Here is a 270050-nt window from a genome sequence, read left to right on the forward strand (position 1 = left end):
GGCAGTTTGTTAATCTCTTTGCAGATGTCTGTGGGTGTAAGAACATATTGTGAGTTAAGTCATGTCCGCATAGATTCAGAGGTCACTGCTCTGTAGTCTGTTTCTATTACTCCTCCTTGGTTCATCCGAACAGAGGGTTTAGACCGAAGAGAAACAAACTGAACTGCTGCTGTATTCGTTGATTGGAAGTGCACGGGCGTCCCTAAAATATTCATGATTGTAGTTGGGGATTTCTCTTGGTTAATGTTTGATATTCCCTATAATCAAACAACCATACGCCCAGTGCTTTGCTATTTGAGCAGCTATTGAAGATGTCATTGTCATGTCAAAATTATTGGTATCCAGAATATCAAATATCAAGAATATTTTATTCTGTCAGGTACACAAGGACCCTTCAGTGGGCTCTCCTGTACTTTGTTGAAGTCATTAAAAAGAAACAGGTACATGGACTAAACAACAGTTAGAGTCCTGGAGGACAAAGTTTTCCTTCTGAAAGATTGACAAAATAACAAAAAGAAAAAACAAAGAGAAATAAATCAGGGTTTAGTCTTTCTGCTATGTGCTGCCTGCAAATCCTAAAATGGATAGGAAAAACAAAAAGTGATCTCTGTTAGGGTTCGACACACTGTTGAAAGCACAACTGCTAATGTGTCACAAATGGCTATTTGAGCATCTGGAGTAGATGGAAATAAGGCACTGAGCTGAAAATGGGAATTTTGTGTATTATCTCTGCTTTTCATATTTGTATGACCCTAACCCTTTTTTTTTTCAAGGAGCACCCACAAAAGCTGTTTACTTAAATGTAATTTGTGTTTCTGTGTTTTCACACATACCTGTTGAACAGATCATTGCGTTTTATAAATTAACATTTGAAATAGAGTACATAACAAACAGATTTTCTGTACTGTGAGAATAACAGATAAACATGAATGCACATATGGATGAAGATGTATTTATATTTCCAGCTTTAAGGGGACTGACATGCAAGTGCTCCACCACTGAATGGAATAATTCATGCCTCATATAATATTTACATTGTCACAGAGTAAAGGCAAAAGTGAAATTATTCCAACTATATAATTATGGATGTTCAGTGTTTCTCTTAAATGAATTTGATTTTCTGTCTTAAGAGCATTTGCATGTGGATTGCATGTGTGATATTACTGTATGTAAAGCCATTGTGTCATTGTAATTTATGAATAGAGTGCATTATTTTTGTTCGGTATGTTAATGAAATGATCCACAATGCCATATAAACTTTATGTGTACCTAGCCAAGATAATGGTTTATGAACGTAAGTAACCTTTTGTGTTTATCTGTGCTCGTCTTTGTCTAAAAAAATGTGATTTGTAATATTTTTCCTTTGTGATTGTTTTCCTCCATTACACCTCTTATCTTCCACAGATAAGACATATCAAATAAATTCAAGTAAGAGTGATAACAAGTAGTTCAGACCTTATTTTTGCAACAATCAAAGGTTGTTACAGCAAAAAAATGAGCTCAACCCATCAGGGAAAAAGGAAGTTTCAGTAGATGTCTGTGGTTCAATTCAAACATCCTTTGAAAAGAACAGTGTCTGCGAGAGCCGCTGCTGCTGCTATCTTTGAATAAGATCAGCAGGGCTAGAACAGGTTGGACCTCACCATGCCTGCTTTTACCCGCAAAAATCAGATCCAGCCAATATAACTGCCCCAATATAATCACATCATTCTGATTTAATAAATATATTTAACCCCCCCAATGGTAGACCCCTGTTGTCTCCCCAAAAGGCTACTTCTACCCTTGCAGTCATTGTCACAGTCGAGGAAGCTGTCACTGCAAAGCCTCCGGCTCATTGCTGTCGTTGCTCCTAAATGTCTCAGTGAAAAATGTAAAGGTGTTACAGTCATGGTTGATCAGACGTCTGTTCAGGTTGTTCAGGCTGTCAGCTGCTGTTAAATTGATACCTGTATATTCACGCACACGTACATTTAGCACTATCAGACACTGGAACTTACATGCAGCTAATCATCACTTAATATCGGCACTATTTAGTCTATGTGAACTACCCGAAGTACTGTAAGGACCCGCTCACTTTCTCCCTCCATATCATGTGGTCGCAGCTTTGCGTTTGGTCAGGCCATACAACAATCTTGCAAACACACACAGGGTTTCTCACACCTGGATATAATTAGATTGCAAGCCTTGGCTCAGGAGAACTTCAACATTTAATCACCTTTGATACGGTAATTTTATTAGAGTTATGATATATAGTTATTGAATTGTTATTAAATCAATTTTAAAAATCTGTCACCTTTAATTTGCCATCTGAAATATTCACTATTCTCCCAATCTGACAAACTCTTATCACAGTTTGTCAGATTTCTGTACATTGGCAGTTATTATTTCACACAAATATACAATAACTACCTATATTCAACGCAGGCAACATAAGCAGGATTCAGCCTGACAACATACATACATACAATACATGGAACAGTAACTTTTCACCTTTAGTAGGTAGGTGTGTTTAATGAAACACTAATCTAAGGAAAAAAAAGCACTAATGCCACGTTGTAGTTGGTTTTATTTTGGAGAATGTCAATAAGACACTATGTTGTCTAATTTGAAGATTGCAAGAAGGATGTATACAGACAGCGAGTCCCCAAGGACTGGGCCTAATCTTTTCCAGGAGCCCTTTTGAATCATGCATGCATTTTTCAAGCATTCTTACCGCATGTTTGTTCAGGATTTAACACTAATCTCACAAATACAGAGCTGGATAGTGGCCCAATGTTAGCACGTGTATCGCTCTAGGAATTTAAATGTCAGACCACCAAATTGGTCCACACTGAAACTCAACTTTTAGGCAGATTGATGTGAAGTGTTGCACATATAATTATGACCCCCAGACAATCAATCTCACAGACTATGGCAGGCTTCGGTATTGACATCATTAAGTGGATGTTTGTGCACAGAAATGTTGTGCCAACTACAGAATAAACTGAAATGGAGCACTTTGACAGTGTGTAAGATATTATTATTTAAGGCAATCCCTCCTTTTTTTTTTTTTTACTTAACACATCTGTGGATGTGAAACATTGTGAGAAGAGTAATTATCACTTTTAGTTATTGACTGTGATAATGATTGAATTGGCAGGCAGGAGATATTCGCATTCATTCATTCATTCATTCATTCACATTCACAATGCTAAAGAACGTGATTAAACCACCAATGGATAATGCCAGAAAGGGAAGTCCAGTGTGAGCACAATGGAATTTGAAGAACATCCTTTGTGCAGGAGGCCATAATGAAAATGATAATGGATCTCAGAAAAGGAGCATTACTCTGGGGAGCGGTATAAAATCAAAAAGCAAAAAGAAAGGATATGTTCCTAATGGAGGAGGAGAAGAAAAGCTCTGGAACAACTTACTCAAAGAATCAAAGTGCAATCATGCTGCCTTTATCTTCAACCCCTTCAAGTTCATCAAGGATTTGTTGGGGCAGAAGCACAGTGGTAACCTTTTTTGTTTGACATGTTTGACATGTCAGAGCTGCAGATAAAAGAAGTCAGGGAGGTTGTCCGTAAAACAAGGGCAAGCTCCACTCCAGGACCGAGTGGCACTTCATCCAAAGTGTATAAGAACAGTTTCAAACTCCTGCTGTGTCTGAGAAGAGGGAGGATCCCAGATCAATGGAGAGTAGCTGAAGGGGTTTGGATCCCAAACGAGGAAAACTCCATCCAACTAGACCAGTTCTGCATCATCTCCCTGCTGTGTGTCGAGGAAAATATCTTGTTCAGCACTGTTTCCAAACGGCTGTGAACCTGGAACAGAACACCTACATCGGCACATCTGTCCAGAAGAGCCAGGCTGTCTGGTGACACAGCTGATTAGGGAGGAGAGAGAGAACTGCACATGTCGGTTCAGCTCACACTGACAAACCTTCATGTCCCTAGCAAGTGTAGAGACCTCATTGCTGATTACTACACCAACTGCAGGATGAGGGGCTCTTCGGGAGCAAGAACTTCACGGTGGCACAAGGAGGAGATTGGTGTCATCACAGGGTGCACTATCTCTGTGACACTGTTCTCCCTAGCCATGTACGTGCTCACCAAGTCTGCTGAGCCAGAGTGCAGAGGGCCCCTATCGAAATCTGCACAACGGCAACCCCTCATCAGGGCAATCGGGGATGACCTCACAGACATGACAGAATCAGTCCCAGGCTGCTGGTGGATTCTGAAGGGACTCAAAAAGCTGATGGAGTGGGCACAGAAGATTCAAACCAGCCAAATGCTGAGGAAAGGGAAGGTGGAAGACAAATTCTGCTTTAACATCACAGACACAGCCATCCCAACCATCACAGAGAAGCCATTCAAGAGCATGGGCAAGGTTTTCGACACAGAGAGACAACATCTATCCAGTCGACCTGCACTGTGTTGGACGACAAGTCAGGCCCACCCGGAAAGTTCAACGCCTGAGTATACCAAGACGACATTCTTACCAGGATCCTGTGGCCCTTCCTCGTCTATGCAGTCTCCATCTCAACAGTGGAGACCTTAGAGAGAAGGGTAAACTGCCACCTACGGAGCTGGCTTAGAAGCCTCACACTCTGCAGGAACACAAATAAACTGCAGTCAGGCAATATCACTTACGGCACTCATCTCCGAGTCAAGGAATAATGTATAAAAGCCTTTATTTAGAACACTGGGGTAAACATAAAAAATACGAAGGCTCTGTATTGAGTGATGGTGCTTCTCAGTGTTGAGGATGATGAAGTTGCCAATTATATTTGCTTAAGTCTCTATAATCTACATTGATTACTTGTCCCCAATACACTGGTTTATGTTTCTTTATATTAGGAATGATGCTGCTTACTTTTATATCATTATACAGAACAGGCCAAAAGTTTGGACACATTCTCTTTCAAATGAATAGGAAAGTGTGTCCAAACTTTTGGCCTGTACTGTATAATGTTAACTTAAATTGGGTATGCGGTCTTCTGGTGCCCCGCTATACTAGATAATGACAAGATATGAACTATATTGACTGTTTGTAGTTGATATTTTGTATCTGTATGCCTCTCTTGCGCTGAGAACGTTGAGCGCACTTGAGCTGTGTACCAAATTAGATTTTTTTTTCTGTGGTAGTTAGACCTCACAGGTGAAATTTGTCAGATCGTGTGACCTTTTCTATGTATTCATATGTATTTCTATGTATTTACTGGTGTTACTAAGATACCTGACATGGCTGAAACCGGTCAGCGTTTTATTTGTTTGCTTGTTTGTTTGTTTTTTATGTTTACCCCAGTGTTCTAAATAAAGAGCTTTTATGCATTATTCTTTGGTGGAGGTGAGTGCCTTAAGTGATATTGCCTGACTGAAGCTGCCTATAGGCAGGATAACTCTAAGTGCACCCCTCTACCTGGAAAATTCAGAGCACTCCATTACTTTTGTTTATTTGTTGATCACAAATACACTGCAACTGCAATTGCAGAGGAAGAGTTTAAGGTTACAAGAGGCAACAGGGAGCTTGGACAAGATGGGAGAACACGGTTGAGAGAAAAGTGACCTGGACTGAATTGTGACTAGCCGAGCCTCACCACATTAAATTCCTCATCCAGGAAGTGTACAACGTACTTCCAAGCCCATTAAACCTGCAGACATGGGGCATAGCTGAGACACCAGCATGTCCACTGTGTTCCAAGCGAGGAACCCTAGAACAGATGGGCAGTACTGCTGCAGGTTCTGAAGACCATTGCTGAAGTCATCAGCCAAGGACTCGTGTGGGCGAAACGGTTCTGGCCCTCCAAGAAAACCATCGCCTTTGTCAGAGCTGGGGAGCAGCCAACTCCTGCCAGAAGAACATCTGCAGGAATCCTAACCTCTGCAAAAGCTGATTGTGGATCTTGAACAGCAGCTAAAGTTCCTCAGCCACATTGCGGTCATCACCCTGCGACCAGACATTGTCCTTGTGTCTGAGTCCAGCAGGTGAGTAGTGCTGCTGGAGCTGACCATCACATGAGAAGACTGCCTGGAGGAGGCCTTGGAGAAGAAGCTCTCCAAGTACGCGGGACTGGTCAGTGACAGGCTGCTTGGAGAGCAAGGTGTCTCCCAGTGGAAGCTGGACGCAGGGGTTTTGCAGCCCTCAACACAACTTATCAACTTAGCCCAACGGACGTGAGGAGATTTCACTGCACACACGCTGAAACAGCGTGTCACTTTTTGAGCACCGGCCGTATACGGCTGGGTCGTGTCACCTGGCTGTGCCATCGCCGCCATTTTGTGACAGCTTCTTTTTTTTCTGACATTTTGAAGCCCCTTTATTGGTGACATGTTACTACAGCAACAAAGTGACGTCAGGAATGTGGTGTCAGAACGTAAGAAAAACGTAGGCCGCTCTCACGTCTATCACGGGATTCCGTTAGTAGTGATTTTGGCTCCTCAGATTTTTTTTTGTTACAAAAATAATGTAAAATTATGTGGAAAATGAATTGCTTATGTAAAAAGATACATTATATCAATATCATATATTGTTTTGAAGGTTTTATTTATATGTCAATAAACTGAACTTGGAGCATAATGCTCCAAATAAAAAATTATAAAATACAAAAACCCAAGGACAAAGGTCTAATCTCTGATTGAAACGTTTTCGTTACTAGAAACTAGAAACATCGTAAGTCAAGGACACCCGGAGAAGTCCTGTGGAGCAGACACATGACAAAAGACCAATGAGAGTTTTTGTTCTGATGATTTTTGTATATATGTATATGTATATTTTGTATAAATTTAGAGTTAACTTCCCACCTTTTTGCAGAAGGGTCTGATGCCACGGACCAAAGCGGCTGTGAATTGTCCTTTAGATACAAGGTTTTCCACGATGGATGCATGGATGGTTTTATTCAATAATAAAGAGATACAGGTTTCTCCCTCTGACCTTTCCTCTCCTTTTGTTTGATCAAAATTAAACAAAACTCAGCACCAGCAAAACGATTTTACCCAGACTGCTGAGCACAAACAAGATGTTTTCATGTCGCGTTCATGGGGAATCTGACAGGAAGAGAACTGCTTGGTGTTTATAAAAGCAGCCTGTCACAAGTTGGCCCAATGTTACTGCTTTCATCTCGTGTCCCTGCATAGAAATGTATATTTCTCCCTGTCCATTATTCAGATTGCTTACCTTCAACCTTCCTATCTATTGCCACTTGTAAACCAGTAGGATCAACAAGTCTGGTAACTGAAGCCAACCATACCAGCCATACCAGGACAGTAATGCCAGATGTTCTTGTCCTCGTAGAGTCCGAACATCAACATCACAATCTGTCAGTCTGGGATCCCTGGAAGAAACAGATGCTGGTGATCTTTTACATTTGATTTGATTTTCAACTGCTTGCTAATAGATAAAAACTATTTATTTTTTACTGCACTGGACTGTATTACTTGGGAAAATTATGTGTGTAGATTATATATTTTACATTTGACTGGTCTGAAATAAACTGAGAACAAACAGAACTGAGAATAAACAGAACTCACAAAGCCTTTTGGATGAGAGGCCAGATGGGAAGTTGTTTAGCACTGAACACTCCAAGACGAAGATGGCCTGGATGACTGAGAACCTTGACAGACAAATGTCTAAATACATTTTTCAATGAATTCATCACCTTCAGTAATAATACCTCTTGGTCGCTCAGTGACAACCAGCAAGTGAAATAAGCATGCGAAATGTGAACGAATGACGGACCTGGAAGGCAAGCTCTTATGGGTTGACTTGAGGAAAAAAATCATAATCACCCTTGAACACACTAGTCAAATTAAATGAATACAGTTAATTTGTATTCATGACACAATTGTCTTTTGTCCAAATGTGCTCCTGCTTCACGGCAAAAAGACTGTGTTCGTCTGTGACCTTCTGTCATATGCCGAGGCCGAGGTCTGTGCACTCAACAGATTGTTTCACCGACGTGAACAAGACTCACACTTCCCACCTCTGTGAAATACATTGTAATCATTCTCAAATGTGTTTTCCACACAGCAAGAGACATCACTGAAGTTCAATTTAATGTGCCATTAAAGTTGTGATGTTCAGTGTACGCAGAGTCCAACCCTCCCTAGATTCAGCATCCTTACAGCATGTCTTATTTGTCTACAATAATTGCCTCCAATGAGTTTCCCACATCTTTCCCACCCTGCTCCCTTCACCTAACTCCTTCAACCTCCCTGCTTCTTTGCAGTTAAGCCTGCAGGATCATGGACTCTAGTAGCTAACGTCATATTAAACCTCTACAGTGAAGATGTATATGAAGAAATGCTTTTGAAGATTTTTCTAATGTATTATATTCAGATCAGAATTATATATTTTTTCAATTATTATTTCCGGACAACTAGGTAAACTTGACAGCTGTTTTATCAAACATGAATGCCTGCTGTGCATGAGATGGCCATACACAAAACTCTTAAGAGAGGCATGAAGAAATATACCCATTTGAAATGTCACCTAATATGAGTGAGACTATTAGTGAGTGAAGCAGACATGATGATGTATGAGTCACAGCTCAACTGGCTGTACATCTGTTTTTTTGTTGAGGAGCACTTGTCACCTACAGAAACAAAAATAAGGCTGTGGTGACCATTTAAACTGGACATTTATATTTACACTCTATATGTGTGTGGTGTTGGAAAACAATAATACTTTCTGGTAAACTGAAAATAATCAGATGTGAAGCTAATCTTTCATAGTGATGTACAAAATGTCATGAACGAAGAATTGGGTTGTAGTTGGACATCTCAAGGGCCAAAGATTTTGGAATTAATTAATTATAGCAAAAGGTATTGAGAAAAGTAGATGTCCTTGAATATGTTTTAATATGTCCTGAAATGCATAATTGTTTATTCTTATAAGCACATTTGCTGGTTATATCAGAATTTACGTTGTAAAATACCAAATATATGTTAAAAATATTACCGTGTGCGATAGTATACAACGTAATTTTTATTTTGCTCTTAGAGAAGCTCTAAAGTGAACTCCTCAATGTGGGATATTGTATTTCTGAGTCATTGCAGTTTACTTAGCAGTCAAGCATCTGAGATGTCTGTGACCATGGTGATGAGTTGAATGCATGTCTGCTATTAATAAAAATCGAGACAAATAAATGCAAAAGTATCTCTGAATAAAATATACTGTCCTTCAGTCTATCAGCTAGTGCATGATGTAGCTAAGCATTAACCTAGTGGGATAAATGACAATTATTATGCGCTGTCTACTACATTCTGTTCTGTACATTCTGCAGCTATTACTTAAAATGTGAATAGGCACACTTATGCAACATTATACATATCAGATTTACCAGGGGAGGGTTCTCTTCTTTCTTAAATAAAGACATGTCACATTGCCCTTTTGGATTAAAAAAAAGAAAACTAATAGGTAGATAACATAACATAAAACATATTTATCAGACATTTGAGAACCGCACCTTTGTAATAAATGGAAACCTTTAAGTCAAAAAAAGGAGGTGGGGAATATACCAAAGTTTCGAGTTCCATTTTGGTACAGCTAAAAGGACTGGGTGATTCTCAATGGATAATTTTTACAGCAAATTGAAACTGGCTCATTTATGGAACAGTGCATGCTACAATGTGGGGTCAAACAAGAAACACTCTGCTCTGTCTCATTTCTTCTATTTGTATGTTGTTTCAGTCAGGGGAATGATATTTGAAGAAAAAAAAAAACACCCTTTCAGAAATCACCTCAACAAAACTTGTGAGTGGAACCTTCTCTTTCTGCCTCTGCTTCATAATCCCTCCTGTGTCCGAGATAAAATGTGGAATCAGTGTCCATGCTGAAAGTAATTGGATGTTAGCTGAATTATGATTAAAATTTTAATTATTTTGATTAACAGTGAGAACAAAGACAACTGCCACTTCCTTGCTTCCATCTCTATCCAGCAGCTCAGAAGGTGGTTATGATAATGAGTAAAGCAGCAGATACCACTAATCACGTAGACAGTGAACTGTTTTACAACATAAACTAACTGCTCATGAGTACACAGTTATGTTCCACCTTTGGAGCTGCACCTGAAGCAGCAGTAACAAACTAAATGCAGGGAAGATGAATCCAAACCCCATTTTACCATTATGATTTATGGAGGACAAAAGAAAATCTTGCAGCAGTAAGTCACCCAGCGCAAAGTGGGTAACTGCAAATTAACAACGTTAAAAGCACATTTCAACTTTTTTTTAATCTTATCTGTAATGAAAATGAAAATGCGAGGGCTGTGTTAATAACACAAGAAGCTTGTCTAGACTGGTAGAAGAAGTGCTGCTCTTTTCATAACACCTCTGTTTCATTGTGTTCCTTCATTTAAACACACGAAAAATAAAAAGTATGACGTGACAGCAGTGGGTGTTGGAGCAAGTCCCATCTGACAGTTGGTGGGGTTCAGAATGAGCTGGTGTGTATGTGTATGTCAGCCCTGACCATTGGGGTGATTGGTGACTACGAACTGTTCACAAATGTAAATGGTCTTCGATGTCCATATCCAGTCCATGTTTTTGGACACAAGGCCAAAGACACAGGGAGAACCTGTTCAGAGGTCCAGTAGGGTTCAGACTAGTGATGTGTCGGTGGCGAAATGAACGACGGGAACCGGATCCTGCCTGGCTCGGACTCGCTTCATTTTTTTCTGTTCAAGCCCCACATGATTGGTCAGCTACATGAGCACTGAGCGGAAGGGGGAGGGGCTACACACAGCTCAGAGAGACGCACACGCTGGAAACAGGTGGGAATTGAAAATGAGTGGCAGGAAGAGAAGCAAAAATTTTGATGCATTTCAGTTTCATTGATCAAGCAAAGGCAGAATCTGTCCCCTCTGAGCGAACCGTCTTTACAGAGGGAGGAACAGAAGCAGCCCCTCAAAGCTGAGTCTAAAACTGTTACCTGCTTTTCTTTTTGTTTTACACATTTTTTTATTTATTGTTATTGTTCTTATTTTGTTCTTTTTGTATTTATTGTTGTCTCACACTAAATATTTAAAAGTTGATGAATAAATAACTGGTAAATAAGGGTCTTTGTTTTTGTACTTATACATATTTATTTTTTGTAGCACTCTGCTCCATGTTGAGTATAATAAGATATATGAATAATGAACATTTGATATAATGTACGTTTTTTACATTTAGTAATTAATTTTACATATAATTGTACATTATTTATGGTAATAAATTTATTTAAGCAACAAAAAATCTGAGGAGCCACTTGAGAACTGAATGAGTCAACTCTTTTTACTGAAATGTGCCAAAAGAACCGGTTCTCTAAACAGAGCTGGAATTCTCATCACTAGTTTAGATCACACAGGGGTCCAGGGTTTTGACCCTATAGGGGTCCAGGGTTTAGCCCCTATAGGGGTCCAGGGTTCTGACCCTGTTGGGGTCCAGGGTTTAGACCCTATAGGGGACCAGGGTTTAGACCCTATAGGGGTCCAGGGTTCTGGCCCTATAAGGGTCCGGGGTTCTGACCCTATAGGGGACCAGGGTTTAGACCTTATAGGGGTCCAGGGTTCTGGCCCTATAAGGGTCTGGGGTTCTGACCCTATAGGGGTCCAGGGTTTAGACCCTGTTGGGGTCCAGGGTTTAGACCCTATAGGGGACCAGGGTTTAGACCCTATAGGGGTCCAGGGTTCTGGCCCTATAAGGGTCCAGGGTTTAGACCCTATAGGGGTCCAGGGTTCTGGCCCTATAAGGGTCCAGGGTTCTGACCCTATAGGGGTCCAGGGTTCTGGCCCTATAAGGGTCCAGGGTTTAGACCCTATAGGGGACCAGGGTTTAGACCCTGTTGGGGTCCAGGGTTTAGACCCAGTAAGGGTCCAGGGTTCTGTCCCTATAAAGGTCCAGGGTTCTGACCCTATAGGGGTCCAGGGTTTAGACCCTATAGGGGTCCAGGGTTCTGTCCCTATAACAGACCAGGGTTTAGACCCTATAGGGGACCAGGGTTTAGACCCTATAGGGGTCCAGGGTTCTGTCCCTATAAGGGTCCAGGGTTCTGACCCCATAAGGGTCCAGGGTTCTGTCCCTATAAGGGCCCAGGGTTCTGTCCCTATAAGGGTCCAGGGTTCTGACCCTATAGGGGTCCAGGGTTCTGTCCCTATAAGGGTCCAGGGTTCTGACCCTATAACAGACCAGGGTTCTGACCCTATAGGGGTCCAGGGTTCTGTCCCTATAGGGGACCAGGGTTCTGACCCTGTTGGGGTCCAGGGTTTAGACCCTATAGGGGACCAGGGTTCTGACCCTGTTGGGGTCCAGGGTTCTGACCCTATAAGGGTCCAGGGTTCTGACCCTATAGGGGTCCAGGGTTTAGACCCTATAGGGGACCAGGGTTCTGACCCTGTTGGGGTCCAGGGTTTAGACCCTATAGGGGACCAGGGTTCTGACCCTATAAGGGTCCAGGGTTCTGTCCCTATAAGGGTCCAGGGTTTAGCCCCTATAGGGGACCAGGGTTTAGACCCTATAAGGGTCCAGGGTTCTGTCCCTATAGGGGTCCAGGGTTCGGTCTCCACAGGTTGGATGAAACTCGTTGGAGTTTCTTTCTGTTTGTTGCTGTGGCTTTTCCATGTGACGACACGGTTTGTAGCCCACGTCATAGGTTGCTCCATCAGCCAATCACATCGCTCTAGAAGTAAAAAAAAAAAAAAAGGAAAAAAAAAGGGTACTACTCTACTGCGCAGACTCACACGCTGTGGAAGCGTCAGTACTCGCGTCCACAGAGGATTACAACTCTCCTTAAAAAGGTGAGAAAATGCCGCTCTTTTGAATCACCTGTAATGTTCTCACTGGTCGTAGGTGTAGATAACCTCTCTATGTGTCGCCCGGTGTTTGCAGAATGTCACGGCTGCTTTTCGATGGGCTTTTCTTCACTGTACTCTTCGTGTTATGCTAACCGGCGGCTGTTAGCTAACCTCGCTAACGTTACCAGGTAATAGTTAGCCCGGCTCCTTCCTCCGAAGCTAAAGGCGGCTTTTGTGCCGTGAAGCACCTCCGACTCTCTCCGTCCCTCCTTCATCCGCCCTCCGAGAGCTGCTCGATTCCCGAAACCAACCACACAAAACCCACGTGTAGTTCCAGGGTCTGTTCGATTTTGACACATTTATAGGCTGCCTTTCAAAAAACCTAAAGGTTTTATTCGGAAAAAGTAATAACAGGTCTCTGCCTAATGGAATCAACGCGATCTTGGGGAGCACTTATAGTTTGTGTTGTGTTGTGTTGTTTTGCCAGAGTTATTTTTAGGTTAGACGTGTTGTGCTTTTTCCGCAAACCATTGTTTACAACTGTGGTGTTAATCTGAGTTAATCAGCTCCAACCAGTCCGGACATTTCCTACTTAAAACTGCATGCAGATTGAATGAAAACATTCATGTGTTCATTGATGTCCACAGACACACAGCAGCCCCCCCCCCCCCCCCAAAAAAAAAAATACATGAACCACACGCGTTAATTCTCTGTGCTTTGTGAAAAGTCAAATAATGGATCTGTACCTGAATGGAAATCTGAAACATTCAGCAAGGTGCCAATAATGAAGACAAAGTTGGGTGCATTCAGCAACGTCTTTTTAACGCGTTCTCAGAAAATACATCGACAGACTGGCCCTTGGTCCTGAGGACTCCGCTACCTCTTTGAGTTCTAGTTTTTCCTGCAGTGGCACACTTGAGGAAAAAGCCTGAATGCTTGATGGTGAATACTCACTGTAGTGAAAATTGCTCCTTGTAGCTCCCTTTTAGTTAATCCGAGGATGAATAGAAACGTGAAGCTCTCCTTTCCTCTTCCTTAGCTCTTAGGAGCTCATCACCAACAGTAAAACTGTATAAGCACCGGGTTGACGGGACCGAAGGAAGTGGCGCGTCGTATAGGGAGCTGCCTGCTGACCTCGCCATGAGTTACAAACCCATTGCTCCTGCGCCATCCGGCTCCAACCACACTCCTCCAGGTAGAAATTATGCTATTCCTCAGTGATTTTAAATGCCTAGTCAATGTTGGAGTCCCAGTAGCTGATAAAACAACCTGAATGCTAAGTAGATGATACTTATCAAATTAACTGATAATAAGGTATGATCTTCCTTCTGTGTATTCTCTGTGGTAACCTGCCATCATAAATAAGTGGTAATGCTGTCTGGGTTGTCTTCATTGTAAACCTATTCTTCTCTCCTGCCCAGGCTCCTCTGTGCCCTCTCCTTCGCTCCCTTCGTCATCCAACTTTAGGCCAGCTTTCAGTGACTTTGGGCCACCCTCTATGGGCTTTGTTCAGGTATGTCTGCGGGACAGTTATCCATTCTGTCCTGGCAATACCACAAACATGCAGATGGGTGACAAAATAGGGAAAACCGAGGGGCTTTTTAAGTTTTGTAGAGTGCTGTGTGGTAGTGCAGCAAGAACATTCTGGGTTTGAACACTGAATGTAATGCCTATTTGGGTTCCCTCCAAGCACTCTGTCTTCCTCCCACAGTCAAAAACATGTTTGTGTGTGAATATGAGCGTCACTGGTTGTTTGTCTCTGTGTGACAGACCCTGGCTTTCTATTACTGAGCTACACTGACAGTGGACATTACACTACATTCTATGGGAGGCTACAGCAGTTCTCATTCATTCTCTTCACCAGTGCTCTAACAAATGTTAATGGATTTTTAATTTATTTATTTTTGCTTTCCCACTTTTTTTTTTTTAATAGCCCGTAAAAGTGTCACAAGGTTCCACTTACAGTGAACTTCTGTCCGTCATTGAGGAGATGAGCCGTGAGATTAGGCCTACATATGCTGGAAGCAAGAGTGCTATGGAGAGGCTAAAGAGAGGTATGTTTCACTTGGCAGGTCAAATGTCTTCAGCATATCATCTTGATTTCTTGACTTGTGTTGCGAACAGTTGATTTACATGCAGTTGGTTAGAAATATATTTATACGGTATTCTATGTGCCTTTTACTGCATGGTTTAAGATTGTGAAATTATTTTACTTGTAGGTTAAAAATTGTGAATTTTAAATAATTTCAAATCAAGCATTCTGTAAGGGGGGGGGTCACCTGCCTGTTTGTGTACATCTATATATGCAGTAAACCTCAATGTCATTGTCTTAACAGCTCATCCCTTCTGTTTGTCTCATTCAGGTATAATCCATGCTCGTGCACTGGTCAGGGAATGTCTTGCAGAGACGGAAAGAAGTGCCCGCACATAACCTTTTGGACAGATCCCTTCATTTCCACACTCTTTCCCTCTAGAAGCCTTCCTCCAATGTCTGTTTTACAGCCTTTTTCTTTTCTTTTCTTTTTTTTTTAATATATCTCCACCAACCTTTGTCCTTTTCCCTGCTGGCTTTTTTATAGGCGCATTACATTATGACCCTCTTCTCTCCACTGTTGCATTCAACAGCCATTTTGTTATAGACAAACTTTCTGTGATGTGTGGGGTGTGTGCAACATGCAGTTTTGTATCTATTTTAAGATAAGTGTAGAGAATTCTAATGCATTTTTAAGTACAATTGTGGGTAAAAACCTTGAATAGGAATGTTCAACTATTTGCTCAGTAAGAGCAGCGGACATAGAATATTGGCTTTTTTTAAACAGTGAAATCAATCATTAAACTGCACTTGTTCTCAAGTTTCAATTCCAAACATTGTTTAACAAACACTTCATGTCTTTTGAGTCTTGAACTTACCCAGCCTTCATTCGCCCCTGCTTTGTTTGATGATTTTGTAGTGTTAAACACACATTAGATGTTTCTCAATCCGAAGAACTCTGTACATCTCAAGTCAATTTGTTTGTACGGAAATTTTGTAAACCAGATTTTTGCAGTTCAGTATGTATATCTTAATTAAATAACAGGAAAATAACTTTCTTTCTTGCTTTCTTGTTGATCGTAGAAATGGTCTCTTAACAGATGCTTAGCATTAAGCCCATATACTGTACCTTGTCTAGGGAATTCAAATTCATAAAGCTTATTCTGTCTGGAGGGAAACTGGTTTAATATAAAAACACTCGGTTAAGATTCAGCCCCAAATGATCAAAATAGAAGAGCTCGCTTACAGGTAAGAGTAATTGTACCCTGAGAATTCAGAATTGTTTTATTTTATTCATATTTTGAAAACTTCACTTAAGAAAACTTGGTTTCCGTGCAAGACAGCACTGATTTAGCAGAAGCCTTGTAGGTTACCTGTGATAGTCAAATATGTTAAAAGGCTAAATTGGGGATAAACCATTTATTTTCAGTTACTTAATCACAACCTCGATAGCATCTCAGTTCAGACAGGTTAGGCTGATGCCCCCACTGCTTCACATGTAGAGATACTTACAGTTTTACTGAGTACATCTTGACAAAAATAGATAGTGGTGCTATTTCTTACATATATGAAATAGGTATACAGGAAAAAGCAAAGAAACAATACACACAATTCATGTGTGTTACACAACGATTGCCACAGACAGCTTGGTTTCTTTGGAGATGATCTCCTGCTTATTCCAGTGCTTATACTGTGACCAAGATTGAAAGCATGGTCTGACAGTGCAAGGCCTAGGTGTGTGTCTGTGTTAAATGCGCAATTTTCCTTGTGCAAAAACAATTGATTTTCTGAAGGGAGAGCATTAGTGTCTGAAATTCATTTGAAATTCTCCTTGCTGGGTTACAGGCTCATATTTCTGACATTATCCAACAGCTCTGCACATGTTTCAGAGAAAGCAATACAACACTAAATGCGGAAGCTAGTTGTTGATAATATATTGCAGGATTGACATTTGCCATATAAATTGCTATATAATTTTACACATGATTAAATTGTAAAAGAAAAAAACTCCTCAATGAATGCTGTGAAAACTGCCGCCTAGGGTGTCATTCTGCATGTAGCCCTTTACTAATAGCACGTTATTCACCAGGTGTTGACATTTCTGAAACCATAACAGACTAGTTCATGCATATTTAAGACCACAATTCGCTGGATTAACAGTACCGCTGACCAGTGCAAACTTAACGTTACTATTGGATTTGGAACTTTTGTTTGAGTCAGCACTGTCCTCTAAAACAATGTTCACAATTAAATTGAGGGAGTTTAGAGGAAAGAGGCAGGAATGCACATCACACCTGTGTCATTTGTGGGTGCAGTTGTGTGTCGCAGCCTGACAGTGTCTGAGAATGTTTACGTGTGTACCATGGAGGGCTGGGTGGCAAAGTGTTTGGTTCGGGTGCATCATGGGTAAAACTAAAACACCAGCGGTGAACTGTTTTCTCCCTCCCCTGCATCTTGAAATTCACAGGCATCCTCTTGTTACCATCGTAGAAGAAATTCAACCCTGGGAGACAGAGGAAGACATCAGATGCTTAAGATGACATCTCATTTTTAAAAGGGATAAACGCAATCAGCAAAGAAAAACAAAAAGGACTGACTGTTGTGGCAGTGGCTGGTGGTGCGTTGTAGTTGAATAGGCCTTTGTAACGACCCTTATCTTCCTTGTCCTTAGAGCGGATCCTCTCCTCCATGGCCCTCACCTCTTTGGCTACAGACGGTCCCAGAGAGGGGTCCAGCGCCAATACCTTATCAAAGTCTGCTCGTGCTTCTTGCTCGTTCCACACTGCAGCATGGGCCTTAGCCCGTTTGTAGTAGGCCTTCACATTACCTGTTAGAAAGGAGAGGCCATAAATGATATGTACTGCATTTGGTACCAAGACCAACAACATGGTCACATGCAAACAGTACACAGAATGAGATAGTGTTGTTTTTTTCTATAGGCAACATTGTGCAATCAGCACATTACTATACCTTTTTTTTTTTTTTTTTTTAGCAGTCTAATGAACAGTGACAGAACCTGAGAGTGTTAAGAGTATAGTCTTTGCCAATCCCCATGCAGACTTTCTTTTCTTGCATCTAATTTGTTTATATTAGTTTTTTTTTTTTACCTTTGTGCAGCACTTTGGTTGACTGCTGTTTTTAACATCCTCTATAAATAAATTTGACCTTGACCTTGATCTGTAGTAGCAACAGCACTCTTTTGTCTTAGTGACTTGTTAGGCACCACGAAAAGCAAAGCTTTACCTTCATATTTGAAGATCAATGATGAGCAGTGTTCAATGACTTCGTAGTACTGGCCCAGCATTAACTTGCACTGGCAGTAGTTGAGGAGCAGTGGAGTGACCATGTGGTCCAACTTCACCCATGTTTCATCTCCAGGATGCTCCTAAAACAAAAGGTCCACCCAGGCAGACAAGTTGGAGACACATGAATGTGACTGAAGGGCAATAATAACCGCAACTCTCCACTTCCTGTACCTGATTTTACACAAGAAATGCAAATAAAATTTGAAAGTTGACCATCTGTGTCATGTTTACTACAACAAAGGATTAGCTGTGGCCTTACCTTCATTTGTAGGTTTTTGAGACAGGCGATACCATTGTAGTACTTTTCTGAGGCCTCTTTTATCTTGCCTTGTTTGAAGAGCAGGTTGCCTTCCTCGTGGATCTGAGGAACAAACTCTAATTTTTCTTTGTCTGTCATAGCCCACACATCCAACTGGAAGGACCCTGGGGGCAGGACCTGAGCCAACAGACTGGAGATTAGTGGCAGTCTAGCCGTCAGTGTAGCTCTCCCATTCAAAGCTATCAGCAAACACTGGTGTCTTAACTTTGGGCATGTTTGTAATCTTGAACATTTAATAAAAAAAAATAAAAAATAAAGAATTACTAAAAACACCTGCATCAAATCCATCCTTATTTTATTTAGGCAATATATAAATATGTTGTACAGCTCCCTTCACCCCTTTTTTTTTTTTTGCTTGCTCACCTCAAGAAGTTCGATGGTGAAGACTAGAGGCTCTGGACTGGCTTGAAGCTGATCGAGGTCTTTGTGCCCCAAAGAGTGGTGGGAATGAATTTGGGCAATGCCGCAGCAGTGTCTCTGGCCCTCCAGGGGATCTTTGCCAGCGCTGATGTTTCTCAGGGACTGTGACACAAGTGGGTACAGGGCTGTATGCTGAGGGGTGAGGAGAGACAAAAAGGAAAGGTCACTACTGAGGAGGAACAACATGTCTACCCCTTTCACACTGAACCTCACTAACCTTGGTGTCACAGGTGAATTCTGAAACTTCGCCTGTTCTCATGGTTATGATCACTCTCTCCCAAGCAGCCAGCTTGAATTTCTTGCCCAAGATGAGCTCCATGGGTTTGCTGCGGCCCCCCATGGTCCTGGAGTCATCCAGCACTGTGCCATCACACAGGCTGGTGCGGTAATGGAAGACCACCTGTGAAAACCAAACCAGCGATCAGACTCAGGAGTCAGCAGGGCCGTTCACAGACACATCGATCTTTTTGTTTACAGGTAAACAGAAGAACAACGAACACGCTCATCGGGCCTCGGAGCATGAACGCCATCACAACCACGCTTTTGATTGACGTGCCAAACCGACGAATGGGCGACCAGAGACAGACGCCATTTGGGTCCGCCCCCCTATGTTTCCATCCGATGAAAATAAATAAATAATTTAAAAAAATGTAGGAAAACGTAATCCGGTTTAAGAAGCTGTCTTGATCAAACCTAACCCGAGGTCAGCACGAAGCTAGCAGAGCCCGGTGTGGGAACAAACGGGCCTCTTTCACCGCGACACGAACGGATCTGACAGACGTCGTTAGCCCACACAGCTCCGGTGTTAGCATTAGCTAACGTGCTCGGTGGTTTGTCAGAAACGGCGCTAAAAACAGGAGCGGATCCTCTGAGTCCGTCGGGCCCGGCTCTTACCTTGGTGCCATCGGGGAAGGTGGACAGCTCGCCTTTACCCGGACTGATCAGCTTCTTTCTTATTCCTTCTTCGAGAAGCTTCCGTACCTCTTCCTCCATCCTTTACCGAGTGCCAGCTCACGACGGCCGGCGGAAATTGCCGAAGCTGTACGTCACTTCGGGCCGCAGGACGCCGAGCAGCGTGAACACCGGAAAGGCGGCTGAAGGCGACCGTCGTTTCACAAAGAATAATAAGAAATAATAAGAAACGAAATGACAACATTCATGTAAGATCAGAAACTATCCACAGGCTGTAATCGCCTGGAGGGCTGGCAGTTTGGTTTGATACGGCCTGTTTTGGAAATTCATTAACTGGTAACCACAAACCAAGACAGAACCATGAAAAGTCCAGTTGGAGATATTTTTGCTTTTTAAATTCAAGTGTGAGTGTTTAGTTCCCAGAAAGAAAGGAATTGAATGTTGTGCAAATACAACGTACTGCCAGACGTAATAAATATACACATATCATCTATGGAGCCCACATTAACTCTATTGACCTCCTCAGTTCTGCAGCCTGAGAAAAGTTTATTTGGAAAACATTTTTCAAATCATGAAAATGTAAATGTACAAAAGGTTTATTGTAATTTCACAGTCATTATTCACACACAGACAACACAGGTGAGAGCAAGCTCCTTCTATTTCATATACATGTACAGCAATGTGAGTTCATGTAGTGGAAACATACTGAAGGCACTGAGTGGTTAAATTAGTAGTGGTCATTACAATGACAAGAAAACACAATGTGAGACATGTGACACTATGTTTCTCTTACAAGTGATGAAATACAATTCATTTTAAGAGTAAAAAAAAAAATTGTGTGTGATAAAATGTCATTTTTCAAAATATGGTAGGTAGAAAAGTTTGAAGCCTCTTCTTCCTCGGACAGCACAGCTGATGTATATCACATGATACACTGCAGGAAATACAGAGAATGACACTGTTACTGTCAAGACAAAGCATGCATTTATTGGTGTAGCCAAGAGCCATGCTAAAGAAGTCCCAGAAGTAAATGATAAATTTACCTCCAGGGATAAAAAGAAGAAATCCAGGAACAAAGAAAATAGCACTTGAAACCCCTGTAGGGAAAGTGTCATTAGCTAAAAACACATTCGACAACACTAATCAATGCATGCATGTGGTAAAATAATACATGAACATTTTCAGAAAACACGTTTTTTCACATCTTGCTGGGAGTTACATGAGAAAAATCAATATCACTCTGTACAATAAATGTGACGATACAGCCAAGAGATCTTTGCTTGTGTTGGAATAAAGTTGGAAACAGGAGTAAACAAGAGAGCCTGTCCCTGTCCAATGTTAACTATACCCACCAACCCTGGCCTGGAAAATGTCCTGAGCAGTAGTTCATTTCTCAGTTGTTTTTTTTTTTTTACTTTTTTCAAATAAAACATTCAACCTAATCATACTAATACAATCAACAAAAATCACACATAAACTGCTACAGTTTAAAGCTATTTGTAAACAACAATATTTTCTTCCTATTTGTTTGTGTTATTTGATTTGAAAATGCCGACTTCCTAATTTTTTTCTGCTTCTCTGCATTTTCTTCAACTACTTTTTTTTATATATGACATGACGCTTTAAATATGTGTATGTGTGTAAATATGTCGCCCAACAATATGTCTTTTTTTACCTGCATTTGGATTGAGCTGTATGACAACACCTGTGAAAACAAGAGCTTCAAAGAAACAACACAAAACTGCATTAGTGTACACAAGAGACCGCAACTGAGAGAGTGATTTTTGGAGCCCACTGTGTATAAATCTATAAATATCTTTCAACTATATATATATATATAATTTTTATTATTTATTATTATTTTTTTTTACTCTTTCTGTTAACTCTGACAAACATTTGTTATGCACAAAGACGCAGCATAAACAAGAGGACAAAGTTCACTGTACAAAATGTCAGACCTGGCAGAACACTGAACAAACTAGCTGATAGGAAATTGGAAAATGATCAGAATCATTATGTTTACATTAAAATAATGGTGCATGTTTTGAGCCAATTATGTAAAAGTCTCTCTGTGCTTTTGAGTCATTTAATCTTACGTGTTTTAACACAAATTGCTAAACTGTTTTCATTTTGTCCAGCTCGTACATAGTTGTTGAAGAGCCATTTACAGTCAGACATTATTATTGTCAACAGTAAAGAAAAAAAATAAAGGCACGTCAAAAGCATGAGCAGAGGAAATTGATGAGTCAAATCCGTTCTCATCCAAGAACTGGTATAAACACATCAGAATATCCAGGTTAGATCCTTTCCGGTGATTAATGAGAAACACTTCAAACAAAGACTCACCAACTCCAGTGATGAGGAGAAGGAATGAAGCGAGAACAACTCGTCTGTTTTTCTTCACCAGTGGATGGGACACCCACCTACACAGTTCGTTTTTTTGTAAAGTAACTTTGTTTGTTATGGATTCTGCATGCGAGTGTTTGTGTGTGTGTCTCTGTAATTTGAACTCACCCACAGCAGTGTGCTGAAAGCTGCGTGACGGAACTCAGGGTGCTGAAGGACCACTGAGAGCTGCAGTAACTCAGAGTTGCTGGGTCACTGCGGAGAGAAGAGAAACAGGCCTCATCTCTCGCTCAAACGGCAAACAGTGAGAGGAAGAAAGAGGAAAAAGATAATCAATTACTGGTCCTTCTTGGAGGACCCACCTGATTTTGAAGAAGTTATTGAAAGAGGAATTGACATTGCTGCCCAAAGCGTCTTCATTTTCCAGATTCTAAAGAAACAGCAGATGAAATAAAAGTCGGAGTTTGGAGAAAACAACATTCTCATGTTGAGTTTGTTTCGAGGTGCACGTGTACCTGATATTTCAGGTTGCTGTGCTCAGGAGAGCCGGCGGCAGCAGGGGAGGGATGAGTCTGAGGTTTAGAGAAAGTGAGGGGACCAAATGTCATCTCTCCTGCTTCCCTGTCCTTGTCTCTGCCCCTCCACCCCTCCGCCTCTCTGTCTGATACAGCTCCATCGTCATCTCCCTCCAGCACAAAGGCATCGTCGATACTAAATTGCGTTGACATGGTGATTTGCCTCTTACACCCTGAGGATCTGTAGCTTGATGTTCACTGTAGGCACAGAGCAGGCAAAACAAAACAAGTGTTACTCACAATGCATTGGCCTCGAGCTGGGGAGGAGAAAGATCTAACATGTTGATAATGGCTGCAGACATCAGCTACGAAATGAGGTGAACTATTGGATTTTTGGAGCTGATGAGAAGTTTGATTGCAGCATTCTCCTCAAGTGTGTTCAGGTTTTGGGCCATCCAATATATATATAAACCATCCAATGCAGCGAGGAACTCAAACACACAATGAAGTGAGAAAACACCCACCAAAGTGCGTCAGATCTGCAGACATACAAGAACAATAACGCAGTTTAAGAAAACTGTCTCAATTTGAGTTTCTTTTTTTTTTTTTTTTTTTAGTTTTTACAACTGTCGTGGGCAGAGTTTACCTGGAGGCGATCCCACACGTTTAATGTCCTTTTTCATGAAAATACTTTTATTTCCAACACGTAGAGCTTTTAGCTTTCACTTCGGACACATTGCATGTCTGTGGAGCTGTGTTGGAGAAGTTGGATGGCTCTGATGTTTCTCTGCTATTGTTTGGTTTCTTTCCGCTCGTCGGTCAGATGACCAAAAACTTACTGTCTCCGTTAAATGTTTCCTCCTTCGGGGACAAACTCGACTTCACGTCGTCCAGAATCGGCTCACATTTTTTGGGGGGGGCAACTTTTCCTGCGATGGTTCGGTTTGTTTTTCTTATTTTTTTTTTAATGTGTAGCTAAAAATTGGCCTCTGAGAAAGTTTCAATCTTCTTCCTCTCGGCTCTCGATTGATCACGCCTCATTCCGCCCAGCGGCCTCCCCGCGGGTCAGGTAGCTCAATCGATCGTCGAAATGCCGATCCATGCACTTATTTTGCCCAAAACAAGGCGCTTGTTTTGGATGTTTTTGGGGGAAAGGTGGTACTAAATGCTTCAGACGTCCTGTGCAGTTTTAATATTCAACATAATCTAAATCAGAAGGTGACTGTTGTGAATCACCTGTTGTGAAATTGAACCTAATTCGTTTACACTGCAGTTACTGATAAAATATATCTGCTGGAGCTCTACTACTGAACTTCCAGCACATTTCGATTGGAAATGTTCTATTTTGCATTGAACGAACGCATTTACATTTAGATGATTTGGCTGCTTTCATCCAAAGCTTTAATGCAGCAGGTGACCGGTTTTCTCCCCACAACCACCAAAACACAGATGTTTTGTTTTGTTTTTTAAAGTAAGTGACCTACTGTTTGTAACGTATTACATTCACAATTATTTCATCAAACCATGCTCTCCTCATTGAACCTTCCTTTCAGCTTGTTTGTCTTTTCAGCAACTCTAAAAAACCCTCAATGTAATATTTCCATTAAATGACAACTCTGTTGCTCTGATATTTATGGCCTCACTGGCCTCCAAAGCAGGAAAACTGTTTTCTGTCAATTTCCAGAAAACTCATCCCATCCACGTCTGTGTTTATTATCCCTCGCCCTGTGATGAAAAACACTTCGGGCTTAATTTGTCGCGCTAATTGAAAATCTGCCAAAAATAATAACAAGATAAAAATGTGTGAAACTGCTAATCAGTCCCAACGAGTCATAACCGCTTTCCACATTTCCACAGCTAGGTTTACCTGGTGATATCAACAGAAAATTAGCATTTAAATGCTCGATAATACAATTGTGCAATGCTTGAAATGACAGCAAAGTAGCCAGAGGAATATAAATCATCCCACTTAATACCTGTTGCCAACATTTGAAATCATGTGGTTTCCAGAAAGTCAGAAGACCTGCGCTATGCAAGCATAAACATCTCTAAACCAACAGTCCGAGATTAGTCATTGCTGACTGCAGTTTAGCAGACAGTCAGAGGAGACAGATCAACTGAATTGTGGCTGGATGTGGCCAAAACCTTACTGGTAAAAGCTCGTGCAGTTATTGAATTCGGAAACATTTGGAAATTGAAGAGATGTAAGTTGTTGAATGTTTTTTTTTTTTTTTGGTCTGTACACGCTGAATTGAGGAAATGTAATTTATATGGTATTTATTAACATGATTGTAGACAACTTCTGAGGTTTGTAGAGGAGGAAAATGACAGATGTATTTATTGCTAATGAAAGTCGTGGCTGAATGCAGACAGTTTTCAAAAGGCTCAGAGTTCGGAGAATATCAGACTTTTACAGGCTGCGCCACACATTGATCGTTTTTTCGGCTTGGTGCCATATTCATTTTGAAATCTTCACTTACGAAACAGCTCCATCAATTTGCATGTCAGACTTTATCCCTGTGCTCTGTACTCTGCTCTGCCCCAGATGAGACTGCACATCGCATTCTGCCTCTTGCTGCAGCTCATGTTTGAGGTAAATGTCAGATTGCCAATATTTAGCCACTATTGAGGCAGAATTCAAACCTGAACCTTCTTGGATTTCCTCAGATGTTTGACATATTGTTTCTGTTTAGCTTTCATCATGCTCACATGTAGTGGTATCTTCTGGTTACACTGTGGAGCTGCCATGTGCTTCGCCTCAACCGCACTCCATCGGATCTACCATCACCTGGCAATTCAATGGTCTTTTTACACTTATTTCCCCACCATTTTCACTGTGAGGATACATGCTACATATCTTTTTTCTTTTCTTTATACAGATGTGGACATAAATGAGCAGCTCCTTGACGGGGTAAGAGTTATAAAAGATGGCCGTTTTCTCTTAATATCTCCTGTAACTTCTGCCAACCAAGGCCTGTATGTGTGTTTGGTGAGAGAGAACAACACAGAGACCAAGATGACACATAAACTCACAGTTGCTGGTGAGCCAAGCTCTTTATCTTGCATACACACATTGGTATTTTTGGCTAGATTTGAAATTAACACATGTTGTGTCTCTCTCTGCAGCGTTACTTGACATTACCATTAAGGTAAACGAAGGCTCCGAGGTGTTCCTCCCATGCCATCTGTCATCGAGCAGCCAAGTCACAGCTAACGCACGCTGGTTCAAACAGACAGTTGATGGACACAGACACGAGCTGGATCCTGTAGATAATACAGATTCTAATAACAGATTAACCCTGCTTTACCCGTTTGACAATGATCAGACCCTCCTGATCAAAGACACTGTCATGGAAGATGCTGGAATGTACTTTTGTGAATCTGCAGAAGGGCTGAACCTCAGCAGCATACACATTATTGTTGACGGTAAGTTTTGTGGCCTTTTCTATATCCGAATATGCCACAGCAAAGTCTGCAAATTTGGAACAGTTGATATTCAGAGTAACTGCCAAATGAACCAAGTTTGAGATGTGTATGAACTTTCAGAGAAAATAGCCTGAATATACAGGAAAAGGCTTGAGGTGTCATTGTAAACAGTAAGTAGAATATTTACGTGTGATTTGTTTAACTATTTTTTCCCAGTTCTTCCCACCCAACCTCCTTTCTCCTGCGACAACTTCCCCAGAGCGTGGGAGCCCTGCCAGCAGGAGGACAGTCGTACAGGGGAGCCCGTACTGCAGGAGTCCCTGACAGAGTTTTCCATGAAGACCTTTTCTTATCTGCGACAGCTATATCCTTCGAAAAACTTGCTTTTTTCTCCCATCAGCATCAGTGGAGCCCTCTCACATTTGTTGTTAGGTATGAAAAGGGGACCAAGTTCCTTGTTTGCATATAAACTTTTACAACTCAGGTGTGGTGACCTCCCACTTTTTTTAGATCAGAAACTATATCCATAATCCCCCAAAAATGAAATTTAAATGCATATTCACAATGAAAATGAGCCCTCAGTTTCCCTCGATTTGATTCTACATACACGTCTGGTCACCTCTGATGTTTTTCTGTAAATACTGACCAAGGCAGAAAATACTGAATGAAAACAGCCTTGGCCTTTGAGATTTGTTCTCTTTCATGTTTACTAAAAAATCTTTTTCCATTTGACAATGTCACAACTGTTTTCCTCTTGTTAGAGGAACCTTGCAGCTTTCTACAAAGTTTATTGTTTCTGTTGTTACATTCAGGTGCAAGAAATATCACCCGTAAAGCCATTGAGAGCGCCCTCTGTGTGCCACATGACTTCCACTGTGTTCACTTCCAGATGAAGAAGCTGAGAGAAAAATTGTCTGGTTCTTTAGAGATGGCTTCTCAGATCTACTACAACCCACGTATTGAATTACTCTCATATTCTGAAGTGCACACAACAGCCCCTCTCTTTAGAGAAGTGCAATCAAGGAGATTCTGAGTGCATTCAAAAGCTAAATGGATGTTTTTTTTGTTTTTTTTTTTTGCTCATTGTGATTTCTCTTTTCCTTTTCTTAGAAACCGATCTGACCGAGTCCTTCACTAACCAGTCCATCCAGTACTATGACGCTGAGCCGACCAGGTTTCTGGAAACCAGCGAGGAAAACACACACATGATCAATACCTGGGTGGCAAACAAAACCAGAAATAAAATCCCCCATTTGGTTGACTCTGTTCCGCCCAGTACACAGCTGCTACTGCTCAATGCTGTCTCCTTCAATGGTCAGTGAAACATATGTGCGCAGAAAGCAAGTATGTGCATGTGACGGCAATGGAAAGTAAAAAATGTGTGTGTGTGTGTGTGTCAGGCGAATGGAAGATCAAGTTCAATCAGAAACCAAAGAAGGGTCTTTTCACGAAACTGGACGGTGATCTGGTGACGGTGCCTCTTCTCTATCATCAGAAATACATGGCTGCTATGACACACATAACTGAGCTAAAGGCGCAGGTAATTAAACTCCCAGCATGCCATCCTACCTCGTCATTCACAACATACCTTCTGACAGCTGCAGTTTACCTTTGGATTTTACACATTTGTATTCCTTCTCATATATACAACTGTTTCTGTGTGATTTACAGTTTCTGAGGAAATCAGAACCTCCAATGTCCATCTTTTTTAGATGTCAACAAGCATAGAAGTTGCTTCTCCCAACTCCTGAATTCAGCAGAGTTATCGTGTTTTTAGATTTTCTAAAGTGTCATACAGATACAGTGATACTGTAGATAGATGTTGATCCATAGTTGCACCTCAAACAGATTCAAACGGACCACTCTGAATGCAAATGTACAACTTTATATTAGAGAATGATGCTGGAGTTAATCGTACAATTATATTTACTGTTCCAAAATAATGATGGACTTAGATCATAGTTATCATAAGTTAGCACCTGATTGATAGAATCCATTGATATCAACTTTTGTTCATGTTGTCATCATTTTTTTTTTTTTTTTTAACATCTTACACAATGTTGAAAAATTCTAGACTTTAACTACACTTGTCATTTTTTGTCGTTGTTGTTGTTGCCAAAAGGTGGCGAGATTTAGCCTCACCGGTGGCAACAGTTTCTACATCCTGCTGCCTCGCTCCCACAAAGCAGCTGACCTGCAGCAAATGGAGGTGAGGATGACGGACGCTGTGGTGCGTCAAATGATAGAGGAAATGCAAATGACAACTCCTCAGTATATCGAGGTTACTCTGCCCCAGATCAAGCTGAATGACCAGCCGGACTTGAACTTCTTAATGAAGAAATTAGGTTTGCTCATCTTTCACATGCTTATTAATATCACAACGTGAGCACCACTCTTGCTTTCAGCTCACACATTTACCCAGCTGCCATTTTTTGAAATATGTCCCCTCATCTGCTCTTTGATTTCCCTGTAATCTAATCCATTTACTTTAATTTCCATCATCTCTGTTTTTTTTTTCCTCCTCCTTTCTCCAAGCAGGACTTTCATCCCTCTTAGAGCGGCCCAACCTGTGTGGCCTCAACTCTCAGAACATGCTAGCTGTGGATGAGGTCAAACACAAGGCCCTTCTTGCACTCACTGAAAAAGGAGTGGAGGCCAGCGCCGTCACCACCGTATCGTTCTCTCGCTCCTTCACTTCTTTCACGGCCTTGAGGCCTTTCGTCATGCTGCTGTGGAACGACCAGGCCAACGTACCGCTCTTTATCGGCAGAGTGACTGATCCCTGAGAGAGAGGGAGCGGAAATGCAAACAAAGTCAAGGAGCAGGAAAGAAACCAGGATATGGTAAAAATATAATCAGCTACCCGATTTAAGTGAAATACAAGTTATTGATGGATGGCTGTCAGCAATGATGAATAAACACATGTGCAGTTTGCTTTACTTTATTGGAGATGTGTAAAATTCAAAGGAAGACAGACAAGCACTGAAACAACTTCAATTTATCTCGTTTATTTTGAAGTAGTTACACAAACCCACCACGGGATGGCAGCCATACTGTGTGATTGACATTGACAGTGACTACAAAGGGACTGCAGCAGTGAATTCCCATTTCCCTCGCATCTCAGTCCTCCTGCATCATCACCATTGATATCAATTTAAGGAAGACAAAATCTGCGACAGTAGGTTTTGTTTTGCTTTTTAAAGTAATAGCTCGCTTGGTAGAGCACAGCAACTGAGCAAAAAAAAAAAAAAATACCCTGAATCATCTTATGCACGAACAAAAACACATGATGGTAAAAGACTGAACAGACAGCACTGACTGTCGACACATCAGCATCCAGAATGGATCAACGAGTTGCACACTATTATACAAGCTGATGGGCATTGCTAAACATGCAGCCGTATTGCAGATAAAATTACATAAGCTAAGCAGGATCAATGGACCAGAATCAGATAATTTAGTGACTGTAAACAAAGCCAACAGATCCCGTTAGAAATGTGAACTCTTAGGTCACTTTCACCCAGCCCAGCTTGGATAACATGATCGTGCTGTTGTTTTGGTTTGATTATCTCACTGCTGATGTGCTGGGAGTTTTAATGTGCATAGAAAAAGTGCAGAATAAAACCCACTTGTCTTACTCAACATCCTCCCATTAAAGGTTGAACAGAAAAAGCGTTTAAGCCAACTGTTATTATAAGTACTCTAGTCCCAAGCTTTTATAACGCCCAAGCCCTTTTTTTTTTTATTCTAAACTTAATTCACCACTGAAGTATTATTTTTTTTTGCAGTCAACAATGAGACATTCACAAGGTTGTCGAAGGACACCAAGAATATGAGCAGCCAGATCGATTCAACAGTTAGAAAAGTCCCGGAGGCCACTGACTGACTGTGGGTATGTTTCTGTGAACCAGTGTATGGCCAGGACAGGAGCGATAGGTGAACCGGGGGAATTTGATATCCTGGTGAGCATTTATAAAACTCTGCAACAAGCCAGCCCATATATTGCATCGATATGCAGATCTGTGCTACAAGGCACATAGCGCACATATGTAGGTGTTTATATCTCAGCTCCTGATCTTCGACTACGCAGCTTCTTGCCAATTGAAAATGTGTTTCTCCGCTCAGGCTTTCATCTCATTTTATCGCCTGTGTTTAAACCATGTAGGAGCTCATTTCTTCCTGCCTGCGTTCCTACATGGTTTATCTCAGCACTGGCATGGCTACAGTAGCTCCACTAGTCCCGTCTCATGTTTAAATAATAAACATATGCCTCTAAAGACAAGATATAAATCAGACGAAACAGGATGAATGAGCGCAGAAATAACTCCCTCTGATGGTGATGTAGATTAAACCCAGCTTTTTTTCCAGACACACACGCACGCACACACACACACACAGCTTTTGGGGGTGTGTAAGGGTGGATTACTGGTGGTTGATAACAGGACTAACCTAATGCCTGAATTTTCAAATTCATACTTTACTGGTGTACTATTGCCCTGAAAGAAGAAAACGTTGCATCATCTGTGATTCTGCAGGAGTAGAATTTAAGTTTGAGGTAAACACACTTAGATCCTGTTGAAATCTGGTTCCTAAAGCTGGAGCAGAACAAATATACAAACAGCACCTCCCAAAGCAGTATCTGCTCTGACTTCGTCTTTTCATCAGAAACAGATGTGGTCAAAGGTTATTTATCACCACTTATTCTGTTTGTCAACCTACTCTGACTGCCTGGCAATGTGAGAGAGAGACGGAGACGGTAAAGGTCTGGCACACACCACTGACACTTTGTCAGCGTCCTCCAGCCAGGCCTGTGGTGGCGGCGGAGGATTTCTCTCTGGTATGTGTCTTTCTTGTCCTTTGATGCTATTTCGTCACACATCTATGCTTCTGATGTTGGACGCACACATGTGGAGTCTTGATGTGAATACAGATAGACGCACTGCACAGACAGTGGATGTAGGCACTCATATTCTCATAGCCCTCACACACATACACACATACTGTACGCCGACACGCACGTAGAGAGCCACTGTCACAGAAAGTCAATGAAAAGACATTAGAACAAGAACACTGAAACAGTAAAGGTACAAATCCACCAAATGGATCATTTTGTGCTTTATAATACGGACTGTTGTTTTGCATCAGACCAACAACCACTAAAATAGAGACTTGTTAGAACATCGTGGCTCCTGTAACTAAATACCACATTATGAGTCACTACGGTGCACTTTGTGTTGGCCCCTTTCAGTGAATGAATTTTGAGTAGATTAATCTCAAATTTCCTCATTCACTGTAGATTTCAATGACGGATTATGAGGAACTTCCACAATACAAGAAGGTCAAAAGCACATTTTTTGTGAATATTGTTTTGTTACGTCAACACTTTAATGAGCACATTGTCACAATTTGGTTCACCTTTAAAAAATTTATTCAGATTACACCGTATTACCATCACTAATATTAGTATTAATCTCATATACTAATACTTGGTGCTGTAATTATTGGCATTATTATGGATTTCATCTTCAACATTATTATTATTGCATGTTTTATCCTTTGCTCTCGCTACTGCAAGACTTGGTCTCCAATTCCAACCATTACTCAGACAGTTGTGTGTGTGTGTGTGTGTGTGTACACGTGTACAGGTGTAGGTGTATGAATGTGTTATGCATTCTAGTCCGGTTTGTCACTGCTCGGGGCTCCTTGCTGTGTGAGCGTATGCCAATACTCCACTTTCTTCCCTTTGTTTTTGAGGCATTCAAACCAGTGTCTGAGTCTCTGACCGCTTGCATTGATGCCCAGCTCCACTCCACCTGCAGGCAGAGAGACAACAGAGAAACACTGAGGTCTAAGTAAGACTACCAATAAGTCAACATAGAACTACTTGACAGAAATACATAGCGTGTAATAGATATTATTACATATTATGTTTTCGAACTGACGTGCCAGGTCTCATGTAAAAGCTGTGACCGTTACAGCTGAACAAAGTGAAGTTATTCTAACTACTTTTTCCACAGTTCAGTAGTATACCAAAGTGCCAAAGTACCAAGTTGCGAAATGATAAGAAGAAGAAAAAATTCATTTTTGCTTCATAACTTCACTGCTTTTTAGACTTTTTCAGCCATACGCTGCAGAGCAGATAATGCAGATTACATTATCTGCTACTACTACTTCTTTTTTTTTCAGACAGCAATTTATCTCAGAGTAGCCTGAAATGCAACAAGGAATCCCAAGTGAATACTACAAGTGCATGCACTGACTACATGCTGTTATTAGTTTTCCATGAAAAGCGGACATTTTGTATTCTTGTTAAATTAATAATGCAATATTGAGCTTTAGCATTAATGTAGTTTAACATTCACATCAGTGAAGATTATTTGGGACATGGGGACAACAAAGGAAATGTACAAAAACTGAAGACAAAATTCCTCCAAACTGAGAGAAAATAAAATATAGGCAGCTAGTTTGGGAATTACAGGAGAGAGGGACACTTGGACAGCAAAGGATTTGTTGAAAGATCATGGCTGCTGAATATAAGGGAGCGAGACAGGAAATGACTCCGGTGAAAGTGGATGGAGGTGGCTGAGGTGTTGTCGGAGAGGCAGGCTGGAAGACAGACTGCCAGACGAAGGCAGTGGTTTGCACTGAGGTTACTACAAAGCCGTACTCCTGGCTGTGATTGCACAGTTCACGGAGCGTGAAGTTTTACATTTTGGCAATGCTGGATTCTAACAAGACATTTAAAAACGATGGCCACAAACAAACAAGGTCAGATTGTAGATCTGCAGCTCATCTGAGTTTTCCTGAGACGTTGCTGCTGGGAAGACAGGAGCATCCTCACAGCCTGAATCCCGTCTCTCTCTGCTGTCTCACACAGAGGGCAGGTTTGAACCTGTCTGAAGCTGAGTTTTGATATGATAATCACGCATGGCACTTTGCCCCCTCTTCCCCCACAGCCATTCCTGCACCTCCACAAAGAGATCGATGGAGTATATACCCTGAGGGTCACGAGTGACAAACGAACAGCCAGCCATGGTGACATGCTATGAGGCGAAGGTAAAACGATGAGGAACTGGAGCCAGAGCAGGTGACCCAGGCAGAAACTCAAGCAGATGTGCAGCAACACCAGCGCAGCTTCTCCGTCTTCTGATTTTACACAAAATCCTCTCATCCACCCCAGCAACAGGTACACAAGTTGTCGTGACTCATGCATCCAGCAGCATTTTTCAGGTGACGGAAGAGCATCCTCCACACTACTGTCCTTCATGTTAGGGGTCTACTCCTGACAACTTTTGCAACTTTCCAAGACCAACTGTTCGACAAATATGCCCACATACTGCAGCAATATGCCAGATGTGCGTAGGCAGAACGTTTTCAGGGATTGTAACTGAAAGTGTTTTCATTTTTTCACTGAGGACTATTTCCTACACATTTTGTGTTGTTTTGAGGAGAAGATTGCGAATACGTCTGAATATCTCAAAACATGCACCATCTCCGAATATTAGCTTTTTGCCAAACTTTCAAATGTGACCAGGGACCCAGCCCTGCAGACCAGAGTTACTTTCACCAAAATGTTTGCAGACAAATGACGAAAACTAAGTGGCTAAAACTAAATAAAATGTAAATGAAATTTTTGTCAATGAATAAAAATTAGATGATGAGTTGTAAAGAGAGCAAATCTGTGTTTTTTCATTTTCATCCGCCAAAAAGAGGAAATCTCTTGTTGACAGGGCTTCAAACGATTTCCTCCTGGGGATTAAACAGCAGCTATTCTCTTGAAAAAATATCTTCGTGGCCATTGATAGCAAAACTCGTAAGAGACAAGCAAGCGTCTGATTTTGAGTTTTATTTTTTGTACTTGCTTTTAAGATGTGCCTGAGGAAAGGCTTGTTTCGCGTCGAACACTTGCGACGCCGTTGGCACAGTGGATAGAGCAAGCGCCTCAGATGCTGGTTCAGATACAGTTGGTGCCATTCCCTGTTCTCTCCTCATAAAGCCATAAAAAAAAGAGAGTGAGTTTTGAGTTCTTGATGCTTTAACCTCAACATTATTCCTTTCTAGCTCCCATAGAATCATTTCAAATAATGCATTGCACTCAAACTAAACCTTTTAGATTTTAGTCGACTAAATCTACCGTAGATTTTGTCAGACTATTAAGGTATTTTATTGACTGAAAGCCCTTCACATGACTAAAATATGACTTAAACTCAATGGCATTTTTGTCAACAGACTAAAAACTGCATGCTGAAAAGGTTTGAATGCAGCCTCTTCAAACTTTTATTATAGTGACTGAAAGTCAGACAGAATTTATAGTAATTGTGATTCATCTTGAGGAACCTGAGAATTATTTTTATGGGACTCTTGACGCAGGGGATTTGACACAGCTGACTCATTTGACATGAGGCTGTGTCACTTGGCTTAAGACTTGATGTTTGCCCCCAAAACAAATACAGCTCCATCCACACAACTACGGCTGCGGAATGAGTCTGGTTCTCATGAAAAGTACCATGCAGTTAGGTGAAGAGATTTCTGGACCAGCGACTGCTGTACAACTAAAAGCTGAAGGAGCACCCTATTGTGACCAAATTAATTTAATTAAATTATATCCAGCTGTATCTGATTGTAGCTGATTTCTGCAATGACATTGATGAAGAAGCAATTACTGAGGATCAATCCCAGCATTGTCAATACCCGATTTGTTTATTAAGATAAGTTCTGGTGCCAATACTGAGACAGCATTTATGGTCTACAACATGGTGTTGCTGTCTCTAGCAGTCACTCTTCTATGTAGTATTTTTATTTGATTTGATTGCTCTTTGACTGTCTTCCTATTTGTGTTTTGTTCCTTATTCGACATTCCCCTGGTGCTGCCGTCTAATCAATCACCCTTATCTCAGCAGCTGTATGATATGTGCTTTCTGTAAGATTGAATGATGCTTCCCTAATGATGTAAAACACACTAAATCAAATTTTGGGCATTTGATTGCTGCCCCAAATTATCCATTTGATTTACTGCCTGGGTTTTCTTGTGTGCTGTTGCCTTTTCTTTTTGTCATCTCATTGTTCCATTTTTTTGTTCTCCATGTGTCTCTGACAACTCACCTTTTACCGCTTGACATCCTCTATATCCTCTGTGAAGCCGATTGGCCCACTTATTATTGCTCACGCTCACTCTCACGCTCAAACACAGGCCTTGAGCTCTCTCCGCCCTTTTTATCAACTCCTTTGCTCCGATCTTTGTCTCTGTGTCATTTTTCTCCCAGTTTAAATTAGCATGACTGGGAGGTTGCTGTAGCCGAACCTACAATGATGATAGTCAGGGGAGGCTGTTATCTGGAGCTGTATGTTAGACATGGCCTTTTCTCCCAGCAGGGCTAATAACCCACTGGGTTTATCTGAACACTGGGAATCTCCCACTAACCCGCACACATACGAGCACTGCGCACACACGTTAGAAAGCAAAACCCCTTGATCTGAAGGTCTCCAGGCTCAGAGGGGGGTAATCCATTCTCACTGTGCATCTCCATTGGTTACTCATCACTCCCTAAGCTCCCTTTGCCTTGATATACTCAGCAGGCCATAGCAGAGCTGTTTAGGAGCCTGATGAAGTAGCAGCAGTTTGATGTGCAAGGAGCCCGAAGAATGAGGATGCAGACCAAGTGTCTTCCTTCTTTTAATATGTAAGCCCTTTCCATTTGACGTTCAATCGCTCTTCTCAAGCCTCATAATTACCCCTCATCTCTTTGCATCTTCTTTTAAACTCCTCTTTCCGCCCACATTTGCCCTGATTTTTTTGTTTTCAGCTATTGCATCACTTTCATTCAAACTCTGGTATCTAGTCATCTACTTTGATGGTGATGCTGCTTCCCTCATCTACTCTTCTTCAGCAAATCACATTTTCTAGCAGCCTACCTATGAAGTCGTTACTCATTCCCAAGTCATAGTCCCACACAGAGATCTCCAGGGTTTTCTTCGCCAGCTGGTCTAGAGATACTTCGTATGAAAACTCCTATGCAGGTGGCACACACAAGAGCACATTTATATCAATGATTCATAAACACAAGGGTTGAAAGGAAAGAGATTGGTGCATTTTTCAGTAGAATCGTGGAGATTGATGCTCAGGACACGTTGACAAATTTAAAAAGTATGGTTTGAAAAGGCAATTACCCTGCTCTACACGAGAGGAAGTCATTTAGAGCTCAGCAGACAAAATTAATAAGCCTCCTGGTGTCTTGTGGTTATTTGCTGTTCACGAGGCACACTTACCTCATTGAATTCAGGATTGAGAGTCTTTTTCTTCACTGAAGTCTTGTACTTAGACTTCTTTCCCATATCTGGTTGTAAGATGCTGAGAAAGAGAGCATAAAGGAGAGGGATTAGGAACTACGCTGTTGTGTGTGATATGTCTAACACCAGGACAATAGTTTCAATTTATTTTAATAGTTTGTTAAATAGTCTCATAATTTTTTTTTTCCTGAGAGCTAGATGTAAAAAAATGCTACATCTCTCAAATCTCCCCAACATCAATTAAAAGAATACACTTTGCATGTGCAATTAGCCTATCAGAGCATAGTAAAATGATCACAATAGCTTATTACTGTATATTTACTATATGATGCTTCAATGGGGACCACTGCTTTAATCAAAAAAACTTAGTGTGTTGTTTCTGATTTCAGTCCAGTGATAGATCAGGGATTCACTTCTGTAAGGAAATGGAGCAATTTCTATGGAGGGACAACTGTAAAAACAAAGTTTTTAAATAGATATCCTCAAATACATTTCACCTCTCAAAGTGGGTCAGAACAGTCATTATTTCTGAGATCAAAGTAATTAATCCATGAATTCATTATCTTCTGCCCTGCTGCAACGATAATGCTTGCTGAGTAGTAGAAACAAAAGGGAGACAGAAAGTTTGCAAAATCTTTTGTTTGAGATAACTGTGACCCTGAAGTCTTTCAAACGTGGGCGGGGACAGTGAGCAGTGAAAAAGAAAAGAGAGCAAGAGAGAGAGAGAAGAGCACATCAGATCATAATCATGCCAATGTTGAAGGAGTACACGCTCGGAAGAAAAGGCAACGGAAGGATTGCTTGAGGGCAAAGAGAGTCATCATCAGCATAAATTCCAAGTCAAGGTATTCAGGCGGTAAGATATCTAACTTTTCTAGGCTCCCCCCTCCAACACTGGTGACAAATCCCAGCCCGACAGCTGATGCGTGACATGGGCTTGGGGCTGTCACCGTAGAGCCGGAATCAGAGCAAGTGATGGATGGAGGTGGAGAAGGAACAGGATGGGGAAGACGAGTTCATAGAAAATGATCACCACCTCTCTTTCATAGAAAATTCAAAGCTTGCCATCAAACGCTTCCTCCAGGCAGAGGCGCATAAAGATCAGAGTGTTTCACCATTTACAGTCTTAGTTGGTATTCTACAGTCGTAGCGAAGACAAAAGAAACAGTTCTCGGAGGATGCAAGATGAATTTTTGTAAGCCAAAGTGTCCTTTCGTCATGAAATATTTGGCTGGACAGCTCAATACTCAACACGAGTGCGATCAATCTTTTATTTTAAGGTTACACCAGTCAGAAAGATTGAGATTCAGTCAAGTTAATATACAAAGATATTGTCTCATTTTGTGCCTGATCTGCTTTTATGACGGTTAGTTAAACCTGCATCGATTCATTTTTTTCTTGGCCACTGTAATGAGCTGTATCATCGTACGATGAAGATGTTATGGGTGAATGTGTTACCAAACTGTTTGCTATTCACACATTCAGCAGACATTGAGAATAATTATTATTCATTTGGAGTAAATTTTTTGGATGAATATACATCCAATTTTCATTCTTTTGTTTTGCTCTTCACCAACCCGTGAGTAAAATATCTGGTGTTTTACAGCCTCTTTTTGCGGGGCAGAGGAGAGACATTGTGTCAAAAAGTAAATGTGTTTAGAAAAATACTAAAATATGCTGCAGACCTGAGGGAAACTGCAGTGAAGACGTATTGGAGACACATTTAAGATCCAACTCGGACTTCATTTATGTTAGATCTGGGCCACATCTAATGACATTCTGTTCGAGGCATGAATCGATCCTGAAACACAATGAATGGCTGCCTAGTCTACTGACATCCTTCACATCATTTTACTATTTCAGACAACCCATCTGCTGTACAGGGAATAATGCTCGTGTGCGTATTTGCTCTGAAAGCAGGTAAGTGAGATGATCACTTGAGACACATGCAGAGATGCATTTTAAAGCCAGGCACAAACAAGACAATTTGATGAAGATGCATGAAAATGCCACGTCTGGACAGAGCCACAGAAAGGATCCTCTCCTCTTTCCAGGACATACTTTTTTTTATTGAATCTAAGCATCTCAAAAATGATCAAAAAGTAAAAAAAAAAAGAAAAAAGAAAAAAGAAAAGTGTTTTATCAGTTTATCTCATGAAATGTTACTAAATGTCTTGTCACCAGTCACAGGCTCAACTCAATGTTTAGCGCATTTTTAAAGGTCATTTTCTCCATGAGATTTATCTTCCAAAATACCTGGCCTGCCTTGTCTTCACAGAAAAAAGGTAGACTGGATGAAAAAGAGGAATCAATTGAGAGAAGCAGCCAAACAAAGCTGCTATTTGACCAGCAGCATGAGAGAGGGTGAGGTGAAAGCCTGAGAGACGCCTCAGTTTGAGCTGTGCCAAATTGCATTTTACATACTGCTCCAGGCTGGCTCTGACGGGGGAATTCCCATTTTCATTGTAACAAAAACAATTTGACAGCAACATTTGTAACAATGATAGCATAAATGAAAATATATTCTACAGCAGCAGCTGAACTATGTTCAAATTACCATGTAAAATTAAAAGTAAAAAATTATTCATAACATGGGAGGCTGGCGAGACGAGGGGATTATCAGCTGTCCCCTAAAAAAGTAGGTTTTTCTCTGGAGAACAAAGTAAGCTAAACGTAGATTTCTGTGCTATATTATTCTCCTGTTTTAGCTCTGTATCACAGATTTTGATATCATATGAAGAATGACACATTTTGAATAAGTAATATAATGAAATAAGCTGTGTTTTTAATATTATTGGATTGGAAAAGGTCTTGTTATCATTTGGGCTGATTTTAATCAGACTTTGTTCCAAGAGTTGACGTTATATCACATTACTTCTAATTTTCATGTTGGTTACTATTTTTCTTGATCTTGTTTGTATTTATTATATGTGCCCCTCCATTTCTTCTTTACATCCTTTAAAATAATAGTTTCAGATGTTAGAAGCATATCTTGCCACTGTTCTGCTCGAGGTTTCTGCCTCTTAAAGGAAGTTTTTCCTTGCCACTGTTGCCAAGTGCTTGCTCATCGGGGGATCTGTTGGGTCTCTTTAAATAAATTTATAAAGAGTTTGGTCTAGACCTGCTCTGTATGTAAAGTGCCTTGATGTAACTTTGTTATGATTTGGCGCTATACAAATAAATCTGATTTGATTTGATTTGATTTGATTTGATTTGATTTGATTTGATCATGTACATACTGGGAATGAAGCTCTCTCTCTTTAGCAGGCAAGTCCAGACACCTGGACAACTATCCCAATATGAAGTTCTTGTTACATTAAGTTCTTGTTTGTTTAACAATCCCTTCACTGCAGTGGTGCTTCAATGCTAAATGATATACTGAAAAGGCACTTTGGCCTTATTATCAGAGAGCGCAAGATTTTAGGAAATATTCTTATTCACTCTCATGGTTTGAGATGGATGAGAAAATCAATGTTCACTGAGATGTTTTGTGACCTTTGGGCTGAGCCAGACCAGCTGTTTTCTATGTTTTCAGTCTTGATGCTGTGTTAAGCTAACTGGCTGCAGGCTGTAGCTTCACATTTACGGTACTGTGGCATTGATCTTCTCATCCAACTCTACAAAATGAATAAGCATTCGCTGAAATGTCAAACTCCTCTATAGGAACGTGTTCAGATGAAATGGCTTGTAATTATTATTTGAGTTGCTTATTGAGTTGTTTATATTCTTCTGATGACTTGTTCTTTTTTCATTGCTTATTTATTCTATCTTTTCTTTCTTTGCCATCACACAACATTCAACATTTTTTCAGCTTCCTTTCCGAAAATGAACATTTGAGTCATGAAAACCAGATTGCACAGTCACATTTGCTCTTCATTTGGTTGAGCCATGAAAGTGTGCTGCTGAACAGCATCCTGACTGCAAACCCAGGTCAGGAGAAACAATGCAAGAACAAGAGCATCCCTGTAAATGCAAAAATAACCCTGAGACAAAAACGCTGAGAAGTGACAGGTAGAATGAGCTGAGGGGAACCATTGATAATAAAAACTGTCACCACACCAACAGAAATGTATAAATAAAAACAAATGTGATCGAGAAGATAAGTGACAACTGAAAAAGATGAGCTAAATATATTCCTGCTGCAGAGAGGAATTATGACTTCACACACATATAATCTAAAGCGTGGAAGTGTGCTTTGTCAGCAGGAAATATCTGACACGTTTTGCACTTTTTTCTGCCTTCACATGCCTTTTTCCAATGTGTGTGTGTGTGTGTGTGTGTGTAGACATACATTTTAATAATAAATTTTACATAAGGTGTGACAAGCAACTCTGGAATAATGCAGCCCCTCCTCAAGGAAGCAAACTAATTTAGTCTTTAAAAATGCTAATTTGTCCTTTTGAATAGAAAACAAATTAGTGCAGAGATCGTTCTGACCTTGTGTCACTCATATTGCTTTTGAAGGTTCATTGAGAGTCACAGAGTGAAAAAGGCCGATTGGAAAAACGCTTCTGGTCAGTTGAAGCAATACGCACGTCACAACATGGACAAAGAACAGCTGGCATCAGCTCAGCTTGAATTACAGATTCCTCTACAGGGTTGCTGGTGTAAAGTGCAGGACATCACCAGACTGACTGTAAAGTAAGAAAGTAAAAAAGCTTGCTAACCAAATGAATTCCCATGTCATCTAAAATGCTCAGTGTACTTTTGGGATGTAATCCACCTTGGCCTGGAATGCCTTCACCTCCTGTCATGCCTGTCTCGAGAGCCCAGTTTATGTTAACGTTTGTCCGGCCACTTCCTGTTTTATTTTGGTAGTTTCCTGTCCAGTAAATGCACTTACTGCTTCCCTTTTTTTTCCCTTGCTTGTTTGATCACCTGTCTGCACCCTAATGTGTTACACCTTTGTCCCATAGCCTCCTGCCCTCGTGTATATACGTGCCGTGTCTTCAGTTGTTTGTTGCCAGTTCGTTGTGTGACTTATCAGTGTGTCTAGTGTGTGTCTTCCTGGTGTTCTTGGAGTTTGCCTCTTCCCTGTCGGTACCTCTGCCTGTGAGTTTGATGATTCTGATAGAGGACTTGGACTGTGTCTTTACCTCAAGATTGCCTTCGCCCTGTTTTTTTATTAATTTTTTTAATTGCCTGATTTTGAACTTTGCATGTCTGACCTTGTGAACTGCCTGATCCTCATATTTGCCTCTGCCTGAAAAAGTAAAGACTTTGTTGGAACTGCTACTGAGTCTCTGTCGGGCGTTTGGGTCCTATCTTTGTACCAGTCTGACACCTCCATTCTTTTGTTCTATTAAGTTCAATCAAAATAACTATTGATTTTGTAAGAGCTATTGTAGAGACCGCAGGAGGATGATAGTGGCCCATCCAATGACGTGAAAATACTGAAGGGAACAAACAAAAACTCTGGCAAAAAAGTCCAAAAAGTCCAAATCACTAAAGTGGCAGGAATAGGAATTGGCACAGAACTTGAACAAATCATGTAAACTGAAGGAGTGCGGCTAAAAACAAAAGAGCCAGTTCAGGGATTCAAAACAAACACAACAAATTAAAATAAAATGCAACAAAGTTTGGTGGGGAAAAGAATGATTTTAGGAGAATGTGATAGATACTCTGCAGGCATTTGTTGCATTTTCAAGCATGTTCAAAACCACTGCGAATCACAACAGGCCAGTAAAGCACAAGATGTCACGTCTAAAACAAATCAATACCTTAAAGAGGAAGGAGAAAAACACAAATGAAGAGAACTCTGTGTCTGAGTGAGAGAAAAAAGTTCTTTCAGCTCTTTGCTTTTGTCTCTCTTGATAGAATTCAGAAGACCATCGATATCCCACCATTGTGGGTGTGTATTGATTTGTTCTTGTCCTCTTGTACAACCCACTAAAAGCAACGTCATTTCAAAATGTTTTTCAATCAAGTAATTCTTGCTTTACTTTCCACTTCCATCCTTCAGACTTGGCTGAAAAGTCTGCGTCGGTCACCAAGCCATTCATGTGAGTCTGGACATTCCTGAACCTGTGTAGGATCACAAGGGAGCTGCCATGCATTGCACAGTGTGGCAATGTGTGTCAAAAAGGTAGACTAGTTGTTTTCATTTCCTGTCAGGTGGCAGCTTTACAAAAGAAAAGAAAATGAATATTAAGGTCACGTTAACATTTCCTGCATGGTTTACCATCACCCTAAGGCCCTAAAGCATCATCTTGATTTCAAAATCAACCTTACGACTACATTTCAAATACACTATTTTGTGTTACTGTCCAAGCCACTCCAAATACTTTAATATATTCCTTTAGCGTCTTTAAAACTTACTTTAAATGCGCTACAGCCTGGAGCTCCTTCTACATTGAAGCCTCCCACTGCTGGAGGTGGCGTTGGTTACAGGACTGCTTGTCCTGTGTGGGAGTGCTTACACCTTGTAATATCAGTATTTAAGTGCGGCAGGCAGATTGGAGATTGAGCTGTGTGGGTTTCATCTGTCATCACCCATGCCTTCCAGGCACAGTGTTGGGCACTTTGCTTCTTCTTGGTTATGTGTTTTTGACTTTGAGGAGACCTGCACTGGCTGACAGAATCTGGAAATATCAGAGTCACTGAATGGAATGAAGTCCTGGGTTGCAGTCATTTTCAGGGATGGCCTATAAGACATCCTCCTTGTGTCTCAGAGTTTATCACTGAATCATGACGCTTCAGTTTAAAAAGGCTGTTCAGTGGAAGAACTGCTTGCTGCCTGTTATGCTGTTTCATGTCAGTCAAACTTCTGTTGACTTCCCAAATGTGTCCCGAATGCAGTAAGGTCCTGGCTTGTGACGCGTGAATGTGCATTTTTCTCTGAATGTTCGTGGGTGTTGTGTCAGAATGGGGCATCTGGCTACTCCCCCTCAGGCCTGTCAGTTGCTCAAATGGCAAAGCCTGAGTAGGAGATTGTACACTGCAGCTCTGACTTCTTTGCTTCTCAGAGCTCTCTCACCTCACCTGTGTGAATCTATTCACCACCGTGAGTGAATTAAGTGCGCTAGTTAATGTCACTGTTTATATCCAGTGGTCTTCCACTGTGATCCCTTGCCATAGCAGCTGCTTTATAAGAATAGCTAATATTGAGTTACCTCAGTTCTTGCTGAATCTTTTTTTAATAATTATAACATCAGAAAACACGGACTGCCCCTATTAGCCAACACATTACATTGGCACTGTAATGGGTTATTACATCCTACATTTGTATGATACTTTCAAAACGAGACTCTTCTTCTGACACTGACACATTACCAATGTAGAATAGTTCTGTTCGACTATAATTTGTAGAATAGCCGGTTAGTTCATGAAAACTGATGCAACTTACATTTTAACAAAGGGGTCAGAATAGCCGTTGGAGTCCATGGCTGCCAGATGGGCACAACGTATGATACCGACCACCAGGCAGCCCTTCTCTGTGTTATAGCACAGTGACACCAGGATACGGCCACGCTGGGGACACAGTAGACAGTGATATCAGACACAGCACCTCTTTCCACCTCCGTCTTCAGTGGATACATGCAGCGAGGTCAGCCAAGCTTATCAAAACACTTCACTTCAGAAAACAAAAATAAAATGGAGGTACCAAATTATTTGAAGTGATGACTGCGAATAAATCTGTTGTACATTGTACTATCTAGGATGCATGTTTGTGTAGGCAGGCAGTAATTAAAGGTCTGCTCCTGGGACAATAAACTGAGCCTCATCAGAGACCAAAAGCTTTCAGCCTCTAACAGACTGGTTAACAAACTGGGTCCATGTGAATAGCTTCCCTTCACACTAATGCGTTAAAGCTCATGTTGCAGACATATATACATGTGATTAAAACCCTTAATTAAAACTATTTATCTCCTTTGTGATGGTGGAATTAGAAGTCAGATTGGAATTGTTGAAAAGATAAGAAAATGAATTGGCCATAAAGGTGACATGTTTTAGTTGAAAATGGTAATAATAAGATCAGTAATGATAAAGCTGATGGTAAAATTACCTCCTCCTCTGCCACAACCGCTCCCTGCTCCACCATTTGATTGTTAGTTTCTTTATTCTGAATGCAAAAGAGAGCGAGAGAGACAGATCATGGTTATATCCAACAGAGCCTCCAGGTAAACATCTATTACTCTGTATAATGTAGCACTTGAAATGGATGTCTGATATGCTGCAGGCAAGCATACACAAGCGGCCAGTCACATTTTGAAATATATGTCCAGAGAAAGCCATTTGGTGTGTGAGCGCCATCCATTCTCACACACTCAAACACACGCACACACACACACACACACACACACACACACACACGCTAACATGTATAATGTGTGTACCTGTGCAATTCTCTCCAGCCCCATATTGTAGCGTTTGTTGTCACCCTCTTTCAGTTTCTTCAGAGCCACTCTCACCTCTCCAATGAATTCATTTCGTCCAAGCCTGTCCATGTCACATACACACAGCCTTGATACACAATATAAACACACACACACACACACACAGACAGACACAAAGTTATAAATATAGATTGGAGAACAGAAGAGAGTCAGTAAGGGATTACAGATGAACCTTGCCACTGCTTCGCTGTGGTCATGAGACTGAGGCAAGTGAAGAAGGTGCCAAATACATTCAAGGAAAAATCAATCAGCAGCCTGATGAATTATGAGAAGCTGTTCGGTTGCAAAGGATTTCAAGAGGGACTCAGTTCTTGGATGTTCACACACTAATTTGTCATAATGGAAACACAACAGATAAGCATTCAGTTTCTTTCAGTTGTCCTAGCTCTCTCTCTCTCTCTGGATTATATGGTGGTGATGAAAGAGATAAACTCAGTCAATGATAAAAGTCAGTAGAAGTCATTGCCTGTATGTCTGTGTAACATTAATCTAAACCTCACAAATGTTGAGTAAGTGAACTGCTTTCAGAGCCTGTTACCTCATTAAACTGCACTAGCTTAAGTCATATTTGATTTGCTTGATTTGATCTGTGTCAAGAGACACAGAGAACTATATCAAAAGAAAATCTTACATCTTTTACAGAAATGGCATTTCAATAACTAGGCATTTACAAAGTTCACCAGTGTCTCCTGAGCTTATTTAAAAGCAAAAGTGGTTAATGAATTTAATCCTTTATGGAGTAATGTGTTCTTCTTGTAATTTCCTTCCAGTAAATATACCTTGAATGTGTCAACCAAACAAAAATCCTTTTTGTATTATGTATCTTAAAGGAGGCAGCTGAGTGAATATCCTGTGCTGTAGCACTAAAGTTCTGTAAAATGATTTCTTCCACAGTGCACTTATTCTAACTGATGGTGGTGTTTGATGGAGGGTGAATACTCAATAAGCTATGAAAGAGTCTTCACAGCGCATCACCTGTTACAATATTCCCTTTGTGCTCAGATATTCCCAGATGGTTTGTTGCTCCTCTTGATTTCTTCCTTGCTCGTAACTTTCTCTCCTCAAGCTCTCGCTTGCTCTTCACAGACCACTACACGAACAAACACACACAGACCTTCCACCTCCTCCTGTTCTCCTCCTGTCCTTTTAACATTTGGACATTTGACATGCTGGTTTCAGCCTTTGAGTCATAACTGATGAGCATCTCTTGCAGAAGCTTCAGAATAGCTCTGACTCATGACCACAGCTGTCACATGATTTATGATCCTCTCCTCTCTCACACATGTAGGATGCTTGTGAGGAGATGGAGGTTGTCATGAAATGTGACACCAGTTTTCTCATCCAAACTATTGGCTTCCCAATCCATTTCTTTGCAGCATCTCCCACAATTTTCCAGTTTTAGCTTTCCTCTAAAAACCAGACAGATGCTCATGGAATCTGTTCAAGCAATGGTGCCAAATTTAGTGTGGCGCTGCTAAGAAAATCTGTCTTCTGAGGTACACTAAATTAGCAGGGTGTTTTAGCACAACCACATGGTGTCTGTACTTGGAAAGTACCACTCTAATAGTTTCACAGAAGTAGGAAGTGTTTCAACAAAAACTGACGTGGATGACCTTCACTGTGGCAGTTAAAAAAAAAAAAAAATCATTGGATCATTCAAACTTTTTTTTTAAAACTTGGGTAATTCCCATAAGCCCACCATATTTCATTCCATGTTAAAAGGATTTGTGTGATTAAAAGCTTACCCATATTTTGGGATTACTTCATGTTCCCAAATATTAATTGAAATGTTGTCAATGAGAATGACACAGTATGTTATATGCCAGATAAAATGTTTAAGATTTTAATACTATACAGATAAATTCCATGACACTTAAAATCCTACTCCGTGTTAATAATTTGGCGAAAAATTCCAGCAATAAATACATTTCAAGTGAATAAAAATGCAGCTTTCCTCAATGCCAGACCATATGTTCAGAAAATCCACAGCTTTAGCTAATATCTTATGATGAAAACGTCTGCAGGTACGGGTTAGGGTTAGGGTTAGGGCAACCACGTGAGGTATTATTTACAGACAGAGGGGTCCCTCTAGACTCCTCCTCTGGGGATCATACATGACCACACAAAATTCTATGGCAATCCATTCTTGAGCTATTTCAGTCTGGACCAAAGTGATGGGCACTGACTGACTGCCGTGCATCATTTGACCAGACTAAAACCAAATCTAACCCTTAATTAAAGTATTTTTTTCTCTCTGATATCAGTCCTCAACTGTAAATCACACCTGAGGAGTCCAGTAACCACTCTCAGCCTCGCTCTCTATCCAAGACCAAATCAAGTCTCCCATTTGTCCCCGTCTACCCACAGCCGAGGACAGTGCAAGTCTATTACAAACCCGACAAAGGGATGGAGAGATAGAGGGAAGAAACTGAGAGGAGAGAAGCCAGAACTGCACAGACATAATTCTTGCAGTCCTTCAACACCCAGGATCACTGTGACACCTACCTCTCATCACAACACCTCAATATGCTTCATCTCTTCTCCTCTAACTGGCAGTATGATAATCATTTTAGTGATAAGTAAGCATAAGTGATAAGTATGAGATTTTCCCAAAGGTGTGCATTCATGTAAGGTAACTAAAGTAAGATAGCCTTTATTGCCACCGCAAGTGCAATTCACCTCAGTTTTTTTGCACATGAAAGGGTTGTGTCATTAAAATGAGGGGAAGGATTGGGGCTCCTTATTATTGTCAGTGCTTGCAAAATCATTTTAAATTTGCCCAAAAGCAGAGACAGGCTGCAGCCACTGATAGGGAAATTTAGACCTAATCTCAAAATCGTGTCAGTTTCACTGCCAGTTTCTGAGGAGCTAAGTTTGTCTCATATTCAGACATCAAAGGATACTGATGAATGTACTTGCTGCAGGTTCTTTGTGTCAGATATTTTTCTGAAGCTTGTGAGGGTGGCTCAAAACAAACAACCTGACTCGTGGGAGATAAGTAAAATGGGTATTTCTTTCAAATGCTTTAACATAATTATGATTGTAAGATTTAATAATAGAGTCTAATTTGCCATAATAGAGATTTTTGCATTGTATTATAATTCAGTTTACTTTTAACTCAGGACCTGAGCACCTCAGGCAGCACCGCTGCACCAATTAAAGGATTAGCCTGCATGAGACCAACCATGACGTCTGGATTGGGGACAGCATTCATTAGTTTACTCAGCTAACCCTAACCCTTCATTCTTCATAATAGATTGGACCTCTTGAGGGGTGTTGGAGATAGAGTCTACACACAGGGGAATAGAAATGTTGAATGCAGAATGAGAAATAAATGCCATGACAACCTTCCTCTAAGTAATTTGATAACCGACAGTTTGCGTTGAGGTGTATTTTTCCACAGCATGATGGGCTTATATAATTGTTGTCAATGGGAGAATGATGGCAAAATGAATGATCACATCCAGTCTTTCACTGTGTGCTACATAACTCATTTTACAGGTAGGTTGTTGACACCAAAGACATTTTAATGACTCAAAAAGTCTTCTAAAGTCTTCTAAATTTTTTCTCCATCTTTCTTCTTAAATGTATGAACAAAAACACTGCTCATAAATATTCCTTCTTTTGACATGAAAGCTCCTTTAAAGTTGAATTTGATTGGTCTGACCCAGTTTAACAATGAACTTTGCACTATACAGCCCTTTAGGCAGGTTTACAACAGCAGAGTCCTCCTGCTCATCATGAAGATCAAAAAGTGCAGCATCTCCTCATCAGATCCCTGCTGGGACCAGGGGAAAGGGATGCAGCAGGGCGCAACCCGAAGAGCTGTTTCTATATCTCACTGCTTTTTGTGTAATGAGAACAAAGTCTGTCTGCTGGCTGAGGTATCTGGTTGGCACCTAAACTCGCCCTGAGAGAGTTGGAGCAGGTTTTTCTTTGGTTCTCCGTCTGTCGCTTGCTCTCCCTCAATACTTCCACACACTAAGTCATCGCTTGATTCACTTCCTCTTGTTCTCTGTCACATATTTCTAACTGTCCTCATGCCTTAGGGTGTTTTTTTGGCTGCCTTTAAGTATACGTCTGCCCATCACTTAACTCATTCATCGTTACACCCATCTCACTACTCTTTCTGAGCTACCCTCTCCACGCAGTCTATCTTTTGAACACCTCTTGGATTCTCTCTTTTTGGCCCCTCTAGTTTCCTCTTCCTCAGCCCTCTATCTGTCACTTGACATCATCCACACTTTTTCTCCTGCTCTCTTTCTCTCGCCGTCTCTTGCTTGACAGTCGTCATACTCCTCCTCCCCCTCTTGTTCCTTGTTTTGGCTGCCCAGAGCCCCCCTGCTGCTTTGTGTCTGTGAGCCATGTCCTTGAACAGAGGTCAGGTGGTTTCCTCTAATGTGAGGGGTCTCTCCTCAAGCTGCTGCTGTGTGTGTGTGTAATTGGGGAGAGACAGTAAATGTTTTTTCTGAATGTGTGCGTGTGTAAAAGCTCAAGGATGCATGTTGTTTGCATATATATGCCTGTGTGTATGTGTGTATCTTTTTCTGTGTGTAGCAGAGAGGCCATGCATGTTCATATCCGTCAACTCTCACCCTCGAGAGACACACAAGAGTGTAAACACCTGACTCTCTACACTTGTGTGTGCAGTGCAGATAGGATTGTGTGTTTGTGTGGGTGCATTGTTGTGCTTGCTTCCTCAGGATAAACAATGCCATCCAACCCTATTATGAATCTGCTGAGCAAACTGACAGAGATTGTATGCAGCACCCACATTCACAAACATGCACATGACAAAAATGCGTCAATCTTTTTGGGCCAAGATGGCGGCACTTGACCTCAATCACTCCATATGGAGAGCACAATGGGGAGGAAGGGGCGGTGACTCGCCTCACAGCAAACACCTGAACGGTTACTGCAGCACCAGCAAGTGGAACAGTTGGCTAGCATCGCTTGGCTGCAATAATGAATTACCTGGAAAAGCCAACTGGGAAGCTCAGACAGCTGCTGGCGGTCCGCTTGCTAAAATAAACTGGTCACTTTATCGTCTGGGGAAAAGTGCTAATTGCTGGCAAGCTTAGCACATACCTGAGTGTTTTGGTGGTCATGTCAGCTGCTGTGATGCCATGGTACACTAGTGTTTCGTTCCACACAGGGTTTAGCGTGTTCTTCAGGGTTTTTGTGCGTAGCTTGTTTGCCTGAGGAGGAAAAGCAGAAGATATGAAAAGAAGAAAGAGGAATTAAAAAGAATGAGAAAAAATTGTTTGATGGTTGATGCGCCAAACTCGTTAGATCAAAACTAAATAAAAAACATAAAAAGTAAAAACACAAATAAATAAATAAAAAGTAAAGTGGAAGTAAAATGGAGGGACAGTAAAAGATTGAGAAAAGAGGAGAGGAAAAAAAGAGTGGAGGACATGGTTTATCTCTGTCCCTCAGGAAATCACAGACATCTGCTGCCTACTTTTTCAGAGGAGAGTGAGAGGACGCAAGGTTTCCCCTGCCTCACCTGTCCGTCTGTCTCCTCCCTGACAGGCAGTGCATTAGTACTGGCCAGACCTCCAAAACAAGCACTGCTCCTCACACGTAACACAACAAAGCAGCCAATTAAAGTGCACAACACAATAAGGGTGAAAAATTGAGGCTTTCCAAAGGAGGAAATGCCCACGAGTCCCAAACAGCTTTACTACCCATAAATAAAGCTTTCAGTCACTTGCTGCTTCATTTCCCACAGTTGCCTCAAGGATATCTTTATCTTGTTTTTATTGCATATTTCTCTTTGTATTTATTTTAATGTTAGTAAACCCTTCAAGATATTTGGCCTGCATACCAAAAAATAAAATGTTGCACTATTAAGATGAATGTTTTCTGTATCTAAGTTACAGTCAGGGTTGGGGTTGTATATTCACTACAGAACCCAAATTGTGTTGCACCACATTTGAAAATAGTCCCAGGTATCGCATTTTCACGCTCAGCTCCTCACGTACAGTAATTACCAACCCATGTGTCACTCCTGTGTCCTGTGCCCTTTCGTGAATTTTTACAATGTGTAGAGGTCACATATGTTTTTGTACTGAATGCAGAAAGTACATTGTTTATCATCAGAAACTCCAGCTGGCAGAGAATGTGAGTAGTCTATTCTCCAACATATTCCTGTCTGAAGCTTCACTGATAAAAAAAATCCAAAAATGTACCCCCGCTCCCCTTCTGCTCGAGTCAGCCTGTTGTTACAACGCCTTGGGCCAGATGCTGAAACCTCCCTTCCATCTTCTCTCCCCTCATTTGTTTTTGTCCCCGCATCCCTTTGTTGTGTCGCCCACTGTGCCAGCCTTCCTCCTTATTCTTTTCCTCATACCTCTTTCTCATTCACTATTCACTGGAAACTTTTGGTTTATCCATGAGGGTCGGCCCTTCAGAGCTTGATCCGTGCTTTCGATTCACGTCGTTTGTAGGATTCATTAATGTGCAGGAGGACTTGTGCTCAGGCAGCAGCAGAGTCACGACTCACTGTGATGTAGCACAGTCGTGTATGTGCCAGCACAACTCAACACAAGCAATAATTCACACACAATCATCACTCCTTATTGACTGAACTGGGTTGGTTTTCTGAGCCATCTTACCACACATACCATCCACAAACGTCTAAATCTGCAGCTCCTTCTTTCTCCCCTCTGTCACTCTCTGCCTCAATTTTCTCTCTACAATAGTGCATTGACATCAGTTTCAAAATATTTTATCTCTAGCCCTCCGTCTGTCCATCACACTCTCCTGTCTTTCTCTCCATTTGTCTGTCCATGAGTCTGTTTACTTATTTCCTGCTCTCTCTCTCTCTCTCTCTCGATTTCCCATGGCTAAGAGTGAACTAAGTCTGCCAGTGAGGGAATTTTATTTGTACCTTGATTAAGAATGGGCAGAAAATACCAGTTAAAACCACGTAGGTGCCAAAAGCTATTGCGTATTTGCATGTTTTAGTGAGAAAGAGGAGGACAGCGATAGAGAAGGAGGCAGGAATGAAGGGAGCATCTCAGTGTGACTGTGACTAAAGCCTGAGCATGTGTCTCCACATATCCACAGATCATGCACTGCATGTGTTGCAGCATGTGTTGTGACACAGAAAGACAGCCAGCCTGACTGTACACTGGAGGACGTCAGAGTCAGAAAGGGGGACAATGCGTGGGGACGGTGGGCGCGTGTGCGTCTGTTCTCAGTTCTCCACATAAACTGAAAGCTTTTGTGCTGGGGATTATTCATTGTAACGCTCACACTCACAGTCTGAATGTGGACATTGGTAGGTGTGTGAGTCTGTCATCCTCAATTCTTGTTCTGCGGGCTCTCACTTTTCAAGGGACGCCCCCCCCCACCCACCCTTCTGTCTGCTTGGTATCGAGCAGACTGAGGGTCATGGGTACTTACTTACTCATTGCCGCTTTCTCTGTGGCCCCCCATTCCCACTCCCAGCGCACACAGACACACACCACCACTGCCACTGCCACCTCCTCCACCTCTCTCCCCCCATCAACACTTGGCTGCTGACGTGAGCTGTGTAACAATCCTCCCTGTTTCCATGACAACCACCTGCTGCTGTCCTCCCCTCATCCGTCTCTCCTTCCCTTCTCCATCCCCATGCACCCCCACCCGCCTCCCCCTTTCCTCACTCTCAGTTGCCTCCCTTATTTCCACACACTGTTGATATTTCAAGGTCAAAGAGGGTCTCAGCCAGATCGTGAGAGGGAGACAGAGAGAGGGGTGAGAAGTGGGTGAAGGACACAGATAACAATGGGAGAGAAGGCACACTGAGGACAAACATCCCCCAGACATTGTTATTGTTCACACCTAAGACCTCAGACAGCGGCCTCATTCAACTTATCTTGGCTCAGCAACCCCCCACACTTATCATAACTTCAATTTGTGTCAACCTTGAGCCAAAATGGCCGACAACAGGTTGCATTCTGTACAAGCTGGGGGGGCTGCTGTTGCGGTGAGCGTTATCTTGCCTGCTGCTTGAGCTGAAAACAAGATGAGAACGGTGCAGCAGACCGGAACGTGTTTGTGCTCGATAAAGCAGCGCATTGGATGAGCCACATTGAGTAGTAACCAACCGAAAAGCTCCCTGCGACGGACTAAATTACTCTGCTTCCACGTTACATTTCCTGCAAGAGCACTTTGACCTTTTTATGGTGTCTGATCAAGAAGAATCAACAACGGAGGCTATTGTTTGCAATAAGTACAATCAGTTTTTGTTTCTATGGTTAAAAGCCATGCAAAATGCTTCTTATGCTCTCGTGTTTTCAATAAAAGGATCACCAGCAGGAGATTACCAGCAGGTTCTATGCAACGTGGAACCTCATTAGAAAGTGTCATGTCTGGGACGGCCCAGTGTGGTAGCATGTTACATTAACTGCCAATGAGGAAAGGTTGGAGCGGTGACCTTGCTAGCTCCTGGGAGAAGATGAAGCTTGACGTATGGATCGGCCAACCCATTGGAGTCCATGGCTTTCAGTCCCTGTGGACACACACACACACACACACACACACAAACACACACAGACACACACATATATGTACTATAGTCTCAACAGTGACATCACCATGCCCTCAAACACTTTACACAACTGACAGAGTCAGAAAAGACAGTGAATATGACAGAGCTCCTCTGCTGTAGATATATCTCCACATCACCTCTGGGTGTTTCTTTCCATGCCACTATTTTCTGTCCTCAGTTCTATTGTGCTGTCTTTAAGGGAGCCACTCAGCAAGATTTACATAATTAACATCAAGACACAATGTGTGATACAAGGCTTGTGCCCTTGTATGATAGCTATGCTAAATTTGTCTGCCACTGCAATAGAGCAACATTTGTACTGTCTGAAAATGATCTTGCCTTGCACTGACAGGCTGCGTCTGGTGTGGTGGGGGTGAGTGGTGAACATGCTGCTTTATCAAGAAGTTGAGAGAAAGCTGTTTGACGTCTTGTGCAAACATAAAAGCATTACGGTGGAACTGTTTTCATTAGGACGTCAATGGGGATTATGTAACCTCACGCACTACGCACACACACACACACACACACACACACACACACACAGGCCTGCTTATAAGAAAGAGAGACTGAAATTGTATACCTTTGCCTTGTGAATAGTACAATGAAGACAGTTGTTCTCCTGATCAAAGAGCAGGCTGAACTCCAGTGTTCCCAGGTAGGCTGAAAACAACAAACCACCGCAATTACTGCCAGTAGAGAGGCAGACACACTCAGTCACACATACAAACTCAAAAGCTCTGAGTCATATTTGAAGCAGATGGCCTGACACTGCCAAATACGAATTGATCTGTTTTGTTTGATTACTTTTTGGAGGAGAGCAGAAACTTGCAGGCTGAGTCCCACCATTGCAATGTTGTCTAATAAATCATCACAGGCGCCGTGTCACATAAAAGTGGGATTGACAAACAATTTTTAAAAAATGCTTACTCCCAATATTACTCTACTTCAGGGGAAAATGCAAAAACTCACTTTGGGTGTTTCTGCTGTATTGACGCAATTTTCACATGAATAAACATGCTGAAACCAAATACTCTATACTCAAGCAACTGTTCAACCACAAAACTTTGTATATCCCACAAAAAAACTCACTGTCATCATCATCAGAGTCAAACACCTCCTCCCTGTCTCCGTCGTTGTCCCCCCTCCTCTCCCCATCCTTGAATCCCCCACCCGTCTCCCCATTAAAGTTTTCCTCTCTCAAGATCTTTTTCTCCCTTGGAGGCGGTGGCGTGCAGGGGAAGTCGTGGAAACGGGGGAAGAAGTCGGAGATCTGTGGGATGGGGAGGATGGGGCCCGGGCACACATTGATGGCGAAGTGCTCCTGCATAGAGATCTTGACTGGCGAGGGAGGGGGGGGAATGGTGGAGTGGGGCGTTGCCAAGGGGGAGGAGGCGGTTGAGGAAGGGGTGGATGTGGAGGAGGGGGGAATGTTCAGGTGAGTGGTGGAGGCGGGCGGTGGGGGTTTGGAGACGCTCATGTGTACTGTCGAACGGGACTGGCAGTGTGTCGATGAGAGGATGAGAGAGAAGAGAGAAAGACAAGAATGCGTTGACAGCAACAGAGAATTTACAAGCTGGGCTCATTGCTGGGGCTCAAAGGCTAGAAGAACAAAGCCATGTCCTTCCAGCTCCTCTGAATTTCCAACAGCAGCCGGGGATCAATTCTATTCCAGGCAATTCAACACCGACAATGTGTTGAAATTCACAACACATCTGAAACTTCCTGGAGAAGTCAAAAATATGTTCCCGATCTCATCCATTGATGCAATCCTGATTTCTCTAAGGCTAAAATAGAAATTTTCAGAATTTTTTTTTACACTTCAGGTGTGACTCACACAATGTGTCAGCAGCCGAAGTCTGTGCTCAGAATAAATATTCAAATGCAATGATAACTAGACTTAACTGTAATCTTTCCCTTATCGCTCTCCTTCATTTCTCTCTCACTGCAAGCTGCCAGAAAAATATTTACATCATAATATTTGAAGCTGTTCTCAAACCTTGGCATATTTGTCACTAAATGTATTGTAACACCTGTCACAAAACATCACTCTAAATAAGCCAAATGCTATCATTTCCTATTTTCCTCGCAGTGATTAAGAGATTGTGGAGACGTGGTTCCTCTGACAAACGCCCCCAAATGTGCTGCCTTGTCCTTGTAATTTCAAAAATGTATTTGGTTCTAATGATCACAGGGACATAACAACGGTCCCCGTGTTAAGTGGTGCCTGCCCAGATTAAACTTCTAAAGAAAATCAATTCAATTTAAAGGTGTTTAAATTTAAATTTCAGTGAGAATTGGATGAAAGAACTACAATATTAAAAAGTCAATAAAGACTCCATTCATAACATAGGCTGGTGGACAAAATGACCACTTTTATGAGCAAGCACTGTCACAGTGTGAGAATCATCAACCATTCAACCAACCATATAGAGAGGCAAGTCATCTGAGGATACACATGCCTTGCCCTCCCCCTATATATAGCATATGTCCTTCACGTTGCTGCTGATCAGTGTAATAGTGCAGCTTCTGCTCCTTTATGTCTGCAGTTTGTCTGCTGTGTTTTCAAGAATATTTTTCTCCAAATGAAACAATTGATCTCTTTCAGTTTTTGACTAATACGGTCTGTTAGCTGTGTTATTATGTCGCGTGCTGCTTTGAAAGACTCATCAAAGTGGTGACTGTGGATAAAAAATAACAATTTAATCAGAAGTTAATCTTTTCCTTTTTTGTGTGTGTGCATGTATGCGTTTTGATGAATTAATGCAGAAAAATGTCTGGCTTGTGTCTTGAACTGACCAACTGAGTGAAAAGCCACAGAGATTTAGATTTACAGTAACATTAAAGGGAGGAAAAACTGGGAAGTTGGAAAGACAGAATGATTTGCATTTTCCCAAAACAGTTGTTGATGCTAAGGTAAATTAACAGATTTACTGTCAACTGACAAATCAGCATAAAAGTCATGTCTGGCTTCCTTTTAAGATATTTATGTGCCTGTATGATCTGCCTTTGTAACACTGTTATTCCAGTAAAGTTGTGTTTAAAATTTGCAGAAAGATATTTTCAAATGATTTGATTACTTTCGTATTGTTGCAACTCATCTCAGGTGCATCATGTAACAGATTCTTTTTTACATAAACTCACGCCCATGCCTATAAGCTACATCAGTAAGATTTTAGCCAATTTCACATCCATCTCCAAACTTAACTCAACTGGAAACTTACATTCTCTAAAACACATCCCTGCTTTTTCTCCGTGTGGGGGGAGAATACTTAAAGCAGACTCTCTCGCATGCACAGATACACACATTCCTTAAGATCCTTCACAGATAAAGACACAAATTGCCTTTTCCCATACATTCATACCTACAATCAGTCAGTCTGTGAAACCGATCTTACATAACAGCACCCAAACGGCTGGATCCACACATACGAATGATCACTGGCCGCATGTTGCTTACAAACTCATTCACTCTCACACATCTTTAATACAGAGAGTACATGCAAGTTCATACTGACATAACACAAACACACACACACAACTGCAGCGGTCCACAAATACATACCAAGGGACAGTCTTCATCTGTGCCAACACTCCATCTCGCCTGCTCTCACATCCTCTGTCCCTCACACACTGAGGAGCATGTACACCAGCTCTGAGTCAATATATCTCTCTGTACTCTCTCTCTCTTTCTCTGTCTCTTTTCATCATTTGCGCTCCTCCTCTCCTCTCCTCTCCCCTCTATCCCTCCCTCTCCCCCTTCAGTTGTGACGTATCCAGTTAAAATCCCCATCAGCCGTTCACAGACTGTGCATATACTACTGTCACTCACTTTCTCAACAGTGGGGAGATTCAAGGAAACCCAGGAAAAACTGATTTGTGTGCGTGTGCGTGCGTGTTTGCTTTGTTGGTGGATGGGGTGTGTCTACCAGCTGGAGAGGGTGGAAGTATGAGACAAACAGATCAAGACAGAGAGGGAGACGAGGAGACAGACAGACAAAAACTAAGCAACATCAGCCAACGCAAACACACAGAGAAGCAAGCGTTGTACTATTTGTGGATGGAAACCAAAATGTGTTTGAAAAATGCAGACAGGGAAATATTGCTCAGGGGCTGAAGCTGAAGGACAGAGAAAGGAAATGAAATTCAACATGTTGACTGAGCTGAACAAAATACACTGCCAGATTAGTTTGTGTTGGCCATGGCCAATATCAGCCGAGTACATGCTTTGTACTACCGCTGTGTCTGCATGCATCCAACTGTCGCAGACCTCATACTAACACTCACTCACCACAGTAATAAAATGAGTCAAAAAAACAGTGCATCAAAAACAGAGGAACTGTGCAGGGTGTCGCTGCAGCAAATCAAAGAATTAAGAAAACAGAAAGCAACTGAGACACCACACGATTAAGGCACGGTAGCTAAAATTCAGTGATTATTTGTCTTCATTACTATGATTATTATTACTGCTATCCATTAGGCGGTTTATTTTTTTAGACCACAAGGATTCATCTGGTGAATTTAAAAAGAACAATATATTTCCAAAGATTTGAAGTGGATGTAAAAACTCTAGAAAAAGAGTTATATCACATTTCCTTAGTCAAATAAAAGGGGAGAGCTCCTTTCATCTCAGCACATAGGAGAAAGTATAAGAGTGAATGAATGAATGAATGAATGTTTGGAAAAGTGCCTTGCCTCAATGAAATTAATGGTCAGCTAGAGGGAATATGGTGAATATGTGTGAATTCATATGTTTGCCTTCTTGTGCAGGATTCGATTTACTTAGTGCATTTCATTAATATTAACACAACCTCATCAGTGTCAGGTTAACAGACCATAACCTTGTATATCCATTCATTTGCAGAACATGAGGTTACATTTTTTTAAATGGCACAAGTGCCCGGTCTAATGATGCTAAACTGTTTATCTATAAATAGGTGTTGAAGACATGGCTCACATGCTTCCAGCGGAAAAAAAAAAAAATAAAATTACGGCCAGTATGTTGGGAGAGAAGTAAAGGCCTTATTTCATGTCTTCATTGATGATTGGCAAAACAAGAACCCATTACATTTGGGTACAGATCAGGTTATAAAGGGGTAAATCACATTGATAACATTTTTTGTAAATGTGTTTTCTGGAATAAAATTTGGATCTCGTTTTTTCCCTAATCTATTTATGGTCTTTAGATCTATAACTCTGGATTTGCTAAACATCCAGATGACAATGTGGATCTAGTGGAGGAGAATGTAGATTCGGGATCTGCGTGTCTTGGTTTTTAATGCGTTGGGGTTTACTGTTTATGGTTTAAACCTTTTACAACTTTTTTGAGGTGATTTTTTTTTGTTTTTGTTTTTGTTTTTTGTGTTTGTGTAACCACAGGTCATACATGAGGCTGAGGGTAACACCCGCAGAAGCAGGGAAAGGAGACTGCATCAAAAGAAGACATGTTATTAAAAAGCTGAATATTAGGAGCATTGTTAAAGTGTTCCTGCACTTCCACCCTACTCACGGGAAATAATTCTAAAATTAAATTGACAAAGTGACAGAGGTTAGTTTTTTAAACAAGGTAATAAGTAGCCTATATTTGACAAGCACAGGCTTAATTGACACTGTTCTCCAATCGAACTGACACCAACCACATGGATTTATTTAGTTTTACCATGTCCAGGCTCGTTCAGTGGAAGGAATGCAATCAATTGTGCTTGAAGAATGAAGTCTGGGCGGTGGCGCTGTGGTATCGATCTTTCTCTGAGGTAAACATTAGGCAGCCTGTCAGATGGATATTTAACACAGTGGCATTGTCCATAAGCTACCTCAGTTAAAGAGTAATCAGTGCCATCTACGTGGCATATATGTCTCTTCGCATTCCACCACCATTAAAGTATCTGGACCCCATGTGTGTCCTGTATATTCTAATTCAAATAATAAACATCGAGAGCGTGAGAGAGATGGTGATTGGTTGGAAGGAGGGAGAGGGAAGGAGCGATTTGTGGTGGAGCATTCATCTAGTCCTTCTGCATTTCAAGATAATCTCCTCCCATTACAACAACACAAAGCGCTGCGGGTTTTCCATTAAGCATACAACTATAGCCTCCCTCGCCTCTCAGCCAGCCATTAACTCTGTGATTACTAAGCAAACCCCTTATTTACATGATGTAGCACTAGTGAATGCAGATACTTTCAACATTTGGCACCATGAAGGAAGAAGAAATGCATACATTTTCTGGTAAGAATCAAAGGAACTGCTCCTCGTGTACTGCCCTTGCACTCTGCTTTTATATCAGCTTTGTTGTAATGCTGAGTGTGTGTGCTATAAGAGAGCCTTTATGCTGAATCTTTTTATTAGGAGCACCCACAGACTGCATCTGAAATTATCCAACCAATTAATCTTGTCGCAGGACATATGTCAGCAGAGTGTAAAATCAAAACATCAAGTTGATAAATATCAAGAGCTTCATGTTCACGTAAAACAGGATGTGTGAGACCAAACTTTTAATGTAAAGTTTCAAAAATCTTGTAGCTTTAACAGTCAGTATATGCATAGCTGTGTGAATAATACACACACACACACATATATACTTATATGTCATTGGTATTTGTTTAGAAAAGTAAAATGTGTTGTTCTAAAAAAAAAAAAAAAAAAAACAGAAAAGAAGGAAATAAAGTTTCTCTTTTCACCACATTATTGTTCTCATCAAAATTTGGTTAATATCTGTCGTGGTCAGCACCAGAAACAGTCAGCAATATCACTTCAGTTCAAATGGATAAATGGAGTGTTGCAGACCAATTTATTTTTAAAAGTAAATTTTTTTAAAGCATGTTGAGAAACAAGTCCAGCAGTATGGTAGACCAGGTTTTGCCACTGGAGCAGCAGCAAGTTCAGTCAACCAATCATGAAGCAGTTGGAAACATAAAGCAGATATAAATGGGCACACCAACATGTTTCCATCTATGTGTTTTTAATTTTCACTTTGCACATACAACACTAATACTGCGTAACCAACAGTATGTTATTGTTGCTCCTGTATCGATGCTAACAGGCTTTACGGTGCTTTGCTGGAGCAAATATTAGCTTGTGGTCATATTGGATGAAACAGACAGTAACAGTCAATCTCCCATGTGTTTTCTAGGTGTGTTTTGTTGATTGAGAATCAAATTTTTCTTTTGTGACAGGGAGAATAAACTTTAACCCAAAAGTTAAATATTCAACTGTAGAATGAGTAGCTCAAGTCAAGTGAGCTGATTTGGCTCATTGGTGTATAATGAGTCCAGCGTGTTTATTACATTTCCTTTTTTTTCCCCAAAACATCGTAACCATTTTACAAAAGCAATATTTCACTTCAGTCTGTGAAAGGAGCTTATCATATCACAGTGGGGGGTCATTGGCCGAAGCAAACAATGCCCTTTATCTGTGATATAATTAATCTGTTCCAAAGCCAAAGTAACTTTCTGTATAAACGATGGAGCAAATGTTTCCTGATGGTGGTAATATGTAAATAACACTAATTGTCCATGAATTGACAATAAACTGTTTGAATGAACTTTGAAGACACAGCATTACATTGCAAAGCCGAGTCAATCTCATGACAGGTATTGAATTTCACGAGCAGTGTGATGTAGGTGAGTGCATGTTTTTAAAAGCTGGCTGGTTGCTGATGTTCCCCCAGGGTGGCAGTTGGTGTCACAGGTGTTGCTCTCACTCCACATCACTCTGCTTCAGGGAGAATCATTGGTAGTGTTGGCAGAGAGTGCTGTTCTGTCAAGGTGCATTATTCTTTTCACCACACGTCCTTTGCCATCCTTATCCCTGCATGGCTCCCGGTCTTGCACAAGACCCAGCTCCTCATGTCTCCATACCTTTTTCTCCCAGCCTTTGCTCTCATCCGCCACAGCTGTCATATTGTGCAATCGCTTTTCCATCATTTTTATCGTCTTTCTTCCTGTCACTCTTTCTTTCTCTCTCTGAAGGCTGTTCTGACACAGACAGAGGCCATTAACCCTACCTGTGATTCTCCCCAAACTGTGACAAGCAGGGACGCACACAGAAAGAAAAGGTGAGGGGCTTTTTAATAGAGATTCATTGACACTGTCATGCAACAAGTTTCCTTTTTCAAATGTTTTCTGACAGGCCCAGCCAGCAACACAAAAGAAAGAATGACCCCGTCAAATAAAATGACACATTGTCAGATTGACATTCCCTCAAGTGAAATGCGTTCTTTCATTATTTGTTTGCTTTACACTTCTCTTGCTCATTTGTTGAGTTTATGCATCCTCTTGGAGAAAACGGGTCTCTCCGGCATTCAGGTGACGTTTCGGACCCAACTTATTGCATCGTTTTCAGCTGAATTTGAGAAGTGTACCTTGAGGTCGCTCTGGGGATTCAAGGTGTCTTATGTCTTGGTTTATCGCTGAGTTCTGTGAGACTGAATAACTTTTGAGCTGATTCTGATCTTGAACCAGCCTGCTGTTCCAACAGCAAAGTGAAGCACAGCACAACCACAATCGCATTATTTGCCATTGACCCAATTTAGCTTCTACATAGACCCTGCTAAATTTCTCTGTCTTTCTCCCTCAGTCAGCCCTTCCTTAGTTTTTTTTAATCTGCTCCTTTTGATGAATGACTATGGTTTTTAGGACAAATGACATCTCTGTGATTAATTGTGCACGCTTTTTCACTCTTCTGTCCTCTCACATTGTTCGATTTCTTTTTCTTACCCTGTACCTGCAAAAAAAAAAGTCTATCTTTACCAGGGTATGGTCCATCAGCATATTCCCATATATAAAAGGGAGAGATGTTGAGGTGGAGTGGACGTGGAGGGAGATAAGTGTGGCCCAGAGGCTGGGCATTGGGCATGTGCAAAATGGAGGGGTGAAAGGATGGAGAGGGAAGGAGAGAGACGAGCTCAGTGCTCCAGAGTGTGAAGGTGACTGCAGCAAATGAGACAAATATAGAGAATAAAATGTTAAAAAAAAAAAATAATAATGATAAATAAATGAATAAGAAAAAAGTCTGAAATTGAGACGAAAATTGACATGACTGAGGACAGTGGAGGATGTCTGAACAATTTCCACAGCAAGAAATGAAATCTGTGGACAGACCTTGAGATTCCCATGTGCTTTCACAATTTGAAGAAAACCTCCTTTCTCCTGAATCAAGAAATAAATGGAGCATAAATGCAGTACATGGCAGGAGAAGGAACAGCAAAGTAGGAGACGGAGTGAAGCGTAGACATATTGAGATAGCAGTGACTGTAGCAAGGTGTGCAGTCAGTGCCCCGTGGCAGGACGTCATGCTGTGTTTAATGAGGCAACAGTGAAGGCAATTAGTTCCTCATGTGACATTATCAGTCACCAATAAGTGAACACACCATTTACCAAAGACCCCGGAGATCCCTCAACATCTCTTGCTGACATATAAATAGCTCATGTATGTGTGTTTAAGTATGGAGTGCTTTTCATCAAATTATTTATGTTCTCAATCGTTTTGCCTCGATAAATGTTTTGGGTTTTTTTTGTAACAGATTATTTTCCCAGCCAGCACTTTTTGAATCAGTGAAGTGCGATATTTATGCATCACAGTGAAAGACTGTGGTTGAGATGCAACCAATGGGTGCAAAATGACACCAGATGGTTTAATACACTGAACCATCTGTGAAGGTTTTGTTGTGACCAGTTTTGAAAGAAACAGTTGTTTTCAGAAAAAAAAACTTTGTAGTTTATTGAATAAATAATATTTCCATCATGACATAGCAGGAGAGGATCAAAGAAGGAGCACAACACACAATTGCTGAGTATCGATGTATCTGACGTGCCAGATCCATAAATTTCCTGGTCGACAGTACACTGAGTATTTCCTTCAAAACATTTAGAGCATGATTGATAAATGGCTTTTCATACCGCTGACATGAATGACAACGCCTGTCTTTCATTCATCCGTTCAGACAGAAGTGTGGTTCTGGTAAGTAACTGTGATTAAGTGTCTTGCCCAGCCACACCATTGCATGGCACCATCAAGCCACCAGCTCTCTGAATTGTGTTATCTACCTTGACTTCATTCTCACACACACTCATGTGTTCAAAACCTATAAAATACGTAAAATAAAACATTCTGTTCTTGCTTTATTGTCAGAATTGAATACGTTTTATCCTATAAAACATAAACTGAGCACAGTATTTCCCTAACCTTCACCAAAGAGCTCTTGTTGCCTAAAGCTAAGTTTTGTATATTGCACTCTGTAGTGTCAGTGTCATCCGAAAGGTTGTTGGCAAATCTAATGAGAAAAACTATCATTTCAGGGCTGAGAAACAAATGAAAATGTTTTTATGGCAGTGCATCTGCACAGCAAATTGCCCTAAAAGCTGCATTTCCCAGATTTTGCTTCATGCTGATCAGAACTGCACCCCTTCTACAATAGTCAAGGCCAACAAAGGTGATTTCGAAAGTCAACGATTCAGAGGTCTTCACTCCATTGGGAGCTGACTGGTGCATGTAATACACAAGACTATTGAAGGTAAGGGGTAAAATAAGTTAGTGCTTCAAAAAAAAGAAAGAAAAGCTAAGTGCTAAATAAGGGCTTTGGATGGATGCACTAAGCATATTTGAGCGTGGCGAGGGTCTGATCACACAGGGGAATAGGTTCCCTCGCAGTTTCCCAGAGCAGCGCTGCTTCACTGGGCAAAAAAGGGAGGGGGAGGGAAGTGAAAGAAACAGAGGGAGAGAGCATAAATAAATAGATCAGGCCTTACATGCAGTTTTTGTTTTTACCTGAGCACTACTTAGTGGACTCTCATATTTGATTAAAAGAAAGCATTGTTTTTGAATAGGTCTGCTGGTGATGCATCTGCAAAATTACCTCATATCATCCAGTGAAATGACAACGCAGAGAAGATTTGGCAACTTTAAAGTGAGATGTAACATTTATTTGTGTGTTGATGTGAGGCAGAGTTCAGGCACGGACCAGAGCAAAGTTAAATCCAAGCAAAGGGACAACACAGGACCTGTACGGAGAGTCATACACCTTTTGAAGGTCAAATATCTTTGTCATTTATGTTACATTTACTTAAAGGTCACTGATTTCCACACAGACAGCTGGACCAAAGGAAAGGTTCTAACCTTATTCTCAGGTTAAATTTAAAGTGTCCTTTCAGTAAGAATACTGCAGCGTTTGGAACGAGTCAGCAGTCAGTGAACCCCTCTAAACCCCTTAGCTTGATTTAACTAACAAACCAGTCAATCAACTTAGCCAACTCTCAACACAAGCAGGGCTGGACAGTACAGTGAGGAAAGGATTATCAGCCAAGCTATGCATACACACAAAGGCACACAGACACACACTTACCTGACACCGCACAGACAGCCTTACAAAGTGTCCTTAGCTTAAACCAAGTCCACTGTCATTATACTGGTGACATTTAACATCCCCTGTGTGACTGTGAGGACTCGTCCCTTCAGACTAAAATGGACGTCTACATCCTTTTCAGCAGTGAGATAATTAACTTTTGAAATTTCTTTAACTGTCCCCCTGGATATCATCATCATTTGCTTATACTTCCTCCTGTTCATTCCAATGCTGCAATTACCAGCCGGTGAGCATCCCACATGGCTTAATGGCTGCAACATCAGGAAATACTTTCAATGGACACAAATATTTCCTGATGTCTAATGCATAATTTCAAATAAATATCCATCAGCGTCCCCAGATAAGCAGATGAAGAAGGTCCAGAGGGCGAGCCGTGTTTCCCTAAACCATTCCATTCACCGGATGACAAATAAAACTGACAACAATTCCTGTTTTCATTTTAAGTTGCACTGATGTAATTTTCTTTCTGTACATTTAAGTCGTACATTATTTGTTTATAGCTGGAATAGACCTTGGAGAGAACCCTTTGCTTTGTTTTGTTTTTTGCACAGTTAATTTAATGAATTGTCTAGAATCCAGTGTTTACTTCTAACAACGCGTCACACAAAGATTTGTTCTTGAGTGGTACATTGAGAAGGCTTTTAAGTTTTCTTTTACTCAGTTTCAAAATTCACGATTGGGAAAAACTTATCTGCTTCCAAAATAGCCCCGACCCACTGAGTCACAAACTCTACTAGATCCCTGATGTGCACCACCAAGACATTGGCAGGAAGTCCCTTAAGTCGTGTGAGTCGCCTGGTGGAGCCTCTGTGGATTGTACTTGCTTGTCCAGTAAAGCCCACAGATGCGTGATGAAATTGATTTCTGGGGAATTTGCAGACACGTGGTGCTTCGTGTGCATCGTTTTCTTCTGCTGTTCTGGTTGTTCCCCCTTCACCTTGACCTCTCTCACCTGCGCATCGTTGGGAATCAACCCACATGCCCACCATCAAGCTACTTTAAGAGCCCTGCACTGACAGTCAGTATCTGCTGGGTCCCTGTTTCATCTATGATTTTTTTCGATGTGCTGCACCTCCAGCATTGCAAATGTACTATTTGGGCCTGCTTTGTTTGTTTGCCTGCCTGCCAGCCTTATCTTATATGCAGCCTGCATGTCTTCATGTCCACCTACCTCACCGGTCCACCAAGCCTGCCAAAGTCTACCCTCTGTCAATTCACCTCCTGCTTTGCTCCGTCTCAGCCACCAGCCGCAACTATCCCCCATCCCATAATTACTTTCTGCAATGAACATAAAAGAAAAGCATCTACATTTGGATTCAGCCTTGAGCCACGGTAGAAACTTTCAAATATGTTGACAAGAATTTGAAATAAACTTATGCGTAATGGCTCCACAATTTGTTCAGTAATAATGTTGCATCAAAGTGGATTTAAATGGAACATTAATTAATCCAGCTGCCTCCACAGCATATCTGCACTAAGACAACAGCATTGCCCTTTTTGTTCTTGAAGACAGAGGCAGACGATTACGTTTATAATCCCGACACGTTTAGCAGGATAATCACCTTTCATTATATAATCCTTGGGGTAGGGTAGGCTTCATACAGGTACACCTCATTTGCAATTGTCATCCAAGACAAACAAGAACAGCAGTCTGATTAAATCAAGTCAACAGTGAAGAAAAACCATCTATTTCTTCCCCTTTTGTTGCTGACTCCTAAAGGTAAGCTTGTGATTTGCTGTGTTTTGCTGCGCTCATGATTTATGGTCCAGTGTCAACTATCAACTCTGAAATGCTTAATAATTCAGAACGACTGGAGCCAGCTTTGGGTCATTTCCAGTGAGCAAGTCTTGAACAGAGCATGTTTGAGGCAGCCCACTCACATGCAAATGAGACTGGAAGGCGTCCCTTTTCTGCTTTTGACGATTTGATAGATCTAGATCTCAAGTTTATTTTGCTGTAGAACCAAACAGATGGCTCGTCTGTGTTTGTATTTGTTTTGGTTAAATATTTGTCTCACTTTTGCTAGCTACAATGCAATCACATCAACAGACTGATTCAAACAAAATCCACTGTGTGATTATGAAGCTGCCCTGTACAAATACAAAGAGCAAGAGGTTGTAATTCGGCAAAAATTATACAAAGCAAAAACTGATTTCCTCAAATTAACTGACAGTAAAAGACATCTTTCTCACCGTCTGTTCCTCCCTATCTGCACCAATACTGAAGCTGACAGTCTAATTTCAAAGCCGTGACACGAAATCGGTGCTGGAAGGGGAGTGGGGTGCGGCGGAAGAAGGGGTGGAGACATGTTGGAATAGGTGAGGATAAGATGGAGTACCAGGCCAGATTGCATTACTATTGGTTGTTTATGGATCAGACACAGGCTGGTTGGGGCCTTTGGGATTGATTGTCTTCTGACTTGCCATCAGGCCAAGGAAAACACAAAAAGGAAATAGAGGAAGAATAAAAAGAACGGTAAAGCCATCTGAACTACACAAATAGACAATCTGAGCAGGGCAACAGGCATTTTTTTTTTTTTTTGTGGCGTGTTTTGAAAAGTATGTGATATTTGTTCTTCAAGGTTGCCTAACTATCAATTAGAAGAACATCTATAAATCCACCAACATAATTTTCAGCAAGTGGCTAAAGACGGGAAAAGGGATGCATAAAACATAAAAGGCTTACAAGGAATACTTGAGGCAACGTTAAATACCAGAAGTTTGAAATGAAACTAAACATCTGCAGCCTGGTCCTCATCTCTGCTTGAGGCTTTGAAGCTGTGTCCTTCAACTGCATTGGCACCAAGTATGAACCTGTTTGATTTAAACAGTCTGTCATCAGTCCAACAATTTAATTGCAGTGCAATGTTAACTCATTCAAGTGCTCTAGTAATTGATTACTAGGCAATATAAGTCATGATTTATTTGAAATGGTAATTTTTGCTGAAAAATATATCAAATTGACGATGTGGGGGGTTGTTGGTTTGTTTTTTGTTTTTTTTTTTTGCTTTTGGGTTAGGGTTTGTTTTTGATCCTCTGCAGAATATGAATATTATTATTTTTATATTTAGATTCAGCCCCAACTTTATCTGTGACCATGAGTGTGAGTCATTTATATTGTACATCTCATCTTTGTTGAAAACTGTTACTGAATCAGGGTATTCTCCAGAAAACATGATGCCAATCTCTCTGTATTTTGATGCAAGTTCATCCAGATGCAGAAAATGTTTGGGAGTTTTTATTTTTTATTCTTTTTTAGCCTTTTCATTCCATCTGAACATCCTTAAAATAACACATGAAAAGGATGGTGCAGTCTTGGTGTAGTAATCACCTCCCAAGTGTTTTCTATTTTCTGCATGCTCTGTGTTGCTCTGTTTATGTGCGTGCGCTGCATGCGGTCTTATTTGTATGACATACAATGAATCTCAGTCCCCTTCACTGCAATGGCTCTTGTGAAATATATTTAGAATTCCTTTTTAGTGTTTAACCCCTAATACTACTGCATGCTCTCCACCATCAGCTGTGTTTGTTTTAGCTCCCTCCACCTGGCCCTCCATTTCATTACTTCAATTATTGTGATTAGGATCCAAAATTGCTTGTGTTGACTCGATGATTGACAGCAATTGGCCACTTAGGGAGGAGGCACACAAAGTTCTGCTCAGTGGCTTGTGTGGTGAAACGTGCATGTGTACGGTCTTTACACGTGAGCCTGTGTATGTTTGTTTACTCTGATGGGAGTCGTGCTCACTGAAGATGAGAGCAATTCTTCGGGCAAACATGAAGAATCGTTTTAGTTAGTCCACATTTCTTGCTTTTTTCCACATTTGCTATGTGCATGTCTTGGAGAGTGGAAGAGACATGCGTGTGTCCGTGTGTTTACTTAAGAACTATCATAGATTGCATGTTTAGATGAACTATTGCTGCACATTGACAGAAACAACAGACTGACATGATGAATGCTGTACCGTTTGAAACACGTTCCATGTCTGTAATCATATCGCATGTGGACATGAAGATTTTAGGTTTAACATGCATGTTACAATCAGCATGCATCACATAGTCGCTGACTGTGTGAAAGCGTGGCAGACAGGCAATCACTACTCAGTCATGGCATGCTTCATTCAGCCCAGTGGGAATTGAGAATGCAGCTCGTTTGGCGGAGGCATAATTTAGTGGACTGGCTGGTCTTCATGTCTCCTCTCATTACAGCACTTGTGGTTTACATGCTCCTAAATAGTGACCACTAGTGCAGTTCTTCAGTATCTATCTCTCTTTGTAACATCTTTGTGGCATACGGTGGAATGAGGCATTATGTTTATAGCACATACGGTGCCACGGTGCCAACTATGGCTGTTCATCATGAGGCGCCAATAGCCAGAACAGCAGAGGTCCATGACAGAAGATTAATCTGCCTCTGAAGCAGACTGCCATAAACCTCTCCCTTCTCTTTTCTAAAGACCAACACAGCCTCTGTCTTTATTGTTCTCTTGTCCATTTTCTTTTATTTTTCAAGCTTTTCTTCTTCTCTCCACCTTGTACCTAATTTATCCTGACTGCCTTGAACTTTTTTGTGTGTATCATTATAATTCTGTTGTCTGGGAGTGTGTCTTTCTCCCTCAGATTCACTTCATTAAGCTGAATTCTGTGTCCATGTTCCTTGTTTTCAAAATTGTAAAAGCTGTCGAAATTTGCACTTGAGTTAGTCATCACAAATGACCCCATTTACATTATTCAGATGATTAAAGAATCACACAATGCTGCAGCTCCACTGCTCATGCAGCATTTTAGCATCTTAAAGAGCATTATCTTGGTTTATGACCCATAATCGTACTGTGCCGGTTCACGCTCATGGTTCGCTTCAGTATAGTGTCCAACCACAGCAAGAAACCTTTTTAAACAAACCTCTGCAATTCCACTGTATACATAAAAGGCATCAAATTTCGCTATGTTAGCAACTAGGTGGCGATCACCGTGGAATATTTATCAGCTGTAAGTGGATAGGGCTAAAATGACAACAGCAGGATTTACTACAGGTCTACAATATGTTCACCATCTCTAACTCTTTATTTTTGCCTTCCTGTGACTTGCCTGTTTCGTCTTCACCTTTATGTCTCTGTCAACCAGGATGTCTTTGAAAAGTACAAAGGGAGGATCAGACAGTAGACCGTCATCTGCCGCCAGGTCAGTGACAGCAAACGGAAAATTGTGGAGAAAATTGTTTGTGAATCGACACAAAGTTTCAAGTGAACGAAAAGCTTAGTGGTGGATTGTTTGCAAACACATTTTTGTAAAATCAAAAGTTATGGACTGTAACATAATCAATAGATCAGTCGCTGCATTTATCTTCTTGTAAAATAGAAAGCTGCCAAACTATATAAAAAAAGACCAACTGACTGCAGGTGGTCTACTCGCTTTGGAAATATTTTGTACCATTTCACATTTTCTGTTTCTGGATGATTTGGTCCTTAAACATTTAGACATTCGTGACATTTTCCCCCTTTGCTGCTGCTGTCGATCAGCAGTCCGAGTCAGAGCAAAGCTGTCCAACTGGGTGCTCTGTCTAAATAACAACTCGAGCAGCTCAGAGTTGCTGATTTTTACTGTAGGATGGAGGGAAAAGGGAAGTGTTTATTTTAATTGCAAGACATTTAATGCACTTTAGACTAATTAATTCTCTTTCTTTCGTAGCATGTCTCCACGAGGAGGGAGGGGTGCAGCAGCTGGCAGATCCCCGGCCACTGGGAGATTCAAAAACAAAGCCCTTCAGCTCAGCCTCTCCAAGAAATTCTGGTTATCATCATTCTCTGTTTCTAATCAACATTGATTAAAACGAGGGGAGTGGGTTGTGTAGATCTCTGCTCCCAATTAGTGTCATTGATTTGTACATCAGCAACAAAACAAGCCTTCAGTATCTCAAAATTGTCCTTACAAAAGACATTTCCTTCCCTCCTTTTTTCTGGTGACTGCTGTTACCCTTGATCTCAGATGATTGGTTTGTCGACAATTTTACATCATTTCCCTCAAGCTGAGCAATTATTTCAAGGAGAACTAGATGGAGTAACACCTTTCTAAGAATATCACCCGAAAGGCACTTAATGTGCTAGCTAATGTACGTTAGAGGGGGTTTGTAGACCTGGCTTTGGTGTGGGCAGCTCTCAACACTTCTTGCCTATGCACACTTCACAGCTCAAAGTCACAGGCCCCCAAGGGGAAGGGCTCTGTTGAAGAGGACACTCGTAGGCGCAGTAAAAGGAGCCTCAGCAACAGCTCAGCAGTGGCAGCCGCATACATCTCCTACCTCAATAAACTCTTTGGGCAGGTCAGTCCAAACAAGTTTGGCATCACAGCCGCCTGTTGGTTATACCAAAAAAGCACAGAATTGCATTTTCAAGCTTTTGATTTCATAAAAGCCTTGTCTCTACACTATCTGTCATTCTGTTGCAGGAAAAAAACAAAGCCAAACTGGCCTCTTTGCATCTACGGAAACAAATTACACTGGCACACAATTCTAAGTAAAATTATCAAGAAATGCAGACATAAAGTGACTGCTGGCATTTGTAGAGAAACAAAGCACTCTGAGATAGATAACATAACAACAAGCGCTGACAGCTGTGAAGTTATCCAAGAGTTTCATAAAATTAAAAGATAAAACAGTTTATCAACCAATAAATGCACAGGAGATACAGCTCTGTGGTTGGCTGTCAGTCCTTCAGATGAAAACAACAGCCAGGTATAGATACTGCCAAAATAAACTGCTACAGTGAAATTCTAATTATTATTATTGTGAAAATCAAGACACATTCTTTGGTTTCTTTATTCACTTATTTTTTTTTTTACATTGGAAACCTATCTGTATATGTGTGTAAAGAAGAGGGAATCAAAAGTTGCGGTATCTGGTAAATAGGATTACATTGACTTAAATGTGACACTGGCTGTGCAGTGGGCTGTAATATCCAACAATGAATGCCCTGTTTGCCAACCAGTAAGTGCTGAAGTGGAACAGACCAAAAGTCAGTAGAAATTAAAAATCATCACCCAACTTGAAACCACTTGATCATGGCTGTGTGATGTTACCTCAAACTCCAACAAAGGGCATCTTTTTAAAGAAGTCACTCTAATAATTCCACTTCACAAGCACTGGCTTCCACTAATGCACTGCTTGGCACGCGTTGCGTATTGGCTCTGCTCATATCTGATACCATGAGCCCAGAAAGGGCACCAGAATATTTTGGAAATGAGCCAAAATGATCCATCTCAGTGGCAGCTGCCACAGAGTTTGCATGTGAAAACCAATATATATTTAACTCTATAAAATATACAGGTCTTTGGCAGCACTGATTAATGAGCCTTATTTAAAAACAGGTTAAAATATACTTGTCACTCAGAGTTTTGCATTTGACAGAACAAGATTTCAGACATATTCTATATCTCTGAACACAAAGATTGTGCATTCGTGAATGAGATTACTGTCCTTGGTGAGTCAATAATCATGACACATCAAAGTAAGAAAACATATCACTCAAATAAAAATAAATATCTCCTAAATATCTCCTGTTTTACAGTAATGACTTTTTTTTATATTGTCATACAATAATATACAGCACAATATGTTCCATATATATACATATATACAATATATACATATTTTCAGCAATTTTAAAAAATCCATAATAGCCTTTTATTTCAAAGTATGATGATGACAATTTGATTTTATTTGGCACGTCAAAATCCTTTTTAAATTATAATAAGAACAGGAATAGTAACATCTATCATTACTGCTACTATGCTGATGCCCTAATACAAACCAGAGCCAGAGGCTTTTCCATAAATGCCTTGATCACAGTGATTTATTGTAAAAGATAACTGAGAAATCCAGGCCAAGCGATGTTGCGAGCCTCTGAACCTTTTGATGATGTTTCATCACTAGATTCCTTAATGCCTACTGGGACAATTTTAAATGCAGTTTATGGAAAATGCAAACTGTTTCATAATGGCCTTGGGTTACTACAGACTCCCTTTCCACACCCGCTCTAATTTACTACCTCACCTGCTGTGAGTGATATGCCTTATTACACTGTGACAGTCATTGCCTTAAATTTACAAGTCGCCAGGTAAAGGCGTTTATCATTATGACGGGGTAGAGGATGCCCTGTTTTGTGTTTTTCTCCAACAGAGAAACCATCCATCCTGCAGCATTCCTAATCCCTGCCTCAACACACAAGTATTAATAACACCCTTGGCAAGGTTCCCTGTCAGCACACATTAGATCCAAATGGAAGTCTGACAGACAAATAGCTAAAGAAGGGCAACTGATGTATTTACATGTCTGACAGAGCTGCAGTGGAAGCCTATGGCCATCAGTGTGTGCCTACTATGGGCATACTGGGCTTTAACTGTATGGTGGGGACTGAGGACCATCATGTGTGTGGGTCAAGTGTACACCTCTCAAATATGTTCATGCGTCATGCTTACAAAACAGTAGGCTGCTCAACGGGCCATGTGAAGGCAGGCAGAATGAAATTAACTGTTAATGGGCTCGTTCTGATAAATCAAGAGTGTGCGTGGCATGCTGTCTAATCCTTTCTGGATGAAAAATGAAATCCAATTAATCTGTTGACCTTGCCATCTAAATATGCCCTTCTAGGGAAAGAGCTGCTTTTCCATTCTGCTGCATTAAAAATCATATTACCAGTTTTAAAAGGTTTATATAAATCATGAGTGCATTAGTGTTTGAAAAACAGCATACATGTTAAGAACCTTTCATGCACCTACGTCTTGCCATTGCACTTGTGTTTAGATTGTATTGGCAATATTATACAGTGAATAATCATTTGAACACCTTCCATGCTGAGCAGCTTCCAAATAAACCGCGGCGCCTCATCTTTTCCTGCAGCTATTGTTCACTTGAACAGGATGACCTTGTATGATTTATGTATTAGCCACCCAGAGTGCCAACATGTATTAGGCCATATTAGGGGAAAATACTGCACTTCACTCTACGTTTCTGTTTCAGTGTTGCTCTGATTTGCCTTTTTATCTCTCACTTAAAAAGGAAGGGTGGCTAGCGGTTTGTTTAATAAAAATTGCAGTAATGTAACGGAAATAGACACTTCATTAAAAGTGCATAGGTCCCACTTAAAAATGTAAGAGTGCAAAAGTAAAACAAGTCTTAATAGATCAAAAGGAAACACACTCTTTCAAAATGTGAAGCAGACTAAGTCAATTATTTTAACAGCCAAGGTTGCCCATCTTCTCTTCTTTATTCTTAGAATTGGGAATATTCTGGGCGCCTTGTTGCAATTTTTTTATCTATTGCGACAAAGAAGCAAGAGTTATTAAACAAATTTGTTGAAGAATCAAATTTCCCCCTAAAATACAGTGTGGAAGGTAAACTCCAACAGCCTAGATTCATATAGCACATGGACACAAGCCCACAGCAGAGTTGTACACAGTTGCAGTTGTAATAAATCAGAGCTTTTATACGCTTGTATGTCTTGTTTCTTTGAAGTTATAAATATCCTCACACTGGAGGCATCTTTGTGCCAAGCGATATTCCCATATGTGAGGCTTTGTTAGCCCATGCCAGTTCGGTGGAGTAAGCATGTCTCTTGATTTCTCTGTGGATGTGATGATGTTTGAGTGGAGGGACTGCACATTGATACCCAGCTCTACAGTTAAGATGCTGGAGGCACCAAGCATGATTGAAATGAATGAAAACATGCATCATACAGACAACAATGTAAAGCTGTCTTTTAAAGCTCAATTCATTTTATTTCATTTTAATTTAATTTCATAAGCGTGGTGAAGTCAGTCAGAACTGAGGCGTGTGATATGCACAATTACTTTTTCCTAAAATATCAGCACATACATGGCCAAGATATTATATGGTGGATTTATGTGAACATCTGCAACCAGTGGAATATATTAACATATTAGTATTTTTAGCCTTTAGCACACCTACAATTTACTGCCAGCCATTATGCTAGAGGACAATGTGGAGATTTTTTTCATAGCTCCATGCTCTACTTCAATGTCCATAAAAAAAAATCATGAAAATCGAGGCGGAGAAAAACAGGGAGAGCACACCCTGAGCAAATGTCAAAATAAGGCGGAGAATAATGAACACACAATTATACACACAAGGCTATATGCAAATTACACGTTTTTGTGTGTGTGCAGGCAAGTGCATACATCTGTGTCTTGGTTCTCGTTTGTCTATTCTTTTGGGTTTGTGAAACTCTGTCACAACGTGTGTGGGTGTGCATGCACGGCATGTAGTGTGTCATTATGCAAATTAGAAAGACATGTCACTGGATGAAATCCCACAGCATGCTGTGGTGTTGGCATGATGTGCACGTTAAAACAGATTATTACTGCGGTCGTTCTCTGGAGAATTCCCTTCTTTTAAAGCCACCCTGATCTTACATCCCATCGTCTAATACTTCATTCCACTGACTTTTTCTCTGTGTTTTGCAGGAAAGAGAGCTGATGCCAGAGGAGTTAGATGGTAAGATGTTGTTAGTTTAATTATGTCACATATGTATGATAAATGACTGTGTTCCAAAGCTTCATCAATTGCATTGACATTTTTTCCTGTCGAGCTTTCTCCAAGATAGAATGTTTGTCAGATTTGTTATGAAATGTTGTTTGTCAATGACTCAGAGGTATAATATCTTAACTTACTGTTCTTAAAAGCTGGTTGCACTTTTGTTTGCTGGAGTCATCAACTAACTGAGTTTACTTCGATGAAAGCATTATTACCTGTGCGCACACTGTTTAACTCTACGGGAAAATTGTGTACCCCACTCAACACGTTGTTGCAACTGCTGTGACTTGTGTGTCTGTCAGAGCTAGAGGTGGCCTTTAAGGAATTTGACTACGATGCAGATGGTTTCATCCATTACAAGGACATCGCAGACTGCATGAGGACCATGGGTTACATGCCGACAGAAATGGAACTCATCGAGATCATCCAGCAAATCAAAATGAAATGTGCGTATTTCTCTGCCTGGTAATGTGGGTGTGCATGGTTTTGTGCAAGATTCTCCTTCAGTGGTTAAAGCGTGTGTGCATGACTGATGGGAATTTCTGAAGGAAGCACGAGGTAATTCGTGAGTGATGTGTCTGTGTTGCACGAGCACGTGTGCCGGTATTTGTGCATGTTCTTTCCCATGAGTCTGGAAGGACCTGATGTTTGTCTTTGAAGTTAGGGACATTTGAGACATTTCAGCAGACTGATTAATGGCCCTCACACTGCAGGCACAAGGGTGCATGAGTGTGAGTCTGTATGTAGAGATGTGTGTTAGGACCTGACTTTCTTTTCTGTTCTAGTCACTGGGTTTGATCCCTATAGCATGTTGAATTCTAATTCTACTCCCTAACACTGTTCCCTCATTCAAACATGAGTTTGAACTTTGTACATACTAATGTGAAATGTTTCATGTCATAACAATATAAGTGATCACATCAAACTTATCACATATTGTGTAATGTCGTAATTTGTGAAAATGTATCACACTGCTTTTTTTTCCTGTGTGGCAGTAACAGTTCTTTCCATCGTAGCTGAAGACAATTGATTTTCATGTTACAAAAACCTGACACAGCAGTACAGCGGTTTGTGCTCTTGCCCCACAACAGGAAGGTTGCAGGTTTGGTTCCTGGGCCTGGGGCTCTTCTGTGTGGAGTTTGCACATTCTCCCCGTGCCTCCGTGGTTTCCTCCGGTTACTCCGGTTTCCCCCCACCGTCCAACAACGTGCATGTTTAGGTTAATTGATTAGTCTGAATGTGAGTGGTTTGTCTCTGTCTGTCTCTGTATGCGGGCCCTGTGATGGACTGGCAGCCTGTCCAGGGTGGACCCCGCCTTTGCCCAGTGTGAGCTGTGATTGGCTCCAGCACCCCCTCATGACTCATAAATGGATAAGCAATAGAAGATGAATGAATGAATGGGATTTTTACGCACAACCATCTCTAGTGTTTACAGAGAATGATCCAAAAAAGAGAAAATATCCAGTGAGTGGCAGAGTAAGCACAAAAATGCCTTGTTGATGTGACAGGGCGGAGGAGAATGGTTAGACTGTTCGAGATGATAGAAAGGCAACAGTAACTCATATAACTACTCTGAAGGCACAACATGTCGAACCTTGAAGAAGACAGGCTACAGCAGCAGAAGACCACACCAGGTGCCACCCCTGTCAGCTAAGAACAGGAAAGTGAGCCTCATCAAAATTGGACAATAGAAGACTGGAAAAATGTTGCCTGGTCTGACGAGTCTCGATTTCAGATGGTAGGGTCAGAATTTGGCATAAACAACATGAAGCATGGATCCATCCTGCCTTCTTTCTATGGTTCAGGCTGCAGGTGGTGGTGTAATGGTGTGGGGGATATTTTCTTGGCACACTTTGGGCCCCATCATTTAAACGCTGCAGCCTACCTGAGTGTTGTTGCTGGGCAGTGCGCCCATCTTCTGCTGGATACTTCCAGCAGGGCAGTGCACCATGTCACAAAGCTCATATCATCTCAACCTGGTTTCCGGAACATGACGAGGAGTTCACTGTACTCCGATGGCCTCCGCAGTCACCAGATCTCAATCCAATAGAGCACCTTTGGGATGTGGTGGAACGGGAGATTCAGATCATAGATGAAAATCTGCAGCAACTGCGAGATGCAATCATGTCAATATGGACCAAAATCTCTGACGAATGTTTCCAACACATTGTTGAATGTATGCCACAAAGAATTAAGGCAGTTCTAAAGCCAACCTTTTACCATCAAGGTGTACCTAATAAAGTGGCCAGTGAGTGTATGTGGCAAACTTAAGAAAAACCAAAACATGTAAACATAAATAACTCTCTACGCTTTATGTAGAGACAACAGCATCTTATGACATTTCATATCAAAAATAAATCAGAAATGAATATAAAATAACGACAAATCCAACATTCGGGCATCCTGCCAACTCTTTTGTAAAGAGAGAATGGCTGGCAGTATCAGCGAGGCAGCAGACACACGGATGGTATTTTTACACACCACATCACCATAAGCCACCACAATGCACATTCCACTGTGTACCAGCCAGAAGCTGCAGATTCCTTTGGCACTCCTCCTGAGATTGCCTTTTTTTTTGTTTGTTTTTTTCAAATTTAACTAATACCAGATAATCAGAAAGATATTAGCTGTGTTTGGTCAGAACAGTTATACCATAATTGGTACATTGTGTCAGTGTTTATCAGCGGAGGTCCACAGGGGACCAAAGCAGCTGGCTTCTGTCCTAGTAGCTAGTTGATTAGATTCACTTGGTGTCCCATGTGTAAAGAATGATTAGATGGGTAAAATGACAACAGCAACAATCTTGAAACCAGGACATAGAGAGTCGTTGATGTATTAATCATAAACAGGCTTCGCACAAATGTGCACAGCTAAATATGACACAACAGTGGTCACAAACTTATGAAGCGCAAGCAGCCATTGTTCAAGCCCACAACGGCCTAATTTTAAATTCCTGTCAAGATGCTAGGAATGTCATGTGGCTGCCATAAAAATGGAACATTACATATTAATGATACAGTTAATATGCCATCATTTAAATAAACAGATGAAACACAATACGTGACGCTTCAAACTATATAGACACACAACATGCGGGCTATGTTGGTCATTGGGACAATTTATCATGAATGATGTGCAATACGAATTTTTCATCTGTTCACTGCTGTAATGTGACAAATAAATTCCATATATCCTCTACAACTTCCAGTATGAATTAAAAAATAGTAACACTCCTGCTGATACCTTTGGGATACTTTCTACATTGTGATTATAGACTGACACAGTTGAGTCCCACAAATTCTGCAAGGTGATTTCAGGAATCCCCACAGATTGTTGTTCCACAAGGGTAAAGACAGTTGTGTAGAAAACATACCTCACCTTGAGGCATGTATTAAAGACAATTAATTGACACGAGTGGTCTTTTATTTCAGAGTGCTTCCACCGTTGTTCTAAATGCTCGATGATTAACTGAGCTTTTGGTTTCATGATTCAATAAAAGGGCTCTCCACACAAACCAAGTTCACCAAAGTTTCATTCTCATTCTCAGCGGTCCTAGACTCAGACCAATGATTCAATTTTTGAACCACGAAATGGCTGCGTGGCTTTATTGAGTTGTGTTTCACATCCACCAAGGCCCAGATAATGAAAACCGACCGAGCCTATTGATCTACATTATCAAATAAGCCTGTCTTTTGTCAAACTAATGAGATGAGCCTTCCCAATTATATTAGTTTGTTATTTGAACATCCATGGAGATCAAACAAAACAAAATAAATTCTAACTGGGTTGATTGTAGCACGGTGAGCACATTGCTTTATGCTATAGGGACATTCACAAAGTTTTCACAGACAAGTACGGAATTAAGTCAGGACAGGCAAGACATAGGCATACGAGTCATTTTTCTACCTTACTAACAGAATTTTTAAAGCTTTTACTCCATATTGTTTTCTGATGAGTTTAATGTCTATAAAGGGTTGGGGTTAAAAAATTCACTGTTTTTTTTCTGTACATTTACAGTTAAAATTATGCCAAAGGCAAGAAAAAAAATTAACTAAGATGGTATCCAGAAATGTTCTTTTTGCTACGATGCTGTACATAGTGCTACCTAAAAGTATGCAATTCATAGATTTTAACCTAAGCGTTTCCATTTTTAATCACAAGTAATTCAATTTGTAAACCATTTTTCTGTAAATAAGTCCTATAAGTTACAAGATGGGCCCTCTGTGGATCAGACTGGATATTTTGACCATTCTGCAGCTAAGAGGCTCCAAAGAAAACAAACTGTAATTCACTTTATTCTGAGACCTTTTTAATCAGAAGCTAATATTAATATGTCACATTCTTAAACTGCAGTAGCTTTTCTACTCGATCAGCCCAAAAAAGCCAGACTTCACTCCCCATATGCATCACTGAGCCTTTGCCACCTGCGACCTTATTGCCGGTTCAGTGGTTATCTATTCTTGGACAGGGAATATCCCACAAGAGCTCCACTTTTGGAAATGCTCTGACCCAGTGATGTAAGCACTTACATTTACCAAAGTCACTCACATCCCAATCAACGTTCCTCACTTCACCAGTCAGTGGTCCTGATGTTATGGCTGATCGCTGCATCCGGCTTTGACAGAGAACAGATTTTCATGAGCCTACAGCAGGTGGCCCTTTGCCATCTCCAGCAATCAAGCAGAGTAAACGTTGCTTTGGGTCCTGGCCAGACGTGGCATTACCATACATTTTCTGTGACCCTATCACAGGTGGTAGGCTAGTAATATGTCATTTCAAACCTGACTTTAAAATATATTGTATGTGTTGTGTATATATAGTGTTGTTTGTAACCAATCCGACAGACGGTTCAGTTATCAGTGTGTGGACTGAAGTATAAGAGAGAATGCACAGTGTTTACCGGTGGAGCAAAAAATAGACCACTGCATTCATCTCTACAATGACAAGACTTGGCACAGAAGAGTGGATGGACCTTCAGTGTGACCCATTATATGTTTGTGTAACTGCTAACAGAATTTGACATTGAGTCATCCATACAGGGATGATATGGATGACTCAATGTGGTCTGAGTGATTGGATCTCAAGTGTGTGTAGAGGGCTTTCACACCTGTTCCTGGAATCACCTGAGATGGATGTTAACGCCAGGTCTGAACAGAGGTTTTGTGATTTAAATAACTCTGTCCTCACTACCACGTTTACAACAGTGAAACTAAGCACTTTTAGTAGTGTGGTTGACGTTTATGTAGTGTAATGGGAGCTCTGGGTATTTTCTACCCATCTGTGGGAAGACTTGTGAATATCTTGACTGATGTGTGTGATGAACCAGATCTCATGAGAGATTTGTTTGGGAAGAGTGTGCATCGACAGCATCGCAGCAGCAAGATGAGAAAGGCAAAAGGATGTTCTGAAGCTGCTGAAACAGCGTCTGAAACTCTGCAAAAGCTTCAGAACAAGCAGCAGAAGCAGAGGCTGAGGGGGCTGGCACAGAGTCCACGTGCTACATGGCACTGAGACACTTGGGAATGCTTTGACCACAACGCTACGTGGCTCAGTGATGTGTAATCCTGATCCTTGGCTGCACCGCCACTGTGGCAGATAAGAAAGGTAGAATCATTGTTGTGGCCTTGCCAATTTCATTAGCTTAGAGGGGAGGGACAGAGAGAGAAGCATGATATTGATAGTGTCTCTGGTCTGGCTGTCTGACCAGCACAGTGGTGGTTGCGTTCTGTGAGGCAAGTAATGACCTGCTCACAGGAAGAGAGTGGAGCTGGTTGTCATTTGCTGGAAAATCCAGAGAAATGATGGCAGGAATATTGTTGGATTTTTACACATTTTTCTGAACCTTCTTTCTATCTTGTCAGAGAGAAGGGGTGACATTGTGCATCTTCAGGTGAACCAAGCTGGAATGTAGAGGAGGGGGTTGGGGGGGTCCGGTGCCTTCTTGACAGTTAGGATAGCATGCTTGTCATCATCATCATCATCTTCTTCCTAAAGTGCCACGAAGGTATCTGTTTGCTGTTTTTTCTCTGCCATTGGCAAATGCACACTGTAACTTGCACATGACCCAACCTGTGAAAGTTGTTTTGGGTCGAGTTATTCATTGCAAGCATGATGTAACCAGCTGTTAGTAAGGAGTAATGCATAAGAACAGCGAAAAGAGGAACACAGATATTATGTGTTGTAGATATTCAGTATCTTATTTCTGGCTAAAGGATGACTTGAGTTCTTCATCTTCTACCGCTTATCTGTTTCCGGGTGGCGGGGGGCCTGGAGCCAGTCCCAGCTCACATTGGGTTTGGGCAGGGTACACCTCGGACAGGTCACCAATCCATCGCAGGGCCAACATACGCAGACTGACAAAGACCAACAACCACTCACACTTACACCTGCGGACAATTTAGAGTCACCGATGAACCTAAACATGCACGTTTCTGGATGGTGGGAGGAACTCACTGAACCCACTACCTTCTTCTTTCTTCCAACACTGCTAAAGCACTGTATCTGCAGTAACATCAAACAAAAACACTAATGTTGTCAGCCAGCCAGCAGTGTGACTCATTCCAAAGCTCTGACAGGCAAGGGGAACTACAATTTCACAAGCTGCACGAGTGACAACTGTCAGACCATTTATAAATGTCCGTTACAGCAAGTTTATGTATAGGGCCACAACTGCCACCGGGTAGGTAATTAGACACACCATCCATATGTGAAACACTCCAGGAGGTACAGAAAGTCTGTATCTGCTTCTGTGTCTTTCTGCAGGGCACGGTCATGTAGACTTTGATGATTTCTGTGAGCTAATGGGGCCAAGGATGTTGGCTGAGACAGCTCATATGGTCGGGCTGAAAGAACTCCGCAGCGCCTTCAAACAGGTAAGACGTTTCCAGATAGAAACTGTAAAGAATTCGAACTCACTTAGCAAATGAATGTGACCTGCTGGTGTGACAGTACTTTGAAGTGAGTAACAGCACAATTCCTCAGAGAATGCCAAGAATGTATGGCTCTTACTTGAAACAAGTCTGGAGAAGAGGGCCAGCTTATTATGAATGCACAAGAAAGGGGTTTGAAGAGAAAAGGACATTTTTCATATCATGATAAAGTATTCATTCAGTGTTCCCACCATCCAAAGAGCCAACTTCTACACAATATTCTATTCTTCTTAGTCTTATCTCTTGAATTTTTATTCATTAGCAATGCACACTTTACATGAGATATTACAAAAGCCTCATTAGTCTGGAGGAAACATCTACTGTGCTGCTCTTTTTGACGTCAGTAGAGAGGGAAGTACACAAGCAATGATTTGATTGTCCTGCTGAGCCAAGCCCCACTGTGCTGTAATCTCTAACCAGCAAAACAAATGCAGCGTCTTCTGCTTCACATGCACCTGCGTTCAGCCATTTATCAAATAACATCGTCATCGGTTTCCGATGGTTGTTGTGTAACAGCAGAAAACTGCAACTTCACAGCATAGTTCCCTTACCGAAGGAATGTAGATACGGTGAACTCATCCTCATCTGTACACTGGACACATCATGATTCAGCCTCGCCCTGCCGAAAGACTGCCACTCAAGCTGTTTTTGGTAGCAGGTAACATTTTGATGATAGCCAAAGGTCACTGTTGAAAAGCTGTACAAAGGAATGATCTTTACATTTCTTTTATAATATAATGCTCTTCATAACTCTCCTCCACTATTTCTGTCTTTCTCATCATCATCATGCTCTCACTTGCTATTGCTGTTGCTGTGTTCACCTCCTATTAACCAAGAAAGAAGTATTGCATTGGTGTTACATATAATTTTCTTTACCTATCTACTAATTCACAGTACCTTTTTTTCTCTCCACTAATTCTACACATTATAGTTTGACTGTGATGGTGATGGAAAGATTACATTTGATGAGTTGAAGGAAGGCATGAAAACTCTCCTGGGGGAGAAACTGAAGAAAGGCGAGCTGGAAGAGATTCTTGGCGACATTGACCTCAATAAAGATGGCAACATTGACTTTGATGGTGAGTGCTTGGGCATAAGTAACATGTGGAAAAGGATGGCAATAAAACATTTAATTAAACTAATTAGAAAGCAGTTAGACAGCCAATGAAAGTTGGGGGGGGGGGGGGGGGGGGACAGTAAACAGTGGAAAAATAAACTACCATATAAACAACCAAATTTGCTTTGATTGAGATGATAAATTGAAAATATCAGCAGAACAAAAATAAGTTTTAGCAAGCTTTAAAAGACGCCCTTCAAAACAAAGTTAAGCTCTTTCTGATTCACATAGCACACCATAGGTGCACTAGTGCATAGAAATATAGTAGAGTTATATGCATGACAACCTTACACAAGCCTGCATCAAATAACTCGAGTTATCGGCTTTAGTAAGCAGGCCATCAGTTTAGGTTTGCTGTTTAGAGTATAATTTAGCTGATTCGTTGCAGTAACCGACTAATGGTTGAAATAGTGAAAAGAAAAAACGGTTGGCGTAGATAATAGGTTGTGATAACCAGTAAAATCAGAATATGGTAAATATGGATAAATGTTTGAAAGTTCGCTGACCAAAAGTAACCCTAAATTAAACCAAAAACAAAAACTGTTGCTGAAATGGACGAAGACCAAGAAACAACAAACAGTTTAAGTAGGTCCTAAAAAAGTCATGAACAGCAATTGCTAAAAGTAATTTGAAGAAAAATGATATACATTTGAAATAGCTAATGTATGAATGCACATATAAAATAATTTATTGTAATTAATTATAGATAAATGATATATTGTTTGAACGGTTAGAGAGGAAGAGACGATATGAGCACAAGATTGCTTTTTAGTTTTGACTTCCTGCTGCTGCTGCTGCTGAGAACAGGCAGGCATGACTTAAATCAAACGTGTTTTATGTGATAAATCATTAAAAATGGCACACCCTCAGCATTCGTATAAATACTGATAACGTACCTGCAGCTGTAACTTTATGTGCTGGGGAAAGAGGCTTCCTGAGGCCGGATGTGCTCGGCGGTGGGCAGTCGTTCGGCAGGTACCTCCGTGTGAGTAAATAAAGACGTTTACAATCTGCTCGGTCCCAACACTGATGTGTACACAGGTGAAGTCAGAGGTCGACCTGCCGGTGAAGTTTCACAGCGTCCTCTGTCGGCCGGCTGGCCCGCTAACGGAAAGCTTTTAGCCAAGGGGAGGCAGAAGTAGATTTATACAGCTGGGCTGGCGGCAACATCTGCTCTGCCACGTTACGGTTACGGTTGCCAAGCAAGTGTGGAAAATGTAGTTTGGAGCAGTTTAGATATTTGTATCAATACTTTCGTTTCCTAATCAGATCTTGTCACAATAATATCACAATAAAAGAATCATTGATAGTGTTGTGACTGAAGGGGGTTTTATGAGAAAGAGACTTAACCTTGATGTTCAGGATGCTGTTTCAGTTTCACCTTTGATAGCTTCCATATTTTATTATGGTTGAATGAGGTAGCTGCCGTTTGTTAATTTGATCACAGTTGTTGTAGTTGTAGTTAGCGGGCCAATGTGGCTGAGATTACTGCACTGCTTAATGGCATCCAGCAAATGTTTGAGCTCACTGTGCAGATGTCATACTGATTAAAGACCCTGGCTTTGACCATCCGGGTCGCAGGGCTCACATTGGGCTAGGGGCGGGGTACACCCTGGACAGGTCGCCAGTCCATCACAGGGCTGACACACAAAGACAAACAGAGACCAACAACCACTCAATTTAGAGTCACCATCTTTGGACGGTGGGAGGAAACCCACGCAGACACGGGGAGAACGTGCAAACTCCACACAGAAAGGGAACTGAACCCACAACCTTCTTAGTGCGGGGCAACAGTGCTAACCACTACACCGCTGTGCTGCCCCCTGACTTTTACCATTGTGGAATATTGCAGCATGCCTTTGAGATTAAGATCGTTGATTGCATGCACACCTGCCGCAATAATGCCAAAGAAAAAGCAATCCTGGCCGAGGTATGGCATTAAAACTGGAGAGGACCTCTATCAAAGCGTAGCCACACAGTTTGAATACAAACCTGACCGATCAACACGACAAATGTGGAAAACATATCAACTTTGTTCTTTATCAGCGACATCCAGTTCGTATCCGTTCACGTTTGGAGCCTGAAGGGTATGGAGTGATTAGAGTGAGCTCTCTGAGCTCATCTGGATCTGTGACAAATAAAAAAAAGGAGCAAAAACAAGAGGAAGGGCAAAGCAGAGGGGTCAGTCAATGGGTTTACAATAAAGCGTAGAGGAGGAGAAAATCAACACCAAATAAGGTGAGGATAGGGTGAGATGGAAAAGGAGTCAAGGTGGGTTGGTTGGAAGGGCCAATCCAATCTAATCAGCAGTGCTTTAAGCCAATCAATGCACATGCCAGGACACCTGCCACGTTACATACAAGGAACACACAGCTTTGGACAGCTCAAGGACTTTGCTGAAATTTCATTACCATACCTCACCATCAAATAAACAACACAATGGGGAACAATCAGAACACGCACACACATACACACAGACATACAAGCACACACATAAATATTTATATTTATTTTACGAGTACCATCAACTCCAGATGGATGTTAGTATGATTATAGGCTGCAACACACAGACAGTGTTTAAAAGTGCGTTCCTACTTCACCAGTCTCAGCTGTCCAATCATACTCATAATCTTAAATTTTGATTCCTGTGTTGAATACACTGCACATCTGCAGGTTATGCACTTGGATACCATTAAAATTTAACACAGATCATTAATAAAATCCAGAACAGGGATATAAATGCTCCTGAAACTATCAATGGTCGAGTTATAGCACCCTCCAGTCACTGCTGTACAGTATGAATGTGTGTATCAATCTTACAAGGGATCGATAAGCAGATGATGCTCAGTCTCTTCAATTACCCCCTGGGGCAGCATTTGGGTGTATGTGTACAGTATAGGCCCATGCAGAAAAGCCTACAATCATCCACAGGCACTACCGGAGCTGTGAAAATACAGACTGGAACAGGATTGCTGCTCTCCTCATTTACTTCTTTTTTTAGAAAATGGTTAGTGGAGTACCTCAAGAGGATAATGTTAATGGGTTAATCTGGAATTAAGCTTTAGTGCTCGGTGAATCAATAGAACAACACCTACAATCAGGTCTTTTAGCGCCGAGTGCTGCAGGAAGACAATGAGAGACGGAAGAAATGATTGATTGGATGGATTTAGTGAAGTCTACCGCAAGCTATCTGCAGATGGATTTCATTGACAGCACGTGTCATAGCTGTTTTGACTGACAAGTGAATCCATGGTAACAGATGAATCCAAGTGTAATGTGAGGTAATCAGATAGATTGCTGCTTCCAAGAAGAGATGAACAGAACAAGGAAACCATCAGTTAGCATATTTCAGTTATTAACCTTTTGAGCGTAGGAACAGGTTTAATCCCAGATCAGACAACCAGACAAAGTAAAAAAATAAAACAGGTATTATTATATCATATTAAAATATTCAGCAGCACATGTATAATTTTTTACGTTACTTTTTCTTTGCCCCCCCCCCCACAATCATCCACTAGAATTTTCCCTGGACTTGGTTATAATGTGGGTTGATAGTGCTGTGACTATACACCATCAGTGGATCTGCTTCTGTCTGTCTCCTCCACAGAGTTTGTTATGATGCTTTCAGCACGATGACCTCTGATGGAAGAAGATGGGGCAAACTACACTGCATTGATGAACTGTGACTGCCTCTTTCTCTGAGTTCTTTTCCTGTGACATAAACGTTGGACTAAAAAAAATAAAGCATGCTTTAGTAAAAGAAAATACACGTTCACACGTTCACAGTAAAAACTGAGTTGAGAATGTACAGAGGGCAAAGGGTGAGTTATGAAACACTTAACTGGATTATAACAATGCTGCACTGTTGCCTCCTTGTGGCTCAGACATGTACAGACTTTTCAAAGCTAAATATTTGTTGTATACTTTTGCAGCTTTTTTACCCCAATGATAATTTTAGAATTATGTGGGCATATGCAAGTGAAATGTCAAGAAAACCTATTTTCTTTATCAATATTTGTTAATGAAGGTCTTACTGAACATGGTCTATTCTTGTTTTTTGGACTGAAATGTTATTGTTTCATCTTAGTATTGGTTTGTTGATTGGTTGGTTGTGTTTCAAAGAGAGAGGTTGCCCTAAGGTGACAGCTCCAGTGTGGTGATGTACGCTCGCTGAACACTTTGCTGTAAACGAGCTTAGACTCTTCACAGCAGTAAATCACATCATGTTCTGCATATTTTTCAGCAGAGCACTTTCATTCCACCACATCCCAAAGGTGTTCTCCTGAATTCAGATCTGGTAGCTTGGGAGGCCACTCAAGTACAACAAACGTATTATAATGATCATAAAAGTAGTTTGAGACGACTTTTGCTCAGAGGCATGGTGCACTATCTTGTTTCAAGTAGCCATTAGAAGAGTTTAAATTGTAGCCATAAAGGGATGCAGCAATAGTTGTTAGCAATCTTACCCCACACCATTAAATCCTGATCACACTGCATGAGTAAGCAGGTGTATGTGCTCTAATCAGGTGTTGGAGAGTACCGCCTACAACAGTGGCTTCTATTTCATTTGTGAAACAATGAACACTTCTGAGGCAGTAGTTGGAAAAAAGGTGCAATTTTTTATTGAAAACTGATAACTTAAAACATCTGAGCAAAAAGCAAAATCTGTCCAAAAAGCCTTTTTTTCTCCTCTCTTTTTTTTTTTTTTTAAACAAATGATTTACATACAACAGCTTTTATGCACATTTGGAATACAAAGTGTCGTAAACTAGCTGAGGGGGGAAAAATACAATTAAAACATACTTCACACTATGGCAAAAAGGAATGGTAACCAAGCTATGAGACTGTGTTATTGTAATCACAATGCAAATGGTGTAAGGCAAACACAGCACCCTGACTGATGCGCTTAAGGTTCCCTCTCTGTCCTCCAAGCAGTCAGAGCAGCTTTGGATGAAGAGTAATGCTCACTGACAGCACACATGCTGTTTTTGTTGTTATTTGTTTTGTCATAATATTGTAAGACCCCCTTGGAATTTCATTTAATAAATTAATTCTGTTTAAGTTCATTTAATGGGAAGCTGAATCATTTGGTTATGAGGAGAGACAAATAATACGAGAAGAGAACAACTGAACTCTAAAACACTTTCAAGTCATATCCTCACACTCCAGTAGGGTCCAAATTCTCAGAAGATAGGGCTTAACTGTGATAGGAAGATGAGCGGTAAGAAACCTTAGGCTGAAGATCAGACTGTGGGGCCATGACTGTTCCTCCATAAAAGGAAGCACACAACAGCCATTCTCTGCACGACAATGTGGAAGAAACTCATAGTGAAAAAGATGGAAGAAACACAGATCGTGCCATCATCTTCAGCAAGTGTCTAAAGGCAGAGATGGTAGCTGTGCACAGCAAGCATGTGGCAGAGGAAATGCTCGGAAGAGATCAAAAAACACTTTCACGTGTTGCGACACATACACCTGCCTTCAGTTAAACATGTTTGTATAAGTTTGAAGTTACGGATGGCTCCTCAAAACAAAAATGTACACCTTACTGACACTTCTTGGGCTTTCAGCATTTAGGATTTTGTCACCTCGTTTCATCTCCATGTAATGATAAATCTTAAAGACAAAGGACAAAAAAAAAAAAAAAAACAACCCTCCTCTACACTGGTCTCGACAGAGACACATCACAATCCATGCACTCTGCACTCTGTTCACCTCAGGTGTGTAAGGGCTACCTCTAAAGCAGGCTGCTCAACGGTCGTTCATCAATGTACCACTCTCTGTTGTTGTCAGCAACATCCCAAAATCACGCAAGTGGAACTGCAAATGCTTTGCTTATTTCAACAAGAATCCGCAAGGAGGGGCTGTATTAATTGTGCAAATTGTGGATGTTGTACATTGTTTTGTTTTTTCAATTATTTCTTACTTTAACAAATAAATAGTGTGCATCCTTGAAAGTATCCCTGAGGTGGTTTGACCACATCTCCGGTTTCAGTGACCCACAGTTCAAGGAGGTCTCCGCTTTGCTCTGCTTTAGTGTAAGCTTACAGCAAGCAAGAGAAAACAAGTGGTGTCATAGCTGTAAGTAAGTAAAGAGAGGTGAACTGCAGATAGATGAGATGTTGAAAGAAAATTGTTTGAATACAGTTTAATAGTGCAAAGGATGTTTGGTGGTGAGTGGAAGCTCTAGTTGCTGGGGATGCTTTGCAGATATGTGAGGATGTGCTGGATCTTCACCAGGCGTTCTTTGAGGCTGGTCATGGAGAGGACAGACAGCTGGTAACGAGGGTCAATAGGCAGGACGGCCAGCAGCCACCAGCAGCAGGCAGGCCCATTGGGAGTTGCCTAGAAAAGAGAAGCAAAAATAAGACTACTGCTTTCACCATTTTTTTTTTAAAGGTCCCATAATGTAATTTCTGCGATACTCTTCAAGTCAAACTAATGATCAGGTTACTGCCCTTTGAAAATAAAGCTTAATGCGTTTGTGCATAGTGAGTAGCAGAGGCTGATATCAGTAGGCACTCCTGTTTGCCCACTTTAGCTATGAAATCCTGTCATCCTTGATGTTGTCTCAAACTAATCTGTTTACAAACTTTCATTGTGTATTTGCAGTATTTTATATGTAAAAGTAATATATGCCTCTGCCCTGGCAGCTGTGGAATGAGTCAATGCTGAAATGACCTTTGCAATCTGCCAGATGAATGCTTGTCTGAGTTACACAGAAAAAAATAAAATAAAAAAAACTCTCAGAGCCTCAGCCAGTTACAAAATGTGCAAGCTAATTACATTTAGTGTGTTTTACATTTTACTAGAGGTTAACTTATCAAGAAATTACATAACATCACCAAGACTCAGTTCAGTGTGTTGCTTTCTAAGCGGATGTGTACATGGTAGAATTGGGGATTCTCTTCATGACGCAAAATGGCCAGTGGGATTAAGCACGAAGCACCAGTAAAGCTTGTTAGCCTATACTGACAACAGACTCCACCCCGTGGTTAACCTAGCAGCAGACCTGTAATCCTTTTCACTAGTGCAGACTGTGGGCTGCAAGCTTAAGCCTGAGCTCAGCTCAGATAACTGTGTTCCGGTATTGAGAATCTTCCACTGGGTGGTAATGTGGACATCCCCAAGACAAGCATGTCATGAGATGATCCAATTTCAAGTCAAGTATTTGTAGTGTAGCCATGTCAGGGGGGAATAATAAAATAAGAAATAATAATAATAAAAAAAGAAAATCACCACTTTCACAAAGCGAACATGATACTGGGCCTGATGATAATAATAGTTATCACTGCATCATAGCATTGTCTAAGAATAACTCATTGCTCACAATGACATCTAAATCACTAATATAACCAATTCTGTTATTCACAATAGCTCCTTTTCTGGAGGAGCTAAGTTTTAACCTCTGTTATAGCTCCACTATGCATCATTTACAATAGTACCAAAGTTGTTCTGGTTAATACAGTTGGATATCAGGATAACAAGCCTAAAGTCCATAATTCATTGACATAACAAGGCTTAAACATCTGTGAAAACATTTGTTGTTATTGACTGTCTCAGATCATACATCTACACATCTGCGCCACACAAAGAGGAACGCAGAGGAACTTTGTGTTGGATGTTTACCTGAATGTCAGCTTCTTGCTCTGGCATAGGTCCAAAGTGCTGCAGAATCTGATTATGGAAGCGGATCTTCAGGTTTTGGAACCAGACACGGGCCTGCTCATAAACTGCATCATGCAGTTCTTGTAGACTCTCTAGCTCGTCACTGTCCTCCACCTAAGCAGCAAGAGCCAGTCAATTAATATTCAGGTCACTTTTATTTGCTCTGACAATAAAAAAAAAAAAAAACCTTTAAAAGCTTTAAAGGGTGGCTTCATTTTTTTCATGAAATGTGAATGGGTGTAAAAGCACATAATATTACTGACATACTGCAGGTAATATTATTGAAATGATCGGAAATGTTATTGAAATAAGAGTGATTGTGATGCCTACCCTTGTATCCTCCAAGTGTTCAATGTCAGCAGTGCTGTAACCATCCTTCATTCCACGGGACAATACCCGGAAGCGTTTCCCTCCAATAGTGTCGACTACTGATCGGCCATCAGGGAGGAAGTGGACACTTCTAATGATCAGCATGCAGCCATAATCTGCAAACCTGAATTAATAAACAAGATGGTTCGTTTTGAGATTCAGCACATCCATAGTAGAATCTAACTATGACGAAGAAAAAATGTATTGCCCGCAGAGCAAAAGTTCATTGTAGAGTGGATGTTCTGTCAGGAAGCTCCACTTTTAACAGTGTCTGATTATGGAAAGCCTAAAAATGTATACCATGAATATGTCTGCATGCTTACCCTTTCTGTGGATCATTAATGCACATCCCGAATTGCCGGGTGCCAGTGTCCATGCAGCGTCGAATCATGAGGCGATAACGTGGCTCAAAAACATGAAGGGGGCAAGGCACGGTGGGGTAAGCCATGGTGCACACGAAAATAGGCACATTCTTCGTCAGACTGCACAAAAGAGAATTAGATAAAGTTTAGACTCATTGAACCTTTTGCATACAGAAAAATCTGATGGTGAACACTGGAAGAAATCCAAAAAAGAAAATGTAAATCTGATGTGACTGCTTACTCAGAAAGTTCTCTGGTCTCTTCTAGGTGAGTTTTAGTCCTCTCCGCATACTCCTCAGCCAAATACTGTTTAATTAGTGTGTCCAAGACAGCTGTCACCATGTACTTCCTACATGCTAGATACTGAAGAAGGGAGGATGCAAGTTAATGGTGAATACAGATAACAGGAAACACAAATTTTGCCTAGCACTTCAAAATCTACAAACAACAGTTAAAATCCATATGCAAGACTGGCCTCTCACCTCTTTCAAACTCTCTTTGCAGAGGGGGCACTGAGGCGTATGGTCCAAGCAGCGTTCCAGACAGTTTTTACAGAAGGTGTGGCCACAGGGTGTGGTAACAGGCTCATAAAACAACCTGCAGCGATGTAAGGATGCAGATACAACAGTTCACTGATTATGTTTAAATGCCCATTTACTAGCACACATTGTGAGCCAGTACGTTTTCTTTCTGGTAGACATTGTATGGCCCTAAACTGTGTGTCATTACCTCATGCAGAGAGAGCACTCTAAGTCGTTGGGATCCAACAGATCCACAGGTACACTTCTGCAGGTTTTAGCTTGGGCAGCCGGCTGTTTTGAGCCTTTTACACCTAAAATAAAAGAAAATGCATGCTACAGTTAGCTACATTCAAAGTCAAAAGCAGTATCTCTGATAGATTGGGTACCGTGTATTATTTAATATGCACACGCTACAATAATAATTTAGAGTTTAAATGTGTTTAAGCACGTCTGTGATTTTATACTGCCATTATGTTCAAAATAGACTTCTGAATTGAATTGAATTTTGATAGTAATCATGCAAGGTACATGCAGCAGAACGTCTGCTTCTATATCAGAGCTTATTATGACAACAGTATATAAAGGAATTTGATTTAGAAATTAAAATATCATAGACTGGGAAGATCAGAAAGTACAATGAAGGACATGGCAACGGACCTTGCTTTTTATGTTTGCTAATTCCACTGTCCACAACACAGGGCTCTATGTCTGACACTGACAGCTTTCTCTTCAGCAGTGCCCCCTTCTCCTGGTCCCCCAGCTGAGGAGCAGAGCAAACTCTCTTCAGACCCTCTTCGCCACAACTGGAGGCATGTATCCGAAGTGAATGAGCTCTGCTAAGACCAGGTCGCTCCAGACTTTCCCAGCGTTTCTGAATAATGACACAGGACCAAGAGTGATTAGCTGATTATTTTCCCTTAAATAATGTGGCAGGAAGCGAACTAAAGTAATATCAGTATAATTGTCATACCTCATTATCCAGCTGTTGGTGTGCAGAGGCAGCTCGGACCTGCTGCTGATGTTGTCTTTGGAGTGAGCTCTGTGGTTGAGCTTGGGCATCAGCCACAAGGGTTTTGCTGCGCAAATGAGGCGATGTGTTTTGCGTTGTTTCCCTCAGGCCAACCTTGACATTCTCATCAGCCGGTGAGAGCAGGTCACACAGGATCTGTAAAAAGCACCTCAATTTGTCAGCAAAGCGGAGCTGCCACCACTGTTTGTTATGAAAAATACATGGTTAGCTATACTGTAGATAATGAAATGCTATTACAATGTCCATGCATTTCAAGCCTGCGTGTTTGAAAAGTTCCAAACATACAGTGCGTGATGAATGTACAGCAACAGGGGACATTCTGTTATGCAACAGAATTATTGACTTAAGATTTATCCACACAATACTGTAAAGAAACTCTACAACCATTACCAGGAGCAAACCTGGCCATAAAATGCTGACAGTGTGAAGTGATGAGGTGAAAAGAGAAATGTTTCACACTTTTATGTTCTGTTCCGAATAAACAGTTAAACCTTAGCAATCTAAACTCAGTGTGTAAAAACAAGTGGCAAAGAACATCATAGGGTTTCCACTCCAGTTGAATTTTGGGAGCCTTAGCAACTGCTCATTTTCAAGGATATATATAGCCTGTGCAGCACTGATACATCCAACAAACTTATTCATTTATCCTTTAAGTCCTCTCTGTACTTTCATAGTGTCCCTCAGTCTGTCTTTCAGAAATTTTGTGAGAACAGCTGAGCTATTCTCAGTAGCCCGGGATGTGCCTCTTAAGTTTTAGTTTTAGTTTCAGTATTTAGTCGTTTTTCCAGATATAGTGTGGTCATGAAATTGATCAAGTTGTTTCATTTTACATCGTACATTCTTGTGTGTCTATTCATCTCTCATTGAGACCATTTAAAACAGGGCTGCTATTTTCATTAATTGGCTGCTTTCATTGCAGTTTCATTATCAGCAGTCCCAGCAGTCATGTAACTGGGTAGTGGGAAGTCCTTTGAGCGTGTAAATGAGATAACAGGTTGCACAAATATGATTTGACATTCTACTGATGCACGGTGTCTGGCTCCCACACTTATTTTGGGCTAATGTCTGGTCTGTGCCGTGTCTTACAGGATCACAGGAAAGAAATTAAAACCAGAGCCGACTAATGTCATATTTCCTCATATGAAAATGATTCACAGATGATCACACAAAACTTCATCCACCATGGCTACTCAATCTAAGGATTTCATCTGAGAATATATGTAGTACTGGATACATGAATCATGAATTGTGCTACTTGTATAACTTTGATGCCATGTACTGTAAATCAAGTGGTACTGATGTCATTACAGGCAGAGTCACAGGACTGGATCTACTAACAACTTGTGAAGTTCTGAGAAAGATGATCCTGATAGAAGAAATGGACAATGTTCATGGCTGAATAGTAAACAGCACACATTTTTATTGATTTACTTTAAATATAAGCACTGTTTGTGGCTGTAATGTGGTACGAAACTTTGCACACGTTTTATAGACCGAACTGGCTGACTAAAGAAAGTCAGAAAGGAGAAACTGCTAAATCTTCACCACAAAAATCTGGAGAAGATTTAGTGATTCTTTTATCCAAATAACACACGACTCCTTTCTTGCATTTCTCTTCTCTCTTCTCTTATTTGCCTGACTGACTGTAAATTTTGGCACTCAGTTTTAGTGAGCAGGATAATATGGCCGTTGTACATAATATGTGTCAGAATCATTTTCTATTTTAGAGGAAATTGCACGCTGGAAAGCCTGTTAAAACGGCAGCAATAAAAGAGGTGCGTTCCTCAGGATGCTTATAAAAAACATCTCTACCTTGCTTCAGTCAGATTTTAAGATCCATACCATGAAAAAAGGCAGGCTCCATTAAATCAGTGTGGAATAATAGCAGATGCTGGCGATAAAGACAAAACAAATAGCTACCGGCAGCAAAGATCCTCAGAAAGCTTTACATTCCCAGTTGTCTAATCAAAGAGCTGGAGCAGTCACGCATCTAACTTGTTTGACGTCACCATAAAGATTGAAGAGTTCCATTTAAATCTTTGGCCTACAGTGTGTTGAGTCTAGCTTTTCCAGCCTACGTGCAAAAACTTTGTGTGACCTTGTCCTTAGAACGGCATTTTGTCTCCTTTTCCTCATCTCTCACTAACAACCAACAGACTAATCCTTACGCCTTCATTCTCTCACCTTTTCCACTTGTCTTTTTGCACAAGGGAAGTCCTCATCCACAGCCAGGCAGTGGAGGAAGACTTGGAGAGACTCATCCACCTGTCCCATCTCATGCAGCACCATAGCTTTTCGAAATAATGCCTGAAAGGGGGAGAAAAAAAACCCAAACATAAAAAACTATTTCACCTCTGTACCAGCATTCATTTTATTTTTGCATAGATTCTTCACTCATTGTTTGGTCCATTAAACTACTGTGAACATAAAAATGGTTCACTTAAAACCAACAGGCCATAGTTAATGCAGTATTTCTGTGCTTGTAAATACATCAGTATGAACTGTAAAAATATGAACGTGCTCTTACATGATATGCTTTGCACCAAAGATTGTGCACTATATATATATATATATATACTACAGATATTTGTTCTATTGTGACCTTAATAATTCCGTTCCAAAGTCTAGCCTAGATACCATTCATATACTTCTTATGCTACTGTTTTGTAGCTCATCTATGTTTAGAGGAAACCTTTTATTCAATGCTATAACAATGACATTGCAATAAAAAAAAAGCCTTTTAATCAACAACAACAAAAAAAAAAAAACTTCTGGATAATGATTCCAATCAAACGATTTTGTTTGTATCAATGTCTTCAAAGCAGATAATTAAACAAACAAGATAATGACCTGAACAGACCCCCAATTTAAAGGTCATTAACTCTTAACTATAATCCAATGACACAACCAATGAGATTCTACTGGACCATGGTTATAAAGGTTGCAGTCTTAAAATACACCTTTTCTTAGAAATGGCCTGCTGACCAACATGTCAGCACAGACTGAGTGACAGATTAAACCCATGCTGGACTCGAGTGAGGAAAGGCCAGTGTGTGAGAATGTGTACAGTAATTGGCACCGTGCTTATAGAAGCAAAAAAAAAAAAAAAAAAAAAAAAAAAACAACTTCTAACAAATCTAGTGCAATTACATCTGACATTTATTTTCCCTTCATCATTAATTATAACAACCACATGTCTTCATTGATACAAACTTCAATTTATGTAGTCATTTCCCATTTCAACAACAATTGAATATAATACTGCAGTATCAATGACCTACTTCAGCAGAACAGTTGGGCCCGTGACAAAACGCTATATCCTCCAAAGCCAGGCGGTACTGTTTCAGAGCCATGTAGGCCTCTGCTCGAGACAGTCGTGCCACTGCTGACGTCTCTGGATCTGCAAAGGACAGGAGGAGAAAGAAGGCACAGTGTTTTAGATTAAATGAAACTAATTCACTGTCACCTTAACACTACATTCAAGAATTTTGACATTGCCATTCGATGCATTACAATTTTACGGACTCTGAACAATACCAACCCTGTCAAACGCAGATACAAAATTCAACTTCATTATTCACAAATTGTCTGCAACCCCAGCGCAAGCTCACCTAGCAATTTTTCTTGAGAAGGGATAGACCAGTTATCTTCATATGCCCCAAAATCTGTCAATGACTTAATAAAACAGCAAAATTTGAAACTATATTAAAAAAAATGTAAAAAAATGTAAAACCTTACTTTAAGTGACATTTATCAGTCTGTACCTGGCAGGCAACGTTTAAGTAACAGAGCTCAACAGTGATACAGCAAGGTTACATGTGTTATTACATCAGTTGACCTAAATACCACTGATGTGTCCATAACCTCTCATAACTCAGATGAAGGTACAGAACTATTTTCCAGCCAGGACATTTAATGCTAGCAATGCCTTAACTACAAGTGCATAAAATAAAGGTGGACACAATGGCTCTCTCTTGCATGGTTAGGATAATTATTGAATTTAGTGATTGTGACATAAGAAATCTTTCCCTTGCCCACAACTTATCATACAATTATGGTTTTATTTATAGCCGTAAGTGGCATAAGTGCTGGCTGTGACAGCCACATTACTTTTTGTTAAATCAATATTTTTCAAATCAGAAACTAGTAGAGATGCAACCATATTCAATACTTTATTGAACCGTTCAATACGTCCTATTCGGTTCAATACACAAAGGCAAACAACGGTACTTCAGTACGTTTTGGCCCATCACAAAACTTTACCAAAACTTGGTACAGCACATGCTGTGTGATTAGATACACTCGGAGCAGACACAGTAGAGCGAGCAACACTGCACTGTTAGTGCTGCCTTCAGAGCCAATCAGTGCTCTGCATGCAAACGCTGGAAAAGAGAGCAGAGAGTAAACCTTGAGCAAACACGGAGTGAACGGGACTCAGAAAAAAGAACATTTGGAGAGGCGCCGTCCTCTTACAAGTCCGCGGAGTGGGATCATTTTGGATTTAGCGTCGACTACAATGACAAAAGAAAAATTATGGTCAACAAACAAAGCACAGTGTTGGCTACAGTTGGTTAACTATTTTGAATCGATGCTGCACTTTATATCATGTTCCCATTTGCTGATTGTATTTATAGCAATTAGGTAGTTTCTATGAGTGGGTTAAAATTTTGTTTATTTTTATTAGATACTACACTGTGCTATTGTCTGATATTCTATTTGTAACAGTTAAGTAGTTTCTAATTGTGGTGGCTACAGTAATGTTTGCTGTTTATTTTTTATAGGAAACTGCTCTGTTTTTTTAAGGAAGGGTGTTACATTTTTAGAAGAAAGTGGTTTGACTATATCTGTGCTTGCTTGTAATTATTTTAACAATACATTGCCTTTTATAGTGAGCAATTTTACATTAAGATATCGAAACCATACCGTTACTGTGGCCCAAAAACCGTGACGCATACCGAACCGTGGGAAAACTGTACCGTTGCATCCCTAGAAACTAGTCAGTGGACGTCTTCCGACTGGAGGTCACCTCCACCTGTGCTTGTGGAGCTGAATGCATTGCTTGAGGGTAAACCAGACCAAAGTGCTTATTTATTTTTCAACCACTAAATAAAACTGGATAATAACACGTGACAGACTAATGTTTTCATTAGGGGGGCTGAAAATTACACAAACACACTTAAATATGTGGTTTTCTTTAATCATAAATTAGCTGCATCATTAACTAGTTGTTTCATCTCTACTATATATGACAAGTCATATGGTTAAATACTGACATTTGAAGAGACTAGCAAATATTAGATTTTTTTCCCCTATCTGAAGGACTTGATTGCTGAAATGAGTGCTCCAGGTTTAGTTATCTCATTATCAATTCACTGTAAAGGTAATGATGGGATTTGAACCAGCAGCAGTTCCAGCCACAGGGAGTTTGTAACAGCCCTTGTAACAAATTGTGTTATCTCAAAAGCCATCAAAAGCCACAATCGTACATGTGCTGTTGTTGTTGTTGTTTTTTTTGCATAACATGAAGGCACGTTGCAAAAGCTAATTTATGGGCTTGCATTTATGCATAAGGCACGCAACAATTACACAAAAAAAAACAAAAAACAAAACCAGAAGAAAAGAAATATGACAAATACCCCCCCTCCTTCCCATAAGTTACAAAACTGCCCCCTCATGTGTGTCACGACCTGCCTTATGCAACTCGCCCCGAGTGCGCATGCTCAGCTTATGAAATTTCGTAAGCAGGACCAACCGGACGGTGTTGGTCGGTGTTGGTCGTGTTGGTCCGGGGGAGGACAACACATGCTGCGTGTGGGTCAGTGGGACTCATGTGTCACTGACAACAAACAACACCAGTGCCATTTCATTCAAGCTTTATTCCTGTTATTTCCGTCGCTAGCTTGGCACGGTGGGCGCCCTGTCGGTGTCCGGCGGTGGGGCCACACTGCCGGGGAAACACCCGTCTGTGTCCACCTGTCAACGCGGACGTGTGAGCAGCAACTCACCGGTGTCGATGACATCCGTAGCCAGCGACACGGCCTCTCGGTAGCGTTTCCTCCTGCACAGCTGATCCACCTCACTGACTCTTTTGCACCGATTCATCTCGTCCGGGAACCATTTCTCCAAAAGTCCGCTCAGAATCACACTGACTCTGTGGTCGGCCCTCACGGCCTCACCACACAGCTTACATTTGGACAGCAGCCGTCGTTGGAAGCACCTCCTGCAGTAGGAGTGCCCGCAGGCCCCGGTCACAGCTTCCCCCAGGAAGCTGCGGCAGCCGGGGCAGTCAAACGCGTCGTCCTCCCCGCGGCTGTCCCGGCTGCGGCTCCGGTCCGGGGACTCCTCCGGCCCACCCGGTTTCCTCTTGAAGTTGCGGAGGATGCAGTCCACAAAAGTGCTCAGTTGTTCGGGTCTGACGGGCTCGTAGCGCACGGCCACCGAGAGCCAGTCGATGGCTTCTTTGAGGCGGTTTTCCGAAGCTAACGCGTTAGCTTTCTGAAGGATAACCTCACGATGGTCGTTCTCCGCGCCGATGAAGAAGGCCTCGGTGTGCGGCGGGAGCGACATTATGTCCTCCTTCGGGAAAACAAAACAAGAAGAAGCAGTGCTACGTAGAAGTGAGGCTCAGTGCGCTGTCCTGGCCGTACATCTCTACAGAAGCTGCGCTCGGAGTTTCCCATAGACTCCACTTCGTTACATATGAAGCACGGTCACGTGAGCGGCAGGCTCGAGCGCTGATTGGTCGGAACGTGCTGGTTACAAAACCTCCGCTGAGAAGTTTCATAACTCGGAAAAAGACGCAGAGAAGTTCAGCATGTTCAGCTGTGCAGGCCGCTCCGACCCGGACCACGGCCCAGACTCCAGAAAGCTCACCTCACGTTATGTTCCTGGGTTATCAGGTCATAGGTCATCTGACCTCTGCAATAACTGCACTACTTTGTTACCTCCATGAACTCTTTTCCTCTTAATAGCAAACGTTGAAAAACAAACAAGCAAACGACGACAACAAAAAACAGGCTGTTATACAACGCTGTCATTTTTGGCAGCTGCCCAAATGGCAGAACAGCCACAGTTTACTTGAATCTATTTTTGTTTATTTTTGTTCATTCATCTTCTACCACTTGTCTGTTTCTGGGTCACAGGGATGCTGGAGCCAATCCCAGCTCACACTGGGTGAGGGGCGGGCTACACCCTGGACAGGTCAGCAGTCCATCACAGGGACAGACAGAGACAGACAGAGACCCACAACCACTCACACTCACACTCAGACCTACGGACACTTTAGAGTGACCAGTTAACCCAGACATGATGTCTTTGGACGGTGGGTGGAAACCCCACACAGACACAGGGAGAACATGCAAACGGCACACAGAAAAGCCCCAGGCTGGGGAACCGAAACCACAACCTTCTTGTTGTGGGGCAACAGCGTGAACCACTATGCCACCGTGCTGCCCCTCCACACAACCTAATCTCTTACAAATCTGTAGAAATACAAAATATATGCACCCATCAGGCCTGCCAAGCCCTTCACTTTTAGGACTTTAACTGTTTTCACAGAAGAGAAGCAAGGTTGCAGTCAACAGTTATTTTCCCTAAATGCATCCGACAATGATTTTCTTCAATAGCTGGTTGTCAAGAAATGTCAAGAAATAAGAAAACGGTACATCATTACACCCAATGGCCCAAGTGAATTACTCCATATCAAATGTTGGGCCTGAAATTGTTTGTTGTGTGTGGACCACACAAACTGTTGCTGTTTTATAACACAGCAGCTAAAGTTAGAAACATGCCTAATAACAATGTCTCAGTCCAACTGGAGACTTAAAGAATCCACCAATGAATCAAGAAGAAAGAAACATTTACATTTTTTTATTCCCTTTAAAAATGTTCTTGCTAAATAACGACTTACAATCAAACAACCATTTAGTAAAATGGTAATAGATATATAACAAAACTAATCCAAGTAGCATGTGAATTTAAAGGTGGCAGTCATGCTACAATAGTCAACAGGATCCTCCAGGACTTTCTCGCCGATTTGAGTCTTACAGGAATTACACTACGTTATGTAAAAATGTTATGGCAAGACAACAATAACAACAAAATGGTGCTGTGTAGCATCGAAAGTCCAGATTTATATGTGACATAGGTTTTAGCCTTTGTGCATATTTTTAGTTGCAGCATACTGTTGGATAAGTTATGACCTTTAGCTCAGCATTCTGTCAATAATGCCAGTTTGTGACCAAAATGATGAGTTTCTTCACCCGTTGGTGCTCATTCATACCTGCTAATGTATGTTATGGAATAAACTTTGAAACATATCGGTATCATGAAGTTGGGGTTGTTTGGGGTCAAACGTGGTATGGCCATATTTTGTTTATTGTGGAGCTTTACTTCCCTCCAGTGGTGAAAATGAATCACTACTATAAAAGGAATGGGAACATATTTATGTTACGTTAACGTTTAACAAAATGTGTCATAAAACAGACAAGTGAAAAAAAAAAAAGAAGAAAAAACTATAGTTAGAAAAAAAATGTTTTGTCTGCATTGTGTCAGTAAATATAGGGGTGGTTTTCTGTCATTGAAATACAAAACAACAAGAATAAGAGTTCTATTTGTTTCCACCACACACATGTTTATCAGAGAGAAGTGAATATGAATGAATATTTATACATATAATATAGATGTCTTGGATTTAATGTGATAGACTATAAAGCCAGTAAATACAGAGAGAGACACCAGAGGGCAGGATTGCACTGAACACAACAGAAATCCGCTCTTACGTTCAGTCCAGTGACCCCTGGTGTGTAAACCCAGACACTTCCATCTACTGGATGCAGTCAGTGCCTTTAGTTCTGAAGAGCCACACAGATAAAATAAGTTAACATGGACGTTTTGAAACCAACACACAGAGGGCGTTTCAGTAAAAATATACACACACACTACATCAAAAGCTGTCAGAGTCCTGATCTCTAATCCAGTCAGTCTACTCAGCTGTTTCAGTTTGTGATGCTGCTTTTGAAAATCAGCAGTAAGAGACCCTCTCTTTGCTTCTGCCACACCACATTCACGAGTTTAAACGTGAAGACTGGACTCAGCTGCATCTTGGACACAAAATGATTAGGTCACAGCGATTGCACAGTGTTTCTGCAGGCACATTCTGTTCATTTTATGTTCTTGATTTCGTGGCTGACAGACAGACAGATCTACTCTTTCCGACATTTACTCAAAGACTTTGGAATCTCTGGAATATTGAGATTTGTTGCAACACGATATGAAGGCAACTGTAGAAACATTGTGACTAAATACTTTGTCATTGTGGATGTTGACTCTTTAAATGCGATGTTATCATGATGCATACCAATTGTGTTGCCACAACAATACCAGTGTGTGATCCATCAGAACATGCCCGTCCTCATGGAAATATGTAACCCACAGTTCACAGCTGATATTTGCAGTATTTGTAGGAATTATTTTGACCAAACGTAGAAACTCACCTATCACACTGCTGGTTAGTTATTAAAGAGTTACATATATATATATATATATATATATATATATATAAACAACAGACTAATATTTGTGTGGAATATAACATATTTTATATTAATATTATAGTTTTGATCCATCAATAACTTTTCTTAAGAAACTTAACAGAATGGAAAAATGCACACCCGTACTCATGCATTCACACATGTTCACACATTTATCTATGTGGGAAACTTTCTGCGCTCGATTCTCAAACAACAGTGCAGGAACGCAGCGCTGTTGCTGACTCTTTGGTCAGTCTTATCTGGTCCTGCATAATCTCACAGAGGTGTTAGCATTCCAAGCACAAATACATACATGCACATTCAAAAACATACCAGCATTTGAGAGTGAGTTATGTACGCAGGAAAGGAGAAGAAAAGAGAGACAGAAAGATCGAATAGGTCTCTAAAGGTTTATGTGATTAAAAAAAAAAAAGAAAGAAAGAAAGAAAAAGTTTAAGGTCCACAGCAATTCAAAAGGAGGCACATGGATATGTACGTGCAATACGTGAGTAATTTTTGGGCTCTGGTTAATCTCCAGCTCTTGAGTTACACTCAGGAGGAGATTACACGAGGCGTTCACAGTCCACCAGAGGAAAAGTCAGTGAATGTGCCAGCACAAAATGTAAATGTACTGTCTTGGCTGTGGGTGAATCACAGTAATGCTCTGCTGTCACGCTGTACATGTGTGGAAGGCACCTCTCTGTGAACTGTATAAATACACAGCTGCAGTTAATGGATCATAATAATTCTTCTGTTTGGGTAAAAGCAAAGAGTGAACCAAACAAGTACAGCATGTGACAGTTTTATACATCACGTGGGAGGGAAAGATCCTCCTACAGACAGCCACTTCTCGCTAACTGATCAAAACCATATGGGGGTACGGTGGCCCCCACTCTGACCCCTGGTTGGAGCCCCCCTCCCCTTATTTGCCGCGTGACTGCTTGCTCTTCATTGAGTCTGCCAGATCTAGACCATTCCAGCTGTGGTACAACAGACACCATTGTCTTCTGCTAAATCAAACTGTTATGCAAGAAACAAGACAAGGACTGAGCTCAGCCTCCACCGAGCCAGTCGATACGCGCCTGTGTACAGTTTTCACCTCCCTGGCCCAGTCATGGGTGTATTGGTGTGGAATTAAGGCAAGAGTGAGGGGAGGTAGGGAGGGAAATCCAGAGTTTGTCTGAGCTCCGGATCTGAGAAGGTGGAAGCAATCGGAGAAAACTGTAATGCAAAGAAATGGCTAGAGAGATTGTGAAAGATTTTAAAGAGCGAAACCAACAAATCCACAAGTTCTTGGTCTAAACAGTGGCTGCAGTGCGGTCTCCTCTGATACCCATTGTTACATTACTCCCAAGACACACTCGTGTAATTTTAATACATTTAATAGTGCACTTTGATTAACCTGTACAGAAATAATATTAATAAAAAAGATAAAACATTTGTTCAATTCTGTAACACAAAGCTTTACATTTACAATGAAATAAAATAAAATGGTATAATACAAAACAAACATATATCTGAGGTATAAATACATTTGTTTTAAATTAACTGTCATTGTCATGCATTATTATTTGGCAGAGACACAGTTAAAGGTACAAACATTTACGATATGAACAATGGCTTAGTGAATTAATCATATATCTCAACATGACAAAAGCAAGCCCTCAGATTGAAGCGTGGTTGTTATGAACGACGGCCAACTTTGTTATGAGAGTGCCTTTACTTCTTTTTAAACATTGACAAGACAGGACAGACGAAGAAGCACACACAAAGATATTTGATCCTTCCTTTAAATCACACAAACATTCAATCTGCCCTCTTCTTTACAGTAAAACCTGTAAGATCTCATCCTTTATAAAAGGACTGTTTTTTTGGGTTTTTTTTTGTTTGTTTGTTTGTTTCTTATGTTGATGAGAGTCTCAAATAATTGTAAAAAAATGCCAATTGTGCTGTGTTTAACAGTGGGAAATAGTGGGCCAGCTTTTACTTAATTTGGTCCATTATATCTATTGGTTTTATATTTTAATTTGTCAACATGAATACGGAGCCTCAGCCGGCTCCTGAGGTTCTTTAAAGTCATTGAATACTTGGCTTTTTGAGCTTTGCTTGCCCATGTATCCTCTTTTCTTTCTTTTTGGTGAGCCAGCCACCGCATTAATCTATCTCTACCTTCCTGCAACAGAAAAGCCCTCTCAGCTACCAGCCACCTATTATCACAAAATATCACTTCTTTTGTTTCCACTCGGTCTGCATATTAACAGCACATTCACATCTTTCCTCACCCATAGATTCATCACTCAGCTGACCATAATATTGTCTGCTATTCCTCCTCCCCCTAACACAAGAGGGACATCAACCGCTGCGGTGAACACCGGACTGTATGTACACATTATGCTGTCACTGGAAGCCTGTGAAGACAGCATTTATTTTAACCGTTCGTTGCTTTGCACTCACACACCCACACACGCACACACGCCCCCACTCCCCCTTGCTTCTCAGAAGCAGTAGCCCCCCCCCTTTGGTTAAACCTCACATCCTCTATCAGTGACATCATGTCCTTAGGCCGAGATAAATGTTCGTGTGACCAGTCCTTTTGGCAGCACTCCAGTAAAACTGTTCATCATTTTAACATCAGTATGCTGTGACATGATTAGCACAAATAAATGTCCTTCAGTCCAGGATTCACGGTTTGTCCTTCAAATGTGTGAATAAAGAGGTTTAGACCCCATCTCTATGTTGTAATGGGTGGAATGAGTCCCCAGTATGATCCAAATTATGCTCCAACAGACCAGGGCTCAAAGAAGCTGTCTGCTCTGAAGTACACACTGCTTTCTCATTTGTCCATGGGGGCAGTGAATGAGTCACGTATCCGTGCCACCTCAGCAGCACACAAGTGTCCGTACAGTTTATTGTACCACTCTGGAAAACGACCCCTGAAGGAGAAGAAAGAGACAGTGTTCAGTTCATTGTGTCCTCAGCAAAACAACCAGAAAGCTAGGGTTTAATTAAACCTCCATTTTCCACTCACCTGCAGTCAATCCTGGAAATATGAGTCAGTCTCGATTTGTTGGCTCCACAGGGCTCAATGAAGTAGCGTGAGGTGAGGACGTTGGCCCGAACACCTACAACGGGTGCCCCTTCGTGGTCCACAGACGTACAAACAAGTGCACATGCCCCTTTTGGGAGGTCTGTTAGCCATGTTCTGGTGGAATGAAGGGAGTTTGATTTAAAAACAAAACATCACAGAGGGTACAAAGCAGAACAAGGTGAAGCTCAGGGAAGATGGCCTACCTGAGTACGAGATGGTCCCTGGTGGGATGTGGAGCCATGGTGTTCCTGACATACTGGTAGACTTCTGTCCTCTCGTCCAGGGTCTCCACCACTCGACTCTCGAGGAGGTCCTCATCCCAGTGGCCCTGCTCCCGCATCACCCGGGTCAGAACCTCCTCAGGACCTGTGGGCAGCTCTACGGTTACCTTCCACAGCCGCAGTGGAAAGTCATCATTCACCTGGAAGAGCACACATGGGAAGGGTGGGTTTATTTACCAAAGCAGAGACTTAGTATGGAAATTTACTAACTGCGACTCAAACATTTCAAGGGTTTAGATTAACACTGCAGCCTAATTTTTATCAGAATAATGCTTGATGATTGATTTGAATTTTGCTCATACAAGCAAACAAACTGTGCTTTAAAGAGGGCTGCAAGGATTCATGTGGACAATATATTTACTTCTACTTTAATGGCAATATTTGAAACCTTCTTGTTGGATCTGTCACGTTCAAAAAAATTCACAAATGTTTAATGTGAAACAGTCGGGCTGTGTTTCAAACCTCCCATTGATTGCCCTTCAGCCAAGTCAGCTGTTTGGTTCGACTGTCAGATGATAAAAACTGCACACGCACTTTGCCTTGTGTTTCTCAAACTGAACGAAAGATAACCTTCCAGACAAGACTCAGGAAATGTACGCCGGGAATAGTGGCGAGAGCGTGTATGTTGGTATGTGTATGTGTGTGTCAAGCTGATGTCACTTTGGGATGGAGTCCAGCAATGTGATGGGAATGAGAGGCCACAGCGCAGGCCAGTTTCACACGGATGTGTTTTTGTACAGGAAACCCAGAGTGCTGGTGTTCCACTAGATATTTAGAGAGGCAGCAACACGGGGAGGCGAACACAGGAAACAGTTGAAGGAGCGTCTGCTTCGTGAATACTGGCTTGTTTACACACTAATGACTGATTGATGACTGATCTCTTGTTAATTAATCTTTCATGAGTCCCATTACTTTCACTTCGTTTGCAAATTTATTACTCTATTCATTTTCTGCCACACTGACAGGAGCCAGATGGACTGAAGAGACAAGTTCACAGCAGGAAGACTCACTTTTCTATAGGCCAGCTCAGCATGCTCTGGCGTGGAGCAGCTGTCATAACCTCTGAACTTGTCCTTGGCCTCTTTAAGGAGGGCATCTAGGCTCTCCCTTAGATACGCCCTGTAGCCTCCCTGCACAGCTTCTTCATTTGCAAGATCCTCCAAACGTCGAGGCAGCAGCGCCTGCTCTACATAGGAGTTCCTGCAGCGACTCATCTCCTCTGGTATCTATGAAAAAGAGAAAAGTCAGAGGAGTCATTCACGCGGACAGTGATGGAATATACCATTAGTTTTCTTTGTGTGGATTGAGGCCATGAGCAGCCAAGGTATATAATAATTCATGTTTTTTTTTACTTGGACAAAAAATATTGATGGTCCACAACAGACATGTAAAGGAGTGAAAGTTTCAGTAAGAACATAATAACTTCAGACCTCCCTCCCCGAAATACGTTCTTTGCATGACAATCATGTGCTTACAGTTTTTTCAAAAGAGGGTAGAGAGAGCAAACTGAGCACTGAGCTGTTTATGACACAAAGCATGATATTTCTATCTTCAGAGTGCCTGGGGCTGGTCCTGATTGGGAAACCATTCGTTACCTGTATGATGGTAAAAACTATTTCAGCAAACAAACATCCTCTTTCCATCTCCTTGTTTGCTGAGCTCATTCTCAGTCTTTCCCTGTCTTCTTTGTTAGTTGGCATCTTTGAGGTTTAATTGAACAATAATTATATTATAATAATATTATATCTCAGAGAGGAATTCTCATTAGACAATAAAAGACTTGTTTATTTGGAAAGTGATTCCTATCAGTTATTTTATAGGTGATCTACCATTTGTGAATCTCCATTAGCAAGTGGAGATCCAATTACAAGAAAATAATTCTGGAGGTAATTTAGTTTCCTCGGTGTGTTACGTGACCATGAAAGGAAGCAGGAAGCTCTCCAACAATCTAATAGAACTTTGAGCAGTAATCAGACAGTGTGCAGGCTTTTAGTAATTACCGTAGCATGGCAGGGGAAAGTCTGCTGGGCACCAGACATTGTACGCTGAATGGCAGTGCAATTGGATTAGTTAAAGTGTAGCTGGCTGATTATTTCCTGTTTATCCCGATCAAGTGTTCCCCTTGTGGACACACATGACCATACTGATTGAGATGGATTCGTGGGTCTCTGACTTTTGTGGACTATTCTATAGTCTTCTTTTGCTCGAGGGTTTAAAAGGACAGAAACGTGAAGTTAAGTCCTGTTCTGGACAAATACAGCAGGTAAAAAGAGAAAGCAAGTTGGGGTATTTACTTTATGTAATCATGTTTTGAGCAAATGAAAACATGAATTGGATTAACAAGTTATGTAACTGGCACTATGTTTGTTTAACAGACAAACACAGGCAGAGAGAGTGATGTGCAGAAATATAGTACAATGAGCCAGAGATGACGTTCATGTTGACAGTGAACATTCTGACAATATACGAAACCACAATTTTCCTTAAAAACTTGCATTTGCCCTTTTAAGCCAACATTAACCATAAAACCTGAGGCCCTTGTTATATTACAATACACATTCAATCACAGTGCTGTCAACAACTGACCCGGAAGAGTTTTCTGCACTCCTGGATCATGTGTGCCAAGCCATGAGTGGCAGCCAGGTTCTCATTCAGATCCCTCTGGTCTGGCTTTCCCAGTGTCTGCTTCCGGTTCATCACCCTTTTCCCAAGGAGGAGGAGAAGAAGATTAGTATTTGTATTCATATGCAGGCACCAGGTGAAACACAGAGCAGAGGAAGTGGAGGGGGGTGAGGTTGGAGCAGAAGAAAGGACAAAGCCTTTTACAGTGTACACCTGGCACCCCCCCAGTGCTAAATGTAGAACAAAATATGTTTCTTAATTAGCTAAATGTTTATGTAACCCTTCTATTTCCTCTGTCTCTCTCCCTTCCTTTTTCACAAGCTTTGCTCTCTTCCTTTCTCTTCGGTCCTGCATCTAAAATTTCCTGCTCTTTTGTTTCTTCGGAGTGACCTTTTCCTGTTTTCAGATTGTACAGCACATTAAATGCTATGTAACCTGCTCATGCCATAACTGACACACACCTTGGTGAGGAGCTCTCCTTGCGGCGCAGGGTATTGAGGTGAAACAAGGACGGGGCCAGACAAACAGCCAGGTTGGTGGGAGTCATCTGGTTCTCGGCCACGCTGGCTGTCACATCGCTCAGTAGACATAGCAATGTCCGCAGTGCCTCTCGGTTTTCATCCGGCAGCAGCAGCACGGCGGCCCGAGCCGCCTGCAGACGGAGCTCTTTAGGCATGTCTAAAGAAGACGGAAAGACATTCTGGTTTCTTTTCCATATCAAACAAAGAAAAGCACTTATAACCATTGTCACGCTCCATCATGTTATTTTTTTTTGTCTGCCCTGATTAACTCAGGAAGGAGTTTGTATATGGCTCTCCTTTTCCTGCCGTGAGGGAGCTATGATGGGATCTGTGTCAAGTGTGTTATGTAAGCCTATATGTGTGTGTGTGTGTGTGTGTGCGTGTACTATCTGCTGCAGGCTTAATATTTCATGCACAGAACAGGTTTTTGGTCAACCTTATATAAACAGTTCCTAATGCAGCTATTGCAATCACACTGTTCCATAATGGCGTGCTGGCAGTGAGTTACAGAGGATTAATTCAATACTAAGAGTGGATTTACAGTTTATACATCACATCATTTCACAGGTATTTCCTGCACTCGTCTCGTTCGGTTTGTTTTCAGAGTTTGAGTTGAGAGTTTGCTCCATGACATGGTTTGTATTTTCTGTGTTTATGTTTATATGTATATATATATATAAGTGTGTCTTACATTGATAGATTTGGAGGAACGTCTCTGATAGCTTGCTGGTGAGCAGGGGTTCGGGCAAATCTCTGAAGTACTGCTTCACCATGTCTGCCACATCATAAGCTGACTGGCCCTCATAGCTGACTCCCCCACCATCAGCGCCGCTCGCCTCATTCATCTGGCGAAGAGCTTGAATTCGTGATTTGACTCCTGATTTCCTGAACAGACCCACCTGTACAGAAACAGGGACACAGAGGAAAAGAGTTACACCATGCAAATTAAATGTGAACCGTGATGAACCTATTCATTATTTCATCTTTTGATTAAAGTCCATCTCAAAATCATTCATGTCTTATAAAACTGTAGGATGTTCAGTATTCTTATTCCCAGATACACAGCTTACAGTCAGTATGGTTACATCACAACAGATCATGTTGACTGCATTTACAAAAAGTTCCCATGACACCCAGAATGGCATTCGTGTTCTGAATGCGATCATCGACTTCTTCAGTGGCCTTTTAGGACCTTACGAAACGGCAATGAGGGGGGAGGAAAAGTGAAAAAGGCAGTCATTTTGTCCAACCTGAATATTTTCCATGAGCTTTCACCACTTTCAAACAGAAGCACATTGTTCTGCCTTGAAAAGAGCCCCATCTCTCTTTTTTCTGTTTTGCCCTCAGTTAATATGCTGTTCCCTTTATTCTCCACACTCCCCCTTTCTTGTGTTTACGGATATACACACAGATATACTCTGAGATAATTCTTCCATACTGTCTGTGGATTTAAAAGAAATCCACAGGTGATGTAACAACTGCAGACTTAGACTCTCTCCAGGCCTCCACACTTCAGCTGATATGTAACAGAGAAACGGGTAAAAAGTGGAAAGATGAAGAGTACATACACACAGTGACTGGCTTTTTCTGAATCTTTGCCCCATCTTATGTAACAAACGGCAAAAGCATCTAATTGATGGTCCATATTAGATTAATTGCAGATGTCCTGGAGATGGAAATATTACGTAACTCAATCACCTGAAAGGAAAGTCTTTCTCTTCACTGTGCAAGCTGAAAAAACAGTTTAAAGACAGAATGGCTGGGATTATTCCCTCACGTGCACATCCAATCAAAGCATAAGCACAGGTACATCTGTTTGCACATATCTGTATATGTTACCTGGTCGAGGCACTGACTACGCAAGTAGCGCATAGCCTGCTGAATCCCCTGAGGAAGGGGTTGGCCTGTCCGCTGGACGATAACTTGTAGTGGCACACCAAACACATTCCTGTCTTTGTAGTCACGCATCTTGATTCGCTTCATAAACTTTGGCACAGCCCTGTAACATGTACACAAGGCGAGTAATTCATCAATATCCAGAGGGGACAACAGACACAACAGGTGACAAATCAAAGAAAAGCTGATTGATTTACCTGACTCTATGTGTGTTTGTGTTTTATGTGTGTGCAAGAACCGAGTGGCTGCAGAAGCCTGTCTCCATGTTTATGAGAGGGGTGGGTAAACAGGGTGTGGGGAGAATAGCGGTTGGGGGGGGTGGGGGTTGGGGGGGGTATGCTGGGTTGTCAAAAGAGGAGGACTGCACTGCTTTACACATCCGTACAAAGTGCCTGACTATTTTGTCGATGTGTGAGTGTGCAGCGAGTCTGTAACCACAAACTCAGAGCTGAAACATGCAACTCTGTTTCACAAGAATGCATCCACAGATTTATTGCAGTGCATCTGTGTTTGGCAGAGACGAAATGTTCGACTTGGAACAAGCTTGTCTTTGTAAGCGTCGTTCACATGATTCAGGCCGTCTCTCACGACTACAGTTTGGGTAAAATGGTAAAGAAGCATATTGTGATCCCAGTTCAGGACAATGTGTGGGCCCTTTGGCAGCCAACAGGTGACCACTGTCTTTGACTGACAATGACATGTCATCTATTCCTGTCCAAATAAGATATTGAATAGAAATTATATTTTTTTTTTCTTTCTATTCATTTTCCTCGTCTGATGTTGGAAAGTAGCATAAAAAAATCTGGTAAAGAATAAAAACAGGGAACTGTGTTGCTCTGATATTTAGACCAAGAAATGTCATATTACATATTTGCTGTTCACTATTATAGAGGACTGATATTTTGTATTGTTTTTTGTTCAGGCATTCTTTACCAAACACATTTAAGGGTCTTTTCTCAAATATCTGACCTGAAGGGAAAAATGTCAGTGGACAAACGACTGCAAAATGTCTACAGCAGACACTGCTGGTAGGTACAGGTAGGATGTTGGGTTTTATTAAATAATCATAGGGAGGGTATAAACTGTAATAAAAGTAGTCCTAAAGCAGTATGGAGAAGGTAATGGTTGAGTGACAAATGCTGAGAGCAGATTTTTCCACCGTCCAGCTCTTGCAACGCCATGTGTGTGAACTGCCTTGATTAGCCCGTTGAGAAAAAGACAATGTACACCCCTTCCCAGCAATTACAGGCCTGGGAAAAGAATGTGAAACCCAACCTCTGTGGACAGCCGTCACCACTCTATACAACAACCTGCAGATGGGGGGGGATTTGCATACCAGTGGGATGCAGGGCTTGCTGAATGGATAAATTCAAGGGCACTGCCTATGTGGAACAATTAGCCAGATGTAGAAGGCATTTTAAATGTAAAACAATCCTAAAATGAATGTGTGTGTGTGTGTGATCATTAATCACTGTACAAATTCATCTTCTCTGAACGTCTGTATTTCCTTCTCTTAAGCCCTCTATTTTCCCCACTTACCAGCTGAAGCCATGTTTGTTTGTCGGGGTATGTTTCTCGAGCAGAGCAGTGAGCTGCAGCAGGGAGAGCTTCTGGAGCAGATTCATCTGTAACACGGACTGGCAGCTAATCTGGAGCTGGGCGGACGCCAGACTGGGCCGATGGGAGTTCTGGAAACTCGGCCAGCGGAGTTTCTGTGGCCTGGAGCGGAGAGAAGACAGCACAAATTGAGATGTGAGCGGACCGATGTTGTTTGAAAAAGAGCAGTTTAACTCTTGGCATATACGTCATGCTTTTGTGTACACATAAACCCAAGAAAATCACACACAGCAACACCCAGTATTTGTTGTTGTATGTGTGAAATTATCAGTTTTGGGATTACATGGATTTATGTACACATCAATCAAGAGATTGTCTAGAAGTCTTAACCCCCCCCCCGATCCAAAATGGAATTCTTCCTACAGATTCCTGAAGGAACAGAAACAGTCCCCTTGGAGACGGAGCAGCATTCCTGAGTATTGAGGACCATTACGTAAGGAGAGACGTCTCAGCGTGTCCCCCTGTTTATTCTTCGCTGTCACTTTCTGTGGAAAACTCTTTTTGGTTCTTCTGCAATATTTATCTTTCATATTGTTTTGCTGCCCTTGGGCTTTTTGTGCACTAAGGAGAATGCTTCTTGAGATTAAAACTGACAGTGTGAGTCTGTTTGGAAGAAGTTACGTGAGTTTTTTTTTTTTTTTTCTTTTAAAGGAGTAGCTCATACAACAGAGTTATGTAACGGAGATCCGCAATCAAATTCAAAGAGATAAATTCAACGTCCTCATTCGAACTGTCATCTACAAAAGAAAACCCTGGAAAAATCAGTGAGTGTGGTCTGCGCATTATCAAGAATTTGGGGATATTTTTATAAAAATAGACGGATGCATAGCTAAAATGACCCTTTGATGGTTGTATTGCACTTTGGTTTTCCTTACTGACCTGCTGGTTCGAGTTAAAGATGCTCCAACACCAGAATCTCTTCTCTCTCTCATCCCTTCCTCGCCTTCACCCAGTGGGTTTCCTGTGCTGTCTTGGTCACTTCCGTTCTCTGTCTCTTCCAACCGGTTCTGCAGAGGAGAAGATGGGCACGGGGACGCTGAGTCCAGTGCTGAGTCGGAGTCCCCTTCTTCCTCTTCATCCTCCTCCTCCTCCTCCTCCTCCTCTTCTTCACCGGCCACAGCCTCTGACCAGGCATTAAAACGCTGCAGGCCACTGACATGTTCTAGCACTTCTTCTAGTTTTCCTTCATCCCCCTCCTCCTCTTCCTCTCTCTCAGTGTAGGGGACGTTATCATAAAAGCTAAGCCGGCTGTCAATGGAGCCTGAAGAGCTGCGGCGCTGTCGTCTACTTTGCCGTCCTCTGAGGATCACCGTGTTTCCATTATCATTGGCGTTGTTACTGCGCGAGCTCCCATCTTGAAGGGCTTTGGGGAAAGTTCCAGGCTTGTGTCCCTCCGGTAAGTAGAAGAAGATCATGCCATCTTCTTCTTCTTCCTCTTCTTCCTCCACTTGTCTGCTATTGCCCCGAACACCACAGTTGTTCCTGTGGTTCTGCTCATCCACTGTCATCCTATTACTGGTTTGGCAGGGGACAGGTGGCCTAGGCTTGGTTGGGGGTGTGGGCTGACGATCTGAAGCTTGTTGGAGAATGCTAAAAGGATCGAAACCCTCCAAATACATTCCTCCTCTCTTACTTGAGCTGGCTGCTGTGCTGTGGCTGCGAGCGCGGGTCACTGGGCTCGGTGTGCTCACTGCACTGCCACTGCTGGCCTCGGACTGGCTACTCCCAGTACTTCCAGTGCTGCCATTGCTGGTCTGAGTGGAGTAGGATACAGAGCGATTCCGGTTCAGTGTCATAGTCTGAGTGGGATTGCAGTGGTGATTGAGGTTCTGATTGAGGTTGATGCTGGAGATGTCCACACAGTTGAGCCTCTTCAATTTGTCATCATCTAGACCCTCTTTGATGACAGGACCACTGATTTCTATCTTCCCTCCACTGGTGCTCCCCTTCTTCTTCCTCTTGGAGGAGGTTCCACTGCGCAGCCGGAGACTCTCCATCCGCTTCAGGAAGCTCTTGGCTCGTGAGCGCGTACTTTTGCCACTTCCTCCTCCTCTGTCCAGACTCCCTCCTATTCCTCCAATGCCTGTTTTCACATCAAATGTGAACTGCCCAAGTGTCTCCAGGGGTGAAGGGGGCAACCCATCAGACAAAGAGTCTTCATTGGCGCATCCTGACCCGCCTGTACCAGAGGATGAACACATGCTTGCTACAGAGCTGGCACGAGTAGCACCGGCTGGTATCGCCTCATTTACCAGAGCGGCACCGTGGCCTTTCTCTTCTCCCTGTCCTCCACTCCCACTGCTGTGGATGGAGCCCACCTCAGGCTGCTCACTGAGGTCGGTCAGCACACTTTCTGAACTGTTGCCTTCATGCAGGGCGAGCTTGCCTTTTTGGGATACTTGGTCCTTGGAGAACGATGGTGTCTGCGTGGCATCAGTGGACAGTGTGGAGAAAACCTCCAGTTCCTCCATACGGGACCATCGCTTGCTGTCCCTTTGGAAGGTCCACCGGCCACTGATGGCACAAGGCTCGTCCTCGTCAGAGTCCTCACTCTGGATAGAGAAGAGGGTGGCGATAAGGGAGGAGAGGAGGAGAGAGGAAGAGCAAGAAGAAAAGGAAAAAAACAGAAGAGGGAGGGGAGGGAGAAGAGAACATTAAGAACTACTTCGTTTTCCATTTCTCTCTCAACATTCCTCACCTTGATCCAGGAAACTTTCTGGAGATATGGAACTCCTTTTAGAATCGTTCTAATTGTAAAATAATAAAATATACACTGATTTATGATGGTCTATAATGTTTGCATGAACCTTTACATAGGAATTAGATACATATAAATATATAATATAAGTAATGACAGTGAGCGTTGGAACAAAGATATCTAAGGTAACCCAGTAAACATGTCTGAGTCCCTCCCTGACTGCAGGACAACAAAAGGACAAAGAAAAAAATAGCCCTTACTGAACCACACATAACACACACGCACACACAAACACACATATCCACCTCCCCAAAATGTACACACCTCCCCCAGTTTGGTTAATCTATCTCAGGGCCTGGAGGGACTTCAGGAAATTCCATTATGGCCCCCATAGCTCCCAATGCAGCCCACCAGACTGGGGTCACACCCCCGCCCAATCTTTATCCGCTCAGTCTGTCCGTGCACACACACACACACACACACACACACACATTGACTGCAAGACAATGTCACTGATATACTTCTAGACTTGATTCATATTCCTCATCCAAGACAGAGATATTCAACCTCTGTCTCACACACACAAACACAAGCACACACGCACACACGCACACACACACACACAGCCGGGAGACTCCAGAGGAGACTTCTTCACAGTTACTAATCACACCGAGGGACCAAAGCCCATAAAACCAAACCACAGGCAACAATTTGTTCCTCACCTCCCTAAAGCCCTATTTATAATCTGAACTTTTGTAAAATAAATTCTTCATTATATCTTTGAAAATGTTGCTAAGCAATAATTACAATAATTATAATAATGTAATTAATAATTACATTACCTGTTTATAAAATTGCTTGGAAATTTGCGTTTTGATTAAAGAAATCCAATAAAAAATATTGCATCCTCAAAATCCATGTTCCACTAGTTGTGTGCCAGTTGTTGCATTTTCACTGCTCACATGGTCTCCATGTACCGGCATTGTTATTTTCATATTTTATTGTTATTGTTATTTTGCATGTGAAAATTATGTAAAAAAAAAATTGAGATCTATTCTAGTTGGATACAGGGACAGCTGTTGGAATGACTTTTGGAAACCATTTTTAATTGTTTCTCATGTCTCTCCAGTTATGCTGGCTGAATGCTAAGATAACCACAGAGGGCCTGGATATCTTATCCTTAACCATCAAACCACCATCACAGTGAGTACGATGGTGGTTTGCAGAAGGAAAACAATGTAATCATTATAATAAAAAGACCCCCCAAAAAAACAAACAAACAAAACAAAGCACCCCCCCCCAAAAAAAAAAAAAAGGCAGAGATGTAAGAGAGAATTTTAAAACTCAAGATCAATGCATTCCTAAGCTGTCTAAGGGGGTGGGGTGAGGGATTTTCATCCCACAAAGATGGTAAATAACCTCTTTGACTCCCCGACTCTTCTCTGTTGACTCCTGATATGAAAGGTGACACAGAAAGGGTCATCCTAATGAATACCACCACGCACAGAACAAGGATGTTACTATGTAGTGTTTGAGGCCAATGGGGAATTAAGGTTGGCTTGTATGAAAAGGAGCAACTCTTGTCAGGAAGTGGCAGTCTCACATCAGGCTGCATAGTTCACTTGAAATGTGCACTAGGAAAACTGGAGCATTCACACAATTATCAAATTTTCTTTGAAGAAGATAAAAATGTTCCAGGAGACCTGGTTCCTTCAAGGTGAAATGAATGAGTGTGATTTTGAAGGGATTTGCATATCTCTTAAAATCTACAATGCACACACTCAGAAAAGACATGCTTGGTGGCTCTTTCAGTGCCACAAAAGCGTCATACTGCCTTCTTCTATGTTGAAGTATCAGGAAGTATTTGAGAGGGAAGGGGAGCATGCCTTTAGTAGGGGGAGGTCCTGGTGAATGCAACCCCTTCATTTGGACATTAAAGCCATCCTCCTTCCCCCTAGGGTCTGCACAGCCCACTTGATATAGAAATAAACCTAAAAGGTACCTTTTCATTAAAATAGATGAGAGAAAACACAGCTTCGCCCTGTGGCCGAGGGTGAACTGCTGGTTGAGTTGAAGAAATGCAATTGTGGTTGAGGAGACATGTAAGAAGGATTGGAGTGCTTGTGCATGCATGTGCACTTACTCGTTTTCTTTGCGGTGATATCTCCAGTCTCATTAGAGCACACTTGTTGAGGGTGTTCAGTCTCCTGCAATGATTAAACATGTGCAAACTGGTTATATTTAAAACAGTCTTACTTTCCCTAAAACACAAACCCCTCATCATCGACAAGGATGTATAATGGAAGACAGGATGAAACTAGATGAAAAACAGATGAGGAGAAGAGAAAGACAGGGAGGGCGAGGGAGCACCCATACTGGCTAATGATCTGCTGTAGGATAATCTCCACATGAGTGCAAAGAGAATGAGAGGGAGACAGAATGAATTCTACTGGAGTGGTGACGAAAACTTGTGGAAGGGTCGAAAAGCTTATCCCCCCGGCCACCTGGACAAGGGGAGTGAGAGTGGTGGTGGGGGTCCATCCTCTGGAGAGCTCTTAGAGCAGATCATGTAACAATGGAGAGATGAAGGGAAGGGAACTGAGGGATGGTCGGGGTTGCCGAGAGAGGATACATTGAGACGATAGCTTCCAGATGTACAGAGGGACACCTGCTGTGGTTTATTACTGAAAGTTGCAATTTGATGATGAAGCTGACTTCATTAAAGAGCCATTAACCGCCCCCTCGTATTCTCATTAAATGAAAGGAACACCAACTACACTGCAAATGCAATATACTCAAATTGCTACTTCATTTTTTCCTGCTATTCACTTTGGTCCAAAATGCCATGGCAAGGAAACTGCAACATTTACTCCCCAGTTGTTGGTAGAAAATGAGATTGTATCTGCAACAAACACTGAAAGCCAAAAGTCTTCCGTGACTGTAGCATTGAGCAGGCAAAGGTAGAACTGAGATCATCTGTTTGTCAGGATAATATAAAAGACGATAATGACTGAGGTTAACACAATCAGCCACCAACAAAGACCAAAATAAAGAGAGCAGATATGCTTATAGAAAGCGTAAAAAGGTACAGCGCATGGCTCCAGGGTGCTTATCATGACATCCTTTCATCCCATCTGCAAATTCTCGAAGCATGTAGTCTTTGAAGTCATACCCTCATGGTTTCATTTGTGTGGGAATCAAGGGGTACAGAAAAGAGGAATGGGTACAAGAAGAATGGTGCATGAGAAAGAGAAATGGCACAGTGGTTCAGTACATTTTGTTATTGCTCACCTGCAGAGAGCCTCAATCGAATCCCGATCGAGAAAGTCATGGTCTCTGGTGACCGAGGAAATGTCAATGGGAAACTGGGCATCTAAGGAAAGAGAGCATCGGATTAACGCAGGCATGAAGATACAATCTGTAGCCCCCACAAAAAACAGCCATCCACTCCAACACCCACCAGGACCTTCAGTACCACCTTCTCCCCCACCCCACACAACCTTGATGAAAAGCTAAAAGAGGAAGTCGCATTTTAGCCGACCAAACAAACACAGCTGCAGCTTTCAGACCCGGCAGGCAGGGGGGATGTGGCGCACACAGGGAGAGAACAGGGGATTGATTGAAGAATGACAATAGGCACTCCACCGCTGCTCAGAGATCCCACTTCCTTTACTACTACCCATTATTTTTTTCCAGTCTACCTCATTAATAGGATCACTTGATGACAGTGTCACCGCTTTGGTGAAGTGAATCTCGCCATGTTAAGATTTACAAGCATCATACTGTGGCATAAGAATGGACGCACAGGTAGAGATGTTTTTTTGGAATGTGCCGACCCAACCCGAAATGGGAATCTAACACCCCTTAGGGATGATGATGATAAGAAAATGTTTCTCAGGAGAGGCTAGCAGCTCAAGCCTACTGTACTGAAACAGGCCTTTCAGTCTGCTTATCTTTAGTGGAGCAATAGTTAACAGCACAGACAATAGAGATTGTCCCATGGATACAAGGGAAGGAAAAATGTGTCATGTATTGGCACTAATTCTGATTTGAGTGGAGACGGCTGCAAGAGACCAAATAAAGAGGATATAAAATCTGCACAGTGATTGATTGCGGTTTTTGTGTTGCTTGTCTTGTGTGAGAACAGAGAACATCACCTTTGCAGAAACACAATGAGTTTTCCATTCAAATAGGAACTTAACCACGGATAAGTGGCTACAAGCAATGGCCTGTTGACAATGGCAGCTTAGTTCTGCTGTCATCATGCTGCAGTTACATAAGGCCTACTGGTATGCCCATGGTATGCCTTGGTATAGTTAGAGGAGTTATATGGAGCGGAAAGAATATTTGCTGTATTTTAGAGTGTGTATTTAAATCCCAAACGTATGTGTGTGTGTGTGTGTGTGTGTGTGTGTGTGTGTGTGTGTGTGTGGGGGATGGTTGCATTCTTTTGCAACCATTCGCAAAAGAGTAACTTTAGAGAGCATAAAAAACAGCTATGTGTTTGTTTTCCCAAGCTAGCAAAGATCGTTGGTCTCAAAAAAGAAACTGTAAAGAATAGATTATAGTTAATATTTTCAACATTTCACATGTGGCTGAGTTTGTGTAGAACAAAGAAAAAGAAACTACACCTCTGACTCCTCAGTAATGCTGCGTTTGGTATGTGTTCATGAACACTTTGCATGTTGGTGGTTCGTATGCTTGACAATGCACATCGTGGTTTTCTATGAGTGCTAAACAAACATCAGCTGTCACATACCAAGGAGGTGTGAATTCCTAATCATGATTTTTTTAAAGCATGCATGTTGTTGTGGTAAAATGACATCCTTAAAAAACAGGTGTCTGATTGTAACTATGAGACTATGAGACCAGAATCTTTTCTTGAAGTTACTCTGGAAATTTTGAGGAAAAGTAGGTCCTTACCTTCATAAAACTGGGCATACTGTGGGAACCCTGCTGCCCGGAGCCAGTTACAGGCCTCTTTAGCTTCAATCTCTGCAGAACCAAAAAAGCAGAGCAAGGTTTGTTGGATGACCCGACCTGAACAGCAATTATATAAAATTTGTAAGGCACATTCAGAAAGAAATCAAAACTACACACCCAGTAGCCAAACCACAGCAAAATGAATGTTGCTATCTAATAAAACTACTCTTTATCAAAACTTAAGTGTCAACAACACTTCATTTCTAAGTGTCAATGTTTCAAAGTAAAAAAACTGGAACGGAGTACTCCAACATGCCAGTCTCCTATCGGATGCAAACCCTTTGACCCTATTATCTATCTCACACTTGGTCACTCTCTGCTCATGTGCTTCTAAAGCTACACCTCAAAGCATCATTTGTGCAAATTGTATTAACTCCTTCACACGCCTCGTGTGTGTGTCCCTTAAGCTCTTTATCAGAGTCTGGAAGGGGTTTTCATTGTTCACACAGATCTCCAATAGAAATCGCCGGCTTTGAGCTTTTCCCCAGTGATGTAACTGGTCCCATACATAAGCTGTTTACATTTTTATAAATACGGGTCTTTGGTTTTTCAGCAACATAGCAGGCCACCAGCCTCTGTCACCTTCTGATACAAGTGTGACAAAATAAATGTACTTCTGTTGTTTAGGGTGGATGTAGAAACATTTGCTTTACATTTCAACATATGCCTTTGCTATAGTTGAGCATGTGTAAGAACTCCTCTATGAAGTCCTTTAAACACAGGTGTGGCATTTGGGCTTGCTATTCCAAGTGCTCTGACTGAATACTGAGGTCCATATAAGTGCAAAAGCCCTTTAGATGACATATGCCAAATGGTTACCCACACATCAGCATCCTGAATTGCTGATCACCCCCACCACCAGCAGTTAGAAAACAGACAGCAACTTGTCTACGGACCTTAAGAAGCTGACTTCAAATGCCCCTTCTAGCCGAATAACGGCAAGTACGAATGTTGCACAAGCTTGAGAAACAGTAAGTGGAACAAAAGCAGGAAAGGACGTTAATGAACAATAGATGAAAGTGACAACATATAGAATGAATGTGAAAACTGTGTTAAGTCTAAAGATCAGACAGCATAGTTAACAGTTTCTATTTCTGCTACAGTCTCTGCAGTCAGACAATACGTACTTTACCATGTTTGGTCCTCGAGGATAAATTAAATTACACTGCATCACATTGCCAGTGGTTATTATTAACTCATCCAGTCCAGCAGTTCCACACAATTTCGAGTTTAAATTACACTGCTTATTAAATTGCTTCTATTTTTTGTGGCTATAGGACGTTATCATGAACTTAAAAAGAAAAAATAGAGCTTGACCAAACTGAAAAATGGATGACTGCAGAATAAGAAGACAGCTTACTTGTCACCACAGAGATAAATAAGTGATACATAAATGAGCCGTTAACAACATGAAACTAACTTCAGTATAGGAAGGTAACTGTAAAATGCTCTTAGACAGACAGGTCAGTGGGTGACTAGTGCTGCAAAGGGTCTGGGCTCCATAATATATAACCATTTACATACCAACAACAAGCCTAGACGGCAGACAAACCCACTAACAACAAGGTGTGACATGACCAAGACACAATCTCCCCGTTTGCCACTCCAGGGGCAAGGAACTACTGAAGAACTACTGAGTCACCAGCACGCACTCAAGTGTCAAATAACCCATTAACAGCCATGTTTTAACACTATTTAATGGACACTTGTGCTCTACCTTTCCTTAATGTGAAGCGGCACATCTCAGACTGTCTGTGTTTGGGCTGTGGAGTTTGTGTGGTGAGCCTTGTTATTTTTGTTAGTATCCTTGAATGCCCGTTTGTGTATTATGTGTGTGTGTGCACAGACAATTCTATAAGTATTTGCAAAAAAAATAAAATAAATAAAAATAACCTCATGTTTAAAGACAAACCACTCAAAAGACAGTAAGACTATTGAAATGCAAATTAGATATACAAACACACAGTTAGCACCACCCCCCACCTAAAACAGCTAGGGGATCCAATGTGTGTCACTGGAGACCTTCCCTCCAGTGACAAACCCTGTTGGGCAGGAAAGTGTGTCAAATCTACATTAGTGACTTCATGTGCATAGCATGCTGAGGAAATAAAATACTGACAGCAGCATTCATTGCACAGGTGGATCTGAAAAATGTTTGGCACGGCATCGCAATGCGTCTTTTTTCAGAGAGAAGCTATAAAATGTTTATATCTTTTATTTGCAGTATCTGGCACGAAAACTTCTCAACTAAGGCAAAACACATCTGCCTCTGCAATAAAAAACTTGGAATAGCCACGACGCCCCAGGCACTCTGGTCATGAAACTGTCATCCTATAAACACGCTACCAAACCCTTTGCATTTTTGCTTGCTTGAGATTCATGAATGTATTTGATTTTTTCGTCTTCCCCGTTGTCCACCCTAATTCCTTAGCCCACGCCAGGAAACTACCTCACTTCCTCTTCCTGCTTCCCTCACAGGAAGAGAGCAAAGTGGCGCTGCAGTGGCTGCTGACCACTGTGCTGTAAGGCCCTGCCTTCGTTTGTTCCTGGCCAGATAATAGCCAGAGAGGCAGCCAAGACAAACACGGGCTCCGGTGACTGTGTGTACTTACAAAACGTTCTGAACCCTGGACCAGTGTCTTACAGCAAATGCTTGGCCATTAAATAGGATTTCTTTTTCTACTTAACATACCTTCACGTAGAAAAGTGGTAATGATGCTGAAATTTGGTCTACAGGTGCCGAGTTAAATTACAGTACGACAGATTAAAAATGTTGGAGGAGTGACTCTACCAACGTCATTTTGACCCTGGTGACTTCCACAGTGACAGAAAAGGTGATCTTCTGTCAGCAGATAAACCAAAACCTTACTCCTGTTTGCTCATATAATCACCAACGCTAGTTTTCCTGTTGATTTGGAGGCTGTCAGGGAGATTACAAAATGAAGAAATAAATCTGACTTCATGCAGTTAAAACTGGCCTGGCCTCATCAGGACACAGTCCATCTCAGAGTTATTATCAGCAAATAACAAGACTAATAGGAGCCAAGCCGACCCCAATACAGATTTTATATGGATCACGAGTGACTTTTCTCCTGGAACTTGGCCAGAGCTGAGCTGTTGAGCAGGCAGTCGGGATTAATTTGACGCAGACTAACTACCTTGGCAGTTTTGACTTCTAAAATTATCCGTCACGGTCCTTTCTTTGCTTTCTTTTCCCTGCTCTCACCCTCATCTCCTCTGATCTTTCTGCTTATTTCAACTCTACTCGCCCCTTCTCTTCTCTCCTTTCCTGTGGCAGGAAATTCTCACAATTGCAGGCCAAAGTTTCCCTCCATCACAGGAGGCAGCAAAGTCTGACATGGCTGAGTCTGAATGCTCAGCTCCAGTGGGAGTTTGTCAGCAGCCTGCAAACAAAGGATGCTGCTCCCCGCCTCAAAGGCTCTGCTACATACACTGCAAACTGGAGGTCAAGAGTCTGAACACGGACTTATCACAGGAGCAAGGTCTTTGAAGTACGCAGACTTGAATTGAGGTGGCCTACCAAGAGTTACCCGATCATTGCTTGGCCTCAAAGTGTTGACTGTAAGACAGCCAGAAAGATAGGCAGAGGTTCCTTATCAACTTCAGGTCTGAGTGGCTCATTCTGGAGGAGCTGCAAAGTGGGTCTAGACAGGTGATGTGATAAACCAGACCAGACTCTTTGGCTCAGCTGTAATCTACAACAAGCAAAGCCAGGAGCCTGGACGCCGCCAGTGTTTGTCCTTCACCTCAACAGTGCCGATGCGTTCGTGAACTTGAGGAACACGTCATGATGTGATCGATTCTTGAGCTAATAGCGTGTAAATCTATTTCATGTTCACAATGTTCTTCGCAGCTCGTGTCTGCATGAAAGCATCTGGAACAACTGGAGATATCAGCTTCTTTTTTTCTATGTGACTAACGTAAAATGCCTCTCGTACTCTACTGGAATGCAAAGAGAGACGATAACAGATGTTTTTCCTGATGGGTATCGTGTTGTGTGATTTCACGGCTGTGACAGCTGGCTGTTCACTGAGAAGGCCTGGCTGTTAGCGAACTGAGACGGTGCCAGGAATATCGCCATCTGGCTGGCCTCAAGCTATGCTCCACTGACACACACACTTATACACACACAATTGAATAATGAGGTTGCTCCCATGACCTATTCCAGTTATCTACCACCAACCAAATGCAAACACGCAGCTGGCCCAGATGGATCGTCACAGACTGACGATGGCAATATGACATATTGTTCCTCATACAGATGGCCCCGACCGTGGATCAGGTGACCAGGTTTCTGGTAACCTCCCCCCAGCCAGATGATGGGCTACCTGCCCGGGCCCTCCCTTAATAGCTGTACGTTCATTACATATTCAGCCTGGTAGCTTCAAAACGGAGGGAGGTGTATAGCAAAAATGACAGCCATGCCATGTGGATGTAAACCTCTTGAAAAAAAGAACAAAACAAAACAAAAACAAAACTCAGCTCACTTCCTGTTTCACAAAGACTGCAGCTGAAGCAATGTTTTTCTTAATTTGCCCCCCTTCCCAGTTGTACTAACCACTGCATTGATCTTGTAAAAGAGAGGTGGCTCACCGGGCTCTTCAGCAGCCTGTGTGGATGGTCAGTGTCAGTGTCATATCTCCACATTAGCATTAGACAAGGTTTATTCACCTCATAGTGATAGCTGAGAGTGAGTGTCTTTGAGCACATTCTTAGTGGTTTTATGGCTCTGCTGGACCGCAGCGCGCTCATATCTGTTCCAGCTGATAAGGAACCATGTGTTGGAGCAAACAATTAAAAAGAGTTAAGACAAAGGCCAAAGCCCACAAATCAAGTCCAACCTGCCGTTGCAGGACAGAAAACAGGATTTTTATACAGCCACAACAATCACCCTGTTTACAAAAGGTCGGCAGTCAGGCAAAAGGCGCAGACAGTGGAGCAAAGTGTGAAGGCGGTGAAATGGCACCAGCCTCATAGACAGTTACTCATCTGAAGTCCTATAAAAGACACAGTACACAGCTCAGACGGCGCATTCCCGTCCAGGACCGCGTTTCCACACTTCAAAGTTCAATTCATCCCGGTCCAAACCCTCCGTGACGGAGGACTGCCGGGGCTGCGTGCGTAAAAGTCTGTGATACGTTATACGACGACTATCTTTAAACCAGGTGAGAGTCTGCCATCGGGGCGCAGGTGAGTTGTGCAAAAGACACTGGAGGTATAAGCGGGACGGTGAGAAAGTTGGGATCAGAGGTGAGGACATTTGGAGCCACTGAGATAAGAAGCGTAAAGCGGAGATTAGTTACCTGACAGTGCGCAGCGCTGCGCCTACACGACGCCTCATCACAGTTCATCACAGTTGAAGGTGCAATTCGAGCAAAACTCTTAAAAAACCAACATTTATCTTTTATTAAAGCCTGCTAATTACAGCCACTGTGTTTTCGTAAACAGGAACCCACAATATGACTTTACAGCCCATATAAAAGACAACCACTCTCATTAATGCCCAAACACTTCAGGTTATGGTTCCTGGAAGGACTCACGTGTTAATATCATTTCTCCGCGTCTCGGCTTTGACCAGCTTCAGTTTTAAACTCCGGCTGTCCGCATGATAAATCCAGAGAGCACAGATGAACTACAGAGTCGGCAGGAGCGGTCCGCCGGGTGCAGAGCGACACAGTAAATCCATGGAAAGGCTTTGATTTGGGGATAAACGCAGACTCCAAGATCCTAAAGCGCCTCCAAAAGCGCGGGTCACTACACGAAGCGGCACCTCGGCAGGAATGTGAATGGACCGGAGTGATTCAGGGTTTAGGAATGGCCAGCTCCGCCGTGGCTCCACCTCCACCCCCACCTGATAAGGAGCGTGCGTGTGCGTGCGTGGGGAGGGGGAGTGTAGTCCCGTTTAGGATAGAAACAAAAGACACGATCACACCGTTTGCTCCCAGGTCAGATAATATATCTGATATTATGTGTTCCGCTATTATTCCAGCTATTTTTTCTAAAATAGGTTTCCTCAGGATTAACAACCTTATTAAAATCGAAAGTGATCCCCTCTCCTCCGTCGCCCCCAGTCTCCACCACCTGCCCTGACTCTCAGCAGCAGACTTGGAGCTTGGAGCCAGTTTGCATATGATTGGAGAACAGTGGAGGCGGCTGAGAGACGCGCTATTGTGACGCGAGATTAAGCTGAAAAGCGCAAGTGGCGCAGGTATGGTAATGGCTCAGCCCCTGAAGCACGTACACCACAGCCAGGCCCGCCCTGCACCAGCCACAGGGACAGAGGGGAAGCACCTGGATGGCCATAAGAAAACATTTTAAAAGAGAAATTTAAGATGATTTGTTCATGAAAATGTTAATGTCTTTTTTTTTTTTTTTATTTAAATGTTAGAACGGCAGCATAGATTATTATTATTATTATTATTATTATTATTATTATTATTATTATTATTATTATTATTATTATTATTATTATCATTAACAATCTACATTATTTCTCGTCTATTTAGAGACTGCTGATGTTCACATGCCCTGTGTGACATTCTCAAAACAGCCCATCCTGTATTCATATTTTCCCCTTTCCCTTAGCCAATGGGACTTTTCATCCACAGTTTTCCAAGAACTCTTCAACTACATCACCATTTGGCATCAACTGGCTCAGTGTTATTTCCATAGCAACTCACAGCCGGCTGAGGCGTTGCAAAAAAGGGAAAGCCAGAGGAGTCACCATGTGGCAGAGAAACACATGTAATCCAAAACCTGGGCTGCCAGAGAAGAGGGCGGAAGGATGATGTGCAGTCTTTTGTTGGCTGCCACGCCGGTCCCAGCTGACAGAGAAGTCACAAGTGATTCAACCGCAAGAAATCCTGCCCACTAAGTCATGAGCCTGCACAGCACCAGCATTCATGAGAGGGTGGGGAGAGGAACCGTTTCAAACTTGCGCTAAATGCTTTTTCCAAATATAGGAGAAGTGCTAATAAACATCTGATGACAGGTCCACAAAAGAAAACTGCTAATTATTTCTGTTTGGGGTTTCAGAGAGTACGGTTGTAAAACATAGAGGTTAAATACATTTTTTTTTTCATCTGGGCTCTTTATCTATAATCTGTGAGACAATATTGTTTACATAACATGAAGAAAACATGATCCCTCAAGATTTCTGTCCTGGAGGTTTGTGTTTAGCAGTTTGCTCATCATCTCAGGCAAATATGAGTAACTGTGGGATACACACTGTTCTTGTCTTTGTCTGGCTTTGTGTTGAACAAAGGGAATGCAGGCATATTTATAAATTCACAGCCCATATACCACCGGAAACATTTCTTTATTTGGTGTAAAAACAATGTTGCACAGCCAGTTGCGTGTTCTCTTGTCACATGACAGTTTTGATGCTAGTGGTCAGGGACAACTTCTGGCTTACACTCAAAATAATGAAAACTTTTTACTGCCATTGTGCACACTGAGCTAGCTCATACTGTAAGCGTTGTGTCAACAGATCAGTATTAATGTCATACTATATACGTAAACAGGCAGCATCTGATCTTATGAGCTCATAAAATTGAGGAAAACCTCGTGTCATTTCTATCCCAAGTCTGTAACCTGGAGGGATGCAGGGAGATAATGAGGGACTGCTGTTAGTGTGTGTCTGAGTGAGGCAGAGAGAGAAGGAGTGGGAGTGATATGGAGGATAGACAGAGCGAGGAAGGAGAGATGAAGAGAGATTACCAAACAAGGCCAAATCCCAGAGCCACAAAACCCGACCACCCAGAGGCTGCACCCAAAACCCCCAACCCAAAGCTCCCCTCGACTGAGATGGGTCAATAACCCTGAGCAGAGATTGGGGGGGTCATGCTGATAAATTGTTTTGTGGTGATAAACACATAATAATACCAATGGCTGTTGATGAATGTGTGTGGTAAAGCATGAGAGATCAGACAAGCAGACTGCTCCTGCTGCCAGTTGCTCAGGGGCAAATGAGTGTGCCTCTTTAAAGTGTCTACAATTTTCATTCATCAAAGCTCGTCAGAGGCAGGCGCTTGTTTGGCTTATGCTATAGATACAGATCAAATACACGCCAGTATAATAAGGGCTTTGGACAAAAGGGAGGAAATAAGGAGATGCGTCAGTGTTGCAATAGGCCGATTAGATTAGTAGAGGATTAGAGCTGGTATTAAATGCAACTTCTTGGAAAAGGAGGAAAAAAATGTGAAATTATATTGAAAGACGGGGAGTTTGTGTGGATTATCTCATGATTCATAGTACATTTTATTCATGTCTCAAATTGTGTCTAACTGCTCAGGTGTAAAAATAAGACAAAATACAGACATTTCATTTTATTTGTATGACCTATCGACTTGCTGCTGCCGGGTTGTTGGGTAAAGCTACTGTTGTCGGTTGTAAACTTTACAGCGTCACCTCTGACCCTGACACACACAGGGAGGGGCTGTGGCAGGAAAATAAAGAACGGGAGAGAGAGGAAAGTTATCAAAGAAGTGGAATGAAGGAAGTGGAATCAAGAAAAAGACAATACTTCAGACAGAAACGTAGAAGAATGCTGAAGAATAAAGATGAAAGCACCTCGCATGCTACAGAGAGGTGTCGTCTAGGCTCGCCTTGGGGTTTACGCTTCCCTCTTCAACCATTCCTAACCCCAAACAGCGGGGCCAGGTGAGGGTCAGGGGACGGACGTGTCAGTCTAACACACACACAAATACCCAAGGCCGTGTCAACAAAGGCTCACAAACGAGATAACCAAATTATGGGTCTGCAAAGGTCATAGTAGTTCTCCTGAAATAAAGATGAACATGTTAGGTGTGTCCGTGTGTACAAACTTTTTTACTTTGGCAGATTTGTTTTATGGTTGAGAGTTTCTGATAAGATGTCTCCAAAGCTGCTTTATGTATTTACTACTGTGTATGTGTGTGTGTGTGTGTGTGGTTGTGTGTGTGTTTATTCAGCTATGCTGCTTCAGCTAGGTATTGTGATTATTATTTTGTCATCTTTTCTATACCATAGCAACTGCCCATTAAAATTAAATCTCAAAGCCTCTAATGACAAGCTTTTGCCCTCTGTCTTCCACTGATTCGATGGGAGATAATGACTTTAACTGGTGTGTTTGTGAGCGATTAGGTGAGACAGATAGAGAGCAAGGGTGGGGGATAATCTTTTCATAACAGGAATCTCCATAAATATCTCATCCATAGACCTGGGGGATCAGCCCAATAAGACACTGATTAGAGAGAGAGAGACATGGACAGAGAGAGAGCAAGTACCTCCACACGCACAATGGTGGGGAGGAAATGCAGGGAGACAGGGGCCTGGACCAGCACACACACAAACAAAGGAAGTGTGAAGCAGACAGCGGGCCAAATGCCTCACCGACACCCTCTCCGGGCTTTGATGGACTGACCACGATCACAATAGAGGCAGGAGGCTGACACACACATGCTTAAACAAACAATGAGGCAGTGTTGCACTACTACATATTTTTCATCCAGATGGTGTGTTTCTTGATGTTGACATGTTTGTTGTCATTTAAGGTTTTATCTGTCCACCAAACCGTGCATGCACACACATGCACACATTATTTTAAGGAGAACCAAAGTCTGCATTAAATTAAATGAACGTACCAACTGAGCACCAACTTACACATTCAAGGTTTTCTTCCTTTGTAAACTGTAACAGCAAAAGGGCCTTGGTCCATTAGTGTCCAGAGTTGATGAAAAGCTTAATTTTTTTTTAGCTCAACTGACTGTGAATCCTGTGCTTTGAGCCTCACTGGCATTTTAAAAGAGTTAAATCATTCATCCCCTGCAAAGCACTACCACATGTGACTTTTGCTCAACCTTGGCTTTTCGATAATGATAGAGAGCATTATTGACCAACACTAATCTGTAAATGCTAAAGCAAACAGAGAGTAAGTTAGCGTGTATAAACACATATGTAGACAAGTTTGACACATGCCTGCAGACGTATGTACAGTTTTAGATTCTCAGTGGTTACAGTCTCCATGTGCGTCTTGTTAGATTATTATATAGTCCAAAGTAATCCAAACTGTCCCAGCATGTTTATTTTCGTTTTAAAGGAAGCTCTGGATCTACAGGATATTCACTCTAATGCTCTGATCAAGATAAAGAAGCCAAAACAAGAACACACGCACTCACATGTGCACACAAACACATTTAACCCCTGATTATTGCTCATATTTCTGCTATTAACCATGTCTGGGGAAAGCAGATTAGTGATGGTTTTAGGCTGTGAGAGAGATGGAAGAGGAAGAGTCAGGAGGCAATTGTAGTAGAGTATTAAGGAATGACGTAAGAGTTGACAGCAAAAGTTGTATTGAGAGTATAAAAGAAAAGTGAGAGAGTAAACAGATGATGGTGGAAAAAAAGAGGACTGATTACAAACATCAGAAGCTGGAATTTATCCCTTCAATTGTTAATCATGTTCCAGGTAACCAGTTGGAGACCTTTACCACTTTTTTTAAGGATATTGAAAAAACTACTGTGGTAAAATCTTTCTGTTAACAGTTGTTACTGGCCTATAGTGAGTGAAACAAAACTGGCTTGATTTAGCAGAAGCTCTACTCTTAGAGAAACAGCCTTTCGACATATAAAGAGTCAGTGTGTGTGTGAGAGACCACATTTTTCTAAGAATTACAAGAGGTGGAGGTCTGCTGGGGAAACCAATACGAATACTTGGAAAGTGGTTAATGATGCCAACCACACGGATACAAAATGAGCACACAGCAGCAGTTTGAGCTTTGCTGTAATGCCTGGAAATTTCCAGAATTCCTTGTCCCAACCGAGTGAGGTATAATAATTACTGTTTTGAATTACTGCTTCACACACTGGTTCATTGACTGCAAAAAAACAAAAACAAAAACAAGTCAAACACATTCATGCGATATGACCAGTACATCATCTCCCCAGCTTTGATGGCGATCTGTGATGGCAGTGAGGTGTTGCATTCGGGCGACTTATTAAAGTGATGACAGGTTCAGGATAACTATTCTTGGACAAAAATGTATTGGCAGAGATACACATGAATGTAAAGTCAGCTGATCGCTGACACCCACATGAACTGCTCGACCAGCAGTGCTGGGATCTCCTCTGTGGAGTTGCGGTACATTTGAGGGAGCCAGCACGGGTGTCATATGTGCGCCAACTACCTTTCAGCAGCAATGAATGATGGAGCCTTGAGTGCAAGACTTAAAGTGCAAAGAGATGTCGAGCTCTGGCGGGATAAGTGTGCATTAATTAGGAACAAGGCAGGTGTGGAAGGATTTTCAACGTATCACACAGAAGATATAGGGCACCAGCAACCATCAAACAAATGTGTGTGCATTTGTGGATACGCTGCTGTTCTTTTTCTGTTGGGGGCTTGTTAATATTTAAAAAATATGCCTGTCTGTCCCACATGTGCATGTCCACACAGACGTGTCCAATACTGCTTTTGAAAATAGGGGTTGCACACTTCTCTTCCCTCTTCTGTTTCCTTTCCTGTTTTCATGATAGAGTGGCAGAAACGAACAGGGAAGACCAAATTCCAAAGTATGTCCAGTCCCTGTCTGTGCAGAATCAGCTAGTGAGTAACACAGGAAGTCGATGCTTTAGTCTTCCCTGTCCTGACCCCTGAACTTCTTTGAACCCTGACCTCTTGCGAGCCATGTGACAAACCTTGCAGACATCTGGGCTGTCATGACAAACACAAACCAGGTTCAGCCAGGAGATTATCACTGATCCAGAGGCTCTTTTAGCAGAAATGCACTGCACAGGTTTGAATTTCAGGAGTGATTTCTCCCAGTAACCAAATTCTTTGGGCTCCTGAGCCTTGTGGCAGTTTCAGAAGATAAGATGAGAGAGTGACTGCAGATAAAAGAGTGATTGGATAAAGGTCAAACACACCGTGAAAAAAAAAAGATATCCTACATTACAACCATAAATATGAAAAATACCTGCAATCAGTTTCTGATCTCTTCATCTCTTGATAGAAAATATGATTTCATGAAACAGATACAGTGATTGAAATGTTTCTAAAGTTTTCTTCAAAAGGCCAAGAATCTATTTGGTATGAATTAAACCATAAATGCATTTTATTTTAAATGTAGACATGAAACCAAACAGGATTCATCTGAAATGTCTTCCTTACTGTATCTCAAAATGAGAATAACTTCTCTTCACTGACAAATACATCCAGTTCTGTGCTGTTTTAGGTCATTTTTGCTCTTTTCATTTAAAATTAAAGGACTTTGTTCACCTCTCGTTTGGTTCGTTGGCTGGTAATTTTTAGCCTTCAGCTCTAGCCAGGCAGCAGGTAGACCAGTGAATATTAATTCCTCATGAGACAACCTTGACCTACTAAGCTGGTGATGGATACAAGACTCACAGAAAAATGTATCACACAGGAAGGAATTAAAGACCAAACCTGCGTATATGCTGAGGTTTATTTGGATGCCGGACATATTTTAAAGTAGACTTCTGTAAGCAATGACGAACAAGGGGGCATTTTGATATTTTTATGAAGGGCCTTGGTTCAAGTGGAAAATTTAAATATTTTTCTTGATGCACTGCTGAAATTCAGTGTACAAGAATCTGAAGAATGTGATGTATTAAGTCGATTACAAATAAATAGAGGGAAGATGGCGTATATATTTAGGTGCATTAGGAGAGCTTTAGGTATGCAGCGGACAGAAACTCATTGTTAATAGATTTCTTTCCTGGTTAGCTTCAAGAAAATGTGCCAAGGAGGATTCTGGGTCAGGCACTTTAATGGTCAAATAAAAATGATTAACTGTTGCACTTAAACTGCGTTGGGAGCAAACCCTGGTTTTGACGGAGGATCTTTAGTTTTCTTCTTTGCATTTCCTTCACAAGCATGTGACAGCAGACAGCAGATATTCTCAAATGTCCAATGTCCAATCGTCTGAAGGACATTTTCTTTGGTCACTTAAACACTTCATATGATTAGTCCTCACTCACATGCTCTTCCTCTCTGTCTGACATGTAGACATGGCTGGTTTATTTACTTTAGAAGCTAATGGACAGCACTGATGTGTTTGGGGTGGGAGGCTTTTGTTAATGAACAGGAGCAGCAGTCAGGCCTATGTGTCCCCCACCCGTCCCACTGCTCCTCATTGGCCCCTGGGGGGTGATAGCTCCACTCCTGAGCGTGGAGTAATACCATCCAGCTGGAGGTTGGCAGCATTAACAGAACCTCCATATGCCCAACAGACTGGGCTCTGTTTCTCGTTGCTGAGATCTCTCTATTTACTTAATGCCCGTTGTCTTCCCAAGAACGAAGGAACGGACAGGAAACTTATAATAGGAATGTTGCAGAGACGGGCAGGAAGACAGGAAAACACTCTTGAAGGTTAATGGTCCAAATCAACATGGCAGATGCATGAGATTAAAACATAATGTTAGTAGTATGTGTGGTGAAAAGCAATGGGCCAGAGGACAATCATGTTGAAATGCATTGGTAACAGCTGTGATATTCAGCAGCCAGCTTTAGTGGGAGGTAAAAATGAAATTCCTACTGTGAAAAGCAAAATCATTTCAACACTCAGAGATGCATGTAAGCAGACCACAATACATCATTTCTTCTACACAATTTTTTTTTATTTTTATTCCAGGAGTGTCAACCAGCTCACAGCTGGGCTGTACGAATCTTTTCACACAGTTTGGTCCAGTAGATGTTGAAATGTTACCCAAATGTCCAGACTAAACAACACGACTGACCAAACACCAACACTGAAGCCACGTCACTGACATGACTAACATATCAGAAACGAGCAACATGGGCGCTTTATGGAACAAGCCTTCCTGTCATTCCTTTTTTAATTTGCAACTTTGTGCTGCATTTCACGCAAATTAAAATTACTTGAAGCTAATGCAAGTCACAAGCAACAGCCTTAATTTCTTTCTCAGAGGACAACAGATTTCTTGTGATACCAGCAAGATCAAACTACGTCATTGTCATAGAGAAAAATGTTTCAGCCCTCAAGAAGCATAAAAAACAAGAAAAAAACACGGCTTTGCTGCCCTGCCTAAAGGCTCTAGGGCAATGAGTCAAGCAAAACACAGGCAAATAAAGAGAAGACGCCTTTGGGTGACTGTTCTGGCTTTGTTCAAGTGCAGCTCTTAAACTCAATCTTCAAAACTGTCATGCTCATGAAGCTTTAGACGGCAAGGCTTTTCCAGCTCACATTTCCATGCATGCATACTTGTAAGAGCCGCTCAAGTGGTTCACATGACAGCTATATTGACCCAACAGAAAGACAGGCAAGGAGAATAAAAGACCGTACATGTTTACCATTCATTAAGTTTCAAATGAATGCTATTTGAGAAAGGAGCAGACACAAATGTACAAAAAAAAAAAAACAAACAAACCCTCATTTACATAAAATTTTCAGAATACCTGGTTCACAACTTTCTGGGTTGGGTTGAAGGAAGCAGAGGGAAACTTTGTGACCCGTTGGGGTATTTAGCCTAAGAAATGCTTGACACATTATGCTCCCTGACCCTGACCTCAAGCACACAATCACAAAAGACATTGTCAAAGAAGTTGTCAAAGTGTCACTTAGCCAACATGCTAAAGCTAAGCGATCCAGGGCTTGTATTATCTGCAGCTGTAAAAGGTTAAATTTGAGGTTGGCCTGAACACAGAGGATGACAATACTGAGCCAGTGGCCTTGTGTTCGCCATTCAGACTGGAAAAGGGGTTAGGATCCCTGAGAGACTATAAGGTGAAAGGTCCTCAACAACACCTCTCCATCAATAGGATAAAGGGAAATTAAATGGCTGCTCATGCTAAAGACAGATTAGGTTGAAGCTCTCTGCTGAGAAAGCCAGGGAGCATGACACACAATAAGGACTGGTCATGTGTGTCACCTCTGGACACTTTTAAATATTAAATACATAGCTTGAGTGTCTCAAATCAACAGATCCATTAAAACTTGATTCCAGTTGGTGGTTATCCAGAAAACAACTTGTGATGTATCACAACGTTCCCCTCACACAAACTTGAGATTCTGAGAGAAAGCTTTGTAAGCTGCAGCTATGGGCCCAAGGCTAATATAACTCATTCCTCTTGTTGCTATTCAACCAGTTTCTTATTGAATGATGATCAGAATGTCCTCAGAATGACGAAGGCTCCCATTAAGTATTATCATTAAGTATCGCTTATTGCAAGAAATTGTTTTGTTGTTTGTTGTGTTTCCTTGTCTCCCTTCAACTTGTGTCAGTAATGTGGCCTGAACTGTCAACGATCTTCAAGTTTTTCCGAACAAAATGACAAATGTATGAGGAGGTGGAAAATAGGAAATTAGCTTAGCCTGAGGACCGAAGGCTGCTGTCAACTCATCTCATAAATAAAAAACTCCAGTCACTACTGTCTGATACAGAAAAAAAATGAGCACTTAAAAACCAGGTCACACATGAGCTGGAAGTGGAATGTCAGCTGTGCTTCCTTGAATGCCAACTGAATTTTGGAAAAACCATCCATGACTAATGACCTTCCTGATGTTTTTTTTGGCACATCCACTCACTCTTCAAAAAAAAAAAAACAACAACAACAAAAGAACAAACTGTAAGCAAGAATTTGAAAATATTTCCTTTTTGTTTTTAATTTCAGCTCGATAAAACATGATAATACAATGATTAGTCATCTAACACTGAGTAATATGTTATCTGGTATTTTACTTCTCTGCGTTTTGGGGAAATTTCTGTTATCATGCCCCCACTACATGATACAGTCATGCTGAAAATGAAACCTTGCGGATCAGTGGGAGGCCACAGGATGATGGCGAATGCATGGTTACTGCTGGGAACTGGAGTGGGCTGAGAAAATCAGTCGTGTGTGTCTGTGTGTTTGATGTAAAGATGACAAGATCTTCACAGATTTACCCACATTTCATTTAACCTAATTCAGTGTCTTGGCTTTTGTACCACATTGCTCAGTCAGTTAGGTTAGCCATAATAATTCTCCTTGATTCCTGCAATTTACATATTTTGTCAGTTGAGTTTATTGTGCCCTACCCAATACAAACACACAAACACACATCAAAGCAAATCTGCATGTTCGGGGATATATCAAGGTTAACATTTGTACTCCTCGTTGTTTCTATCAAAACTTACTCTTAAACATTAAACACTAATTGAAGTCTGTATGTTTATTTTCTAATAGTGAAAACAAGTCAATCACACTTAAACATCAGATTTCCATTTATTCGTTGTCTCTTCATAACAAACATTCATCATGACAAACAGCTCAAAAACAGTGAAGCAACACCCAAGTTTGAAAGGTCAAAACCACAAGAGGAAAAAGATCAAAATCTCCTGCGGATTGACTGAGTAAATTAAAGCCGGATAACCCACTGAGAGCTGCTAGGGCCACAAAAAGCAGCAGACACACAGGAAATGAAGGCCCACTAGAGAGTAAACAAACAGCATACCATAAGATCAGGAACCCCGTGAGACAGTTAAGTCACAAGGGATGAGACCATTTTAATGGGGCAACAAAACTTCTAAATACCCATCTGGAATAGATTCACTGGGAATGTGGCCATTTTACAAGTGATGCCCAGTTACAAGTCATCACACCATCATCCTCCGTTCGTCTAACAGTGTCTTACACTGAACGTCTAAGACACCGCACATGAAGTATTAACCACCATCTTTCACCTTTTGCGATTCTGAATATAGATATCACCACCACGTACATTTACTCCACTCTTACTCAGCTGCCATATTTTGACCTCTGACCCCATTTTCCCTCATTTCTCACAGGTGAAGACCATGCTGTGAAGGTCCCCATGCTCAAGGTTGTAGTTTTGTGAAATTAATCATAAAATTTACGGCACATATTCATCATGTACTGGCATTTGCTTCCAGCCTTTTTCCTTCAGATCCTTAAGCATGTCAACGCACACTGACTGGGTGTGTCATTTTGTCACAGCACCAAACCTTTCCCACAATGCAATGTTTTTGTAACTGCCATATGGACGAATCCCTCTCGATTTATTCGATATTTGCGGAGCAACTGCACTTAATTAAATCTAAGGCAATTATCAAACCACATTCACCAAACCACGGTCACTGATCATTAAGATGTAATCCTGAAAACATGCTGCTAATCCCTGTCCTTTAGGATTGAAGACACAGTTGTGCTTGCAGATTATTTGTAGATGTTTGGGCCGTCATTTGGGCCGTACCCCATCGGCCCTCCGTCCAGTACTAGTTGACAGTGCCAAGCTCTCGGCTAAGACTTCACTGCCAATCAACTCTGCCGTTTTGATTGAAGAAGAGAGAGCACACCGCACACAGTCATCACAGCTGAATAATGAAACCTCTGTCTCTGCCAACAAAGCAGTACTGCTCGCACACCATTTTCTGCTGATGGAGGGAGGAAAGGTGTAGGAGTGCACCAGCCTGAAAGTGTGCAGTGTGAAATCAGACATTCTCGAGTGCCGGGGCAGGAGCAAATTCCACAGTGTGTGCAAATATTTGTGCACACCACTTTGGGAATCCTAAGCTTTGCCAAAATCAGGAGTTCTGTGAGTGTTGACTCTGCAGGGATCTGCACAATGCCAGAGGACACTTGAAATGGCCAGGTTATTGTTACAGCTCGGTTATGCCTGGATTTTAGAATGAAGTACCCTTGTGTTTGTCCAGGATCTATGCTGTACAGTCATATCTGCTTCTAGCTGCAGGACTGATGAATGGGCAGCAGATGGGACAAGGAGAAGTCAAGAGCGAACATCTAGTGGGCTACTCATGCTCTTGCTGAGAAGGGCTAGACTTTCCTAATCATCAAAGAGTGGTAGAAATAAATATGTAGTCTGACCAACGTTGCGCTCATGAATCATTAAAAGAAAGCTGTAGGTGCGTGTTCTGGCCCTAACCCTATAATGGCAATGGCATCTTTAGATTTATGCTGGGTATTATGCTCTCTGGAAAAAAAACCCACTGTATCTCATGCTAAAAGATGCTTTCACATTACAAGGCTCTGAGCTGCTTCCTGTTTCAAAAACCTCTTCATGTTTCAGACTGTTTTCGGTCAATAAAAAAAGAGGTGCCACAGAGTGGAAGCGCCAAAAGAAACATGAAGCGAGTTTGTGTGTTAAAAAGAGAAAGTGAGTGAAGGCTGAGGGAGAGGTAACATGGTTGAACAAGCAAAGTAAACAAGTTTGGCGTGAGCTTTTTGGAGTCGCTGGGTTTAGCAAAACATTCCAGAGTCTCCGAAACAAGCAGCCTTGTGAATGCACAGGGGCGGAAACAAGGGGGCTTTAAATCACTGAACAGGCACAGCGCTGAAGGACACTAATTCAATCATAAATATCTTGAGAGTTCACCGTCACACACCCACATGCCAAGTTAAGTGACTACCAGTCAACCTATAAAACAGCAGAATAATCTGGAAAAACCTAAAGAAAATATGCTTCACTGACTTGACCTTGAGCAGAAATGATCTACATTAACAAGACTTGTAGTTTACATTAAACCACACGGACACACAAATAATGTGTTTATTGATTGCACTCAAAAACTTTGAAGCCAATGAAAACTTTCTAAAAAATCTGATGGATCCTACATTTGCATTTCATTTATCAAAAGATTATAGAGCATTATACCCCATTTTGAGACAGGCTGTCATTAAAGAACTATTACTATCAACTATCAACAGATTCTTTTTGGAAAAATCGAGATCAACAAAACATTCAAGGTGCAGCAAATGGTGCAAAGTATATGAAGTATATGAATTCATGACAGCTACTGACCCTGAGAAGCTTTGTGAAACAGCTAAAAGGTAGAAAGTGAATTCCACCAAAACACGATGAGAAACCTGAAGAATGAATCTCCGTGCCCAGATACAGATGCCACATAGCAATTTTTTCCCCTCTTCTGATTCTGTCTTAAATTGCATCATTTACACACTTAATATAGTTCTTCCTAAGGAACTATGCCAAAACAAAAAAAAAATGACTGACATGTTGTTGAAGTCAAGTGCCAGTTTCCAAAAAAAAAAAAAAAACAATGCACAGGAAATAGAGAAACAAACAGAGAAAATACACTATGTCCCTGGCACATGTCCCACAGTCATGTCTGGTCGAGCTTCACTGTAATCTTATAGTGCGCATGTATGTGTGCTAATGCAGCAAAAGTCTGTGCATGCCTTGAATTACTCATGCACCTAGACACCCACACACATAAATACTTTGTTTGCTATTGACTCTTTTCAGTAGTTAAAGTATGACACGCTTCTCTCATGAGACACACATGGAACTCAATAAAATCTTAGGCCCTCTTTTTTCATATGCTTGTGAATAGGATGAGTTACAGGCATAAAAGCAGACAGTGAAACAGTTCATGTGCCGTGATAAAAAAATAATGAAGTGTTATTTATACTCACAGATTGAGCAGCTTGACCTAAATCTGAAGGCAGAGAGAAACGTGACTTGCCAACAGGATAATTGGTAGAGCATCACAAGCTCTTTGCAGAAAAATGTACTGCTTCACCAAACACATAGCTCCAGGAAAATAACTGGTACGTATACTGAAACCCAACAAAGAACTATGTAAGCTATGATAGTAAGTTAAAGATCAGCAAAATAATTAGGCAGTAAGTAGGGGTGACACAAAATGAGCAAAGGTCTGAATAGTAAAGTTCAATGGCAGCTGTCAAATACTCGCTGTGTTAAAGCAATTCAACCAAAATTGTCCACATCATTATGTACTTCTGGACTCAATTCGTTTATTTTCTGGTTTAAACACGGACTATTCTTGAAAGGCACCGTCTATCCTTTGAGTGAATGTATCTTGTTGAAGCTAATTTGTTACATGGTTGCCTGCTGCATTTCCATTCAAAGATATCTCTGCTGATGTCACAGTGGTGCCCCCTTTCTAACTTCCTCTTTGGGCATCCTTCAGGCGTGAAATGGCCCTGCTGGGTCCCTGTGGAGTCTTGTAGGGCCACAATAGGCCCGGGACATCTGTGTGGTTCAAAAGGAGGCAGGGCCCAAGTCCACCGGAACATGTCTGTGGACCTCCCAGTGCCCACCCTTGAGGCCAAAACAAAAGTCTGGTTGCCACTTCACAAAGTAACTCAAATCAAATCAAATCAGATTTATTTGTATAGCGCCAAATCCCAACAAAGTCACATCAAGGCACTTTACATACAGAGCAGATCTAGACCAAACTCTTTATAAAATGATTTAAAGAGACCCAACAGATCCCCCAATAAGACCACAAGGACACAAACAGACACTCAAACAGCAGCACTGAGGGATTACAAATATATTTTCGAGAGTGTTTGGGCAAAGAGCTCTATGACCTTCATGTCTCCACCAGCTGCAGAGCAGCTGTGATAGCGATGTCTTGAACCTTGATGAAACCGGCGCATGCTTGCCTCTTATCAAACACCTTCGTGGGAGTACACAAGGCTTTTCTGGATGGGGTCATTTGGTTCAAAGCATTTAGGTTATGTTGCTTACCTCCTGGAACAAATTTCATCTTGTACAATAAAGGTTGTTGTCTCACCTGTGCCCAGTAAGGTTGGTGCAGAGCTGGGGATGTGGTAAAGTAGATTTGGTAGTGTGGTGCAATTCCAGTGCTCACGCAGATTTAGCTCTAATGCAGTCAGTGTGGGCTTGTTTTGGTTTTAATTTGTGAAGGCACAAAACACACAAACCTTTGTAATGAATATTTATGAACACCCGTGAACATCACAATACATGTTCTGCTCAGCATTTCGCAACAAATTCCTATCTACAGTTGAACTACAATCCTTTGTGAAAAAGATGACAGACTCATTCATTCATCTTCTACTGCTTATCTGTTTCTGGGTCGTGGGGGGTGCTGGACGGGGACGTGGTTCACCCTGGACAGGTCAGCAGTCCATCACAGGGCCAACACACAAAGACAGACAGAGACCAACAACCACACTCACACTCAGACCTACGGACAATTTAGAGTCACCAATGAACCTAAACATACATGTCTTTGGACGGTGGGAGGAAACCCACGCAGGGGGGGGGGGGACATGCAAACTCCACACAGAAAGGCCCCAGGCTGGGAACCAAACCCGCAACCTTCTTATTCGGGAGCAACAGCACTAACCACTATGCCGAGATGATAGACTCCTACACCACAATACCATTTAGCAATTGTCAAATGCTAATTATTAAACAACATTAAACATCTGGGCTGGTTTGCATCCCACTAGATGAGGAGACTGAGGTTGAGGTTAGTTCCAATAGTACACCGCAGTCTATTCTTAAAAGAGTATATAGTTGAAGGTGAAGGTTAAGGTCAGGTTAGGCGTAGGACCAGGGTGAATGTTGTAGTACCCCAACAGGTGTTGTGAAAAGAAAAGATGCATATTATTGTGACGGTTTCTGTGCTAATGCCAAAGGGCAAAATATGCAGAGTCATTCATCATAACCCTATTCATGTGAATGTCAGTCTATTGTGGAATTAATGCTGCATTTTTATGCATGGCCACACTAACCAAGTGCAAACCCTTCAACATTGACTTCTGCAAAGACTGCAAAACACCGAGTTGATTTTTTTATCTTCTCACCAAAACATTTAATGAGATGCCAAGTGAAATTTTAGCACAAAGGTTTTATAGTTTGAAATAACTTTTGTCATTGAATAGACAACTGAAGATAAAAATAAATAATAACTGTCATTTACATGATGCCTTATACTATATTATTCAATAGCCAAACTTGGCCAACAAATGGCCCAACATCTCAGCACTTACGATCGATTGACAAAGCTGTGGTTGTTATGCAACGTCATGATCCAGATGGCATTACTACAGTTATGATAAACCAATTAAGCTGCTCAGGTAACCAACCCAAAAGCTGCGTACGCTTTATTCAATTCACAATTACATCACAAAAAAATCTCCCCAACTCAATTCATTGAAAATAAAACACTTTGTGTGAGCGTGACATTTAGAGAGAGAGTTATGCAACATCTAGGTCACATAAAATATTCAAGTCAAGGCAAAGATGGTCAACACATCTGTAAGCGAGAGTGTAAGTGGCATGAAGGAGAAAAATGATTTATGCGCTGAAAGCTGTTGACATAATTCATTGAGCCATACTGTGCACTCAGTGCTGAGTGCTGTGCTCTGTCTGCACAACACAATTTCAGTGAAATAACACAAAGATCTCCACTTTTTTACACTTAAACGACATTGTTGTGTAATGGCCCAAATGGCCTCGTAAGGGCAGGACGGCAGAGAAAAAAAAATATATATTTTGGAGGCTATAACTGTGAAATGGGTAATTTTTGTATTTCATTTTGACTGGGGCATTTATGATGCTGTTATTTATGTTGTGTCATACCAAAAAGGGCTTGCTACCTCCTGTCTAGAGAATAAGATTGATGGGCATCTCTATAACTACTGAATGCTTCATTCATGGTATGTTGAGACACATTTTACCATTAACGAAATTGCAGCCCAAGGCATTGAGTAACTGCTGTGATTTTGAAATTCCACTTGTCAAATTGCAATGTTGCTGCAAATGTTATTGTATTTATGATATATATTTTGTCCACAAGTTATCCAAATTAAAGCTTATAGAATATTCCTTTTAGCTTTGCATAACCCCCCCAAAAAACTAAAAGCAGCAGTTACCAAACTGCTGTACAATCTTCATTTCATCTAAAATCTGCATGACAGTCAAGATTAGGTTTGATTCAAATGATTAATGAATGACATATTTTGCTGGCAGGTATGATGACAGATGCTTTCTTTACATTCTTGATCTTGTGCTATCTGCCCTGATTCCATATGCCCTTTGACCCCTTTGAACTTTACCAAAAAACATTTAAAACAGTGGGAATGCCACTCAATCCTGGTCTTGTTTCCTTCTTCTCTAAAAAAACATCCATATTAAACATTTACCTTGCATAAATGAATATGCCACTTCATAATTCTGAGGTTGTGAAGCATTGATTAGATAAATTAATGCACTAAGTATACACACTTTGCTGTTTGCAGTCAAGGAGAAATGTTTTCTATCAACCAAGAGGTGATGGAAAGCCTGGGGGGGGAGACAATAGCCTGACGGGGCATTGATCTTTTGATCTTTGGGATGACATCTCCAATTGTCAGTGAGAACAAAGACTGTGAGTGATAGCTGGTTTTTGTTGGTGGATAAACTCAGTGTTCTGTGGCACAAGTTTTCCCCTTCAGCTGTAAACATGCTTAAATGTGCGATGTGCTCATAGACATGGCAAAGGTGGGAAATGGGTATTGGATTTCAAGATGTGTTATGCTGCACAGAACTGACAAGAAGTCCTTGAGAGCATTACGTCGGTGGTATTAGCTAATGCACATGTGCAACAAAAGATCATATACATAAACCTTCATGTGATACAGTTTATAGATATCAAGTTGCAGGATCTTTATAGATTTTTCCAAGGCAGCGTAAGACCATGAGTGATATCAAATTGCTACAGAATGGAATTGCAAAAAATAATTAGATCTGAAATACGACTTAAAAGCTTACACTTATTACAAGGAATTATTCTACACTGATTGAATTTCATGGAGATTGATGGCAGGTCAAGCCTGTGTTATTAACATGCTGACTAAGATCACCTACAGCTCTCCTGGTACAGTTCAATGTCTTCCTACACTTTATGATCGAGAGCACACGTGCATGAAATCATAAACTATTGTAACGGTGACTGCAAATGCACATTCATTTACGCCTAAAGCCTTGATATTTTGACTCCTCCTTGAAGAATGGGAGCAAGAGGAAAAAAAAAAGAAGAGACAAATCAGTGACATACCAAGAGAGCTGTAATTAGATCCTGTCATAATTCCCTGACCCACTTTTCAAATCTTTCTTTTATGTGGGCCGCTGAGCAATGTTGCAACAGCTTGTAACATCCTGGACACTGTTTGTTGGTAGATATTTATCATCTGGAAGACTCGGCCATGGGGCAATGACCTCTGGATTCAGTGGGAAAACGGTGCTACCCTCTTAGAAATGAGGCACGCCAGCACCTGTACTTGGAGAGAGTCAAGATTTTAAACAACCAGGCCCCTTCATAACACTTAGCCTGTGGTTGGTATGGTCCGTCTGCTGCGGACCTTCCTTAACAGCAGCTCTTTTGATCCATTTTGCTGCTGCTCTTATAAGAGAGTGGGTGGTCTGTATTATTTAGAGACAAGCTGCTGGAGTAGCTGGCCAGGGAGCTGGAGGTCTCTTTTAATGTACTCAGTCCAGTGTGTGCACAACCAACTCATTAGTTATACATAAGGCTAAAGTCGTACCTAAGGAAATGTCACAGAAGCAGGTGAGGATGAAAATCCTAACTCTGCTATTTAAAAGTCTAATGTTCGTGTTAATATGCATCCATATTCCAGCACTAAAAAAAGCCACGCTGGGCAGGAAACCCAAACTTGACAATCACCCTGTTGAAAATGTGCCTAGAAACATTACAGCTCAGCGTCTGTCCATCTCAGTGGCAGCACCCTCATACATCCATTAAATGCTGTTTATTGATCCGATGCGTCACAGACATATTAGACACTTGGTTCACAGCACATTGTGTCCTCTGTCTGAGGCGATGACGATGCAGTTTTCCCATTCTGCTGGTACTGAATCAACACTGTACATTCTGAAAGAAAACACCAACACCTGCACACCGGACAGCAACAACAAGCACAACCTGCTACACAGAAATACATCCGTTGTGACAGTCACTTACCTGCCAGTCGGCTCTCTCGAGCGGTCTTGCTGAGTAAATCAAAGGCTTTGGAGGTCGAGGACCTGATGTGGTCACTGAAGGACCTCTGCAGCAGCAGCAGCCTCATAGAGCGAGACATCCCAATTAGCTACTTATCTACATCCAACTCCTACCATGTCTCGACACCTGTTCCTGTTCCTGATTAGGTATATTATCCTGCTTTTATGCCTTATCAAGCCCTCCTCTTTCCACCTCTCCTATTATACTTATATTTCAGATTAGATCAAGGGTCAATAATTCTGACTGGTTTCTAATCTGCACTGGTCTAGCTCCTGCCTCCTTCTCTTTCTCACTTTGTTCCTGCTCCTGGCAAGACTGTGCACTCCCGTCTGCTGCAGCAAGCATCAGTGCGGTAACTGCTGGGACACATCCAACCAATGCTGCAATGCTCTCATATTCTATTCGGCCAGTGTGTGCGCGTGTATGTGTGTAAGTGTGTGTAAGTGCTTTCTGACACAAGCTCCCGCACTCTCTGTGAATATATGAGTGGTTTGAAGTCACGACTCTCCTAGACTTTTTTTTTTTTTTTTTTTTTTTTTTTGCATTTCCACTCTGTCACTTTCTCTTGTTATCCATCTCTATTTATACCTGCCTCACTTTGCGTGGCACACATCAACACTATTCGCTGTACATAGACGAATACCCAGGTTGAGTCCTCATAATACAGATCCACCTGCGCTTGTGCACTGGCAGCTGGAAACATCACAGGACAGAAACCAAAAGTCAGGAAGTGAGATGATGAATCTAGGATAATGTTTAAGCTGCAATACAGTTAAAATGTTCCCAGAAATGACTGATAGTGAAAAGACTAATGGGATTTCCCAAACGCACACTTCAATGCGAAGATGGTATTAACAGTGTTGCCACTCCTGTGATGAACCACAGAAACCGTACGCACAGACAATCAGTTCCCTTTGGTATTCAGCTGTAGGAAATGGTCCAACCCAGGACATGACTTTGCTGTGAATTCATTATCGGTGGAAAAGAATAAGCAGGATACACATAAAAACACACACATGCAAAACCAAACCAGTGAATGCTGTGAGTAATCGAGAAGTAAGTATGTACTGTAAGCCTTACGTAACAAAACCTAAGCTGTTCAGATGGACAAAAACAACACAATAGAATCCATTACTCAGATTGCTGCTGAGTCGATTGGATAATGTTGATTTAGCTTCTATTGAGTAAGCACAACTCTCTGGGGTCTGAGAAAGAGCTTAGCTGTTGGCTACTTAGTGGATAAAAAATAAAAAGAAGTATATTTACAAAAACAGTCTGTAGGTTCACTGTGACATTGGCAACAAAAGATGATGGTAACTTTTATACTGTTGGTTTTGAGAAGACAAAATAATGATCTGAAATTTGGGTAAGATTATTATTATTTAAGAATATGCCAAAGACATAACAACATGGGCCTGTGTTTCATGTTCTACATCTTTACTCTTTAACCTTATTGACCTAATATTCGGTCACAGCAGTCCACTGTCGTTAGCGGAAAGAGCAACACGGGCTAAACCCATTGGACAGTGCCAGACAGCAGTCAGACACAAGTTAGCAACTAGCAGATGAATGAACATAGACTTGGATATAGTGTTATGCAGACAAAGAGCCTGCTATTTCCCTCAGCAGTTGGTGGAGCTACTGGAGCTACTGTAGCAGTAGAATGAATGCTGTTAACATCAGGCAGATCAATGCCAATGTGCCGAATGCATAAATACGCTAAAAACACAAACACAGTTGTCATCTTGTGTTAAGAAAGTGATTAAATGTTAATTGTATATGTCCTCCGGTGTCTATTCCAGCGGAAGTGTACATTTATTTGTGTAAAGGTTAAGTTACTCACTACCTGAGTAGGTGACTGTATCTGTCGCAGTATGGGCTGTTCTGGTAACTCGAACTTGAGAAAATCAGTCAATCGTGCTGATTGCTCCAACAAGTCAAGGTAACGCACCGAGCATTGGCTTATTGCAGTCTGCTGATAGCATTGTGTTCATCACGGCCAACTGACTTTATAGTCTACCAACGTTTGCTGAGACCGATAAGGCTGGATTAGCATGTCTTTACATTCTGCAACCTTTAGCCTGTGCTTCGCTGATTGTTGATGACCTCTTTAACAATGCAGTGAATAAGGATTAGAAAAGTTGCAGAAAAACACACATCCTATAAATTTATCACCTTTTTAACTACTCTCCTTTACCTACCTGCTCAATTCACAAGACTCATTTAACTAATGATCATTTTCATACATTTGATCCACAAATGCAAACCATCTAGGTCAGTACTCATATCACAGCAACATATCAGTGTACTTTCCCTGTCTGCTTCTCTGGTATACCTGTGATAGGGGGGCAATGCACAGACTGTAACCTGGATATGGGGGAAAATATCCTGAGGGGGGAGGCGTGAGGGCTGGACGAAGGAAAACAATGGCGCTCTCAGACCTCAGGAAGGAAAGTGTTGCCAAGTGCCTCCTCTGTCAAGCAGTGTAGAGTACAGCATGCCAGCAGTGTGTACATATGTCTAATTCTGCAGAAGCGAGGCAGGAGGCTACCTGCCAACATACTGACCCAGAAATGGAGACCGGAGAGGTGAAAAGTTAGGGTGGGGTTGTTTCTGGGAGAACTTCAAATAGTTTATAGAAAGAGTCAGTGTGAGTCTATCATCAAAGTGCCCGTGAAAAACAATGCACTATACTCTATTCTTTACAGCAGGGCCAAAAATGTGTCGGTATGCTGAAACGTGTATCTGTGGGCGCGTAAAAATGGGACTATAATTGGGTGCAAGTCCCTTTGATGTGACCATCTGCTGGAGGTCTTATCCTGCCATCAAACATACACTCTCTCACCCCTACTGTCTGCCCTACTTTCAGATAACTCTCACAATTTGACGCCTTCCCACCTTGTGTGTGCTTCTGCCACCATACAAATACAATACAAGGGAGAAAATTATGCTTGCGGCAAGATCTCAGATAACTGGACAACTTAAATTATACACAAAATATATAGTATGTCCAAACAGTTGATATCTCAGTCTCCTCCATGCACGACACCCAGACACAGGGAGAGACTGATTCATTAGCCTGGGGACAGTGTGTGCATCTCAACCCATCAACACAGGGAGATTTACAGTCCATTGGTTATGGATCAAAGTTCTTCATGGGTCATTTCAAATGTAGCATAGCTTTGGGACAATGATAAACAACAGTGAAAATTGTTCACAATTGTGAATGAGGGAGGGACCCACAGTTGTTTAACTGATCACTGCACTCTTCTTTCTCATTTGGAGACTATGATTTACTTTGACAAAAGGCATTTGTGGCAAAATAGAGCAAAATAATATCCTTGTGGCAGGATTGATCCCCTTGGGAAAAAAGCCTTATTAAAAAAGTCTTATCCTGAGCCTTCATCCCCAGACTGGGACTGTGTTCATATTGGAAACTTTTGCCACTATTGACTGCCACTTCTCAAAACAGCACGTACGTCACATGCTTCATGTAGCAAGGTACAATATCACACCATGGAAGCCGGAGTGTGACATTGACATACATAACATCCTGGAGGTCAGGATTTTTTTACAGTGACCTTATTCTCTACCTTTCACTTTGTGTTTTTGTTGCCTAACCACACTTGAATCATCACTGTGATCCTGTGTCATGTACACATGTAAGAAAAAACATCTGCATTGGGCCTAAAAACACCAGCCTTTTTTATATTGTGTGGATAATTGTCTCATGTAGACAGCTGTCATAGAATTATCAAAACCCCTAGTTTATCACCACCCATCCAATTATTCATTGACTAGGTTCCATACACAAAAGAAAATGGAGACGGCCTATTATTTTCATAACAATAATGAAAAGTGGATGATAATAAACAGAAACAAAATTGAGCATTGATGTAAAACTGAGAATAAAAGAGTATGATATAATGGTAATGGGCATCTGTCAGCGACATACAGACTTTTATAGAGACTGCGAGTTCACAAGCTCACAAGCTTCCTGTTATAAGTTTGCCTTCTTACGGCGGCTTCCTGTTCAAAGTACCATAACTAGGGATATGAATTCTCAAAGAAAGAAAAGGAATGGAGAGCTTTCTGAACTGAAGCGTAAGAAAATGAGAGCCGATATAAGATGTTGTTATGGTTAATTAAACTACAATTTAACAAGACATTTTTGAAGAAGGGGCCTAAATGTAGACTAGCCCACATAAAGAAAACATACTATAGCATGTCATATCTCTATATATACAAATTATATAAAATATGAAAGTAAAATGATTTTCTTGCACTGGCTTACATTTTAAGATATATTCACTATTGAAGGGGATGAGTGAGATAAGCTCAAGTAAATTATAGTAGCAGTCTCCACACAGGAAGTGTGGAATGTGACCTTACACAAACACAACTACTTATGGACTGTTTATGAAGAGGCAGCAAAAGAGAAAAATGGTCGAATAAGGCAGATTCAATCAAAGAGAAAGGACATTTAGCAGAAAAACAAAAGTCATGAGTGATTATTGACTTGGCCCAAGGTTGAAGGTGCTTCAATACATCTGTCAAAAAACACTTCTCTTCTCTGGGGAAAAAAATGTCCTGAAAGCATCCAGCGTCAACGAGTAAACAAGAGGAAGGCAGCACAGTTCACAAACGAGGACGACGGCGGATCACAGTTGTTGAATGTTTCCATGTGACATTCTCTAAAATCAAATGAAATTGGTGTGGAAATTTGTGGAAATTCTCAGGACTGGCGGCGTTGTTGTGCTTCCAAAGGCACAGTCACAAGATCCAGAGACAAACAGACACCATTTGTGCTCAGTTTTAAATAAAGGAATAATTCAACATTTTAGGTCTCTCTCACACACACACACACACACACACACACACTAAGAGCTTAGCCCTCACATTAGACTGAAAGTAGGGCAGAAAAACAAGTCTCGCTCTGTTTGTAGTATCTGTCTAAAAAAACAATGTCACAACAGATGAAACTAATAAAATTTGTTTATTAAAAATGGATAGAATAGAATACATCCTGGAAAGAGCAAAGGAAGTAATTTTTGTATATTTCTGTACATACAGTGTGAAAAAAACAAATTCCTCTGATTTCTCAGATTTGTTTTGTGTTTAAGAGAAAAAAAAAAGCACTGGCGGACGGGTTTTGACAATGATGATGATTAATGCTGGCATTCCCACATACCAGAGGTCAGGTCGAGTGCAATTTTGGGAATCATGTTGGAAGAAACACAATGGCTTTAAAAATTACCTTCAAATTCCAGTAAAAGGATTTTGTCACTGGAAGAAGAGTGACCAGAAGTGATAACAATCTAAATGAAACAAAAAGAAGACAGCCAGACTAACAGAAATGATGACCAACTCCCTAATATCAGAATGCTCCTCCCATAAAGCACCTCAAATCAGGGCGCTCCACCACTTCCTTTTTCATCCGTTTTCTCCAACTACAACTGAGGTGCTTTGACCTTCCAGGCAAAAGGTCAGACTTTAGCCCCGTTATGAGTTGGATGCCCACCATTGTGTTCTGTTTATATATTCCTACTGGTTTATATTTAGACCAGGGAGTCACAGCATGGTGCCTCGAACCTCAGCTATAATCGAGAGAGAGAGAAAAAAAGACCATAGACCATTCTTAGAACGAGGAATATCTGAAGGGCTGTGTTGACAAGGCCTAGCATCAATGGGCTGGGAGAGAGAGAGATTTTTGCTGTAGCTTGGACAAAACCAAAACTAGTGCCACATGCTGTAATGTTGATGAGATGTTCTATTTTAAGAAATCTGAAATCCGCCAATGCATCAGTCATGAAATACGTGTGCCCACAGGCTAGAGACAATGCTTACAACGTGCAAACATTCAAATCAGTTCATCTGACATCTTTTTCAGTCACTTCATTTAACAGCTGGTTATTTGAGGAAAACCACTTTCTAGTTGCAAAGTTAACTTGGATAAATATGTGATGCTCAAAGGTTATTTCAAGCACTACAAAGAACAACTTTTGCTTTTGCCAATAACTGCTTTGAAACACAAAAAATGTATAGTTTACACCTTTATTCCAGTTTAGTTAATTCTGATTATGCAATGACTTAGAGAGATTTCACTACAATAACTGCTTTGTAACTTGAAGGTTAATGGAACTTTACAGTTATACTCCACTATTATCTATTAACTTCTTATTGGTGCACAAACATCTGCGCTGATCTTTTTCAAAATGCACTTGATGGGAGACACAAGGCTGGGGCAATATATGTGATTTCTAACCATACTTACCAATCCAATCAGTCATATGAGGAAGGTATATTTCAGAAGTGTATACAACAGAAGGATTTCTCCCTGGACGTATTATTAACTGTGTACAACTCTGTAGAAAATGCTTGTAAGCAGTATATTATGTCCTACTACAACTACATAACAGCACATGTGCCTATGCATCATGTTGTGGGCCAAAGCCAATCAGAAAAGTTAATACATGATGCAGTTGCATTCAAGTGCGTTCACGCTGTGCTGCCAAAGCTAATGCTGTAACAGCCCCGTTACAGCCCCGTTACAGAACCTCTAAAATACAGGTTGCCAGTTGTATCTCTGCATGTGGACACTTAGTCTTTGTCAACGAGAAAGTCGTGACACTGAACGGTCATTCAGTCGCACCCAGTGCTGCCGGGAAACCCATCAACTGTGCTATTACAGAGTGCAGGCTATGGGGCCTTCAAGTTGATCACTGGTGTTCCTCCGTTGTCACAGAGATAGTAAAATTAACCGTGAATGAGCCGTCTTTCATTGGAGTGCAGTAGGAGCCTTTGGGGCATGGCATATGATGTAACACTGCCACAAATGTGTCATTCCCAGGGGCTTAAATGGTAGAGATACAGAGGGGGCTTTGAAGTGTCACAATGAACACTGGGCTTTGTGCTCCATCCAGTCCCTCCACCCTCCTCTGGGGTTCTGGGTTCCATCACACAAACCCAGAGTTGGGGGTTACATAACTCGCTTAATGTAAGTCAGACTGATTTAAAAGAATAAAGATAACTAACAATACTTGAGATCTTTGAATTCCAGCTTTGCACGTTTTAAGTGTTTGGAATGGGCCTTTGACAAAAGGTAGTGCTGATACACACACACACACACACACACACACACAAACGTTTCTACAAATTTCCCATGAAAGCTTCTCTGAAAGTGGTGGTAATTAGAGAGAGAGACAGAGTGCGAGTTAGCAAGGACTCCCAGCAGGCTTTGAGACAGTGGGGGGCGAATATGAAAGCCGCATCCCCATGTTGAACCACCTCTCTTGTATTGTTTACTAGCGGACTGATAACACAGGGGGGTGTTTAATGAACACTGCTCCCCTGCCAGCTGTCTGAAAGTAGGTCTGTCCATCCATAGTTTCCTGATGACCCTGAGCATTACCGGCAGACTGCTGGTCAGAGGCAGAATGGAGGCGCAGTCACTACTGATTGAGTTTGTTCCTGAGATCAATTCAGAATAGTGTGCCAAGTAGATGACACAAAGCATTGCAGAGCAATGACATAGCAGGTCTACAGAGAGGGGGCTATGTGTCATGCATCCTATTCCTGAATTAATACTGATCAAGCTTGTCACAAGAATGCATGTGTGAGCATAAGTGTAAGGACGCTGTTAAATTTGAACTAAACACACAAATTGACAGCCAGCAAATGTGATAAAGCAAAGAACTGTGAAAAAAGGTATAAATACACATCACAAGCTTTTTTCCCCCCCATCAGACTCGACATGCAGTCTGGAGCTTATCTCAGAAAGGCAACAGACTTGATGCCTCAGTTGATGAGTCTAGGATCTTATCTGGAATGGCATCCAGTGTCTCACAGAATCATGAGCCGGTCCTTCCCTCAACTGCCCTTCCCCTCCATCCTGTCTTGCCCCATGTAGTAAATATTGGACAAGTCCATCAATCACACGTTGTATCACAGAACCTCTTTGCATGGTTCCAGATGAGACAATTTCAACTGCAGGCAAATTTTGACTGCTATCACTTCAGGCAAGCCATAATCTGTGAGGGAAGTAAGCACATAAGAATGGAGAAAGGAGTAAAGACTTACCAGCTCTTTCTTTCTCAAGAATGCCAGCGGTCCTCTGGGAAAGAGAAAGGAAAAAAGGTTATGATTGAGACAGCTTCGTTGTGATGCAGATATTCAATCTCATAAAGGCTTGAATCAGTTTGCCAACTTTCACATTCCTGAATCTTCTTGCCTCAGTTCAGACTGTTACTGCAATAATCCATGTATGTCACTGTATACAAAGATGTGTTGGTGCTGATGATCAAAAATATCATCATGGTCTGTTCAGGACAATGGTTTTAAACAGCAAAAAAGTGTACAGCTGTAGCAAGGGTAAACCTATTGAGACAAGCGCGCACGCACACACGCACACACACAATAGGAATGCAGTTGTCAAAATTTCACATGCATAGTTTTCTTATGTGCACACGTCTTAATAAATGACCACAACAGATATCAATCCCACCAGAGACTTCTGAACGAATATCGCATCATTCTCCTCTGAATCATTGTTGATTCAGCCCTGACGACGGTAGTCTGGAGAGACATTACTGACTAAATTAAAACACATTTTGTAGCCACAGTAGGTGCTCATCATTCTGACCATGCAATATTTCCTTCTTTGGTTACGGTGTGTGTTTTCAATAACACTACAGCATCAACACAGATTTTCTGGTAAAAATAGAGCAGGTCCTGTGTGAGCGTGTGTGTGTGTGTGTCAGCAGCAGTCAGTTGGAATGCAGAGGCTCTGACTTTTAACCCACAGGTTCCTTGGCTGACCTCCACACCCCCTGACCTGTTTTAATCCACACTCTCATGAAACAATTCTGACAGAGCGAGGAAAAGGCACCTCCGCCATACAACTTCTACACTTTGTCTACATAGTTTTTCTCTTATTTAAAAAAAAAAAAAAAAAAAACTGGCTGTGATCTGCTGTTACTTGGACCTTTTTAAAACCGACTGGCTGCTGGCAGCAACTAACAAAAACCCCTCTGGACATGATCTTAAGAGAATAGTTTAACATTTATGTTTGCTTTTTTGTCAATCAACAGTTAGTGGAAAAAAAAATCTATATCATTTTATGTGTGGATGGTAAATATAAAGAGACATCAGGAGCCCGTTGTTTTATTTTAGCACAAAGACAAGAAAAAGAGGGAAACAGCTAGCCTGGCTCCATCCAAAGGAAACGAAATCTGCCTACATAGACCTTTGAAGCAGTATGTCTGGCTCCACTGTCACAGCAGCACAGCTGACCGGTCTGGTTGTGAAGCGCGTGCCAATTTTGGATCATCACTTTCATAAGGTTGCAGAAATAGTGAAAAGCAGCCTTCCTCTAATCCAAAGATCCAGAGGAAGGGACTCTGAAACTGTTCAACCCCTTCCCCCTGCACGCTCTGAGCAATATTTCCTTAATGCATCCAAAAATGTCATTTCTCTCTTCCTTTTGTTTAAACTTCTTAACATTTCTCCCTCACTCTGAGCTTCTCCCTTATCCTCTCATCAGTTTGGGAAACTTGCTCACATGCCAATGTTCAGTATATTACCTCACAGATCTTCATTGGGTTTGCTTATGTTTCTGGTACTAATCATGATCTATGACTAATATCATTTTTACCCAGCCAGTAAGTCTGCTCTGAATACTTTGAATAAGTCTTGACATTGTGAAGTTTGGCCATTATTCCCACTGGTCTTATAAATATGCTGCTGTGGAATTTCTTTATTTCCCTGAATTATCTGCTGTGACCATAAACTAGACTTAACAGATCTGATTAGGTTCTGCAGCTTTTTCTCCTCCAATTCATTTTCTGTGGGTGATAAGCAGGAGAGAATTTGAGATAAGGGCATGACTTTCATTCTTATCCATTTTTTCCACATTCACACTGTAGAGCGTGTCCAAACATGAGAAGGAAACAGAAAGGATCATTGTAGGGAAAAATGCGACCTTGGGTCTATCAAGAGAGCGCTTACATTTTATGATAAACCACCACAGGTGTGACACCGTCTGGTCTGGAGAGAGAATACAATGGCTGCTTTTATAGGTAACTTTGTTTTTGGGCTAAGTGTTGGATGATTAATGCTGGATAAGATGTTGTCTTCGTCCTAATCTGTCTTTTTTTTTGCAGCCAGTGGTTGAGCAGTCATCTCATAAACACTTTATCTAAAAATGCAAATTCTTGAGACACATTTGGTAAGCTTGTTTTGTATGCATGTGTGTACGCTGTAAAAGCAAAGGAACTTATATTTGTGGTTGTAGCTGTGGTTGTGCATAATGTGCAGGCAGAACCAGCATTTATCAATTCATGGCTCACGTTTTAAACACTTTGTGGGCACGATTCTCTCTGTGGACAAATAACTTTACAATTTATTGCAAAATAAATGACTCAAGAAGACACCAGGGAACCACCACAGCCAAAGACTCCACTGTTACTAAATCACAAGCAAAAACAGAATTACAGCAGTGAGGTGAAATTAGGGACAGATTTATATTCAGCTGTTGTACTCGTGTAATATTAGCTAACCCTCACTGAGGATGTTGAGAGACTTTTTTCCGATCACTTTTTAACTTAAGATGTTGCAGTCTTCAGTGTTCATGTTTTCAACACATAGCAACGGACAAAAAATAAGAATGTTCCTGAGCTTTTGTATTTATATTCCTGCATTACAATACACGCACCATAATTTTTTTATTCATGTGTTGTTGACACAGACCTGCTGCCATAAATACTCAACAGCTCAGTGTATTTAAACAGAGAAGATAGTTTTCCAACAAATGCACTGTTTACTCCTCCTGAGTAACATTTGTTAATAACAACCAGCAGTCACTTGGTACTCAGCTGACCAATGGTGTCATTTTCATCCCAGTCACTCGACAGAATCAATCAATCCAATCTGGGATTCAATTTAAAAGATCTACATATTCAGTTGGAATCTAAAGATTTCAGGCTGAGTGTCAATGAGAAATTGAAGAAGAAGATTGTTGAAAAACGCCACTCTTATTATTCAGCTGTGCGCTGATTGTTAAAAATAGCATCACACAGCATGATACATTTAGGTATCACTGTTCTATTCATGTGTGGATTTCCGCCAAACAATTTCTTTTTACTTTACACTGAATGACATCCATGCTAATTTTAAAATAAAGGTCTTTATTTACTCATTGAGAAAATGGCCTTGGATGATGGAAACAGTATGGGAGGTCTGCTGAGCATTAACAAGACATTTCAGTTCACCATGTGCGCCCTTCCTATTGTGTAAACACGACACCACGGGTTCCTGTCAATGACCCATGAAGTCAGTTACACACAGTATAAATCTCACCTTTACACAATGCTCTGCTTTCCTTCATAATAGCAATTGCAGTTGAATGAATGTGAGTGTGGAACCAAAGAGCCTTAACAAGACTGAATGAATTGGTACCGGTAAGTACCAGTGTTTTCATTGCACCACAGTCACATATTTTTTTCTATGTTTGTCTGTGTTCCCGCTGGCATGCCACGGTGCAGGTTGTCCCAGTGTGGGGTTGTACATGCTGTGTCAGGTGTCCACCAGAGAGCTGTAGCCTGCAGAGCACACAAGCGTCAGCTGCCTCATTTACTGCCACTAATTTACTGGAAGTAGTTTGTGTGGGGGCACAGGGGGTATGGTATGTGTTTGCTTTACACATGTGCGTAGTGGCTTACAAGCACGTGTGCCTGCATGATTAACCACTGCAGGGTCATTATTATCGCTGCTATAAGCAAGACATCTAGTAAAGAAACTTTCTCCATAAATCATTTCAGTTTTACTGAGGATTTTATTGTTACCAAGAGAAGAAGCTGTTGTTTCAGAAATAGTATTTTTTTCTGGGTGAGAATATTTAAGCTGATTGAATCTTATGCTTGATTTTAACCTACAATATTTGTGAAGATGACGACAAAGGGTGGGTGTTTTTTTTAATTTTAGACACATATCCAATTGCAGTACCAGTTTTTTACACATATAGGAATGAGAAAAATTATTCAGTCCACAATGTCATTTTTTTTTTTCAGTGACGGTGAAATTTATGTTTTTTCATCTTAGGAAATGTGGAGATCCACTAGAATTTAAACTTTTCTGAAAGTTTGAGCAAGATTTAACTTTTACGTTATTCAGACTGAAAGGTTTGGGGTTTGCTGCTCACTGACCAGTTTCAATGAGGAATTGTTTAGTCAAAGAAGAAGCAAAGAAAAGTTGGAGCGTTTAATAAGAGATAACAGAGAAGGATAATTATGGGCAGTAAAAAAAAAAGCCAACCAAAATCCAGCCTTTGCAAACAAATATGTTTTTTTCAGTGATGATCTGGCTTGTGTGTGACTACACACACTTGCCTTTCTATGTGACTGAGTTAGAGATGTTAAGCAAGCTGGCAGCATGTAGCATTTGCACAACAAACCTGAGCAGTCTGCCTCTCCTCTCTCAGCCCCACTGTCACTCTCTTAACCCCAGCCCCCCTCCCTGCACTGCAGCTGCAGTATGTGTGTGTGACCACCCATGGTCTGTGCTGGCCAAGGATTAGGGGGCTCAGGCTAACCCAAACCTTTTCTCCACCACTTAACACAAATGGCTAAATTGGTGCAGATGGCTTATGGTCATGTAAGCTGGCGGCTCCAGCACTGAATGCATAAGGTAGTTACGTGTGATAGAGAGAATATAGTGTGTGTGTGAGAGAGTTTTCGTAAGTGCAGACATATGCCTGTCCAGGGCTTTTGGAGATGTTATCTGGAGCTTATTTCTCTTTTCTGACTGGCATTAATGTGCCTGGCACTTGTAAAGGAATTTTTTCTCCATGCTCTGTCAGCCCCTGGGTGCATGTGTGCAGAGAAATGTGGGAAACAATTTCATTTAAACTTTCTCCTTCAGTGTAAGCCCCGCTACCTCTCATAGTTTCCCTCCCACATTTTAATAGTTTCCATATGACACTGTTGGAGTGTATCAACAGGAAGTGATGCGATGACTTAGTGTAATGATGCATTGGAACATTTCCTGCTGAGGAGGTATATTAGCATCCAGATGTTAGATTTAACAGCTCTTTGAAAAGAAAACAGCACTCTGTGAAATTTGGTGACATCCTAACAAACGTCTCACTAACATGCACTGACATCTTGTATTGCACTGCAACAGTCCATGTGAATGGGTGAACTTTCAGTCTTCAGTTATGGGAGGAAGTTAATGATTTTGCCAAACACCCAGTGTATGTATGTACGCACACACACACACACACACAATTACCATTAACTGAAGATTCATTCAGCCTTCAGCCATGAGACATGTTCTGTATTCTGTACATACACATTCACCACTGCATCAGGCTTCTGGTTTCAGCCAGAGTCTGGGGGATTTAGTGTTGGGGCCTTGAAGCATAAACTGTCAACAGTTGATTGGTCTTTGGAATCCATCAACGGATGAGACGGTAACCCTTCACTTGTTTGACCGGAAAACTCTTCGTCCCAACAACTGACCCGTCACCAAATTTACATTTGTCAGTATCACAGGTGAACAATCCTGATATTTTATACTGATATTTTAACTTCAATCCAGAAAATTGTTCTAAAGAAAACAAAGGTGGTTTGTTTTTAGACTTTGTTTGGTTCCAGTGTACCAAGTAATGCTTCATACCTTCATAGTTTGTGTTTCAATTTATAAATCACTGCAGATGCTTCAATTTTAATTGATCATACAAAACACAATCAACAATTACAATTACAAATATAGGAAATATCACTGTATAATTCAGACAAATTCTCCAGTTCTTCTAACAATAACAATGACAGAGTTTTAATGGGATTTTTCTGTTGGTAAGTGAAAAAGTCTAAACAAACTGATTCACTAAAGAAAGAAAACCCATGATTTTTGTATACAACATTAAAGTGCATAAAGAAGATAAAAGAAACATGAGTCTCTGGTGTTGGAAAAAAATTACATCTGCCCTTTGAAGGAGCAGGCGCTAATAAAGTGTGTGAAAAGAAGAAAAACTACTCTAAAGTGGAAAATATTCTTAAAATATTCTGTTCCTGTGTCTTACCCAAACTCACCAACACATTCAAGAGTAAACATTATTGTGACAAAAACAGTTGATTTGTCTTGTCTTTATTATGTTGGCAAGTTACTACAAGTAACACATTCAGAAAGAAATGACAAAAACCTCTGGGATAATTTTGTTCAATTTACTCTATGATTCATTTATCAGACTGATCAAGAGGCAAAATGTGTCACCTTTTCCCGCTCACCAGGTTGAATTTGGATAAGCTACATGATCCTGACTACATCAACATTACTTGCCTGTGGATTAGACACTGACATTTTTTTTTGGAGAAAGCAGAGAGTGGGTTAAAAACACAAAGGGATTAGACTGACCTCTGTAGAAAACTGTGATTACCTCACAGTGGACCTGTGGTAGACACACAGCTTACTGACTTACCAGAAAGAACAGTGGGCGAGATCTTGCGGTTTCATAGTTTTGTAACATTTGGTGAGGAATGCATAATCTGAACTATCTTCTCTAAAGGTAATGCGTTTGTCTAAACCTGGTCAGCAGAGCTTTGAATGCTGGTAACTTTACAGTAAACGCACGTCATGCACGTTCACAGTTTTAAAAGGCCACAATAAAACAATAAAACTGACAGTTGGACAGGGCTGTCAAGTGCATCTTGGCTGAAGTCATGTTGGACATTTTCATCCAGCTTGAGCAGAAAAAACATGCTCAAGCTGATTGCTCCAATTAAAACCATGAGCCACAAGCCTGAATACGTGTTGCCTAAATTGGACCCAGTTTTGGAATGCATTCCTGTGTACATGTTTCAGCATCTGTGAACATATAGTCGAGATGTATGGGCATGTGTGTGTGTTTCTCAGTGCATTGAGTTTGTTTGCTCGTTCTGTGATTTATGGCTTTTCATTATCAGTGGGCTGCAGGGGTGTTTACAGATGCCTGCATTTGCCAGTCATCCCCAAGATTTAGCATCAACAAGTGCCATCATCCTGCAACTATTCCGTGACCTCTTTACTGTCTCCTTTACATAACAGATGTGCATTTCACTTCATTGACTTTGTGCGTGCCTGTAAGACTACCAACTTAAACTTGTAAGCAACAAACACTGTGGAGAGATGTGTTTGAGCTGGATGATGAAGTGTGATTCAGCCATATGGAGTCAATAAATCTCACCAGTTAATGTGATTTAGGTGGCATGACGCAGAAAAGTGTAATGAAAACAAACACAGAGAAAGCTGCCATTTAGCACAGGGTGTAAACTTTTAGATTTATGTGACACGTGCTTGATTTGTGAAAGAACTACATGCATCACAGCACAAATCAATGAATCATGGTAAAATATTCAGTACAACAAGTCACATTAACACAGTGGCCATTTCGAGTACATTTTGGCTTTTTGGTGGGTTTTTGCTTTGTGCTCTGGTATCATTTTGTTTTCTGCTAGTTATCTGCCAACAGCAAAAAAAGAGAAATTTTAATTCAACATATGCTTCTCTCTCCTGTTCTTGGAGTGCTTTATGCAAAGCTATAGCCTTGAATTGACAGGAAAAACAAGATTTCCTTGTGGGGGTTGAGGAGAGGTTCATTTTCCACATCCTGTTCCAAACACAAGACATTTTTCTTTTTTTTTTTAAATCACAGCAGGTCTGTGTTGGTCTCCGTGTTACAGCTGTGCTCAGCAGAGAAGTGACCTTGAGGACAACAACACACTCACAAAATGGCCAGTAGTGGCTGTGACCAGACCCACTGCTGGCACCTCTTGTCCGACTGAATGGCGGTTGGTTTCAGAGCTCACTGACTCACAACTGCTTACTATAGTCAAGACAAATATGTAGAAGGCATGCGGGCAAGCACAATGTTGCCTGCTGCAAATGCAAAATTAAATAAAAGGCAGCGAAAATAACAAAACACTTAATATTTTATCCAAGTTTTGTGCAACCTTTATGCAGGTTATTCAGAAGGTGTGGTTTGGATAAAGGATGTTGACTGTGGGGCTGCCAAACCGGAACAGAGAGGAAGGACAGAGCAGCGATCTGCAAGTGACCTAAGCACGCAAACCACAGCACTTCTATTGTCCTCTAAAGCTCAGACAGATAAAGAGCCATGTACATCTATAACTGAGTGACAGGGATTACAAGCTTCCCAATTTTTTTGAAATAAAAATATCTCCTCATCAATCACTGCCCCCCCCCCCCCCCCAAAAAAAAAAAAAAAAAAAACATAACAAAACCCCTACAACCTGGAATCCAGAAATAGAAACTTAACACTTTCACAGCAGCAACCACCACAGGAGGTAACAGAAGTTGTGTTTGGAGCACTGTTGCTGTGGAGACAGACTACAGATCCACACAAAGGGTTAAAGGTTGCCACGTTATGGCATGTTTACCCAAGCCTGAGATGATGAGGGCTGGTACAGGGCAGCACCCTCTTTGTCACCTTAAGCATGATATGTAAAAGCGCCCCCATGCTAAATTTAACAGACAGCCATGCTGTGTGCCTCATTCTGCTGAAGCTGAATTCTTCGGTGGATTCTCAGTATATGTCTTGTTGGTGGGAACGCGTATCTCTGAAGGTGACTGATATGTTGTTTCCGACTGTAACATTCAGAGGAAGGTGGTCAGGGGTCAGCAGCCTCCACCCGCCTCTGTGCCTTGGCTTATCCTCCACAGTCACAGAGCTCTAAAAATGGAATCACATAACAAATGGCTGTCGCACCATGCATAACTTTGGTTTGTTACTACAGATTAAACTAATAAGGTGTGATTAAAGACTGAAGACTCCAGTTACAGACAATTACTTGATACATTAATTACCTGACCAACTAAATGTATCACTATCTATTTTGTATTAAACTGATTTTGATTTTAATTGCTTTAATATTGTCTTTATCCAAAAAAAAATTGCAGAAAAGTTGATAGCAAATATAATTGTGAGTCTTAGCACTAAATATATTAAACAGCAAAATCAGTAGATACAATAATTATCTAAGTTAATAAAGCAAATAAAATTCACCTGTTGCAACACAACAATGCAAGACAAAAAACATTGTGATACACCTGCCACACTAAGCAAGTACCTGGCTACAAAAACATTGTGAGCAAAGAATAGCAGGCCCAGCACAAGAAAAAAACACCTGCTGTGGCAAAACATCCGGCAGACATTAGCCCCACATTCGATGCAAGAATAACAACCACCTGCTGCAGGCTAACAATAGCTACCAGCTAAATTAGGAGGGAGCCAACAATCTATTCACTTTAACCAAATGTCTTATGTACAAATATGTACATATGTGCAAATGATACAGTACATTTCCAGCGAATACCTTCTCATTACTGGTTACATAAAAGACAGCATGAGTGCATGCATGGAACAATCACACCAAAGTGTGACACTAAATACCAAGAGCTGTCAGTTGGACAGTAATAACAGAAACATCTTGCGTAACCCAGGAATGCAAACGCACAACCATAAAGGCATAACAGATCACAGCCGTTCTACAAACTTTACTGATTAACAAAATAACTAAAATATTCACACACACAAGTCCTTTGTAATCATCCACAAGACAAGAGATCAGAGTAATTTCTTTTCTCTTGACTTTCTAAAACAATATGCTTGTGTCATTTTAAATAGAGATTTGGAGATATGGACTATTGAGTGTTGATTGATGGAAAAAAAATCTCTAATAACTGAGCGAAACATGCGTTTAGAAATCTTTGTCAGCGTCCAAGAAATCTCAACAGTGCAAATGTATTCGGTCTCTTAATAACCATTGTAAGCATTTGCAACATTTAATTGTGCCTTCAAGTATTTTTGGGTAAGTTTCGAAGATCTTTGCTAGCCCAAATTTCTAATACCAAAGGGTTCAGTTTTTCTCTTGTCTAGCAGCTGTACAGCAAAGATCACATTCACGCAGATCTGCTGAGATGGAAATTCCTCTAGCAGGCTCTCTCATCTCTGCAGAGGATTTCTGACGTTCTGGTGGGGTGAACACTGACTCTCTTGCCTTGTCGTTCAGTAAAAAAAAAAAAAAAAGAGTCCCCCAATAGTTTCTGTAATGGAAAGTACTGGGAGAAAGGACAAGGTTTAGGCCACATTATCCTCTGGGATTTAATTGATATCAGCGGCATCAACAGCTTCACATTCACGTCCTAGGTACATTTTATGGTAAAACACTGCTTTTATTTCAAACTTGACTTTAAAAGAAATTAACATTTGATAAAAATCACGTGCTTGAATAATCCATAATCTTATGCTTGCTGTGTTCTTGATATCAATTTACTGTCACGCAAAAAACTACTGTGATGTTTGAATTTCAGACATGAACTCAGCCCTGTTTCTTCCTCCTCACATCTGCCTTGTGTTTACATCATCTAAAGGATTTGCATTGTCTACCTAAAAAGATTAGGTGGCAGTCACAAAATTTTAAGTCTGAAAGGACTCAGCAGACCCTTACAACTATTAACCACTGAGAATCCCCTTCATGAAGTCATCATGTGTTTGGCCTCAATCAATCACCCCTCAGGGACATCCACTGTAAAAAGCCTCCTATTAGGTGCAGTGAAAGCAGTGTTTACCTAAGCTTAGTGAGTTACCTTGGGTTACTGCAGGAATGGAGACTGTGGGAACAGTTGACTCCAGATATAGTACTGATTGGTGCATTTTAAATTATTCAAGAAAGATACTTATTTTGGACAGGAAAGCTGCGATGTCCCAGAAGACAAAGCAACGTCAGGAAGGATTGGAGAGATAATTAAGGAATGTGGGATGTCCTTTTTGTCAGGGAATTCTGTTGTTTCCACAGGTTGCAGTTCTTGTAGAGACAGAAGCATCTTGTCGGAGAACCTCTTCATTTCAGGTATTTATATATGTAAAAGCAGTTACGGATAAAAGTTCCCTTGAATTGGCCAGCAGCCTCGTTCACTTTGCCTTTACACGACAGACAATGGCAGAGCAAAGGCTGACAAAGTCATTAAGTGAGCATGCAAAGGGTTTGAAGACGCATGTCTCACTTGAAACGTGCCCCCTCTCCCTCCCCCTTGCCCTGGCTTTTCACCTCTTAGACCCCCTTTCTGACCCTTTTGTTGGGGCAAGGGGGTCTAGATGTTTGGAACCAGCTAATTATAGAGGTTTAACGTCTGCTTGGCTAAGCCCTAAGTGCTGGGAGACATTCCTACAATAGGGAAATTCACTATAAGCATCTGGCTGTGTACGCCCTCTCTTACGCCCTCGGTTTAATACATCACATGAGACTATATACTATAATGCATAGAATCTGCCGAACAGTAGTGCTATGCACATTTAAAAGCCAAAGCATCTTTTTTTCATTGTTATATCATGGACACAAGAAAAAAAAAAAAAAACAGAAACCATCATGATATAGTGACGAATTTGGTGCGTATATCTGTGTATGTGTCAAACACATACACATAACACGATCACAATATACTTACAAATGTAAATAGATAGCTCATAGCTCCTGACTTACCCCACTCTTAGGTTTTGCTCCAAGGGCAAAAGCAGGTCCTGTGGCGGATGTGGCAGAACCTTGAAGATGTGTTGAGTTTTGTGTTGCTGCTGGTACAGATCCTAAATCCAACTCCTGCACATTGGAAAGACAAAGATGTAAGATATTCACAGCTGATAGAAATGTTGTTTTGTTGGGAAAAGGGCAGAAACCTGTTACTTTATATTAGAGTGTATTTTCTTATCTTGGTAAATTCTGTGCTGTGCTGATAAACTCGCATCTTTTGCCTGAATAAAGTGAACAAATTAATAATGCCCCCTAGTGGTCAGGAGAAGGCGAGGGAAACAAAAGAACAAACAAATACAGACATGTCCATCTGAATCTATGAGATGCAGCTAAAAGTCAGGTAGATTTCTAATTAGCAGGAGAAATTAGTTGCAAGTCTGTACCAGGTGTTGTCGTCGATGCTGGGTGGGGTTGCTGTCCATGGAGGAAGTGGCACTGAGGGCATTCTCAATTTCTTGGTCCAACTGATCCAGCTTCATTAGCAGCAAAACCATTGAGTCCAGTCGAGCATGTTCACGCTGAATACAGAATAACATTTTTGGTAAATAGTTTCATTGCATTGACCACAGAATTATAGCAGGACAAATTATTATAGATAAAAACCCTAAACAGCAACTTTCATCACAGCCCTGATTAATCTTTCAGGAATATGACTTCAAATTTTTATGTTTTCCAATTAGTCCTCTAATTTGTACTGTTAAAATATCCAGCAAAACACTGTGATAACAAGTCTCATACTGACCTCAGGTGGTGTAACCAAAGTAAAACAACTTCAATGAGAAACCCTCGAGCCCACCATCACAACCCACATGCCACCCTGCGCTCTGTTGACCCGTCAGTCTCTTTTTTAATTTTAGCTTTAACATATAAAAACTATTTTCACAAGTTAGGAACAAAGAGTTTTAATTTCCTCCTGGATATCTTTTATCCTGGTTTGGGGTGTGGCTCTTTGTGAGCTTCTTCCCAGAAAGGAACCCCCAAAGAATTACATGGCCCACCTGGCTCATGCGTTTTCATATGCTGCATCTGTCCCAAAATGTGACATATTAAAGAGATCACATCACAGAAAGGTCCTGCAAAGTGGCTGATGTGGCTCGATCCTGCTCCAGTTAAGGTTACAGTTGGTGTGTGCAGATGACAGCATTCATATGAGCCGAGCTGTGACTAATGCTAATGTGTGCGCCGTTGACAGGCTTGTGAGTCCCAGATAAAATCTGCAACATGATAAACAGGCCACAGACTCAGCCTGTGACTGCCTCCCAGCTGCATCTGCACTAACATCTTGTGACATAAGCTTACATTTATTTTCCAGTTAGACCCCAATTAGCCTGTCCAAAGCAGCTCGTATCGGGTCTGCTGAGAACGCACATAGACAGTGTGTGTTCTGGAAATGTGTCTCATATTGATGCCTTTATTGGCGTTCCTATTTAGCAGCAGCGTGCGTTATTACATTCTGTCTCTTTGGCACAGTTTCACAATGAAACATTGTGTCGTGGTAAAACAATGACATCTTTACGAGGCCTCGCTGAATGAACAAAAGCATCTGGCTCGAGATGGCAAAAACAACCACAAAACGGCAGAGTAAAAACAAGTGCACAGCAATGTCAGGAGACTAGTGGAGGCAAATGTTTTTCTGGGGCCATTCTGGTGGTTTGGGTGTTCTCAGAAGGTTTCTTTTCTCCCTTTCCCATCTTTTGAGGTTTCTGTTACATTCCTCTGCGCTTCCTGTTTTTTGAGATGGGAGACAGTTCCCACACTGTTTGAACTCTTAGACCCCTCCTTCCCCTTTGCTTTCTCTCTTTTTCAAACCCCCCCTCACACTCGTTTCTCAAACCTGTCTATTAAACTGGGCTTTCTTTCTCTGCTGTACTATGATTAGCATGCAGACAATTAGGTGCTAAAACATTGCTGATTTTCTACAGGGGAGATAGACCATTCATAAATAATAGCCAATATTAATTTCTTATTCATTTATTTTTTAACAAATAGAAATAGAAGAAGAAAGAGCACTGAAACAGTGACACAGTGACACTGAGATGGTGCTGTCAAGTTGTCTACTGTTAGATTAATGGCTGTTGAGCCAGTTTGGTCCTGAGGTCAGGATAAGGCATGTAACAAAGCTCAGTATCAGAATAATCTCAAACCGCTATGCAAAGGAGATGGGTTCATTTTACAAACTAAAACTGAAATAACAACAACACTGTTCACTCGGACCATTGTGATTTGTTAGTACGATGGACAAATCCAAACTCATGCTGCCATTGACAACGCATACCAACATCAGTTATTATTCTGGATATTCTGGAGCTTTTTCTTACGTGAAATATTGTATGTTCCGTTCCTTGGGTTTCCTTACTCCTCTGTAAAGACATTTTCTTGATAAACAGGGTTCATACAGAATGTAAGTAAACCCATTTGGTCGATGGACTGCCTTTTTGCCTTCTACTTGCAAGGTTTAAAGCCTCTTTTTGAATTCCAGGAGCCAAGTTTTCTTTTGAGCAGTTAATCCAAAGTTTTAAAGTCACCCTAAAACTTTAATTGGATCCAGTGTTAATAAAATGCAGCACTAGTTTTTCCACGTCTCCACATTGGTTGGACTGTGCTCTCTCATTTTTGGCAGCTGATATGGGTGACATCATCATTGGTCATGAATAAGAAGACCTCCGCAGCCTCTATGCAAGCATATAATAATGATAATAGATTAAATACTCTCGGATCATACAACTCAAGAACCTCGCATGACCAGAGTGACATTGTATATTGCATCATGCAAATAGTTTGAATAGTTATGTATATTTCTCACTCACCTCAGGCTTTCGAGTCAACATAAAAAAAAAAAATTGTTGTCTTTTACAATTGTGTGCTAGTTTGAATCAGCACCCAGATCAGCACACAGTTCGTGATATAATATCACAGGATTCATAGCCAGGCATTTCTGAGGTAGTTGTTAGGATTATTTCAATGTTCCTGTTCTGCACTTCATAAAACAACTTATGGAAAACTTTACTTTAACTCCCACATTTAACATTTATAATCAGTATACATCTGTATACTCAGTATAATAACTCAATTAACATTCAATTACATTAACAGTTGTTGTTAGCAGATATAAATGGTTATGAGCATATTTGTCAACAACTAGAACATCTCATGCAGATATCCATTTAGTCGGTCTAATGATTATTAAAAGTTAATAAACGGTTAATATGAAATCTGTCTTTTGGGGCAATTTGTAATTGTTGATAAATACTGCGAAATAATTTAACATAAATTACCTCATAACTGTTAATGACTACTCTCTTGATAAAGCATTTGTTAAATGTTTTATAAAAAACAATTTTCAATGCCAAATTGACAATGTTAAGCAATTTCTTCCTATAACTGGACACCAAGCCTTTACAAAGTTACTACTCTGAAAACGACCGAAGGATAGGCTTTTCATATTGAACAGTACAAGAGTCAGTGTTTACAAGAGCTATCACAAGGAAACTTTCCACAATGTGGTATTTGTCTTAATGACATGCCTGCTTAATGCATGCTGCAGCATAAATAATAGATTTCTTGTTTTCATTCTAAGAGAACTAACGCTGAAACAACTAAATGTGAATAAATTCAGCAGCAGTCCACCGGCCTTTGCTTTTCTGCAGTACCATGTCTCAAATTAATGAGCTGCTTATTAGGTTCTTTTGGTAATGTGCTGTGCCCAACAAGCTCACTGGCCAGCTGTGTGTAAACAGTGCAACATATAGGAGAAAGCTCAGCCTTTCCTCACTCGAGCCTCCAACGCTCCTGCATTCATAGTCCTCATGCCCTTATAGGACCTTGTTTTGCAATGAGCGGTTGAGAAAGAGTAAAACAGTTCACAGACCCCCCCCCCCCCACACACACACACACAGATCTGAGCATGTGAGAGTGATGTCATTGTTTTCCTAGACGTTTGCCAGAGTGTGGGACAAAAATTATTTGTAGGCTGTTTATGTCTTGTTTTACTTCATTTTAAGATAGAATCTAAATTGAACTACATAGACGATAATAGAAAACCAATCACACAAACACTGCCAAAATGACACTGCATCCCTTCTACATTGTACTCAGCCTTACCTTTCTCATGCGCACTTTGACCACATTGTCCTCTTTCACTTCTCCAGGCTCATTCAATCCATCTAAAAGCGGACTGGCAGATTGTACGTCGCTGTAAGTGACTGTGTGCGCGGCTTCATCTGTTTTCTCCATTCGACAGAGTGTCGATCCCGGTCTGTGGTCGTCCCTCTGACCATCTGCCACCTCAGAGCCAGGTGACTCACTGAAGTAACGACCAGAGGCTTGGTTGCCATGGATTCTCTCTGATGAGAGCTCATGTTTGACCTCTGCACAGGACGATGGCAGGTTTTTGCTGTGCAGCTCGGAAACATCTTGTTTTATATCCATATGGGAAGACTGAACATCTGAATTTTGGGTGACATTCAAAGCAGTGTTCTTTTGAGGATCCGGTACCGAGGTGTCATTTGGCTCTGTGTAGCCAACTTCTAGGATAGTGTCCAGCTTTGAACTACTTTCCTCACAAACAACCAACTCTTTGGACACGGAGCGGTCACCCATGTCTTCTTTTGAGTCCACACACTGGTCTACACACTGACTGTTATTTGTCTGCGTGGGGTATTTTACTGAACATCCAGTATCTGCTTGTTCAGGTGACACATTACTGTTAGCTTCTATAGAGCAGCACTGACCTTTGAAACAAATATCGGGTGATGTGATTGGCCCATTCCTGGCATCTTCTGTTTTCACACCGCTTCCTGCTTTTGCACCTTCTTCTCCACGAGGCCCACTCATCCCCATTATTTCACTATGAGGCTGTTCCAACAAAGTCTGGCGTAATATTTCACAACCGTGAGGCTGATCCAATTCCCCAATGTAGTCATGATGCTCTTGCTCTCCCCATTCTTTTTCTCTTAAGTGATGTTTTAGTCCTGTATTTTCATTTTGAGTTTCTCGGCCATTTAATCTATCCAACTTGTCAGCAGAATGTGCGCTGCAGCTTTCACTTACGCCTTGGTCCCTTTTTGCTTCTAGCCCAAAAGTCACAGCTAGTCCCAAAGACTTCTCAGCTGGCGACATTACTTCTTCAGCCTCCATCACGTCACTTGTCACAGTGTGGCGCACATCATCGAGTAGATTTTCATGTGCACCATCATGCTCAGAGGCACAAATCATACCTTCCTCAACATCTGGGAGGTCAGTTTGGGGTTCCAGTTCTACAGCCGGGGACTGATTTAGTGTGGCCTCAGAGATTTCAGGAGGTCTGCTGTAACCCTCTGTATGGCTCTCCTTTGTGTCCTGAGGCTTTGGAGGTTTGCCAGGCTGGTCACCAGCAGATTCAGACAGTGGAAGCCCATTGTTTGCAGAGATAGAGATGCATTGTTGCTCTTCATGAAAGATATGTGGCTTTGTAAAGACATTATCGTCATTACAAATGCTGTGGCTGTGGCTCCTCTCTGTGCCAACTTCACCTTTAACGTCAATGGGTTTCATGTTTTGATGGCTGCTAGGGTTCCCCACGTTTGTGGCTTGGAGAGGCTGTGATTCAGAGACCCTTTGGAGACTGTCAACATCCACCGACTCATAAGGGCCCTGAACGGAGTCTTTCTGAAAATCCGGTGGAACGTTTTCATTGTTTTTCTTCAGCTTCGACTGTTCTGATTCTGTAATGTCATTTCCAACAGATGTCGTGATTTTGGATGTCTGCAGGTCTTCTGCAGGCAATTGATGGCAGCCCTCTGGCATAGAGGCACACCTAGTCCGTCGACCCTGTTTGGAAACTCCTGCTCCCATCCAAGGCCCTTCGCCATCAACTCCATGACAACAGACCAGATCTAAATCATCATAACTGTACTGTAATCCTGAAGGGTGAGTCACATGCTCTTCCCAACTTCTTTTCCGTATGGCAACTGGCATGGTGGACAGCCAGTGCTATCCCATAGAGCTGCTTTTCACACCGGACAAAAATGAAGAACCAGATCTGCTGTAATCGAGAAGAGAAATATAAGGATAAGCAACATTCAGTGACTCTAAGTTATAAGTTAACATTAAGAAAGTGCAGATGACAGCGTGGCAAATAAAGTAAAAGGCTAGGAGAAGCGAGTGGAAGTTCAAAAGGTGCATTCACAGTTCCGTGGAAAGCATAAACCCAGCTGGGTGAGTATAAAATGACAGGAACCCCTGTTATGCTAATCTAACAGGAGAAAGCTGATATTTTCATGCTGACCCGTCCTGGACTTCACATTAGAGAAGCAACACTGAAAACTCATGTTGATGTGGATGCAGAAATGTCAAGAAGCAAAGCAAAACATTGCAGCCTCAACTCTAAAACACCAAGATAGCCCTCAAGATAAATGTAGACGTGTTGTTTACGTTTTAACATCTATATGTATATATTGAACTGCAACCAAACCAGTTTGTCAAATTACGCTGCAATCGTCCAATACACACCGAAACTTATTTAACTTAAGTAAAAAAAAAAAAAAAAAAAATTGCCAGCGTTGGTTAACTGTAATTCTGAACTGAATTCCATGCTCACAAATGATGTCACTAAAAGAAAGCAGTCTTAGTCAGTGTCCCTGAAGAGCCAGCTCCTTGCAACAGAACAGTGTGGGATCGATCACAGGAAAAACACACTTTTCAAACAAATCACACAGTTCAGAGGCATGAAATAGGTACGTTTTCACCTTTGCTTCTTCAGAGGTAGAACTATGGTCATCAGCACCTTCAGCACCATCAGCACCTTCTGCAATGCCTCTGTACCTGGCTATTAGTTTGGTCGGAGAGGTCACATAGAAAGTCCAAATGTATTCGCTCCTTCAACTTTCCCTTGAACCAACAGCAAAAAGGACACCTGAATACATTTCAGATAATTCATTTGGAATACAAACATTTACTTCTTGCAGATTCTTGAGTGCTGGCACCGTATTTTTCATCAATAATCCAACATATGTGTATTAGTCATGAAATACCAGGTGACAATCCAACAAATAGAAGATCAAGGTTCTGTTATGAGTACAGTTGTCCAAAGATGTTTCGCCAGCTGGTTTCTCATTCATCCGCCGAAAGCAATCCACCCACGTTTGGGTAACATGTATCCATCTCTTTTTGAGTGACTTGACATACGTTTTATTTGGTAAACAGTCCTCAGTCTAAGTTGCTGCAAGCAATTTCCTGGACTGTAGTCAGTATCTTCGCTGTAACACTGTTGGACAGGCAGTGAATCCGCCAAAGGCAGGCAGAAAGCCGGGGAACAGTGAAAAGTCCAGAGACAACTTCCATCTTGATCACATTAGGGATTTTTGCTGACGCTGAATGCCAAGGAGTCGGGGTGGTGTAAGAGGGGCTGGGTTTTCTTTTCCCCACTCCACCCCTCTCTCCTCCGTTCTATCCCTTTTCTCATCGGGTCTCCTCCCCGTTGATTTTGACAGCGAGTCTGAGTCACATCCCAGGAGCCCCGTCCCCCGTCTCACAGCTCTCCCAAGACACTATACATATTTATTCCCCACACCCACTTCCAATGTACTTCTCTCTGCCGCTTCAGAAATTTCTTCTGGAGTCTTCTTTCAAAACTTGTGTCCCTCTCTTTTTTTTTTTTTCCTCTCTCACTGTGTACTTTGTCCTCAGCTTGCTATTCCGCTGAACTGGGCAACACTCCCGACAGTTGGTTTTGATTAGTAACCGACAGGCGGCTTCGAAAGACTTCTGGCTGTGGGCCAAGACAGTTTGCGCTTATGTTTAGGTAGTTATCTGAGGCATGCTTTCTTTTAAAACAGTTTGTCATTTTGTAACTGTACAAGCATTCTTAAGCAAACACATTGGCCCTGATGAAATAAAATACAGGGCTAGATATCTTTTCAACGGTGCTTTAGGAATGCATTTTTACAATATGACCACTGAGAAAATATTCTATAACAATGAGAAAAACATGGAAAGTGCCCTAAATCTGATATCTTTGTTTTAAAAAGGAGACCACAGAATTTAAGAGACCAAAGGCCAGCAATTCATTTCCAAATATAGTCATTTTTCAGATGCACCTATTGGAAAGAAAAGCCAAAGTCAGACACATTGGCACTTGATGTTACCAAGACCATTTAGGACAAAAAATTATCAGCAGATTTTGGCTTTAAGCTTCTTCCCTTTTCCTTTCCCATTGCGCAGACTGCCATTCAAACAAATGGTGCTTATCTCACTAAAGCTCGAGCTGTGACTAGATTTTATCAAGACAATTCTTTGTAAGAAGAATCAGCTGCACAAAAACAGCAAAACATTAACAAGGACGCTCCAAGCAAAAGAGAAAACTGGAATGAAGCCCCCTCCAACTACCTCTGCAACCCTGGCCTCTGACCTCTGGGTCATCCAGATGTGACGTGAGGCTCTCAATAGTCTTTTCTTGGGGGCCTTGCTGGGAAATGGTGCACTGCTGTCTGTTTGGCTCTCCAGGGACACAGCCATACTCAAAGGGGAAGGATCCAAGTTCAACAAGAGTCTTTGGAGACAGATCACATGATATGCTCTGTGGTTATGCTGAGTGCAGTGTAACGAAATGCAGATCTTTTCAGTCACAGTAGCTTCCATGTGGATATGGCTAATGATCGAATTGCAAAGGCAGATAGAACAGAAATCAGGCTATCCACTTATTACATCGTGAGGACATAGGCCTATAATTTAAAAAAGTAGTCCCCCCTACTGCCAATCAGACCATCCTGCATGACCACAGGGAAACCCATTAGATCCATTAGAAACATTGTGCAAGCACATGTTTAATCAACTTATGTGGGACCAGCTGCCCATCAGCAATATTTCCATATGTGTTGCTTTTGTGCGTGCTGCAAGCTTGAAGAGTAAGCACATAATCGGTGAATCTTGAGTGTCTGTATTGAATTTCATGCCAAGCTGTCTTAAATCGTTAAGATGCCGTATTTCAGGATTGGCTATGGTGATCGTACCTATCAGCAGGCATTTCCCTCCTTAGAGCAAGGCTGCTAAAATGTCTACACATGATTCACTGTTAAAATAGCTTTCCACTTATTGTACAAAGCGACTGTGTCTTCACAAAACTTTCTGATGGTAAGAGCTGAAACGGGCTCCCTTTTTGTGGCAATGCAGCAGCCTATTCTGGAACCTATCTAAATACTTACGTAGATAGTTATTTCTTTGAAAGAGAATATTTATTTGCCCTTACGACTCATCATTACAGGCCAGACTGCCAAAGGCCCACATCACAGAGGACGAGCATGAACATTCTCATAGGCATGCAGCATCATTGGTCACGTGTCTACAGTGGTCACATACATGGTTAAGAAAGACCTATTCATGATTCACCCTATAATCCCCCACTGTTCGAGCTTTTTAAGTGGACCAGTGAGGGCCCAAAGGAAACAGCCTCACATTCCTCACTGATATAGTTTATTATTGGAAGAATAAGCCAGCCTAAATCACTGGCACCAAGGAACCAGGAGTGTTTGCCCATGTAGGAAAATGTAGGTGATGCTTGTAGGGGAAGAAAAAAAAAAAAACACAAAACAAAACAAAACAGTTCCTCCCATAATTGAGTCATTTTGAGTCACTGGATATACAAGGACTCCTTTGAGAAGATTTTGTTGGCCCCTTTTTAAGGTTTCTTAAAATAACAGTTTTCTACTGTATTTGGCAGGCATTCATGCAGAGCTACAAAAATGAAACGTGGGTTCATTTACACTAAAAAGAAATTTAAACAAAATGCCAGAATCTCTTCTTATGATCTATAAATAAGTTCAACAAACCACACCAAGATCCTTGCAATCCTTTCCTGTCACTTCATATGCCCTGTGGTTAACTCCCTTTTTCAAAAGGCCAGAGTCATGCTGGCTTAAATAACAGTGTTCGAGGCCTGGGTGGGAACTTGAGCAATCTTCAATGAAACATCCAAGTGTAGATGATGCAACTTAAGTGTGCATAAAGAAAACAGTTAAGTGTTACTTTGCTGTCTTAATGAGAAAGTTAATCGTCGGTTGATTTTAACTTGCCTTACTCATGTAGGTCTAAATGCAAGATGTTGTTGTGGGAGCAACTGAGGCAGTTGCCATCTACTTTATATGGGTTATAGTGTGACTGTTACTGTGGGAACAGGAAGTCCAAATTATTAAAGATACAAACCCTAACAGGCTAGAATAATCTTCCTGTGAGAGGGTCTGTGTGTGTATACACAGGAGGACATTATATATGTGTGCGTGCGTTGTTGTGTTTGTCTATAACTGTGTGTGTGTCTGTAGCATGCTGTTTCGATGGTCAAGTTTGATGAGACTTCTGTCATCTGGACCTTATATCTTTGTGACGCCAATGGAAAATACTGTCTCTTACACAGTGTTCACTTTGTACCATCTGTTTTCTGTTTTTGAGAAGTCTCACGTGAATAAAAGGCCTGAATGATCTGCAGCCTCAGTGTGTCGCTGTAGGAGTCGCTGCTCTTGGGAGAAAAATAAAGCATTTACAGTCACACTTACGTTCTACACTATTTAGTGAAACCTATCAGGGATTATACACTTCACATCAGCAAATTTAATAACATGAACACAAATCATGTTGTAAGAAAAAAACAAAACAACACTTCACTTACTATTTACTTACTTATGTTGCCTTGAACTTATTTATTCAAAGCATATCAAACAATTTAATATTTATTATTATATTATTATTATTATATTTATAATAATAATAATAATAATAATAATAATAATAATAATAATAATAATAATAATAATAATAATAATAATAATAATAATAATAATAATAATAATATATTAATGTTAGTAACTTATTTATTAAATAATGTTGGGGGTTGTAAACACAATTGGCCATTTGAAGAGTAATAATATTTGGACACTGACTTATCTTTCTTTTAAGAAACATCAATCATCTCGATGTTTTTTGGAATTTAGGATAGGGCTGATGCTCACATAAACAGCTTATCCCAAACAAGACTTTGAGACCATAAAAGTAGAGTGAAGGTTTCATGGTGTCATCCTGGAACCAGCTGGAATCAACAAAAAGTGCACATTCTGCTTCCTCCAATTGTAATCTTATTATCCATCGATTATCTTCTTTCATCACAGATATGCTGTATCATCCTGGAAAATCTATCTCTCACTTCTGGATACCTTTTTTTTTTTTTTTTAATTAAAAGGTTTTGGGTGTGGTATCTCTTTTATATAGGTATACCGTGTGAAAAGAAAATACAGTAAATGTTCTGCTCTCACATTCTACCTGCATCTCAAACAGACAGTCCCATATGGATCAGGACATGGCCACATGGCAACAGCAGCTGGAGTCCATTTGTGCATTCTGGCTTCAACACATGGCCCATAACCCAATAACCAACCGCACCTGAGCATGTTCGCTCACTTCTGTAAGGCAAGCAGACGTTTGAAGTTTTAACTCTTTTTTGGTCAAATACCTAACTTGTTTTCAGATGTGTGCTTTTTCTTTTCATTTATCCAACTAAAACTAAACTACATCTACATCAAAATGCACTGTTTGTAAGGAATCTACTTTGAAACTGAAAGGTGGGCAACTTATCACAACCCTTTCCAGCTATTTTTGGAATTCGGAATCATCCAAAGTGGGAAACTTTCTGAATCTAGAAAGTATCTCAGGAGACGGACCATAATATTCATCTTCACGTCTTGTTTATGAGGAATGATTCTTGAGCTCTGAGGGCCAAGATAGGGATGCACCACAGTCCCCCACCCTCCCACCTCGGACTGCTGAACACATGCTGTGCTGGCATTAACTCTTCCAGTGGAGATCCAGGAAAATGTGTTGTCCTTGGACACGGTTGCCACAGCAGCATCAGCAGCACATAGTTGAGACCAAGAGTCAGGGGATACGAGGCCAGGAGCTGTTTCATCATTTGATGAGAGGGACTTCTCAACAAGATAAGTTTCCGCTCCATGTTACTTCAAATTTTCTTTCCAAATGTAAACTCCCAACATCTGTGCTTGTTCTCTCGTGTACCTACGTTATTACTGGTCCTGCGACATTCTCTCTATTTTACATTCACACATTCAAGTGTTAATTATGTGTATTTCAGTGGAATAATATACTATACAAAATAAAAATAATAGGATTACAGAAATTATGCAATGGTCATTAATTCAGTTTCAAAAGCAACTGGCTAGAGTAACAAGTTGATGAGATCACCACAGGTAAATATTTACCTCCCCTTTCAGTCTTCCATGTAATCCAGTGGAAACATTTATAGTGCAGTAAGAGCTGGATGAGAATAAGAGACAAGTGACCTCTACCACAGGAAACTGTTAAGACATTCCAACCCACTCAGGAAGTACAGAGGTCAAGAAACCTTCACTAAGAGGAGCAGAAGCCTCTGAAAAACAACAGACGGGGGTGATATCTCCTTAAAAAGATGTTATACAGTTATACACCTGGAACCAGAAAAAAAAAAAAGAAAAGGTAACGCACAATGAGCTCAGGAAAACAGTATCTCATAAGGGGCCATCATCGAAGGTGGAAATAAGTTCATCACAAGTACAAAAGTTGCAGCGTATAAACAGATTGAAATAGCCACCCTTTGCTCGATGCCAAACACAACTTGCAGGGTGACTGAAGAGAGCATGCTTTAAATGGAGAGGCTGCTTCTGAGCACATTCAATGATGGCCCAGCACTGACCCGAGAGTGAGGGCACGTCAGCCTGAGGTGGTAATATCTTAAAACAACCTGCTGGGGGCGACAAAATCCCAAACATGACTGTAGCTGGCTGGCCTTTCGGATTCGGTTTACATTTTTCACATGCGTCTCTGACAGCCATTTTAATGGGTTCAAATGAGATGTCACACATTTCACACATTGTGGAGCAGGAGAAGGAAAAACAAGCAACTGATCCTGCTGACACAAACTCATATTTACTCACCTGCGGCTCAGACGAGAGTTAAATCTGTAGTCAGCTCAGCGTTCATAGTCTTTTTTTTAAATTTAATCTTCTGTTCTCAGGACATGAGCCTTTCAGCATCTATGAATTACATTCAAACAAACTCTCCGCAGCTCACAGTGACAGCTTCACTCCAGCAAACGGCGCCAAATTCAACACGTGTGACAAATGAACTGATGGCTGTGGTGCCTTTCTAAAGCCCCCACACTGCTAAAGTCATTACTCATATTTCTAATACTACAGTCGACTTGGTTTGATTTTCACGTTTACATCTTCAAGTGTGTGTGTGTGTGTGTGTGTGTGTGTGTGTGTGTGTGTGTGTGTGTGTGTATCAAAGATATTTTCATTTTGCCTTTAAAGCAGCATTCTTTCTCCCAGGTGTATTTGGTGAACACGACACAGGTAGGTTGCTCCGATGACCTTGAAGTAGAGAGACTATAATGACATTTTGTTGTTACTTGGCTGGTGTTGCTGCTCGACACATGCTTCTTCAGGGAAGTCAGTGTTTTTCCCCGGATCGCCTCTGAAGGCAGCATAAGACATCTGACTCCTTCCGCGTTTACCTGAGTGTTTTTATCAATGGGCGTCCACCACCGGAACAAACCGAGCAGAAACCGAGCAGACAGAAGCGTCTGTTTGTGTGCCTGCACCAGCCAAATGAGGAATTAAAGAAGATAAGGGGGGAAATGAAGAAGAGGACATGACCTGACAAAAACTTTGAGCGAAGAGGAAAAAGCATTTAAAGTTTCGCCTCGTCGTTGGTCGTGATTCGCAATGGGCTGTTGTAGCAGCAAGGAGGTGAGTGTTTTTTCAAGAAGTTTCCTCAGGCCGTGAACGTCACTCACTCGTCCAGCCCCCCACAACAAAAGCTCGGTTTTAGTTCGGTCAGCTGCAGAGCCACACGGTCCGGACTGACCCCGCCGTCTCTTATTTATGCCTTGGCAGAGTAAACGGGACTGGAAACCGCTGGAGGAGCGCAGCTGCACGGACATCCCATGGCTCATCATATTCATCCTGTTTTGTGTAGGAATGGTGAGTCCAATCCATCAGCACCGACCTCGGTTCGGTTCGGTAGAGTTGTGAGAGTTATGAGACTTTGTGGTTTCCCTCCGAGTCAGTGAAGTTTGCATCGCGTTACACGAAACGCAGCACAACACAGACCGAGACACAAACCATCAAACTGTTTCCTGTTTCAGGAAAATGGAAAATGAATTATTTCACTTCAATTTAGCATCAATTGCGGAAGTGGAAGGGGATTCAGCTGTGTGAATTTGAATTAGCCATTGCCTGAAGTTATACAGTCATTTTATAAACTTTCCTGGGACTTTTCTCAATTACTGTTCTATCTCTTTCAATAAGACACCTCTAGGATTTGCTGCAGGGTTAGCTGTTTATTGTGAGATTGAGATTTGTGCTCATTGTACTTCATGGTGTGTGCTGGGTTTGGCTTGTGTTGTCTTGCTAATAGCACACCAGAATACAACCTCTTCAGGATTAATTGCAGAATTATGCATCATGACAGTGTGCTCACAGAGGCATGATTCATCACACAGCTGTTGGACAAAAAATACATTAGATTAACTTGCTCTTGGTGCACTCTGGATAAATTAAAAATCAGCTTTTGAGTCTAGATTTTGTCAACACAGCTAGTAAAACGATTAAAGATGAGAGGATAGAGCAACGTGCTTACTAATGTGTCGAATCGTAATATTTCCTTCAGACACCTCACATTATTTATTCTGATCTGTGTCATCTGCAGGCATGTATTTGTGGCTACCCAATTGCCACAGGAGCTGCCTCCAGGCTTATCTCGGGATATGACAGCTACGGCAACACCTGTGGTCAGAAAAACGACAAGATTGAAGGAGTGCCCCTCAGCGGCCGGGACATGACAGAAAACAAGTTAGTTGGATTTTTCCACAAAAGACTTAATATAATGTATCAAAACCCTTCAAGCACCATGTTTTAATCGGCCCTCTTCTCCTGCGTAGACTGACGACAGTCACTTGTATTTCTGTACATTAAAGTAGATTTAGTAAGAGCTCTTCTACCCCTTGTACCCGAGGAACAGCAGAAGCCATTCAACCTTTCTGCAACAAACAAGCAGTTGCTGCATTTGTAAACACTTAGAAGTTTACTTCTTGTTCTGGTTTACATGGTTGATGAGAATGACATGTCCAGACTATGACCTATTCAAATGTCTTGACCTGAAAATTAGCATAATGAGATGTTATCAGTCAGAAGATTAATGTCGCCAACACGGCGACACACACCGACCCACCAGTGTACTCTATTCTGCCGCTTAAATTCTTCATAAATCTGAATGCCCTGCAGAGTTTAGGAGCACATTTATCTCTTTTTTTTAATATATATATATATATATATATTATCTTTTGGCTAAAGTGATATATTTATCATTGGAAGAGAAGTGTTACAAATTCTACTTGTCATAATTTATATGAGCAGTCATTGATAACATTCCCAGTTTTGTGCCAAAGATTACCATCAACATGCAGCCTGCGAGCCCAGTTTTACTGAAACAATGGGTCATGTTTTATTGATGGGCTGATTGCCCATGGAGGCTTTGAATAAAAGGCGTTTTGGCCACAAAGAAGGATCTGTGTGACAGGGCAGCAAATGTCAACATCTCTCATTTTCTCCTAGAGACAGAACAGCCCCAACTGACAGTGACAGCAAAATAGTCTGACATTTGGACAAACAACTTTCATATTGAACACTTGATAAACCTAAACTTGAAACTCACAATTTTTTTTTTTTTTTTTCCAGATACGTCTTCTTTCTGGACCCCTGCAAACTTGATATCATCAACAGGAAGATCGACTCCATTGCCCTCTGTGTCTCCAAATGCCCGGCTACAGAACTGCAGACATACAGTGAAATAAAAAAGTTTGCACAAAATAATGGTGAGAAAAGAAAAAGAGCTAGCTCCATGTAGTTACAATAAATACTGGTCATAAATTGGTTATAAATACAAGACACAACTTGAATCTGTCCATCCATCCATCAATCTTCAATCGTTTGTCCGAAGTCAGGTCGCGGAACTTGAATGTAAGCTATTCTAACTTCTGGTTTTCTTGATTTATAGGGTCTCATCTCTGTTCCTATGATATTTATCCAACAAAATACACAAGCAGTTCAGAGAGATTCAACAAATGTCCCAAACTTCCTGTTTCACCAAGGTAAACAAAAATATCTTTTTAAGTTTTTAATAAAATCTCAACTCAACATCATCAATAACAAAGCTACTTCTCCAGTGATATTCAATATTCTTGAAGGATTATACTGTTGAAAAATATACAGAATACAGGTGGCTAGATTGCTGTGGTCCAATGAATTATAGTTCTTTAGAAAAAAAATGGCCCTTGTTTATGATCTTTTTGCCCTTTGCAGTAAGGCTATCCCGCTGTTGCACCGCTGTGTCCCCGTGGATATCAGCTGCTATGCTGAGTTTGCCCAAGGATTCATCACATTTGTTAGTGACAACACTGTACTACGCCGGGTCATTGCGGGGGTTATGGCAAGCAAGGAGATCATCATGGGCCTTTGTGTCTTGGCTTTAGGTGTGTGGATGTGTTTGTTTTTTTTTCTGCTGCTCCCACAGCACTGCTCTAATTACTCGCTAGGATTCTGTAAGAAAGGAAATATCTGAAGAGGAGCTATTTTTACCAAAACAAAAACAGGAAATATCTGTTTGGTCATGCCATTGTACACACTGAAGTTTAGCCCACAGGCATCATTTTGAACTCCTCTTATAGGCACTGAAAAAGAGACAAAACTGATCCTATGTCAGATTTAGACGACTCTCCACCAAAACATCCTCTAATGAGTTGCTTTTGTCAGTCCCAGCTCACTCTGCGGCTCAGATTATTTAGATATACTAGCTATATCATTGTGTTTTATTCATGTTTGAGATAAAACGTATTTTTAGCAGACCTTTACAATGAACAGTTACTGTTAAATCAGCACTTTTCACCAGCAAGATGCAACTATTTACACATTAGGATTGTTTAACTGCTGTGTTTTTCCTCTCATGTAGTTCTGTCCCTGATCATGATGGTTGTCATTCGTTACATCTCCAAAGTGCTCGTATGGATTCTCACAATTCTAGTTATCGTCGGCTCCATAGGTAAAAGCATTTGTCTGTAAGGCTTTAAAGACTTGTAGCAATGAAATTCATCTTGGCTTTTTTTGAATATTGTGAGGTCTTATTCAGGTACTCGTAGTGACACCATGTGAATACAAAGCAACAGGATCTGCTGTGATCTTTCGTAGGCGGTACAGGCGTCCTCTGGTGGCTGTATGCTGATTACAGGCGTGCCCTTGAAAATAACACTACGTCAGCATTCGGAAAAGAAGTGGCTGCAGACAATGTCAAGGCCCTACTTGTGTATGCAATTGGCGCTACAATTTTCACGGTATGTCCCAACTACACATGTACAGTGTGTTTATCTTTTTTTGGGACTACCAGAAATGTCAGATAGGCTCTCACTCTACGCCTCCACCGAATGATTTTATTATAATACTAGAAATCTCTTGGTACGAACTTTTAGGTAGTTCTCCTGCTAGTGATGTTCTTCCTGAGGAAGCGGGTTGCCCTCACCATCTCCCTGTTCCATGTGGCCGGGAAAGTGTTTATCCATCTTCCCTTGCTGGTCCTGCAGCCATTCTGGACCTTCATCTGTCTCATGCTCTTCTGGGTCTACTGGATCGGTGTGCTTCTCTTCCTTGGGACTGCAGGTGAGATAAGAGAAGGGTTCCAGCACTGGCTCATGTGCATATTAATGTCAGATTCAAAACTGCATTTCCCACTAAGAGTGCTTTTTTTTTTTTTTTTTTTTTTTGGGTGCATATTTAGTGAAAAGTAGTTTTCAATTTGAGTGGATTACAGCCAAGGTTTTAGCAACGGATGTGTCTGTCATTCAATTTCCCAATCGAATAGAATATTAAATTTGTCCTTTCTGACATTTGTCCTGGTTTTGTGGTATGACTAAACTCCCACATCTGGAATCTTGTGGCAGTCTTGAAATGTGGGAGGATGGAAGTCAAAGAACCACTTCTCTTGGCATCTCCCACTTCTCTTTTTTTTTTTTTTTTTTTCTTATACAGCTGAATCTTAATTTAGGCCAAAGCAGTTTTAAAAACACTGACACAAGTAAAGTAAAAACTGTTATCTTCATCTATTATATGTATAGAAATATTAGATAAAATGTATGTTCTGAAATGAATCTGTTTTGAAGCATTATCATAGATGAAGTCATGAAATATGTTGTGAATGTGAATCTCAGATTGTTTCTACACTGTTAATGCTGTGGATAGTGTTTTGTTTTATTCTTTTGAATTGAGTTGTTGGTTGGGAAAAGGCAAGAGATTGGAGTCAGTGGTAGAGCTAAGATTTGAGGAACAGCAGTGAGCTGAGTGGTTTGATGAAGATGTGTATGAATTACATGTAAAAGTCTGTCGATCACAATTTTCTTTTAACTAGTCTTCAGATAGATTTCTTCAAAAAATGAGGAAGAACAGAAGTACGTACATTAGACACTCAAACCCACGCTTGCATTTTCCTCCCAGGAGCACCAGTAAAGAACAACTCTACAGGTGTGGTTGAATATCAGATGCAAGGGCCCCTTCAGTACTTGGTGTGGTATCACGCTGTGGGTCTCATCTGGATCAGTGAGTTCATTCTTGCCTTCCAGCAGATGACCATCGCTGGAGCTGTGGTCACCTATTATTTCACAAGGTATTTGCATTTTAGTGCATGTCAGATTTAATGTCGTATTAATCAGATAATTCAGTTTTTAGTTGATATCATTTCACTGAGGTAACCTCCCTTTACCCACCAAACTTCAGGAATAAATCCCAGATGCCAGCAACTCCCATCCTGTCCTCGATGGCACGTACCATCCGCTACCATCTGGGTACTTTGGCCAAAGGCTCCTTCATCATCACACTTGTTAAGATCCCTCGTCTCATCTTAACATACATTCACAGCCAGCTCAAAGGAAAGGTGAGCTCTGAAATCATGATCCTAAACTACACTTACATCAAGCCAGTCGGTGGCCGTTTATGTTTTTTTTTTTCCCTTTTTGTACCGTATATGCTGCAACATATGGTGTTGTTGACAGCACCTGAAAATATCTCCTATCTCATGTAGGAAAACGCCTGTGCTCGCTGCATGCTGAAAGCTTGTGTGTGCTGTTTGTGGTGTTTGGAAAAGTGTCTAGCCTACTTGAATCAAGTAAGTAATCTCAGACTGGTGGAACAAGAAAATACAGGCAGCATTTACAAGTAGATAAGTGGCCCTAAATGTAATTTGTTGATGTGCATAATTTCAGAATGCGTACACGGCGACAGCAATCAACAGCACCAATTTCTGCACGTCAGCTCGTGATGCCTTTGTTATTCTAGTAGAGAACGCCCTCCGAGTGGCTGCCATAAACACCGTGGGCGACTTTGTCCTCTTTTTGGGAAAGGTACTTCTGCGCTGTCCATTGAAACAACATATTTCATGCTATACTCTCCACCAAACCAAACAGCCTTCAGTGTTTTCTAACCAGCACTGAATCTGCGATCTCAGGTGCTCATAGTGTCATGTACAGCTTTTGCTGGCGTCTTGGCTCTGAACTACCAGAGGGACTACACCGTGTGGGTGCTGCCTCTCCTCATCGTCTGTCTGTTTGCCTTCCTGGTGGCCCACTGCTTCCTTTCTGTATTTGAGAATGTGGTTGACGTCCTCTTCCTCTGCTTTGCTGTGGACACTAAGTATAATGATGGCAGCCCTGGACGGAAGTACTACATGGACAAGGCCTTAATGGTGAGAGGAAAACATTACACATGTCGATGTAACCATGATTGAAATCATATATAAATATTTGGAAACTTATTAAACATCAGCCATTTTTCTTAAGCTCTTTTAAATTTTTTGTTCGTTTGTATTTTTGACATTATAAACAAGAGAAAGTCAACAACTTCTCTGAAACTCTGACCCCCCCCACCCCCACCCCACCCAGGAATTTGTCGAGAACAGCAAGAACCTGGATCGGTACAAGGCAGACAGTGGAGATGGACGGGAGATGAAGTCCATGGTGAGTTGGACAGCCTTTTGTAGTGTCATCAGTTAAGCCGTTTCAGTCCGGTAAGAAAAAAATAAAGAACAAAGTTGTGAAATGCTGCAAAAAATAGTTTGGTTCACATCTGTTATCACATTCATGGGAATGACCGTCAGATAACCACAAAGTCAGTCAATACTTCTCCTTTTTTTTTTTTTTTTCCTCTTCTTGTTCTTCCAGGCCCGTGCAGGGACTTTAGCTTGACCGACTGTCAGAAATATTTCAGACAACACTAAAAGTACTCAAGCTTTCTCCAGAATTTACCAGCAAATACTCCATGGATGTCTGTAAGATAACTACTAATTCCCTTTTCTACAGAAGATCCACACAGCTTCAGTAAAAAATACATTGAAATTTATAGTTTATTTTTGAAGGGGGATTGCCCGATAAAGTTTGATACAAATACTTTAAGCTAATAATAATTAGTAAAAACTAATCTGGGTTAGTGTTTTATTTCCTTTTTTTTGTATACCCAAGTATTCCCTTTTTATTGAGTTTTCCATTTAACATAATGTAAAAGATTTAATGATGTTTGACATATTTGTTTGCTTGTTGTTTTTTTTTCTTTTAATAGTGTTGGATGTAGTTAGTTTGGCTCACTGAATATCTGGAAATGAATAACTGTGTTTTTAAAAGGCTTTTCAAGTTGTTTATTACTCATTACATTTTATACTTAAATAAAACAGATTATGATCTTGATATTAGTCCTCAGTGTGTTTCTTCCCCAACCACACTGTACTGTAGATCAGAATTTCAACTTTCACATGTGACGTCAGCCTCTTGCTTACAGTCCACTTTGAAGTGACGATGAAATGCTTATTGACCTATTGCACATACATGTTACATCACAACCTTACATTAGCAAAACTGATTAAAGAACAAACGTGTTTAAATTTGTTTTACCTTTTTGAATGTTGCCCTGGGTCATTTTACTGCTATGAGATGAATAACAGTTCCTCTATTTAACCTATTAAATCTATTAACTCAATTGGAAAGACTGCTGGACATAAAGCGCTGGTATTGTGAGAAAGATTGCACCTTTTTGAAAATACTCAGCTGTAGGGTCTGACTTCAAGCACCTGGGGGCAGCACATGGCATAAAATGGATGAGAAATCCACTGTGTCGTCACCGTATTTGTCAGGCCCTTCACAAATAATGAAAACAAAATTACATTACAATGTCTCACCAGGACTGACTGGTTCAGGGTTTTCTAAATCCATTAATGGAAAATAAAGCACGTTAACATTTTTGGTTTCTCATCAGTTTTGTTTTTTTGTTTTTTTTTTTGACATCATTCCATATTTCATGCCTCGATTTAGTAAAAACCTAAATCAAAGTGTATACTGTGCACAGAGCCACAAAACACTGAAAAAATCATATGAACAAACCTTCACAGGGATTAATCTATTGGATAGTTGAAGAAAATTAAGTTTTAAAAAGCAAATATCTTTCCCATTGACGTTGACTTTATCGATTACATACAAACATACAAACACTGTGTCCATATAGACAGTATTGTCATTATTCAGACAATTTTATACTGCAGGAGGTAACTGTGCAGTATGTGAGGATATTTGGATCTTGGCCCTGTGTGTGTGCGTGTTTATCGTTCCATGTTGTAGCTTTACAATGCCGTGGTATCTGTCATGAGTGTAGAACACCCACCAGCTCAGAACAGTCTTTCTTCCATGACAGTCCTCGTGTTGAGTTTTCTTGTCAGGTGACCAACACATGAAATCTGTGTATGGTCTCGAGCAAAGTTTTTCTTTTTCTTTCTCTTTGTATTTGAGGCTCAGTTCAGACAACAACTTGATGAACTGCTCCATTGTTCTACAACTACACAAAAACCACAATGACCTGGAGGTACACTGATGTCACAAAGTTACTTCAGGATCCCGAGATACCAAAGTCAGATCCCATGACAAGTATTTCAGGATGCTGACTCGGCTCTCTCAGCATCCCGAGATAACTTAAGTCGGAATCCCGAGACATCTGGCCTCTTTTTCTTCATGTGCCATTTTATATTTATTTAGTCTCATGTCCCTTTTGGGTTGCCGTTGTACTTAACACATTCTGATGAAAGTATAATATGTAGAGTACAGCTTTCTCCCACAAATATGAAATTCAGTGCTAAATTATACAAGTTACCTTGTACAATGACAATGTTTATGATCATCTTAGTCATCTTAGAAATAGAGTGACTTGCCATAAATCTGTTCTCCAATGAGTGACTCCTCAATCTACTAATGTACAGATTACTGCTTCTACCCCTCCTGTTTCTTTCCAATCCCCTGTTGGCTCGGAACGAATCAAGCCACTAAGCAGTTAGAGGTTATTGATGGGAAACCTCTCTGTGTGCTGCTGTCTGCCGCCATAAAACTCTGACATGGCGAGCAAAGCGGACAGGCTCAAACATCCTTGAATTAATGGTTAGAGTTAATTAACCAAACCCATCACTTTTTACTTCTTGTAAAGGAAGATCCTGTTTTGATGCATACGAACATGCAATAGGTTTTATTTTGTAAAGTCAGCACATTATTTACAGAAGCTGGAGAAGGTTGTAGCCATCCTTCATGCGGCTCAAGTGGTCATTGAGGAGGTTCTCTGGATTGTTAAGAATTGTTTAGTGATCACTGGAGAGGCTGTACAAATGGTTTAATGGGGTTTTAGTCGTAAAAATGTTCTAGTGGCCCTTTATGGTAGTTCCTCATAGGATGCGGTGGTCAGTAAGGGGGGGGGGGGGCGTTCTAGGGGACTTTGAGGAGTGTGAAGGACTCTTTTGATCAGTGGGGATATACATAAATCTGGAAGATTTAGATGTCAGTGAGGAGGTTGAAGAGATACTTTCAAAGGATCAAAGACTTTTAGGGGGTTTCATGTTTTTAATCTAATGTTTGTAGTGGATCTTCAGGAGGTTTTGGTGATCATTCAGCAGTTCGCAGATGTATTTCGGAGGTTGTAGTGGTCCTGTGTAAGGTCATCTGTGAGGTTAAACAGGAGCTTTGCCGTGTTGTTATCTTTTACATCACCACGCTGAATGAGGCTATCATCTTTGGAGGAACACTGTTTATCACCTCATTACGATCTCACTCTATGAATCTTTGATGATGAACATATCTATCATAACATTACTGACTTTTTTTTTTTTTTTAAATAAGGCTAATGAAATCATGTTTCTTTGATTTATACTGGCCATATTTTGGAGTCTGGGTGAGTTTCAGTAATGTATTTCTTATTTACAACACAAAGTGTTGGAAATAAATTTTTTTATTTATTGGAGCTTCTATAATTTGTAGTCTTATAGCCCTATTTGATTTAACAGCACATTCCAATGTGCATAGCAATTTATTTGGAAAATGCATTGTATCCATCATCTTACTGTGTGCTCAGCATAGGTTGTGTATTAAATAATAATTTGCTACTTCACAGAAGCTCTCTTCAACTACTAAAGAGTTTACAACCATGAAACGTGTCCTGGCTTACCACTATAGGCATACAGATGTCTATTGCTCATGCTGACTCAAGCACAGTAACATGAGCCCAATGTGTGTGTGTCAAAGAGTGCATTGATCAAAAGTGACTTAACCATTAAGGTGAGCCATACTGCCTCCTCAGCAGCTTGCCCTGAAGACTCAGCTCAGACCTTTTCAATAAAGTCTGCATTTTGTTCACAAGCAAGACTTGAACAACAAGAACAAGCCCACAATGCTGCTGTAGACACGCTGCGAACAGAGAGTGAATAGTTTACAAACCCCAGAGAAATGACATGGATTAAAATCATCATTATTGAGTAAGAAGAAACTATCAATCTGTATATTACATCTAACAGCACATATAGCAGGCATTTACACCTCTCACTGCGACAATGCCACTAGAGTGTGGAAGTGATAAAAGAACCTGCGTCACAGAACATTGCTTATCCAAGAAACTGGATTTCCGAACACGAAGAGTGCTTCCTGCAATTTGAGGCTTTTTCCCATCAGTGCTCAGTCATTCTGTCTCCCCGCACACTGGCAGATCACTTTTTACCGTTGGATTGTCTCCAACAACAAGCTCCACTGTGTGTGGAAATTAGCCAATGAGATGGTATCTTTCTACAGTTCTTTCATGGTCAGCACAGACTGGCCAAGGATTTGATATTTACCCAGGGACTTCCCTATCTAGAGCAGCTGACAGGTCCTTTTGCCAACACATACATACACACAAATTCACGCATTGTTTGAGTTCCTGCAGTCTGCTTACACTGGACTGTATGTAAGACAGATTAAAAAAAACACAACTGTAATTCTCACCTTGAAAAAACACGGAAACAGACTTTATACAGGTCCATGAATGTGTCTCTTTCCTGCACTAATTAATTTAGTGTATGAGTTTGGGTCTGCACATTTTTATCTGAGCTGTGTATGCACGCATGCATGCACGTATTCAGGATTCAAGAATACACATGTATGTGTATTCTGTGGGTGTGACTCGGACTTATAAAATATTCACCTGTTCCTTTCCTACATAATGCAGTAATGTTCCCGCATACTGAACTCATTGCCTACAAACAAGCACCGTTTGTCACTCTTGACCACTGTAAGCTTTCTGTATCATTTAAATCATGCATAAATACATTAAACTCTGATGTTGTGTCAAATAGTTATATATAGTTAGTCAGCAATCAATGTACACTTTCAATTGGGAGCATAAAAAAATCTCTGCAGCTGGTCTTATCTTTTCCTAAATATAAGCACTACAGAGAAGTGAAACATTGGTCACACAGATGAGCAAGCTGTCACCCAAATAACACACGCGATGACACACTCAATCAAACATTGGTCAATATAGCTTTAATTTCAGCAAATCATACATACACTGTAAAAAATGCATCTGTATCATAACGTCTTAACACTATCGGAGCTGTGATGACAGTGTGTGATTGGCTGAGAGTGGCTACAGTGTCTGAGGTCATTAAAATGATTTGCATGTCATCACACTCATGAAAGAGCACACTGAAATATTTTCCAGTTCATAAGGTGAATTGAAATTCCAGGTTAAAAGGAATGAGGGAGGCAAAAAAAAAAAAAAAAAAAAAAGAATAAAAGAGGTCTTGGGCAGTTAAATGGCACTTTTCAGGTCTTAACTTGGAATTTCAGCATATGTTCAATTCAAAATGAAGCCAGACAGCAGATTAATAATCGGAAATTAATATAGTAAAGCAGGTCCCAGGCCTGCATAAACAGTCACGGGACTTATCAAGAATACACAAATCTGGGATGGGTTTCAGTTTTCAACCCTGACAGATATACACAATAAGTAGTTAGAGCAGATCAGGTACAAATCAAGCTTCTGAAACAAAGTAAAAGCAAAACACTGTAAGATGATCATCTTTTTTTTTTTTTTTTCATATAAAGCTGTCTAAACCAAAGCTTCCTCTAGCCAGTGTACTAATATATAAAACATTTTCAAATCCAGCAGAATCTAAGTGTTTACTTAACCGCTAAGTATCTCTGTGCTTCTCTACAATCTAGCTATCCTATGTTAATCTGAAATATGGCCTATGTAACACCATCATAAGAGGAACCCAGAACACGAGCCATACCAAAACACAACAAGCATCTGACCCTGACTCTTAAGCAGTGACAAGCTTAAGTCAGTCCGGTAAGCATGCGTCTCCGACTACTACTGCCATCTGTCCTCACCAATACAAGGCACACCTTCCCCCATATCCCCTGCCAGGCATTATCAACAGGTCTGCATGGCTCTCTGGTTTTTATTACTGTGCAAGAGATTTGTTCTGTTTCTGTGTGCTCACATAGCGCGCAAGTCCCACAAGTCTTACTGTATATCTGAAAATGTAAAAACATGTCATCTTCTTCTTCTGAGCTTACTGACATGTTAAAGGCCAGCAAACATATTTATCAGACAGATTTGTGGCTTAAGTAGTTTACGACTATACAAGCGTAGCTTTATCTGTACACGCTTGAGGCAATTTTTCAACCTCAAGCTCCATTTTGTCTTTGAGATCCACGAAGCTTTAGCCTCTGGTGCTAGACTGAAACAATACCACACAGTATTAGACATGCTACAACAAATCTGTTTCATCTTCTGTATTCATCCAATGATGGATTAGAAAAATATATAATATTTTTTCCCCTAACACAACCAGCCTAGCAGTAATTTGTCTTTCCTTGTTGTCAGGCCTTTGAGATGATTTGACTTCATCTGTGTCTCAATGAAAACAGCTACCACGTCAGTCCTGATTGTTATCCTACTCACACTGTTTTTTTGTTTTTTTTTTTGCCTTAATTCTCCTAATGAAGCATGTCTAAGTCTTATCTTGTTTCTTCACACAGTTACAGTCACAGTTACAAATCAAGATCAAAAGAAACTTTAAGAGTGCAATATTCTCTTATCTACATCATCAGCCTCCCACCTATACACAGGAGCTTTTGATAAGGGAGGATAAGGAAGGTTGGGAAATGAAGGAATGAAGAAGGGGAAATCTCTTTAACATTGTGCCTCAGGCATTAACACGCTCAGGCATCATAGTGCTGCACAAAGACAGGACATACTCGAAGACATAGATTGTCCAATGAAGGGAGAGGTCTTTGCTCAAGTGACCAAATCCAAAGCACCGGAGCGGTTGTCAAAGGTAGTCCTCATCATAATCTCTGGTTGTCTGACACACAAGTTAACTTGTTGCCATTAACCAATAATATTTTATACTTAGACAGGAAGAGAAATCATTTATGTTTGCCAGGATTTTTTTTTTTTTTTTAAATTATGAACAAACAATACACAGAGAGGAGTCCAAAGGCTGTTAGTACGATTAAGTATCTGCCTGGGGAGTCACCTAGAAACGTGCAGTTTGACCAAGAAAAAAAAAAGGTTTTCTCTTTTTTCTTTTTTTTTTTTCCTTTTTTTAAAATTACGACAGATATTCATCATTGTCGTCATCATCATCTTCATCTTCATCATCTTCATCGTCCATCCCAGCCTGGTCATTGAGGACAAAGGAATCTTCATCATCATCAGTGAAGAGAGAGTCTCCGCTGCCAAGGTCCCCAGAAGACTCCAAAATCACACCTAGAAACAGAAATAGGTATTTATTTTTCTTTTTCACCTGCCAAGAGTTGGATGACAGTATCAACGGACTGTACAGTAAATACCACCATCACCTTAGTTTTGTGCAAAATTTAGGAAACTGGCCTACCGCAGTCTGCAGGGCCATGGGTGCGTGAACCAGCCACCTCATTGCCATAGCGATCCACACACCAGCACTGTCCACTGCTGCTGTGACACTGGTGTGACCTGTAGAAGCCTTCCTCATCACAGGACGGCAAATACTGACCTGCACGCACATGCCAAAGCACACAGGCAGACAGTGAGTCCCGGTAATGGTCGTTTGTGTGTGTGTGTGTGTGTGTGTTTGCGTGTGACTGTCTCTCACCAAGGAGCTTTTTCCCGGCTTGCTTTTTGTTGATACTGGACAGCTCTGCTTTACAAGGAGAGTCTGAAAAGAAGAGACAAGGGAGTCTGGTAACAAACTGCAGAGGTCTGCTGTTCTGAGAGTGAATCTGTCTGTAGGAACTTTGCTTCTTTTGTGTACAATCCTCTTATGCTGTGATGTTTGTTAACCTGCTGCCTTTGCTGTCCCGAGTACTGAGCCAGTGACTCACCAATAAATGCTGTTTCATTAGGACCAAAAAAATAAACAAAAACAAATATCAAGTGTTTGGTCGAATACAAAAGTGTTCCAATGCATTACATTTCATAATATCACATTACTTTTTATTCTATATTACAAAATGCTGTAAATTGTTCTATACTAGTCCTAAAAGAAAATGACCTGGAAGGTGTAATTTCTTAAATGGGAGAAGATAGTTTAATTTATAGATAAGAGAAAAGCTCTGCTTCAATGCAACTTTAGACATCTTTTTGCAACTTTGTCCATAATTTCCATTGGTATTCACATCGCTAGGCTTTAACTAATTGCTGAAAACTGGGAAAATTGTGGCATTGCTGCATTTAAATCTGACAGGGAAGAAATCACAAGCACTCAGACAGTTCGACAGGTTGTAAGCAAACATGCAGTTCAGCCAATTATCTAAAACAGTTTTATTTGGAATGTAAAAGTAAGTGCACCCGAAACGATGACAGTAATTCCTCTTCATACAAGAAAACACACCTTTTTCTACGGGTCATATATCACAAGAGACAGAGACAGCAGAAGCTGAGTGTCCACCGTATTTGCATGTGTTGCGTATGTCGACGTGTAAATGTACTAGCTGGCCTGTTATTACATGCATCATACCATACCTGTGTACCTCTGGAAGCATGTGCACCACTCAGAGCTGGTTATAACTTTGTCTGCATGCGTATCACAGGACCTGAAGAATGCATCAGAGCACGGCTCATTCCTGTCCAGATAAAGACTCTTGATCTCTGATTGGTCCAGCTGAATGTCAAAGTTTGTATCCAGGCGGGAGAACATCCAGCCCAGAGGGTCCTTACAAACAGGGGATGCCCCGACCTCAAACTCTGCAGAGAGAGGAGAAGGTAAATGTGGGTATGTGTAGAGTAAGAGCGTGCGTGTTGTTGATGCATGAGCAAATGTGCACTCCGTATGACATGAGACATGAGAGGCTTTATTGTCATCGGGCTGCTGTCGGAGGAAATTGCGCTGGTACTCTCTGGGAAAGTCGGCTTTAAATATTCATGTGGCTTACTGTTCTTCTCCGGCTTCTGGATCTTGACTCTCTTGTGGTTGCCATTCTCATGCAGCACTCTGAACCAGTCTCTCAGGCGACTCACCACCTCCTTCAGGTCAGGCTCACTGCACACTGAGGAGGAACAACAGTAGTGATTAACGATAATAAAGCAATGCTTTACTGTCCCTGTTTGGAGATGAGGAGTCAGAGTCAGCTCCACCATGGGACAGCTGCGCTGAAATTTGGCGTGACGCCTCTGACATTTAATTAAGAAGAATTTAGTGTTCATTGCGCAGAATAGCCAACTTAGCAGTTTTAAGTCATGCGTGCCCAAATGTGTACCTTTCCGTTCTTCAGAACTCTGCTCAGGCTGAGGGGGGCAGGGACACATGCCAGGACACTTCACAGCGATCTTCTTCCCAGTGATGCATGCCTGGTAGTCTAACTTACACTGCGCAAGAGCAACAAAAGCACACACATTGGATAAGACAGAGGTGGAAGTAAAATGTAAAATGAGGATGTGTCTCATCGGGAGGAAATGTGACTGGTGAGCTCAGATGTTTCTATTATGGGTGAAAGATGATGCGAGTACCTTTGTGGAGTAGGTGTGGCCATCAGTTCCACAAACAGGAGAGGGATGAACCACAGGGCAAGGCTTGCACTTTGATCCTGGACTGTGGTACAAATTGGCATCTTTAAAACTAGAAAGATGATCCGAAAACATTGTATTTTTGTATTTGTATTTTGTTCACACACACACACACACACACACACACACACACACACCAACCATCTCAGTCTATACATATGAAATAATGACCACTGTCCCATTGTGTCCCATAATAATGCACTTTATTTATTCTTCCGTTCTTTATTCTAAGCCAGTCTTTTGTCAGCATTTTGTAGCTGTGATTTATTGTTGTGTTCTTACATCAATTTCAGAAATGAGACAAGGATTTAGGATTTATATGTGATTACTTTCTGATTTTGTTTTCAGTGTGTAACCATAATTGTGATGTTGCTAAGAATGGGAAATGAGGTCAGTATGGTGTTACTGTCCTCTGTCCAGTTTGCAGTGTCCTAGACAGACATACACACACAGAGCCCATTCATATCACTTGGCAGGACTTTGTGTCCGTTGTAAGGCAGTGCCAATGCTGGGGTAATTGGACTAAACAGTAATGTCACACAACAGTCACAAGAGAGCCGGGCAACCAGTGGTCAGGCTGGAAAATCAGAAAAACAGCCACCCCTCTGATATTGTTACTTATCCTGCCGTACGGAGAAGTGAGCAGAAGAAAGCAAGCGAGAAGAAAGGAGGTGGGAAAATTGCTTGTGGGTGAGCGTGTCCTTACCTAACTCTCCTCTGGCTGACACAAGTGGCGGTCTTATAATCCTCAGCCACGCACACCTTGTGGCGGCTGCATTTGATCTTCAGACAAGGGTCCTTGGCTGCATCAAGACCTAAAAGCACCAAACATCCATATTACATGAGAACTCAAGTATATTTATGTGTCCTGTTTGTGTGAGCATGACCGAAACATCCTTCCTGGAAAGACTTGAAAGCTCATGGGAATAGATGGACAAACACAAAATCCCTTCAGGCCACTTGGCTCCTTTTTTTTTTAGAGATTTTAGATCAATCATCTCCAGTTAAGATGTAATATGTAGTTACTTTGGCTTCTCAACAAGTCAGCATGTTCATTCACCGTTACAACTGACGTGAAGGAGAACTCAAAGCCATGATACTGTTTGGTATCCTTACAGCTAAAAACAGATGGAACTGGTTACAGAGGCTTCTTCTGACTCTGCATCAGCCTACAGCAAGCATCCGTCTTCCTGTGCACTCCTCAGGCTGATCTGGTATCAGATCCTACAGCCGCAAGCCATATCTGGCTTTTAAGGTAAGAGTGAATTTTAGATCTGAATCTTAGGCAGAGGGTGTGATCTTTGTTGGTACAGCTGAGTTGGCTGTTTCTTATCGCTTGTCGGCATTCAGACTGACACCTATGAGCAACGTTCAAGAGCCACCGCTGATCTCAGAACCGTTTGTGAATGACCTCTGCTCTTAAGAACCTTACTGTAATCCCTAAGCAGCTTTGGCAGATTATCCCGCTTCCATCCTCAAACGCTTTATCTAATGCTATTGTTTCCCTGACATGTGTGTGCGCATGTGTGTGTGTGTTTGTGTTCGGAGGCGTGTGCGAGTTTGTTTGAGGATTCAGTGATCGGTAGGAGTGACGGTGTTGATGTCCTGCTGTGCCTTTATGTGTGAGTCATTGTGTAGACACTCGCTCCATAAATCAGCTGGTTGGTGAAATGAAAGAAACAGCAACAAAATTCATAGAGATGAAATTGTGAAAACAAACAAAAAAAGTTGTGAATGTAAAATATTATCACATTCCACCATGTTTTACTGTGTTGTGTTACACTTCTGTTAGCGGTTTATGTTCATTTTAATCAGAGCAGCATGATGCAGGATATGACATGAGCTCATCACCTTCTTATCTCACTGCTGCTAAGACTTAATGCTTAATTGGTCACCACATGTTTCAAGCTTTAAAACATCTGAATTCGTGGGAATAGACAGCATTTACTGGACATCAATGTTTGAGGAAGGCAAATCATTGTAAAAAAAAACCAAAAAATTTCAATAAAATTTGGTAAGCTATGCCAAGGAACCAAAAATTCAATTTTTTGAGAGGATCGCGTGACATCTGTTAAGGACTAATTTGCTTGTGACTCCAACATCAAATTTGTACATTTTCAACCACTGCTTCTACTTTATCATCCCAACTGAACTTAGAAGACAACAATTGTGGGAAACTTTATGTCACTGTTTTCCTCAAGTCGGTTGCTGGTGTGACCTATTCGGCATAAATTTCCATTTCCATTCTAGTAGATGCAAATGTCATGTAAATAATGGCTTTGACTTGTTTGTTCTATCAATAGTGTGAAAGTGTGTGCATGTGTGTTTGAATAATGGCAGAGCCAGCTCTCTGTCTCATTCTCACCTTGATCGAAGGGCTTGGATGGAGTCCATGTTCCAGGCTCCTAAAATAGAGTTAACCAACATAAAATCATTGGCAATACTGTTCACATGAGCGTAAATAATAAAGTGAGACTATTAGGCAGCTGTATACAAACCTCCACTTCCTTTAGCAGAAAGCATTATGAGACAGAAAACAAAAATACATTTTAATGAGTTCTTTCTTTCTGAGAGGAAACTTTGCATAATGAAATAAAACAGATGGAAAGAGACACCAAAACACCTTTAATTGCAAACACATGGTGCATATAATTAGTCCAGATAGCATCGATGTGTTGACAGCCGCAGTTTGTTGTTATGTGCAACAGTCCTACTGTGTGCATGTGCTGTTCATCCCTTATACCACCCAATGGAATTGTGTATAAATACAGCACATGGCATATACACAAAACACAACAAAGGGAGGCTCTCTAAAGCGACTGAAATCTCTAGGTAATGCTTTTCAGCTGTGCGTTAATTACCACACATGTAAGAAAATGAATGAATGTGCTCTTTACAGTGAAATGAAGGGATGATGTTTCCAGTGTCAGTAAAGCAGGATCTAATGTCAGGCTCATTTCTAAATGTAAAACCTAAATACGTGGTCTGAAACCTAACTCAGCGAGTGATGCATCTGATTGCCTCTGTTCATCATTAACACTAAAACTAATGATTAGCTGTCCAGCTTTGTCAACTCCAGTTATCAAAACCCTTAAAGAGTTGTTTTGCAGTGATAATAAGTTCTTCATTTCAGCAAACCACAGCGTTTCACAACACTAATTTTAGAAAATGGATCGAAGACTTTAATCAGACTACATTATGGTTTCAAACAGATGTTCCTGGAGTACATTTTTACTCTCTGTCTTTACATAGAGACACACCCATCTGTATCTATCTCTAACCCTCAGTCTGAATCCAGCAGTCTCCAATAAATCTCAACAAGCGCTGGTTAGAGAGACACTCCGGCGTCTTTTCCTTCTAACAGATATAAACTGTTCTTGTTATCTCATCTTTTTTTTTTTTATCATGAACTTTCACTCACACACACACACACACCCTGTTTACCACTTACTAAGTATTGCATTGACGTGCAGGCATTTTCGAGACCTAACCCAACCATAACCACAACATGCATGATGGACGTTGTTGGAAGCACGTTACCATAGTTACGACTGGATCAACTGATTTACAATCTGATAACTAGCTTTAAAGTCGAGCACAAATCAATAAATATCCAATTGCCATTTTTCTCTGCAGCAAAAATACCAAGATGACAATAAAACTGCCCAAGAATGAATAAAATATAAATATTGACTTGTTTGAGCTACAAATAACTATCCAATATCAGATTTACCTCCTGACTATTATTATCTAAAAGATTGAAACTACATGTGTGTAACTCATAAGAGAATCAATTACTCAGTCAGAAAGAAACATATTCTCTTTCTTTCTCTCCAGCGTCCCGTGCCTCTTCACCTTTTGCTGTGTGTATTCACTCCGTGTGTGTGCGTGTTGATTCATTCACCTCTATGTGCCAGAACAAATGAGAAAAAGGAGGGAAGTAAGAGGAGATAAAAAATCTTCTCAGCATAAATCCCACACTGTAGTGTTTTTATCCAGCCAGCAGAAGCTCCGTGTTGTCGATCTGCACATTTTGATGCTGTGAAAATCTCCCACAACGGGATGCATTCAATTCAAATTTAGGGTAAAATTCAAAGCCAGAAATGAATTCTCCCACCTTTGGCTTCCTTTGGAACCACACAGTATTTGCTGCTGTGGTTGAGACAGCAGAGATATGAATTGTGAATCAGGGCAGGCATCATAACAGCAAGTATTCGGCAGCTGTCACTCAAGTTGCAGAAAGCAAATAAAGAAGAGCAAAGCTAAACGTGCTAAATGTGCTCCTGAAAAGGTCTTTTTAAAAGCTAACAGCTTGTAATAGTTGTTAAATACAATCACAATGTATGTCCTGTTACACGGGGACAGCAGAACTGCTGTCATTAAATATGATGGGGACATGACCAAGTTCAGCTTTTAGTCCAATGTTCCAATGTTCTCTGTCTCTGCAGCGCTAGAAAGAGTTATTGTTGGTTTATATTAAGTGTTGTTGTACTGGAGAGTCCTGCTTTGAGTTGTTGAAGTTTTGCAAACTTTAGTTAGATTTTTTTTTTTTAAACAGGTTGTCAATTTTCACCCAGGGTGCTGAAGTACATCAGCACCTTGAGCAATTCAGAGTTTCCTGGATTGTCAGCTGCAGAGGAAATACAAGGACATTTTCTGATCTTCAGCTCATGACTCTAATAAATGCTTTTTCTGCCTTTCTGCCAAAAACCTATGGTTGACTTGGACATCTCATATTATCTGTTGCACGACTTTGACTGTCAGGGACCTCTGCCCATCTAAACCTTTGTGCTCTGGCTTTTTTTTCAGCTGTACTAAATTACTCTTGTCATTAGTTGCTGCCCTTTCTGACCTTATTCACCTTCAGTCAGTATGAAAAGAGCCCATATTTTAAATCTTCACAAAAATAAAGTCAAACAATTGTTTTTGTTGAACATTGCTCCTTTCCAGCAATGCGGACTGTGGGGACTGAATAATGAGAACATTGCATTAATGGGGCCAGGCCTTCGAAACCAGTCAAGACAACAAAAGTGCTTGCGGTCTGATTCCTTAATGGAATCAACAGATACACACAAACACAGACACACACTAAAACAAACATACATATGTAAGTGTGCACACACACACACATACACACACAGAGCTCTACAAACAAACTTATCGCCACAACACTGGCTGTAGTGCCAGAATCTGTCAGCACTACAAAACATCAAATAACTGGATGTGCACTTTGCTGCACATGCAACCAGCCACCCACTTTTCCCAAAAAGAAAAGAAAAACAAAACAGAAATCCTACAATTCAACAATAGCTCTAATGGCCTCCTGAGAGTACACTAAAAATAGCATCTTTTTAATTTATCTCTCCATCTCTTTCCACCCCTGTTCATCTCCGTCCCTCACAGATAGCACACTTTTCACCTCATGCGGACCGAATCAAACACTCCTGTGTGCTCAGCTATGTTGGCTAGCATCCTAATTTTCTACTCTTCATTAATTGCAAAATGGCCAAGTGTAATATCCAAATTGCAAGAGCTGCATTTTTTTCGGCGAGGGTGAACTGTGACTCAACGTAGCTTTATAAATAAAGCATTGTGGTGCCACAGAGACAACCTGGCCTACAAATCATATTCCCCAGACGTAGTGGAACATGGTTGGTACAGACATCAGCAAAAATCACATCATCTCCATCATCTTGTAAATTTAAAAATGACCACTGCACACATTAGTCATAGGGCAATTGCAACTTTCATAAAAAAAATATCCCTCCTAATTGTGTCCTAATGACTTCCTTCTCTTCCCCAACTCCTAGCTACCTCCACACTGAAATCTAACAGGAAAAATACGTGAGTGTTTTCACTGTACTGGCTCTGCTTGTCTTGCTCAAGCTTGTCGCATGCATGCATGCATGCACAAACACACAACTCCACACTGAGGTGCTTTGAAGTGGAAAAGGCCTGAAGCTCTCTACCTTCCCTACATCATTCATCCTCCACAACACAAACAACACAGGGCAGACATGCATGGTAACAACAGACAAAGAGAGAGGAGAGGGGAGGATGAAAAGGTGTGATCTGCCCTAATGAGGAGTGATAAACAAGAGGCAGTAAATTTACTCATAGTCCATACAATTAAAAACCATGCATGCCATCTCACATCATTCATTGTCAAGCACGTCTTCCTCCACAGCTTATCTCTGCACTCTGTGGCGGTGTGTAAGATAGCCAAGGTCCAGCACACAGAGCAGAATGTCTCAAAAATTGAAATGGCAGTGGCGCAGGAGAGACAGCCCCAGGCCACTCCAGCCACCCTAACAGGACTTACAGTACATCAGTGGCCAACATCTTTTCTAGTGCACTTAGCAGGAGACCCACTTACGGCTACTGCTAAAAAATTAAAGTGACAGTACATGTCTGAAATGTAAACTAGCACTTTGAGTGCAACTCCAGACTTTCATTCCAATTGAAGATTTGCAGACATCGGTATTTCAACTTCTGCCACAAAAAATAATCACACTTTCCCCTCTCGAAGAAGATGGAGTCCTTAAAACAGCACCATTGAATAGCACTAGCTCAAAGATGACGTCCCTCATTCGTAACAAAGCTGAAATGTTGAAATGCAAAGTGTACGTTTGTTTAAGTCCTTCCTATTAGCAAACGCTAAGTTTTGTTGCACCATTAAACCCTTCTCAGCCAACAAAGACCTAAGTAATGTATAAAGTGTTTGCTGTGAAAATTATTTTGCACTAATACTTAAAACTTAAAAAGAGCAGGCTAGTGAAGAAAAAAAGACTGCTAATCTGTTTATCCTGGATAAATGTGTCTGTGAATCTGTGTATGATAACCTGACAGATGGTAGATTCTTGGCATGTTTACATTTGTGCTCTTTGGGTTAGGGTTAGGGTGGTATTATCATATTTCAATTCAATTCATTATGTTTACATCTTTATTAAAAATTATTTTCATCGAGTGTTAGTTCAGACATGACAACACTCATCTTTTATTCCTCGCAGAGATGAACAATGAGTAGCCTACAGTGTTATTGAGATAGCACGAGCATTAACCCAGACTTAAGAAAGCCACTCTAAACTTGGCAGTAATCACCAGCCCCTGTGCAAGAATTTGTTTTTGTGGTGCACTTGATTTGGTGACGTTTAAATTAAAACTAGTCCAAGTTTGAACGCCTTCAAAAGCATTAATATAGGCTTCGAAATTATCAAAATTACTCAAAAAAGTACAATTTACAGGACTTGTTCACAGGCAATGCTTCGCTTGACCCCACAGTCAGTCACATATTTCTGGTACACAGCGAATACACGGTACCTGACAATACTGTGACAGTTTTGACGCAAGTTTGATGGGGCCGTATTTATGCTGGAGTTACGGCCTCTGTGCCGGTGTAAACAAAATGGGCAGCAAACATGCATAAAATAAAATGAATGCATCCTTCAAAAGTTTTTACTGACTGCATAGCCTCACAAACAGTACTGATTCATTTCTATGTGAAACAGTACAAAAGAAAAAAACAAAAAAGACAAAACACCTCACAATCGGGGGCTCACCATTAAAACAGGAAATGAAAGGCATGCACACAAATAGAGCACATCATGCTGCTCATGTGCTCTACTTCAATTTCTAAAGTATGAGCCTCAAGGTTAAAACACAGATATGAATGCACACAGAGCCTTCACTTCACTCCCCCAGCTACCTTTTATCTTTTCTTTCAGTCTGTCAACTATACCTCCCTCTCAGGTATCTATCTATCTATCTATCTATCAATCAATCAATCAATCAAATTAATTTGGGGGTATCAATACATCTATTTAAACATTTATCAGTCCCGTTCCAGCTCGTTCTCTCACGCACACTCAGCCAAACAGCACAATCTTTGACTCACTCTATTTAGCTCAGAGTTCAGCTCATCTTAAATAGCACAGAACAAGGCCAATCATTCCCTCACTGGCATTCGGTCCTGACACCCTATTTACATAATCCAAATCCAATAGTTGGATTTGAGGAGTATCACATGGGTCTACCTAAGCTGATGGATTCACGGGCAGGGAAAGTGAAAGTCAGAAAAAGCTTGACCGTAATTACTCATACAACATGAAAATGTGTATGTCTAAAACAAGAAAAGGGTGTTCAGCATTAAATCTGAAAAATAAAAGTAACGTTGCTTGCTTTCTCAATGTGTCTGTTCATGAAAAGAGAAAAAAATGTTTGTGTCTGTTTGTGTGCAGCAGGAACTTAAAACCAACCACTTTAGTGTTAGTATATTTTCTCTTGTCCATTACGTTAGCCTTGTTGTACTGATCTGTACTGGCTTTATCTGAAATAATATATAACCCCCCCCCCCACACACACACACACACACACACACACACGTTTAAAGGTATTCATGGTATTCATCATGACAATAAGTGGCCTTATATAAACATGTTAGGGTGATGGTGGCTGACAGCACCTTGTTGAAGTCCACCAGTGAAGACACTCAGCAGCATAATCAACCAGATCAGCTGCTGCATTAACTGAGAAATTCAACTTCTCTCCTATCTTTGCATCATTGTAAAAAATAATAATAATAATAATAATAAATAAATAAACGATAATTGTCCCAGTTGGGGATAATTCCCACAGAAATGCAGCCTATGTAACACGTAGAAAAATAAAGAGAGTCTCTGTTGGTTTGCTCTTCACTTCCTTATGGCAGGTGCTAATTCCTGAGCAAACATCCCATCAGGCCTCGGAGCTGCAGACTACCTGCACATAATTAGGCCATTCCTCTCGGACACCCAGGCCATGTGTGCCTTCCGCAGGCCTCAGTTACGACTCCAGCACAAGCAGAAGGATCAGGCCGGCATCGTTAGTGCATTTACTGCCCAGACTAATGAACATGTGACGAACACCACAGCTGGGCCGGTGACGCGTCGCCCGGACATTACGAGGAAACGAGGAGCGCATGATCACCAAAAAAAAGCAAAGGTGGCTGAAGGCAGAGAGGAAGGGGGAGGTGGGGGGTTTCACAGGAGATAATAAAGAGGAGGGGGGGGGTTAGCGAAATAGACCATTAATATTACTCACATCCCTGAATTTATCCCATCTCCCAGCGAGCCACTTATCATCCAAAAAATTGCCGCTGTCGGAGCGAGCGGAGACGCGTCCGAAGGCGACGGCGCACACACACAGCAGGGCGACGCTCAGCATCTGCGGACACACAACAACAACATCAACAACATGGACAACAAAAAGGCAGATCAGTGCAGGACACGGCGGCTGAGCGGACGCGGTGATGCGGAGGTGCGTTTTTCTCTCCTACCTTGTCGCATCAGCTGCTCTCCAGACTGGATGTGCTCGCTGCCGTTTTCTGTCACCAGTAATAGCAGCCCTCTCTCTCCCTTCCTCCCCCTCTCTCTCTCTCTCTCTCTCTCTTCCTCTCTCTCTCTATGCGCAGCACGGATCGGGAGCGCGCATGGCGCCGTGCGCGGGCACTGCGTTGTGTTTTTTGTTGTTGTTGTTGTTGTTGTTTGTTTGTTTGTTTGTTTCTCCTCTCCCTCTCCTCAGTCAGCAGCCTTGATGGCTCGCTGTGGGCTGTTATCAGGCCCAAGTGCTGCCCACTGATTAGCTCTCATGAAGAAACTGTGCAATCCTCTAAGAAGGGCTAGATTTATAACAGCAGGACTAAAGGAGATTTGTATGAATGTTTCCCAGAGGTAGCAACGAAAACAACAAATAAAACACATCCTTAAGGTCAGCATCAACTCCTCATGTGTGCTGCTATGACAGTGTAAATTCAGATTATGTGGGGCATGGCCTCCAGGGTTTAGCCTCCTATGTGTTTCCTTCGTATATGTCATGTCTCCGCTCTGCTCCAGCCATCACACCGGAGCCGCTCAGGCTTGTTTGTACAGTAATGACTCATGAAAGAGTTTTGCTCACATTCCTGGTAAAGGTTAGTTCAGGACTGTAAATTGATGCATCAAGATAACACGGTTTCTTTCAGAAATGGCCCACTCTGGATGATTTGTGGAGGTGGGTGGAATCGTTCCCTCTTCACTTAGTCCTTTCTGGGACACCCAAACCCCCCCAAGAAAAAAAACATTCCTCCTCAGCATGGTTGAGTGTGTTTCAAGAGGGAAAATGACTACTTTATTGTACGTGGCTGCAATAGAACACCACAGGGGCTTTTCTGAAGATTTGGCGCACAACTGGATGCAGAGAATTGTTTTTGTACATTGTGAGTTGCCAAATTAAAGGAATAAACAGAATGGCTTCAGCACATCCTTGAAGAATCTTGAACTTGACTGGTTAAAGCAATGCCATTCATCTCACTTTCCTTTTTCATTTTCCCTCACATTGGGTTCTGAAGACGTCGGTGAAGAGTGTTGACATATGCTATAGATGGTCAGCTGCACCAAAACTGATTTGAAGGGCCATAGCACATGAGTCACACTGTTTCCATACTTCCAAAACTCATATTAAAGCAACGTTAAATTTCTCCAATGATTTATTCAGTAGTTGGCCAAGGTCAAGATGTGGTCAGAGAGGAGGATGGTGGGAAAATAAAAGAGCAAACACCATGCAAATGTGGAAATGGCAGGCAAGTTAGAGCATATTCAAATTATTGCCAGGCTTTTCACAGAGAGGCCCGGTGGTCAGGCAGGTCAGGATGTTATTATGCATAGTTTCTGTAGAAAACCAACCTTGACCTCAGCCTCACATATTCATCTCCAAGGCTGTATAAAAGACAAGTATGTTTGTGTGAGTGTGTGGGCTTGTGGAAAGGATGCCACGATGCAGCTATTTGAAAGTCAAATTAGAAGTATGAAGCATGCACAGCTGCATCGCGGAGATACACAGAAGGCTGCTGAGGAGCTAAGGCACGCACGCATGCACAGACATTGAAAAATATACGGTGCGCCTTCTGTGCTCATTCTTACCGGAAGTGCAACAAATGTAAACAGGAAATTGATAGTATAGAAGTCAGTGCGGTCGGAAGAGCAGGAGACGACAGCCTACTTTGAGCTGCTTTGTTCTCTCAGATCTGCTTTTGATTATGATAAATATAGTTGTGAAGATGGTGGCATGTGGGACTGTGTGTTTTGTTTTGTATGTGTGTGTGTGTGTGTGTGTCCTCCAGTGCAGGGGGCTCATACATAATTCAGTCTAAGACATTAAAGATGTAGATGTGGTCAGAGACATATGCAGGAGAGACACAGAGTGCTCTCTCACACACGCACACACACACACACACACACTCATAGACAGACTTCCCGCTCTAGTTTGATTCAAATGTTTTTTCTCCTCTAAGTTAATTTATGAACATAGTTGACTTGGCTGCTACATGGACCAAGACAAAGAAAGCTGAAGAAAAATAGAACAAAAACAACATAAACTGTGGCTGTGTGTGAAGGGGTGCATTTGGACGGTAGAAGCATGATGTGTGTCTCAAGGAACAACGATTTTACAGCCCAGTGAGTTTGTCACTGTGCACCTGCTCACTGAGAAGGTGGGAGGGAAGAAACGAAGGAAAAGAGGAGATAAGATGAGAGGGTTTGGGGTAAAGACAAGCAGAAAATCCATCAGAAGTGAATTAATTAATTCATGTAAAGGAATTTATTCACCATTATTAAAAAATAACAACACAGAGAGCTGTTTCATGTTACACAAAAGCATTTTTAAAGCACCGCTGTGTATTATTTCTTTATTAAGCATGTGGTTATCCAATCATTACATACACATCTGCTACATAAACATCTCATTCCAAAATCACAGTTAAATAATGTGCAGCTTTAACAGCTTCCATCTTTCTGTAGTCAGGAACTTGTTGAAGAATCTGAAGTTAGGGACGTGATGCACTTTAGACAGTAGTGATCAGTAGCGACAGGTGATGTCTCAGTTCATTCCAGAAGTGTTGGATGGGTTCTGGACTCTGTGCATGCCAGTATCTTTCACCATTTCTTCATGGATTGCACTTCATACTCAAAGGCATTGTCACCACCAATCCGAAAGAACAACAATAAGCTTTTTTCTGAATAAATGGAGCAGAAAGTCATGGCGGTGTGACAGGAACAGGACTCTGAAACCAAAGCCTCTAAATTCATTTTCCCATCATTTATTTTACTATACACACCTGGAGTTATTGTTCTATATTGTTGATGCCTCAGTGCTATTACAGCACTGTGGCATCAGTGCCCATCTGTGAAAAACAGCCCAGTTGTAATCATATGTAATCAATCAAGCAGCCCACTCGCTGTTTCACTCGTCGGATGCAGCTCCCATTAATATACTCTAATGGGATGAGTGTCACTCAAACAGTATTGCATATGATTAAATTACCATGTTGGAAAAATTGAACATTATCATAATAAAAGGTGCCCACTCTTTTAGCTCTGCCGTGCCTCCTTTGTCTCTCTCTCTCTCTATCATGACGAGGGTAGAACGGTAATAACCAAAAGCTCAACAAGGGCTCAGCTGAGTCTGAAGATTTAACTGTGTTTCATTTCCAGAATGGCTGTCTTGCAACAGTTCTGTTCAAAATGGAATCCATTGTCAGCGTAAAGGTCTTTTAGGTTTGTACATTATTCAATTTGTTTAGTCCACAATTTTGTGTGTGTCTGTGTGCACATATATGTAGGTGGATGGGAGTGAGTTTAGTTCATACATGACTGTGTGTGTTTGAGTGCGACATACGGAGTTGAGAAAGAGAGAGAGTGTGTGTGATTGTGTGTGTAGAGGAGGCTGGGAGGTGGATTTGTTATCTTGCAGAGCAGACGTTTCGAGCATAGCTGTGACTATAGGGTCAGCGTGAGTCCTCTGTTTCAGCCCCAGGATGAAATGCTAATAGCACAATAATGACAGAGAGGGAAACTGCAAAGTGAAGATAAGGCCGACAAAACAAGAGGGCCATCGCTGAGAGGGTGATTACAGAGCCAGGGAGGGAGCATAAGTGAGAAAGAGAAGCCAAAGAGAGAAGGGAGCTGGGAGTCTTATAGATAATTGATGGATGGTTGTTTTGACCTGTGGATTCCTCTAAGTACTAACATTTCCAGATGACACAGCCACCAAAAATGATAAATCTGTCCTTGTTATGTTTTGTGTCTGCCATGACTGACTGTAACCACGAGGTCCTGGCTTTCCAGTCAGAACGTCTGATCTGGAGGAGCCAGAGTCCCACAAAACATGTTGAAGTTGGTGCGTATAACAAGCTTCTATGTGTCCATTCCAACGAAAGGAAAAACGCTATTTAAAAGCAGAAAGCAGCCTAATTTCAAACTTTACCATGTAGGCACTGGAATATTATGACTTGACTAAGACACTGCAGTTTTTAGATGGTGTTTGCTTTCCCCCTTGTGGTGACTATTTAATATTACAACTGCAACAGGCCTTCAAAATGATTGTGTGTGAAGTGTGATTGTCACTGTCACAGGGATAAGTGCCAATATAACATTTAATCTCACTATATTCATGTGACATTTGTGGCTGATCATTTTTAGTGGGATATATATAAAATTAAAATTGACATGTTGCTGTTCATGAAGCCACTTTACACAAAATGAAGACCTCATCTGTCGCTTAGTCCACCAGTCCATCACAGGGCCAACACACAGAGACCAACAATCACTCACACTCAGACCTACGGACAATTTAGAGTCACCTATTGACCCAAACATGATGTCTTTGGATGGAGGGACGAAACCCACACAGGCGCGGTGAGGACATGCAAACTCCTCGGGAATTGAACCCACGATCTTCTTGTGGGACTGCCGCAGAACAGAACTGCCTTTGCTATACTGGAAACTAAATGAGTTGAATTAAAATAAGACATTAACACATTGTTAACAAAACACTAATGCTACTGTCATCACAAAATACACTTGTGTGACAGCTTCCCATTTATTAATTCACAGAACTGCTTTGCAGTAGAGTCGTGCTCCTACGGTGCACAAGTGTGGCCTTCTGAATCTAATGAACACTCTGCCTTTAACTCTGCAAATATGTTTAGCATAATAGCCAGTCTGGTTTCATCATGACTCAATCCACCGAGTCCTACACTGCAAGCTGTTGCTAAAGCATCGACAAAGAAAGAAGAGCCAAGAATGAACGACATAGACAGCAGTTAAAGTGTTGAGTGCAATTGGCGAATTATGTGTGGAAACATTAAAGTTAGTTCTCAAAAATAACATTTTCACATTGAATTTCCTCATTGAAAAAGTAATGTCTAAAATGAAGTCAAATCTCTAAATGTTGGACAACTCCACCCTGATAATGCACATTTCCACACAACAGCAAAAGGATCAGACTCTTTTCAGACTGAATGGTTGCAAACTCTACAAACAAAAGATTTGCTCCAGCAGCTACAAATAAGTCGGCTTATTCATATTTCACCAATACTACCACCAGGCTGTCCTTTGTGCTGACATACCTTCATGACACCGGATTCCTACCTTCCCAAATGGGGGCATGATCTTAGATAGATAGATATACTTTATTTATCCCAGGCTGGGAAATTGCATCTTCTCACCACAGGTAGAGCACTCACTCTAAACTCCCATGTCCCATCCTTGACTTGTGACAGAATATTTTCTCTCTCCAGCTATAAAACATTCTCTGTTTAAAAAATCCCATCTCTTGCCTTCGGATGCTTGCTTGTCTTCAAAGGCCCTCAGTCTAAGGCTTTATCAATGCTCAGTTTGTGTTGGGAGAGGCTCTTCTTTAGGAGAGGTGTTGATTTAACGCAATAGTTATTTTGGAGGCTGTAGTTTGTGGGGCTGCTGAATTATTAGATGATAGTAAGGTGTTTTCAGACTCATATCCATGAGTCATTAAAGGTAGAGTAGATGATACACACACAGACACACACTAAGTATAAATCACTTCAGCCTCCTAAATTACCTCCAAGTTGAATTAACACCCTACTAAACCAAACTGAATATTAGAACCTCCATGAAGGTGGGTGTTATTTCAGGACTAATGTGTTGTGTATTACATTTGCAACCATGTGAAAAGGATTATTTTGCCATGTAAGATCAAATCAAATCAGATTTTATTTGTATGGCATTTTCATACATAAAAGCAACACAAAGTGCCTCACAGAGGCTAAGACCAACAAGGGGGAAAAACAAACAAACAAACAAAAAACCCCCAACCCTCCCAACGTCACAAATACACACAGAGACATTCAGACACACACACACACACTCATACGCACAAGTTCACATGTGTGGATCTTATACTCACTGACCTTGGCTAGATATAAAAACATGAATTGTTTTCATGGTAGGCTGCCTGTGTGTGGGGGAACTCACGGTGAAGGCAGGGGTCCAAGATTCAGGCAGGCAGATCTTTTTTTCCTCTTCAATAATCTCAGATTTTTCAATATTTGGCCATGTTTGCCGTTTGTTCCTGCTTGTGTGTGTAGTTTAATACAAAATCAGAATCAGAACTTAGAGAACTGTGCAACAAACAAAGGGGTAACAAAAATGAAGTACCTTGCAGAATACACGCAGGTGGAGGCCAAAAGACAACAATGGAAGAGGGAGCATACTGCATATACTCTGTAATTAGACAAAGCGGTGGTGCACGAGGAAGGGAGTGCACTTCATGCATTCCCAATGCCAGGAGCAATCATCTGTCCCCTGGATGGGGAGATCTTGGCAGTCTGTATTTCAGATGTCTCTCCTTAAACTGTCAGTCATGTTATTTCTGGTTTCAGCAAAGCAATTTCATGTACTATGCTTTAAGTAACGAAACAAAAAAAAGAAAAAAGAAAAGTAAATCAGCTCTTAACATCTGGAGAATGTCTGAACTTGAAGATACCCACATACACTATAATTTTGAACATAATAAAATCAGTGCCTTCATCGTTTTTCTTTGTTTTTGAAGATGTATTATTTACCTGGAGGCCCTGCCTGCTCCTTTCAGCCGACAGATGTGGCAGAAAGAAAACTGTTCCGTTTACCTTTTCAGAGTCACCTGCCTCAGTAAATGACTATCTGAAAAATATACTGTAAAATATGTCTCATATAACTTTTATCTGAATCTTTTTTTTTTTTTTTGGCTTTGGCCTTCATGAACATGACGAGGGAGCTGCCCTAATAGCAGAGTATACAAATTAAAAGTGAAATTATCTGTATTTTCATATATCCACTCTGGATGTGATGCTTTATGGTGTTGACACAGTGAATTTGGGGGATCAGATATTTATGCATATCCTCTAGATCTTTGGGATATATAAGACTATATTTTCATTACATTTGAATATTATGTAACCTGAACATCAGGATTTTTGTAATAGTGTTTTAGGATATAATAGTATATTAATAGTGGATAAGGATAAATGCCCAATTCATGCCAACGTTATTTATGTAGTCCTCGAACACAGACTGCCTCAAGGGGCTTTACAAAAACTTTAGCAGTGCTACAGTAAATCAGTGGATGAAGTTTTGCAGCCATGTGTATTTTGGTAAATTGTAATATGTGTTTATAATCTGCAGCAGGTCATCACCTCCATAATATGTAAAAAAAAATTACAATAAAAACAAAGATCTGACAGTTCAGTGTAACACATAGTTCAGAGCAGACTCGTGCTCATTTATTGTAATGCCAATGATTTTCCACTAGGGGACAGAACAGTGTCTTATAGTTGTCTGATATTTCTGTTGGGTGAGAAAACAAATTTAAAAACAAAGTTTGATACCAGGCGTTACATCAGCGGGCACTGCGTTCTGCGTCATTTCCTGTCACACCCCTCTCTGTGCGCTTATTTCTGTGGTTTGACTCACTTGAAGTTATTTTTAGGGAAAACCATTAAACTCACAGCTGAGGAATAATTTCGTCTTCACTGATATCTAAATCACTCAGGCGGTCCTTTGTTCTGACAAGGCAGACTACATGAACAGGAAATCTTTCCACAGCCTGAATGTACATGTACGGTACAGGCCAAAAGTTTGGACGCACTTCTCTATTCATTTTAATGAGAAGGTGTGTATGTGTGTAGGGGGAGAAACTGTCAGATGTCCTAAATGCTCCACCAGCACACTATGCCATATGTTTTTGTTTTTTTTTTCAAATTGCCTGTTTACAGATGCTCTGTGACGGAGACAACGTGATCTGGCACTGATTTCTACCAAATGGGCTTTCACTTTTAAAGTAATATGTATATTGCATGGGACATTTATTTATGTATGTGGGCTTAAGGTGTGAATGTCACCTTAATTTAAGTGGTGAAGCCGCCATGGAAAATCACACGTGTCCTTATTCTTTAAGCCTTAATGCAAAAGGAGGGATTCTATATGCTTAACCATAAGATTGTGATATGTAGCCAACATTTCTTACTCTGCATGGAAGTTCAGTGGAGTGCTGAGGAGAGAGAGTATGTTTGCACGCCGTAGCTCAACTCAAGAGACGTGGGCACGGATTGAGATGACCTTCGACCAACTGCAGTCCATTAATATATTACATTTTTCACATTTCTTCCATGGAAGCTTCAGGCTCACAAATATTTCCTCGCTTTAACCTCTGTAGGTTCCAGTGCCTGAGAAGCCTCAGGGTCCCTCCAGAGCGGGCATGTGACATTGTAGTGGCCTGTGCACTGCAAATGGTTCGGCTCATTTGTACAGAAATGTCATACGGAGACAGTATAAAGTGCTTTATAGTAGTATTACAATACACATGTAATGTTAAACAAAGTAAGTAACAAACTGTCTTTTTTGTGATTATCACATTTTGTTCTTCATACAGCTCCATTGGGACTGTTTGCCAGTGGCTGAAAAAAAAAAAAAAAAAAAAACCCAGCACTCCGGGTTTCCCCTCTTGCTGCCCCCTCTTTTCATCCATCCATTCATCAGGACTTCTTATTTAGCACGCAGACGAGCACAAACAAAGCCAGACTATGCACACCAGGCCTGAAGAAGCCTAGCTTAAACAAGGCTGAACTGCGTTAGTGGAATGACTTGAAGCTTAATTTGGAGGTCGAACTAGTTAATTTATTTAGCGATGTTGATGGAATATTCCCAAGATCATTTGTGGAAGCAGTTTAGTTCAGTATACTAAAAACAAAACAAAACAAACAAACAACAACGACAACAAATAAACAATGCAAAGAAAATGGGAGCCTCACTTCTTTAAGCATTGCTTTTTATTCCATGTTTTTCAGTTTGATCTGTGATAGTCACATTTAAAGTGCTTTCATTTGTTCATTTTAATTCATGATGAATTAGCAGTACCTGCACCCAGGCATAGATCAAATCTTTGCCTTGTGTGTCAGTTTTATAGCACAGAGCAGCACAATTCTCCCTGCTTCCTCTTCACTGTCCATTTTTTTTTTGTCTTTCTCACTCTCTGTTTGTTGTCCTCCCCAAACACACACACACACACACCATCAGCTTTCAATGTCTGTCAAAATGTGCAACTCTTAGCACCCCCTGCTCCATGTGTCTCTTTTTCTTTTCTCGCACACAATACAAAGAAATACACTGCGGCCACCACAACTCTCCACGGGAGAGTTTAGCCAGTCTCTGTAGATTGGGTGTCCCAGGGTGATTAACTATTTACACAGAGCTCAGGTAACACACCTGATACCTCGGAAGGGGACGCAGAGAGAGGGAGGGAGGCAGCGGGGGGAGAAGAACATAGGAAGAGCAAAGGCGGAAGAAGGAAGAGAGAGAGAGTGAAACAGAGAGGGCGATGTGTTGAAGAGACACATGATAAGTGAGAGTGAGGGCAGCAGGCAGAAACATGGCATGTAAGCAGCTGCATACGCTCCCGCCAGGCCCTTTTTGGATTGGAGGGGTGAAAGGATGCTGAGAAAAAACTGGCCATTACTTTACGTGGCACAGTGTTTTGGGATGACTCAGGGCATAGCTGAGGAAATGGGGTGGCGCGGGCAGTGAATGTCTCGAAAGACAGTGTGTATTTGTGTGTGTGTGAGTGTCGGTGTGCGCGCGTAGAGGGCAGATGCATAAACAAGTGGATCACTGTTGGAGAAGAGGCATTTATTTGTCGTTAACTACATTCACATTATGGCTTTGCTCTCCAACCCCCCACCCGGCCCTTCATTACTTTGCATCCCCCTTCACTTTGAGTGTGTCTGCATGTGTGTGTTTACTGTGTAAACAGACCTTCTTCTCTGTGTGACTGTTAAGTCCCAACATCAGCATAATTACAATGAGCTCACTCTTTCAATCCTTTATCTCCACCTCCTCTGCCTGATAAGCATCAGTTTGCTCTTGGCTGTTCTTTAGTGGGGCGTTAACCCAACCCGCTTTCCCTCCTTCCAGGAGGTGTCACAGATTTTTTTTTTTTTTTTTACCTGTGCTGTATTTCTCTAAATAAATGAGCTGGTTAATGACGGAAGACTAAGCACTTTGTAGCACGCTCCTTATATTGATCCAGAGCACTCACACACATAAAGCACCTGAGCAGGTGGTTTAATAATGTTGCTCAGCACAACAGTTTGCTGTGGAGAGCTAATTATCTTGCTGATTATAGAGATAACTTACATGAAAAAGCCTTTTTGGAAAATAAGCTCGAGTAGAATAGAGTCCTGAATGGCACCTCCATCAGGAACTTTATCCTCCAGTGCTGAGTCATCAATCTTTTAGATGAACACACACACAGTGGATGAGACAAGCAAACAGGTAGTTGTGTGTTGTTTTTAGCGGTATCTCGTAACTGTAATTCAACATTAATAACTCCTTGATTGAGAGAAATATATTTGTGATTAGACACGCAATTAGTTAATTTCCAAAACTGAAATTTTGTTCAAGTCATTTATCAAACACAAATGCATACTATCTGGATCGTGGTTTCATTGTGAAATGAGAGGCTCTTAAATTTTCTGGCTTTTTTATAAACCAGATTTTGGATGGTTGAGACCAAAACAATGATTTAAAGATGGCAGATGTGGGCTCATGGAAATGGGGCATTTTGTATAAAACAAAAAGATTACCAAAGCTCCCCTTGGGGATAAAAGAAAGATGAGCCGGTACTTTGATTTTGAAAAAAAAAATAGATAGATCTGGAATATAAACAAGATCCAATACAGCCACCAATGTGTCCAATTCCTGGGGCAGAACAAATTTTAATAATAATAATAATAATAATAATAATAATAATAATAAAGCATTGCACCTTCCAATAAAGCGATGTCATTACTTTAAGCCAACAAAGGCAAATGTAAGTGATTTGCCTTTGTTGGTCTCCATAAACATCCCAACTGTTGACGTTATCAACACGGATGCGGTGGCAGAGTGGGACCTGTGTGGGCCGAAACCCCCCCACCCCCGGTGACTTTTAGGCAGCCAACCCTCTCCAGGTTTGTCCCTCTGCCACTCCCTTCCTGGCCATCTTGAAACGCCTCTCACTGAAAGACGCTGCGACTTCAATGTTCCCTCAGCCTGCGCACAATTATCCGGGGACTCCTTTTCCTCTGCAGGCGATTTAACTACGTGCTCATCACCTCTTTTTTTTTCTTTTTTCTTTTTTTTGTTCTGTTTTCTATCTCCGACATTTTTGAGCCCACTCAGAGGAAAAGCCAAACTCACCGCCCCCCCTTCCTCAGCTCAACCTGTGCAGTGCGCCGCCTGAGTGTGAAGGTAAGGCCGACTGTGGAGAGCCGAGCGCGTCTCAACAGGTGCAGCGCAAACAGCCTGCACTCCTCATCACTCCTTTTCTTTGGTCATTCTTCTCCGAGCTGCTTTCAAACAAGCAGGCTAAAGCAGAACAACTCCTCCGTACTATGTTGCCGTTGTCACTGAAGTCTCAGGTGAGACGAAACCTCCGGATACGCGTTTGGCTGTGCTGCGTTCACGTCCTTTCGCGAATTGGGGAAAAACAAGCAAACCAACAAATTCACCACTGACTTTGAATCTACACGTTCAGTTAATGAATTCAGCAGTGGATTGATTCTGGTGTGAACCTCTCACCACATGATATTTTGAGTATCTACAGTTGTTCCTACATTGCGTTAACACATAAGCCATTTTAAGCAGCAGTAGATTTATCAACATGGCACCCGCACCTTCATAATTTGGGTGTGTTCGGAAAAAAACAAACATTCCTTCAACCGTGTCAAGATATGCTGTCAGGACAGTTTCAGGGAGTTATGGCATCATGTCTCATATTTAATGGTCTCAAAATACTGTCGGGGAGCGCTTCATCGTCTCGCACTCCACACCGGCCGGTAAGTTTCAGACTAAAACCCGAACAAGTCAAGTGAACTGCAGATCCAGCTCTACCTGAGTCTGCACGTGTGGCAGCCCGCCCCAAAATCACCTGATGCGTGAAAAGGAGGGAAAAATCACTCAAGGCGAAAGGTGATCCTGCAGAAAACTCCGTGCTGTCGTCGTTTAAACACCAATGTGTGTTTTGAGGTGTGTCTTGCTTGCCTGGAGCATCTAAGGATAAAACTTTTTTTTTTTTTTTTTGGTAATGTGCCAGTGCAAACGTTAGTAGTAATGTCATTAGAGCAACTTCTTTGGGATGAATATATATATATATAGTGAAAGGGCATTTTATAGGATAGGATATGTTTCTGTGGCATTCATCGATAAATTATGTGAATAAGGTCCAGTGGTTTGTTTCTACTCTTTTATTTGTTTATTGGCTTCAAGATCTTAATCTTGGAAAGACAGATAACGCCCAACCAGTTTTTGTATGGTGATGCTGTGGTTTGGCATTTGTATGAGAGGAAATAGTAGAGAAAGTATGAGGGGAACAGGTCAAATGTGAGTAAGAGGGGCAGGAACTACCTCAGTTAGAGGTGAGGAGTAAATGAATGTCTGCTTTTTACAGTGAAAGCTGCGATGGACTCTGCCAGTTATTATGGGATAGCTGGTTGCTCGTGTTTGAGGCCTTGTAGGCAATCTGGCAAAGATGTGTCCGGTTAAAGTGTGGCCACGAGGTCTGAGTAGAAGATGGAATTAAAATAGTTTTTAAAAGAAAACATCTTACTTAATTGAAAATTGGACATGCTTCGTGAAATGAACGAGTCACGTTACCCCCTCCCTGTGATTCTCAATTATAGCCACTGTATGTTCTTTCTGCCAGATGTTGACTAAGCTTTTAGAGATGAGGGCACTCTGTGTTGCCATTATAAACACCTTCTCATGTGGCTTGGCACAAGAAAGTCGAGTGTTTTTCTTTTTTTTCCATTTTAGTTTAGTTTTCACCATAATTGAAGTTCAAAAGGACGTTAGCTTTAGCTACTCTTGTCTGTCTTGTCAAAGTTGTGTGGTAAAATTCCCATAAGGGCTCTACAGTTATTCAAATCATAATATGGCCAAGTGCAAAATACAAATAGTGGGAAGTGCAAAAGGGATGCTGTTTGTTTTTGGCAAAGGTGAAATTTGTCAGTGTACATTAATTTGTTGTTGGTGCCGTAAGTGTTGTGATGCTGACCAACAGTTCATATATATAACACGTTTAAAGAAGACTAAGGGCACATTATCGTGTTTAATAAAACAAAAACATTAACTTAAGCGAAAATTCTCAACCAAGAAGAGAGAGAAGAGAATTTTTTTTTTTTTTAGATCACACTAAACTTTACAGAAAGATAACCTGCCTGTCACAAACTCTATGATCTAAATTCATTAAAAAACTCTGTTTTGAAAAGTCTTAAAATTGGGTTATTTTGGAGGAAATATAGTCAAGATCAGTCTATCAGCTAAAATAAACAGCTCAGACTGGCTTGTCTTTCACTAAATACTAGTCCTTGTAAGTCGCTTGTTTCCTCTCATCATGGTGCCCTGAACTAATGAACCCCTGCTGTGTAAGCAGTGAGGCTGCTCCTCCTGCTGTGCTAAATGGAGAAAAATGTTAGTCTAGATTATGGTATTAGAGAGCAGTGATTACTGTGTAATTACAGTCTTGTGTCAGTCTGAAAGGGAGAGAATTCTTAATGTGGAAGCTGTAATTGGTTGAATTTTCCATAACACAACGGAAAGTTGCAACAGAAGCCAGTTAATATGAGATCATAATAGTTGTGGTTGGAGTTCATAATTGCTTAAAATGTTGCTTGTTGAAAGTGGTAGGTGGTTACACAATATTTCGCAATTTGTTTATATTCTTAGTTTTGTTCATGCTGTTTGGCACTCAACCTGCAGAACATGTCATTGTTTTGTTGAATGCACTGAAGTTGGAGAGTTTTCACAAGATATTTTTGGAGTTGTGCCATAAATCGGAAAGGACTAAAAACAGAAGCAGCTGTTTGTGTTTGAGCCGTTGACATATCAAGCAGGGCACGTAATGATCAGGCGCATTGATGCTCAGTGCAGTAAACTGCGTTACATTCCATAAGAAATGGACGATGAATAATTTTCATTTCGGCCAGTGTTATGATGCGCCGCTGAATTGCTGTATGTTAAGGACAGTTATTTATAAGTAATTCATTGTTGTCTATATATTTATTAACTATTGTAGAGGCCCCCTGCTGGCCATCAGGTGTCGGTAAAAGGTTCTTCCTTACAAACCATAGCATGGTTTTTTCTGCCGTCATAAAACTGTGCAATTTCTGTTTTTCATCCCCTGTTCTTCATTCAAATGGAGATTTTTTTTTTTTTATTCTATTAATCCAGCTAATTTGCCCGGGCCTCCCTGTGCGCTCGGTAACCAGACTCCATTGTTAGTAACTTAAGTCATGACGCATCACGGTCCTCAGGAGACAGCGGCTGGTTTCTATAGTTACCATCAACAGTCTGGGCCGAGAAGGGTCTGTAACGATATCCTCAGGACAATACTAAACAAAATGGTGACCACGCAGATTCCTCTTCCTATCAGGCCCAAGCTGTTTTGTGGAAAGAGCATCCATACTGAAGAGAAGCAGGTGGTGGATAAGTTATAATCGTGTTTAGATGCTCAGCAGAAATAATATTGACCATGCCATTTACAGACTAAAATGCAATGATACTGATATAAAAACAGTGCTCATCCGATGATAAAACACCACGTGAGAGATATCTTGTGTGGTTAACGAGCATTTAATCGCTTTTTAGCCTGATGACAGATCCAGCAACCGATTGGTGCCATAGTGGATGAGAGTCAGCGTAGGCCATGAACGGGTCACCAGTTTGACTGATGGAGGTGTAGAATCACATCAGTCTCATCTTAGTACCAACACCTACTCAGACACACCACCTTAAACTCCATGCAGTGCCCTGAAATGCACAAGGGGCCCGGTGAAGTTTAAATATAAGAGTCGTCTGTAGCAGTCCAGTTTATGGCTGACTACATGTCATGCTAACACACTTGTAATAGCAAGTGTACAAGCCCTTTCACTATGGCTTTTTTTCTGGCATCGTAACCTGGTGATCTCTATGGGTGTGTGATGTGTGCAAGGTCAGTGGAAGAATGAGTTTTTTATGCCAGAGCTCTAAAATAATAGCTTTATGAGATGTAATGCAGATTACATCTGCGGGAATGTTGAACAGTATCGTTTGCGTCATCGAGTTTTGCTGCACTAGAACATGAAGGATCTGTGTTTGTTCTCTCCTTTGCTTTGTTCTGTCCCAGGCCAAATCCACAATCACACTTTCTCCTACAAAAGCCATTCCTTAATAAGTAACAAGTAACAGCGTATGAAAGGGGAGGAGTTAGTCATTGTAGATTAAAAAAGAAAACAAAGAAAAGCACTGGATTATTGATGGCTCTCTGTAAGAGGCGGCAAGTGTTGACGATTAATACAAGTGAAAGGAAGAAAGGTGTAGGCATGTAGGGTACGGGCTATGACATGGAGCCTCGATAATGGCTCTTTGTGTTTGTGTTTGTGAATAGAGCGGCTGGAGGTTTAGAATGACGTTGGTGCTGCCCACACCATGTCAGTGACAGCTGTACTCAGTGAGGAGGGATGGAGAGGTGGAATTGAAATATGAGGAAAAGAAAGGCAAAGATTAATTAGGGCAGGTAAACCATTAAGGACATTGAACCACCCAGAAACTGAGAAATGGTATTCTCTGTCAGCAACACTACTCAGCACAGAGGACAAATTGAATTCTAATTTTTTAATTTTCAGGCGTGAATCAAAAGCTTTGATAGAAAGACTCAACGACTATATGAACCTGCCTCCTGACTGCATGAGGGATTTATGACCCCAACTATGAACATCTGATGAACTTTAAGCTTCTTTTGCAGGCCTATGTGACCTCTAACCTTATGTCAGGTTTATGATGATAAAACCTAGGATTTTTCTGTGCCCGTCGAAGAACACATTTGTATACTGACATATGTTTTAGTTTTTTTTTTGTTTTTTCTTTTTGACATCCTGCAGCTAACATTACCCCTTTCTTTATTATTCCAGCCATGCTACTACCCTCGTCACTACTCCTCCTCCTTGGCCTCCTCACCTGGAGTCCCAGTGCATCATGCTCCAAAGTAATTGTTGTCCCGCCCATCATGTTTGAATCACACCTCTACATTTTCAAGACTCTGGCCACGGCTCTACACAAGGAGGGCCATGAGAGCCATTTTTTAGTTTCAGAGGGTCGTGAGGTGCCACCTTCTCCTCACTATCACCTACAGCGTTATCCAGGGATCTTTAACAGCAGCACAGCTGACAGTTTCCTCCAGTCCAAAGTCAGCAACATCTTCTCAGGCCGACTGACATTTCTGGAACTGTTTGACATTCTTGAACACTACTCTCAGAACTGTGATGCCGTTGTTGGCAATGCTGAAGTAATGACCCGTCTCAAGGAGGCCAAGTTTGACCTGCTGCTGGTGGACCCTAATGAGATGTGTGGCTTTGTGATAGCTCACATCCTGGGAGTACAATATGCCGTGTTCAGCACAGGCCTGTGGTACCCGGCTGAGGTTGGTGCCCCAGCCCCGCTATCTTATGTTCCTGAATTCAACTCGCTGCTGACGGACCGCATGTCTCTGCTCCAGAGGATCACAAACACAGCTGTTTACCTGGTGCAGCGGTTTGGAGTTCACTATATTGCATTACCCAAGTACGACCGGATTATGAAGAAACATGGAGTGAAGCCTCAAGTGGCCATGGCTGATTTGGTGCAAGGGAGCCGACTGTGGATGTTGTGCACTGACATGGCTCTGGAGTTTCCCAGGCCCACCCTGCCGCATGTGGTTTACATAGGCGGCATCCTCACCAAGCCCCCCAACCCTCTGCCCCAGGTCAGTAATGACAGACAGACAGCTGAGAAGCACATGATGTGATAGGCCGAGGCAAGTTAGATATAAATGTGTTTTGTGTGTTAGTTGTGGTGTACAAAAGGCTGTGTTGTACTACTGACTCTCTGTGTGTCCCATTGGAGGATGTGGTAGAGAGGGATTAGTTGATATAAAAGGTTTCTGTGAAATTAATTTAGAAATAACACTATTAATAATAATAATAATAATAATAATAATAATAATTATTATTATTAGGTCCCTTTCTAAGATCCACAAGTGTTGCCAATGTCCTCCAATGTAGCACTGGAACATAAAATCAGGGCTCTGTGCCACTGACGACAAAAGCAGCGTACAACAATGGATAATTCATGGTGGCATTATGCAAATGCATGGTTTAATGGGAAGGCTTTTACACTGACTTCTACACTGGGAGGAGTTTATCCCTTAGTATTACATGCAAGTATGCTTTTTTTTTGCTGTGTGTATATTCAAAATGAAAGTTTTGTATTCTGCATATATTCTATATTCCTTCTCCTTTAGTTTTATTAACTTGCATACATTTATGAAATTTCTGTCCGGTGTTACTCATTTCTCAGATGAGCTAATTATTCCAGAGAGGTAGATGTGCTTATCTTTTGTTGGTGGCCAATTAGTTCAAGCACAATAACTGCACACACCACAGTTAATTTACTGGCACCCTATCTCATGCTTTACTCTTTGTATTGTGCACCAGCACCCCCACAGTCCTAACGTACTGACTGCTTCGGTACCTTTTGTATCCACCCTGGCTTGCCCCCATTGTCTCTCCTATCTCTTGGTATCTCTTATTATCACATTCTGCTACAAAGCGAGCCTTTATAGAGGATGCTGGGGTGAGGAAGGGCTTGAGTTGAATCAATACCGGTGTTTTTTTAGCTGAGAAGGGAGGGGACCCATGGAAGGCAGAGGCGGGCAGTGACGGGGGTTAGTCCAGTATTTGAATGCCTGGGGTGCGGGCTGTTGGTATCTACTGCAGAGGATTTTGGAATGCCTCTCAAGCCAATGGGGAGCATTGTGCCATGTTGTGTGGAGGGAGTTATAATGGAAGTGGAGGGAGAACGAGAGCATTGTTCTAGGCAGTTCTAGGCAGAGCGCTGGGGACACTGAGACTCTTTTATGGGGTCACTGAGGCTGCGTTGTAGGGACAGTTGGGTTACACTGCTGGGACACAGGGCCCAGTGTGCCCCATAGGTTGCTCCGTGCCAGGGCCGACCTTAGCTGCCGCAGCTGGACTGTTTACCCTGTTTACCCCCCCCCCACTCCAACATGGCTGCTCCCTCAACAGTCCCCGCCCACCATCACTCCATACGTCTTAAATGACCATTTTCAAAGAAGTATTTAACATTTAACTCCTGTCTTCCCAAATGCATGTGTGCACACACACATCCAAACATGCAGATGACTTATTCTGAGCCTTAACACCCTCTGCTGTTATAGAGGCTAACCATTCTCTCACTGTACTATCAACTGGGGGACCGAGGAGGAAAACTGGTGTCAGTGAGGTCCGATAACACATTCCCATTCATTTGAATGAAGTAATGACGAAGCATGGACATTGTTGCCATATTAGCTGAAGGATAAACTGTGAGGAAAAATGACTGTAAGTGACTCCTTTCTGTGTCTTGTTTCAGTTGTTTCTCAGTGAATACCTACTGCCTGGTAGGCCAAATGTGTGTTTAAAAAAAATAAGCTAATCTAGGAATATCAGAAGAAAATAATACTGCGCCATTAAAACGGGTGACTTTATGGACTATCTTGCTCAGGTCATTATATGAAATGTTGATGTATAATGTAACATTGGGCACCAGAGAGCAAAATGTAAGCTCAGCACATCGTTTCTTAAAAGTTCTGAGGCATTAAATTGAATATATTTAACAGCTCCATGCATTATATATTAGGCCTGTCTTGCTTGATAAACTTCCACTGTGGCAAGTTTTTACATTTAAAATTTCCTGGATTTGAATTTCAGTAGTCTACAGGGGAATGCTTTTAGGAGTGCTGTTAGTTAGACATTATACATATATAAGTGTTTTGATGGTTTTGATATCTTACCCTTCCGGCTACCATACTGCAATATTGTTAAAATGCTTTTGCGCTGTATACTTCTAGGCAAAGCTGTCAAAAAAAAAAAAAAAAAGAAAGAAAAAAGATTGTGTGTCATTATCACACATATTTTTCTGTAAATCAGAGCACAAATGCATTAGAACCCTCGAAACGTGTTTGTAGAGGAACAGTAATGTCTGGTTTTTGATCGGAAAGTAATCTAAAATGGAACTTATAATGCATTAAAGTAATGTCATACAGCCCTGTATTAAATGTGTCCACTTTCTAGCTCACGTCATTTATGTCAATATCTAAATGTAGGTTATGTTTTTTTTTTCCTAAGCTCTGTCTTTTCGTCCTATTTCTACAGGAGTTTGAGGCGTGGGTGAATGACACAGCGGAGCATGGCTTTGTTGTTGTGTCATTCGGAGCTGGGGTCAAGTACCTTTCCCAGGAAATTGCTCACAAACTGGCAGGAGCTTTGGCAAGGCTGCCCCAGCGTGTCATCTGGAGGTAAAGGATGTATTTTCTCACTGTCACTTCCACTGTACACATGTGTCAGTGTGACAGATGTGACCTTTTAAATGTAGATGTCTTCACGTTACAGATTTTCCTCCACTCAGTGCTGAGTGCTGACTCAGTGTTTATGTATTACTTTCTGTGAGGACCCCCATCATGCTAAATCTTTCTTTTTGGTGTGGTTAGTGCTGTTGCATCACAGCATGAAGGTTTTGGGGTTGGCATGTTCTCCCTGTGCCTGTGTGGGCTCTCTCCAGGTACACTGGCCTCTCCCCACAGTCCAAAGACATGATCCTTAGGCTAATGTCTCATATATGTGAGTGTGAGCATGAATGGTTGTTTGTGTCAGCCATGTGATCGATCCAGGGTGTCCCCAACCCCAACCCAACCCCCCCCACACACATGGATAGCTGCTATTTGACAGGGTTCCTCTCAGGCCAAAGTCCACATTCCTACATCACATTTGGTTTTGGCTGCTTTCTGAAGTTATCTGGTCGATCAAACAGCACTCAGCATTGAACGTATATGTGAGAGGGTTAGATACAGAAAGACTAATGAATGAACCGGGCACACATATGTTCATATTGTCTTTTAAATGTCGGACTCCAATGTAAACTGGTTGTGGCCTTGATGTGGCATGCATGGAGTTATACAGCACTTTGTATAAGGAAGTAAACAGGAAGAGGTCAGGAATAACAGACATGGAGGCTAAAGATGTTCGCCTTTACAGTTTAATATTTGTCATCTGGTGTCCCCTCTTTGACTACCTCTGTTGCTGCCATGTGCCCTGTTAGTTTTTATTTTGTTACTCCTGCCTGTGCACCATTATGGAAATCGTTGATCAAGAGTAAAGTAAAATTAACTTTGAATTTCAATATGGGTTGCATGGCCGTTGAGACTGAGGTTGCATTTAAAAAAAATCACATCCTGATAAATAACCACATATGAAACCGGCCCAACTGACTAAAGCTGCAGTTTCTGTGTACCCATGTATGTGTCATCATTTGTTGAGCATACATGAGTTTGGAGTGACTTCATGACAAAAGGCCCTTCACGTTTATCTTAAGTGTTTGTGCATCCCAGTGAGAGAGAGAGGTGATTGAAATCTAATCTTTAGTAATTGTTTCCACAGCACAAGTCCCACAGCACTTAAGATTGTCTCTGATGTGAATGGGGGAGGGGGGGTGAGAGAACAATGTACTACATTCTGGCTCAAATGTGCAAACAAGAGTAAAAGACTCATCCTAACTGGGGAGTCTTATTGCAGTTTATATAGTTACCGTGGTATGTCCAAGTACTGCAGAAGATACTATAATGGGGAATGCAGGAACAAAACTAATTGTATGCTGTCCTTAAACCTGACCTTTCTCTGGGTGTCCAGTTGGGTTTGTTCCTTTGTGTAGAGGTTGGTGGCTGTGTAACTTGTGCAAAACTCCACACTCAAACTTCTCACTGATGTCATGACCATGACGCGATGGCTAGATAACATTCATTTGGTGCGTCTCTGCCACTATAATTACGGTTTTAAAATTATATGTGTTTATTTAGTTTTGCTTTACTTAATTTTCACATGAAGTGGCTTTTCCCTCTTTTTGTGTGTGTGTGTGTGTGTGAATGATTTTTTTTTTTCATTCTTTACTCTAAACATTTTACCATTTTCATTAAAATTAATTTTAATTAAGACATTTCAATCGATCAAGTTAAATGCAAAACATTCACTTTTGTCCCCAAGTTATTTTTATTTTATCCTTTTATTTTAACTGAAATATTAACAATAAATAGGAATCATTATTATCCATGATATTGCCTTGTAACATTTTATTTTCATCTTGCCCAATATGAGACATCCAAGCATGTTATTTATTGGTATTAATAATTTCTTTCCCCAAGAAATAAATGTAACACATTCATAGTTGATAATATGAATAATAAACCAAATTAGTCTAAGGTGGGAATGCATCTATTGACTTTGATCTCCCATTTAAAAGGGAGAAAATTGAATCTTAGATTGAATATGAGAGTTTCCACAATGTTTAATTAGCCTATTTCCCACTTTTAGACCATCCAAATGGAAATAGTTGTGTGATCGATTTTCACTAGTTTTCCAGAAGCCTTTCTTCTGCACCTTTCATTTGAATGTGTGTCTGCAATTTTAATGCAAAGGAAACATTCAGAAATGTTTTGGTGTTTTCAAACAGAAATATGCGGTGCACAATAGTTGCCATGCTTCTCGAATGTGAGGTGTTGTAAAAGGTGGTTTGATGTACTGGCTGTTGTGCAGACAAAGAGCTGGGTGGAGTCGGTGGTGGGGATAAGATTGAGGTTTTGAGTCGCTCTTTGGAAACAAGAAGGTGGTTGTGAAAAAGCTAGCCATGAGTGTGGAAATCTTTGCAAGAAATTACAGTCTGGTATAACGAGGATGGCTGGATTTCTGTTGGCATGCAATGCCTTTGTAGTACTTTGTGAATAACTATCTTTTTAGGATAGTAGATTTCAAAGGCTACTGAATCATCAGTCTGTTCTGAAGCACCAACCTTTGATAATGAAATATCAAAGTCAATCTTTACATGTGGGTATTTTATGAGGTCTACAGCTGAAGTGAGGCAACAATGTTATAGTTGTAGCTGTAATCATTAAATCTTTGTTGACCCTAAGACTTTGTGTGTGACATAGACTGGGAATACATCTTCCAGTGACCCTTTCGAACTAAGAGGATGGAAAAGGAAGAAGGCTGATGAGAGGGACAGAGACGAAGCCAAATGAATTGTGTCATTGATAATTGGCTGCATGAATGCAGTCTTTGATTGGCAGAACAGTGAATTGGTGCTTTGTTGAAGAGAGATAAAAGAGTTTGGGTTAGGAGGCAGAGATGAACAGATGGGGGTTGTAATGTAGCGTTGCATATGCATTGTGTACAACATTTGTCGGAAAATGCTTCCGCGTACACATCCGCTGACACCAGCTAACGCATTCACAATACAGTAGACGTTCGCCATCACCAGAAGAAGACAATAAGTTAAAATCTAAATCTTTGACTGAACAAAGAAAGCAAATTGTGTTTTGTTTTGCTTTTTTCAATTGGCTGCATAAATGAATTAATACATTAACAAGAAAAGATAGATCGATAGAGATGCTTTATTGATCTCCAAGAGAAATTCACAATTTACAGCAGCTTGACAAGAGAAAAGAATAGTAATTAAGTAACTAGAAAATTCCAGGGAAATTTTGAAGTGCCATGGGGCTCGTCGCCCCGGACAAGCAACCCACGTAGCGTCCTGCGTTCAAAAGGCACCCCGATCGCATTTCGGTTTGGAGAACGGATTGCGTTAGATTCAGTTGTTTGCCAGATATGACTATGACCTGGATGAATGGGAATATGCACGGAATGAGCATGAACAAATGAGTCTGCTGAACGTAGTATGTTTAGTAGGGCCCTCCTAGCCCATATATATGGGACAGATGTGTAACGATCAGTGTTTCCAGCTCCTCTGTAAGGAAAGTCAATCAATCCATGAATTATTCTTTTGTTATTTTTTCGTGCTTCTCTCAGTCAAGTTAATGAGCAGCTCCAATCTGGCTTTGACGAAAAAGTGATTTGGGCAACTCCCTTGAGTGCTCGTAGTTTCAAAGGTTGTTTGTCTCTGTGTGTCTGTATGTCTGTATATCAGTGTCATGACCCGGCCCGAAGGAGATAACAAAAGTGGGAGAGGCACGGTGCAATGCCAATAGAAAAATAGATTTATTTGAATAAATCAAACGCAGGTATGAAGTGTGGAAGTCTGTGGTATTAGTCATGCATATGTGGGTGCAGTGATCATGTAAAATGTGGTGTTGTGGTGCGAAAATGAATAAACAGCCAAAGGAATCAAAAGTATGGTGCTGGCGAGGAGGAAGGGAGAGAGCTGTTGGCAACTGATGCTTTTATCATCTGGAGCACCGGGCCCAGGTGTTCCCCAATCAAGTTGATTACATCAGCTGATTACCTCGAGAAAAAACAAACTATTACGTCACCAAAGAGGAAAACCCGCAACATCAGTCTCTGTGTGTGTGTCTGTATATCAGTCAGTCTGTGTGTGTCTGTATATCAGTCTCTGTGTGTGTCTGTATATCAGTCTGTCTGTGTGTGTCTCTGTGTGTGTCTGTATATCAGTCTGTCTGTGTGTGTCTGTATATCAGTCTGTCTGTGTGTGTCTGTATATCAGTCTCTGTGTGTCTGTATATCAGTCTGTCTGTGTGTGTCTGTATATCAGTCTGTGTGTGTCTCTGTGTGTGTCTGTATATCAGTCTGTGTGTGTGTCTGTATATCAGTCTGTGTGTGTGTCTGTATATCAGTCAGTCTGTGTGTGTCTGTATATCAGTCTCTGTGTGTGTCTGTATATCAGTCTGTCTGTGTGTGTCTCTGTGTGTGTCTGTATATCAGTCTGTGTGTGTGTCTGTATATCAGTCTGTCTGTGTGTGTGTCTGTATATCAGTCTCTGTGTGTGTCTGTATATCAGTCTCTGTGTGTGTCTGTATATCAGTCTCTGTGTGTGTCTGTATATCAGTCTGTGTGTGTGTCTGTATATCAGTCTGTGTGTGTGTCTGTATATCAGTCAGTCTGTGTGTGTGTCTGTATATCAGTCAGTCTGTGTGTGTCTGTATATCAGTCTCTGTGTGTGTCTGTATATCAGTCTGTGTGTGTGTCTGTATATCAGTCAGTCTGTGTGTGTGTCTGTATATCAGTCAGTCTGTGTGTGTGTCTGTATATCAGTCAGTCTGTGTGTGTGTCTGTATATCAGTCTCTGTGTGTGTCTGTATATCAGTCTCTGTGTGTGTCTGTATATCAGTCTGTGTGTGTGTCTGTATATCAGTCAGTCTGTGTGTGTGTCTGTATATCAGTCAGTCTGTGTGTGTGTCTGTATGTCAGTCAGTCTGTGTGTGTCTGTGTGTGTCCTGCAGTCTAACACAAATGTCTGTAGTAACAGCTGATCAGCAATCTGATGACATCACTGACTGCAGCTGTGTGTGTGTCTGAGCAGTTCAGTTCAAATTTGGTTTGTCTGACAGTTAAAGTAAAGACATTTTTCAAGAGAGGACAAGAATCTCTACAACTTTGGAGAAAATGAAGCGCGTACCTGAAACAATGTGCCCGTGAGGGCGATTTACAGATAATTTTTTCGATAATGATCAGCTCACCGACACACTCTAACTGAGGTTTCCTTCACTCTGACCACCAACATTCAATACACACACACAGGAAGTAAAATTTTCAGCAGAAATGAGGTGAAACGAGGACGACACTTGAATTGTGATTGTGTAATCAGCGTAGCAGCTATCATAAAGCCGTTTGTCACCAGCAGAGTTCTAAGTTTTGTGACCCGTTAAAACATTGAACTGCATTTCTGTGACAAAGTATGACAAAGTGTAGCTCATGCTTCACAGGTTGATGAATGATTAAGAAAATCACGGCTAGAAGACTCTAAGTTTCTAGCCGTGTTAAATGAGACTCAGGAAACGAAGGTTATACATAAATGGTACCAATGTATTTAGATAAATTGAAAATAAACAACCAAATGAATAACCAAACAACAAAACCAAGAAAATCAGAACAGCCATAGACAAATTCCAAATATGATCCAGATTGTTCTCTCTGTTACTTAACTGTTACTTAAAATACCAGCAATTAGTTCAGTTCATTCACTTAGCAACTACTCAATACAACCCCAGATGAAATCTCTGTCACTCATTTGATACCTCCGACACAGGTTATAATGTTGTATCATGCAAGTCCAAGTCCAAAAAAAGTCTCATGAGTCACAAGGAGATTGGATGGGTATGAGGGGAGTAGGACTGTGGCTGGATCCGGCCACAGCAGCAGGAACAGTGTCTCTGGTTTCCTGGTTTCTTCAAGCTCGCCATCAAAGGATTCCCAGTACAGGGAAAGCTGGCCTGTACAAACACAGGCTCATTGTAATACATGTGGCTACTGTGAATCACATTCATTCAATCTCAATAAATTCAATACATTCACCCTGAGTTATCAAACATAAGTGCACATTACTGAAAATAAACAGAATTATTTACCTTAACACCATTTATCTATTCGTACTAGAAACAAACACAGCCGTACCAGGAGCGAATAATACAGGCTAGCGTTAGCCGCTAGGCTACCCAAACTAACAAGTTCTCATAATTCAACAATTAATAAACATATTTCAATATCACATATATTATCAGATGGGCTAAGAGATCATAAAACAAAAGCGAGAGTTCACACAATCACAGCAGGGACGAGTTATAATTGAAGCAGGCTAAAAACATATCCGTGTTACTCACCGATTCGAGAGATCAACTGCCTTTCAGGCGTCACAACGTGGTTCAGCAAACGTGGACACGACACATCACTGATTAACCAACACCTACGTCTACATTTAGCCAAAAAATTATTTGTCTTTGTACAGTTTGGCTGTGAGCTCGAGTTTAAAATGAAAATGACGCTTCTCTCACTCTAGTTAACGAGCAGCTGCACTCTAACTTTGAGGAAAAAATGTGATTTGGACTGCTCCTTTGAGCGCTCGTAGTTTGAAAAGTGTACTGTTAAGGAGAAAACGGTTTGATGTTCTGGGAAAAGCACAAGATTTCCTCCGTTCGAATGTCATTTCTGTATGAGAGAAATGGTATGAGAGAGCTAGGTGACTGAGAAAATAGTCCAATTCATTTCCTATGGAAAATGTTGGCAGTTTCTTTGGGAATAACTTTGGTAAAAATAGGAATCGTGGCACTAAAAAAACAGCACACTTCTCCTGATCGATCCGCACGTTTTGATATATACATTGTTGGGCTTTTCTCAACGCCGCAGGCCGCATTAATTGCACAAAAGTGACGGAATAATAAATAAATAAGCCCGTGGCTCTAAATTAAGAGGCATGCAAGGTGCTAAGAGAGTTAATGAAAAGGAGGACAATAAGAACTCTTAATGCATTTTACATAATGCTATCAGATAAGGCTCACCTGTGCAAAAGCCACCAAATCCATCCAACCCGTGTTTAAGTGTCCAAACAGTCAAAAGCACTTAAAAATAGTCACCAATGGATAAAGTGCTCTCATCACTGTAGTTTGAAGAGAAGCCACATTGAGTCTCCAAATAAGTGTGAGTCACTTTATAGTGGCATCCATAATTTCAACCTTCAGAAATGAGAGCAGCTATACACATTTGCTAACTCGGCATTACGGTAAAACGCGTATTTGTGCATTGTACTTATTGCAACCCCACATTTGCAACACTGCATTGTGGGAATGGATGGTTATAGTGTACATCAGTCTCCTCGTTCAAGTCATCAAGAATGTCAGTGTATTTCTCTCATGAGACAAATCACACCACTGTAATGAAGAGTATACGGAGGGGATGCTTTTCAATTTTTACATGACTGGAAGGCTGGATTTAATAATGTCACTGCTTGTACCAATAGAGGGAATTAGATTATTTAGTTGTGTGTAATTGTGTGATAGAGAATTCATTTTAAATCCAATTGTTGGCCATGACACTGTGACTACGGAAATATAGCAGTTTCATTCACAAAGTTAGATACTAGGACTTTCCTTGTTCACTCACTGCAATGACCATTTGACTTGTTTGAAGGAGATGTCAGCAGTGCCGTTATTTTCTTTGTCTTGCTTCCTTCATTATCTTCTTGCTCTCCTCAGATTTTCTGGAGTTCCTCCCAGTAACCTTGGCAGCAACACTAAGCTCGTTGACTGGATGCCTCAAAACGACTTATTAGGTGAGAAAACAAAACAGATGCCACATAACACATGAATGTGACCTTATTGTTCACATATGATTATTCGGATTGGTTTTGTTAAACCTTATTTTATGGTGGTTTTCTTTCTTTTGCTGCAAAATATAACTGAAATAAATTTAACAGTTCTTCTGCATACGCCTGGTTCACATACTTATAATGCAAGATGTTCCTTAGGATGTTGCTGTTATTTTTGTGTGAGGGTTCCTCCAATTTCTGCTGAATAAACTCAAGAGTGCTTAGAATGTGGATGTGTAAGCTACTTTATGCCTGTCAGAAATGATGAATAGGCAACACCAAGCAGATATTGACAGACAGCGGCGTATTCTGCAGTATAATAACATTTTAGTTAGTCCAGAGTGCAAGTATGGAGACAGTCTGGCTTTCTGGTTGCCCAGTAATACAGTGCTCAGCGTAAATGAGTACACCCGCTTCAAAAAGTAACATTTTAAACATCACATCAACATCAACACATCAACACATCTCAATGAACACAAAAGCAATTTCCAAAATGTTGACAAGTTTAATATAACATCTGTTTAACATGAAACTAAGGCTAATAATATCACTTAGAGGGGGGAAAAAAATAATTTTTACTCAAATTAGGGTGATTAAAAACGAGTACACCCCACTGAAAGTCTCTGGAGCAAAGCTAAATTTTAGACTGCAAATGTCTAATTTAACAAGAATCAACCACAGGTAAGTCTAATTATTTATTACACAGGTGTCCAGTTGACAGCTGACTATAAAAGGGTGTTACTTAAAGAAAACCTCTTCCCATTTCATGTTGTCAGCGATGGCAAATTGAGGTAACTATTTCCCGTGACACAATGTGGCGTACACTGCAGAGGAATGGCATGCATGGGTGCCGTCCATGAAAGAAGCCTTTCCTAAAGCTCAATCATAAAAAAGTTGAAGACTACTGGGACTCTATACTCTGGAGTGATGAGACCAAGATAAATGCTTTTAGACCTGATGGCTTCAGAGCTGCATGGCGTCAGAAATGGGAGGAATACACAGAAAAATGCATGGTGGCTACAGCGAAACGTGCTGCTGGTGTTGGGGAGCCGCATTTCATTGATGGCATCATGAATTCACAGATTTATTGCTCTGTACTGAAAGAGAAGATGCTGCCATCACTCTGTGCCCTTGGTCGTGGTGCTCTTTTCCAGCATGACAATGATCCTAAACACTGAAGAAGAACAGGGTGAACGTGAATCAGTGGCCAAGTATGTCTCCTGATCTGAACCCATTCAAACACCTAATCGAAGAATGGAAAAAAGATTGATGTTGCAAAATGTCGCCAACTTGTTCATTCCATGCCAAGAAGACTTGGTGCTGTCATTAAAAATCCGGCCTTACAAAGTACTACATGTGCAGTTTCTGTTGTGGGGTGGACTTATTTTTGCATCAGCCTAATTTGAGAAAAACTGAAAAATGAGTAATCTAAGCTATATTATTAATCTTACTTTCATGTTATAAGTTAAACAGATGTTATATTAAACTTCTTCTTAGCAACCTTTTGGAAATAGTTTTTGTGTTCATTGAGATATTGTTTAAAATGTTACTTTGAAGGGGGTTTACTCATTTACTCACTCTGAGCACTGTGTATGTTTTAAAGGGGCAGTTCACCACAAAACGTTAAAATGGATCAGCTTTATTGTGTTTAGCCCTACATAAGTGCATTTGAATTACTGCATTCAAGGACCCAAATAGTCATAAAATAAAAAACATAGAAAAAAGGTATAGCATCATTCCCAACCCAATAGCACAACATGTTTCTCCTCTCTCTCTTGCAAAGAAATAAAAGATGCTTATGATCAAAATCCCTTCCTCGTAGAAGCACCGACGAGGGCATTTTGTTAATTAGACCGCCTAAATAAAACACATATACTCACCACTCACCTTCATCAAGCCACAGTCTGATACTGCTGAACGTGCAGGAGTTTGGAGGCTCTATATATACACACTCTAAGTAATGAAAAATAATGCAATGCTGCAAAACAAGTGTTCTGTCAAAGCAAAGAAACTTCCACACAAAATAAAATCTCTTATGCTTTCTCTCAATTAGGGCACAGCAATACCAGGGCCTTCCTGAGCCACGGTGGGCTGAACAGCATCTACGAGGCGATGTATCACGGGGTGCCGGTGGTAGGTGTGCCCCTCTTTGGAGACCACTACGACACCATGACCCGTGTGGCCGCCAAAGGTATGGGAATCATGCTACACTGGAAGTACATGACTGAGGAAGACCTCTACACAGCCCTGAGCAGCGTCATTAAAGATCCCAGGTTAGATTCCTGAGTCACAGTTTATGTACTAGTGTGATTGCTTTGTATATTTGCATTATTGATCTTTTTTTGTTACAAGTTGTTGTGACTTGTTTCATTGTGTCCTTGTACGCTCTGTTTCCATCTGAAGGTACCGCCAGCAAGCACGTCTCCTCTCCAACATTCACAAAGACCAGCCAGGCCACCCCGTGACCAGAGCCGTCTACTGGGTCAGCTACATCCTCCGTCACCATGGCGCCAACCACCTGCGCTCTGCTGTCTACCATGTTTCCCCCTACCAGTACTTCTTGCTCGATGTGATTGTCACTGTTGCAGGCGCCTTGGCTCTGACTTGGTTCGCCCTGCACCGGTTGGTACGATTGCTAAGGGGGAAGGTCGGGGATCAGAGCAGAGGAGCTGCTAACGTAAGGGATGATGGAAACTTGGCCAATGGACATTGCCATAATGAGAGCATGGCCAATGGGAAACACAAACGCAATGGCTCCTTGAAAAACGAGAAGAAGATGAATTAACATTTTGAATGGCCAAGAGGGACGAGGAAGAAGTTGCCTCAAGGACACAGCTCTAGGTTTAGAGAGCTTGTAGAGAAAGTTCTTAGGTCTGTGTCACGAGGCAACTGCTACTCAGTGAGCAAGAGGCTACAGGACAGAGCGAGGCATCGGGTGCTCAAAATCTGTGTGTGTGTGTGTGTGTGTGTGTGTGTGTGTGTGTGTGTGTGTGGGGGGGGGGGGGGTGTGTGTGGGTGGGTGGGTGTGTGTGGGTGTGTGTGTGTGTGTGTGTGTGTGTGTGTGTGTGTGTGTGTGTGTGTGTGTGTGTGTGTGTTTGTGGGTGTGTTTGGGGTGTGTTTGTGGGTGTGTGTGTGGGTGTGCACTCAGGCGAATTTAACAAAAACTCTTTAACAGCAGCTATAGCAACACAACACCAAATTGGAAAGTCTTTGAGAGTGAAACACAAGACACATTGGAGGGCACTGTTTCTTTACACATCTATCTTCTTTCCCGCCTGTTCTCTTTTGTCTTCCTGCCTTCTTCACCATTGGAAGGATGATGAAGAGGGGAAATCCGGAGCGCCAACCCCTTATCCCCAGAACAAAGCAAGAAAACAAACAGATTGATTTTTAGGATTGATGAAATGTTTAGGATTTTAATGTTTTTAACTCCAAATTCTGCTTCAAAATGTGTCCAATAAACTGTAAATAGAGGACAAATCTATTTATTACTGTAAGAATACATTTTAATTGTGGATCTTTTGAACCTTTTCATTTGTTTGATGTAATAGTAGTGTGATAGCATGATGATCGCACTCTCCACTCAGCCAACATTGGTACGACACTGTGTCCTTCATTGTTGGCATGTTAACAAAACAAAAACTGGGAGCAGTGATTATTGAAAGCATGTACAGAGCTGTCTCTCTCATCCTCAGCACAAAGTTAAAGATATTTTCCCTTTTCACATGGTGGTACTTGTGGCCGCGCTGCCAGTTTGTTCTCGTGGCAAGTGTTTCCAGATGCAGAGATAGATCTGAATCACCTGACCAGCAGGGATGGGTCAGAGCGCGACCGATTCAACATTATTCTCTCCTTCTGTCCTAATTCTGTACCCTTCACCTATTTATTATTTAATAATTTATTACTTGATTGCCATGATTAGTGCTACATTTGACTTTGTGCATCATACCTCTTTGATCAGTTTGTTGGATAATGTCTAACATGTTGCAGAAGCTAGTTTTAGACAAAACTGTTCATCCAATGTTTCACTTCTGAAAGTTTAAGACTTAGCCCTTGAGCTGCATGTGCAAACTAGGCAGAACGTATATAATTACGCTAACGTTGTGTGAGAAAGATTCACTTTCAATATGTGGCCTTTTTATAATGCAAATATTTGTCTATGCTGTATGCCTGAATACTGACCTGTGTGAGTGCTTGTGTGTTTTACGTCACTGCACAGCTTTAGTTGGAGTGTATGGATGAAACAAAGCAGTTGAAGTATGTTTCAGCCCACTGAGAGTCACGTAAAAAAAATTACAGGCTACAGGAATTTTGTCATCATTGATGCCCAGGCATGGGTTATTTTCTTTCAATAAAACTGAACCGGCCCTCAGTTGCTTTAAAAAAAAAAAAAAAAAATCTGTATAATTTCATATATAATTTTAGTCCTGTTTCTTGGGTGGCAGTAAGCCACCATGTCCTTTCATTCTAAATGCAGATGGAGGAAAAGTGTAATAGGTTGACATGAAAGGTGAACTTCACAACTTCTACAATGAATAACAATGTGTCTAAATGACACGGATCCACAGTGTGAAATCCTCTTTCCTTGAGTCCCTGTCAGTGAGATCAAAGTACAGGGCGAGCTAGAAGGGTATCTTTGGTGTTTCTAGAGATTCAGTATCTTGGTAATGGACACCTCAGAACGGCTCGTGGGCATGGGGCATAAAAATCTCATGAACATGACGCTTCCAGACTTTGTTTGCTATTTGTCAAACCACTAAGCGACACTTATTGTTTTCCTTTTTGTTCCAGCAGTGTTTCCCTAATTAACAAGGCCTTGGATGAAAATCAGCAAAATCACTTTAAAGGAAATTGAATGAAATTTCCTGTTAACCAGTTGTTAAGGAGTCAATACTCAACCAACATGCTCTTGCATGATAATTAAGAAGAGCTTCATGATCTTTTTTCTCTGTGAGCTACAGTCAAGCCTGCACAGCCCAACCCAGCTAAGTTGAATATTATATAGATTTTTATACTTGAATCATCATCACCAGTAACAACTCAAGTCGTTGGGTATCGGTGGGCCTGCAGCTCCTTTGCAAAGCTATGACCAGGGTTAGAAAAAAAAATAGTTGTGAAGCTCATATATATATATGAATTATTTCAGTATTAATGTTCATATAGTTTAATGCCCACCCATGCCTGTCCTTCTAATTCTCTCGTACGTCTCTGTACTTACGCTTTGGTCTGACGTCTCTGTCTGGTGTTTGTGTTTCACCAGCTTGAATAATTTTCTTTGTTCTCTCTTCACTTGTGAACTTCCTTGTTCCATTTGTCAATGTCTTCTGTCTTACTCTTAACTTCCTGGTGTCGTGCAGTTTTTCATTTTCACCTATGCCTTTCTCCTCCTGCCTAAAAATTTAGATGTATCCATTTACAGACATTTTCTTTTTGTTTTGTTTTATAACCTTTTCGTTTTACTTAGATTTAAAAATTACATTAAGTCCTGTCATGTGTGTTCATGTTGTAAATAGAACAATGTAAACAAAATACTAATGCTGAATAAAAATTAAATACTTTGTTTGCAGAGATGATTGAAACTTTTTTCCTCAAAATGTGTCCATGCTGCCTAGTTTGTAGTGAAATTTGAACATGAAGTAGAAAAGTAGAGGAAAGGTTATAAAAATAGTGGCCAAAGTATGGTCAATCACTCAACATATTTATACTTGGTTGCATGTTATCGATACCCACGGCATGACAGCAGGGCCCAGATAGGCACGCACAGTTTTTGAGACCCAATGAGGCTGATGTAGATTACAGCAGTTGATGCAGCCAGTCTCAGTCTGATTGGAGACGTAGATGTTTTCTGTCTGGAGCTGTTACCAAGCAGCAAGAGGTTTCGTACGTATCAAGTGGTAGAATCATCTATAATAGCCAACTGTACACACACAGGCACACAAGCTGGTTGGGTGGATAGGGTTATCTAATGCTGTGTGTGCATGCTGAGTGAGGCTGGGGTAACAAAACACCCAGCTTGGTACCCTGCCTCACTCACTTGCCCTGTTAATTATTCATACCCCCTGCAGGGGCCTCCAGACCTCATGCACCCTCAGACACACACACACACACACACAAGTCAAAAGCATCTGCAGGTATGTTTAATTTACATTCTTGAAGTTGTTTTCTTGTTGTTGCTGGTGGCCAAATTGGGCTCCGCTCTGTTCCCTTAAACAGGAAGAGGGAGAAAAAAGAAAAATAGAAGGGAGGCCTCTGCTGATGTGGAATCTGATATCGCAAAAAAGCACAGTGGGCATCATTCATGGCATCCTCCATTCATTGTCAGTCTCCACTCCCTCTTCAGTGCTTGTAAGTGCCTATTATTTACCTTCATCAGGAGCAATTAACCACTTTGTGTTGAACTAAGTGAGCTTACTAAGCCAAGTGATGGAGTTGCCAGTGGGTTGATGGCAGGCTGTGCTCTAAACGTCTGCACAAATACGTCCAGATTCCTTCTATAAAAATTAGATGTGCCATGGGATGTGCGCACTACTTGTGTGTAGTTTAAGGATTCGTGCCAATTTCAAGATTGTTGATTTAGCCTGTGCAAGCTTTAAGGAACGATGGTCTTGCTTGGTCTGCCTTCTTCATGCATCTCTGTCACAGCACATATTTTTCTTGTGCTGTATAAGCTTAGAGGCATATTTTATTCTTTTTATGTTTGACAGACCCTCCCACCACTAAATCAAATAAATCCAGAGCTAACCGATCTTGACACAATGTATATTTATGCATAAAATCAATGACATCAATCTAAAATAAAATGTCAAGTCAAGTAAAGATGGGCTCAACACACTGTGAAAAACAGCCTTATCTTCTCAAGGGTGGATTGATCTACCAGATTGTATGATTTTCCTCGTACTCTTAACTTTCACATTTTCTAATTTGTACCGAGCTGCTGTGAAACCATGCGAGAAACAGCTTTGTTCCCTTGAACAAAAATAGTCTAAATCCTAGCACATATTTTGGGATATGGCTGGTCTGATTACAGCAGAGTGAGGTGCTAAAGTGTGTGCAGTATGTAGTTTGCTCTTACAGCTAAAAATATTTGCTTTTCTTCACAGAACTCTGAGCTCAGAAGCTTTCGCTGCGTGTTGCTTTGTCACCCTTGAAAAGAGGACACAAAGAACAAGTATACAGTCATTTTTTGTATAAAATGAGTGGACTCATCGTCATCAGAAAAGCTTGTGAAAATTTTAGGCTTCATTCACATTTTGTCTTCCATCGACCTTTGTTGTCCTTTTTAAGTCCAGTGAGAGGTAGAACGTAGTCCCAGTCGTGTGTTTCATCCTCTGAACGTAAAGGCTAGGATAAATGCAATCGAGGGCAGTGTCTGTTTAATTACAAAAAAAAAAAAGGAGAAACAAAAGGTATGTCTATCCAGTTTCATAAAGCGTCAGACAGACTGCATGTTAGCCTCAAGTCCAGTAGAGGGCAGTAGTATTCCAGATTCAAATGTCGTCACCTTATTCCTCACTCCCTCTCTCTTATTGTTGCTCGTATTTTTTTTTCTTTCTTTTTATTCTTCTGCTTTGGCCAATGGCTGATTGACCCATTGACTTAAGTTCCAACTATTAAAAAGGTCTGAGTTCTGATGCAAACATCTTGCAGCAGCTGCTGTGTACGTGTGTGGTTTCTTGTGGTCTCCTGTGTGGAGGTGGACTATTTTTGTCAGGATAGTTGAACTGTAAATCCTTCCCTTTCAAGATCTCCAGTCCCAAATGCTGTGCGACAGATGTGGCCATGAGTGGGTTGACAGAAACCTTGGTGGAATTCATTTCAAACACCAGAGGCCTTCAAGCACTGTGTGTGTGTGTGTATGTAATATTTCAAACGAAAGCTAAATGATCTGTGTAGAGAAACAGACTCCTTTCTGCAGCCTCAAAGATGAAGTCTCAAAGAGATGAATGGAGGTAATAAATTGCAATAAGCCAACGTAATTGACATGTGCTACGTTTGTGCATGCAGGCTGAATGTGTGTGCACATGCTTATAAAGATGTGTGTGTGTGCTGTTTTTGTCAGGGTGTATGGGATAGATGGAGTCCTGTCACTATGTCACCATGGAGATAAGAGAAGCCTGACAGCAAGGGACAGAGTATGACAGCTTTTATATCAATCATTGTGACTTATAGCTGCGTGAGTGTCTGTGTGAGTCTGTGAGTGTCTGTGTGAGTCTGTGTGTGTCTGTGTGTTACAGGTTCGGAAAGGATATTAAGCTGGAATCAAAAATAAATCAATGTCATGTGGTTTGTATGTCAACAGACCAGCTGTTGTCACTTTGGCCTCACCTCTTGCTGTAATCTCTAAACTCCTGTGACCACACTTGGACACACACACACACACACACACACACACACACAGCCATGCCGCAGTGACACACAGACAGATGCCAGTGTTTGTCACCCATCTCTAAGTGCCTGGTCAGGACCCAGGAGGAGAGGGTGGGCCAAATGTCATTCTGGCACAAAAATCTCCATCTTTCAGCTTCTCTGGTCTAATTCTCTCTCTCTAATTGACTCTCTGCTCCTTCCTGCATCATCTCTGAATTCCTTTTCCTCCTCTCAATTTATCTCTTTTTTCCCCCTTCACCTGCAATTTCTTCCCGCGTCCTTTTTCCATGAACCTTCTCCAAACATCGTCCAACCCGGAGTCTCAGTGAGTCTCTAAGCTGATGCAGCGTATCTGTGAGGAATTGGGAATTCAATTGGAGAAAATCAGGCTTTTGAGTTTTCAGCCAAATATTTAATTATGGGAGTGAATTATGGCTGTGTCGTTGCGGGGACACAGCACAGAGGTAATGTGACTAAGTAAACAATAAATAAGCACCAAATAAACATAAAGTCAATGCCATGCTTGATTAGAAAGGTAACACCCACTGTTGCCCTGGCTAAACCTCCAATGTTTCCACCCTATGGTGTGTGCTGTGGTGTTTTAATTCCTGGAAACATCGCTAATATTATCTGAATCACTTGCCAAGCATAGTATTTCAGACAGTAGCTGGGAGAGAGGCCAGTAGTGAGATAGGAAGATATAGAGGGGGAAGGAGGATAGTAAGATAGAAATCTGACCTCCACGGAGATTAGGCACTGACCTCATGGGCCTGCTGTCTGCCCTGATAAAGAAGCAGGAAGACACACACACACACACACACACACACATCCATCGCTTATTTTGAGCTGAGTAAATCATTCGATCCTTATCAGTTGTTCATTCATTTCATTTCTCTCGTGTCTCTTTCGCTCTAGTTTTCTCACTTTTCATATTTCTGCCCATTCTCTCAGTAGTCAAGAAAGAAGATAATCTTGCTATGATCTGTTCTCAGGATCTGTTGTTCACACTGTCTCTTTCTTTTTCTTTGTCCATGGTGAAAATAATTTATTTCAGAGTTCAAACAAGGCAAATTTTGCCCATGCTGATTTTTTTTCCAAATTCTCCTAATCCAGTCGATCTCTTCTTCACACTGTTTTTACCTATTACAGTAAGACACAGCACAGAATGAAAACAATCAATGATATATTGTATCTGAACAGCTATGTGCACCACCGAAGTGGCTACAATGGACATCAATCTGTATTAAATGATGCTGACGCAAAATTTCAAAAAGCCGAGCCCTTTGCCGCTGATGTACTCCTGAAGGCCTCCTCTGATGTCGAGTAAGTGTGTTACCAGACTTGTCAGATATCAGATATATCCGCACCGTCAGACATAACTCATTTTAAGGTCTCAGTTAAAGCAGGGGATAACGCGGTTATCTTTCCTTATAGTGTATATCTGTTGCATCTACGTATTCAGGCGTGCACGCGCATGTGCAGACAGACACTTCCATTGACTCAGTCAGCGAGCTCTCCATCACTGCCGGCGGTGGCCTGGTGCTCTTTGGTTGGTTGCAGTTTGATGGATGAGTCTCCCTTGAGCAGCTCTGTTAAAGCGCCTCTCTATCAGGCTGCAGCCGCATGGGCCCTCACATTTGATTAGATCCCAATGGAAGCCAGTTGCTCCCTGTCATCACTCATACAGCATAGGCCCGAGATGCAACAGAGACAGCCATTGGAGCACGGAGCTTGACACACTGAGGAAGCCATTTCGGTGCAAAGAGAGGATATTATGTGACTCATGTACAACTCTGTCTCACATGGGTGGCGCTGCAGTTGGCTGGAGGGAAGCAATAGTGTGAGGGAGAGGGATACTCATAAAGAGCAGAGTTTCTATCAATCAAATTGCTCACCTATTCATTTAAAGTACACCTGAGTGAGAATCAGGACCATTACAGCACTTCAAAACTCGAAAGGCTCTCTCTCTCCATTTCATTTCCCATCACCCACCATTGGTATTTACATGTCAATGACTTTTGTATAAGTGCCTCTTTCTTTTTTTCTGCCTCCTATTTACATGTCAGTGGCTTTTGCTGCTTGATGGTGCTGCGTTGAAATGAAAGTAATTTGCTCTGTGACTGTCAGGCTATTTTACCAGCTATTACTCTCATCCATTCTGGTCAGTGAATACTGATGACAATGAAACCAGGGGGCTGTGAAGAAATTTTGCAAGCTCTTGTGTTAGTGCCGCTGGTATGGCTTTCATGTGGTCACAGTCCTGCACGATTCACCTCTAAAAGAGTTTTTTTTTTTTTTTTTAAATGATAAAATGACGTATAACATCTTTGTCTCTTTTTTCTTTTTTTTCTTTTTTTTTTTTTTTTTTTTTAACAAAGGTTGAGCTTGTTAAACTATGTAATTTTGACCATACTCACATTCATCTGTGTTGGTCTTTGCAAATCTTCTTGGTCACTACAGCCTTAAGTCAGGTCTGACATTCTTTATAAATGGAACAACAATTTGAAATTCATTACATTTCCAGTAAATTGCTTTGAAAACTTGAGAGCTGCACAAAAGAACCCATTTCAGCATGAAATCGCGGTGCTTCCCAGTGAAGGCCTGGAGATAATTCTCAAGTGATGATGCGGTTTAAAAATAAAGACTAATTTCCTTTTAATCAGCAGCGTAGATTGTGATGCCCAGAGTGTTAAATCGCTGTTGCAGAAGTGATTTGAGGATTGTAGCCAACAAATCATGGAGAATGGAGATGAGATATTGTGATGAGAAGACGCTGACGTACTCAGGGTCAGCAGCTCACATGTCTGGATGGACACACACACGTATGCCGTCTCTCTGCTGTGTTGTTTTGAAGAGTTCCGCTGGCCATTAATGATTTACTCCTACAGGCAGGACAGAAATATGACTGCTTATGACTGAAATATTGATGGAGCTGTATGAATTATTAATAGGGCTGATTTCTGGAATAAAGATGCAGTTGACCTACTACAGTCAGGGGTGAGGTACAGTGGTCTGAGTGTTTTGTTCAATGAATGGTGATTGCTCACCTCCGTGGCTTCCCAGGGATGTATTTTATGCCTGTTCGACTGTCAATATGCGTTTCCAGTGTGTGTGGCAATGTGCCTCACCGAGTGCCTTTGTGAGCCTGCGAAAAATAATAATCTCTCCCTCCGCGTATGCATGTATGAATGAGAGTGAGTTGTACCGAAGTCCATGCTCCAGCAATGCCTTTATTTTTGAAACAACTACATTGCCCACAGATTGTTAGACAGTCAGCTGACAAAGTAGCTTCCTAGCTGCCGTGCAAATCTCTCTGCTGCCAAAACAACCTGTGTGCTTTTAAATCTGTTTGTGTTTGTGCTGCTTCCAGTTGAATCTAATTTGGCACTGAAGAGCGAGAGGAGTTTGTGTAAATCTTAGTACACTCTTGGATCGGATGCACAAAGTATTAGAGTGGTGAAATGGCACATTAACAGTGAGAGAGAAATGTTTGTTTTGATAGCGATAAAGACCTAATCTGTTTAACTCATTTTGAAATTATTATATGCATTAGATTTTGCTGGATGGTTCATTTCAAGTCCTTCTCTAAGTTCCTTGTCTCCTTCCCTTGCTCCCTTAAAAATTCATGAGCCTTCAGGTTGTCTTTCATCAGGTTGAATTTTCTCCGTCTCATCTCGTCTCCTCGTCTCCTTGCAGTTCATGAACCATCCAGCTCGGTCTCCCTGCTGGCTGACTTCTCAAGCTCACGACTGTCCTCTTTCTACTCTTCACCTCCTCCTCATTTCTCTCGGCATAGTGAGGCATTGGACTGATTTTTCACCCTCTCGTTTTTATCTTAACACGACCCTCTGCAGAGTGTTTGACACTTTTTCTTTTTTTCATGGAGCTGTGATAGATAGATATGGAATTCTGACGATGAGTTTTACTTGATGCTGGCGGCAAAGGAGACAGTAATACATGTTAATGACTCGCAAAAATTAGGCCCTGGAGGTGCACAAAGAGTTTGGGCAACACAAAAAAATGACCAGCACAGGCATGATTCAAGGAAGGGCAAAGAACAAAAGGGGATTATTCTTAAGCGTTTAGGCCTCGGCTAGGTTTGCCGGCTCGGGCTGCTTTGCCCTTCACATGGGTCAAGAGGACATTGATGCAGGGGGTTAGCCTGGGTGGGGGTGAACAGATAATATCACTCTCCTCCAGCGATGTGGAGAGGCTGTGAGAAAATGGAAAGATGGAGGGATGGAGATAGTAGCGATTGGAGGAGAGGAGCTACAGAGTGGGGAATGTTGGTGGGAAGCAGAGATAGAAATAAGACGGGGAGTGAAGGAAAGCGAGGTGGCTCTTTGAGAGATAGGACGGTGAAGGCTTGTTTATCCAGCAGTTCTGATTACATTTGTTTACAGTCACACATTCAGCAAATAGATGGGAGATATAATGCATGAGGTGGATAAATATCCTTTCTGCTTACAACAGTGTTTTTCAGAGCTTAGTGTTCCAGTGATTCAGTTACACTGTGGGCCACGGGGTGAATGACTATAGATGGCAGGTATAGATGAAACAGAGTTAGGGCTATAAAGAGATTAGCAATAATCTATTGCAGAGAGCAGGGGGCTTTGAGTAACATAAAGCACCATGGAAGTCTGCAGAATTTGGATTGTGCACGGTTGAAAGCGCTGTGTGTGTGTGTGTGTGTGTGTGTGTGTTTGTTGCGGTGTGTCGGTTTAAATGATGAGGTTAAGACCCCAGATACCAGCTAATAGTTTCCATAGATTTATTGGCAGCACCAGAGGTACTTTGTTTTGGACCCATGAAACAAGTTGCAATATGTCACCACCTCAACCAGCCAACAGACATAAGATTTACCCCCTGATCAGTACCAATTTCTGTCAGCACGTACACGTGCATGTGTGCGGGAGAGGAATGAAACTGAGAACGACACATAGAGAACAATAAAAGAGAGAAACAAAATTGTGTTGGCTAATGTGAGTCACAGCAAGCACCATTAAATACTGGTTCAGTGCAACCACAACTCGTGTTTAGTGGTCAATTCCACCCATGGATATTGGATATGCCTCACTATGACCACCTGTAAAATCAGAGCGCTGAGCATTTCAAGCCTTTAGGCAAAGTACTTGTCTCTCCAACAATAGCGTTTTCATAACCGGCCAACTGGGAGGAGATCTAAAGAGAGAGGCAGTAGCACTAATCAATAGGAGAGGGCGGACCAGTGTCAAACAGAAAATAAACAAACAAGCCATTATCCTCACACACACACAAACTAGACACATACAAAGGGACACCTTTGGTAAACGTATGATAAAAAGTTAATGCGCTCGATTATATGCCAGTGGTGGAACAGAAAACCGACTCATTCCTATTCACACCGACTGCCTGCTCTGCTCTGCGAATATGCTTGTGTGCACCATTCACATGCAAACAGGCCAACTTCTAGAATGTGTCAGCTTTGCACATTAATGATAAATGTGGGTGTATTTTTTTTTTTTTTTTCTTCTGTGCAGGCAAAGGTGGCGAAAATAATAGAAAAGCAGGAGCAGAGGACAAAGTGCGGTTAGTGTAAACACTGATATTTCTGTATTGATCAAACCCTCATATCTGGCCCGTCCCTGTGACTCCATGTGTGAGCGTGCTTCAGTGATCGGTGTGTGACCTGTTGTGTATGCATGTGCACATTTTTCTCTGTGAGTGTGTGCTTCATCTATGTCTGTCAACAAATTCTGTTTGTAAGTGTATGTTTGTGTGTGTGTGTGTGTGTGTGTGTGTGTGTGTGTGTGGGTGAGTGCGTGTATGTGTTGAAGTTTGTTCTGGCCAGTGCTGGTGACAGAAAGAGGGAGAAGGAGAAGTGCTATTGATTTTTAGCCCAGCCATGCCAGAGAAAGATCTGTTTGGGTGGAACTGTGATTACCTCCCTTTCTCAACCTTCTCTCTCGCTCTCTCCGTCGCTCTCCCAATACTCTTACCCTTTCACTTAGCATACATGCCGTTTCCATCTATCTATCTATCTGTCCGTCTGTCTGTCCGTCCATCCTCTCAGGCCCAAACAAAGCATGTGGTGTGCTCCTGCTGTTGTCTATTTCTGGATGCTAGCACGTCTGAGAGAATACGCTTCAAAGTTTTTTGTAGCTTAGAAATGGTGTGTTTATATTCTAAGTATACCATGCTTAGCACACAGGGACCTTGTGTGCTTGTGTGTGTGTGTCTACTTTCTAAAAGAATGGCAAAAGTATCAGATGTTTTAAAAGATTTAGAAGCCAATCATTTTCCCTAGTTACCAGTCTATTGGACTGCAGCTTGTGTGCATACAGTTGCAGAAACACACAGACAGCCTCACCCATACATACAGTACGTAAGTATATATACAAATGCTGGTACAGACAGTTTTCAATTTCAAATGACACGATGTAAAACTTGCCCCATTTCCTTTGCCAAACCTAATCCTGACTGCGATGAACAACTGGACTCACTGGCACATTCTGAACCCAGATCGGTGTGCATCTGTTTGTCTGCACATCTGTTTGTGTCCACGCTCTCCAGCTTGTCAGTCCTGCTCTTGGCCAGTTAGGACGGAACAGACGGCAACACAAAGGCAATCTGTGTTTCTCAGTATGTGCAGTGAGATAAACAGATAAATGATTAGTTGCAATAGAAGAGAAGGAGTCTTAGTGTCATCATTATGAGGGAGAGAGGGATCGGGATTAAAAGAGCAGCATTGTGTCTGTGTGTGTGCGTCAGCATGTGTGGTTGGCTCTTTTTCTCATTACAGGATTAAAGAGCATCTGGTTCAATGTTCCTACTCAACCCTGCCATTCAGAGTCACAGGGGAAATAATACACTGTTGTCTCACGTGTGTGTGCTGCATGCACTTTGCTTGTGTGTGTCGATCTGTGAGCGTGTGGTTGTGTGTGTGCGTGTGTTTGCCACATTCATGATCCTGCATGGATCCCGACTGGGAGAAGAGAGAGGGAGCTGGACACTGGCAGAAATGAAATTGCTGTGTCTAGAGCCTGTGCCATGGAGAGTGGAGAAGCTTGTATTGTGGCCTGTCTGTGTGAAAAAACTCTTGACTGAAATCTATTTCTGGTTAAATAATGAAAGGTGGACTGTGGAGGCTTTAGCTGGATCTGTTGGTGAGTACACAACCAAGAAAGTGATAGCAGATTTAGAGAGGAAAAAAAACAGGAAGGGATTAGACAGGTAGATTTGACTCTGGGGGGGTTACAGCCTTAAAATATCTGAAAATTCCCCTTCCGCCATGTCACATTACTACTGTTTGTCTGTGACATTGTTTTTCACTGTTTACCTTCCAAATTTGTGTGCAAACTGAACAGGGACCATATTATAAAAGGTGGTGCAACTTTAGCTCAAGTGAGTGCACAGCTGCGATTGGACACGAGCCGAATAAAATCGTCTCCTGAAGTGCAAAGACGGGCAAAATAACAAGTTTACACTGTCTCAGCTGGAGTGAAAAATTTATTCTGGCAATTATAGACTAGCGTACAGTTGGTGCAGTTTGCTGTACAACCTGTGACAATGATAAATGTCTGTCCAGTAAACATTAGACTTGGTTAATATTTCCAAAGACCAATGTTTAGCACTTACACATACATGTGTTAATTAGCGCTATGCTACCTCAGAATTAACAGCAATGGTATAGAATCATGGAAACGATGTGACCTCTGCATCTGCTGAGTGTTACAGTAGTCCTGAACATTACAGCAGTACTGAGCATTCAACACCGCAAATAACAAAGAGATTGTAGCACAGAATTACTTGGTTATGAGTGGATATAAATGCTTTTGATAATCTTTTTGTAAAAAAAAAAATCAGTTAATGAGCAACTGACATCATATAACGTGAGTTTAAAAATTGGCATGCATACAAAATGACTGATAAAAAAAGAATACCAATATTCCTTCATGAGTATAATCACGGAGCTGTATTTAGAGATTTATCAACCAAATCATTAATTACCAAATCAGCAGTTCTAATTAGTAAACACTAATACAATATCTTTGACTAAGAGAGTTAATGGCTACATTGCAAACATTTATATACGGTTTATAAATGTTGTATATTTGTAGTAAAATAATGAATGAGCCTATGAGATTCCTTAAAGTAAATAAATAAATAAATCAACAATTAATTTAGTTTTGCTTCTCACTCAACCAAAACCTCTCTCAGGCAAAAAAAAAATGCATAAGTACATACCTTAATTGTATAAATTATATGTTCATTTGTGACTGACACACGGATGCATCATTGTGATTGTGTTGTTGATAGCAGGGCTCAGCTAATAAGTGTATGTCAGTATTTATATGTGTTTATTGCATGTGCCCCTGTTAATCAGAACCTATCACTTGTGCCTAATGGAGATAGATTATCAAGCTGGGAGACGTGTTTGTGTGCATGTGTGTTTGTGAGATATACTTAATACCTCAATAACAGCATCATTTTCTGCTTGACTACGAGAGCCAACATCATCACCTGACCCTGATATGGAAAATGAGGGTAAGTTTCTGCAGTCACAGAGGTTAAATACTCTAATTCATTACTTTTTCAGTGTCTTCTACCTACATGAGTGTGTGTGTGTGTATTTCTCTTGTGTGTCTGTAACCAGCAGAGATTATGCTTGCTATGCATACTCCATATTTATTCCCCACACAAACACGACTTTAGCAGCATCAGTACAGACTTCTACATGCCCGGAGGTAGAAAAGTTTGCCACCAGCTGCAGCAGAAGGTTTTAAATCCCTCAGAGACACCTATATTATCCTCAGCGCTCAGCGTAAAATATCAGCCACATACTGATATTCCTCCCCTGCTTCCTTGAAAATGCGTCCTTGCAACCCTCCCCAGGATACCTCTTGGCCTCTTTGTATCTTGGAAACGTTTCAGGTGTATTCAGCCGAACAAAATTACCACATCAAAAGGTAACAAACTGAAGATCACATTAATTCGACAGGAGCAATGTAACGCGTATGGTTTAGTGACAATGATAGACCCGAACAAACGGCACGCCAACTGATCCTCACACACGCATAATCCCATACTGCCGTGCTCACACGAGGAAACACACACTCGTGCAAAGCCATTTTACTTTCATTAAGTCTCACTCAGAATGGATGAGAGCTCTCATTTCACGGAGTGCTGCCAAGGACTAGATATGAATGTCTCCTTAACATGGTGACAGACACACGTGTGCACAAACACTCATAAATATTCCTGCAGTGTGACAGTGGCATCAGCAGTGAGAGATGTTGTTGGGGATTCAGACTGCTAATAGATTAAAACACTTCGATTACATGCTCTTCAGAAGACAGAACGGCTGCATGAGTCCGGATGCAATCTTGCATCAGACAAAAGAAAAAGAGATCCTGCCGAATGTAATTTTAGTTTCCGACAAAACAAACAAAAAAAGGGCAACATCGAATTCAAAGATTGTTATTATTTTTTTTTTTTTCATTTTTTTTCATATTTTCGTCTGAATTTGATCATTGTTTGATGGGTGAATAGAGGAAAGAGAAATATAATGAAATGCCATTCAGTGGCATTACACGTGTGCCATTTGAAGGTCATCCAAACAACACCCAAGTTTTCTCGTCTCAAAGGGAACAAAATACTTAAAATACCCAAATAACATCCTTCTTGCTTATTGCTCCATCTCCTCCTATTTTCTATTGATTGCCAGCTGTCTTCTGGGTAGTCAGACTACCTGATGACCTTTAAATCCTGTGTGTGTGTGTGTGTGTGTGCGCGTGAGAGAGTGCTTGTGTGTCTTTGTGTGTCTGTGCCGGTTCTTGTGTCTTTACCTGCCTGTCCACTTGTAGCATGTGTTCTCTTTGTGTTTTGTCATGTTATCATATTTTCTCCTGTTCTGCTCATTGATCAGCTGTCATCAAGGCTGAAGGTGGACTTTTGTTTCACCAAGTTGGCGTCTCACACTCTCTCACCACCTTCTGTTTCCAAAATGTCTTTATTTCTCTGGACCTGAAGAAATGATCGGCTACAACAGTCACGGGTCAAGGTTTTCTAACTTGTTCAACACTTTCAGAATACTAGCATCTTTTCTTTCAGAGCCGTACATTTCATTGTGTCCGAGAAAGTGGATTCAAATCAGACCTTCCATAACTCATCTGATAAGTCTGACTTCATTTGTTTGTGTCTTTGTGTATCTGTTTTTTTTGCATGCTGTGAGCATCCGTGTGCACCCTGCGTGTGTGTTTGTAATGCTTGTGGAGCGCGTGACTGAACACGGGCCGGCTCTCTTGCAGGGATGCTAAACAGCAGAAGAGGAGAAGGTTAAGTAAGAAGGTCAAACGGAGAAGACTCAGGGAGATATCCATCACAAAAACCAATACATTTCCGCCGACACCATGGCTATTTATTCTTATTTCAATGGAAAGAGAAGACAGTTTCTGCAGGTGTGCTGGCAGCCTGCCTGGAGCCAAGTTGACACTTCCTCTGCAGACATTCTGAGGAAAACATAGAGACCTGAAGTAAACAAACTGACCGGGCAGATCAGCTTGGAAAGTCGTTTCTTTTGTTGCAGAAGGCAAGTTTATTTATTCTCTCACATCCCAGGTCATTCTGTTAGTGTAATATGTATATCATCTGAAAAACTGTTTTCAGCCATTTAAGGCTAAAACCAGCAGCAGATTTTTGGCCTCTTTTGATTTCACTCTCACTGTCCAACCACTTAGCCAATGCAACAGACAAAAACTGAATGCCAGCTATCCATGATTATTATGGGCATCTGTCTGCTTTTCTATTAATTGTTGTATTGTTGGGGCTTTTATTTTAGTTAGCTCTAGCTAGAGAGGCTGAAAGGAAACAGGGGGGAATGATATCAGCAAGAGTCCCGTGCTGGACTTGAACCAGGACGCTGTGCTTACATGGCACGTTCCGATTTTTATGTTTTGTTATACTATATTTTTGTGTTATTTTGTTTTGTAAATTGTATGATTTTTACATATCAGGACACCGTAGCTTCATTGGACAGTTACAATGAAAAGAGGCCATCTGGAGAAAGAGCCAGTCGGGAAAGAGTCGGCAGCTACAATTCACGAGTTTGGATAAAGGGTGAGTGGGTCTGGAAGTGAGATGGTGAATAATACCGGTAGCTGCTAGGTTTCCTGCCTCGAGGGAAATCTTGAAATGGCTTGTTTCCATCAATATTCAGTCAACAATCACAGAACTGGCAGAATAACATGTACAAATACTATCACACTGCCATTCCTTAAAAACAAAAACAAAATGAATCATCTAAGCCTCTGGTTTCTAATACACACTTCTTACTTTTGTTGTGTTTCTGTTTTTCAGTTCAGGGTAAAGGTAGGTTATGAAACTCATCCTCATACCTCTTTTTCTCCAGATTTGCTCTCTTCTAGAGTCAAACAACTTGATCCTTCACCCATTTCATACTTTTATCTCGCTCCACCTCCCTCCCACATACTCTGTCACTCCCCTTCTTGTGTGTTTTTATATACCCCTCTCTGCTTCTGTTCTCTCTTCTTCACCACGACAAGCCACGGCTTGATCTATTTCTATCTCCTTGCAGACAAGTGCTACATATGCACCAACTGCTCCTCTCTGTATCTGTGTGCGTGTGTGCGTGTGTGTCTTGTCGGGAAAGAGAGACATGGACATCTGTGTGCATTCTCATTTACTGTCTTATGCGTGCTCAACAGGTGTTCTGTTTGAAATTGACCGTCAGTGTTAAGAAATCTCTGACATGCATGGTGTCACAAGCTGGTTTGTGATGCATGATGAGGTGACACAGAACGTTCCTTAATATAAAAACTACAACGAGGTTGCTACACCATCTAATGTCTGCACATTAAACTTACAGCTAACGCCACAATTACATAATTTAAATATAATAAACATGTGCAAACCGTTCTCTAGATTCAACTTCTGTGATGATTGTGAAAAAACGTTAGATATGTCTTGTTTACAGAAATAATCATGTGAATACGAGAAGTGATTAATTCCAGTGCTTAGTTCCACAACACCTCCGGACATGTTTGCCCACTGTGGGCAGTTGTGGGTCAGCAGCCAGGTCTCCTATACTCAGGAGTCCAGGGCAAAATATTCCTCAGGTTTTATGGCGCCCTGTTGTTAATGATCATGTGAGCTACATCGAGCTGGAGTTAGAATGACCTGAAGCTGCAACATGAAGCCGACCAAACAGCTGGAAGCTCTTTGTGCTAGCATGTACTCCAGGTCAGTTTGCATTTAAAGGCCTGTTGTTGTTGTTATACAGCTGGCTAACAGAGCATTTTCTAAGGACACCTTATTATATCATAGTTGTTGTTGGGCCTGCAAGAATGCAGTTTTGAATCCAGACGCAGTAGGCAAAGTAAAAAAAGAACAGGAGGAAAGAGAACACAGCACAATGTTAGTTTCACGTGGAGACGTAAAATGATACATAATAATATTTACATTTACAGCTTAGATGGCAGACGTATCGGCTGAAGCATCAGGAGCAGGGGGGTGGGGGGTTTTGAGACTGAACAGCCAGAACTGAATGATGAGAAGCAAGAAAGAAGAAAACAACAACAACAACAACAACAACAACCTTAAAGGCTGGAAGAAAGGCCACTTCCTGGTGTCCACAACACACAAGACACTGCTGATTGATCTCCATAAATCTTGGCTCAACTGTCCTTTTCTTGCAGTTTGTTGAAGTTGACAAGTTTGATGAGTGTTTGTTTCTGTGGAGCTATCACACTCTGATGTCTTTCCTGTTCTCTCTGTGGGGTCATCAAACACTTCACCATAATCTCCCTGGAGACCTTGATCTATTCAGTGTCTGTGTGTGTCTACGTATTTGTGTCTGCGCTTCCCAAAAGATAGCGTGGATTTCTTTTTGACCTCCCCTGTCCCCTTTCCTCAGGGGCAAACGATCCAATCAGAGGATAAGCCTATTTCCAGACCCTCCCCCTGGGAGCAGGAAAGATCCAATTGGATAAGGGTTCATCTCAGATCAGAATCAACAGGGGGGGTGGATAAGGGACCACACAGACACACGATCATTAAAAGTTTGAGCAAAGAATCACACAAACAGAAATGTCTTCGCAGCGAACGCAAAGAATCTCTTAAACAGATGTTTTTTTCATATAATGATTGAAACAGCCACTATACCTTCTCTAAATACGCTCAACATGAACAGGTTTACTTTGTATTTGAGATATCAGGCCGGCATCACTCTGCTGCAGAACCCCTCTGTGATAATTGTTAGCGAGTATTTCGACAGGCAGGATTGCATACCCACTAAAACGAGAGAAATGAGAAAACTTCCAGCCTGATGATTAAAACAAACAAAAACAAAATGCTGCGGTACACAGAACAGGGTAAATATTGTGGGGATGATGCTTTTACACAGCCAGACATCTCCACTTCTCCTGCTGTGCGTGCACCCTTGGACATCTATTCGCCTTCTCTCCAGTGCTCGCGCTCACATTTCAAAAATCTCTCACTGTGTGCCCCTCACATGCAGCAGGTTGCACATAGAGTGTGTGCGTGTGGGCTCAGGAGTACAGTCTTTGTTTGCTTTGTGGTGCGTTGTCATCCATGTCACATTTCATCTTGGTATGCTACTGCTCCTTACTCCATCGACTGCTTTCAAGATACAGATAGGACTTCATTGTACTTTTCTCACAGCGACACACAGACATGTACACAAATGTACGTTCACTCAAACATTCAGTGCTGATGCTGAAAAGCTTCATTTGCATCCATTTATTGGCCCTGCAGGAACAGTTGTGATCTACGAAGCATCTCCGTCTGTTTAATTGTTTTGTTGCCCAGAGGTTGTAATGATTATGCATCCTACAACATGTCTGAGTGATTGTTTTTGTGCACACAATTTTTTTTTGGGGTGTGGGTTGGTGTGTATGCAAAGAACTGTCACGCTCCACAAAGTTTAAGTCTGAGGAGTTGCTGTTGGAGGCTTTGACTGCATTGTCCATACTGTAGCTGCTTGCTGCCAAAGAACTGTACATCCCCTAGAATTAAATCAGGACAATGTGGGCGGAGTAGAAAATTTATTTTGTTGTTGTGCAGATCCATTGTGGATCCACATGCTTATTTTTTAAAGTCATAGATGCTGTCCGTGCGCTAATGTGCTAATGTGTATTTGCATGGCTGCCTGTGTTTTTCTGCATTGCTAAGGGCAACAAATGTCCTTCATCACTGTCAAAATGCCAAATAAGTTATCAACACCTCGCTGCAAGCTGCTGTGACATCTATGCCCACACACACACACACACACACACACACATACGCAAAAAAAATCAGCCAGAAGACTGTATTACTCAGCCACACACAAAAATCGGCTGAACTCAAACTATGTACATTTTATGAAGGCAAAAGTGAAGAGTTTGACATTTGAATAAAAAGAATCACTTGTCGTGAATTGTGTATTGGTGTGTATGCTTGTGTACTTGGCTCTTTTGCTGACATGTGTGCACTGCGGACATTAATGCTTTTGGCATTTCTTCGCTAAGAGTTAAAAACTGTTCTCCGGTATAAATGCAGATTTCCACCTCTGTGACACAGAAACACTCGCTCAGCTATACAGACCGGCGTTTAACTTAGAGAGCCTGAGGCAGTCGAGTGCGTTGGTTTTCAAAAAGTTTTTCCTGGGCAATTTATGAAGGATAGTTTGGACAGTCATACATTGAATTAGTTAGCAGTGCCAAATCTCAGGGAATTGTCCTGGGAGTAAGCAGATTTTAAACAAAAGGGAAAATATCGAATTGTAATCACAGTTCTGCATTAAGGAGCCTCAGTTTTTATGTTTTCATGATTTCTGTACCACTTTGATTCCTCACTTTCAATACACAAAACAAACTCATGCAAGATTTATACAACTTACTCAAATCTGTTGCAGCCTTGCATTTGTCATTGACAGTCCAAGCTGTTGTTGCCCCCACAGTGTTTCTGCAGCGCAGCAGGAGGGCAGTGGTTTAATTAGTTTTGTACTACAGTAGTAATGATGGAGCCCCTGAAGGATAGGGTGACACGAAGGTATTCAAGAAACCAGAGAGGAGGAGAGATTGTTGCCTGGTGTGTGTGTGTGTTCGTGTCCTTGTGTCTCACCACCACAATGGATTCCTACAAGACACCATTGTTCCGTTTGTTTCATCTCTTGCTGTCTCTGGTCTTTGTTTTACGTAAAGATTTAACAGAAAAATGTGTTTATGCAGGTGCATACACCCCCTGACAAACACACACACACTGGAAACTTCTGCAAATGACGGTCTTCTTTCTCTCGCCAAACCTGCACATACACAAGGACTACTTTTCTGTCTTACTATTTCAAGCGGTTAAGCTATTAGTATGCGTTCATAAATTCCACTGGTCCCAGCTAAATGGTCATTAAAATGAAGTAAATATAATAACCTAAGTAAGATTATAATGGATCGTAAATAATGAATGAGCCAAAGAGATGCTCTAACATTGTACGTAAGTGATTTTAGAAATAATGGAGTTAACCATCGTGTTTTAGTTGCCTATCCATAAGCATAGATTAAATTTGTTTCCCTAACTACTACCTTAGCTAAATTAACATCCAGATAAACCGGAGGAAGATTCATGAAGTCTGGTCGGACAACACAGCTTGCTGATAAAGTGCAAATGTAGCTTCATTAAATTAATTGCAGTCTGTAGTCAAAAGGTGACGTGAATATATAAATCGTGTTAAAGCAATTTCAGGAAAATCTACACCCTGATACTCCCGGTGCTCTGCAAATCAAACGTAAATGTGAAAAAAATGCTTTAAAGTGAGGATGAGTTCAGGAATAAAGACGAGTAAAGGTGGAAAATTTACATGAAACCAACGTTCAGTGTGCCAAACCTCTTGCCTTTAAAGCAGCACCAGTTTTCCTCAGCGCACTTAAAAGAGTTTTTCGAGGCACTTGGCAGGGAGGGTGTTCCAGGCATCTCGGAGAACTTGCCACAGTTTATCTATGGCTGTAGGCTGTGTCTGTGTCTTCTGTCTCTTCACGTAATCTGAGGCTGACTCAATGATGTTGACATCAGGCTTCTGTGGGGGCCTGAACATCTGTTTAAGGGCTCCTTTCTCCAGGACCACAGCAGTGTCTTTGGGGCCTTTGCCCATGCTGCAGAATGAATTTAGGAGCCACCTGGTGGCATAGTGACGTGGTTAAGACTCAAAAGTGCCTAAAACCTTTGCACAGCGATTCACATTGCACCTAATTGATGTTGAGGATGAGATGTCTGCAGCCCAGAGTTTAGCTGGAGGCTCACCTCGTAAAGAAAGGTTTAAATCCAGCTAAATCAAGCTGCATCAGTTTCACCTCATTAATCCATGTTGACTGCATTTACTTTAAATGGCCCAATTACGTCTTTTTGTGACTTTCCTTCTTCATCTCTGATACTCTTTGCAAACATTCCCTCTTCCTTTGCTGCTGACCCTAGTCGTGTGTTTTGTGTGGTGTGTTTGTTTGAGTAAGTTGCCAGCTTGTCCATTAGCTGTTTAATCATCTGATGTGCTAATCTGTCTGAACACGGCTGAGGTAACTCTGTACACAATTACTCACCGTCTTTTGTTAGTTGCATTTAGTCTGAGGGATAAAACCATTCAGTTTAACCCTTTTCCTGTTGTGTTTTCCATATTTGCTGAAGCTGAAGTTTTGTCTTTCATTTTTCTTTCTGAGGGTTAGGAAGATCTAGGGTTCATTTAGATGTGTTTTGTTCGTTATGTTGTCCTTTTCTCCCCCTAAAGCTAAAGTAAATGCCGCTTTGAACTTTGCTTGTCTGTGCTGTTGGCCTTCCTGGGAGAGAGAAAGACGGGGAGAGCACACATCCTGTTATATCTTGGGTTCCCTTGGGCCAGAGGCATAACATCACACAAATTCATAGATTTAAGGAATTAACTTTGCTTAGTTGCAGATTAATAAGTAAAATTCTTTTGACATTTTATAGAAGACCCTTCTGGCTTTGAAAATTATTTCTTCAGCATGCCACGGTATTATTGAAAGCTTTCCATCAAGTTTTTCATATCTTCTTTCATCATAAATGTATGTGTTTGATGTGAGGACATTAATGAATAAGTGAGTATGAAAATGTGCTCAGTTATTCTAGTGATGCAAAGTCAATGTAATACTGGCCTGAATATTTAGCGGGCAAGTGAGCTGCGATGACTTTGAAACTGCAAACTCAGACACCTTTTCCATTTCTCCCTCTCACGCACAGGCAGAGGATCTCTGTCCTCTGTAAATGTATAATTATTAAGCATGCTGGATTCTTGCCTCTGCGATCACACTGGTTATTAATTCATAGACCTTTTCCCTTCCCTGTGTGTGTGTGTGTGTGTGTGTGTGTGTGTGAGAGAGAGTCTGTCTTTGGTACATATTTGTGGAACTGCAAACTTAAGTTGTAACAGAGCACAGCAAGAGTTATTTTCCTTCACATTCATGTGAAGTATTCTCACTTAGTTGTTAAAGTAATGAAAAGAAAAAAAAAAACACATTAGGCCCATGTAGTGGCGTGTAATAGCAAATGGAGCAGATTTGCGATAATGGCCAAAGCGGCTAATAGAGGTATGTGTTTTACTATGATTTAAATAAGTAGGTCAGATCGGGGCTCGTTAGTGGTTCATACCAACTCCTTTAATTCTGCAGGGAGTATTATAACAGAGCACATGTTTATGGATGAGAGCTGCAACATGTATGTTCCATGTAGCTACAGTACATGAAATGAAATGGTGTCCAGCTGCACAAGCAAATGTGACATTGTTAAATTAATGACGAAGAGATGCAGCTGGTGTGGCAGTGGTAAATAAATTAGGCCTTATGAGCGAGCTTCCTCAGAGGTTTCAGACTTCAGAAGGAAGGGAAGAAGAAAGGGACAGAAGCGGGGATGAGTGAAAGCAATTGAGGAGGGGGACGAATGCACTGAGATAGATGAGCAGAGAAATTGGGGGATTTTTCCCCCCTTCCTCCCCTCTCTGTCTCCCATTTTCCCTCCTTTTCATTTTTGATCCTTTCTAGTTTTCCCTCACCCTTCACCCCCCCCGCCCGTCAACCCCCACCGTCTAAATAAATGCTTTTCTGTTTGTCCCAGCCAGCACTCAGAGTCTGTCAGTTCTCCTTTGAGAAAGCGTGAGGTGAATAGGAGGTGGGAGACACAATGGGAAAGAGGGAACAAGACACGGAGATGGAAGATGATGGCTTTCAGAATGCAGATACGATTTCAATATTAAAATGGGATATGATTTCAATAATAGAATTTGACCTCAGATTTCCTCCCCTCTCCCTCCCTCCCTTTCTCTCCCTGTGAGCCTTGCTGCCACATTGTGTTTTCACTGGGAAGGGTTAAACTGTGGGCTAATCCATCTTGCTCCTCTGTGGACACACAAAACAACACAAACTGACATCATGTAGCTTTGCGAACACTTGGAAATTCAGATGAAGATGTCTGCAGCTCAGAAAGTCAGCTCTGTCCTGTGAGAGTTCTCCCTGACTATCTGCCAAAGGAATAAAAATAACAGTTGCGTTGTGCACACACAGAGTCAAGGTGACTTACACCGTTCGAAACACCTTGATGCACACAGCCGCAGACACACTGTCTTACTTTGAGGATGGTCAGCGTATTTGAAAAGAGTCCTGACTCATGCGGTGAGACTGCTCTTCATTTGTAGTTGCTGCTCTCCATATCACTGCGTGTGAGAATTCCCCGTCTTTTCACTCATGTTTCAGCACAGTTTCTCTTCATCGCCATTCTAACTCAGAGGTCTCCAGTTTTTTGACCAGCTGTGCTATGAACCTCATCTGCAGCAGCAAGCTGGCACTAATGGAGTGAGGAGCTGGGACTAATTTAAAATAATAAGTCGCAGTGCTAACCGAGGCCTTGCAAGAGGTAGCACACTGGCCTGTGTGTAATTCCAGCTGTGTAGCTCAGGTAAAGTACCATTATCCCCTCCCACTGTTGTACTGTATAGCTCAGCTCATGAACATAAGTGAAAGAAAGAGCAGTGCAAACCAGCTCCCAAAGTGGCATTTCAGGCCGTTTCAGTATTCATTCTGGCATCACTCACATCTGTTAATGAATGGACGTCTTTTACTGCTGCTTCATTATTGTATCAATGAGGACTGCTCTTTATATGATTTGACTGATTATGAATGTTGTCAAATCAGGAAGATTATCTTCATCAAGCTTCCTCTCATTTACAAGGCTCCCTCCACTCCTCGCATTTAACTCGATATGGGCGTTGTTGGTAAACCAATCAGATTTCGTCTTGATCTTCATCGCTCAATTATGTTGCTGCTGTCAGACCTGTCAGATGTAATTTCTGGCAGATTGTTGTGCCCCTCCCTCCTCCCACTTCCACCTAAAATCCACATGTCCAGCATCACGATGGAGCTCATCATCAAGTCCACATTCGTCGTCACTCATCACCGTGACGACCACCAGCGTCTAGACCAGGGGGTGTGTCTTCCTTTTTAATATGATGACATAGCAATGGGGAAAGATTGTCTCATGTTTTTTCAGTCTTTTCATCAGTAGTTCTTGATTAACTGTGTACAAATGTTGTGAACAGAATTCATATACAGTCAATGGTAAATATTTCTGTATTACAATACCTTAGATTTCTTTGTTTGCTACCAGCAAGAGATAAAATAATTGGAAAGTAATTCAGTAAAATATAACTTTTTTTTTTTTACCAGAGTGTTTAATTTAACCAGTGAAATTTCCCTGACATGGTAAAAGAAAAGGAAAAAAGACTGTTGATCACATTTCCGTATTATATATGTGGCAGAGTATGTATTTTATTACACTGCAGGACTGCATTGCAAATATAATGTAACCCACCACCGGTAACTCAGAGTGCAGCTGAATTTCCAATACTTGGATTGCATTATCCTTTCGGGACATAAAGAGGACGTTTTTATAAGGCCAAATGAAGAGGCACTTGAGAAAACATGAGCTTTATAGTGTGCTTGTTCTGTGTGTCCGGGAGATGCACGCAATACTCTGGTGTGAGACACTACAAACCAGTACAAAAGAAGGCATTCTCTAGAGCTCTACATTTACGTACCAGTGCAATATTTTCAAGTCTTGCGTCCCATAACTAAAGTTATATCATATTAACAGCGACCTTGGTAGGCTTTAAATTCTGTATTTATTTTGTTGCCTGAACTACAGTATGGTTACATACAGGAAACAACGATGTGTCATTGTTCCTCATTCAATGACAACTACATCAGCGTATATAAGCCTGTATAACACCACCAAGACACACTGTACTTTGTTTTATAGTCATTCAAGGATGACATTCCTTATTTCCCTCAAAAAACTTTGAAGGGGCCCCATTTTAACTGCAGCGCATCCTGGTGGTGTGTGTTGCCGAGTCCAGTTGTGGTTTGTCATGCAAAGCTGAAGGTATTTGCTCACTTTTCAGGTATCACAGGTGATGCAGGAATCAGAGTTTACACACCCACACACAACAAACACTGGAACCTTACCAGCTAATGATTCCACTTTACCCCCATCAAACTGGTGCCCATGTTGTCCTCTTACAACCTTTCATCCCACCCATCCTTTTACTCCCAAAGCAGGAGCCAAGAATTTCCCTCTAACTGGAGCAGAAAATTCTGACTGTCTGCCTTATAGCCCTTATCCCCCCTACCTCACGCTCTCAGACCTGCACAGTCTTCCTTTGCCCTTGCCCTTTAGAGCTGAAAATAGCGTGTGTGTCCGTGTAGTGTAATAGTGTGTGTGTGGCCAGGACATATGGCTGCGAATTCCCAGAGATCCCACCAAAAACACTGCAGTATTCAAAACATAAATCACCCAGATGGCTGAAACACACAGTGTTTGTCTGCACTGAGATTTATGCCGTTGTGTGTGTGTGTGTGTGCACAACTGCACATGTGCAGGCATTTGCACACACCTGGGGAAAAGCCTGGGAGTATTTCCCTGCAAGCACACTTTGGTGACTGTGATGATCACACACTTTCATTTGCATTTACGTGCCTGCACACTCGTGGTGACATTATGTGTGTGTTCCAACGTACTGGTGTGTTTGTGAGTGTGTGTGTGCATGATTTGCATACCTGTGTAATATACAGATCCTGGCCTCTAGCTCTGGTCCGCCCTACCCCCTCTTTCTCCCTGCCTCTTTTTCAGGTTCAGCGCAGGTTCTCTAATGCTATCATTCTAACCATATGGTGGGAGCATCAGTTAAATTGCTGCTGTTTCAGCGCTGCCTGGCCTGCATACAGATCAAACACTCACACACACACACACACACAGCTGTATGCCCACGGACACACCCGCACACGCACATATTCTGTTTGGCCGGTGTACAGATCCAAACAAAGCCATATGGCCCTTCTCTTTCTTCATTTACTGTACATAACCCCGGATGCAGCTGAAGGACATGAGGAGCCAGGAACACCTGTCTTTGCAGGCCGCTGTAAACAGGAAGCGGGATAAAGTAAAGTGGCACACATGAGACTTTCCATTTGGTTTAGAGTCAGCCGAGGTCCCTGCCCTACTGCTACCCAAAGACACGTTCTCTCTTCTACCAGCTGTACACGATGAGAGAAGCATGTGTGACGTGAAATGATGAGCTCAAATTTAATTCTACATCTGCACTGCAGCGTTTTGCAGAAGCATTTGTTTTCATTCATGTAAAAAAGGCCAGAGCTGTGCCCTCAGAGGCCGGACTTCATCCAGGACAGGACTGGACAACATCGTTTCTAACTTCCCTATCTGATGCCTTTTTACGTGTTCATGATTGTGTGTGCATGTGTGAGTGTCTGTTTTGTGAGAACATGGCTGTGGATGTTTCCTCTCCTCCCAGCCATTAGAAGGGGCTCATATAACCACCCTCTGGGCCTCTGAGAGACACACTCTCTATAAATACACACCACTTAAGGGCCTGTGGGCAACTTGGCACACACACACACGTGCACGCACGCAGACACACACACACACCACACAAGCAGTAGTTCTATGACTCCCTATTAAGCCTTCATATGGATGTTTATGCTTTTGCTTAATAGGAAGAGGCCTAAAAAATTATACCCTTCAAAATACAGCAAGGTCAAAAAAACCAACAACAACAACAGCACAAAAAAACACTCACAACTTTATGGTGGGTAGTAAACACATTCTACCTCCATAATACCCCTCTTATTGCTTACTTTGACTATTTCATACTATACTCATGTGTGGCTTTGATTAGCTAAATGAATAACATTTGTCAGTCATAGTAGGCTTAGGGGAGTAGGAGGTGGCATTTTCAAAATAAGAGTAGTTGTTGCTCTCATGCAACACAATGTGCCTTTAGACATTCTGCTAGGAAGGAGATAAAACTGTGGAACAGATGTCCCTGTTGTCCTTCTGCCGTGTCTTTGTGTGTGTGTGTGTCTGTGGGTGGGTGCGTTTGTGTGTGTGTGTGTGTGTGTGTGTGTGCGTGAGCGTACAAATCCTTTGCCATTAGTATTTTCACTCTTTTAGCACCTTGTTTTGGCAGCATGTTCACTACTTTTATCTTGTACCTTGGTAATGGCCAGAGCAATATTAGGCACACACACACACACACACACAAGCCGGTATGTGAGCAAACACAGACACATCTGCATACACACTTTAAAGCCGAGTCACTCCTCATGCCTGTGGTCTTTAGAGACAAAATGTCCTCTCTTCACCTGGCTCTCGGGATCAAGGTCCCATTTCTACATCAGAATGTCGAGCCTGTTCATTTTTCTGTCTCCTCATTTAGTGCATCCCAGTGGACTTTCTGTCTGTCTGTGTGTCCGTCTACCAGTCTGATAGTGTATTTCATCAAAGCTTTTCCTATTAGAAGTGCCATCTGTCCATCTGTCTGTCTGTTCATCTGTTTATCTGCACATATGTATGCCAGTCCCTCTTTGCCTTCGCTTTCAGTCCATCCTTCTCTCCGGTTATCAAGAGTCCATCCGCCGCTCCGTTTATCTTTCATCGATCTGTCCATCTGCCGGTCTATCTGAGTGTGAGCAAAGTATCAAAATGTGTTTTTGCATCCCCATTCCTTGGAGCTTCATAATTTACAGTACAAATGCCAATAAAACCATTTTATGCTGTCTGTAGGCACTGTGGCGTGTGGAGAGACGGGTCTTTACATGACTGACTACATATGGTTCAAAACTCTAAAATGTTTTATTAGATTAACTCATTTGTAAATTAGATGATGCTATTAACATCCCTGGGGGATGTTGGGCTCCTGCTGCTGTCAAGTAAAATAATCCTCAGAACAATATTATCTGTTCTGTAATAAAATGATATATTGAGAAAACAACAAATAAACATAAAGCAAATGGAGATAGTCGCTTTCAGGTCAAGAATAATGGCATATGAATATCCAAAGGACGAATCACTGCTTCTCTATTAGATTTACCTTGAAGACGGTCTGAATTGCAAACTGCTGACTTGGCGGTACACAGGAAACTGGTGCAGAATGTGCAGGAATGTTTTCAAATGTGCATCATTAAAGGGGATTTTTGTTAGTTTTGCTTTTGCTTCAATACTGGAAATACTGTGAGTTCAGCATCAAGCTTCTTTCTTTCACTTGCAGGAACGCTTTCCAGTGGTAGAAAACAACACAAATGTTAATTCAATGTTCTCTATAGTTAGCGTGCTAACCAGCCAGTCCCAGCCTGTCTCATATGTTAGCAACTCACTGTAGCTTCCAATCTGCACCTGAAGACACACACATCAGAGTGTGTATTATGATCTTTTTCCATTCAAACACAACATTGGCAGAAGCTCTCTTCAAGTGACAATCACCGCCACCAACTTCCAGCAAGACATCCGATGTGGCAGATGAGAAAACCCCCCAATAGCCCCCTCCAAATTTTACCACTATTCATGTATAAATTAGCCATTCATTCTTTTTTTTCCTAATATATTTAGCAGTACCTTTCATTTCAGTGCAAATGAACACAATACATTTTAATGTCATGATTATCCATTAAAGTGCCATATAACATTTGCTAAAAACCAAAGTCAGCAGTAGAAGTTTAGTCAGACTGAAAGTGTTTCAGTCTCCCACTCAGCGAACACAGCTCACGACCAGCAGCCATATCAAGCGGGAAGGACAGCACAGTCGGAGAGCTGCCTATTACAAGTCCTCCCGGATGAAGAGTAGCTGATTTTGGCCCAACTATCCAAGTGTGGAAAAATAAAGTTTCTAAAGTTACCGTATGAATATTGGCAACGCTGGTGTGCTTCCAAGGATCCCCCTCTGGGCTGGCTTTACCCGTTTGCACATTTCAACAATCCCTTTCTGCATGTAATTTCATGAACTCAGACTCAAAACTCTTGAATTCTTCTTAGTCCAGTTAATGCATCTGAAAAGAAACGTGTTTTTATTCTGGTCCTCAAGAAAAAGCTCTGATTGATTAGAGTTCTATAAAATGTATTGACATTAAAGAGGCTTAATATCTGTGCACCAATAATTCATAAGGGGGGAAAAAAGAGATGTTACTATCAGACTGGCCTTTTGCTATCCACAAACAGCAACACTAACAACACTTGAATTCAGGTCACTGGTTAGACAAAAGTGAACCCCCAAATGTGGCAAAAACCTTATACTTCAAATTTGGACTGTTTTGTACTGCCCATATTTCAAATTACTGTTCATATACAAATGTGCAGAGAGCTATGAAAAAAGAAGGAGGTGCATGAAGACTACATGATATGATAATCAGATTGTATTACCAAAGAGAAGTCACAGAAATCTGTACAGTATGAGTGGAAGTACGTCTCATTTCACATAAAGTTACAGTGTGTGTGTGTGTGAATGTATAAGCTGGGAGCATGGATTCAGGTCAGAAATATTCAAGCACAGTGGTGGCACAGAGCAAACAGAAACAATAATAGCCCAGAGCGGTACATAGAGACAGTCTAGGCAGCATTAATTCATTTTCCTTGCTGCTTACTCATTTTCAGGGTCACAGGGGTGCTTGAGCCGATCGAGAGAAGGCAGCAAAACAAGGCGGACAGGTTGCTTGTGCACTGCAGGCGAAAACAAAGACAGACAAACAAATTCAAACCAAGAGGCAATTTTAAATCTTCAATTCCTCAGGCTCGCATATGGCGGGAGACAAATCAGAAGCACAACAAAAGAAACACATACAAACTTCACATAAAGGGAACCAAAGCTGCAATCTTGCTGTGAGGTGACACTATTAACTATGGAGCCTCATATCCCCGACCACACATTATCTCTTCTTTTTGGACAATTTAAACGAGGTCTGCTGTCGAAGCGATCCTAATGCAGTGTGGTCTGCACTGATTAGTACACCTTGAGAGCCTGTCATGAAGGTTTAAGGTATCAGATGTGAGCAAGGTGAGTTCGTAGATTACAGCAAGCAGTGCACAGCTTTACTTCAATAACTAGTGGGAAATTCACAGATGCTTTGTGTGCCTGCGCTCACGTATCTGTTTAATTGGACACACATGTTAGCGTATCTAATCATTAAGTTTATCCGCAGACTACAACACATGTTAGAGTTTGAGATCCAGTCTGCAACATGATTACTCACAAACATGTTAGTGCACAAAAAAAAGCAGAACACATTTTGAGATATGCAGCAGCTGTGAAACAAGAGCCTCTGGGATGAGGACACTAAATGTGTGAGTTCTAAAAATCACACATTTGCTCTGTCTATTGCACCTTTTTCTTTTATGTTTGAGTGTTTCTAAGTTTGCACACGTGTGTTTTGTTTTTTGTTTTTTTTTTTTTCCCTGCAAGCAGTGATCCATTACGCTGTCAGCTCTTTCCTATGATGCTTAACAGCAACAGGAACATTGTGTCTAGAGAAAATGACTTCATCCTTTGGAAGACAATAGCACTGCATTCCTTTATTTCCCTCAGACTGCCTTTCTCTCTCCTTTGATCCCTCAATCTTAATGTTATGGTCTCCTGTAAAGATCGCCTCTATCACTTTGCCTCTACCTTTCTGGATCACTTCTGTTCCTTCTATTTTCTGTGGATGACTCATTCTTTCTCCTGTCGCATCTTTCTTGCTCACTCTGTCTGATTTGAAGAAGCTCTATCTGTATCTTTTTGTTTCAAATGCTAGGGTATTATATATCTTGGAGAGGGGATGATTGAGCTAGCAGCCTTGTGCTTTTGCATAATTGTATGTGACTGTCCTCTGTCTGGTTATTATTTCTGAGTGTTTCACACACAGACATATACACATACACTCACAGAGATGAATGTTTAGCTTGATAAAATTCCTCAGCATCAAAAGCTTCAATCTCCTGGCCTTTAGCTAACTAGTGTTTGTGGCTCATTTTCATTCAAAGGGCATGCACTGTGAATTTTGCAGTTTATTTTACTGTTTATATTATACGACTCTCAGGGATTCACACACAAATACTTATAGATTTGGATTTAAAAGTATTTCATCAGGACATCCCTTCTTAAGATGAATCATAATGATTAATAGTAGAAAATTAGTAATAGTCTGTCACATCATGAGTGGGATTTGCAAGAGCGGCTAAATCTGAACATAATTCAGAGTGGATGGTGATAAATGATCAAACCCTCAACCAATCACATGCTTGTATCATTTGAATGAAATAACACAGCAGAGTGTGATGAAAAACAAAAGAACCAAAAAAAAAAAAGGCAGCAACCGGAGAGATTGACTGCATTGTGTCCATCCTCACTTTACTGCTATTCATCTTGTATGCCACCATCTGAACAATGTTTGATATATATGATGCCCCGATTTCACAAAAACTGTAACAACAGATTTGAAAATGTGGAATTTATTTGCTTTATAGAAGTACTCTTCTAAATAGGGCAGGATGAGCGGTTACCAAGCATGCCACATTACTGCAGCATCCCAGGGTCTGTTCCAGCTGGAGACCTGTGCAGCAGGTCATTCTCCTCTCTACCTGCTTCCTGTCCACCAACCGATACAATCATAAACATATTTGTCGACAACTGTGATCTAACCTGCTCCGACTTCTGGTACTCTTAGAAAATTACAATCACTCTTATTGTTTCTTTTCTGATAGTAAATACGAACTTATGGTGGGACTACACATAAGATAGGAATGTTCTTGTCATTGAGATATATTTGAAAACTGGGTCTTGCCCCACTTTACTTGGGACATATAATCACCCATGTGTCCCACATCTGAGGGTGGTGAAATCCCACGGGAGTCTAGCTATATGATCTACATTTAGCAGCCTTGTTAGGAGTCCTGCTGCCTAAGAAAGAATTTGGCCACAATTTCTTGATATCAGCTAGATATCAACAATTAATACAGTAAATCTCCCAAATAATGATGGGGCAATTGTTAAATATTAATTTTGATGCCAAAGAGAAGAAGAGCCAGGTAGAAAAATTCAGTCTTTGGTGCCATCTCATGCTGCCCCCTGTCCCCTCCCAGCCTGTGTTATTTTGGTGTCGGTGCTCTGTTGTCCACGAAGTGTTTGGGCAATCAAACGTGTGAAATTAGTTTCAGGAGGGTTTTGATTGCATTTCAATGGGTCAAATTTTCCCCAGCTTGAGTAGTGAGCTGGAGGGCAGAGCTTACATGCGTTTGTTTTTCCTTCTGCCAAAACAGAGGTCTTTATTAATACTACTGTTATAACTGCTCTGTGGCCACAGTTTTCTGCAGTCCCCAGTATTAATCCTAATGTCGCTCAAGCAATGAGATGTTTGGTCTTTTGATACCTCATAAAAAGGCAAATCAATGTATTCAATTTTACTGCCTCCCTTCCCACCTTTGTGCCACGTCATGAGTGCAGGGCACATAAATATGACTTGACAATGAGAGAGAATTTCAAGTTGATTTAAAGCAGGCAGGAATGGTGGACTGAATGAATATTGACTTCGGATTGATGTATTGACACGGAATAAAATGTGTCTATATTTAATGGACTCGATTGGTAAATTGCTATATTAACAGATGCTCATATTTTTACATGAATGTTTTAAAATTATCCATTTTGTTCCCATTCCGAGAGAAATCAGGAATTTGGCCAACTTTGTGGTTTGTGCGTCATTGTATATGTGTGAACACACATGAGCACCACTCTCTTCTTTCTGCAGTATTTCTCAACACAATGAGAGCCTATTCAAATCCTATTAAAGCAGCACAGAGGGCTGCGCAGCATCACTCATTCATCTGTCACTCACTCTCTCGCGCTCTCTCCGTTTTTGCTGCCCGTAGACGGCTGGGTGGTAAATGGGTGGGAGAGCCCCAACTATCACTTTTGTCTCTCTCTCTCTTTATATTTCATGTAGCGACTGAAGACCTCAGGGTAGATATAGTTTGCTTAGCATGCTAAAAGCATCAGAGCTCTAGGGGTGCTGAGCTGTATGTGTAAACAAAATTTTGGACAATTATTCCCACATTTGATTTAAATAGAAAAGAAAAAAAAAAAACATTCAGCCCTCATTGGCAGCTGCATTCTCAGTTTGTTGTCTCAGTCTGGTTTCGACTAAAAGCATGAATCATTTTCTACAGAATTAATTTGATACAACATACAGACAGCATAGTTTTTATAGGCTGATACTTTTCAGGACAAGTTCTGTTCAGGGCAAATGCTAAAATTTAGGGGCGTCCTGGAATGTCATGGCCATTCAATCACACCTTGAACAATTGAGAAACAGCACATTCCTCACCCTGCAGTGCATCTGCTGTATCATGACTGCATAATAACATGTCTTCACTTATTCTGATCGCACTGAGAAAAAAAAAGTGACAGCGCTGTTTCAGAAGAACCAATCACCAAAGGACTTGTGCAGTTGTGAAAGCACTACCTAAATGCTTTGTTAGTTAAATAAGTTAATTACACACCGGTCTACATGTTGCTGCAGAGACCCACCTGCCTGAATATCAGTGACGTGCGATGAGGTTTGTAGTTGGGGACGCTCTGACTCGCAAGTCAGATTTACAAACATATAATGCTAATAGTAGAGCTGAAATTCACAATTCAGCTGGCAGATTTTTCCCTGACTGCTCGTTATGTTTCATATATTCACACACAAGTAGGGCTGCATTTGGCAGTTAAATTTATAGCGACTCAGAGGGAGCATATTAGCTCTTGCAGTTCCACAGTACATAAACATTAAATACAAACAAAAGTAAAGCGTGGTGTGCAAAAAACAGATTTCCAATTCTGACAAAACCCATTTTTGTCCCAAACTGAACTATTCCTGTTGTTTTTAAAAGCTTTAAGCTAAAGCCTGAGGGTAGTTATTTTGTCAGTTATCACAAGCTTACTATACATTATCCCGCAACTCCTTCATGTGGAAACCAAATCCTTCATGTTCAGGGTGAAAATCCAGTGCAGGTGTTTCGTTGATGTTCTTTGAATTTTCACAAGAGTAAACCAAAGCGTACACTTGAACTGCAGGCTCCCTATCGCCCCCTACGTTGAGGCAGCGGTACTTGCTGTCTTTTTCTTGTGGAGTCATGTCAGATCAATAAGACTGAAATATTACACACATATGAGAAATACATTGCCAAACACTATGGAAACTAAGACATATAATAAAAGTGTCTCCAAACATCATTATTATTGGATATATTAGAAACATACAGAGAAATGGCAACAAGCACGCGCCAAATGCATGCGCTCAATCCAGTTTGTGAGGGAGTGCGCAATCTGGGGTGAGGCACGGCCCGTCACTGCCTCATCTCTACAGAGTTACGGCGAATTTGACTACAAAAATGATCAAAACTTATAGGAAACACAACGACATTGCCTTGAAAGCACAGACCAGTGGACAAACATGAATAATATCTTATTGTTTCTTTTTTACTCCTCATGATGCCTCCCCTAACTGCACGTCCACGCTGAATATCATGCTGAGCAACAGCGTTCGCATGGCAGCTACAAGATGTCCCATTTGGAAGAGAAAGAACCGGTCCTGTCGATGACTGCTCCGCTATCACCACCAAACAGAACAGTATCCTGCAGCCAAGTGTCACCCCTCAGCCCGCATCTCTCATCCATTAGGGTTAGTTACATCACCAGGATGGACATGGAGCATATGGGGAAATTAATTGGGCAGCATAAGTAATGATGGAGCAAATATGTCATCAAAAACCTTCTCGGTGTCCTCGTGAAGGTAATCTGACAGATTTGTATGAGCAGCAGGGAGACAAACAGACTGCAGCAACCACAGAATATCATCCATCTGGGGCTATTAGGTGAGAGGAGGTGTTAAAATCCTTCATTTGAGCATCATTTTGTTCTAGACATGACTAATATTGCTCTGCCATGTAAGCTAATGAACAGAGCCAGTAGGTGTGACAGCAAGGTGGATGTGTGCTTGACGTCTGACTCATTGTCATGGTAACAAGTACAGAGTCTGGGTATCTTCTGAAAGTAACCATGATTGAACGGTGGGGATTTTTTGTTGGGTAGGCCCCTGCACTCAGCTCATAGTTTGAAATACTTTTATATTGCTGTACTTTCCAAGGAAACGTGTCCTCACAGCATGGATGTTCAAGATGCCAGGTTTTCTGTGTGGAGTGTTATTGGTGACTCTAAACTGCTTATAGACATAAGTGTGAATAGCTGTTTATGTTTTTACATGTCAGCCCAGAGATAGATTGGCAACTCATCCAGGATGTACCCCGCCATGGCCCAAGTCAGCTGGGATTGGCTCCAGTCCCCCAACCCTGACAAATAATCGGTATATATAATGGATGGATGGATGGATGATGGATGGATGGATGCTATACTTCACAGAATTTTCTTCAATTTCTTTCCGTATAAAGGCCTATATGTGTATATCTATGTAACTATCTATGATAGATCGATAGATACAATTCTACACCGTACATTTGCACATTTAGGTTAATCATAGTCTGTATGTAAAAAGGTTGATGTAAGTGTGTGTGTGTGTGTGCGTGCGTGCTTGGGGCCACTGCATGGAGCTCTGTTTCCATTAATGGC

At 41.3% G+C, this 270050-nt stretch overlaps 11 protein-coding genes across 19 annotated transcripts; 5 read left to right on the top strand and 6 right to left on the bottom strand.

Annotated features, from left to right (window-relative positions):
• Positions 1-12681: 12681 nt before the first annotated feature.
• On the top strand, positions 12682-15833 carry cdk2ap2 (cyclin dependent kinase 2 associated protein 2). The gene is made up of 5 exons (XM_029511241.1): positions 12682-12757; positions 13794-13949; positions 14176-14267; positions 14688-14808; positions 15118-15833. The coding sequence occupies exons 2-5, from the start codon at positions 13895-13897 to the stop codon at positions 15183-15185; spliced, it is 336 nt and encodes a 111-aa protein (XP_029367101.1). The 5' UTR covers positions 12682-12757; positions 13794-13894; the 3' UTR covers positions 15186-15833.
• A 201-nt stretch (positions 15834-16034) lies between these two features.
• Positions 16035-19855, bottom strand: aip (aryl hydrocarbon receptor interacting protein). Its single transcript, XM_029511231.1, has 7 exons — positions 19725-19855; positions 19048-19230; positions 18774-18962; positions 18351-18527; positions 18030-18171; positions 17384-17613; positions 16035-17289 (listed from the first exon to the last, which is right to left on the bottom strand). Exons 1-7 carry the CDS (start codon positions 19821-19823, stop codon positions 17284-17286), a joined length of 1026 nt encoding a protein of 341 aa, XP_029367091.1. The 5' UTR covers positions 19824-19855; the 3' UTR covers positions 16035-17283.
• A 425-nt stretch (positions 19856-20280) lies between these two features.
• On the bottom strand, positions 20281-23616 carry tmem134 (transmembrane protein 134). Of its 5 annotated transcripts, XM_029506295.1 has the most exons (9): positions 23250-23616; positions 23128-23142; positions 22604-22861; positions 22451-22518; positions 22257-22343; positions 22089-22165; positions 21418-21462; positions 20786-20839; positions 20281-20676 (listed from the first exon to the last, which is right to left on the bottom strand). In XM_029506295.1, the coding sequence occupies exons 3-9, from the start codon at positions 22814-22816 to the stop codon at positions 20594-20596; spliced, it is 627 nt and encodes a 208-aa protein (XP_029362155.1). In that variant the 5' UTR covers positions 22817-22861; positions 23128-23142; positions 23250-23616; the 3' UTR covers positions 20281-20593. The 5 variants fall into 5 exon arrangements, with proteins under 5 accessions (XP_029362155.1, XP_029362172.1, XP_029362182.1 ...); XM_029506312.1 differs by lacking the exon at positions 23250-23616 and having other exon boundaries at positions 23128-23151; XM_029506304.1 differs by lacking the exon at positions 23128-23142 and having other exon boundaries at positions 20282-20676; positions 23443-23616.
• Positions 23617-24672: 1056 nt separating this feature from the next.
• serping1 (serpin peptidase inhibitor, clade G (C1 inhibitor), member 1) lies at positions 24673-28907 on the top strand. The gene is made up of 11 exons (XM_029508949.1): positions 24673-24807; positions 25149-25196; positions 25297-25405; positions 25483-25644; positions 25730-26029; positions 26246-26461; positions 26842-26985; positions 27140-27343; positions 27430-27569; positions 28152-28374; positions 28568-28907. Exons 2-11 carry the CDS (start codon positions 25149-25151, stop codon positions 28813-28815), a joined length of 1794 nt encoding a protein of 597 aa, XP_029364809.1. The 5' UTR covers positions 24673-24807; the 3' UTR covers positions 28816-28907.
• A 2622-nt stretch (positions 28908-31529) lies between these two features.
• Positions 31530-54731, bottom strand: doc2g (double C2-like domains, gamma). Its single transcript, XM_029509822.1, has 10 exons — positions 54344-54731; positions 53835-53914; positions 53141-53215; positions 49801-49910; positions 44653-44779; positions 44322-44378; positions 43662-43786; positions 36296-36377; positions 35942-36038; positions 31530-31842 (listed from the first exon to the last, which is right to left on the bottom strand). Exons 1-10 carry the CDS (start codon positions 54729-54731, stop codon positions 31703-31705), a joined length of 1281 nt encoding a protein of 426 aa, XP_029365682.1. The 3' UTR covers positions 31530-31702.
• A 15569-nt stretch (positions 54732-70300) lies between these two features.
• cabp4 (calcium binding protein 4) lies at positions 70301-86839 on the top strand. Its single transcript, XM_029507417.1, has 7 exons — positions 70301-70401; positions 70798-70930; positions 75088-75118; positions 75460-75603; positions 81920-82029; positions 83018-83165; positions 86811-86839. The coding sequence occupies exons 1-7, from the start codon at positions 70301-70303 to the stop codon at positions 86837-86839; spliced, it is 696 nt and encodes a 231-aa protein (XP_029363277.1).
• A 963-nt stretch (positions 86840-87802) lies between these two features.
• Positions 87803-99847, bottom strand: lonrf1 (LON peptidase N-terminal domain and ring finger 1). Its single transcript, XM_029502512.1, has 12 exons — positions 99159-99847; positions 96435-96553; positions 95338-95460; positions 93094-93288; positions 92781-92994; positions 92332-92434; positions 92085-92199; positions 91844-91965; positions 91564-91722; positions 91202-91364; positions 90833-90985; positions 87803-89548 (listed from the first exon to the last, which is right to left on the bottom strand). Exons 1-12 carry the CDS (start codon positions 99718-99720, stop codon positions 89390-89392), a joined length of 2187 nt encoding a protein of 728 aa, XP_029358372.1. The 5' UTR covers positions 99721-99847; the 3' UTR covers positions 87803-89389.
• A 4208-nt stretch (positions 99848-104055) lies between these two features.
• On the bottom strand, positions 104056-172121 carry dlc1 (DLC1 Rho GTPase activating protein). 2 transcript variants are annotated; one of them, XM_029498243.1, is made up of 18 exons: positions 171486-172121; positions 168862-170782; positions 165144-165278; positions 164716-164829; positions 153263-153296; positions 120330-120401; positions 118698-118779; positions 117550-117613; positions 113588-115260; positions 112631-112810; positions 111035-111194; positions 109887-110094; positions 109136-109352; positions 108639-108753; positions 107063-107278; positions 105975-106192; positions 105712-105885; positions 104056-105616 (listed from the first exon to the last, which is right to left on the bottom strand). In XM_029498243.1, exons 2-18 carry the CDS (start codon positions 170713-170715, stop codon positions 105517-105519), a joined length of 5616 nt encoding a protein of 1871 aa, XP_029354103.1. In that variant the 5' UTR covers positions 170716-170782; positions 171486-172121; the 3' UTR covers positions 104056-105516. The 2 variants fall into 2 exon arrangements, with proteins under 2 accessions (XP_029354103.1, XP_029354112.1); XM_029498252.1 differs by lacking the exons at positions 153263-153296; positions 164716-164829; positions 165144-165278; positions 168862-170782; positions 171486-172121 and adding an exon at positions 125951-126215.
• Positions 172122-178287: 6166 nt separating this feature from the next.
• slc44a1a (solute carrier family 44 member 1a) lies at positions 178288-185551 on the top strand. The gene is made up of 16 exons (XM_029499454.1): positions 178288-178523; positions 178671-178757; positions 179485-179627; positions 180513-180649; positions 180832-180925; positions 181137-181306; positions 181783-181872; positions 182019-182161; positions 182297-182483; positions 183315-183483; positions 183594-183750; positions 183898-183981; positions 184079-184216; positions 184321-184557; positions 184754-184828; positions 185033-185551. Exons 1-16 carry the CDS (start codon positions 178500-178502, stop codon positions 185054-185056), a joined length of 1959 nt encoding a protein of 652 aa, XP_029355314.1. The 5' UTR covers positions 178288-178499; the 3' UTR covers positions 185057-185551.
• Positions 185552-189668: 4117 nt separating this feature from the next.
• On the bottom strand, positions 189669-203612 carry spock3 (SPARC (osteonectin), cwcv and kazal like domains proteoglycan 3). Of its 3 annotated transcripts, XM_029504772.1 has the most exons (12): positions 203512-203612; positions 203277-203399; positions 196697-196705; positions 196564-196603; positions 194905-195013; positions 194142-194250; positions 193892-194000; positions 193568-193681; positions 193158-193379; positions 192289-192351; positions 192052-192189; positions 189669-191924 (listed from the first exon to the last, which is right to left on the bottom strand). In XM_029504772.1, exons 2-12 carry the CDS (start codon positions 203397-203399, stop codon positions 191767-191769), a joined length of 1194 nt encoding a protein of 397 aa, XP_029360632.1. In that variant the 5' UTR covers positions 203512-203612; the 3' UTR covers positions 189669-191766. The 3 variants fall into 3 exon arrangements, with proteins under 3 accessions (XP_029360632.1, XP_029360623.1, XP_029360615.1); XM_029504763.1 differs by lacking the exon at positions 196697-196705 and having other exon boundaries at positions 194142-194223; XM_029504755.1 differs by lacking the exon at positions 196697-196705.
• Positions 203613-214558: 10946 nt separating this feature from the next.
• On the top strand, positions 214559-233687 carry ugt8 (UDP glycosyltransferase 8). 2 transcript variants are annotated; one of them, XM_029510985.1, is made up of 6 exons: positions 214559-214789; positions 219487-220316; positions 222766-222908; positions 230598-230674; positions 232764-232983; positions 233114-233495. In XM_029510985.1, the coding sequence occupies exons 2-6, from the start codon at positions 219489-219491 to the stop codon at positions 233493-233495; spliced, it is 1650 nt and encodes a 549-aa protein (XP_029366845.1). In that variant the 5' UTR covers positions 214559-214789; positions 219487-219488. The 2 variants fall into 2 exon arrangements, with proteins under 2 accessions (XP_029366845.1, XP_029366853.1); XM_029510993.1 differs by lacking the exon at positions 214559-214789 and having other exon boundaries at positions 219489-220316; positions 233114-233687.
• The last annotated feature ends 36363 nt before the right edge of the window (positions 233688-270050 follow it).

Source organism: Echeneis naucrates, chromosome 1, assembly GCF_900963305.1.
Source record: "Echeneis naucrates chromosome 1, fEcheNa1.1, whole genome shotgun sequence".
In the NCBI taxonomy this organism is placed as follows: Eukaryota; Metazoa; Chordata; class Actinopteri; order Carangiformes; family Echeneidae; genus Echeneis; species Echeneis naucrates.

What these genes read in the sequence shown, in the direction of transcription:
- dlc1 (XM_029498243.1), bottom strand. Translation starts at nt 170,715, where the DNA reads ATGCCAGTTGCCATACGGAAAAGAAGTTGGGAAGAGCATGTGACTCAC. An exon ending in AAGGAGAGCTCCTCACCAAG is followed by an intron (nt 108,754 to 109,135) that starts GTGTGTGTCAGT and finishes CCTTGGGAAAAG; the next exon opens with GGTGATGAACCGGAAGCAGA. An exon ending in ATTTCCAGGATTGACTGCAG is followed by an intron (nt 105,617 to 105,711) that starts GTGAGTGGAAAA and finishes CTTCTCCTTCAG; the next exon opens with GGGTCGTTTTCCAGAGTGGT.
- lonrf1 (XM_029502512.1), bottom strand. Translation starts at nt 99,720, where the DNA reads ATGTCGCTCCCGCCGCACACCGAGGCCTTCTTCATCGGCGCGGAGAAC. An exon ending in ACCAACAGCTGGATAATGAG is followed by an intron (nt 92,995 to 93,093) that starts GTATGACAATTA and finishes GTCATTATTCAG; the next exon opens with AAACGCTGGGAAAGTCTGGA. An exon ending in ATTAATGATCCACAGAAAGG is followed by an intron (nt 91,365 to 91,563) that starts GTAAGCATGCAG and finishes TTATTAATTCAG; the next exon opens with GTTTGCAGATTATGGCTGCA.
- ugt8 (XM_029510985.1), top strand. Translation starts at nt 219,489, where the DNA reads ATGCTACTACCCTCGTCACTACTCCTCCTCCTTGGCCTCCTCACCTGG. An exon ending in GCCTCAAAACGACTTATTAG is followed by an intron (nt 230,675 to 232,763) that starts GTGAGAAAACAA and finishes TCTCTCAATTAG; the next exon opens with GGCACAGCAATACCAGGGCC. An exon ending in AGCGTCATTAAAGATCCCAG is followed by an intron (nt 232,984 to 233,113) that starts GTTAGATTCCTG and finishes TTCCATCTGAAG; the next exon opens with GTACCGCCAGCAAGCACGTC.
- doc2g (XM_029509822.1), bottom strand. Translation starts at nt 54,731, where the DNA reads ATGAGCGTCTCCAAACCCCCACCGCCCGCCTCCACCACTCACCTGAAC. An exon ending in GTACTATTCACAAGGCAAAG is followed by an intron (nt 53,216 to 53,834) that starts GTATACAATTTC and finishes GTGTGTCCACAG; the next exon opens with GGACTGAAAGCCATGGACTC. An exon ending in TTCTCCCAGGAGCTAGCAAG is followed by an intron (nt 49,911 to 53,140) that starts GTCACCGCTCCA and finishes TTTCCTCCTCAG; the next exon opens with GCAAACAAGCTACGCACAAA.
- tmem134 (XM_029506295.1), bottom strand. Translation starts at nt 22,816, where the DNA reads ATGTCAACGCAATTTAGTATCGACGATGCCTTTGTGCTGGAGGGAGAT. An exon ending in TCTCCTCATCACTGGAGTTG is followed by an intron (nt 21,463 to 22,088) that starts GTGAGTCTTTGT and finishes GTTTCTTTGAAG; the next exon opens with CTCTTGTTTTCACAGGTGTT. An exon ending in ACAGCTCAATCCAAATGCAG is followed by an intron (nt 20,840 to 21,417) that starts GTAAAAAAAGAC and finishes CTTTCCCTACAG; the next exon opens with GGGTTTCAAGTGCTATTTTC.
- slc44a1a (XM_029499454.1), top strand. Translation starts at nt 178,500, where the DNA reads ATGGGCTGTTGTAGCAGCAAGGAG. An exon ending in GCTGTTGTAGCAGCAAGGAG is followed by an intron (nt 178,524 to 178,670) that starts GTGAGTGTTTTT and finishes ATGCCTTGGCAG; the next exon opens with AGTAAACGGGACTGGAAACC. An exon ending in GTCTAGCCTACTTGAATCAA is followed by an intron (nt 183,982 to 184,078) that starts GTAAGTAATCTC and finishes GCATAATTTCAG; the next exon opens with AATGCGTACACGGCGACAGC.
- aip (XM_029511231.1), bottom strand. Translation starts at nt 19,823, where the DNA reads ATGGAGGAAGAGGTACGGAAGCTTCTCGAAGAAGGAATAAGAAAGAAG. An exon ending in TCACCATCGAACTTCTTGAG is followed by an intron (nt 18,528 to 18,773) that starts GTGAGCAAGCAA and finishes CTGTTGGCTCAG; the next exon opens with GTCCTGCCCCCAGGGTCCTT. An exon ending in TCAAAAACCTACAAATGAAG is followed by an intron (nt 18,172 to 18,350) that starts GTAAGGCCACAG and finishes CTTTTGTTTTAG; the next exon opens with GAGCATCCTGGAGATGAAAC.
- serping1 (XM_029508949.1), top strand. Translation starts at nt 25,149, where the DNA reads ATGAGACTGCACATCGCATTCTGCCTCTTGCTGCAGCTCATGTTTGAG. An exon ending in CCTCTCACATTTGTTGTTAG is followed by an intron (nt 26,462 to 26,841) that starts GTATGAAAAGGG and finishes TGTTACATTCAG; the next exon opens with GTGCAAGAAATATCACCCGT. An exon ending in CTTCTTAATGAAGAAATTAG is followed by an intron (nt 28,375 to 28,567) that starts GTTTGCTCATCT and finishes TTCTCCAAGCAG; the next exon opens with GACTTTCATCCCTCTTAGAG.
- cabp4 (XM_029507417.1), top strand. Translation starts at nt 70,301, where the DNA reads ATGTCTCCACGAGGAGGGAGGGGTGCAGCAGCTGGCAGATCCCCGGCC. An exon ending in AGCCTCTCCAAGAAATTCTG is followed by an intron (nt 70,402 to 70,797) that starts GTTATCATCATT and finishes CACACTTCACAG; the next exon opens with CTCAAAGTCACAGGCCCCCA. An exon ending in TCCGCAGCGCCTTCAAACAG is followed by an intron (nt 82,030 to 83,017) that starts GTAAGACGTTTC and finishes TACACATTATAG; the next exon opens with TTTGACTGTGATGGTGATGG.
- spock3 (XM_029504772.1), bottom strand. Translation starts at nt 203,399, where the DNA reads ATGCTGAGCGTCGCCCTGCTGTGTGTGTGCGCCGTCGCCTTCGGACGC. An exon ending in CCAGAAGCCGGAGAAGAACA is followed by an intron (nt 193,380 to 193,567) that starts GTAAGCCACATG and finishes CTCTCTCTGCAG; the next exon opens with AGTTTGAGGTCGGGGCATCC. An exon ending in CCATGGCCCTGCAGACTGCG is followed by an intron (nt 191,925 to 192,051) that starts GTAGGCCAGTTT and finishes TTCTGTTTCTAG; the next exon opens with GTGTGATTTTGGAGTCTTCT.
- cdk2ap2 (XM_029511241.1), top strand. Translation starts at nt 13,895, where the DNA reads ATGAGTTACAAACCCATTGCTCCTGCGCCATCCGGCTCCAACCACACT. An exon ending in CTCCAACCACACTCCTCCAG is followed by an intron (nt 13,950 to 14,175) that starts GTAGAAATTATG and finishes TCTCCTGCCCAG; the next exon opens with GCTCCTCTGTGCCCTCTCCT. An exon ending in CCTCTATGGGCTTTGTTCAG is followed by an intron (nt 14,268 to 14,687) that starts GTATGTCTGCGG and finishes TTTTTTTAATAG; the next exon opens with CCCGTAAAAGTGTCACAAGG.